Below are 266,214 nucleotides of genomic sequence, written 5' to 3'. Positions count from 1 at the left end.
TCAGCCACTGAAAGACGACAGATAGACAGACAAGAGATAAGTAAGGAGGAAGAAGGATATGAGGGCCACCCGGACTGTGAAGGAAGAACGAAGGTAAAACGATGGGCACGTTAAGGAAATAAGGAATGATTCATGCGGAAAGCCCTCAAGCCATCCCTCCCTCCCTCCCTCCTACCGCCACCATCCTCACTCCCCCCTCCCTCCATCCCTCCCTCCCCTTCCTTCCTCTTCCTTCCCTCCTCCTCCTCCTCCTCCCCCCTCCCTCCCCTCCTCCTCCCTCCTGGTAGGGAGGAAGGGGAGCCACTTTCTTTCCTCTCTCTCATTAAGTTTTGTCATGGATTAAAGATTTCATCTTTAGACTCCATTTCTATTCTGGTTCTCTTTCTTTTCTTTTCTTTTCTTTTTTTTTTTTTTTGTCTTTTTTGTCTATTTCTAGGCTCTCCCACGGCATATGGAGGTTCCCAGGCTAGGGGTCCAATCTGAGCTGTAGCCGCCGGCCTACATCAGAGCCACAGCAACGCGGGATCCGAGCCGCGTCTGCAACCTACACCATAGCTCACGGCAATGCCAGATCGTCAACCCACTGAGCGAGGGCAGGGACCGAACCCGCAACCTCATGGTTCCTAGTCGGATTTGTTAACCACTGCGCCAGGACGACGGAAATTCCAAGGTTCTCTTTCTATTTCTACCACAGCTGTAGTTCCTCCCTTCACTGAAACCTTGAATTCCTCCATTCATCCAGGAAGGTTGGAACCAACTTCATCCAAACTCCTGTTATTGTTGATATTTTGACCTCTTCCCATGAAGCATGCATGCTCTTCGTGGCGTCTAGAATGGTAAGTCCTTTCCAGACGGTTTTTTATATTAGCGTATGGTTGATTTACAATGTTGTGTTAATTTCAGATGTACAGCAAAGTGATTCAGTTATACATATACATGTATCCACTCTTTCTGAGATTCTTTTCCCATATAGGTTATTACAGAATATTGAGAAAAGTTCCCCGTGCTATATAGTAGGTCCTGGTTGATTAGCTATTTTATATATACTAGTGTGTATATGTTAATCCAAACTCCTAAGGGAAGATTTTTAATTGACTTTGCTCAGTCTACCAGAGGAATCACTATTTATAGTAGCTATAGCCTTATGAAATTTATTTCCTAAATAATATAACTTTAAAGTTGAAATTACTCCTTGATGCAAGGGCTGCAGAATGGATGTTATGTTAGTAGGCATGAAAATAACATTCATCTCATAGTATATCTCCATCAGAGCTCTTGGGTGACCAGATGCACAGACATTAGCAGTAATACTTTGGAAAGAATTTTTTTTTTTTTTTTTGAGCAGTGGTTCCAACAGTAAGCTTAAATACTCAGTAAATCATGTTGTAAACAGATGTGCTTTCATCCAGGCTTTGGTTTTTTTTGGTTGTTTTTGTTTTTGTTTTTTCTGCTGTACAGCCATGAGGACCAAGTTACACATACATGTATAATATTTTTCCCTCCATTGTTGTGTTATGATGTCGTATCTAGACATAGTTCTCAGTGCTACACAGCAGGATCTCATTGTATCATCCAGGCTTTGTTATTCCATTTACTGAGCAGAGACAGAGTAGATTTACCATAATTCTTAAGGGCTCTAGGATTTTTTTTTATTACCAATGCATTTTATTGCATTTATAGCTGTACAACGATCAGCAAACCAAATTATAGCATCTCAATCCCAAACCTCCAGTGCCCCTCCACCGCCCCAACCTGTCTCATTTGGAAACCATAAGTTTTTCAAAGTCTGTGAGTCTGTATCTGTTCTGAAAGAAGTCATTGTGTCCTTTTTTTAGATTCCACATGTACCTGTAGCATATGATGTTGGTGTTTTGCTGTCTGTCTGACTTCAATTAGCACTTAATTTCTAGTCCTATGTTGCTGCAAATACTGTTCTTTCCTTTTAATAGCGTAGTAATATTCCATTGTGTATATGTACCACATCTTCTTTACCTACTCCTCTGTCGATGAACATTTAGGTTGTTTCCATGTCGTGCTATTGTATATAGTGCTGCAAGGAACATTGGAGACGTGTGTCTTTTAAGTCATGGTTTTCTCTGAAGTCCTAGGATTTTTGAAATGGTAAGTGAGCATTGGCTTCAACTCAAGTCACCAGCTGTACAGTCTGCCTCTAACAAGAGTGTCACCCTATTCTTGGAAGCTTTGACTTTTTGACTTCTCTCTGGCTATGAAAGTCCAGATGACAGGCTTCTTTCAACATAAGGCTGTTTCATCTACACTGAATATCTGTGGTTTAGTGTAGTCACTTTCATTGATATCTTAGGTAGATCTTCTGGATAACTTGCTGCAATTTCTACACATGCACTTGCTGGGAGGGAGGAAGGGGAAGCCACTTTCTTTACTCTTCATCTATTAAAGTTTTGTCATGAGATTAAAGATTTCATCTTTAGACTCCATTTCTAATTCTGGTTCTCTTTCTTTTCTTTTCTTTCTTTTCCTTTGTTCTTTTTTTTTTTTTGTCTTTTTGCTATTTCTAGGGCTGCTCCCCACGGCATATGGAGGTTCCCAGGCTAGGGGTCGAATCAGAGCTGTAGCCGCCGGCCTACACCAGAGCCACAGAGCACACCACGCGGGATCCGAGCCGCGTCTGCAACCTACACCATAGCTCACGGCAATGCCAGATCGTCAACCCACTGAGCGAGGGCAGGGACCAAACCCGCAACCTCATGGTTCCTAGTCGGATTCGTTAACCACTGCGCCAGGACGACGGAAATTCCAAGGTTCTCTTTCTATTTCTACCACAGCTGTAGTTCCTCCCTTCACTGAAACCTTGAATTCCTCCAAGTCATCCAGGAAGGTTGGAACCAACTTCATCCAAACTCCTGTTATTGTTGATATTTTGACCTCTTCCCATGAAGCATGCATGCTCTTCATGGAGTCTAGAATGGTAAGTCCTTTCCAGACGGTTTTTTATATTAGCGTATGGTTGATTTACAATGTTGTGTTAACTTCAGATGTACAGCAAAGTGATTCAGTTATACATATACATGTATCCACTTTTTCTGAGATTCTTTTCCCATATAGGTTATTACAGAATATTGAGAAAAGTTCCCCGTGCTATATAGTAGGTCCTGGTTGATTAGCTATTTTATATATACTAGTGTGTATATGTTAATCCCAAACTCCTAAGGGAAGATTTTTAATTGACTTTGCTCAGGTCTACCAGAGGAATCACTATTTATAGTAGCTATAGCCTTATGAAATTTATTTCCTAAATAATATAACTTTAAAGTTGAAATTACTCCTTGATGCAAGGGCTGCAGAATGGATGTTATGTTAGTCAGGCATGAAAATAACATTCATCTCATAGTATATCTCCATCAGAGCTCTTGGGTGACCAGATGCACAGACAATTAGCAGTAATACTTTGGAAAGAATTTTTTTTTTTTTTTTTGAGCAGTGGTTCTCAACAGTAAGCTTAAAATACTCAGTAAATCATGTTGTAAACAGATGTGCTTTCATCCAGGCTTTGGTTTTTTTTGGTTTGTTTTTGTTTTTGTTTTCTGCTGTACAGCCATGAGGACCAAGTTACACATACATGTATATATATTTTTCCCTCTCATTGTTGTGTTATGATGTACGTATCTAGACATAGTTCTCAGTGCTACACAGCAGGATCTCATTGTATCATCCAGGCTTTGTTATTCCATTTACTGAGCAGAGACAGAGTAGATTTACCATAATTCTTAAGGGCTCTAGGATTTTTTTTTATTACTCAATGCATTTTATTGCATTTATAGCTGTACAACGATCAGCAAAACCAAATTATAGCATCTCAATCCCAAACCCCCAGTGCATCCCTCCACCGCCCCAACCTGTCTCATTTGGAAACCATAAGTTTTTCAAAGTCTGTGAGTCTGTATCTGTTCTGCAAAGAAGTTCATTGTGTCCTTTTTTTAGATTCCACATGTACCTGATAGCATATGATGTTGGTGTTTTGCTGTCTGTCTGACTTCAATTAGCACGGTAATTTCTAGGTCCATACATGTTGCTGCAAATACTGTTCTTTCCTTTTAATAGCTGAGTAATATTCCATTGTGTATATGTACCACATCTTCTTTACCTACTCCTCTGTCGATGAACATTTAGGTTGTTTCCATGTCTTGGCTATTGTATATAGTGCTGCAAGGAACATTGGAGTACGTGTGTCTTTTAAGTCATGGTTTTCTCTGAAGTCCTAGGATTTTTGAAATGGTAAGTGAGCATTGGCTTCAACTTCAAGTCACCAGCTGTACCAGTCTGCCTCTAACAAGAGTGTCACCCTATTCTTGGAAGCTTTGACTTTTTGACTTCTCTCTGGCTATGAAAGTCCCAGATGACAGCTTCTTTCAACATAAGGCTGTTTCATCTACACTGAATATCTGTGGTTTAGTGTAGTCACTTTCATTGATATCTTAGGTAGATCTTCTGGATAACTTGCTGCAATTTCTACATCAGCACTTGCTGCTTCACCTTGCACATTTTTTTTTTGGTCTTTTTAGGGCCACATCTGTGGCATATGGAGGTTCCCAGGCTAGGGGTCAAACCAGAGCTGTAGCCACTAGCCACAGCCACAGCCACAGCAAGTCGGGATCTGAGCCATGTCTGTGACCTACACCACAGCTCAAGGCAACGCTGGATCCTTAACCCACTGAGCAAGGCCAGGGATTGAACCTATGCCTCAGTGATACTAGTCAGATTCGTTTCCACTGAGCACGACGGGAACTTCCATCTTGTACTTTTATATTATGGAGATGTCTTATTTCCTTAAACCTCAAGAACAACCTCTGCTAGCTTCAGACTTTTCCTCTGTGGTCTCCTCATCTCTCTCCATCTTCACAGAATTGGAGACTTAGGGTCTTGCTCTGGTTTAGGCTTTGGATTAAGCAAATGTATTTTTTTTTGTCTTTTTGCATTTATTGGGCTGCTCCCACGGCATATGTAGGTTCCCAGGCCGGGGGTCCAATCGGAGCTGTAGCCGCTGACCTACACCACAGCTCACGGCAGCGCCGGATCCTTAACCCACTGAGAGAGAGCAGGGATCAAACCTGCAATCTCATGGTTCCAAGTCACATTCGTTAACCACTGCACCACAACAGGAATTCCCTTAAGCGAATGTAATTTTTAAGGGCCCTAGGATTTTTTTTTTATTACTCAATGAATTTTATTGCATTTATAGCTGTACAATGATCATCACAACCAAATCTTCTATCTGGACCACTCAAACTTTCTCCATATCAGCAATAAGGCTGTTTTGCTTTCTTCATTAGAGTGCTCCCTGGAGTAGCACTTTTAATGTCTTTCCAGTATTTTTCCTTTACATCCACAGCTTGGCTAACTAGAGCAAGGAGCCTAGCTTTCAGCCTATCTCAGCTTTTAACACGCCTTTCTCATTAAGCTTGATCATTTCTAGCTTTTGATTTAAAGTCAGATACGTATGACGCTTCCTTTCACTTGAACATATAGAGACCATCATAGAGTTAGTAACTCACCTAATCGCAATATCCTTGTGTCTCAGGGAATAAAGAGGCTTGAGGAGGGGAAGAGAGATGGGGAAGAACCTGTCGGTGGAGCAGTCAGAACACACACAACATTTATGGATTAAGTTCTCCGTCTTATATGGGTGCCGTTTATGGTGCCCTAATTGTAAGAGTAACATCAAAGATCACTGCTCATGGATCACAACCACCACCACAACAGCAACAACAATAATAATGAGTTTAAAACATTGTGAGAATTACCAAAATGTGACACAGAGATTTAAAATGAGTGCACGTGCTGTTAGAAAAATGGCACAGATAGACTTGCACAAAACAACCTTCAATTTGTAAAAAAAAAAAAAAAAAACCCGCAATATCTAAAAACACTTAACAAAGCAAAGCAAAATAAAAGGAGGTATACCTATAAGTGAAACAACCTCCTTTAAGATGATGATGAGGAGTTCCCTGGTGGCTCAGTGGGTTAAGGATCTGGCAGTTCCACTACGGTGGCTATGGTTCAATCCATGGCCTGGGAATTTCTGCATGCTGTGGGCATAGTCAGAAGAAAAAAAAGATGACAAGGAGTGATGTATAGTATGGTGAACTGTGGAAAGAACAAACCAACATAAAGCATTACCAAAAACATCTGAACACTGTATGCCAAACAAAACACATCTCCAAGTCCGCAGCCTTCAACACTGCCAGTTCTTACTTCCAAGCTGATGTGAAAGCTGGGGAGAAGCACCAACTATGGACATCACAGTAGTTCCCAATGAATCCTCCCCCACCATGAAATGCCTCGGTTCCACGTAAGCCCAAACATAGAGCCTGGGAAATGAAGAGAGGAAATCCCACCAAGAACGAAAGTTAAACTTTCTCTCCATCCCAGTGGAATGAGACTTAGATTCATACAATATTTTGAGTTATGAAAAATTAGGGAAGTGGTATTTCCTAAATGCTTCATTTCACAGACTGCCATTCACACTAGCCACACAAATCATGAACCCTGCAGGCGGCAAAATCCTCATCTGAACAGCTCACTTGTTCCTTCACTTTTGTTTGAGACAACATGAATATTTATGGAGTGCAAAGGGTTACATCCTGGCCAGGACCTCAGGATAACAAGCTGCTCCTTCTCTCTTGTCTTCCTGCCACAGATGGTCTCCATCAGTCAGTCCAGACAATGGGTGTGGAGCTCTCCTTCTGTGCTGCAGGTGCAAGGAGTCTGAGGTCAAGACAACCTATGTTCTTAGCACACTGAGAGCACTCTGGGTCTTAGGTCTTATACACATTTGTGCTCCCAGGATTTTCTGTAGAGCACTGAAATTAAGCCACATTGCAGCCGAAGCCATTCACATTTCAGTTCTGTGAGACGTGTAGGGGGCTTTCCCTGTTTCTTCTCCCAGGTTGAAATAAAGCCTTCGCTCTCCCCAGTTATTGAAAATACCAAGCCCAAAGTTCCCTTGTTTTGGTCCTCCAGATGTATCCTAAATTTCAGTCTTAACTGCACATCAGCTGAGGCGATGGTTCCCACGGACATCCCCATCATGCTCTTCTAGATGCTCTCTGAGACTCTGCATTCTGGCTCATTCTCAAATGTTACTGTTTTCATCTATCAACCCCTCCCCCACAGAAACAACTCTGAACCAAATGACTTTTTTTTTTTTTTTAATTTTCCCACTGTACAGCAAGGGGGTCAGGTTATCCTTACATGTATACATTACAATTACATTTTTCCCCCAGCCTTTCTTCTGTTGCAACATGAGTATCTAGACAAAGTTCTCAATGCTATTCAGCAGGATCTCCTTGTAAATCTATTCTAAGTTGTGTCTGATAAGCCCAAGCTCCCAATCCCTCCCACTCCCTCCCCCTCCCATCAGGCAGCCACAAGTCTCTTTTCCAAGTCCATGATTTTCTTTTCTAAGGAGATGTTCATTTGTGCTGGATATTAGATTCCAGTTATAAGTGATATCATATGGTATTTGTCTTTGTCTTTCTGGCTCATTTCACTCAGATTCTCTAGCTCCATCCATGTTGCTGCAAATGGCATGATGTCATTCTTTTTATGGCTGAGTAGTATTCCATCGTGTATATATACCACATCTTCCGAATCCAATCATCTGTCGATGGACATTTGGGTTGTTTCCATGTCCTGGCTATTGTGAATAGTGCTGCAATGAACATGCGGGTGCACGTGTCTCTTTTAAGTCGAGTTTTGTCCGGATAGATGCCCAAGAGTGGGATTGCGGGGTCATATGGAAGTTCTATGTATAGATTTCTAAGGTATCTCCAAACTGTTCTCCATAGTGGCTGTACCAGTTTCCATTCCCACCAACAGTGCAGGAGGGTTCCCTTTTCTCCACACCCCCGTCCAGCACTTGTTATTTGTGGATTTATTAATGATGGCCATTCTGACTGGTGTGAGGTGATATCTCATGGTAGTTTTGATTTGCATTTCTCTTATAATCAGTGATGTTGAGCATTTTTTCATGTGTTTGTTGGCCATCTGTATATCTTCTTTGGAGAAATGTCTATTCAGGTCTTTTGCCCATTTTTCCATTGGTTGATTGGTTTTTTTGCTGTTGGGTTGTATAAGTTGTTTATATATTCTAGAGATTAAGCCCTTGTCGGTTGCATCATTTGAAAGTATTTTCTCCCATTCTGAAAGTTGTCTTTTTGTTTTCTTTTTGGTTTCCTTTGCTGTGCAAAAGCTTTTCAGTTTGATGAGGTCCCATGGGTTTATTTTTGCTCTAATTTCTATTGCTTTGGGAGACTGACCTGAGAAAATATTCATGCTGTTGATGTCAGAGAGTGTTTTGCCTATGTTTTCCTCTAGGAGTTTGATGGTGTCCTGTCGTCTATTTAAGTCTTTCAGCCATTTTGAGTGTATGTTTGTGCATGGTGTGAGGGTGTGTTCTAGTTTCATTGCTTTGCATGCAGCTGCAAATGACCATTTTTAAAGTTTATTATTTTTCTTTCTTTCTTTCTTTCTTTTTTTTTTTTTTTGCTTTTTAGGGGTGTATCCACAGCATATGGAGGTTCCCAGGCTAGGGGTCAACTCGGGATCCGAGCCTCATCTGCGACCTACACCACAGCTCATGGCAATGTTGGATTCCCAACCCACTGAGCGAGGCCAGGGATCAAACCCACATCCTCAGGGATACTAGCTGGATTCATTTCCTCTACACCACAATGGGAACCCCTTCATTCTAACTTTGTAAATATTTAATTAAAATGATAACACTCTTTAGATTCTCGCCACTGATATTCCACTAGGCTAACCTAAGTAACTTTGCAAATGTGTACCTTTACATTATGGATGACAAGAACTGAAATCATCCTATTGTACATGTTTGTGTCTAATTCATAAATATTGACTTACAAAGATTTATGGCCCAAAGTAAAGACAAAGTATTTCTCTGCATCAACACAGGACGATGACTAATTCTTTGAACATGAAAGAAGCTAATGGCATAGGTCATCTTTCATTCCAGTGCTCCTTCCAGCTCATCAAACTATCCTCTTCCAGGCCAATAAGTACTTTCTAAAAACTCCTAGAGTCCCAGATTCTAGATATTTATTCTTCTCTCTCCTACACATTCCAGCTACAGCTCTTCTGGGCCCATGCAATTACTTTTCTCTAAGTCAAAATCTTTCTGTACTCTTGTTCCCCATAGGACAAAGGTGCATCTAGATTCCACCGGAAATGGGTTTCTTAGGAATTGGGTTTTATTTTATAATAACCTAAGAGGTAATCTGGCTTTGTGTTTTAAATGTATTACTTTATCTTAATTCCATAAGTTTTTAGGAATTTCCCTCCCAGTTCTTCTTTCTGCAATTAAGCATCTGGAAACTATTCTTGCTTTCGAATTACAAGTAGCCAAAATAAGACATCCAATCTTCAGCTACTTCCATGCATGACTGCAACAAAATTAGACCAAATACTAAAGATCTGTGTTTGCCATGTTTTTGTTTTCTTTTTACGGCCACACCCATAGAATATGGAAGTTCCCCGGCCAGGGGTCCAATCAGAGCCACAGCCTGTGACAACGGAGGATTCTTAACCCACTGAGCAAAGTCGAGGACAGAAGCCACATCCTCACAGACACTATGTTGTGTTCTTAACCCACTGAGCCACAGCAGGAACTCCCTGAGTTTGCTATATTTTGTTTTTATGTTTACCATACTGAAAGTTTGAAATGTTGTGAACGCTTGCTTCGGTGGAACATTCTAATTTCTTACATCCTTGAATGAGAAAGCTCTCTTAAAGGACTAATTTGAAATGTTCAGCATTCTGTAAAGGTCATGTCCTTGTCATTAGCAATTCGTATTTGATACTGCAGCACATGGTTCTTACAGATTAATTGATACCTGCCTTATTAGGAGTCCTTGCCTTTTTGGCTCGCCCACTTACACTTTTTTGCTTTTCCCCAACACATACTAATAAAAGTGTAGATGATATATGAAATGGCTAAAATTGTACTTCTAATTTTAAATAGACAATGTCCCAAATTACATTTTTTTTTTCAGTCTTGATAGCATCAGCTATTGATAGAAACTCCAGAGAGAATGGGACCAGACCCACAATGAGCCTCATGGTCTCTGACAGCAAAGAGAAAAAAGAGAACAAGCATATCCCCTCCTCACCCAGGGGCCCCTTTTGTGTTGTTCTTGCCTACGCAGCAGCCGGCCTGCTATATAGACGCGCTTGCCGGCCCCACCGCAATGAGCTCGCATCACATCCACCAGCCATGGGGAAGGTGAGTCCAGCACTGGGCCGAGGGGCACCCTGGGCAGCCGGGGCTGGAGGCCAGGCCTCTGAGCCCTCCTTTCCTTTCCTCGCAGATCACCTTCTACGAGGACCGGGGCTTCCAGGGCCGCCACTACGAGTGCAGCAGCGACCACCCCAACCTGCAGCCCTACTTCAGCCGCTGCAACTCCATCCGCGTGGACAGCGGCTGCTGGATGCTCTACGAGCAGCCCAACTTCTCCGGCTGCCAGTACTTCCTGCGGCGCGGCGACTACCCCGACTACCAGCAGTGGATGGGCCTCAGCGACTCGATCCGCTCCTGCCGCCTCATCCCCCACGTGAGTCCAGGTCCCTATCAGGACAGGGCTTTGGACCCAAAAGGGATCGTTTCAACGGTTAAATACATGGAGGAGTGATCATTCATAATACTTGAGAGTTTGGGGAAAGGTAAAGCTATGGTAGATTAGCAACATAGTTTGCTGTGAACAAAAGTGTTGTCCAGGCACCAATTCATCAGCAAGTAGTTATTGAACACAAATGTGTTGGTTGCCCTGGACGTGAATAAGAGGGAGGTCCTGTCGTGAAATCACTTACAATGGAGTTGTAGAAAGTCCACTAATATCTAACAGAAAAATAATTAGGTACTAGACTATATGGTAGTTACTGAGCAGACAGGAATTGAAAAGGAAACTTTTTACAAGGGTTAATTTTTAGAAGACTCTCTCCCCTTTTGCCTTCCCACTTGCATATTTTGGTTTTCCCTACTTGTACAAATCAAAGAATTTTTTCTTTATGGAGAGCAACACAGAGATTTTACACACGGGCTATGTGCAGTTCATAAATGCTTTTTTAAACACCAAGTTTTTTGAAAAATTAGCCCTTGGGCTTCCTGATTTTTCTTTCCCATTTTCCTCATTCTACTCATAAAGTATTAAATTAAAATCAAATATTTAACTGAAAGACTTAAAATGTTGAACTTTACTTTCCCCAGAAACAGAAGCATTTATGTCCTTTTTCCAAGATTTCTTTTAAACTCAATGTAGGGTCATTCATTTCATAAACTGACTTTACTGTTCAAACACATAGGCTTGAAAAATTAAAATATTTCTTGGAAAGGGCAAACATAGTAATAAGCTGTTGAAGGCTTGGGTTTCTCTCTGGCGCCGTGTCTGAGCAGGATTAACAGTTCGTCCTGTGAAATATTTGAATATATTAAAGAGTGAGATTTCCTGAATTTTTAGTCATGCTTTATGATCTTGAAAAGGTACTGAATCTCCACCTTTGAAAATGAGGCATATCAAATATTCAGAAATGGAGTTCCCGTCATGGCTCAGTGGTCACAAACCCGACTAGGATCCATGAGGATGCGGATTTGATCCCTGGCCTCGCTCAATGGGTTAAGGATCTGGCAAAGCCATGAGCTGTGGTGTAGGCTGAAGACACAGCTTGGATCTCACGTTGCTGTAGCTGTGGTGTAGGCCGGCAGCTGTAGCTCTGATTCAACCCCTAGCCTGGGAACTTCCATATGCCATGGGTGCAGCCCTAAAAGGCAAAAAAAAAAAAAAAAATCAGAAATAATTCATTTTTACTACATGCTCGAAAATGGCTTGAGCTGGTCCTCGCAGAACTGAATAGAATGAATGTGTTAGAATCATTTCATGGTTTGTCTTTCTCCTCTTTCTACCTCTGGATGGGCCAGGCTGGCTCTCACAGGATCAGACTTTATGAGAGGGAAGATTACAGAGGCCAGGTGATAGAGATCACAGAGGACTGCTCCTCGCTCCACGACCGCTTCCACCTCAATGAGATTTACTCTCTCAATGTGCTGGAGGGCTCCTGGGTCCTCTATGAGTTGCCCAACTACCGGGGGCGGCAGTACCTGCTGAGGCCAGGGGACTACAGGCGCCACCATGACTGGGGGGCCATGAACGCTAAAGTGGGCTCCTTGAGGAGAGTCATAGATTTCTATTGAAATCAGTTCATCATTTCTCAATCTGGAAACGAATAAACTATTTTCTGTTTTCCTGGCACTGATGTGCTTGTGTTTTTCCTTTCATCCTATATCTATTTTATTGTTATATTTACACACTCCTATGAACACACACAAAGATGCAAGGTATATGACCTATGGGTAACAGAGAAAATTCTCACGATAGAACTCTGCCTTCGTATGAAGGAGAACTTTACAGTTTGCAAACCAGTTTCATAATACATGGTTTTATTTGATCTTCTGGCCTTTAAAGACCTTTCTGCTTCAAATCAGATTGCTGGAAATCTCTTCAGTTTTTCTTTGAGGAGTAAAGATCTGAAAGCTGAGGTTCAGAGGATGTGACCTACTTTTTAAATCAGGGATTCTGAAGTTGGGTCCAACAATGGGCTTCAGAAGATTTTTGAATTCCCTGAATTGTATCCAAAAGTTGAGTTTACCAATCTCTGGCCAAATCTCTTGATGTTGAGGTGGTCGCATGACCTTCTCCTGACATTGAAACATAAGTAGAGGAATGCGATGGGGAGGGAGGGAAGATGGTTCTGGAAAATGTTTTATCTTCCTGATGAAAAGGAGTCACTGCCACTGGTGCTACAATTCCCTCTTATTTCAGACATTTCCTCTCAAGAGGTGACAAGTATGAGGGAAATGACGTAGTTTCAGAAATGCTGGCCTTGATGTCGTCAAGCCTCTGAACCAATGTCCATTGGTCAGTGCTCTCCAGAGAAACAGAACCTACAGGATAAATATATTATGAAGAAACTTTTCATAGAAATAGGCTCATGTGATTATGGAAGCTTAGAAGTCCCATGATCTGCAAGCTGGAAAAATAGGAAAGCAGGTAGAATAATTCAGTCTGGGTCCAAGGCTTGGGAACCAGATGTGCTGATGTCTGAGGGCAGAAGAAGACAATGTTTCAGCTCCAGCAGGAAGAGGAAGTTCCTCCTCCATCCACCTTTTTGTTCTATTCAGGCCCTTAATAGATTGAAGGAGGCATCTGTAAGGGTGATCTTCTCTACTTAGTCTTGTGATTCACATCCTAATGTCTCCTAGAAATATCCTCATAAACACACCCAAAATAATGTTTTACTAGCTATTTGGATGTCACCGAACTGGTCAAGTTGACGTTAAATTAACCATCACACAAAGCCTGCAACCCTTTACCTTGAGGCTTCTTGTAATGGGACTAAAATAAACTCACATTTGTTTATGCCACCATCATTGGGTGTTCTGTTATTTCTACTTCAACACGCATTTCTAGCTAATACAGAGTATATGTGACTCTTTTTGAGGTGATTGTTTAGAACTTTATTCAGAATCTCAAAGGAATTCCTAATGGAGAATCCACCCCCTTGATGATGAAGAAGATAAAGGAGAAGGAAGAGTTCCTGTTGTGGCTCAGTGGGTTAAGAATCCAGCTAGTATCCACGACAATGCAGGTTCGATCCCTGGCCTTGCTCAGTGGGCTAATGGACCCAGCATTGCAGCAAGCTGCTGTGTAGGTTACAGATATGGCTCAGATCCCTCATTGCCATGGCTGTTGCGGAGGCCAGCAGCCGCAGCTCCAATTCAACCTCTAGCCTGAAAACTTCCATATGCTGCAGGTACAACTCTAAAAAAAAGAAAAACAAAAACAAAAAACAAGAAGGAGGAGGAGGAGAAAAAGAAGGAGGTGGGGGAGGAGAAGAAGGAGGAGAGAGGAAGGGAGAGGAGGAAAGAGGGAGGAAAGCAGGCCATTATAGAACAACGAAGTCGTATGATATTTAATATATTTTAACCTGGAGATCACCTAACCTAGATCACTCATTGTAATTCCTTTTTTTTTCTTTTTTTTTTGAACAAGACCATGGTATGCAGAATTTCCCAGGCCAGGGATAAAACTCTCGCCACAGCAGTGACCTGAGCCACTACAAGTGACAATGACACCAGGGAACTCTTTAATTCTAATGTTGAACAGCTAATAATAGAAGTGGCATTAGAATTCAGAACTCATAGCTCAGAAAACCAGTGATTTTCCATTGTGGAATTAGGAAGATTCTCATCAAAATAATGACAGCACCAGCTTACAGATTCTTATCATGAGGTCATTGCAAACAACCAATAGGAATTGAATTAAATGCATAGGACAATCCAAAGCTACATTCTCTGTCTATATATATGCACACATCATATACACACGTGGTTGTATATATTTATATAACCATATACATACTCTCCATGCGTGTAGATGTATGTGTGTGTTAGTATATCGTCTATATAAGGTTATAGGTGAGTATAACCCTGCATTCACTTACCTTGGTTCTTCTCCTGCTGCTCATTGTATTACTCGCACTCTCATTGCTAGAATCTTTGAAAGGAGGAGTGGTGACTATGTCTGCGCTCAAAGACTGACCTGACCAAGTCATCTCCCTGATTAAAAACATTTGAGGAGTTCCAGTCGTGGCGCAGTGGTTAACGAATCCGACTAGGAACCTTGAGGTTGCAGGTTCGGTCCCTGCCCTTGCTCAGTGGGTTAACGATCCGGCGTTGCAGTGAGCTGTGGTGTAGGTTGCAGACGTGGCTCGGATCCCGCGTTGCTGTGGCTCTGGCGTAGGCCGGCGGCTACAGCTCCGATTCAACCCCTAGCCTGGGAACCTCCATATGCCGTGGAAGCGGTCCAAGAAATAGCAAAAAACAAAAACAAAAACAAAAACATTTGATGTTGCTCCACTGCACACAGGGAAAAATTCGACCTTTTTCAAGAATCTGGCCCCAGACTACCCACTTCCTCTCCTTTCTGACCCCAGTGGTCCATTACACCATCTAATCCAAGTCCTTAAAATGCACTAAGGATTTTCACATCTTTTTTAGTTTGCTCACATCTTTTCCTCACCTGGATTACTCTTTAAAAAAAAATATTATAGTTGATTTACAATGTTCTGTCAGTTTCTGATGCACAGCAAAGTAACCCAGCCATAGATAGATAGATAATCAAGTATAAATATATAAATATGTATATATACTTTTTCTCACATTATCCTCCATCACGTCCCATCACAAATGACTAGATATAGTTCCCTGTGCTACACAGCAGGATTTCATTGCTTATCCACTCTAAAGGCAATAGTTTGAATCTACTAACACCAAACTCACCTGGATTACTCTTCCTCACCTTTTCTCACTCATCCTTTGAAATTTCATCAGAATTCACCCTAATCTCTTGGCCAAAAATGAATCTGAGTCAGTTAGGATATATTAGACTGAAAGTAGCAGAAACCCCTTATCAAATGGATGAGCATTATGGCAATCTATTGGCTCACATGATAGGAAGTCCTAGGGTAGCACAGAATTTGGAGATGGTGCATTCAGCAGCTCAACAATATCAAGGCCCGAGATTTTGTTCATCTTCCACCTTATATAGCATCTTCATCATCTTGAAAGTGGGTCCTTGGTAACCATAGCTGCAAGCTGCAAGTGGGGCAGTAAGCAGGGAAGGTTGGGTGAAGGAAAACATGCAACAAGCTTTGCCTACGGTACAAGTGTGCCTAGAGCACCAATTCTTAGGATTGAAGAGGGACCTGAAATAGTATCAGGTTCTTGAATGTAAGTTTTGGTGATGTAAGATAGAATGGAATGAATCAAGGGAGAAGGAAGGAGAAAGCCCAAGGAGGGAAATGTACTAATAAAAAAAATTTTAAGACATTAATTATATCAATTATTCCCTTCTTATTATAGAGAGGACTATAAATAAGTTAAAACAAACTCTCTTTAAATGCATTAATTCACTTTCATTTTTTCATTTTTTAGTTTTATTAAAATGTAGTTGATTTACAATGTTGTGATAATTTCTGCTGTACAACCAAGTGATTTAGTTACACATATACACCATTCATTCTTTGTCAGATTCTTTTCCCATATAGATCATCACAGAATATTGAGTAGAGTTCCCTGTGCTGTACAACAGGGCCCTGTTGGCCAATCATTCTATATAATTTTAATCACTAGGATTTATCCCATTTTAGTGTTTTCTTACAACAGCAGTAGAATTATTGAACTCAATATATTAATATTGAAAAAATTAATATTGATGATTTTTTCTTCTTGCTCGTGGAGGAGGTTTTAAATTGTAATAAAATATACGTAACAAAATTTACCATTATAACCATTTTAAGTGTGTAATTCAGTGTCATAAAGCACATTCACATCATCATGCAACCATCAGCACCAAAGTCTCCAGGACTTTTTGATCATCCCAAATTGAAACTCTATACTCATTAAACAATAACTCCCCGGAGTTCCGGTCGTGGCACAGTGGTTAACGAATCCGAATAGGAACCATGAGGTTGCGGGTTCGGTCCCTGCCCTTGCTCAGTGGGTTAAGGATCCGGCGTTGCCATGAGCTGTGGTGTAGGTTGCAGACTCAGCTTGGATCCTGCGTTGCTGTGGCTGTGGCATAGGCCAGCGGCTACAGCTTCGATTCTACCCCTAGCCTGGGAACCTCTATATGCCGCGGGATCAGCCCAAGAAATGGCAAAAAGACCAAAAAAAAAAAAAAAAACCTCCCCATTCCCACTTCCCCCAGCCCCTGGGAATCATCATCCTACTTTCTTCCTTTTTACTTTTCTTTTTTCTTTTCTTTCTTTCTTTCTTTCTTTCTTTCTTTTTTTTTTTCTCTTTTAAGGGCTGCACCTACAGCATATGGAAGTTCCCAGCCTAGGGTTCAAATCAGAACTGTATCTGCCAGCCTGGACCACAGCCACAGCAACACCAGATCCAAGCCGTGTCTTGGATCTACACCACAGCTCAAGGCAATGCCATATCCTTAAGCCACCGAGAGAACCCTCGTGCTCATGGATACTAGTCGGGTTCATTACCACCGAGCCAAAAGTAGAACTCCTCTACTTTCTTTCTTTATATATCTGACTACTAAAGGTATCTCAAATGCATATAATATTTGTCCTGTGTCTGGCTCATTTCATTTAGCATAATGTTTTCAAGGATTGTCCACCTCGTGGCATTTGTCAAACTTTCATTCCTTTCTAAGTCTGAATAATATTCCATTCTATGCCTAGTCCACATTTTGTTTATCCATCCATCCATCCCTAGATGGGCATTTGAGTTGTTTCTTCCTTTCGGCTATTATAAATAATGCCACTATGATCACTGGGGGACAAATATATGTTCAAGTCTCTGGTTGCAATTCTTTTGGGTATTTGACTAAAAGCAGAATTGTTGGATCGTATGGTAATGAGATGTTTAATTTTTGAGGACCTACCACGCAATCTTCCACAGTTTTCCAGCTGGCATCCTTTTATAGCTCCACCAGCAATGCACAAGTTTTCCAGTTTCTCCACATCCTTACTAACACTCATGAGTTGTTTTCTGTTTTGTTTTTGTTTTTTATAATAGCCATCCTAATGGATGTGAAATAGTTTCTCATTGTAGTTTTGATTGCATATCCCTAATGATTAGCAATGTGGAGCATCCTTCTCTGTGCTTATTGGTCATTTGTGTATCTTTGAAGAAGCGTCGATTCAAGCTTCTTCTTTTAGTTGGGTTTATTTGGGGACTTCGTTTTTGTTGCTGCTGAGTTGTAGGAGCTCTTTATACATTTTGAATATCAATCCTTTATTACATATATGATTTTCAAATACTTTTTCACATTCCATTGGTGGCCTCTTCATTCTGTTGATAGTCTCCTTTGATGCACGAAAGCTTTTATTCTGATGAACTCCATTTTATCTATTGCCTATGCTTTGGTGTTATAGCTAAGAAATCATTGCCAGCTCTAATCTCATGAAGATTTTCTATGTTTTCTTCTAAGAGTTTTATAGTTTTAGTTCTTACATTTAGGTCTTTAATCCTTTTTGAGTTCGTTTTGTATACAGTGTAAGGTAAGGGTCCAAATTCTTCATTTTTTTGCATGTGGGTATCCGCTTTTCCCAGTGTCAGTGTTCAAAAGACTCTCTTTTCTCCATTGAATTGTCTTGGCATCTTTGTCAAAAATTATTTGACCATATATGAAAGGATTTATTTCTGTGTTCTCTACTTATCTTCCATTGGTTCATGTGTCTGTCTTTACACCAGTACCACACTGTTTTGATTATTGTAACTTTGTGGTAAGTTTTGAGATCAGGAAGCATGGGTTTTCAAGGTTTGTTCTTCTTTTTTGAGATTGTTTTGTGTATTTTGGATCCCTTGAGAGTCTGTATAAGTTTTAGGATGGGTTTTTCTACTGCTGCAGAAAAAAATCATTACAATTTTGTAGGGATTGTATTTTATCTGTAAATCACTTTAGGAAGTATTCATATCTGCACAATATTAAATCCTCCAATCCATGAACATAAGATGTTTTTCCATTTATATATATCTTTCCTTCAGCAATGTTTTGTAGCTTTCAGTGGCTAATATACTTACTTTAAAATTTTTCCATTTATGCATTTTCCATATCCTTAAGTAAATTCTTTGCTAACATAATTTTTGGTAGTTGCATAGCACCTCATCAAACAGATGTTCTATAATTTACCTAATTAATGCCCTGTTTGGGGCATTTCATTTGTATCTAATTTTTGTATTATAAACAGTGGTTTCATAAAATGCCACTGTATATAATGTTTGCATGTACCTTTAGATATTTCCTTGGACAAATTCTTAGAGATTGAAGTATTAGTTAAAAAAGTGAAAATTAAGAGGGTTTTTTTTTTGGGGGGGGAGGATGAGGTGTCTTTTTATAGCGGTAAAAAATATATAACATGAAATTTGTCTTCTTAACCATTTTTAACCACATAGTATAGTAGAGTTAACCCTATGAATGTTATTGTGCAATAGATCTCTAGGTCTTTTTCACCTTTCAGAACTGAAAGGAAGTTTTTAAATATTCACCAATACTGGCTTTTAAAAGACAGTACAATGGTTTTAATTTTTCCTTTCTACTTCTTTGTAGTTTCCACATTTTCTATAGAGCTAAAATTTGTATTATTTATTTATTTTTTTAATCTTTTTAGGGCCTCATTTGCAGCATATGGAAGTTTGCAGGCTAAGGGCCAAATCAGGTCTGCAGCTTCCAGCCTATGCCACAGCCACAGCAACACCAGATCCAAGCTGCATCTGTGACCTGCACCACAGCTTGTGCTAATGCCAAGTCCTTAACCCACTGAGCAAGGGAACCCACATCCTCGTGGATACCAGTCAGGTTCTTAACCCACTGAGCCACAAAGGGAACTCCTAGAGCTAGAATTTTTAAAAGAAAGAATGTGAATAGGGCTTGTTAAACTTATGTGTGTCAAAATTATCCAGGGCAAACAATTTTTCAGTATTCAACTTAAGTAGCAAAAATCCAAACTAAGTGCAACAAGGTGTATCAAGCTGAGGACGAGCTCCCTCTAAAGCAGTGGTTTGCAATCAGGATTGATTTGGCTCTCCCAGGGGCCATTTAGCAATGTCTGGAAACATGTTTGGTTGTTACAACCCTGAGTGTAATGCTCATAGGACCTAGAGGGTTGAGACCAGGGATGCTGCCCAATATCCTCAAATACACAGGACAGAGCCCCACAAATGAGAATTTTTTGACCCCAAATGTCAAAATAGTGTGAGGCTGAGAAAGACTGTTCTAAAGAGTAGAGCACCCCAAGCTGCTGGCGGAGGCAGGTGGGGGCAAGGGGTGGGTAGAAGGCGGTTGGAAGGAGGAAAGAAGACCTCAGCCTGGGGAACCAGAGCATTAACTAGAGAGCAACTGGGCTGGCCTGGGGGCTGGAGGAAGAAGAGAAGGCAGAATCCTTGCAAGATGGTGGATTTTAAATGTTATATTTGTATGTTAACTTGAATTTATCGCAGCTAGAATTAAGCTTAGCACACAGTTTCGAAATAATTGGTTAAATTAAAAGTTATGGTGTGAGAGTTCCCATCGGGGTGAAGAGGAAACAAATCCGACTAGGAACCATGAGGTTGAGGGTTTGATCCCCGGCCTTGGTCAGTGGGTTAAGGATCCAGTGTTGCCATGAGCTGCGGTGTAGGTTGCAGATGCAGCTTAGATCCCGTGTTGCCGTGGTTGTGATGTAGGCCGGCAGCTACAGCTCAGATTAGACCCCTAGCCTGGGAACCTTCATGTGCCTCGCGTGAGGCCCTAAAAAGACAAAAGACAAAACAAAAAAAAAGTTACAGGTGTGAGTTATAATAACCACCAGTCACCTTGGGAACTCCACAGCTGAGAATGTGCTGGGCTGTGGGGTGGGAGGCAGTGGCTGAGTCTGGAGGTGTCCCTGGTCCGCCCGGTCCCCAGGGAGCAGAGCGGAGCCAGGTGCCTACACGGGGCTTCCTCGGGGTCCAGCCCCCTTCACGTTTCCTCAGGTGGCGTATCTGCTGCACCCCCTCATCTGCGGAGAGGGTGGGTTCTTTCGGGAAAATTCCATCCTCCACGCCTGTGGAGAAGGCAGAGGATCCCGCGTCCCACCTTCTCACACGGAGGAAATAAACGTTCCCTCCTCTATACGCCTCCTGCCCGCAGCCCGTCCTGACCTCAGACTTGGTCACTACCCCGCCTTGTTCTTCCAAAAGGTCATTTTGAAATTGGGACGGGTTTAAAAATATTGAATTACAATTATTAGCTCGCTTAAGCGCTTTTGCTCGCTTCCAGTCTCCTGAATAGGCTTCATTTAAAGGCCCCAGAGGCACCAAGGGACAGTTTTACGCGGGTCATCAGTTCGAAAGCTCTGGAGAGTCTAAGAGCAAACATACAATATGTCCCCCCACCCCCACCCCCGCCGTCATTATATAGAAAAGAGGGAGAGAGGAAATCCTCCGCCCCCGGGGGCCCCTTTTGTGTTGTTCTTGCCTACGCAGCAGCCGGCCTGCTATATAGACCGCGCCGGCCCCACCGCCTGGAGCTCCATCACCGGGTCGAGCAGCCATGGGGAAGGTGAGCCCGGCGGCGGGGGGGGGGGGGCCCGCAGCCGGGGCTGGAGGCCAGGCCTCTGAGCCCTCCTTTCCCTTCCTCGCAGATCACCTTCTACGAGGACCGGGGCTTCCAGGGCCGCCACTACGAGTGCAGCAGCGACCACCCCAACCTGCAGCCCTACTTCAGCCGCTGCAACTCCATCCGCGTGGACAGCGGCTGCTGGATGCTCTACGAGCAGCCCAACTTCTCTGGCTGCCAGTACTTCCTGCGGCGCGGCGACTACCCCGACTACCAGCAGTGGATGGGCCTCAGCGACTCGATCCGCTCCTGCCGCCTCATCCCCCACGTGAGTCCAGTCCCCTGGGCCCGCTGTGCCCTCGGGTCACTCGGGTGCTGCGGACACAGTGGTCAGATCGGAGGGCTGTGGTCTTTTTTGGCGGCTCTTACCGGTTCTCTTTCCCTTAATGGACACCGCTGAGGTTTCCTTCCACTGAAAAATCCTGTGATGATGTGCTCTTAATTCAAATTTTATCCCTTTGCTAAAATTAAATTCTTCCACTGGAAAAAGTGCTGCACAGTATTGGAGCCTATGCCACAGGTGATGAATAAGCCACAGCTTAGCTCCTCACACTCAGGTGGCCTTGGGCTAGTTACCAGGGTGATTTCTTCTTTCCTTCCTCATCTGTGAAATGGAGCTAATAAGGGAAGCTAACTGGTAGGGATCACCTGGCACATGGCAAGCCTGCAGCCCCCCTCCTTCAAATAGTAACGATTATGAACATCAAGGCCTAATGTTTCGTTGCCCCCCCACCCCTGCTTTTTTAGGGTCACATCTTCTGCATAGGGAGGTTCCCAGACTAGGGGTCCAGTTGGAGGTACTGCCGCTGGCCTAGGCCACAGCAAGTTCAGATCCAAGTCCAGTCTGTGACCTACACCACAGCTCAAGGCAATACTGGATCCCCAACCTGCTGAGCGAGGCCAGGGATTGAACCCACCTCCTCATGGATACCAGTTGGATTTGTTTCTGCTGCGCCAGAGCAGGAACTCCAAGGTCTGCGTTTTGATTAGGCAAAACAAATAACCAACAATATGATTCCAGTAGCTCCTACAAAGCCTGCTGCTACCCAAACAAAACTTGGGTGGCAGGTCCACAGAGTCCTGTGGAAAATGTACCACTTTGGGGAAGTTTGGAACCTCCTCAGAGGGTTTAATGCCTTGATAGACCCAAACTGGTTTTAGGAGCCTGGAGATCTGGGCTCACACTTTCCAGCCGTGACTCTTCTAATTATAGACCAAACGCTCTAGTCATTAGTGTCTAATAAACAAGAAAAGACTTAGAGTGGTCGCTCCAGATGTGTCAGGCTGTTATGAAGATCAAATGAGATAACACATGTAACTCCTTTGTAAACCATGGAAGATACCTTATTAGCACTTTTTTAAACCTCAGAATGGATTGCCTATGAGAACCTTTCCCCGTGCGGATTTAATGGTGGAAAAAAGAAGACACTGAGACAGTGGGTACCTGCTGGGAAGGAACAAGCAGATAAAACAAGTGCTCAAGAAGAGACAGACAGGATTTGCTTAGGACAAAGATTTTATATCCCCTTGATTCTGTACAGGCTTCCTTCATGATCTTGAATTTCCATTTTTGTGTACTACCTAAATCGAATTCTCAGGAGCATATATTCAAGCTGAAGACTGAACCTAACTCCTTTATTTACACTCTTGCTTTTTAGGATTTTAGAGCAGCAGGGCTGAAAGCAGAGAGAAAGGGATTAGGGATCACCTGGGCTGGACTCTTCCTGACTTGCCACCAATCTATGACCTCTTGTGAGGGAAAAGCAATTTGACTTCTTTTCCCCCAGCTTTTTCTAATGCTATTATGATTATATATCTATATGATTCATATAGATATATATTAATGTTACTCAAGTGTGGTACTAAGTAGGTACTAAATAAGGTGCATGTGGGTTGTGGCCCTAAAGATTCAATGGAGCACCCTACATATCTTGATGTCCGTGAATGACACCCTCTTCAGTTTTGCAGTGTACAAACTACTCAACTGTACACCAACTGTACCCAACTGTTGCCTTGATGTTGGCTGTCTTTTTAATTTGTCAGCTTTGATATAGAAAAGAGAAAGAAATGCCCATTCCCCATGGGTGTGCATGACTGGCTGCTAAGGCCTAGGTTTTCTGACTTTTCCCCTTCGGCTGATGGCTGAACCCACAGACCAGCACCCACCGGCTGAGGGTCTACGAGCGAGAGGACTACAGAGGCCAGATGGTGGAGATCTCGGAGGACTGCTCCTCGCTCCATGACCGCTTCCACTTCAGTGAGATCCACTCTTTCCATGTCCTGGAGGGCTGGTGGGTCCTCTATGAGATGCCCAACTACCGGGGGCGGCAGTACCTGCTGCGGCCGGGGGACTACAGGCGCTACCACGACTGGGGGGCTCTGGATGCCCGAGTGGGCTCCTTAAGGAGGGCCGTGGATTTCTATTGAAATGTTTTTACTCTACCCTTTTCTCCATCTGGAAGCTAATAAAATATTTCCTGTGTGTTTCATGCAGCCATGTAGCCCTCTTTTCCTTTCAGACTCCTCAAAAGGGCTCAGCAAAAATAACGCTGGGAATAATGTGGACTTTCTTACACACATCACTGGAAAGGGTGGTGTGCAGTAGCAGGTAAGAGGACAGGCTCTGGAGCCAGAGTGCCTGGGTGCAAACAGGAGCTGTAAGCAATGGGGCAAGTTAGCACTCTTAGCATTTTTGGGTCTCAGTTTTCTAATAATATGAAGGTGGGGGTAATAATACTTTTCACGTCACAGGAATTCGATATAGATTAATTGAGTTAATAGTCATAATTCTCTTAGGCATGAAGTATCTGCTATATGATAAATAAGTACTTATAAGAGTTTCTTAGTTATTACTGAGTGTTCGGACCTTGTACAATAGTGTTCAAAGTATCAACAATGGATTAAGGATCAGCTGCGTCGGAATCATCCGAGACACTAAAGGTAGAGTCCTAGACCCCGCCCCACAGGTGATTCTTATGCAAATGAAATTTAAGAACCTCAGTTCTAAATCTAGTTTATTGTACTGCAGAATTACATCCAGAAAGATTGAACCCACCTCCCTTTTTGACACTGGGCTCTGTACTAGGAAACAATAATGACTAGGAACTGGGTCCTTGTCCCCAAGAGCTCTGAGTCTAGTGGGAGAGCAGAACATCCAAAAGCATTTTTGAAATAATTGTCCCAGAGGCCTGGTGGATACATGTATGTCTACAAGGCTGTGGGGTATTGAGGAAGAAGCCCAAGACACTTGTCAGAGTACTTGAGAAGCTCCTACTGCAGCTTCATCCATCACTAGCAAAGACGTTGAATTGCCACCACTTTGATGCCAAGTATCAAAGATTCTGCTTTGAAATTCTTCCGGTAGAATTTCTAACAGAATGCTAGGGAAAAGAAGTTGAAACAGAATCGTCATACCAACATGACCGATATAGCAGAAGGGTTCGAACTCTGAAATGTGACGGCAGTTAGACTGCCTGAGTTTGAATCTCAAGTGTATCTTGTGCGATCAAGAGTCTCAGGTCAGGGTCCTCCAGACCAAGGATTCAGGAAAAGGTGATTTATGGGGAAATAGCCCCAGGAGGAAAAGTGAGGGAGTTAGGAAAGCAAGAGAGGGAAGAAAAAGCCAACTCAGCGGGATCCCTTGGAGAGCCCTGGAGCATGGAGCCTCCCTCCAAGTTTCTCCAGCCTGGAGGCTGAGGATCTGGAGGACCCATCTGTGCCATTGGTCGTGGGGGAAGGGAGACCCAAAACTCCCAGAGCCTTTGGACTCTCCTTACGTGTGAGTGAGGGGCAGCCTTTGGAGGGTTCCAGGGCGAGCATTAGCAGCGAAGCCTGCAGAAGCTGGGAGTGAGCACGTTGATCTGTCTTCACCAGAACCGCTCTGGCCCTTCTGAGCGCTGAACCCAGCATTTGCACTGTGCCTTGGCCCAGAGCTATGTCTTCTTCCTTCATCTCTGAGCCTCCGACAGATCCATTTTTAACTGAGGAAACTTTGAATTCATGACTGAGATTGATTCCACATCCTTGTTCAAATATTTCCCTTGCTTCACCTTCAAGCTCACCACCAATTTGCTTAGGATTTCTCAACCAACTCTTTTTTTATCTCCTTCACATTTTTTCTTACCATTGTATATACATGGTTTTTTAATTTTTTTAATTTATTTTTTATTTATTATTGTTATTTTTGTTGTTGTTGTTGTTATTGCTATTTCTTGGGCCACTCCCGCTGCATATGGAGGTTCCCCAGGCTAGGGGTTGAATCAGAGCTGTAGCCACCGGCCTACGCCAGAGCCACAGCAACGCGGGATCCAAGCCGCGTCTGCAACCTACACCACAGCTCACGGCAACGCCGGATCGTTAACCCACTGAGCAAGGGCAGGGACCGAACCCGCAACCTCATGGTTCCTAGTCGGATTCGTTAACCACTGCGCCACAACGGGAACTCCACATGGTTTTTTAAATTGATGACTTTCTCTTAGAAGAAAGGGACGGCTATGCCACACCTTGTTGGCTGCCTTCCGCTATTCCTCTATTCCTCTCTCGGTGTCTATAGACACATACAGTTATCCTCAGCCCACTGGTCTTAAAATGTCTCAGATCAATCTAGCTGTGTTTAGAGATTATGAAAATAAAGTCTGGAACATCTCATGGTACCAGGAAATAAGAAAATACTAAAAAAAAAAAATTTAAAAAGAGAGACTCAGGGACCAATCCTCGTGTAACAAAAGCTGGAACTGTTGCAACAGCTCCAGCCCAGCTTGTCCTGGGCTAGCGAGGTTTCATTGTTAACTGCTACCTCCCAGGAAGCTTTTTAATACTGTGACATGGTGACTAGCCACTTCCTCATTGCAGCTATCAGTTTTAATATCCGTTGGCTCGGAAGCAAACCCCCAAATTCCCTAAGAGGTATAATATACATTATAATTTTAGAGATAAGACCTAATTGGCACTGTTCAGACGATTCTCTGCTGAGGCCTTCTGATAGGAAAATACTGAAATTCTTTGCACATCTGGAATACAGATCCAGACACGGAAAGCGGACTTCTTGGCACCATGTAATATAACTCACACTTCAGTGAACAGCGATCAAGCAGCTGCTGAAAGGACAACAGGGTTGGAAGCCTGTCCTGCTGCTTTGAGATGTTTCTTTCTGCCTCGAGGCCAATAACTGACAACATTTATAGTGTTTCCAGTGTGGCAGGCACAGTGCCAATCACGTCACATCCCTTTGCTTGTTCCAATCTTTTTACAACAACCCTGTGAGTTAGGTCCTGGCCGTATCTGCATTTAACAAGGATACAAGTTCAGAACAGTTAAATGATAAATCCAGTACCACATACAGATAGAAAGAGCAGAGCCCAGATTTAAAACCAGGTTTCTCTGACTCTGGAATGCTGGCATTTCGCCACTAGGTTATACAGCCTCCCTGAGGACATACTTTGAAAAATGAAGATTGGAGAGTACCCGTTGTGGCTCAGCGGGTTAAGAACCTGTTATAGTGTCCTTGAGGATGTGGGGTTTGACCCCCGTCCTGACTCAGTGGGTTAACGATCTAGCATTGCTGCAAGCTGCATTGTAGGTCACAGAAGGCTCGGAACTGGTGTTGCGGTGGCTGTGGCATAGGCTGGCAGCTGTAGCTCCGAATCGACCCCTAGCCTTGGAAACTCCATATACTGTGGGTGTGACCCTAAAAAGAAAAAAAGCAAAAGAAAAAGGAAGCTTGGGGGGTGGGAGGTCAGAAACATTACAGTGCAATGGACCCTCAGCATCTGAAGGGGATGGGTTATGGGAGCCCCCAGGGGACCAAAATGTCCAGATGCTCAGATCCCGCCTATAAAATGGCTAGTACAGTTGGCCATTTGCATTGGTGGGTTTGGCATCTGCAGATTCAATCAGCTGCAGGTTGAAACTGGATGCCCCAATGGTGCAAAACCCACCAATGCAGATGGCCAACTGTTTATTGAAAAAAATCAAGGTCGTAGTGGACTTGAACACTTCATGTCTGTGTTGGTCAAGGGTCAACAGTATACTAGTTTTCGGACATGCCATTTCTAGCAATAATTTACCTGAAGGTCAAAATCTCATCCCAAATGAGAACTTAAGAGGCGGGTGGGGAGGCAGGAAAAGCACCCCACCTAGAGGATTGGAAATAGGGGAAAGAAGGATCTTTGAAATTCAAAAGCAAGAGATGTGTGGGAGTATTTCAGGCCTGTAACACTCATGAAACGAGATTGGATGTTGTCATTTTATTTATTTTTTTGGCTGTGCCTGTGGCATGTAGAAGTTCCTGGGCTAGGGATCAAACCTGTGCCACAGCAGCAACCCAAGCCACAGCAGTAACGACACCAGATCCTTGGCCTGAGTCGCCAGCGAGCTCCAGGATGTTGTCATTTTAGAAAAGGTCCATCATTTTAGACAGGGTCACCAGCAAGACCATAAAGGACAGTGTGACTGTGGGGTCCCTGCTTCCAAGGGACACTCTTGCAACGCATTTGTAGACCTCAACCTATAGTGGTGTGCCCTCTGTGACAAGCCTATCTTCATCTGGGGAGACATGGGTTTGATAAACCACCACGGATCTAGGGCAGGATATCATAACTCACTGTCAGGCTCCTCTCAAAAGATGGCTTGGGAGTTCCTGTGGTGGCAGAGCGGTAGCCATGAGAATGTGGGTTCAATGCCCAGCCCTACCCAGTGGGTTAAGGATCCAGTGTTGCCATGAGCTGTGGTGTAGTTCACAGATGCCGCACGGATCTCGCATTGCTGTGGCTGTGGTGTAGGCTGGCAGCTTGTAGCTCCAATTCAGTTCCTAGCCTGGGAACTCCCATGTGCCTTGGGTGCAGCCCTAAAAAGACAAAAAATTAAAAAATTAAGAAGATGCTTTGTACAAGTTAAACAAGGGAAGAGAATGAAAGCATGGAAAGTGCAGCAATATCCCGGGACGTTGATTTCTCTGTCAGGAAACATTAACTCTGCTTTGCAGGAGGGAGGTCACGATGGCAGACTGGAAGGACATGGAGCTCATCTCCTCCCATAAACACACCAAAAAACATCTATCGGTGGAACCATCCCCCCGAACGCCTAAGGATGCTTTCCAGCGTTCCTGTGGGGGAGCAGAGGAAACCTGTCCCTCTGGGCTTCTGATCAGAAATGAAAAGTTAGTGCAGATCAAGCATCCTATTAGTAAAGAGGGCTTTGGGGACACTTTACTGCTTTAGAAGGGACGGGACTGGCTCATGTCTGGGAGGGTGGCCACAGACCCCTCTGTAATATGGAGACAGAGAGATGAGGGTGGTCTCCCTGATGAAATTTTTTAAAAAAGAAAAGAAATTTCATCAGTCCAGAACTGAAAACCCATACGGGTAGAATGTGATTATTATTCACTCTCTTAAGTTGGAAACAAGAGGGATTTTTTTGGTTTCATTTTTTTTTTTTTTAAATAGATGGGCAGGTTTAACAAGATAGTTACATGAAGGACTAGGTACCCAAAAGCTACCTTTAGAAGACAGAAAATAGAGTTCCTGTTGTGGCTCAGTGGTAATGAACCTGACTAGTATCCATGGGGACGCAGGTTTGATCCCTGGCCTCGCTCAGTGGGTTAAGCATCAGGCATTGCTGTGAGCTATGGTGTAAGCCAGAAGCTGCAGCTCTGATTCAATGTCTAGCCTGGGAACCTCCATATGCCACAGGTGCAATCATAAAAAGACAACAACAAAAAAGAAAATGAAATTGAAAATATCAACTTGGAAGTGGAGGCTCAGAAGACACAGGGAGAGAGCTGAGACTCTGGAAGGCAGCCTGAGAGCTCTGGCTGGAGGTGGCACATCACTAGAACAGGAGCAGAGAAGTGCTCCCCACTCCAAGAGAGGCTTTATTGCCTTCACCCCAAGTTCCAGAGAGAAGCACAGGTCCTCACTGGTGCTCAAGGAGACCAGACAAGTGATGGAGGCAGACCTTTCCTAGCAGTGCCTGATGCTACATCAATAAAAGGGATGATGGGGAATTCCTTCTGTAGCACAATAGGATCCTCAGGGTCTCTGCAGCATCCAGGCACAGGTTCGATCCCCGGCCAGCACAGTGGGCGCAGTGGGTTAAAGGATCTGGCATTGCTGCAGCTATAGTGTAGGTAGCAACTGCAGCTCAGATCTGATCCCTGAAACTCTACATACTGTGGGGTGGCAAGAAAGAAAGAGACAGAGAGAGAGAGGAAGAAAGAAAGAAAGAAAGAGAAAGAAAGAAAGAAAGAAAGAAAGAGAAAGAAAGAAAGAAAGAAAGAAAGAAAGAAAGAGAAAGAAAGAAAGAAAGAAAGAAAGAAAGAAAGAAAGAAAGGAAAGGAAGGAAGGAAGGAAGGAAGGAAGGAAGGAAGGAAGAAGGAAGGAAAGAAAGAAAGGATGGATGATGGGAGCCTTGAAGATGGACACTGAGAACTCAGCCAGGTGCCAGGAACCCACACCCTCAAGTCTGCTGCTCCAATCTGGGCTTCTGTCCCAATGGGCAACTCAGATAAGAAGTGAGGGCAGCTAAGCAAAATGTAACTCTCATTACAGGGATGGGCAGCTTGTGAGCAGAGGTAGCCTGAGGTCCGTTGGAAATCTGGGGTTTAGTTCATGGCTATTGCTCCTGAGAACACTGGCTGGAACACACATTGGCTCCTGAGTAATCAAGCTTCCTAACTTCTCAGTTTGCCAGCTTCCTTGTTGGCTTAACGATTAGAAGGGCAGTGCCTGCAGGTGAGAGGTATTGCTGACACCTGTTTTGGGAAAATTGACTGGGAAGGATACTGAGAAGGCTTAAGTTGATGTGGGGTTGGACACAGGTTGAGACCTGCTATGCTGGCCTCACAGTCATTCAATCGATAGTTCAACATAGGTTCATTGGGGAGTTCCCATTGTGACGCAGCGGAAACGAACCCCACTGGGATCCATGAGGATGCCGGTTCAATCCCTGGCCTAGCTCAGTGGGTCAGGGATCCAGCATTGTCCTGAGCTGTAGTGTAGGTCACAGATGTGGCTCAGATCCCCTGCTGCTGTGACTGTGGTGTAGGCTGTCAGCTGCAGCTCCAATTCCACCCCCAGCCTGGGAACTTCCATATGCCACAGGAGTGGCCCTTAAAAGCAAAACAAAAAAAACAAAACAACAAAAAAAGTTAATTAAAAAAACACAGGTCATTGAGCCCTGTTATGTCCTGGGTACCACTGCTGCTGAGTTAAGCAGAGGAATTTCAGAGATGGCAAGACAGTCACTGCATCGAGGAGATGGGGGAGGTACTACATCGATGAGTCCCCGCTCTGTGCCAATCACTGCTTCAGGTTCTGGGGAAGCGGAGGAGGGAGGGCAGGGCTTTTCCCCTTGAGGAGCTCAGAGTCTAGCAGGTGAGCCAGACCCACAGTTAATTCTACGACGTAAAATGTAGTTAACTGGGTAGGAGCTAAAGAACTGTGAGGGCTTCAGAGGCGCAGAGCAAGGATGTGCATTCTTCCTGGGTAAGTAAGGAGAATTCTGGCAGAGGATCCTCTGTTCCCAAGGAGACGACATTGAAGATGGATTTTAAATGAGTAAGAATTTACCCAATGGGAAAGAGCAGCCGGACATGGATCACGTGAGACCAGCCTGTGAAAGGCGTGAACACATGAGGAGCATGGTACGTCCAGCAGAGAGGGAGGAGCCCAGCCCGGCTGGAGCTCAGAATTTAAGTTGTGGGTGGAGACAAAGGCCAGAGAAGAGCCTAGAAGCGGGGTGTGGAGCAGGGTGCAACGGAGGGCTTTCGGGTAACTGGAGAACCTGGAAGGCATTCAGCCGACTTAATGCAGTTGGACCTGTGTTTCCTTAAAGACAAAGGACAGGCAATTGGGAGGAGGGGGTGGAAGCTGTGAAAGGCTGGGAGCCCCAAGCATTTATGGAGAACTGGCCCTGCCCCAGCAAAAGGGCAGCCGGACATCACCTCGCCTCCCCCCTGGGAAAGGAGGGGTCGGGGTCGGGGCAGATGGTCCAGCTTTTCATGAAATTCTAGAACTGTGCTTTCCAGTGTTAACTATCCACTTACCACCCTGATTTGTAATACTGGCTTAAACTCTTCAAAAATCATCAGTAGGGCAAGCAAAACACCCTCAGTTAAATTTCTGCACATAAAAACAAAACAGAGATTGGCAATCCAGACAGGAGAGTTTGGTATGAAACCCTGGAGTCAGACAGCCCCGAGTTTGAATTCGGATTTTCTCACTAAGCAACCAGCAGGCCAGGGGTAAGTTATTTAGCCTCTCTGAGCCTCATCACACAAGTTGGTTGGTGGGGTTGTTGTGAGGGATAAATTAAGCAATGCATGTTAAGGAGTTCCCTCAAGGCTCAGAGGATTAAGAACCCAGTGTTGTCAGTGCTATAACTCTGGTTACAGCTGTGGTGCAGGTTCCATCCCTGGCCTGGATACTTCCTCTTGAGGCCGTTTCAGCTAATAATAATAATGATGATAGGAGTTCCTGTCATGGCGCAGTGGTTAACGAATCTGATTAGGAACCATGAGGTTGTGGGTTCGATCCCTGGCCTTGCTCAGCGGGTTAGGGATTCGGCGTTTCCATGAGCTGTGGTGTGGGTCGCAGATGCGGCTCGGATCCCACGTTGCTGTGGCTCTGGCGTAGGCCGGTGGCTACAGCTCTGATTGGACCCCTAGCCTGGGAACCTCCATATGCTGCGGGAGCGGCCCTAGAAAAGGCAAAAAAACAAATAATAATAATGAAAGTAGTAATGTGTGTTAAGCATTTAGCACAGGACTGGGTGTATAATAAGTGCTCAATACAAGTAAGCTTCTATTGGTGAATTATTCTATTATCATTATTGTGTATTTTATTATTGTGTCGTCATTGCAATAGTCACATTTTCATAAGTTGAGTTTCTTTAAAATTCAGAGCATCACAAATAACCACTACTACAATCTTAACAAAAATTAACTCGTATCTTCCTAGTTTTGATTCCCAGAGTAGTAAGTAAGAAAAAAAATTAACCAGTATTATTTATCCTCCCTTTGGAAAACAAACCAGAAAATATGGACCTGAAATTCATCAAGTTTTGTAGACATTTAAAAAACCTAAACTTAGGGAGTTCCTGTTGTGGCACAGCAGAAATGAATCCAACTAGGAACCATGAGGTTGTGGGTTTGATCCCTTGCCTCACTCAGTGGGTCAAGGATCCTGCTTTGCCTGGAGCTGTGGTGTAGGTTGCAGATGAGGCTTGGATCTGGCCTTGCTGTGGCTGTGGCGTAGGCCGGCAGCTGTAGCTCTGATTTGACCCCTAGCCTAGGAACCTCCATATGCCATGGGTACTTCCCTCAAAAGAAAAAAAAAAAATTTTTAATTAAAATAAATAATAAAAATTAAATTAAAAATTAAATAAAAATAAAAACTAAACTTAAAATGAGAGAAGGTGACTGTTTAAAGAAGCCTGTATGAACAAATATATCACTTGCTAAAGATGTGTTCAGTGATTTACACTTAATCCCCCAAGTGTTCTGGATTCAATTTGGCTCAGAGAGAGTTCAGTAGAAGATTAGCAGCAGCTGTTATGTCTGACCAATACTTAGGTTTTATTTCTGTCTTCTAGCAAAACAGGAAAAGAAAGATCAGTCTACAGGAGATCAGAATGCAGATAACTTTGAACTGAGGTCACTTATATTGCATTGGGCAGGACTTTTCCAGTTGCAAGTGACTACAAACTAACTTGCAGAGGCTTAAAAAAAAAAAGAAGGTGTGTGTGCACAAGATCTACAAGCCTCAGGCATGGCTGGATCCAGGGGTTCAAATTAGATCACATGAGTGATTCTTTTTTTTTTTTTTTTTTTTGCTATTTCTTTTGGGCCACTCCCTCGGCATATGGAGGTTCCCAGGCTAGGGGTCCAATCGGAGCCATAGCCACCAGCCTACACCAGAGCCACAGCAACTCGGGATCAGAGCCGCGTCTGCAACCTACACCACAGCTCACGGCAATGCCGGATCGTTAACCCCACTGGGCAAGGGCAGGGACTGAACCCGAAACCTCATGGTTCCTAGTCGGATTCGTTAACCACTGTGCCACAACGGGAACTCCACACGAGTGATTCTTTGTAGCCTTCTCTCTTTCTCAGCTCTGTTTTCCTCTGTATTGGCTTTGCTCTCAACGAGCTCTTTTTTTTTAAAAAATTAATTTATTTTTTTAATTGAAGTATGGTTGATTTACTATAATTTGTTAGATGTACAGCGAAGTGATTCAGTTATATATATATATAATTTTTCAGATTCTTTTCCTATATAGGTTATTACAAAATAGAGTATAGTTCCCTATGCTATATAGTAAGTATTTTTATATATAGAAGTATGTATATGTTACTCCCAAATTCCTAATCTATCCCTCCCCCCCACCTTTCCCCTTTGATAACCACAAGTTTTGTTTTCTATGTCTGTGGTTCTATTTTATTTTGTAAATAATTTCATTTCTATCATTTTTTAGATTCCCCATGTAAGTGATCTCATATGATATTTGTCTTTGACTTACTTCACTTAATATAATGGTCTTTAGGTCCATCCATGTTGTTGCAAATGGCATTATTTCATTTTTACGATTGAGTAACATTCCACTGTGCGCGCGCATGCGCGTGCGCGCACACAAACACACACACATACCCCATATCTTTTTGTTGTTGTTGTTGTTATTGTTGTTGTTGTTGTTGTTGTTGTTGTTGCTATTTCTTGATCCACTCCCGAGGCATATGGAGGTTCCCAGGCTAGGGGTTGAATCGGAGCTGTAGCCACCGGCCTATGCCAGAGCCACAGCAACGCGGGATCCGAGCTGCGTCTGCAACCTACACCACAGCTCACGGCAACGCCGGATCCTTAACCCACTGAGCAAGGGCAGGGACCGAACCCGCAACCTCATGGTTCCTAGTCGGATTCGTTAACCACTGCGCCACGACGGGAACTCCCCATATCTTTTTTTAGACATTCATCTGTTGGTGGACATTTAGGTTGCTTCCAAGTCTTGGCTGCTATAAATAGTGCTGCTGTGAACATTGCGGCACATGAATCTTTCCAAAGTATGGTTTTTTCAGGATGTATGCCTGAGAGTGAGATTGCTGGATCATATGGTAGTTCCATATTTACTTTTTAAAGAACCCCCATACTGTTCTCTATAGTGGCCGTACCAATTTACATTCCCACCAACAGTTTAGGAGGGTTCTCTTTTCACTACACCCTCTCCAACTGTTATTGTTTGTAGACTTTTTAATGATAGTTTTCTGACTGGTGTGAGGTGATACCTCATTTTGGTCTTGATTTGCATTTCTCTAATAATTAGTGATGTTGAGCATCTTTTCATATACTTTTTGGCTGCCTGTCTTCTTTGGAGAAATGTCTGCTTAGATCTGACTATTTTTTAATTGGGTTGTTTGTTTTTTGGATGTTGACCTGCATAAGTTGTTGGTGTATTTTGGAGATTAAGCCCTTGTTGGTCACATCAGTTGCAAAGATTTTCTCCCATTCTGTAGGTTGTCTTTTTGTTTTGTTTATGGTTTCCTTTGCTGTGCTACCTCATTTTGAAAACCAGATTTAGAACTCCTATAAATTTCTCTCTTTTTTTCTTTTAGGGCTGCACCTGTGGCATATGGGGGTTCCTAGGCTAGGGGTCTAATTGGAGCTATAGCTGCCAGCCTATGCCAGAGCCACAGCAACACCAGATCCGAGCCACATCTGTGACCTACACCACAGCTCCCAGCAAAGCAGGATCCTTAATCCACTGAGTGAGGCCAGAGATCGAACCCACAACCTCATGGCTCCTAGTTGGATTTGTTTCCACTGCATCATGATGGGAACTCCAGAACTTCTCCAAATTTCTTAAACCAAGACTTTGTAAAGCTCTCACTTATAGCTAAGAGTAGGATGTGCAGTAAGAAAAGGTTTGCATTTGAGGTCAAAAACTTTGAATTCAAGTTTCCAGTGGGCTTCTTTTTTGGTCTCATATATGCTTTATTTTCATTTTTATTGAGATATAATTGACATAGAATATTATGTTAGTTTCAAGTGCACAACATAATGATTTGATATTTGTCTATTTTGTGACATGATCACCACAACAAACCTAGATAACATCCATCACCACAGAGAGTTACAGTTTTTTTTATTGTCAGGAAAACTTCTTAGGTCTACTCTCTTAACTTTCAAATACACAATAGGTGTCATTAACTATTCAGTGTCCTTCATATTCCCATCCAGTGTGCCTTTTGTTAGTTACATGGCTTTCTGTTTCCTTTTCTCTCAAATACCTTTAAGAATTCCTGCCCTATCTACCTCCCTAGATTTTTGTGAGAAGCAAATATGATAATGTTCAGGAAGCCAATATTTAAACTATCAAGTGTTCTACTTTATTGTAAGACAGACACATGAAGTTATTCGATAATGAAACTGCCGCCTGCAGAGCCATTCAACTTCAAACACATTCCTGGCCTCTCCCCCACCTGGGCAGCTATTCATATTTGAATATTTTAATAAACGTGGATAGAAGTTCATAGAAAGCTTCGACTGCCTTCCTTAGAGAGAAACAAAGTCTTATTTTCTCTTTTATGATCAGTTATGAATTATTTAGTAGATTTTTATTCTTTCTTTGTGATTAATCTATTTTACCTTCAGATTATGAAAGTGTTTCTCGAGACAGTACTTGCTGCATTTGTATGTCAATTCTGCCTGCCATTTACTCCATCTTGGATCCTTTTTCACTTCCTGCCCTTATGGCCAACACTCAGCTTCCCAGGACCCATCTCACCCTCCATCCACCCTCAAGGAGGTGGGACACACACGCACTCACATGGCAGCACACAGATCAAAAAACAGGAAGAAATTTAGAAAAAGATAAAATTCAAGGGACTCAGAGAAAGGTGTGGATATCCCAAGGATTTGGACTTGGACAGAAATTGCCACAAAGGTTGGAATAAAATGAACTGAGAGGAGAAGGAGAGGGTTCTGAGTCATTGCTTAAAATGTCTGGATTTCATTTTTACAGGTTGTTTCTTTCGCTGCCCAAGTGTTTAGAGGACTGTGCTTAAGAGACATTTCTGGATCACTTAGGGTAATTTAAGCAGTCTTTGGAATTTTTCTGTGTCACTTTTGACCTCTGGAATCAGTTTTTTTGTTTTGTTTTTGTTTTTTTAGGGCCCCACCCATGGCATGTGGAGGTTCCCAGGCTAGGGATCAAATCAGAGGTGTAGCCGCCAGCCTATGCCACAACCACAGCAATGCCAGATCTGAGCCCTGTCTGCAACCTACACCACAGCTCAGGGCAATGCCAGATCCTTAACCCACTGAGACCAGGGATCGAACCTACATCCTCATGGATACTAGTGAGATTCGTTTCTGCTGAGCCACGACTGGAACTCCCTGGAATCAATTTTTACAAAGTAACATACACAACAACATGGGCCAAACTCACAAATGTAATATGGTGTAAAAAAGCCAAACACAAAAGATACATACTGTAGAATTCCTTTTTATTTATTTATTTGTTTATTTATTTATTTAGGTTGTGCCCATGGCATGTGGAAGTTCTTGGGCTAGGAATCAAACCCACACCACAGCAGCAAACTGAGCTGCTGCAGTAACAATGCCAGATCCTTAATCTGCTGAGCCACAAGAGAACCCCATGACTCCATTTTTTTTTTTTTATAAAACTAGAAAAACAGGCAAAATGATTCTATAATGTTAAAAGTTGGGGTTGGGTAGTGAAGGGAAGGGACATGGGTGGGTCACTGGGTTTCTGATAATGTTCTGTCTCTTGGTCTGGGTACTGGCTACATCAGTTTGTGAAAAGCCATTCAGCTGTATATATACAATTTGTGCACTTTGGGTATATATGTTATACTTTAATTAAAAAAAATTTAAATAGTATCAGTTGCTTTAAGAAAATGACAAGCACAGATGTCTTGAATTTATACTTTCTCCGAATTTCTGCAGTCTGCTGGAGTGAAGAAGGAAAGGCTCTTGACATTCAAGCCCTTTGCAAAGGCTCAGTTACTTACTCATTTAATACTTGTTTATTGAAGAATGGGGTCACGCACTAAAGGTTAAGAGGTCCCTGCCCTCTACCCTCACACAAGGGACAGTCTAGTTAGAGGGGGAGGAGACGGATATTAATCAAATAATCACACAAATCAAATTATTAGAGATGGTGAGGAGGGAGGGGGAACCCTGGGAAAGGCCTCTCTGATACCAGAAGGTTGAGTAGCTGTTTGTAGGTGAGGCTCTTAGAAAAGAATGATCATCAGGCGGCGTTTAAGTGCTATGCTTAACTCTGCCACAAGAGGGCGACCACAGACAGGCATTTGCTGCGATTCCGGCACAGGTCCAGAAAGGAGGCTACAAGTTCTAAATTCTCGCAGCGTTTGCTCAACTTTAACTCTCAGGGTGGCAGTGTTAGAGAAGCACAAAATATCTAACAGAAACTAAAGATCAAGTGTCAGTGAATATGTAAATGTTACAAGTATGTATGTAAATGTTGCGGTGTAGTCTTGCCCACCAATATAATGCAGATTCCTACCAAATGCCTAACCACGTTAGAAAAAAGATAAAATGTTGAAAAGGAAGGTTTAAAAGAATCTTTCTTGAGAAAGACAAATACCATATGATATCACATATCTAGAATCTAATATAAGGCACAAATGAACCTTTGCACAGAAAAGAAACTCATGGACGTAAAGAATAGACTTGTGGTTGCCAAGGGGGAAGGGGAGGGAGTGGGGTGAACTGGGAATTTGGGGTTAATAGATGCAAACTATTGCCTTTGGAAGGGATAAGCAAGGAGATCCTGCTGTATAGCTCTGGGAACTATATCTACTCACTTACGATGGAGCATGATGATGGGAAAAAAAGAATGTATATATGTATGCGTAACTGGGTCACTTTGCCATACAGTAGAAAATTGACAGAACACTGTGAACCAGCTATGGTGGAAAAAATAAAAATCATTAAAATTAAAAAAAGAATTGTTCTTGGCTTATACACATTCTGAAAGAGCTGCCCACTGCACAGATAAGCTATTATTAGTCCTTATTAGTCAGCACCCCTCACAGCCAAGTCCCTCACATCTGCTGCACCCTAGACCCCCATACAAAGTAAATGCTATATAAAATTGCTAATTAAAACACTGAGGATCTGCTATATAAAACTGCCATTTCTCACTGAGGCAGCTACTGAGCAAACAGAATTTTACCTATTGCCTACCAATAAAGGCAGAATAATCAATAACTTGTCACATCCTATTAAATGATCAAGGATGAAGTCAGGATTAAAACCAAGACATTACTAATGTATTAATGAGTAGATTTCTTTAGCACTCAAGTACTCTATTAAGCATGTAAGGCATGGCGCTCCTTTCCCTTAATACTAATTTCCAAAGCAATTAAGATTTTTTATTTTAATTTTTTACAAAAATGCAAGCAAATCTCTCCTAGTGACAGGTAAAGGCCATCGCTCTTCTCTAGGATTCTTCCCCTCTCCTCGCCTCCTTTCCTTACTATTTTCCAGTCTCATTCTATTTGTTTCCATGAAGTCACCAAACATTTTGCACTTCACTTTTGCATTTGGTGTTTCCCTTGCTTGAGATGTTCTGCTTCTGCCACCTAACAAGTGGCTTCCTGTCCTTCAAGTTCCAGATGAAGTGTCACTTGTTAGGAAAAGACTTCCTAAACCACGTGCTCCTGTCTGTCCTTCCCAATAGAACCCCAGTTCTGAGCTGGGCATTTTGATGCCCAGTGTGCTGGTCGGTATTTCTCAGCCGCACTAGCAGCTGGATGTGGCCATGTGTCTGGTTAATGGGATGTAAGAGGAAAAGATGAGTGAGACTTCCCAGGAGCCTCCTCAAGGGAAAACAGAGAAGTCCTTCTTATTTTGTTCTCGCCTACAGTCTGGAATGCAGATGTAATAACTGAAGCTTTTAGAAGCATCTTGGCCCTAAGATGGCAGTGAGGGTGGGAAGAAGGGCAGTTAGGAGCCTGGAAAGTTAATGACGCTGTAGGATAGAGGCAGGGTATGCAGTACCAGCCTCTAAGTATCTTTCATATGAGACAGAAATAAACGTGTAATTTACCCTACTCTTCCTTGTAGGTTTCCTACTAGGTGGAACCACACCTCACTCCCAACTACCATACCACACCCATCCCCAGACACATCCCACTGTTTTCTTCAGAGTCCTTTTACTAACTGAAATAGCTCATTCATTTGTGTTTATGGGAGAGTAGGGATCTGGTCTGTCTTGTTCACAGCAGGAACCCTTGCACCTGCTGCAGTGGAGTGCTTCCATTCCTTTCCAGAATTTCTTGGCACGTTAATATTGTTCTGAGTTTTGAGAACTAGTTGAGAAGCCAGGGGGAAATATAATTCTTCTTACAAGAAATAAAGTTTAACCGTCTGCAGCGAGATGTTACTGATTCGAAGGAATCCACCAGCATCAGCAACTGATGATGGCATGGCAGTAATGGAAAAATTTGGAATGTTTTCAGCAGTTACACTACTTCGTTTTGCTGCAAAAAAAAGTGTTTTACTCAAAGCCTTGAAATGTGAAAGCAAAAACAACTAGCAGAAGAAGCATACACTGTGCAGGTTCTGAACAGGAGAAAAATAAAAGCAATTAGTTCAGATCCAGATGATGTAGCTGGAGCTCATCAGTATGATCTGTGAGATGATGTCCCTCTGACAGTTTTTATTTTATTTTATTTATTTGCTTTTTAAGGCCGCACCCATGGCACATGGAGGTTTCCAGACTAGGAGTCAAATCAGAGCTGTAGCTGCTGGCCTACGCCACAACCACAACAACTCAGGCTCCAAGCCATGTCTGTGACCTACACCACAGCTCATGGCAATGTCAGATCCTTAACCCACTGAGCAAGACCAGGGATCGAATCTGCATTCTCATGGATGCTAGTCAGATTCATTAACTGCCGAGCCACGAGCGGAACTCCTTCTGACAGTTTTTAGAATAAGAAAAATTGTCATATTGTTTAAACTTTCTCTGGTGAGAAATTCTCTTTTGCTATTAAAAGAACAGGAAAAAAATTACAATTCATTTTGGACTGCAAAACAGTCTGGAACACACCAAAAAAATATAATTGAAAGATTTTTAAAGACTCTAAACCTAAGAAAAATAACTCTATGCCCACTGAAGTTAGGACACCTATTTGAAAAAAAGAATATTATGAAATTGTGAGGGGGATATTAAGTTGCTTAAAACTGGCTTGATTAGCAGTTGAAGCATTAAGTAACCATGATGCGACTCTTCTAAGCAAAAACAGAATTCTGCTTTGAGCAGAATGCTTAAAAAAAAAAAAAGGAATTGAATTGCTTAATGCAGAAAAAAGATCTAATGTCTCTCATTAAACACATACCCAATGTTAGTAGTTTCTATGAGTGGACAGCCTTTTTGCTTTGCCAAACAAGAACAAAATCATTCAGTTAGCAAAATCATTATTGGAAACACTTTTGTGAAGCAAAATATGCTTTATCAGAAGAAAGGCAAAGAAGAGTAAATACTCTTGTGAACTATCCATCATGAAGTCTGAAACTGATCTAAAATCTGAATTGGCAAAATAATATGAACTTTAAGGGCAAAATCAAAATCAGAGAAAGGAGACCATATTTCAATCAGTTTTTAAAAAGAATGACTTTATAATAAACAACAAGTACCTTAATGACCAACTTGAAGACACTTCTAGACACACTCTCAGCAATTCAACTATCAACACAAAATGAAAGAACATTTAATATCTGGAATATTTGTCATAAAACAACAGTCAAGACAGTCAGCTAGGGCAATTCATGCCTTATCTGTTTTTGAAATTTTTATGTTAAGAATGATAATTTTTTAACAGAAACAGACTCACAGACATAGAAAACAAACTTAAGGTTACCAAAGAGGAAAGGGGAGGAGAGGGATAAACCAGGAGTATGAGATTAGCAGATACAAACTACCATATATAAAAGCAAATAAACAACAAGGTCTCACTGTATAGTACAGGAAACTATATTCATTCAATACCCTATAATAACTCATAGTGGAAAAAAATGAAAAACAAGATAATATACATGTGTAACGGAGTCACTTTGCTGTACAGCAGAAGCTGACAACATTGTAAATCAACTATACATCAGTTTTTAAAAAAGAATGATCATTTTTAGCGTTGAAATGTTTGTGGTATTATTATTATTCAATTCCTAAAATCACTTTTTTTGGCTTTTGGCTTTTTTGGTTGTTTTTTTAGGGTCACACCACACCAGAGGCATGTGGAGTTCCCGGGCCAGGTATTGAACCCTAGCTGCAGCTGTGACCGGAGCTGCAGCAGCAGCACTGGCTCTTTTAACCCATTGCACCAGATAGGAATCAAGCCTGTGCCTCTTCAGGGACCCAAGCCGCTGTGGCTGGATTCTCAATCCACTACACCACAGCAGGAACTCCAGCATGTGGTTTATGGCAATATTCCCTTATATCAAGTGGAGACCTTTTTTTTCTGTTCTTTTCTTTTTTAAGATTGTTTTTGTGTATCACAGAAATAATCACAGGAATTATTGACCTGAAGCAAATAGACTACTAGTTGTTTCCCCAGCAAAAACGGGTTTATTTGAAATCAGCAAAGAATTGCGATTTGAGATCTCCAAGCACAGTGCACATACCCATCCAAGGAGAACTGTTCTAGAGGAAAAAGGAAAGGAAGCTGGGAGGGTGGTAGTAAACCAAGAGTCCTTTGAAGGAACTGAAAGTTCGAAGTCTAGTGTCTTTTCCTTGCCTGACATGTGATTCTCTTTCGTTGGCTGAGCTCTTGCCAGGCAAGAAAAGGAAGTCTTTCTTCCTCTTGTCGGGCTCAGCTGTCACCTATGTCATGACAGTTCACCCTTCTGGTCTCCTGATTCTATTATAATTGAGGTTTCTGTTTATTAAGTTTTAACAAAATGTAGTATAATCTTGTGTGGGTAAATATGTTTATCATAATAAGCCATGCATTTATTATTACCTTTTTCTACTTTGTGGGAAATCTCAGAAACTTTTTGTATGATCCTATCAGAGAAAAATGGTTCACCAGGTACTATTATGGTCCGTCCTTATTTAAAAACATATTTTGAAAGTATTATGGGAAAATATAGAATAATTTATGATTTGGAGAATTCCCCAGAATTCCAATCTCATGTTGAAGAAGCCTGAAGATTCAAATCTATCAGGAATTCGCAAACCCTTGTACAGTACCTGGCACAGAGCAGACACTCAGCATATCTTTCAAATGAATGAATGTTATTTTGTTTAACAGTCCCAGCAGCCCTGGGAGGTAGAATGTATCCACTTAAACACATTAGAAATGCTTTGAGGGCCTCCTTTGAGGCTGGTGTGGACAACGCCCCTAAGATTCTTGAAAGTTCCATGGTTTATTGAGATGGCCTATGAGACACGCTCTTAAGATTCTTAGAGCTACTACCAGACCTGACCTCAGTTTCTCTGACAAAGCATCCTAGAGCCACACTCTGGCTCTGATCTTGGGCCTGAAGCCCTTTCTTGTTTGAGAACCTTTTAATGGGAGTGACTGGGAATGAGCAACAATTTTATTTTAGAACCCAGTGAATCTAAGATTCTTTGTGTTTCTTTCTAATTCTGCCCCCCAAATAAATGATTTCTTCATTAGATCATCTCTTCAGCCTCATATTTTATCATAGGCCACTAGGAAAAGCCAACTGGCACTTTTCCACATTCTGCTTGGACAGCTCCCCAGCTGACCCCATTCGTTAATTAAGCAGCCTTTCTATTTTTCACTTTCCTGCAGGTGACAGTGTTGCCACACTTTCTGTCACTACATAAAAGGGTCCTCTCTTTTCCAGCGTCTGGTAACCTTTTCCTCACAATCCCTCACCTGATCACCAACCGTCTCCTCCTGGCCTTTTTCTGTTTCTTCCTGACACCCCGTCCCAAAGCCACTATCTTATGGCTTAGGTATTTGCCAGGGCAGCACCCCACTTCCAAGTATCAGATTCAAGTTATCTAATGCTGCACAACAAACTTGGTGGCTTGAAACAACAACTTATTATGACTCTATTTGGACAGGGCGGCAGAGGACAGCCCGTTTCTGCTCCAGAATGCCCGGGGCCTCACCTGCAACGGTGAATATCTGGGCGGCTAGGGCAACTAGGGGCTGGCTGGGGATCTCTTTTTCTCTCTTGGTCCCTCTCTCCCTCTCCAGGGAGTTTCTTCATGTGATTAGCTTAGGCTTCCTTATTTGATGGCAGCTTCTGGATAGTTGGCCTTCTTCCTTGGCAGCTCAGGGTTCCAGTCAATGTCCAAAGAGGCAAGAATGGAAGCTGCCAGTCTCCAAGGGGGCAAACCTGGAAACTGCCATTTCCACAATATTCTACTGATCAAAGCAGACAGAACCCGCCCAAAATCAAGGGGAAGAGACAGAAGTTCCATTTCTCAACGAGAGTAGTGTCAACAATCTCTAGGTATCTTCCATCTACCCACTATTACAAGGATTATGGTAATATAGTAAGAACTTCATGATAACAGAAATTCAGGTATAAGAGTTCCCATTGTAGCTCAGCGGTAATGAACCCAACTAGTATTCATGAGGACGTGGGCTCAATCCCTGGCCTGGCTCAGTGGGTTAAGGATCCAGCATTGCCATGAGCTATGGTATAGGTCGAAGACATGTCTTGGATCTGGCCTTGCTGTGGCTGTGGTGTAGGCTGGCAGCTGCAGCTCTGATTTGACCCCTAGCCTGAGAACTTCCATATGCTGCAGGTATGCCCCCCAAAAAAAGACAAAAAGAAATTTAGGTATAGCTTTAAGAACAGTCCATGTTCTTAAACAGGAGTAGCCTCAGGTTATTATATTCCACAAAGATTTGTCCTGTGATCATCAGAGACTCTTAGTTCTGTAAGTGGTATGTATACATTGTGCTCGAAATAAGCAGTGCTCTGAACATTCCCCCTTCATCTCTCCAGATAATATCTTTACCTTTCTTCACCTGCTCTGTTAAGGCATCTGGTTAAGTTCAGCCACTAGGTGATACCAGTAAGAGGTCGATGCCTGGGGTGGGGGTGGTAAATGAAGTCACAGTATTTTTTCCTCCAGCTCTTTCCCAGGAGAGTCTTTGCAGTTTGGGTCTGTGGTTCCATAAGCAGCTTCTCCACTCAGCCGACCTAGTAGGGCAGCAACAGCTTCCTGGCTCTTGCTAGCTCCAGGGTACTGCACCATTCCATCTTAGCTTTCCTGTATTAAACTCTTCTCACTTATTCCATTTGGGTCTTGTGTTTGCTGATGGAGACAGATACAGATGGTCTTTTTCTCATAAAACTAATAAATTAACCCCCTCCCTTTTCTTACCAGAATTGTCTATCAATATATTTTTCCCATTTTCCTATTGGGCTTTTGGTCCTTTTTCCCTCCATTTTTTAGAGTTCTTTTCATATTAAGAATATTAGCCTAGGCGTTCCCACTGTGATGGATCTGCTACACCTGTGATGTAGTTTGCACCTTTGGCTTGGATTCTATTCCTGGACCAGGAACTTCCATAAGCTGAAAGTGTGGCCAAAAAAAGAGGAAAAAGAAGAAGAATATAGCCCATTATCTGTAACACATCTTACAAATGTTTTCTCCCAATTTGTCCGTTGTTTAAGTGGGGGTCTTAGCCATGCAAATTTTTTTAATATTTTATATAGTCAAAAATATTTTATATAGTCAAATAAATTTAAGTAATTCTTTCATTACCTTTATATTTTGAGTCTTTCCTCAGACCAAGTTTAAAGAATTCACTCCTAGTCTTCTAGGACTTGTATGACTTAGTATTTTCATTTAGATACCTGACCATTTTGAATTGATTCTTGACTATGGTTTGAGGTAGGGGTTTAATTTTATCTTTTTCCAAATGTACCATTTGTCCCAGCATCATTTATTAAAAAGTCCACTTTTTTTGAGTTCCCATTGTGGCTCAGTGGTAAGGAACCCAACTTGTATCCATGAAGACAGTTCTATCCCAGGTCTTGCTCAGTGGGTTAAGGATCTGGCATTGCCATGAGCTGTGGTGCAGGTCACAGATGCATTTTGGATCCTAGGTTGCTGTGGCTGTGGCTGTGGTGTAGGCCAACAGCTGCAGCTCCAATTTGACACCTAGCTTGGGAACTTCCATGTGCCCTGGGTGCAGCCCTAAACAAAACAAACAAGCAAACAAAAAGACTATTTTTTTTTCCTCCAGTGATTTGAGATGCATCTTTGTCATATACTAAATTTCCATATGGATTTGGCTGAAGTTATTATTTTCTTAGTTTATTACATTTATTTATTTGTTTAGGTGTGGACCAATACCACACAGTTTTAGCTATAACAGTTTTATAGTATGTTTTAATATCTGATGGGGCTAAAACCCTCTCAATTTTTAAGTTGTTTTCCTGACTACTTTTACACATCTTTCCCATATAAATGTTAGTATTGAGTTGCTTGGCTCCATAAAAAAGCTTATTGCTCTTTTACTGTGGTTGTGATAATTAATAAATTAACCTAGGGGCAACTGACATCTCTGTGATGTTCAATCTTCTTATCCAAAAATAGGAGATATTTTGATTACAAGGACTTTACAGAATATTTTAATATCCAGTAGGGCTTAGTCCCCAATCAAAGTGTTTTCTTTTTTTTCCCTGACGATTCTTGCCTATTTTTTTTCATATAAGCTTTAGTATCAACTTGTTTGGCTTCATAAAAATGATGTTTTTATTGGGATTGTGATAATTAATAAATTGAATTAAATTGCATAGAACTGCCATGTCTCCTAGGTCTGATCACTTCAAAATAGAGGGTTGTTTTTTTTTTTTTTCAAATGTGTACACACACACACACACACACACACACACACACACACAAGCATGCACACACCAAAATCTAAACATTTATGCCAGATGTGGAAAGGATTATTTTCATTCAGTTCAGCAAGCATTTACACATTACCTACTATTTGCAAATTGCTGTCATAAAATATAGGCAGATGAGCAAGCCATGGTCTCTGCTCTCAAGAGCATAACCACCTGAAGGGGGCGATAAACACTTACATAAAATGCTGTAGGGATCCTGACATAGTATTTAATGCAGTATATCTGTTAGTATGTCTCTGAGCCACAGAAAATCTACAGCCCAAATTCCATGTGAAGTGCTTACATGTATCTACGATGATCCCTAGTAAAAATGCAGTTTGTTTGCTATTGCATACTTGGCACGCAGATTTCATATTCTTCAGGTGTCCTGATCACCTCTAGCATTGGTCCTCATTCCCATAATGGTCTCTTTCATACGAGAAGGATTAAGATGAGACCATTCATTCATTCCACAGATACTTACTGAGCGCCTTCTATATGGGAGAACTGCTCTTGGATCTGAAATCAGTAGAGAATAAGAAAAGACCACATCTCTCTGATGATTGCATCCTAGAGGCAGAGGCAGAAAACAAACATTTTAGGTAGTTAACATCAAGTAGGGATGGGAACTATGGGGAAGAGTAAGGCAGGTCAAGGAGAAGAAAAGTAAGTAAGGTACAGTCTTAGACAGGATGGTGAGGGAAAGCCCTGCTTGCAAGAAGGCATTTGGGGCAGAGACTTGAATGCTATGGATGGGAAAGTCCTATGCAGTTCCCTGGAGATGAGCCTTCCATGCACATGGGAGCAATTGCAGAGCTAGAGATGGCTCGGAGGCCAGCACAGCCAGGAGGGAAGGCAAGGAGGAGACTGGGAGAAGAGGCTAGAGGTAGGCAGTGCTTAGATCACGTAGGAGCTCTAGGCAAAAAGGAGTTTGGGTTTTGTTCTGTGAGAAGGAATGCTTTTGGCAGAGACACGACATGACATGCATGATCTGACTTATGTGCTGAATCTGGCTGCCATGAGGGTCAAAACGGGGGCGCTGTTTAGCAGTCATCCTGTGGTTCTTGTGAGAGATGACAGGAGCTTGGACCAAGGGACAGCTGTGGAAAGGGAAAGAATGAAGAAGCAGAGGCATGTGGGAATTTTTGGAAGTCAAGCTAATAGGATTTGCTGATGGACTGAATTTGGGGTGAAGGAAAGACAGGAGCCAAGGAGGGCTCTGGGATTTTTGGACTTGAGCAGCTGGATGACTACCAGTACTATATATGGAAAAGGGCAAATGTCTAGAGCTCTATATTGGACACATTGTTTCAAGATACTTGGTTAATGGAGTTCTGGTAGTGGCACAGTGGTCAACGAATCCGACTAGGAACCATGAGGTTGCAGGTTTGATCCCTGGCCTTGCTCAGTGGGTGGAATATCTGACGTTGCCATGAGCTGTGGTGTAGGTTGCAGACGTGGCTCGGATCTGGTGTTGCTGTGGCTGTGGTGTAGGCTGGCAGCTCCAGCTCCGATAGACCCCTAGCCTGGGAACCTCCATGTGCCATAGGTATGGCCTTAAAAAGGCAAAAAAAAAAAAAAGATACTTGGTTATTTCCCATTCACTTTTAACATCCCAGCATAAGTTACATATTCCTTTTCTATACTTCTGTAGTCTTCAATTAGAGTTGTTCCCAGAAAGATGTTTAAACCAGGTATAAAAGAAAATAGGGTAGGAGTTCGTGTAGTGGCTCATTGGATTAAGAACCTGACATGATGTCTGTGAGGAGATGGGATCAACCCCTGGCCTTTCAGTGGGTTAAGGATCTGGCCTTGCCACAAGTGGCAGTGTAGATCACAGATACAGCTCAGATCTGGCGTGGCTGTGGCATAGGCCAGCAGTTGCACCTGGAATTCAGCCCTAGCCTGGGAATTTCCACATGCCACAAATGTAGCCCTAAAAAAAAAAGGAAAAAAAAAAGAGAATAAAGTAAATTTGACCATTTGATCATTTCTCAAGGTCTTTCTATAAAAAGGACTAAATCAATATGATTGTTGATAATACAAGCCATGTAGATCTAGTTGATTTCTATTGTAATCAAGCTGGAAAACATTAGTGGAAGTTAAACTCAGGTGTTTGCATTGTTTTACAGGCCAAGAGCAGAGATGAACTTAGAGCCTGCAACTGGCTCAGGCCAATGGGGTGATGGTTTAACAGGGGGGCAGATGCTTTAAAGGGTAACCAAGCCCCAAGGTGATCTCTGAATTGGAGTCGCTTAGTCCGGGAATATTTTCTCAGCATCTGCTCTATGTAGGGTGCTGTGCCAGAGACGGACACCATGCTGGATGCCGTGGCCCATTTATTCTTATCAGCTCTTTGTTCCCAGAGAGTTCCCCGTGATTTCCAAGATACAGTTGATCATTGCATTCTGTTTGTGGAAACATGGTGAGTCTCCAAAACCAAACATATACTTTAATGAGACCATAAATGGGTTAAGGTATGTGAAATACTTTGAGGTGTTTGGGCGAAAACTCAGAAGTAACATTTAATACCATATTTACCCTAAAAGTAGCTCTTCAACATAACAATAGCAAAACGTGGGTCCAAAAAAAGCTGTGAAGGGGACCTTCTTTGTAAAGGTCTCGGGTTTGCAGTCAATTCTTTCCTGGAGAAGTGAGAGCCCCTGATATTCTGTGAATGCTGAAGAAGTACAGCTATCTCTAGTCTCAACATTAAGTCTTAGTAGATAAAGCAGAGCCAAAAGTCTGTAGCTGTTGTAAACCATAAATTTTTTTTTGTATGTGTGGGAAAAGAATAGTGGCATGGAGCAAATACAAATGATTTACATCTTAAGCAACAAATATACAAATTTTTTTCTAAAATTAGAAAGCCTTTTTTCTTTTTTTTTTTTTTAATGGCAACACCCGTGGCATATGGAAGTTCATGGGCCAGGGATTTAATCTGAGCTGCAGCTGCAGCTGCGACCTGTGCCTCAGCTGCATCAATGCTAGATCCTTTAACCCATTGCACTGGGCCAGGGATCAAACCTGCACATCCAAAGCAACCTTAAACCACTGCGCCATAGCGGGAACTCCTAGAAACCCTTTTTTAATAAGAAAAGAAATAAATAATTTTATTGAAGTATAATTTATTTACCATGTTTGTCAATTGCTGCTATACCGCAAAGTGATTTAGCTATACATATGTATTTTTTATATTTTTCCATTATGATTTACCTCAGGATACTAAATATTTATTTCCCTGTGCTAAACAGTAGGATCTTGGTGTTTTTTTTTTTTTTTTGTCTTTTGTTGTTGTTGTTGCTATTTCTTGGGCCGCTCCCGCGGCATATGGAGGTTCCCAGGCTAGGGGTCGAATCGGAGCTGTAGCCACCGGCCTACGCCAGAGCCACAGCAACTCAGGATCCGAGCCGCGTCTGCAACCTACACCACAGCTCACGGCAACGCCGGATCATTAACCCACTGAGTAAGGGCAGGGATCGAACCTGCAACCTCATGGTTCCTAGTCGGATTCGTTAACCACCGCGCCACGACGGGAACTCCTGGTTTTTTATTCTTTTTGTATGTAATAGTCTGCATCTACTAATCCCAAACTCCCAGTCCATCCTTCAACTATACCCCCAACCCCTTAACAACTAAAATCTGTTCTTTATGTCTGTGAGTCTGCTTCTGTTTCATAGATAGGTTCATTTGTATCATATTTTAGATTTCACATAGGTGATATCATACCATATTTGTCTTTATCTGACTTACTTCACCAGTATGAGAATATCTAGTTGCATCTATATTGCTACAAATGGCATTATTTCATTCTTTTTAAGGCTGAGTAATATTCCATTGTATATATGTACCACATCTTTATCCATTCATCTGTTGGTAGACATTTAGGTTGTTTTCATGTTGAAAAGTAATATTTTGTTTTTGTTTTTTGTTTTGTTTGACTGCTCCCACAGCATGTGGAAGTTTCTGGGCCAGGGATTGAACCCATGCCATAGCAGTAACCTGAGCCATAGCAGAGACATGCTGGACGCTTAAGAGCTAGGCCACAAGAGAACCCCAAAAAGTAATATATTTTAATACATAAAATTAAAAATATGGAAAACTATAAAAAAGGAAACTGTAACTACTCCTCAGGGATAACCACTGTTAATAGTTTATTTATATACTACAAATACATGTATGTGTGTATGGGTGTGTGTGTTCATACATATGTAATCTTTTAGGAGTATTGCCTTCTATTAGTATATTTTTTAAGAACATGATTTAAAAGCTGAAAAATCAACTTTTATAGAACTTCATTATAATGAAAAGTTGCCTTGCATAGACATAATAATAGTTATTTGAATTTTATAGCACATATTCTGTGCATTATCTCTTTTCTTAGTAATAATAGCTATTGCTATTAATATCATTCATAATAATGTTAATAATTACTATTCTTGAAATATTGGTAACAGAGAAATTATGATTAGAAAAAGACACCATTTCCTGAATGTAGTAAAAATCTTGGACTAGATGATGTCTGAAGCCTCTTCTAATTGTGAAATCCTGTCTAAGTCTTGTTTTGGAATATAAGCACTTACTGAGATGCATTTTCTAAGACGCCAAATTTTACTTTCAAATATTTTATCTAAAATACACCCGTTTTCAAGCAAAGAAAAATGGATCACATTTTGAAGAATATCCAAATGCTTTGAAGATGATGCCTATTTACTGAGACCAATTTGTTTCTGTGCATTATTTTAGCATGCAACTCTACTCCAGGCCTGAAGCTTCCTAAGTATCTGAGGCTTCGGAAAGGGGGGGTGGAGGAAGCCTATTACCATGGAGATGGATGGGAGCAAATGGTCGCATCATCAAAAGCAAACTAGAAATATACAAAGCTTTTGTGATGCTGATCCTTTTTCTTTTTTTTTTTTAAGTAAGAAGAAGGAAAAAAGGCACAAATAAAAGGACAGATCTCTCTCATTAAATCCAACACTAATTTAGTAATCAGTGAAATAAAGGTACCCTTGAAAGCCTGCTGCCAGAAAATACAGTACAACAAAGAAGCACAAAAGGTTGCTGGCTGCCAGGTGTAATTTCCAGGTACTCCAAGTGCATTTGGACTCCCTGTTCTCTTAGCCTTTCTTTACAGATTGGCTGTCTTCATGGTAGATGTGAACTATCCATTTAGTCACCCCAGTATGTTATCCAAATATTTAGGAGGAGAAAAATTGCAGGAAAATAACCTTTAACTTTATGATCCTCCAAAAGAAACTGTTCGAAATTAAGAGATATGAGAAGCTAAGAATGAAAGCTAATTTATTTTTCTGTTTATTACCTATCACTTTGGATAACCTGGAAATAATTTGGCAGTGGGATAAGAATCAAAGGTGGGACAAGAGTCAAATTTACATAAAGTGGCTTGTATCAGAATATAATTACTTTCAACTCTAGCTCCATCTCCTTTTATTTCTATAGGTAGAGAGATAGACAGACAGACAGACACAGTTAGACAGCTTTTCTCTTAACACCATCTATTATTTCATTTTATAATGGCAGAAGCTGCCAAAAGCCTAAAGGCAGGAAAGATTTATACTCAATTCTTCAGATATACTCCAAAGAAAGGAAATCATTTAAGGATAAATATATACAAGTTAAAGAACTTGGCCAAGATTCTGTCTTGTACTTCCAGTCTACAAATTAGAAAGAGTAATTGCACAATGTTGTGATGTTTTAGAGGCTGAGGTAATATTTTTAAACTGTTTTGTGCTATTCAGAGGGGATGTGCAGAGTTCCGGTTGTGGCTTAGTGGGTTACAAAACTGACTAGTATCCATGAGGATGTGGGTTCAATCCCTGGCCTTGCTCTGTGGGTTAAGGATCCAGTGTTGCTGTGGCTGAGGTGTAGGCCAGCGGCTATCACTCTGATTTGACCCTTAGCCTAGGAACTTTCTTATGCAGCAGGTGTGGCCTAAAAAGCAAAAAAAAAAAAAAAAAAAAGCAGAGGGAAAATGCACTTTACATTATATTTTAAGGTGTGATTTATGGGAAAAATTGTCCCATCTTCCTCTTCTTCCTCATTCTTTTCCACTTCAGATTTTCCTTCTTTGTTTACAGCATGGGAAAGACTATTTGCAATTCTAAAGCATTACTTTCTTTAATTGATCTATAAATTCAATGCAAATTTAAATAAAACATTGAGGGCTTTTTGTGGGTTTTTTGTCTTTTTAGGGCTGCATCCACAGCATATGGAAGTTCCCAGGCTAGGGGCCCAGTCGGAGCTGTAGCTGCTGGCCTACACCACAGCCACAGCAATGCTGGATTCTTAACCTACTGAGCAAGGCCAGGGATCAAACACACATCCTCATGGATACTAGTCGGGTTTGTTACCACTGAGCCATGACAGGAACTCCCCAAGGTGATTTTTTTTTTAAACTTGACTAATAACTAAAGTTCATCAGGAATGTAAATGGAGAATTAGAAAACTTTCAAAAAATAAGAATAGTGGGGAAGTAATTAATACAACCATGTATTAAGATACGTTGTAACGCTGTAATTAAAATATTCTACAGAAGAAATAGATAGCTGAATAGAATTGGATAGATGATCATAAACAACCCAAATACATATGTGAATTTAATGTATGAAAAGATAGATGGGTCAAATTTTAGGGTGGTGGGGAGAAGGGAAGATGCATTAATTAATAAATAGTGAAACAAAATAGGGATTTTATCATACTCTTCATATCTCAAAAATTTCCAGAAGATTTGAAGATTTTCTTTCTTTCTTTCTTCTTCTTCTTCTTCTACTTTTTTTTTTTTTTTTTTTTTTTGCTATTTTAGGGCCACCTGTGCAGCATATGGAAGTTCCCAGGCTAGGGGCTGAATCAGAGCCGTAGCCACCAGCTTAAGCCACAGCCGCGCCAGGTCCGAGCTGTATCTGCAACCTACACCACAGCTTATGGCAACACTGGATCCTTAACCCACTGAACGAGTCCAGGGATCAAACCCACATCCTCATGGCTACTAGTTGGGTTAATTACCACTAAGCCACAATGAGAAATCCTGAAGATTCTAAATGTAAAAAAAAAAAAAAAAAAAATGCTGGAGTTCCCATAGTGGCTCAGTGGTAATGAACCCGACTAGTATGCATGATGATATCGGTTCGATCCCTGGCCTTGCTCAGTAGGTTAAGGATCCAGCATTGTGGTGAGCTGTGGTGTAGGCCTCAGATGCAGCTCAGATCTGGCGGGCTATGGCTGTGGTGGAGGCTGGCAGCCACAGCTTCCATTCAACCCTAGCCTGAGACCTACCATATGCCTTGGGTGCAGCCCTAAAAAAAGACCAAAAAAAAAATTGTAATACTAATAGTTCAAAAGTTTGATGAATTTCTTTGCTTAATAATCTTGGCATATAAAAAGAATTTCTAAGTAAGACACACAATCCTAAAGTCTTACAGAAGGGAAAAATAAAATTGAACATAAACAAACTGGAAAAAAACTATTGTAAAGTGTTATAGTCATTAATATATAATATTTTCTACAACTCAAGTAAAAACAAAAAAGGAAAATGGGCAAATATGTTAAAATCTTCATCTTTCATAATTAAAACATTACATATCAAATCAATGAGTATATCCATATAATGAAATATTTAGCAATAAAAATAGCATAATTTATGAGTCAAAAAGAGTAAACAACCCAAGTGATCATTAACAAATGAGTGGTTAAAAAAAATGTTGTATATCCATACAACAGAATATTATTTAGCCGTAAATAGTGAAGTACTAAGAAATGCTCAACGTGAGGAATTCCCATCATGGCTCAGTGGTTAATGAACCAGACTAGCATCCATGATAACACGGGTTAGATCCCCGGCCTGCTCAGTGGGTTAAGGATCCGAGTTGCCATGAGCTGTGGTGTAGGTCACAGACACAACTTGGATGTGGCATTGCTGTGACTGTGGTGTAGGCCAGTGGCTACAGCTCCAATTCGACCCCTAGCCTGGGAACCTCCCATGTGCCGTGGGTTCGGACTTAAAAAGCAAAAAAAAAAAAAAAAAAAGGAAAAAACTGTATAGACATATTGGTTGATCACAATAATAAGTAATAACATTACAATTTAAAAATAACTGCGAGAATAAATTAAAAAGAAAGCTCTGTTTTATTTTATTTTTTATTCATTTATTTTTTCACATTTTGTGTCATTTTTTTTGTTAATTTTTTGTGGGTTGATTTAAGATTTTTTTATTATAGTTGATTTAAAGAAAGCTCTATTTTAAAGATAATATTAGAATTCAGGAAAATATTTCATGTGTAGATAAACTAAATTTTGCACTTGCCAATCAAAAATATTCACTTTGCAGTTTGCACTCTTTCACTCTTTTCTATCTTAAATACCCAAAGTCCAGATAGTCACAAAGAATGACAGAAGTCAACCCATGTTCTGATTCTTTGTCTTTGCAATCACCATGTTATTTATTTCAAGTCTACAGCTTAAACACAAGCATTTGTGTCTCACAGGGGTTGGAAACACAGACTGGGTCCCTAAAATGAACTGGAAACCTCCTGAACCATGACACCTTTACCTGTGAAATGAGCCTGTGTGTACTCGCAGGTTGGAAGCCCAGCCTCTAACCTGGAATTCTAGTAATCAGCGTCCATGTAGAATATCACGTTTACTAAAGGACAAATAAGAAAATGTGCTAAGTGGAAGTTTACATGAGTCATATTAAAATTCAGTAACCTCAGCTGCTGTTTAAGATTTAAGCCAAAGATTCTTTTTTTCGGGGAGGCGTATTTTGTCACTGGCTGTTGACATTTGCTGGCATGTGGGGATAATAAAGAGCAGACGTTCAGTTGGTTTCATTATGCTGCCACTGCCCTGCCCTTGGTCAACCACTGGTTTTAATAATTCTGGTAAATCTGGGGGGAAAACTGAATGCCAGACCCTAGGTCTCTCTCTTTTTTTCTTTTCTTTTTTCTTTTCTTTTCTGTTCTTTTCTTTTCTCTTCTTTCTTTCCTTTCCTTTCCTTCCTTCCTTCCTTCCTTCCTTTCTGTTCCTCTCGCTCTCTCTCTCCCTCCCTCCTCCCTCCCTCTCTCTCTCTTTCTTTTTCTTCTCAGGGTGCTGACATTCCATTCAAGATGTAGCAGGAAAAGCAAAGGCAAAGTGCTCACAACAAGCCAAATCTATCCTTTTTAAAATTCTTATGTACTTCTTTTGGCCACAGCATGTAGCGGCTTGACGTGGAATCCCAGTTCCCAGACCAGGGATGGACCCCGGGCCCCAGTGGTAAAAGCACGAACTCCAACCACTAGACCACCAGGAGAATGCTCTACTCTATCCTTTCTTTTTCCTTTCTTTCTTTCTTTCTTTCTTTTTTTTTTTTTTTAAGAGAAGCAGTAACTTTCCTTGAAGCCTCATCCACCAGGTTTCTGCTTACATCTCACTGGCCAGCACTCTCATTCATAACTGCAAGAAAGAGTGAGACATAAAGTTTGGGGTTTGGCTTTTGTTTTTAGCTGGGCTCATTGTCATTCCAAATAAAACTATGATTCTTTTTTTTTTTTTTAATTTGGCTTTTGTCATTTTTTCAGGGCCGCACCCATGGCACATGGAGGTTCCCAGGCTAGGGGTCGAATTGGAGCTGTAGCCACTGGCCTACGCCAGAGCCACAGCAACACAGGATCCGAGCTGCGTCTGTGACCTACACCACAGCTCACAGCAACGCCTGATCCTTAACCAACTAAGAGAGGCCAGGGATCGAACCCTGGCGTCCTCATGGATATTAGTTGGGTTCGTTAACCTCTGAGCCACGACAGGAACTCCAAAATTGTGGTTCTTTTGAGAGAAAAGAATGCATAAGGTTTCAGTAAAGTGTCTGGAGATTAAGTGCTAGCTACTCATTTGTTGCTGAAAAAAAATTACTGGAATGAATAAACTTGGGGAACTTGAATTTCCCATATGGAGAAACTCGTGGTTAAGAATCACTGTAACTTTAATATGCAGTTCTGGTGCTATAGCATGACCAAGATCCATGCTATATTCCTCTTCTTTTTTTTTTTTTAAACTTTTTTAGGGCCGCATCTGCGGCATATGCATGTTCCCAGGCTGGGGGTTGAATTGGAGCTGCAGCTGCTGGTTTATACTACAACCACAGCAACTTGGGATCTAAGCCATGTCTGCAACCTACACCACAGCTCACAGCAATGCTGGATCCTTAACCCACTGAGCGAGGCCAGGGATCAAAGCTGTATCCTCATGAATACTAGTCAGGTTCCTTACCACTGGGCCACAATGGGAACTCCCAATCCATGCCATATTCTGAATGTATGTGCCCCTCAGATTTGTTGAGAAGTTCCCTGGTGGCCTAGCAGGTTAAGGAGCTAGCATAGTCACTGCCGTGGCTCAGGTTTGATCCCTGGCCCAGGAACTTCTGCAGGCCTTGGGTGTGGCCCTCCTGCCCCCACCTCCCTATCCCCACTCCCACCCTGACCCCACCCCACCCCCACCCCCTAATTCATATGTTGAAATCCTAACTTCAAAGATGCCAGCATCAGGAGTTCTGTTGTGGTGCAGGGGAAACAAATCCACCTAGGAACTGTGAGGTTGCCAGTTCGATCCCTGGCCTCGATCGGTGGGTCAAGGATCCAGTGTTGCCGTGAGCTGTGGTGTAGGTTGCAGATGCAACTCAGATTCTGCGTTACTGTGGCTGTGGTGTAGGCTGGCAGCTGTAGCTCCGATTGGACCCTAGCCCGGGAACCTCCACATGCCTCGGGTGTGGCTCTAAAAAGCAAAAAAAAAAAAAAAAAAAAAAAAAAAGATGCCAGTATCAGAGTTCCTGTTGCAGGTCAGCAGTTGCAAACCTGACTAGTAACTGTGATTCAAGCCCTGGGCTCTTGTAGTGGATTAAGGATCCAGCATTGCCATGAGCTGAGGTATAGGTTGCAGACGTGGCTCAGATCCAGCACTGCTGTGGCTGTGGCATAGGCAGGCAGCTCCAATTCGACCCCTAGCCTGGGAACCTCCATATGCCTCAGGTGGGGTCCTTAAAAAAAGATGCTGCTATCAGGAGGTGGGGCCTTTGGGAGGTAATTAGGTCCTGAGGGTGGAGCCTCTGTAAGTGAAGGGATTAGTGCCTTTATAAATGAGACACTGGAGGGTCCCTCCCTTGCCCCTTCCACCATGTGAGGACTCAGGAAGAAGGTGTTTTTTATGAGGTCCTAACCAGACTCCAAATCTTTGGGTGCCATGATCTCGGACTTAGCAGCCTTGAGAATGGTAAGAAACAAGTTTCTGCTGTTCGTAAGTTATTCAGTCTATGGTATTTTGTTACACTACTCTGAATGGACAATCCATTAAATCAAAACATTTTTCAAAGCTTCCTTTACTCTGTTGTAGTAGAGGCTGTAATTGTCCTGGATCACATTATTGCATGTTTTCTACTTAAAAAATATTTTAATATACTTTGCATTTGTATTATTTTTCCACCTGTGTGACTTCCCTTTTGTATGACCAAGAAACAATAAAATAGTATATCATCATATTCAATCACCAAGAGTCTAAGTTCTAGAGGCTATTAGAACCAGAAACAGGCTACCGCAAACATGAGTATGAACACTTCTTTTTCTCTCCAATCATCTCTCAAGTTCATGAATTTGCCTGGAGTTAAAAGCAGCTGTGGCCCTGGTAGCACCATTAACTACTTGCCACTCACTCCGGAGTCATGGGTCCCACCTGCAAAGCAGCGCCTGGAGGAAGCTCTCTAAGGAGAGAGGAATGGCATTCTTTTCTTTCTTTCTTTCTTTGGCTGTGGCCACAGCATGTGGAAGTTCCCGTGCCAGGCATCGAACCTGCCCACAGCAGGAACCTGAACTGCTGCCGTGACATCACTAAGAGAACACCACGCCTTTCGGCTTGCTCTTCCTTCGGCTTGAATGCCCTCCCCCAAGCCCTTCATTATTCCAAATTCTACCTGCCTGATCTTCAAGGATGGCCCAAATTAAATTCGAAGATTTCCTTGAAACTCTTCCCCCCAGTTCTCTGTCCATTCAGACTTCTTTCCTCAACTTCCAGAATGCCTTTCCAACTTCAGTGTGTAGGAGTCCCCTGGAGAGATTGTCAGCCTCTTGTCCCCACCCCTGAGACTCCAAATCAGTGGGACCACGGTAGGGCCCCAAATCTGCCGTTCTAAGGATACTCTCAAGTGATGGTGACGTTAACAGGTGTGGAGCACATGTGTAGAGGCACCAGACTCAACCTAGTGATTAGGACTCATTATATCTGTTGCCCCATTTATTTTCTAAAACACGTATCTTTCTCTTTAGATAGCGGGGTCCCTATGGGTAGGCACCCTTGTTTTACTCTTTTCTGGGTCCTCTGCATTTCAAACACCAGAGGATGTTAGTGTGGATACATACGAATGGAGGCTTGGAGGTTTGGAGGGTTTCTAAACTGGAATTTATACAGCGGTAGAGATGAGGTAACAGTTTGCAGCTGTCTCTTTCACTATGACTAGCTCCAGAAAATCTTCTGGTCCTGGTTCTGTATTGAATGCATTTGGAATCCATGCATGTGACCATGTGACTTCACACAGGTTAAGGGACAACAGACACACCAGCCTCGGAAGGAGGACAGTTTCTTTATGGAACCTCAGATCCTCTCTATAAATACAACTTTATAATAAGACTTTCTTTAGCTTCCAAACTGTTCCTACATTAGTCGGAATCCTGAGGCTGGCTGATGCAACTTGATTATAATAGAGCAGCCTGAATCAAGGCGGCCACAACTAAGTGTGAGATCCAAGTGTGTAATTGACGTCCAGCCTTCTTTTTTAAAAGAGGCGATGAGTTCTCATTGTGGCTCAGAACCCGACATAGTATCTGTGAGGATGCAGGTTCAATCCCTGGCTTTCTTCACTGGGTTAAGGATCTGGTGTTGCTACAAGCTGTAGAGTGGGTTGCAGATGTGGCTCTGATCTGGCCTTGTGGTTGTGGTGTAGGCCAGCAGCTATAGTTCTGATTCGACTCCTAGCCCAGGAACTTCCATATGCCACATCTGTGGCCATTAAAAATAAATAAATAAATAAAAGGAGTGATGGAATATGTGGGCTCAGTCAGCCCATTGATCCCATTCAATGCAAGTCAGGGGACATTCAGCTGGCCCCATAGAGGCCAGCCTTGGTGGCCACCTCCCTAGAACAGCCCAAGCGATAGAGCCCATACGGCATCTGTGCTGTTACTCTATATCTGCCAAGGTCCATCTTTTTTTTCCCCCAACCAATAAAGTCCCCAGTTTTCATGGAGACCATAGGCAACTGAAATAATCCCACCCAACCATCTCTGTGCCAGCGTGTCTGGAAGTGCTGAGAATCTCTAACCCTTGACTTTCCCCTTTGGGTATACAACCCATTCTATCCCACTGGATCGTGACAACAGGAGGCATCATTAAATGTTGGGTGTGTTTATTTGTGCCCGTGAATCCATGTTACTGCAGAAAGGTCCGCTCATTAGGGGAATAAGAATGTACTTTTTGTTCTACCCTTGGAACTAGAAAATTTGTTTTTAACCATATAGGAAAAGACTGGCTTCTCTATTGATATGGGAAAATATGGGATATAGGTAATTCCCAAATACAGTAGTCATGGGAACATCTCAGGGAACAACCTTTGGTTGAAAAATTGAAAATGGGTAGGCACAGATTTTTTTCCCCCTTTTATTTTTAGGGCCACACCTGCAGCATATTCCCAGGCTAGGGGGTCCAATCAGAGCTGCGGCTGCTGGCCACAGCCACACTGGTCCTTAAGCCACTGACCAGGGCCAGGGATCGAACGTGCATCCTCATGGATACTAGGTGGATTCTTAACCCGCTGAACCATGACGGAAACTCTAAGCACATATATTATTCAGAGCACTGAGACTATAATGATATACAAAACCAGGCATAGTTATTGCTTATAGAGTTTCTGATGATTCTCATGACATTTATAGTCTCTTGAGGAGGTAATTATAAATACATAAAACCATTTTAGTAGGGAGTTCCTTCGTGGTGCAGTGGTTGCCACTGCCCTGGCTCAGGTGGCTGCTGTGGCATGGATTTGATCCCTGGCCTGGAAACGTCTGCATGCCATGGACACTGCAGCTAGAACGAAAAAAGACAATACAAATAAATGTGAAAGTTTAATTACAGTAGGGGCTCTGACGGAGTATATGGAGTAATAAAGGCATGAAATAGAAACTGTCGGGAGTTCCCGTTGTGGCTCAGTGGTCAACAAATCCGACTAGGAACCATGAGATTGTGGGTTCAATCCCTGGCCTCTCAGTGGGTTAAGGATCCGGCGTTGCCGTGAGCTGTCGTGTGGGTCACAGACTTGGCTCAGATCCTGAGTTGCTGTGGCTGTGGCATAGGCCAGTGGCTATAGCTCCGATTAGACCCCTAGTCTGGGAACCTCCATATGCCTCGGGGAGTGGCCCAAGAAATGCAAAAAGAAAAAAAAAAAAAGAAAAAGAAACTGTCGACCTAGAAATGGGAGGAAGGGAAAACCTTCTGGAAGGTCTGACGGCTGAGAGCTGAAGGAGGAGTGGAGGGTACCAGGCAAAAAGTGTACCAGGCAAAAAGTGTACCAGACAGAAAGATGTGGAAAGGCCCTGTGGCAGGAATGAGCAGGACATGATCAGTCACTGAAAAAGGCCCCCGTGTCTGGAGCATTAGCTGGAAGAAGCATGATGCAAGAGGTTGCTAGAGAGGAAGAAAGGGCCAGACTATGGTGGATCTTCTGGATAGCATCAAGAAATCTTTGGGGTAATAGGAAAACACTGAGATGTTTAATTAGAATTCTCTTTTGAAAGAGCTGCTTGGGCTGTTGTAGGGAGAATGGATTGAGAGGGCTACCAATGCTGTGGAAGACCAGCTAGGGGAGTATTGCAGTCCCCCAGAGCAGAGAAGGTGAAAGACTGATCTGGGCTTGGAGCAGGGGAAATGAGAAATGGACAGCTCAGGCCACATCCCAGCTAAACCATAAATAATGCACAAGAGTCCACCTGGGAGATGCAAGCCTCCTGGAAAGCTAAGTGTTTGAGGCCTTCATCGTAAAGGTGGCTGCTTATAACACAGCAGTGTGAATTCACGTAGTCAGCCTCAGTCTGAAAAGGAAGTGCGTGGCAGACTTACAAGGAAAAATGGGGCAGGCGATGGCTTTGGAGAAGTGCAGCCCTGGCAAATGAGCAGAAGCAGCAAGTGAAAGGAGAAACTGCTCAAGAGGGTCATTCTGCTTTATTTCCACGGAATGCTGCTGTTTCCAGTGGCAAGTTCCCCCAAACCCAAAGGGCCAAGGAGCAGTAAGAGGAAGTGGGGGAAACCACCTTGGAATAAAAGAGAAGACGACAAAGATGTTTCCTCATTTTGAAAACCTGACGTCCTGAGCAGTAGGGGTCTACACCCAGTTTTCGCGAAGGTCATTTTGCAGTAAGGCAACTTCTGGCTTTACTGTCAGCATCTCTAAAGGCGGTCCCCAGAAATAAAGGGGCCACGAAGGGGCTTTTTTGGGAACCATTCACATGCCCCCTCCCCCACAGCCCCATTAGTGGGCCTTATTAAACCAACTCAGACAAAGAGCCAAGATGCCCTAGTTAGTGGAGAGTCTCCAATAATTACTCTGCTCAGCCGCTTCTTTTAGGGTCTGAATGGCCTTTAAATAATGTTTCTCTTGCTGTGGTCACAGACAATGACCTAGCAATCTGCTTTAAGCAGTGCCAATCCCATTAGCTGAAGAATAGCAAACTCTGTGTGGGTCTGCGTGCCCATGAGTGAGACAGCAAGTGTGTGTGTGTGTGTGTGTGTGTGTGTGTAGGAGCTCAGCTTATGATAGAGATCCGATTTATTTTATTTATTTATTTTGGACTTTTTGTCTTTTTAGGGCCACACCTGCTGCATATGGAGGTTCCCAGGCTAGGGGTCCAATCCGAGCTGTAGCCACTGGCTTACACCACAGCATCACAGAATCTGAGCCGCATCTATGACCTACACCACAGCTTGCAGCAATGCTGGATCTTTAACCCACTGAGTGAGGCCAGGGATCAAACCCGAGTCCTCATGGATGCTAGTCATGTTTACTAACCTCTGAGCCACGATGGGAACTCCACAAGATTGGATTTAAATGTTGCTTTCTTACTCTTTTCTTCCCTTCCTTTATAAACCCATCCCTCCCAAGAATCAAAGGCCTCACTGCGTCTACGGGGTTATCTGCTGTGTGAAAATCATCCCCTAAAATGGCAAGGGACCCCCTCAAATGCTTGCAAAGCTGTTTTTCATTCCTATTACTAGCATTTCTCTGTAGCATGTGATTTTAAGCCTCTTTCCTCTAAAAAGTCAAGTCCCGAACCATAACAATGCAAAGAATATGGTCACCCTATTACATAATGGCTACTCAAAGCTGAAACGCTTTATAACTGTGGAAGGAAAAGAGTAAGAGACAAAAGTAATAGGGAATATTGAGATCCTTGGAATATTTTCCTCTGTGGCTCTTTCTACTGATGTTCGCGCCTCTTTTTTTCCCTAACAATTTAGTCATATTTAAAAATAAATTATATCCTGGACAGAGAATGTGGGGAAGGGTCAGGGAAAGTGGGGATCAGTTCAATCATGAGCAACTTTGTAATAAAAACGTATAAAACGACACTCAGAAACATGGGAGTCAAATCTGGCTGGAACCTGCTCTTGCTGCCTTTGTCTGGAGGGACTTTCTTGGGGGTTCCAGAGTGGGCTAATCCAACAGTTTTTGAACAAACTGAACGTGAAAACAGGCCAGCGTAACAAAGTGGGATGACTCAGTTACACAAATACACGGGCGTGAGTTATGTGCAGCTTAGCGAGTTTTACAAAGCATCCCCACCACACACCCCGTCTGACAACTTCTGGGAAGAACAACTTCACTGCAGCCAACAGGATAACAGCTAGAAAGGCACCAAAGATCAGAAAGTTTTCTACTTGGGAAAACTAAGAGGATGATCTAGTTCATTTCCATTCCTTTAACCTTGACCTACTTTTCATTTTAGTGACTGTGAACAACTTATGTACCGTAGAGGCTTCCTCCCGTATAATTTAAATTTCTGACGTTACTTATTTTCAAAAGAACGAACTTACAAACAGATGTCTGAGAGATGTTGGTTCCTTGTACCTGCACCATTAATGTTGCTACCTAGCTGTTACCTAGCTAGTGGATAACAACTTTCATTTACATAAAAATGAAATGTGTGAATTATAAGGATTCATCCTGCCGGAATCGAAGAAAGTGTTTTAAGCATTGGGCTCTTTTATATCAGTGAATCCCTTCTGGGGAACAAGACTGAATGGTGTGAAATTTCATTTGGGGTGTGGGGAAGGAAGGTGAACTTTCAGAACATATGAGGAAGGAGACGGGATGGGGGCATGGGGGGTGGTCCAGCTCTTAGGGATAGGCTGGGACCTTGGGTTAGATACTTCTTTTGTTTTGTTTTTTTTTTGTCTTTTTGCCTTTTCTAGGGCCACTCCCGTGGCATGTGGAGGTTCCCAGGCTAGGGGTCACACTGGAGCTGCAGCCACCGGCCTACGCCAGAGCCACGGCAACTCGGGATCCCAGCCGCGTCTGTGACCTACACCATAGCTCACAGCACCACCGGATCCTTAACCCACTGAGTAAGGGCAGGGACCGAACCCGCAACCTCATGGTTCCTAGTCGGATTCGTTAACCACTGATCTATGACAGGAACTCTGGTTAGATGCTTCTTAATTAATAGAACACTGTAAATCAACTACACTTGAATAAAACAAAACAAAAACAACCTTCTTAAAATTACTGTTAAAACCAAATGGAATTCTGGAACTCCACAGTCTTCAACATGACAAATACAAATTTTTCATTAGATCTTACTACGGACCATCATGGTATTTTGTGCTGTGAGTAATAATAAGTATAATAAATGCAATTTATGATCCTAGATTTTGTGAGGAGCATCACCATTCAGAGGTCCTGATCCCCAATCCAGTGCTTTTCTAGTATAGCAAAGTCTCTCTTCTGCCACAGGTACTTTATCATAATCCTATAAGTACTAAAGATGGATATTGCATTAGCAGGGTTGATTCCCAGTGGAGCTATGAGGTGCTGCCCTTAGATCGGGCTGCTGCCCTGGCTCTGTGCTTTAGGTTCTCCTCTGGCTGCCTCTCTCTCTGGCTAAGAAGGTGACTACTGGAGCCGCCTCCTGCTAGACCATGTTCCTGGGGCCTCAGTATTCCCTGCACCAAAGCCGTAAGTCTGTCCCCAAAACTGCATGGATTTTTTTTCTGCAGGGCTTGCCTTTCTGAGGGCTGATCCAGCTGCCAGTGTGTCCTCAAAGGTCTGAGGGGTGACTATGGCTGAGGAAGCAGTAAATGAAATTAGGCATGCGCACAGGTGGGGCTCTGTGGTGCGGGAAGGTGTCTGGGCTGGGAAGCGGAGTGGGGCATTCATTTGTTTTCTGTCCCTAGTCTTGTAAATATCAGGATATATCTGCTCAGCTCCCCAGTTGCTGGGAGTGAACTTTGTGTGTGTGTGTTGTGTGCGTGTAATTTTTTAAAATAATACTCTGCAATGTAAATCTTCGCATTTAGCTCCAATCAATAACAGCTCACTTATTGGAGGTCTAATATTACCAAATTTATTTATTTATTTTTGCTATTTAGGGCTGCACCCATGGCACATGGAGGTTCCCAGGCTAGGGGTCCAATTGGAGCTATAGCTGCCGGCCTACAGCACGGCCACAACGCTGTGGGATCTGAGCTGCATCTGCAACCTACACCACAGCTCACGGCAATGCAGGATCCAAGCTGCATCTGTGACCTACACCATAGCTCACAGCAATGCCAGATCCTTAACCCACTGAGCAAGGCCAGGGATCGAACCCACAACCTCATGGTTCCTAGTTGGATTCGTTTCCACTGTGCCACAATGGGAACTCCTAATATTACCTAATATTGATCCAAACTCTTAATGTAAATTAACTTTTTCCAACAACACTTTGAGACAGATAATATTATTACGATTATGACATCATTATCAGCACCATCCCCGTTTTACCCATGGGGAAGTGAGGCACAGAGAAGTCCATGAAGTTGCACAGAGCCAGGATTCTGATTACAAGGCAATGCAGCTCCTCTTCAGTCTCCTCTGCTTTTTTGCCACAATTCTACCTACCCTTCCAGGTAGGCTCGTGCCTCTGCATTTTTTTTTTTTTTTAAACAGCGGACTGTCTCAGCAGCTTCACCTTCCCTGTAATTTAATGAACTTCTGGAGTTTCTTTTGCCTTTATCATTCTCTGGATATTTACTGCTTGGAACGGCTGGACATCGTTCTGTATGTTTATATATTAGCTCTACCATTCAGAGGTGAAAGATGACTAGACTCTTGACGGACATTTAGTTGAGGAGGCAGATGACTTGTTTCCCAGAACAAGTATGGAGGACTCTGTAATGGGCTGAACAGACCTCTCCCCACCCCAGCAAAAAAAAAAAAGGACTTGTTGCTCCAGCTGCTGGGTGTGGTATCAGTAGATTGTCTTCAGTGGTCAGACCCTTCAGGGACTGTATCACCCAGAGTCCGCCTTGTCCCAGGCCATGCTCCCTTCCGGAGTAGCCCATGTCCACTGACTGATGGATGTGGACATGGAAAGACCAGGCCATTTGATTCAGTAGTGTGCTGGAGCCGGCTTCTGTTGGCTCTTAAGGCCTGACTGTGTCCATCTCCAATTCCACGTTCAGTGACATGACATCTAGAAGTTGAAATTAGGCATGGGGTGGTGTTTACACCATGGAAATGGGCAAACATCAACAAATCAGGGCTTATGCTTTTTTCAGAATCAATTTGCGAGCATACCATTGGTTCTTGACCCAATTCAGGACTATTCTGGTGCCTCTGACAGGCCACTCTGTCTCAGAGATCTTCATGCGGGTTGGCAAGGCTGTCCATGGCCCTCACAACTATACCTCTCCCTCATCCCCATTTGACCCTCATCCCCTCCCATACCCAGGTGCTGATCCTACGGGCACTCCCTGCATGCCCAACTCTTTCTGGGTTTGATTGCTGGAAACTCAGCCTGCAACTCTTCTTGGTGTTAAAGTTTACCCAACTGTGTGGATTGCTTAGGCATTTTATCAGGAATGCTGGGTTTTCCCAGGAGGAAGTTGAGAGTATATCATACCAAAAGTTTCTGTCCCACATCAAGATTGAGAAAATTTTCCGTTTACAAGATTTTGACTTTCTGGACCATTCTCTCAGTAGGTAAGCTCTTGGTGGCGGCCTCTGGTTAGTAGGAAACATCATACAAGCCACCATGAGCCCATGAACCCCCTACCCAGAGGACAAAGAATTCCTGTAGTACACTAAAACGAACCACATTCAAATTGCCCAATGAAAGAAGTTTTTCCATAAGATTCTATCACTTATTCTTGATCTTTCTGGTTAAAAAAGACATGGTATGTGATAACAGGGGGTGGGGAATCATTGAATATTTTGCTTTGCTAAAGGTTTTTCACTTTTTTTTCCCCTGTTTACCTATTTGTAAAAGTGATAGCAAAAGATTCGAACACATAGCAAAACACATATGGCCTGGCCATCAGCTAATCAGTAGGAATCCTGGCTCTAATCTAAGAGCGGGGTCAGGTATTAATCCTTTTGGGTGTTGGAACTTAGGAGGGAATTAATTCCTTGGAAAGAGACTTAGGACACTTAGGAAGCTTAGGGACAGAAGCTGGTACGGAAAATGGGATTGCCTTGTGGGTGCTTCTTGGATAAAGAGCAAACACATTTGTACTTTCAAGTGGCTCCATTTCTGACTTTGGTATTCTGCATCTGAAATGCTTTTAATTTACATAAGGAGACAAATTATACTGTATTGCCCTCAATGAATATCCTAATCATCTTTACTTGGGCATATTTGTGGACACATGGTAAGGTATCTTGTCTTGCCAACTCTCGGCTATAAACAGCACCACCGTTTCTGATTTAAGTTTTAACATTTTTTTTGATGGGGCTTTTGTTTGATTTCTTGGGAGACAGCATGGCTTTATTGAATCCTGGCTTGACTATTACTTTATTAAGGAAAGCTAAGAGAAAAAAAGTTTAATGAAGGGATACAACAATAAAATCTCCTTACCTTTCATTTGGTATTTCATTTTGTTTTAATGCATATTAATAAGATCATATACCAGGTACCATAAGGGTTGTGGAAAATGCATAACTGGCTAGGGCAAGCTCCCTCCCCTTCTGGGGATGCAGAGGGGTTACAATGAGGGAGCATAAAACAGGATAACGGGAATGAATGGAAGAGTATCCAAGAGTGGTAAAAACGTGAGTCTTGGAGTTCTCCTGTGGCTCAGTAGGAGGAAAAGAAGGGTTCTGGAGATAAGTCTGGAAACATAGAGTGTTAGGATGCTAACAGAGACCAATCAAACTCCCTTGAGTAGAGGAATTTAATTGTAGTCTAATTGTGAGATCTAGGAGTTCCCCTCATGGCTCAGTGGTTAACGAATCTGACTAGGAACCACAAGGTTGTAGGTTCGATCCCTGGCCTTGCTCAGTGGGTTAAGGATATGGCGTTGCCATGAACTGTGGTGTAGGTCACAGACGGCTTGGATCCCGAGTTGCTGTGGCTCTGGTTTAGGCTGGCAGCAACAGCTCCAATTAGACCCCTAGCCTGGGAATCTCCATATGCAGCGGGAGCGGCCCTAAAGAGAGACAAAAAAAAAAAAAAAGAATAATTGTGAGGTCTAAAATGTATAAATAAGTAGCCCTATAGGTTTGGGGTAATCATGCGTTCATCAATAAATACAAATGTATCTCTTATGGTGTAGGATGTTGATATTGGAGGAGGTTGCACCTGTCAGTGACAGCCAGTTTCTGGGAAACTGTACTTCCTGCTTAGTTTTGCTGTGAACCCCAAACCACTCTATAAAATAAAGTATTTTTTTTTAAAAAAAAGCGTAGTTCCCTCTGCGGTACAGTGGGTTAAGGATCTGGTGTTGCCACAGCTGTGGCGTAAGTCACAGCTGTGGCTCAGATTCAGTTCCTGGCCTGGGAACTTCCATATGCTGAGGGTGGGGCTGAAAAAGACAAAAAAAAAAAAAAAAGATGGTGGGGCTTTTAGCAGACAGCCTTCTGAATAAAGACATGAACTTAAATATTTAAATTTAGAGGAGCAAAATTCTCCCTGCTGATCAAATGGAGGCTTGAGAGCCAACAACTGCCCTGCTGAGGTTGTTCTCTGCCTTTGACTTTTGATCCCTTTTCTGAGACTATCCCTTGTTTTGGTGCTAAGGATGTGTATAACTGATAATCAGTAAATCTAGTCATTCTGCAAAAGTGGCTTTTTAAATGCATTTTATGTGCCAGACCATGTGCTTAATGCATGACAAAGCATTGGTTGTGCCCTCCAACTTTATAGATTGGTTTAATTTTTTTCAAAGGGTGATCCAATGATCACCTACACTGGATGCACTTTGAGGCACCTGTTAAAAATCACAGACTTCAGAACTTTTATCCTGGACCTTCAGAATAAAAATCTATGGGTGCATGGTCAGGCCACTCAAGATGGCTGCTCTTTTGCTCTCTGTACATTCTTCTCTCCCTTCCACCTCCACCAGCTGCCTCCTTGGCCTACACCTACTCACAGGACTGACCTTCCTGCATACTTGCCCCAGGCCCCAACTGATGACTGTTTCTATCAAAGGGGTGGTGAGGGGCGTGCCCCTCTGTTGGTTTCCCTGGTAATTCATGAGCCAACCTGACATCAGTTCCTCCATAATTGACAACTTCCCTGTCTCCCAGCAAACACAGCCCCCATATCCTGTTTGCCGTTTCTTGCACATGATATGGTGTCACTCCAGGACCTTGCTTCAGACATGTAAGATCCCCCATCCATTAAACCAGTGATGTCTCTGTTGCTGACTCTGGGCTCTTTCTTCAGTCTCTCTCTCTTTTTTTTTTTTTTTTTTTTTTTTTCTATTTCTTGGGCCGCTCCGCAGCATATGGAGGGTCCCAGGCTAGGGGTCCAATCAGAGCCACAGCAACGCGGGATCCAAGCCACATCTGCAACCTACACCACAGCTCATGGCAATGCCAGATCCTTAACCCACTGAGCAAGGGCAGGGACCGAACCCGCAACCTCATGGTTCCTAGTTGGATTCGTTAACCACTGCGCCACGATGGGAACTCCATCTTTCTTCAGTCTTAAAACTGGGCAAGTGCAAAACTTATAGGCTTGCGGGGTGCAGCCCAACAATGGGTATGTGATCCAGGAATCTGCATTTTTAACAAGCACCTGAGAGTCTTGACGGTCAAAATGTGGCATCACCTGGGAGTCCACTAAAGCTTCAAAGGCCCCCACTACAGACCTCTTGAATCATGACCTGCATTTTAACAGGATTCCCGAACATTAAGGTTTGAAAAGCACTGTTCTAGAAGATTCCGTTACATACTGAGCTTTGACAGTCAATGGTCTGGGAAGACTAATGAGTGAACAGATGAATTCCGCAAAACACGATGAGTGCATTGATAGAGGCACACGTGAGTTCCTCCTCCCATGCTTAAAAGGAGCAGGTTCCTCTCGGGGAGACAGGTGATGACACTTGCTTCTTAAAGGGCAAGAAGTTGGCCCAGCTAAAGGGATGAGGTAGGGGTGAAAGCTCTCATCAGGGGAAACCTCTTGTCAAAAGTCCTGAAGCAAAGAGAACACTGAAGCAAAGAGGAAGAAATGTATCTCAAATTGCAGTGTAAGCTTTGAAACAAACTTAAACATCAGCCAAAAGAGATGTTTTTAAAAATTCCGTGATTAAAGATTTTCTTACGAATCTTTAAAGGAGATTTTTTTTTTTTTTTTTTGCATTCAGTTCTTCATTCATTCATTCATTGAAACATATATAGCTTGCACGGAGCTTTGGGCCTATCATGTGGTCGGGAGTGAAACCAAAATTGTTCCTGCCCTCAGTTTATAGGTGAGGCTGGGGTCGGGGTGGAGAAGCCAGTAAAACAGGTAAGTAAAAACATGTGTGATTATAAATTGATCTACGTGTGTTACAAGAGAGAATAAAGTGGGGAACTTCAAGGAAGGTCTTCCAGCCTGACTGCCATATCCTGTTGCAATGCCTGTAAAAGTCACTGTGGGGTGAGTTGGGGTGTCTCATTAAGGACCACTCAGATCATACACACTCTTTGTTTTTCTGGGAATCTGAATGAGGGTTGAAGACCTGCACTCAAAACACTCTGCTTGCAATCTGCTGGCTACACCATGAAAGGGGAGTGAAAATTGACTTTTATCACAGCTCCAAACCTGAAATGTGAAGCAATCTCTAGGTCCTAAAAGTCCTATTTTCAGAAAGAACTTATCTGAGTAATTCTCTCAGACAAGGGAGATGCTGAAAACAAGACTGATCTCCAGTCTGTTCCAAATGAAATTTTGCAGTTGCAAACATCTATTTGGGCACTGGGAGGAGCAGAGAGGTGACTCTGGGGCACTAGCCATTGTTTTCAAAAATTGTGTGATGAAAACTGTGTGTAGGAAGACAAAGAGATAAGGAGCCCAGGAGGGTGCGGTCAGGCCCTTGCGGGTGCTAGGTCCCTGGGCAGGAAAATCTAGTCCTCGCCGACTGGAACCTTGTGTGTCCGGATCTCGCTTCCCGGGCTGCAGGAAGGAAGCATTTAAATGTGGGACCGCCAGAAGCGCTTGTAAACAGAGAGCCGGGCCGGGATGGTCGGTGGCCAAGCCGGCTTGTCACCGTGAGGAAGGCGGGCGGGCTGCCGAAGCCAAGCCCCAGCCAGGAGTAGGCTGCGGGCCACGCAGGTGAAGAGAGAGAAGCGGCCGGCGGCTGGGTGAGCATCTGCCTGCTTCTGTGCCGTCTGGCTGGCCATTGGGGGAAGGGTGTGGGGATGACAGCATTGTAAATATCCGAGACGCTCCCCGGGGTAGCGGTGATTTTGCTGTTTCTTCCATGCTTTGGTTTTTATTTCATCCTGGAAACTGCTGGAAACTGCACAACAGTGCAATGCATATCAGGTAAGGGGAGATGGTATGAGGCGTTGTCTGGTTTTTGTTTTTTAAATGAAACAGGTTTATAAGTAGAAATCAGTTGAAATAGATGATCCTGTTCTGTGCGTTTTTAGTGCTCTCCCCGCCCCCCCGGCGCTCCTGGGTCCTAGAAACCAAGCCTAAGCAGAGCTTTTACATTAAGCTGGCACTCCCAGGAATGATTTTTTCCTTCTGTTGACCTCGTTCATTTTTAGTATACAGTAAATGACTTTGTGGCTGATGACGAGCATGATTTGGCCTTCTATGAAAGGATTACTAAGCTTAAAGATAAGGAAATTTCAGACCTGCTTCTCAAAGTTATTAATGAGATATATAAATGAATGACAAATTGAGACTGGCCTAGATGCATAGCTTGAAAGCAGGACAGATTTGAATTTACTAGGTTAAACTGAGACTGAGCTATACTGTTGTAAACTTATTTGGAAGTTTTTATCCTCCTTGGAAAGGAGACATGTCTGGGGTTTTTTTTCTTTAATATTTTAAGTTTAATAGTCATAGTGAATTGCAATTTGCATTCATTCATATGATACTTCATTATAAAATACTATATATAAATTATAATCGGCACACCTTAAGATAAAGGCAATTTTTGTTTCATTAACTTCAGAAACATGCCTTAACCACAACTGGGTTAAAAGGTCAGTAGACATATCACCTTGGTAACATAAAGTTTTAGTTAGTAGAATATTAAGTTATTATTAGTTTTGCTTTTTAGGGCCACACCTGTGGCAGTAGAATATTAAGTTAAATTGCACATAGAGAAGTGTTTTATAATCATGCACATGAAGGAAATCATATTAATGCCTGATGAGTTTGTCTTTACAGTGATTATTTTCATAGTGTAATGGTTCATAGCAAGAACCATAAAGCCATTCTGAGTTTGAATTCCTGCTTGGCTACTTCTTATTATGTAATCCTGGGCAGTTTATATGCTGTGTTTCTTAATCTGTAGAATGGGAATAGTATTATTGGTCTCATGGAGTTGTTATGAGGATTGAATGAGTTAATGGGTTTAAAGTTCTTAGGATAACATATGTAATGTCATGTTATACGTGTTTGTTAATAAATACATAAAATAAAAATATACCTGTGTTGAAAGTAAAGTGGTGTTTGCCTGAAGTTGGAGGAGGGGAGAAATGGAGAGTTGTTAAATAGATATAGAGTTTCATTTTTGCAAGATGAAGAGTTCTAGAGATTCGTTGCATGACAATGTAAATGTGCTTAACAGTACTGAACAGTACACTTGGAAATGGTTAAGAGGAGTTCCTGTTGTGGCTCGGCGGGTTAAGTACCATCTATCCCTGGCCTCGCTCAGTGGGTTAAGCATCCAGTGTTGTTACAAGCTGTGGCGTAGGTTTTAGACATGACTCAAATCTGGTGTGGCTGTGGTGCAGGCCGGCAGCTGCAGCTCTGATTTAACCCCTGGCCTGGGAACTTCCATATGGAACAGGTGCGGCTAGAAAAAACAAAACAAAACAAAACAAAAACACCGAAAAAGATTGATAGTACATTTGACATAATGTGTATTTTCCCACAACTAAAAAAAAAAATACCAGTGTTAACAAAGTTATATACAGTCATCCCTCATTATACAAGGGGGATTGGGTCCAAGATCCTTTCGGATACTGAAATGCAGGACTGCTCAAGTCCCTAATATAGTGCTTGCAGATAAACTATGCACATTCTCTGGCATAATTTAAATACTCTCTAGATTACTTTTAATACCTAATACAGTGTAAATTCTATGTAAATAGTTGTAAATTTAGTGTAAATGATATGTTAATAGTTGCCTGGTACCCAGCAAATTCAGATTTTGCTTGTAGCAGCTTTCTGGAATTTTTTTCTCCAAATATTTTCAATCAGAGTTTGGTTGAGTTTGTGGTTGTGGAATCCAAGGGTACAGAGGGCAGACTGTATTCAGAATCTTTTTTTTTTTTTTTTTTTTTGCTTTTGTCTTTTTTAGGGCCAAACCCATGGCAGATGGAGGTTCCCAGGCTTGGGGTCTAATGGGAGCTGTAGCTGCTGGCCTACGTCACAGCCAGAGCAACGCCTGATCCGAGCCATGTCTGAGACCTACACCACAGCTCACAGCGATGCTGGATCTTTAATCCACTGAGTGAGGCCAGGGATCGAACCCGCAACCTCATGGTTCCTATCAGATTCGTTTCTACTGCACCATGACGGGAACTCCTGTATTCAGAATCTGTATTAAATACAGCAGCCCCTTTATATTTGCCTTTACGGTTGTGAAAAATGCAACTTCTGGCAGTCATCAAGAAGATTCACTTATTTGATCATACAATTAAATGTCATAAAGAGCACAAACAAATAAGAAATAACACCTAAGACCCTATAACAGGCACAGCTCACAGTTCTGAAAATGCCACTCCACCAAGATTGCATGCCCCAATCCCTGGAACCTGTAAATATGATGAAATATCACTCCCTTGATCATGTTATGTTATGTGGCACAGTTGGATTTGAAATGGAGGAATTAGCTGGTGGGCCAGATCTAATCAAAGGTGCCCATAAAAGTGGAAAGTGGAGTTCTCGTCATGGTGCGTTGGAAACGAATCCAACTAGGATCCATGAGGTTGCGGGTTTGATCCCTGGCCTCCCTCAGTGGGTTAAGGATCCAGCATTGCCGTGAACTTTGGTATAGGTTGCAGATTAGGCTTGGATCCAGAGTTGCCGTGGCTATGGCCTAGGCTGGCAGCTGTAGCTCCTATTGGACCCCCTACCCTGGGAACCTCCATATGTCGGGGGTGCGACCCTAAAAAACCAAAAAAAAAAAGTGGAGAGTTTTCTCTGGCTGGGGAGAATCAGAGACATCCAAAGTCTGAGAAGAACTGAACATGCCCTTGCTGTTTTGAAGTTGGAGTGGACAACTGAGAGAGAGTGGGTGCAGCCTGGAGAAGTGCCAGAGGCTTAGAATTGCTGAGGGAGACCCAGCATGGAAAATGGAGTCTCAGACCTCAGGCCAACAAACTGAATGAGCTCAGAACTGGATTTCTTACCAGAGACTTTAGTTAAGACCCTAGTCTGGCCAGTGCCTGATTTCAGCCTTGTGAAAGAGAGCCTGAGCAGAGAACCCAGCCAACCCCACCCAGACTCCAACCTTCAGAATTGTGAAATAAGAATAGGTGTTGTTTTGGAGTTCCCTGGTGGCCTTGTGATTAAGGATTTGGCATTGTCACTGTTGTAGCTCAGATTCGATCTCAGGCCCAGAAACTTCTACATGCCATGAGCAGGACCAAAAAAAAGGTTGTTGTTTTAAGCTACTAAGTTTGTGGAAATTTGTTATACAGCAATAGAAAACTAGCAAGACAGGAATAGACTATCCATAGAAGAGAAAACTTAATAGCTAATAGACTGAAAATGTATTCTCTTTCCATTAATCAAAGAAGTGAAAATTGAAACAACATTAAGGGACCATTTTTCTAGCTCTAAAATTTTACATAGGTTTTTTTGTTTGTTTTTGCCTCCGTGGCATATGGAGGGTCCCACACTAGGGGTCGAATTGGAGCTACAGCAGCCAGTTTACACCACAGCCTCAGCAACCAGATCTGAGCCCCGACAGTAACCTACACTACAGCTCACGGCAATGCTGGACTCTTAAACCTACTGAGCAAGGCCAGGGATTGAACCTGCATCCTCATAGATACTAATCAGGTTCATAACCTGCTGAGCCACAATGGGAACTCCCTACATAGGTTTTTTAAAGATTCTGATTCTCCATATCTGCTAGTGTGCCATGGAGCAGACAGTCTCAGACACTGTGAGAGATGTGCAGATGTTATAACCTTTCTGAGAAGCTTGTTGGCTGAATGTATGAAAAGCCTCACTAATGTGTCCTCCCTTCAAGCAGTAGTTCCACTTCTAGCAATCTGTCCAAAGGAACTTAGGAGAAATATTTTAAAAGTTAATGTTCATAAGTGCTTCATATGGGTCTGGTTAAAAGTCAGATATTGGCAGTAGTCTAACTGCCCAATGAGAGGGGAACAGTTTAAATAAATTATGATGTTATCAAAAGATACGATGTTATACAGACTTAGAAGGATATTTATGAAGAATTTTAACAGTGGGGAAAGGTATTTATCAAGTTTTGCTAGGTGGGGGGAAAATAGGATGGAACATTATTTACAGTAAATTCAACTATGTTTACAAAAACAGATCTACCTGCATAAGGAAAGGGGCTGAAAGGGCCAAAATGGGGCAGTGCTTTTTTCCCTTTCGAGGATGAATAGGCATTATTTTCCCTTTTATACTTTTATGTATTTTTGAAATGTTGAACAATGAATATATAGTAGTTGTTTATAACCATAATAATCAATACATATTATTTTAAAAGCTGTTAAGACTCTGCACTGTGGGGAAGACAATGAATTTAAGACATTGTTCAGTTGAATAATGGAGAAAATTAAAATCCATAAAATAAACATGTGGCAGAAAAATGATTTTGTAAAGGAAGATTGTGAGATAGGAAATGTTAACTATGATTGGAAAGATTGAAAATAAAGTTGGATAACTTATTTCTCAATAAGGATAATCCTTCCTGGTGGAAGGATTGCTGAATATCACACTGAAATGAGAGGAAAAGGGGTCTCATGCTTGTGTTTTCATTAGAAATCTTTGTTTTCTCATGGATTGATGGGTTTTAGGCTGTGGGCTATAGACTAAATTTAATTACACAAAGTGGAAAACAACTATGATGAATATATAACCATTAGCAAAAAAAAAAAAAAAAAAGGGAAAAGTCACCTGGATGTTTTGACTAGGAAAACCAAACTGGATGTAGGCTGGTAACATCTGCATTAAAAAAAAAAACATCTAAAACTAATCTTTATTGAAAATTTATCGATTATTTATCAGATACTTGGTGTACTTTATTCTAGTTTAACCATATGTACAGCCTTCCCACAATACTTGAAGTCAAGTCATACATTTACATGTTTAAGAAGCAGGTATGGAGATGGATACTACTTTAGTTACGGGTTTCAGGAGACCTGATTTAATAGAAACCAGAAAAGGTTAGACCATTTGGGCGATTTTCCTTTTTTTTTCTTTCTTTCTCTTTTTTTTTTTTTTTTAGGGCAGCACCTTTGGCGTATGGAGGTTCCCAGGCTGTGTGTCAAATTGGAGCCACAGCTGCTGGCCTACACCACAGCCACAGCAATGCAGGATCCCAGCTGCATCTGCGACCTACACCATAGCTCATGGCAACACCAGATCCTTAACCCACTGCGATGCCAGAGATTGAACCCATATCCTCATGGATACTAGTTGGGTTTGTCACTGCTGAGCCATAACAGGAACTCCAGGGGCAGAATTTTTAGGATTCTCCATCTCTAGACAGTTTGCAGGAGCCCCAGACCACTGCTACTCCTTTTTTTCCCACCAGCTCCTTTTTCTACTTTCACTTTACTCTCTTTTCTCACACCTATAGCAAGGTAAGGAAAGTGTCTGTTGCCCCACTGGCTGCTTGCAAAATGCTCATTTTCTTCTTGGGAAATGTTAACTCTTTCAAAAAAAAAAAAAAAACCTTGTGGAGGGATATATAGCAAAGAATTGCTTTTTTTCTTTTTCCTTTTTCTTTTAGAGTGGATTTTGTATTTGGTTCATAAGTAGCTGAGCTGTAATCTAGCTTGGAGTTTCTGGTGTAAGCTAAGCTACATAACTCAGAGAACAGAGTACTGAGTGAGACCATGATAAAAAAGACTACCAGCCATAAACTCTGTGTTTGCTCTATTTCATTGGCTACTGTAGGTAATACCAGACAGACAATAAAAAGCACACATAATTCACCTTCATACTGACAACAAGGTAAGAAGTTTATTTGGCCCATGAATGTAATTACTGGTAATGGCAACGTGAGTTATTAGCAAAAACCAAAGTCAAAACATAGAGGCCATTGCATCGAGATGTCAGGCATGCTATTTTCATTAACATTTTGTTTGTTTTTCATACACTCATTAACTGTCAATTTGAGTTATATGTTTTAAATTGGATCCCCTGATTATATGCCACCTTTATGAATATGTTAGAGATTTATTTGTCAGTTATTGTCATTAGTGTAACCACTTTATAGTTCAGTACAAAGTAAAGCTGCCCTGTTCTGCATTATCCAGTCTATTTGTGGACATTCATCTTACTGGGAAATTGGTAAATATCAAATTCACCTTGTGGTCTATAGATGTGTAGTTATAAACATAGATTTTTCACAGAACAAGGAACGTATAAGTTAGAAAACACCAGAAATATAGCCAGCAGTTCTTATGCTCCAGGAAATTAGCTAAATGATCTCCCATGAACTTCCTAGAACAACTTTTCTTCTACCATCAGAGAATCATTGGTTTGTTGATTAAGCAAGTAGAAATTGAGCACCTGTTTTGTGCTGTGGCACATCTCTCTCTTGGAATACAGTCTTGAAGAAAACGGGCACAATCCTTGCCTTCATGAAGGGTACAGTCTAGTGGGGGAGACAGACAAGAAAATGGGCTATTTTTTACAGAGTGAAAGGCATTATAATTGAGGAAGTCAGTGTGCCGTGGAAACACATAAGGATGTCCAAAATGGACGTGGGTGGCCAGGGAAGATGTGAAACCTCAGCCAACACCTGAAGGCTGAATTAGAATTAGCCAAGTGGTGAGCCTGTGTGTTGGGGAGTAGGGTGTGGAGGTGATGGATATTTAAGAGCTCAGCCTGGGAGAGGAAGTGGACCTAAGCTCTTATAAGCCATGTTAAGGAGTGTGGGGTTTATTCAGACCATAAGAGGGTTTTAATTTTAGAAAGCCCTCTCTCGCCTCAGTGATTAGTGGAGGGAAAGACTGAAGAGGGGGCACTGGATGGTGGTGTCTGAACGAAGGCCATAAAGAAGAGAGGTGCATACATTTGGCATGCACATGACTTGCTGATTTGGAGTGACTTGTCGGGGAAGGAGCCAGCAGGGTCAAGGTTGACGATATCCTTCACGATATGGAGACTGCCAGGAGGAGGAGCAGGTTGAGGGGTCAGATAAGGAGTTTGGTTCTGAACACGGAGGAGCTAGAGGACATTGGAAAGGCAGTTGCACGCGTGGGTCTAGAGCTCAGGAGAATGGCCTGTTTCTCATCTGCCTCGTGGACTGCTGCTGAAGCCACAGTCACAAGAAGATTACCCAGGCAGAGGAGGAACTAAATACAAGGGTTGTGGGAAAAACAGAAGACTACCCACATTTATGATGTAGGCATGGGAAGGGGAGCTCGGAGAAGGGGCTGAAAGGAGCATCCAAAGATAAAGGAGAAATACTGGGAGATACTGCGTCATTGCGTTCATGAGAACAACGCAAAGGGTGGGTGCTCAGCGGGTCACATGCTGCTGCGAGGTCAGTCGGATGTGGAGTGAAAAGTCTCCTGGGTTTAATGACAGGGGAAATTGTTGGTGACCTCTGCCTGTGCAGGTTCACCTGGGGCAGAATCCCAGTGCTTCTGGGGGAAGAATGAATGTGTGGTGAGAAGCAAGAGTTAGAAAGTAAAAAAACCAAAAAACAAAAAACCCAAAGAACAAATTTCTTTAAGAAACTTGGAAGAGGATGGGAAGAGTGTCTGTAGAGGAGCTTGGGGGACAAGGGAGGGTGTTACTTATTTTTTCTTCTTTGAGAAGAGATACTCCTTTTGAATCCCCTTGCGTCTTTGCTCTGCAGAATCCCTCCACTCCCAAGACCCAGGAAACCTGATTCACAGCAGCTCATGCTGATTTGAGCAGTGTAGGAAGAACCCCGGAGTAAATTAAAACCTTATCTCAGAGCTTCCTAAACTCATTGCTGTCACCGCTTTCTCCGCTGGTTTGTTGGTTTGTAGTGGGAGAAGATCAGACAGAATGTGGTACCCTTTCCCTGGTAGCATACAGACAACCCCTGCCAGCATCCTGTGCCCTGCCTTTGCGTTCACAAAGCACCACCTTATGTCATTTGATTTACAGCCTTTAGAGAAAGTAGGGTGGGGAATCCTTATTTGACCTACATTGAAATACCTAAAATTCAGGTTCAAATGACTTGCCCAGAATCCCACATCTGGTAGGGATGCTTGAATGATTCAAACTCAGGTCTTTTGATTCCAGATCTTGTGGTCCAACAGTAATTGCCCTTCACTGAAAGGTAGGATATGCTGTGTCTGTTCTCACTGTGGTGTGGTCATATGAAACCTGGACATAACATCTTTTAGTACATTTAAGAAACAAGAATGCAGGTGGTGGGTCAGCCTTGTTATTTTGTTTGAATCCTATATACACTGATATTTGTCCCCCTATCCCACCCCACCAAAAAAAAAGTGAAGTTGGTTTTGGTAGGAGGCAGTTTATTTGGACATGCCTTAATAGTTAGAGCATGTTTGAATTATCTACAGTCAAATCTAATTTAAAAACATTTCTATTAATTCTTTTGACAGAAACACTTATTTGCAGTTTTTTTTTTTTTTAAAAGCAAACATTTTTACAACTGTTTCTATTTATTGGCTAAATGAAAAACGATGTCTTTGGAAACATTGGTAAAAGGTTTGGGCAATTAGGACTATATAAATATTTGCAAAAGCACTTGTTTGGCCTAAATGGAGTCACAGTTATTATACCTTTGCTGACATTCCAAGCAGTATGTCCAAGGTCACTGAGAGAATTGAGGTTAGCTATTTAGAGAACAGCCTTTTATTTTGTTTGTTCAGGCACCTCTCATCCACCATTCCCTTAGAGAATTTACAGTGACACAAATATTACAGAGGTGATTTTTTTTTTTGTAAACTAAGTCTAAACTATTTTCCTGAGTATAAAGAAGATATTTAACAATTAACTTTGAGTTGTAGGATTAACAAAGTTTTAAAAATAAATGTTGAAGTTGCTGATATTGGACATTAAAATTAAAAGCACCATGTGTGTAAAAATTCTAGCTATGTTATCTCAGGGTAATTAGTTTGCTATTAATTATCATACAGGAGGAAAGTACATTTTAGAGTCTTGATTTTACTGCCTTACTAGCCATATTACCTTGGACAAAGTAGTACATTTCTTTAAATCTCAATTTCCTTATCTGCAAAGTGGCAGCAGCAGCTTTCCAATAGGGTTGTGAGGATTTAACAGCATAATGAAGACAAAGGCCTTTACATAACGACTTCTTTAAGTACTCAACAAATCTTGGGGATGACTGTTAAATCTTGGTCTTGGCATAGGAATTGTAAGAATCTATTTTGTTTTTAAATGTTTCATTAAATACATTATTGCATATTTAACATATGTCCACCCACACTGAGGAGGCCTCTTTGGGGCATTTTTGAAGAGTTTAGTTTTGATGCAGGGCAACTATTTGAGTCCCAACTACTGTATGTCTATCATCCTAATATCAGATCAAAACAGCCAAAGAAATAGGGACCAATCAGAACTTCAGAATTCACCTTCAGGAGTTCCCATCGTGGTGCAGCAGAAAAGAATCCGACCAGGAACCATGAGGTTGTGGGTTGGATCCCTGGCCTCGCTCAGTGGGTTAAGGATCTGGCGTTTCCATGGCTGTGTCATAGGCCGGCGGCTGTAGCTCTGATTAGACCCCTAACCTGGAAACCTCCATATGGCTTGGGTGTGGCCCTAAAAAGACAAAAAAAAAAACCCAAAAAACAGAATTCACCTTCAGAATGTTTACATATTGCAGACTTGTTTTGTAAAAATCCGTTTTGTACTACTAATAGTAGTCCATAATAAAAGGAATTTAAACCCAGATTTGGGGATGAAAATCTAGTTCTTACTGTTCTTCCTCTTCATACTTTGTAAACTTTTCCTTGTCCCGCATGGTGGGCAGAGGGTTTTCTGGCCTTCGTATTGTGCAAAGTAAAACCACAAAGACTCGTCCTGTTATTTTGCCTTGCCTTGTCCTATCTTTGAGGGTCAAAGACAATGTTTTGTCTGCTTTTGGCAGCCTTGCTTATTTCCTGACAGAATTGGTAAGAGGCTGCTTGGTAGCCAACTGCGGTCAAGGTTGTCGTTGCAGATTATGTCCAAGAGGGAGGGAGCCATCATGGATGCAGCCCATCACCACTGGGTATGTTTGTCCATTCAAAAAAGAAGTGAGTCACCTTCTGCTTAAACCTTATCATGGGTCTAGTATTCTCTGGGTGCCTTTTAACAAAGACCACTGCTCACTTTTCAGCAGGTTCAAGTTTAGCCGGGAAAGAAAAAGATCAGTTAATTCTCATGTACATTCACTCTAACTGCCCAGAGGAACCAGTTTTGTGACTATGTTCTAACCCATAAGCTGGTGGTTGTTTTGAGGGTTAAAGTGGTGTTCTCCTTTCTGGTAATCGGCTGCCGTGACCTACGGAATTAAAGTCAACAGGAAGTGTGGCAAGGATTCATTTCTCATGACATCTCAGCCACTCAGCAAAGGCCTTCTTTTGGCATGAGATGATTCTAAGGGTGGAATAGACTTGGGCAGCTCACGAAGAAGCCCTCTGCACTTGTGCCTCCCATGTGTTATTTCACTTTGAGCTCTCTCCTTAAAGATGTTCCTGTAAGCTTCCAGCTTCATGCCAGAAGCAGCATCATTTCTAGAGTTACGATACATTTGTTTGTATATTTGTTTTCTTTGTCTTTGGTTTCTTTCAGCCGAAGTCATCTTTGTATACATGTTATTATGCCATTTATTTATGTTCTGTCATTTAAGGCTTTTTATTGTCCCTTGGTTAATAATGATTCTTTATGTTCCAGATATATAACACCTGTTATACACTGCTGTTAAGACACTTTTTTTTTTTTCTCTTTTTAGGGCTGCACCTGTGGCATATGGAAATTCCTGGGCTGGGGTAGAATCAGAGCTGCAGCTGCTGGCCTCCACCACAGCCATAGCAATGCCAGATCTGAGCCACGTCTGCGACCTACACCAAAGCTCACAGCACACTGGATCCCTAACCCACTGAGCAAGGCCATGGAATGAACCTGCATCCTCATGGGTACTAGTTGGGTTCTTAACCTGCTGAGCCACAGCAAGAACTCCCAAAGCACGTTTTATACTTGGTTTTACGTTGTTTCCCCACTAGCTATTAAGTTCCTTGAGGGCAGAAGCTGTGTTTTGTGTCCATAATATCATCTAATGTGGTGTTTGGGTCCCTCCTCTGTAAATACTTGCTGAGTATAAATGGTTGTGTGGTTAGGAATCAGCTAGCTTCTGATACGGATAGTAATGGTTTAGATTTTACAAAAATGAAAAATATTATCTTCATTTGTGCATTACTATTCCCTAATGGAGAGAGCATTGATGGAGACAAGCATTGGCAGGATTTCCATTTTGCAGATAAAAGGGGCAAGAAGTCCTGAGTCAGCCTGACTTGCTGGAGGTCATTCAGCTTAGAAGGCAGTGCTGGGACAGGAACACTTTCCTCGTGTCCAAAGTGTGTTCTTCCCATCGCGTCACCTCTGTCCCACCAAACTTAAAACTAGGTGGCTCATGGATTGAATTCAGCGTACTCACTCCTTATTTATGGTCCTTTTAGCATCAAGGCCCTGAGTGATGTAAGGTGATTTAAAGGGTAATTGAACTTGGACTCAATCATTAGGGATTCCAGGAACTTTTTCTTCTCCAGGGGCCTTCAGCTGACAAGAGATGAGTCATCCTGGTCTTTTCATTATCTTTAAAATAATCTTGCTACGTTACTATACCTCTGTCGTTGAAATTACTACACTTTTTTTTTTTAATCAAGAAGCTTATCAAGCGTTTTATGAACATATACCCTAAACCATCCTTTGAAGTTGATTATTTCAGTAGAGTCCAGTGGTTATATGAGCTGCTAACATCTTTAAATCTCAGGTTACTTCCCTAGCTTATGTGGGTGTCTTGCCTGTCTGGGTCTCAGGGTTCCTCCTTGAGGGTAGTAGCCACTACCTTCATTGTTGAGGTCTGTCACATATTCAGCCTAGGCCAGCTGGGTTAGCTTGGATGGCATCTCCATGTACTAGTCAGTTATTCCCTGTTGCAATTGGAGGCTGACTATGGCACACACAGTTTTTTTATGATGGAACTTTTCATCTTCTTTACATCAGTCTGGAATGAAGATAACTTGAGTTGTTCTTTTGTTTGTTTTTTTTAATCACTATTTTGTGCCATGGAGGTAAGGGGAAATGGAAAACATTGAGTCTGCATTGTTGACACCTAAGTAACTGAAGTTTATGTCTGTCTGCTTTGTTTCTAAAAGCAGGACGTTTTGGAACTTGGATGGTTTTAAGAAAATGGGCTTCCCAATTAGAAGCCTTGGCTTTCCAATCTAGTGGTTGACATGGGAGCATAGTAACATTATTGTTTTCAGGAGCACAGCAGTCAGAGATTTAAAGTGCATACTTATGTTTAGTTTGGTTTCTGGGAAAACATCTTGGGGCATCAAATGCCTCAGCGATTTTTGCAAGCAGCAAACAATAAGTGGAGAGTCATGCATTGAAAAATGCTTTAAGATGATTACCTGGGAGTATTTCAAAGGGAATGTGTCCTTTCTGGTATTAGAAAGAACTTGAGCTCTAAGTCATTGGAAAATTAGAGTATCCAAGCTACAGATTCAGAGTGGTTTGCAAAATAATTCCCAAATAGGTGCATTTGTTTCTATAAACGGTCTGACTGAGGTATTTGCTACCTGACCTTTGCCATTTTTTTTTTTTTTAATGGCCACACCCACGGCCTATGGAGGTTCCTCAGGCCGGGATCGAATCCAAGCTGCAGCTGCTATCTAGGCCACTACGCCACAGCTGTGGCAATACCATATCCTTAACCTACTGCACAGGGCCAGGGATTGAACTGAGCTGCCACAAAGATAATGCCAGATCCTTAACCTGCTGCACCACAGCAGGAACTCCTGCCATGTTATTTTTAAGTCTGGTTTCAGTAACTTGGAAGCTTTTTTCTAACCATGAAAAAAATTTAAAAGCTAAAGTCAACATAACATTTCGGAAAGTATGTCAGATTTTACCTAAATGAACTTATAGTGAATTCACATATACTTTTGTCCGAAAACCAGAATGATGTTTATATGCACAGACATAAATACTTTGAAAACAATGTACTCTTTTTGCAGTTGTTCATTCAGCCTGTATTTGCTGAGCACCATTGGCACTAGCCATAGTTTAAGCCCAGGAGGGTTGTAAAAATGAAATAAGGTAGAATCCCTGTTCTCAAATTGCTGGAAGTCCAGTAGGGTAGGTGTGTGACCTCAGGAAAGTTACTCATTATCTTTGCACTTTAGTTTCCTCATCTGTGAAAATGAGAATCACGGTACCACTTCACAGTTGAGGCTTGGAGAGATAAAGTACCAAGCAATGTACTGGGCACAAAATAGGCTTGTGATAGATTGTAATTATCATCATCATCCTCACTTCAGAAAGGACAGACAGCACGCAGTATCCGTTGTGGGGGTGGGACCGAAGGCATTCTGTGGACGTTTAAAGAAAGAGCAGATTGTTTAAGGATCAGGAATCAAAGAAAGCTTGTGGAAGAGGTGGCAGTTGAGCCTGAAGAATGGGTAGAATTTCAGTAGGTAGAGATGAGGAGACGGTAGCTTAGAGATAACTGTAAGCAAAGTTTTGGCATCAAGCCAGCCTAAAATCTGAGCAGCAGCATTCCAGTTTGGAGGGAAAGAATGTATTATGGAAAGGAAGGGGGGAGTTGGACAGGTAAGCTAGTCTAAGACTGTGAAAGGCCTGGAGTGGCAGGTGAGAGTTGGACCTCGTCATCAATGGGAGCTTCATTGAAGGACTTTATTTGCTCCTCCCTCCCCAGTACCTCAGCTAGCAGCCAACCCATAGTCAGCACTCTGCAAATAATTTTATTTGTTGATTTTTAGGGCCAAAGGTGTGGCATATGGAAGTTCCCAGGCTAGGGGTCGAATCGGAGCTACAGCTGCCGGCCTACACCAGATCTGAGCCGCATCTTGTGACCTACTCCAAAGCTCGAGGCAATGCCAGATCGTTAACCCACTGAGCGAGGCCAGGGATCTGACCTGTGTCCTCATGGATACTAATTGGGTTTGTTTCCGCTGAGCCACAATGGGAACGCCTCATCCAATAATTATTGAACGAATAAGTGATTTGTGTGACTTTAAACAAGCTAAGCTTCGTTTCTCCATAAGATAGGCCAGATAGAAATGTTCTACAAATAGCTGGGAGCACAGGACCAGAGTCAGGCCTGAGATTGGGGCTGAAGGTGGGAATTTGGGAGGTTTGAACTTGGAGGTAATTGTTGAGGCCACAGTGTGGCTAAATTGACCTGAGGAGGACACGCGGCTGTAGTCAGAGAAGAGAGTTGAAGCGATGCTCCTGTTTGATGAGGAGACCAGTGAGGAAAGGCGGAAGATGCAACTGAGAGGGAGAGGGTAGAAGTGAGAGGAAAACAGAAAGCGCGCAGCCTGTGAAACCGGGAGGGAAGGTTTGAGGAGGGGCTGCGGGACAGCCTCACAGACGGCAGTGCCTTGAAGGGCGTCAGTGGCTCTTGAGGAGGTCCCTGAACCTGGGGAAAGAGAGGTTCATTCAAGTGGGCTTTGTGCCAGGCTGTAAGGTAGCAGGGGCACAGCAGACTCTGGGACATTTCTTTTTCCTTCTCAGGGTTAGTATTTACTGCTGGTTGCTTCTTGAGCATATATTTGAACAGACAGTATGCTCAAACTGTATGTGTAATCTGATTCCAATTAAATATCAGATAAAACACACCAATGTATTTCTTTTCTGAGTCCTGAGATCATGACTGACGTGTATTTTCTTTTCCATGTCTGTCAGTATTTTCCAGAGTGTCTTTGAGTATTTATTACTTTTAGAACTGAGAAAAACACTATAACTTTTTTTTTGTCTCTTTACGGCCGCTCCTGTGGTATATGGAAGTTCCCAGGCTGGGGTTGAATCAGAGCTATAGCTGCTGGCCTACACCACTGCCAGATCTTTAACCCACTGAATGAGGCCGGGGATCAAACCCGCGCCCTCATGGATACTAGTCGGGTTCATTAACCACTGAGCCATAATGTGGACTCCCTAAAATTTTATTTATAAATGATATGTTCCAGAGTTCTCTTGTCATGCAGCAGGTTAAGGATCTGGCGTTGCAACAGCTCGAATTGTTGCTGTGGCGTGGGCTTAATACCTGGCCTACAAACTTCCGCATGCCACGGGCATGGCCAAATAAGCAAAAACCAACCAAACAAAAACCAGTAAATGGTATATTCCTTATGTGTTCCTTGGCAAAGCACTTCTCACTTATTGAACCTTAGAGGTAGCCATTTAGTGTTCCCTCCAGGCCTGTGAAGATGGGATTCCATCTGTGTTTGTAGCTGCCTTTCTCCTCTGAAAGGCCCCTGAACTCTCCATTTCCTCATCTGCTGTTTGTGGCTTGCCGGTGCTCCACAGCATGCTTACGCTGTCTCTATGACAAAGCACAGTGACAGAGCATAACCTCTCATAGCCTGATAGTCCAGAATCATCCTCTGACGAGGGTCAGACCCTCTTGTGGTGAAGCCTTTACATTAGGTAACTCTCAGAAAATTTCCAGTCAGCTATGACCTTAACCAAGGTGAAGAACATCTGAGAGCCACATGTACTGCCCCTTCTTCGAACTCCCCTTGGTTCTTGTGTTTGAAAATGGATTGGTGGGAACCCTTTATCCTAGGTGTCTTTAGCATTGCATTTTTAGCCATAGTCCAGCTGCTTCTAAAACTACACTGCCCCAGACACCCTCTCATCACTCATTACATTTTGAATACAAGCCATCTAGCCAAGTGGGAGGGAGTCAGCGCTTTTACCATCCAGCTTAGGGGAACATGGTATCTCTGTGTGGGCCAGGCTGGTATTATTACTCATATCTGCTTCTGCCTCTGTGTGGGAGGACTGCTGTATTCATCCTGCCTAATGAGCATATAAACAGCAGATTTCCTGGTTAGGAAATAGCAATGCACTGATTCTCCATCCTGTTACATTTCGATGCTTGCATGAAATTCTTTGGGTTGAGCTCTTACGACCACAGTGACAAATGGGCCTTAATTTCTCAATCTGTTACACAGGGGAAACAACTCTTTTTACAGAAAGGATAGTCTCTAAAAATAAGATAACATTTCTATACATCATTGACTTTGGCTGAAACGTAGGGTATTATAAATAGTTGGTTGCTGACTTTGCTGTTGTTGGGCTGACGTATCTTTCCAGGGAGGGACCAGGAGCTCTGGTCTCTGGTTGTTGGATGGGTGAGGTCCAGTGGAGGCCTCCATAATTATACAGAAGTTTACATTTTTTAAAGGCATCTTGGAACAGCTACTTAGTGAATGATCCACATGTGAAGCAGTTTGGTATTAGCAATGTTGTTGGATACAGGTAGCTGAGTAAGGCGCCCAGAGTTAAACGGTTTGCCAGAGGCCACCCAGTACGTGTGTGTGGTGGAGCCAGATTTAGAACACAGTTCTCATTAGCTCCTGATTTCCAGCTTTGTGTGGAGGCAACCACAGAGCAATTTCACTCAGTTCACTTTCATATTTTGGCCTATCTGCCTATATCGTTATTATTTTTCAAATTATTTAAGTTCAAAACCAAATGAGGAAAGCTAGTAAGAAGTGTTCATTTGAAGTTCCCTGGTGGCCTAGCGGGTTAAGGATCTGGCGTTGTCACTGCTTCGGTGTGAGTTTGATCCCTGGCCCGGCAATTTTTGTGTGCTGTAGACGCGGCTGACACAAAGTGTTCATTTACCGAAACTAAACGTGGCATTAGAGTCTTGTCACGAATTTGAAGGCTATACATCCCTAGGGAAAAGATAAATTCCAAAAGGAGAAAGGTTGGAAAATGGAGCCCCAGAGGATGAAGACGTAGAGATTACCTGGGAGGGACAGCAAGGCATCGGGCCGCTGTTCAAGCTCAGTGTGCAGAGTGAGGTCGAGGGACTGGATCGTTTCAGTACGAGGTGGCAAACCCGGGGTGCTGAGCACCTGAGCAGTTCAGGAGGCTTCTCAGCTTGGGCCAAACCACGGAGGAGTAAGACAGCAAGGTGAGTGTTGGTCAGCAATGACAAACCTGAGCGGTGCCTAGGTCCTGAAGGGTGACAAATGTCACGCAAAAGGGCTTCATTCAGTGCATATCTCTCTAGTGCCCTCTGTGTGTGTGCCAGCTATTCTAAGCACTTGGGATACAGTCATGAACAAAATGAGCATCAGTTCCTCCCCTCGAGGAGCTTACATTGTAGTGGGGAGAGCAGAACACTAAACATTGAAGCTTAACCTGAGCACGAGCCCGTCATGCTGACAGTATCTCCTCTTGTTACGACATGATGAGAATGGCACTTGACCTCTGTAGTTTTTCTCCCCAAAACATATAACCCTAGTCTCCTCATGAGAAGACATCAGGCAACTCCCTCAACCAATGAGGGACAGCCTGTAAAACGCTCAGCAGACTCTGCAACACTGTCAAAGGCATCGAGTAAGTAAAGTCTGAGAAACTGTCATAGCCAAGAGGAGCCTAAAAAGACCTGACCGTTAAATGTCATGCGGTGTCCTGGAACAGGAGAAGGATATGAAGGGAAAATCCGCGAAATCCAAACTAAGTGTGAACAAAGTATGAATTTTAACAAAAATGTATCGATATTGGTTCTTCATCTGTGACAAATGTATCACATTAATGCAAGATGTTTTATGGAGGAAACTGGGTGTGGGGTGTATGGAAACTCATTGCACTATCTTTGTAATAATTCTGCAAATCTCAAACTGTTCGAAAGTTAGAAGCTTATTTTTAAAAAATTATTTTAATAGAAAAGAAGAAAGGGGTTCAGAAGTCCAGGGCCGGATAGGCCTCATTGAGAAGGTGCCATGAAAGGTCACATAAAGTCGACTGAGTTGGTATCAGCCAACCACTGGGGGAACAGCCAGTGCACAGACCCTGAGGCGAGCACAGGTCTGCAAGGTGGAGAACCAGCAGGGAGAGTAGGAGGGCATAGAGGAAGTGTGATGGAGCCATCAGATGTGGGCTTTTAAGCCGTTGTTATTCAGGTACTATGTGCTGGGAACCCTGTCATGCATTCTTATTTAATTCTCTAAACTGTTTTAGAAGGAAAGAATGAACTTGATTGTGCAGATGAGAAAACTGAGATTAGAAGGTGAAGTAACTTCCTGAAGTCCTGTTGCTGGTAACTGGTGAAGCTGCTGTTCCTTTCTTCCTCCAAGGCCTAAACTTGTCACTCCTGACCTCTGCCTCCTCTCCTCAGGAGGCTGGACTAGGTTTTCTAGGCCAAGAATTGGGGAACTGCAGCCCACTGGAAAATTAGGCCCTCTGCTTGCTTTTTGTTTGTTTGTTTACAAATTTTTTTTTTTTCTTTTTAGGGCCACACTTGTGGCATATGGAAGTTCCCAGGCTAGGGGTTGAATCGGGGCTGCAGCTGTGGGCTGACACCACAGCCACCGCAACGCCAGATCTGAGCCATGCCTGTGACCTACATCACAGCTCATGGCAACGCCGGATCCTTAACCCACTGAGCGAGGCCAGGGATCAAACCTGTGTCCTCATGGATACTAGTCGAGTTCATAACCCACTTGGCCACAATGAGAACTCCTGTTTATTTGTTTTAAATTGTGGTGAAAAACACATATAAAATTTACCATCTTATTCATTTCAAGGTTAGCAGTGTTTATATTCATGTTGCTGTGAAACAGATCTCCAGAACTTTTCATCTTACAAATCTAAAACTTGTACCCATTAAATCATACCTCCCTTCCCGCAGCCCCTGGTTACCCCCATTCTGTGTTTTGTTTCCATGAATAGGATTACGTAATATACATTGACTCACACAGTATTTGTCTTTTTTTTTGGCTGTCCCCACGGCATGCAGAAGTTCCCAGGCCAGGGATTGAACCCACGCCACAGCAGTGACGATGCTGGATACTTAACCCACTGAGCCACCAAGCAACTCATGTCTTTTTCTAACTGGCTTATTAGTATGATGTCCTTGAGGTTGATCCATGTTGTAGCACGTGACAGAATTTCCTCCCTCAGGCTGAATAATATTCCATTGTATGGGAGTTCCCAGTGTGGCTCAGCAGGTTAAGGACCTGATGTTGTCTCTGTGAGGATGTGGGTTTGATCCCTGGCCGTGCTTAGTGGGTTAAGGATCCAGTGACGTTGCTGCAAGCTGTGGTATAAGTTGCAGATGCAGCTCTGATCTGGTGTTGCTGTGGCTTTGGTGTAGGCCTCAATTGCAGCTCCAATTTGACCCCTGACCTGGGAACTTCCATATGCTGCAAGTGTGGCTATTTAAAAAAAAAAAAAAAAAAGTATGGATATACTACATTTTGGTTATCTGCCTGATTTGTAAATAAAGTTTTATCAGAACAGACAAGTCCATTCATTTCCATACTGTCAGTGGCTGCTTTCTCCCTACAGTCATAGAATTAAGTAGTTGCAAAAGTGACTGTATGGCCCACGAAACCTACACCATTTATCTCTGGCTCTTTATAGAAAATGTTTGCCAAACCCTGTTCTACTGGGGCGACTCTGAAGGGTTAAGAGAGGTGATGAGGAGGCTGCATTAGGAAGAAGACAAGAGGCAGGAGGACCTGCTGACTTTGTTGGGGACTTGGGACATGGGACTTGCCCTCAAGAAGGAGAAAGGACATTTTACAAAGTGATGTTTTAGCTATTCAGGGAAGGGGGGAGGTGCAAAAGGACTGAGTCCTCAGGAAAGACTTGCTAGGAGGTTGGGATTTGGGATGGGATGGATGGGATCCAGCAGGACGTGGAGGAGCACATCAGCCTTCTCACCACACCTTAATAGGTAAGACACTGAGGCATTTAGAGCTGTATCTAAATAGTAAGTGTTCCACTAGAATATAAGGTCCACAGGGCAGGATTTAAGTCTGTCTTGTTCACTGTCACATCACCAGTGCCTAGAACAAAGTAGCTGCTTCAGTAAATATTTATGGAATGCATAAATCACTGCAACTCCCACATTCTTTTTAGCTATCTCTGCTGTGCAAATACGGGCAAAGGCCTGGATCTCTCACATTGATCTATTAGTTCATTTATTACACTAAAGAGTAAAAAAAAATTTTTTTTGCAGTCGGTAAAGCAGCAGCTCTCTTGTTTATTGATAGACATAATCATAACGTGGTGAAAGGGCTGTAAGTCACAAGTACTGACAACAAAGGGAAAAGGGGAAAAATGTATGATTCTAAAGATAGCCATTCAAAAATGATTCAGTCATTTATTGGAGTTCCCTGGTAGTGCGGTGTGTTAAGGATCTGGCGTTGTCACTGCTATGGCTTGAGTCACTGCCAGGGCACAGGTTCAATTCCTGGCCCTGGAACTTTTGCATGCCATGGGTGCAGCCCCCAGAAGTGATTCATTCACTTATTCAACAAACATTTATTGAACTGCAGCTGTGTTTGGTGGTACAAACACAGGTGAGCAAAATTGAGAGTTCCTGAGGGGATATGGACATCGAAACTGTAATTACAAATGTGATATGTGCAGCTTTGAGAAATGCCAGTGCCCTTCTGAACCAAGGCCCTCCCGTCCTTTAAGGCTTTAACCTAGTCTGAGACAGCAGAGAATTCTTCCCTGTGGAAATGATGAGTCCTGATTTTTGTTTGCTGTGTGAAACTACTCCCAGGATTAGTGTCTTAAAATAGTGTGTTATCTCCAGTGGTTCTGGGCTAATTGGACTCATTGGAAAATTCTCCCTTGTGATCACTTATGATACTTACTGGGGCTGGAATCATCGGAAAGCTCAACTGGGCTGTCCTTCAAGATGGCGTCTTCCCTACTCCTGTCTCATACTCGCTGTGTAACTGGGGTAAGATTCCCTGACCCAGCCCCACTCCACCCCAAGTCTTCTGGGGACTTCTATTCTAGGAATTTCACTATTGGTGTCTGGTGCCTCCATGCTCTAATGTGTGGCCTCTTCCTCCAGTGGAGTAGCCTGGACTTTCGATGTAATCGGCCTAAAGCTCCAAGAGATAGGAAGCAGAAGCTGCCAGGCCAGTTAAGGGCTGTGCCTCCAATGGGCATAGCCTCATTTCTGCCACACTCGAGATCAAAACCTCACAAGCCTTACTCAGATTCGAGGAAGTGGAAAAATAAACTCCCTTCTTGATGAGGGAGTAGCAAGTTCTCACTGCAGACAGGCATGTGGGACAGAAGATACTGTTGTGGCCATCTCTAGAGAGTACAGGTGTGTCCCAGGATGTTCGGTTGGACCCTAAAGGACAATAAGACATTGGATGGGCAGAGGCGTCCAAGAGCCAGTGACCCCTCCAGCACTGGGAACAGCATGTGGGCAGGCCTGCAGAGCCAAAAGGAGGATCTGAAAGGCCTGTGGGACTGAGTGGGGGATGAAGAGAGGAAGAAATGCTGGGGCGCACAGTGAAGAGTAGACCCTTTTAGAATATGGTTTTGATGGGAAAATGTGTATTTATATCAGAAAGCAAAGAGAAGAGCTGCGTAAGTTCCAGATAGAAGCAATGGAAAGCACTAATGGTGAAATTCCTAGAATGGGAAGTGCAGAGTAGCCCAGAGGACTTGGGGTGGAGTGGGGGTGGTGGGTCAGAGAACAGTCACCCCAATTACATAGCTAAGATGAGACAGGGTTAGGATTTGAACCTAGATCTCACTCTAAATCCACCAAATTGCTTGCTGTCACTCCACTAGATAGCTTGCCACATTGCCTGTGGAAAGTCATTTTATGTAATAATTTGAAAATCCCTTGTTCACCAAAAAGTGATTTACTCTTCCTAATTTATTCTGAGCCCTCCAGGCAAACATCTTCTAAATTTTCACCTTTCTTTCTTTCCTTCCTTCCTTCCTTCTACCCGCCTGCCCACCATAGGGTCTTGATGTAACATCTCAGTTCACAGACCAGGGAATGAACCCAAGCTGCAGCAGTGAAAGCACCGAGTCCTAACCATGAGGCCACCAGGGAACTCCCATCTAAGTTTTCTAGGCTCAACTCAAAGGGCACTTCTTTTTGAAGACTTTCTTAATCTCTCTCTCATCTTTGCTGACAAGTGACCACACTCCCTCCTTCCCCCATCAAATCTACTTTCATCCTCTCTCAAGGCAGTTTTTTGAACTTATTTTCTTAGGCTCAGCATGATAGACTGTGAGCCTCTTTAGGGCAAAAGCTGAATCTTATTCACCCTTTCATCTTCAGTGTCTTGTATCTGTTGTGACCTTCATGAGTGATGAGTGGATAGATAGAAGAGTGGTTTCCAGAATCCCTTGTTAAATAGCATTGAAATGCTTCTAAAGTTGAATTGTTACTGCTCTTAATGAGATTTAAGTGAGTCAATGCATACAGAAGTGTCCATGGGACCTCTTACTCTCTCTGGGCTCAATGTCCCCTTCTGTGAAAGGTTGAACCCTGACTATCTCAGGTCCCTTCCTTGTCTCATAGTCTATGATTTTAGAATGAGTTGGGATGGAGAATTCCAGAAGCCAGCAGTACTGGCCATCCCTGGTTGTATGTTTCTAACCAGCTTGTGAATGTATGTGTTCCTAAACATTTTGATCTTAAAAGAAAAAAAGAAAGAATCACTTTGAAGGTGTTTACTCTCTATAGTGTGATTACAGACTGAATTTTAAGCACTGGATAAGGAAAGAAATACTCAAAGTCCTAGATGAATAGCTTAGTGCTCGGCACCTTGGTGCCTCTTCCATAAGTGGGAAATGTAACCTTTGTTTATTATGTTCGTTTGAAATTTGAGTAAAGAACTAAAAGTTTTAAGGTACATTATGCATTACTTTTTCTTAGCTTCTGGTGTACAAGATAAAACTGAAAAATCTCAAATTTCAAAATGACAGGGGTAGTGAAATTCTGCTATGAGATTCAGAAGACCCCAGGCTTAGCTGTAGCCTATTTGCAGCTAGAAAAATACAACTGATTTTATCTCTAAAAATCTTTGCCTTGCTTCATGAATGCTAACATAATAAATGTCAAAATATAACAAGTAGACAAATTCACAGTCATTCTCACTTTGTAAGAGGTAAGCCATGGAGCTCCTGTGAACAGCAAACCTTCTAGATACATTTAAAATAACGGGCTGTGGAGTTCCCGTCATGGCGCAGTGGTTAATGAATCCGACTAGGAACCGTGAGGTTGCGGGTTTGGTCCCTGCCCTTGCTCAGTGGGTTAAGGATCCGGCGTTGCCGTGAGCTGTGGTGTAGGTTGCAGACTCGGCTCAGATCCCACGTTGTTGTGGCTGTGGTGTAGGCCGGCAGCTACAGCTCTGATTAGACCCCTAGCCTGGGAACCTCCGTATGCCACGGGAGTGGCCCAAGAAATAGCAAAAAAGACAAAAATAAAATAAAATAAAATAAAATAAAATAAAATAACGGGCTGTATATACTAGTTTTACTTATACATATTAATTAACGGAGATTGGTGCTATTGCTTTAAATGTAATGATTTACTGGCCTAAGTACTAAAAATGATTTTAGTGAACCATAGAAACTATGCAGTTTTAAAAAAGAAAGCACATTTATGTACCTTTGCAGCAACTTGCAAAAGTGTTGCAAATTGTCTAGTTTTACCTACTTGTAAGTAATTGAGAAAAAAAAGCCCTTACCTAGCTGTTTTGTTTGTTCATTTTTTGGTAAAAATACAAAGGTGTATGTCGAAAACATGAAATGTGGCCAGTGTGACTGAGGAACTTTATTTGATTTTTAATAAATTTAAATTTAAGTGGCTGTATATGACTAGTGTCTACTATATTGGACAGCATCATTGTCAAGGTCTGCTCTTGTTTGGCCTGGCTTTGGAGATCTAGCATTTCCCAGAGGGTGTGGCTAGTGTTAGGATTCTCTCTGCCCAGCCTCAAGGCCGGACCTATTCCTAGGCCAATCCTCAAAGCCTCAGGGAGCCTGAAGCCTTTTTGCAAGGTGACTGGAGGAATGGTGAAGTTTGGAGACATCATTAGGCATTATTGAACCTGGGAAGCACAGCACAGTAACATTCAGGTCAATAAAAAGGCTGCTGCTCAGAGTTCCCTGATGGCTCAGTGGCTTAAGGATCTAGCGTTGTCACTACTTTGGCTCAGGTTGCTGCCGTGGCATGGGTTTGATCTCGGGCTCGGGATCATCTGTATGTCGCAGGCACAGCTAAACAAATGAAGGGGAGGCTGAGAAGTTCTCCCTCACTACTTACCCCTGTTGCCTTTGAGCCCAACAAACCATCAGTACTTTCAAGGTTTATGAAAGAACTCAGGCATTTCTGCCTTTCAGACGGATTATGACATAGGCCCAGTCACAGAATTCCCAGTCTCTTTTGCCTACTATTTTTATTTTAGGTCAGTGTATCACAGAGATTTGCCAGGCCAGTCTTTTCACAGATGCTCTCAAAGGCGTCTCTGTGTGAGTAAAAGCTTTTGACCTTAATTCCCCTTATCAAGATTCCCCCATTGCTCTGTGAAAGCGCTAATACAAAGTAGTGACGTGTGCTCCTGACAATGGCACTTCCCTGTAAGATGTTGTCCACTTTTGGGCATGACTGCCATGGAAGAGATGTAAAGATGAGGATGTATTTGGGCAGATTCCTGTATATACAATACAGTGAACCATGGGCCAACGTTGTCCTGTCTATTTTCTTTCAGAAAATCGAAGATGGCCGTGGCATTGCTTTGACAAGCACTTCCTGTTGTCTTTACAGAGGACTCACTGAAGAATAATCTCAAAGGAATGTCTGTGTCCCAGTACCTTTGCCGATGACTGTTACCATCTAGCAAATGCTTTTAATGTCCCAGAAAACATCAGCCACCCTAGTGCTTGGCCTGCTCTGAGCAGCCGAATGAAAGTTCCTTCCAGTTATTTCCAGAACTCTGTTGCCCAAAGCACTTTTCTTCCTTGGGTGAATGTTCATCAAGCCCTTTCCTGAACCAGCGTAGGAGGCTTAGGCCTCTTGGAGCCCATGACATGGAAGCTTTGGAAGTGGATGATATCAGCCCAGCCTTGGAAGTTACTGAGGAATTCTTTAGCACTTTCGACAGTAAGCTAGAAAAGGCTGTGCAGCACGCGGAGGTTTATGGGATTCAGGAGGTCCCGGAACTGGTGGGGCATGAGGTACTCGGTAACATAGACAATGGTGCTATCAGAAATGTCTCCTCCCTAGGAAGGGGGGCTGTGATTTGGGACCACTGCAAGAGCAGGCTCTTAGAAACCAAAGCTCAAAATGTCTTCCCTGCCAAAGAACAGTTTACGGTCCAGAAAGGGACAACCCCAGATAATCTGTCCTGGATGGAACAAAAGGAAGCTTCAACCTTTAATTTCTTCAACATCTGTCAGCGTCGAAAGGACAGGCCTCGTTCTGTGAATGACTTGTTGGATGAGACCTCAACCTTTAAGCCCGGGCATGCTCGATCAAGGTCAGATATTACCCAGGTGGACTGGAGGGTGGGCCTCAAAACCACACCTCTGCAGCAGCAGCAGCAGCAGCAGCAGCAGCAGCAACAACCATCCCTTCTGGGTTCTCACTTCACGAGGCCATCTTTTCTGTTGCCCTCATCAAACAAGGTAGAAGATGCTCAAGGAAACACAGGTATGTTTCTACAGCTGACTGCCAGTGAATTGTAGTTGTTTTCCTTTGTCTCTTGCATTTAACTCTTGGGAGTCTTACTCTCCACTCTCCGAGTCTGGCTTTGCCTACTTGAGCCCGCTCTCCCGTTTACTTTCACACTTCACTCACCTCAGGTCCACGGTCCTGTGATGGTCCTGGTGGGTATTGAGTGAAAAGATGACCATGGTTAATTCTCCCTTCCTAGTCTTATGTATTAGATCCCTCTCATAATTAATGTACTTTCCTTTGAACATCGTGTGATACCGCTTATTCACATCAGTAGGTGTTTATCAGATCATACATTGGGCGTAGCCCTGTACTGTGAAGACACAGTCCCTGCCCCAAAGCACTTCTCACTTAGCTGAGAGGACCAGACACCTTCAAAGACTCAGGAAGGCACCTGGTCTTGAGAGACAGGAGATGCTCAACTGAAATGTCTGGAAAGGAACTTTTGTTTTACTCGATATCGTTGGGATATCTTTTTTGGGGGGTGGGGGCGCATACCTGTGGCACATGGAGGTTTCCAGGCTAGGGGTCCATTCTGAGCTATAGCCACTGGCCTACACCACAGCCACAGCACCTCGGGATTTGGTTGAGTCTGCAACCTACACCACAGCTTACAACAATGCCAGATCCTTAACCCACTGAGCGAGGCCAGAGATTGAACCTGCATCCTCATGGGTGCTAGTTGAGCTCACTAACTGCTGAGCCACAAGGGGAACTTCCATGGGATATATATATATTTTTTATGAGTGAGTGACAGTGATTGTAAGAGGATAGAGGAAGCAGAAGACACTCTGGGCTGGGCTTGCTAGGAGGGGCTTGTGAGGCATCATGGAACTTGAGTTGGACCTTGAAGGACACAAAGTTACAGAAAGAGAGTCACAGAGGACACGTGGTCAGGATTATGGTGTGGACTCAGGTAGGGAGAACCGAGAGAGAGGAGAGTGGGCTGACCCTTGACCAAAGGGTCCCGTGGCAGTAGTGGGAGGAAAAATTTGGAGAGGTTGGGGAACCTCATGGTGAAGGGCCCTAGACTTCTCTTTTCCTCGTACTTTACACGCACACATGTGCATAAATAAGTACTCGTGTACTTACCGTGAACTTCCTCCTCTGTGAGACACGACAAACAATTTCTCCAGTTCCTCCAATGTTTTCCTTCTCAATAACCTCATGTATGCATGCTCTCCGCTTTTATTACTGACAATTCTTCCATCACCCTGCTTACCTCTTCATTTAGAGGGCTTCTGCTCAGTTAACTGGGGAGACTGTTTTGTGTACGTGGGTGCTATTTTAGTGTTCATTCAGTCTCTGTCATTGCTTGCTATTCCATTGATTCATTTTAATTATATTTTACTTACCTATTTTATATTACATTTTAATAAACTTTCATTTGTAAATGTTAACTTAAGGCAAGGGTATCGTTTTGTACGTCCATGAAGGAAATGCAATGTTCTTGTCTATGAGGTGCAGCATTATTTTCCCATCCAGTTCAGATCTATCCTTTTAAAATATCTTTTTTTCCCCACTCAGATGTATGACTTGTGATTCCTTATCTTTTCTCCAAGACTTTCACTAATCCTCTGTGACATCTAGCCAAGGGAGTGAACATTATATATAAAGCACAGGGCTTGGTAACTGATTAGATATTAGGAGATAAACAGGTTGCTGTGTCCCCGTTACCTAGCAGGAGAACTTTGCCTTGGGCTCATGTACAAACAGTTGTCCTCATTGATTAGCAAACAACCTCAATCCTTTTTTGATTTCTTGGCATTCACAAGAAAGATTTTTTTTTACATCACTAAATCAAAAAAAAAGGGGGGGGATTTCCCTGGTGGCTCAGTGAGTTAAGGATCTGGCATTGTCACTGTTGTGGCCCAGGTTTGAACCCTGGCCCTGGGTCTTCCTCATGCCACGGGTGCAGCCAAGAAAAAAGAATCACAGAACTACTGTAACCATTCTAAATCTCTGGCATAACCTAAGTTAAGAGAATGTTGTAGGAATTCCCACTGTAGCACAGCGGGTTAAGGGTCTGGCGTTGTCTCTGCAGTGGCTCAGGTCACTGCTGAAGTATGAGTGCCCAGCCCTGCACAGTGGGTTAAGGATTCAGAGTTGCCGCAGCTGTGGTGTAGGTTGCAGCTGCAGCTTGGATTTCATCCTTGGCCAAGTAACTTCCATATGCTTCAGGTGCAGCCAAAAAAACCCCCCAAAACAAAAAAGGATATTGTAATTCCAATTTTATTTTTCCTATCCTGTTTGTATTGTAAATGTAAGAACTGGCCTTCCTCAGGTTCTCTAAAGGAAACTGAAGAGAACCAACCTTCCTTCAGTTCTCTTTTGAGGATGTGGCAGTTCATGATTGTTACTTTTTAATTCTCAATTAAAAAAAAAAAACTGGGGGCTGTGCCCACAGCATGCAGAAATTCCCAGGCCAGGGATCAAACCTGTGCTACAGCAACAACCGCAGCCACAGCTGTGACAATGCTGGTTCCCTTTACCAGGGAACTCCTTAAAAATCTTAATTTTAAAAAAGTTAAATATTATGTTGAAATATAAGTACTGAATGGTGTATTGAAAAATCAACTGTAACAGATGGTCTTGGCAGGTATTGCTATAGTAACTACCTGGGCGCCTGTGGGTCATCCATGGGATATACATCCTCTCAGGAATTAATAAAGTTGGGCAAATGGTCTGCCAGGTTTCTGACACCTTTTCTGTGTGACATACTCTGGAGAGCAGGAGAGCAGTGTTCTCTCTTATGCTCACTAGGTGAGGGGCACGGGTAAGCAGGGCCCCCTAGCCCCTCATTCTTGGACTAGGGGCGGAGAGGAGTTCTAGATCCTTACCCACCCCACCAGCTGTAATTCTCACAGCATTTGGGTGGGGCGTGTGCCAACACCCAGGTGCATACGGGTCAAAATCAGCCAAGATCTTTAGTGATGTTTACTTTAAAATCTTGGGAAGCAGCCATCCAAACTGAAGAAGGGCTTGTTGCTTCTCCTGAAGGAATAGGCCAAAAGCAGAGGGAGGCAGTGTAGTATCTAGGTCAGAGCTGGAGCTGAGGACCCAGGAGATGTGGGGTGAGGCCAGACCTCTTCCTTGAGCTTCAGGCTCATGTATCTGACCGCCTGGTGAACGCCTCTGCTGGAATGGCCCACGGTAACTTCGTATTTAGGTCCAAAAGGGGCCTGTTACCCTCTCATCCTCAATGCCAGCTATCCTGACTTTTTTTTTTTGGGGGGGGTCTTTTTGCCTTTTCTAGGGCCGCTCCCGCGGCATATGGAGGTTCCCAGGCTAGGGGTCTAACTGGAGCTGTAGCCACCAGCCTATGCCAGAGCCACAGCAATGCGGGATCCGAGCCACGTCTGCAACCTATACCACAGCTCACGGCAACGCCAGGGATCAAACCTGCAACCCCATGGTTCCCAGTGAGATTCGTTAACCACTGCGCCACAGTGGGAACTCCTGTCCTGAAAATTAACGAGGGTCACTGAGAGGCTGAGGACTCCTCAGAAGAAAATAAAATTTAGTCACATGGGTCTTCCTTTAAGGAGGCAACTTGGTTGTGTGTCTAGCCCCGTCACTCTCTTACTTATGGCTTTATTACTGCACTGCAGTCTTATGTTTTCTCCAGTTGATGTTTATTTTTCTCTAGATCCTTTTCTGAGCTCACCCGAGTAGCTTGAAGACTTACCAGGAGTGTTTCTTCTCCTCCTCAACCACCCCTCCTCTTCTCTGCCCCTCTCATTGCCTCTCTTTCCTTCCTTGACATCAAGCCCAAGGCTCTTCTGCATTAGGTGGGGCCTCTGTGGCTTCTGCCTCGTTTGGCGATGATTAACTGAGCTTTTGAGCCTTGCTGAGGATAAAGGCGGCTTTGGATATAAAGCAAATGAGATTTTGGCATATTGAGGGCAGTGGGTAGCTGGGGTATAGTAAGAGCTATTTGGCTGATGGCTGAAGAGGGCCTTCTAGTCATACAAGGTATTGATTAAAAAATGACTCTAGGGTGTTCCCATCGTGGCTCATTGGTGATGAACCCGTCTAGAATCCACGAGGACGTGAGTTTGATACCTGGCCTCACTCAGTGGGTTAAGGAACTGGGATTGCTGTGATATAGGTTGCAGATGCAGCTCAGATCCAGCGTTGCAATAGCTGTGGTGTAGGTCAGTAGCTATAGCTCTGATTCGACCCCTAGCCTGGGAACCTCTGTATGCCAGGGGGTAGGGCACTAAAAAGTGAAAAAAAAAAAAAAGACTCTAAAACTAGACTGCTAGAGTTTCAATCTTTGTCTCGGTACTTACTAGCTGTGTAACGTAGGGCAATTTTCCTAATCTCTCTGAGCCTTAATTTTTTTTTGGGGGGGAAGTATAGGATAAGAGTAGTACTTACCTTAGTATCTTGTGAGCATTAAATGTGTTAAAAGATCTAAAGTGCTTCCTAGAACCATGTTTGGCCCATAGTAAATACTTAATGAATGTTTTAAACATTTAATAATATTATTATTACTATTATTAATTGAATTGGAAACTCCTCAGTAAGAATCACCGTGATGCTACCAATCCCTCGAGTTTTCCCTGGCACAGTTTCATAAAATGGCCTCACAATAAGTATTTCTCGACTGAGCCTTCCCATGTCGTATTTTCGCCTAGCTATTAACGGATTTGTTAATGAGAAATATATCATCCATTCCCTCTCTCATGCTGATTTGTCACCAACTGTTCACTGTCTTCCACACCAGAGTCTATGGTCACCGAGGAAGGGCTTGTTTCTTATGCATTGCTTTATCCTCAGTACTTAATATAGTGTTCTGAATATAATATGTGGTCAAAACACTTTTTTTTTTTACATGTGAGATGAATGTAACTGATAAAAATCAAGCCGATAAAGTAAAAACATTAACTTCTTTAGCTGGTGTATGTCTTTCTAGAAAAAGAACAACGCCACCCTCTTTGCTGAAGGCCTTGACTCATCTAGCATCTCTTACCTTGCACCTCTTCTCTGAAGTTCTTTAGCAGCAGTGAAAAATGAAGGTTTGCTTTTATCTCCAAGGTTGCTGTGCACTATCCTTGTGATAAGAGAGAGTCAAACAGATATGGCTTATAAAGAAGCCCCTAGTGTTGGAAGAAGGGTGCCCTGGCCTTGGAGGAGTCTCCAGATCCCATCTCAGACTCAGGGTCCCAGAGGCACAGTCATGACGACCCTTTGTAGAGGAATCTGAGTGGTGTTTGGTGAGCACAGAGCCAGAAGATAATGTGGTTTGTCTTTAGTCTTTCTGAAGTTGGCGGTCATTTGAGGTTAATTGTGCATCACTCCTCAACTTTTCCCCATTCCCTCATACTGCTTTTTATAAAGACTCTTCCTTTGGATTTGACGATCACATCTTTCCTAGGGTCTTGGTGTCTGAGAACAGAATATATCAAACAAATTGACAGCCTACTTGTTACTGTCAAAGCCAACATTCGAGCCCCTGGTGTGTTCATCCTTAGGGTAAACGAGAGAGCCCAAATGGAAAGTGAAGGAAAAAACAATAAAAGCAGCAAACACGGACTTTGTTCACTGTGACTGTTTTCAGTGCTATGCAGGTGGTAGCTTCTTTAAATCATGTAACACTCCTGTGATATAGGCATTCTTATTGGCCCCATTTTAAGGATGATGAAACTGAGGAACAGAGAGCTTAAGTCATGTGCTTAAAGTTCCCCAGCTAGTAATGACTGGATCCTCAACTTGTACCCAGGCACTCTTCCTTCAGAGCCCATGCTCTTAACCACTAAGCTGGAGCTGGACCCCGGCTCTGGAAGCCAGTAGTTCTCAGTCTCCAGAAGCCTTCACTTTGAAAGCCTTGCTGGCAGTCAGTCCCTGTGGGGGTAAAAGATGGGAAGTGATGTGGAAGAAACAGACCTGGATAATGTTCTTCAAGTAAAACTGACCCCTTAGGGGATCACTGGTTGGGAAAGACTGAGACATACCAAAGCAGTCCAGCTAAGCAAGGATTGTTTCCTGAATTTAACATATTTACTGTGTGAACAGTGCAGAGCTAGTCACCGTCCTTTAGGGGACCCAGGCGTCTGCAAAACAAGGACTGTGACTTTGCCTTTCAAACTCTTAAACGTTAGCTATACAGAAAAGCTTAAGTGGACTGACCCCCTGGGTTTCTAACCCTGGAAAGAGGGCTTTGGAGTTTTGCCCCATCTTTGGCTGCCTTTTTCGGTCTTGCTCAGAAGCCTGTGAATGCATTCGAGAGATTTTACTGCCTTGGGCAGAGGCTGACCTAGGACAGGCTGTGCTAAGTGAATAAACCGCCAGTGGGTCCTACTAGGTGGATGGAGTGTGGCTTGACTCCAACCTGGTTAAGACTACCTGCATTGGAGTTCCCGTCGTGGCACAGTGGTTAACGAATCCGACTAGGAACCATGAGATTGGGGGTCCGGTCCCTGCCCTTGCTCAGTGGGTTAACGATCCGGCGTTGCCGTGAGCTGTGGTGTAGGTTGCAGACATGGCTCGGATCCCGAGTTGCTGTGGTTCTGGCGTAGGCCAGTGGCTACAGCTCTGATTCGACCCCTAGTCTGGGAACCTCCATATGCCGAGGGAGTGGCCGTAGAAAAGGCAAAAAGACAAAAAAAAAAAAAGACTACCTGCATTACCTGAGGATGGGATAGTGATGTCAGAAGGGCTAAGTCATAAACCGATGGGAAGGAGTAGATCTAAGAACAGAAGCGGTTTTTTTTTCAGTTTTGATGAAATTTTGTTTTTTGTTTTTGTCTTTTTGAGGGCTGCACCTGTGGCATGTGGAGGTTTCCAGGCTAGGGGTCCAATTGGAGCTGTAGCCTCCGGCCCACATCATAGCTACAACGTCCGTGACCTACATCACAGCTCACGGCAACACCGGATCTCTAACCCACTGAGTGAGGCCAGGGATCGACCCTGCAACCTCATGGTTCCTTATCAGATTCCTTTCTGCTGCACCAGGAAGGGAACTCTGGTTTTGATGAAGTTTAATTGACAAAATTGTAAATTTTAGGTGTATACCATGATGATTTGATATACATACACATTATGAATGAATGTATCCGTTAATTAACACATCCGTCACCTGACATCACAAGCAATTATTTCTAAAGAACCTCAGGGTAGGTGGTAGAGACCAAAGCTTCCTCGGGGTCAGCTCCTTTCTAACCGCCATCCCAGTGTCTGCCAGGCCCTGGGCAGCAATAGCAAGATGTGACTGGGCACTTGCCCTGAGGGAAGGCCCTGACCCCCACCCAGGCTGGCCCATTTTTAGTCCTACCGCTGATCTTAGTTGTATACAGACATGCTCCTGACTAGTATGTTTTAACCCTTTACCCCTTTGGCCCCAGTGTCATCCTGTTCACTGAGGAATGATACAGCCATTGGCACCAGGGAATTTCCTGTGGGGTAAAGATAGGGTCCTGACACCATGAAATTACAATCCAAATTTAAACATGCCAAGGTAAGGACATAAAAAGTCATATAACCTGTGGACACTAGATATGTTATTGATATGAAAAACAGGTGTATACATACAAACTAACATACTCTTACCCTCTAAGTGTATACATATAGTACAGGAAGGTGAGGATGTATGGAAAGAACACTCAGGAGTTCCCGTCGTGGCTCAGCGGAAATGAATCTGACCAGCATCCATGAGGACACAGGTTCGATCCCTGGCCTCACTCGGTACGTTGAGGATCCTGCATTGCTGTGGCGGTGGTGTGGGCTGGCAGGTACAGCTCTGATTTGACCCCTAGCCTGGGAACCTCCATATACTTTGGGTGCCACCCTAAAAAAGAAAAAAAAAAAACCCAAAACTAAAAAAACACTCAACTAGGACTTGAAAGTGTTTTATCCCCGCTCTATGCCCACCTTGTAGGTTTATAAAAATCACTTGTATTTTGCCTTTGAAGCAGATTAAATTATCTCTTTTTTAATCTTTCCCAATTCTAGAATGGTGTTATTCCAGGATGTATTTGAACTGACCTTGGTCATGTGGGAGCTAATTACTGTAGTCAGGTTGGTAGTGGAAGGTCGTGATTGAAATATAGGTGTGGTTGAAATTATTTAACACAGAAGGATTTCTGTGTGCCTTGTTACTCCTGATGAACTGCTGTTGCAATTTTTTAAATGAAAAAAAATTTGAAAGAAAACCTTGGCATTAGCTGTGGAGCTCTGACACTCAACAGATTGGCCAAATCTGACTGACTTTGCCCTCCCTGTGTTCACGTTTTCATCTGCTTGGCAGTGGTCAGCTGGGCATTTGTTTTAGTCAGTTTCACCCTCTGGTGACCTTGTACCCTCCATTCCCTTGCCTGTATTATCTTACACTAAGTACTTTAGGAGGTCTCAAGCAGAAATTTTTTTTTCGGGCTAGAAAAAACATAGCAATATGGTTTATTTCTCCTTTTTTTTTTTTTTTTTTTTGGCTGTGTCCATGCCATGTGGAAGTTCCCAGGCCGGGGAGCAAACCCAAGCTGCTGCAGTGACAACACTAGATCCTTAACCTGCTGTGCCACAGGAGAACTCCTTTTTATCCTGAGTTTTATGTTATTCTGTTTCAATTTTCTTTTCCCCCATTTTTTCACTTGTTTAAAAAAAAAAAAAAAGCCGAATTTGGGACTTACACGAAAATGACTGCTTTTTCAATTATGATGTTTCTCAAAAGACTTGGAGCCAGGAGAGGTAGGAATATTCCTGCAGGCTTAGAAAGAGTGAGGTCATCAGGACATGGTCTCTTACTGAATTTATGATTCACCCTTCAGCAAGATTAGTCAGTACAAAGAAGTTGCTAAAATAGGTCACAGAAAGTTGATTTTATATGGTTGTATGGTTTCCATTGGTTGCATTTTTCGGAAACCCAACATGCCTCATCGCCAGCCCGCATCCTGATTCCTAACACATCTATATGGGAACTCTGAAAATGAAGTGTCTAACATTTTTGGTGGTTGTTCTGCTCGTGAATTTTGTCTTTCTTGGACAAGGAGAACTATAGTCACTAATTTCATAAACTGCCTGAGTTACCTTCTTAAAATACAAATCTTTTCATGCTCCTCTGTTCTCAAAAATGAATCATGGCTCCCCATTCTTTACAAAAATCAAGTGTAAATTCTCTAAAGCATCCAGATATATTTCCAGGCTTATCACCTGCACCTTTCCTCACCCCAAATGTGGGCTGGTTTTGAATGTACCATGTGTGTTCCAACTTCTGGGCCTTTATTCACGATGTCGCTTCAACCAGAATACTTCCCTGCCTTCTTCATTTTTCACAATCTTTCCATTATCTTTCAGGGACCAATTCAAATGCCATATCATCCCTGAGATCCTTCCCTATTTTTCTATTATTTTAAAATTAAAGTATAGGTGACATTAATTTCTGTATACAACATAGTGATTTGCTATTCTTATAGATTATATTCCATATACAGTTTTAATAAAATAATAAAATATTGCACTCTATTCCCCGTGTTGTGCATCACATCCTTGTAACTTATTTATTTTATACCTGGTATTTTGTACCTCCTAATCCCTTTCACCTATCTTGCACCTCCCTCGACCACTCTCCCCTCCATTAACCACTAGTTTGTTCTCTGTGGTTTTAAATTTTTTTTATTAAAGCATAGTTGATTTACAGTGTTGTGCCAATTTCTGCCATACAGAAAAGTGACCCAGTCATACATATATATACATTCACTTTCTTATTTTTTTAACTTTTATTTTATGTTTCCACAGCATATTTTATTCTGCCGTGCATTATAGGTAATTGCTTGTACATTCATCTCCCACAGTAGGTTGGCAGTTCTTTGATGAAATGCACTGTACTGTAGAAAACTCTTTCAAATCAGGTATGGGCATGTGTGAGGTGTTTGGTTGAATTCTATGTATTGATGCTTGGAAAATCAGGACAGTACAGTTTTTTTTGTTTGTTTCCAAAATGGGAATGGCTTCTCTCTTGTTTTTCTGTACCTAAAGCTTGAGTCAAGATAATGAAGTTTATTATTATTAATACTCTCAATAGAACTGTCATTTAATGAGAGTTAAATTTATGCCCAGGTCTGTGTTAAGAAATATTCATCCATTATCTTGTTTAATATTCACAGTAGTTTAATATGATGCATAATATTGTCCTGATTATACAAAGGAGGAAGCTGAGCCCTAGAGAAGTTGACCTGACTCAAGGCCACCTGGCTAGTGTATGGTGGGGCTGGGATCCCAAGCCAGGCTCCACTCTGGGTCCCACACGTAACCACTCTGTAATACTGCCTCTCACGTCTGAGGAAGCTTAAGACTCATTCCCTCCACCACAAATAAAACACAGTGGGATCGAGACTAAAAGTCTAGAGGTTGGAGTTCCACTCTCAACTTGCACACTTTGTGGTATAACCTTGGCCAAGTCATTTTGTTTCCTGGAACCTCTTTCCAAATCTGTTAAATCAGTTAGAATGCTTTTAGAAGCAAGTAATAGAATATTCAGCTGAAAGTGGCATGAACAGTAAGGCCATTTATCATTTTATTTTTGTATCTATTTAACAGACAGCTATTGAACACTTAGTGAATAGCAAACACTGTACTCAAAAAACACTTAAGGACACCTACTCCAGGATGGCCTCAGGATCATCAAGGATCCAGACACTTTCCATCTTTTTTGCACTGCTCTCCTCAGTATGCTGGTGTTGTCTCTTCTCCCCATTGATGCAAGATGGCTGCAGCAGCCCCAAGGATATATATCCCCAGCCAAAGTCAGGAAGGAAAAGCAGGGCAGCTTCTCTGGGTCTCTTCCTAGAGGGCCCCACTAGCACCCCCACCCCCGGTAGTCAGAACTGCTTTGCATACCTACCCCTAAAACAACCTTTGGTAGAAGAAAATGGGGTTGCTGTTTGGATTAAATAAATCCTGGTTCTTACTGTGGGGCAGGCATCTCCTCTGAACATATATACCACACCTGAGCAAAATAAGGGTTCTGTTGGTAAAGAAGGAGAGACATCTAACAGGATCAGTGGGCACCTGACAGTTTCGATATCAGATAGGGCTGGACTGAAGAGATTTCTAGTCCCTTCAGGCTCTAAGTTTTATGATTCTGTGTTACCCAAAGATATAGCAATAGAATGTCACCTATGTTAAAATCCGGTGGCCCAGTATGGGAGATTCTTTTATACTTATTTTCTATAGATTAACAAAACAGAATGAAAACCTTACTATGGCAGAGAATGAGCATTGCTTCAAAGTTGAGGTTTGGAAATGTTTTCTGAGTCAAAAAGTTCTGTCAACACCAGAGAGGACCCTTGTCACAGACGGTAGGAAACCTCTGAATTTAAGAGGTTGGATCTCTGATCTCCTGGTCAAGTTCACACTTGAGAAGTGAAATTGACCAGGTCTGTATTGACTTAAGTGCTATCACTGTTGCTCATGGTGCAAAGAACTTATAAGGAAAGGATCCCCAGTTGGTGTGTCTAGCTAATAGCTAGATAGGGTTACGGGTCTGTTTCTTCTAAAACCTCCACAGAGTATATGTCTTTTCCCCTAGGTTTACGAAGGAAAAAGAAATGAGATGTTCTCTTTTACCCATAAAGATCTCCAGAATAGTTCACAGAAGAGATATGACTTGAGCCTAGTTAATTTCTACTAGAACAAGTTTAATAGGCATCTGTGAGCACTACAGTGGCCAGTGCTGTGTGAGGGCCTGTATACCTATGTATTTATTTATTTATTTTTCTTTTCTTTTTATTGAAGTATAGTTGATTTACAATGTGTTAGTTTCAAGTGTACAGCAGAGTGATTCAATTATACATATATGCATCTATTCTTTTTCAAATTCTTTTCCCTCATAGGTTATTACAAAATGTTGAGTCTAGTTCCCTGTGCTATGCAGTAGGTCCTTGTTATCTATTTTATATGTAGAAGTGTATCTCTGTTAATCCTAAACTTCTAATTTATCCCTCCCTCCCCCTTTCCTCTTTGGTAACCATACATTTGTTTTCTGTGTCTGTGGTTATATTTCTGTTTTGTAAATAAGTTCATTTGTATCTTTTTTTTTCTTTTAGATTCCTCATGTAGGTGATATCATATGATATTTGTCTTTCTCTGTCTGGCTTACTTTACTTAGTATGATAATCTCTATGTTCATCCATGATGCTGCAAATGGCATTATTTTATTCTTTTTTATGGCTGAGTAATATTCCATTGTGTATACGTACTATATCTTTAAAAATAAACTTTATTGGAGTATAGTTGTGTTAGTTTTGGGTGTACAGCAAAGTAAATCAGTTACACATATATCTGTTCTTTTTCAGATTCTTTTCCCATATACGTTATTACATAGTATTGAGTACATTGCCATGTGCTATACAATAGATACTCATTACCTCTCTATTTTACATATAGTAGTGTGAACCACATCTTTTTTTATACATTCATCTGTTGGTGGACATTCAAGTTGTTTCCATGTCTTGGCTGTTGTAAATAGTGCTGCTATGAATATTGGGGTGCATGTATCTTTTTTTTTTTGTCTTTTTGTCCTTCTAGGGCCGCACCCTCGGCATATGGAGGTTCCCGGGCTAGGGGTCCAATCAGAGCTACAGCTGTCGGCCTACGCCACAGCCACAGCAACATCAGATCCGAGCTGTATCTGTGAGCTACACCACAGCTCATGGCAACGCCGGATCCTTAACCCGCTGAGTGAGGCCAGGGATCGACCTTGCAACCTCATGATTCCTAGTCAGATTCATTTCTGCTGTGCCACAATGGGAATTCCTATTTGTAGACTTTTTGATGATGGCCATTCTGACTGGTGTGGGGTGATACCTCATAGTAGTTTTTGATTTGCATTTCTTTGATGATTAATGATGTTGCACATCTTTTCATGTGCCTTTTGGCACCATATTTAAAACGTACAAGACATAGCTGCTCTTTGGTTCCTGTGGCGTCATTCCCTTCATGTTCTTTGCTATGAACATTTGTGTCATAGCATTTGTGATGACTGATGTGCATCCTGTTAATTTCACTTCTCCCTTGTGCCTCTTATGAGAACAAAGACCTAAAAGTAGTCAGTTTCCCCCACCTCGTCTCTGGCTTAAACATGGTTGAATACTGTAACATGAAACAAATACATTTGGAAAATTGTGTCTTGTTAACTGGGAATGTAAAGAAAAGAGACTTGATTGTGATCTAGAACATCAGAGAGGTCTTCACTGAGGAAAGGACGTTCTAGCTGAGCACTGAGGGTTGAGCAGAAAGCCGAGGTGGGGATGAATACAGCCTGTGTGTGGGTTGACCAGACGCTAAGCCGGAACACAATTGCATCTTGGAGAGGGGTGGGCTGAGAGTATGGACTTTTTTAAATGGATTTTCCAAAGCTAGAAAGATCAAATTAACATGATATATTTGGCAAGAAGCACTTGAAAATGTCTTAAAATCAAAATTGAGAGGATATTTTTTTTGGCCATGCCCACAGCATGTGGAAGGCCCTGGGCCAGGCCCTGTACTTGCACCACTGCTGTGACCTGGGCCGCTGCAGTGACACTGCTGGATCCTTAACCCTCTGCACCACAAGAGAACTCCTGAAAGGATAGTCTAGAAGTTGGCAGGGGTGAAGCGTAGTGGGGGGCAGGTAGCAGGGGGCCTCCTTTCCTATAGCTTTTGTGTCCATGTAAAGGGGTATCAGTTAGAACAACACTCAGCCTCCCTCCCTTTGCACACTCCACTCCTGGGGAGAAGTAACTTACAGGCAGCTTTGAGAGAGGAACCAGCCATGTGTAACTCAGCCTCTCACAGGAAGTGCTAATTCTGGTCTGCTCCTCTAGACCTGCTCCACCACCCATCAGCCTATCATAGGTGACTTATAGGTGAGCCGGTGCTGCTGGTAACTCATAGGTAAGTCTTTGTATCTCTAGGGTTCAGTTTATTGCTGTACATCTAAGCCGTGTCCTCCAGCTGGCTTGTGTTCTGATCTCTATGTGTACTACCCTTATCAATCACAGTTGGTTTAAAACTTGGGTGAAGAAAAGGGATGCTGTTTATTGGGTTCCTTCTGGCCCTAACAGTACGTGGAGGGGATTGGTGGATGGAAACTAGAGGGCTCTGCCGGGTGTCATGATGCGAGGTGATGAGGGCTCAAATTAGGATGACTGTGGCAAAAGAGAAAGTGGGACTTGTGAAAAGAGAAGGAAGGGCTCTGATGGGCTATAAACTGTTGACAGGATCTGATTCATTTGGTGTTTCCACAGATTCTAGCGTAGTCCTTTATGCCCACATTCAACAAATACTCATGGAGCCAGCCACTGGGAATATGGGGGTGAGAGGAGTGGGAGTTCTTTGAAAGAAAGCAAGGTGGTAAATAGAGGTGGCATGAGAGGGAGCCCTTTAACCGAGGTGCTGAGGGATGGCCTCACTGGGATGACATCTTTGAGGTGAAACACTGAAGGAGACAGATAAGTTAGTGGAGCTGCGAGATGTGCCAAACAGAGGATACAGCAACTTCAGCGTCCTTGAGGCTAGAAAGTGCTTGGCTTGTTCAAAAAACATATGAGAAGCTTTTGGCTGGAATGAGGGAAGAAATGTGAGATGGTATGAGATGAGGTCAGAGCAATAATCCCAGGTTGTATGGGACAGGAAATAGAGGCACTGGAGGAATTCAGAATCTGAAGGAAGGAGACACACTGAGCCATAGGAGACTTAGGTTCAAGGGAATAAGTTTGAATAGACACAACAAACCTTAGGATATTAGAAGACACGAGGAAAAGAGATCAACAGAGGGATAATAATTTTACAACGTTACAGAGGTAGAGATTCTGAAGAAGTGGGAGGGAATTAGGTATGGAGTGGAGGTGGAAGGGTTAGCTTTAACAAGGAGGCAAGAAGTTCCTTCTTTTTGAGACCAGAAGGCTAAACTAGGAAACATCTGTTGAGTACTTGAGATGTGTCAGGCATCGTTCTGAGAGTTACTCATCTCCTCCTCGTAATATACAATGAGGAAGATGCTATCAGAGCCCCGTTTTAGAGTTGACAAAAGTGAGCCTTGGGCCAAGTAATTTGTCCATGGTCATACTGCCAGTAAGGACAGAATTATGATTTATTATTTTTTTAATGACTACACCCGCGCCATATGGAAGTTCCCGGACCAGGGATTGAATGCAAGCCAGGGCTGCGACTTCTGCCATGAACAGTGCCAGAAGGGGTTTTTGCTCTAGGCCAAGTGGGTGGAGCTGAGTGCAGGTCAAGTCCTTGATCTCAAGTTGGAGGAGTAGACCGAGACCTGAAGCCGAGAGGTTATAACTAACCCCAGAGAAGCATGCGGTCCTGGACGAGGAAGTGGGGCTGGCCACGGATGGATGATTCTCAGGGAGTCTGAATCTGAGGAAGTCTAAACAAATTCCGTGCTCTAGGCTCTCAGTGTAGTGCTGGCAGCACCTGGGTCAGAGCTGTGAGGTGAGGTAGCAGCAAGTGACACTGCAGTCTGGGAGGCTGAGGATGAGATCTGGAAGTCAAGAGACAGTAACAGTTGAGAACAAGTAATTGGCATTGGTCACTCATGAAGAAGAGCCAAGTTGTGGAAGCATCTGTTCTGAAGTGATGTTATGGTTTCTCTTTTATCTTTGATCTGGAAGCCTCCTATTCGAGTCATTTACCAAAACGAAACTATAAGCATCTTGAGGACGTCTGTCATCTTAGCAGCCTCAATTGCACAGACTTGGTACTCAGTAAACGTGTTCAAATTGCTTTGCTCTCTTTGTTTTGAGCCTGTGTAATAGTTGTAAATCCTGTTTTGTGGGCTCTCAGGATAGATAGATAGACAAACAGACTTCCAGATTTTAAAGTCATCTATCCTTATAGTGAACTATAGCCTGAATAACCTGTAGAGAAACTGAAAAGAAAGATGATGAAGAGCAAAGGAAATATGTCCGTGGAATTTTGAGGTGCAGTCCTTTCGGGCTTGTCTAAGACAGAGTGTGATTCTGGAGCAATGTGAGTACTCTGTGCACCCTCTGCTTTGGCTTCTTTTCACATTTATTAATCTTGTTATAAGAACTTAGGAGTTCCGGAGTTCCCGTTGTGGCGCAGTGGTTAAGGAATCCGACTAGGAACCATGAGGTTGCGGGTTCGGTCCCTGGCCTTGCTCAGTGGGTTAAAGATCCGGCGTTGCCGTGAGCTGCAGTGTAGGTCTCAGACGCGGCTCAGATCCTGCGTTGCTGTGGCTCTGTCGTAGGCTGGTGGCTACAGCTCCAATGTGACCCCTAGCCTGGGAACCTCCATATGCCATGGGAACACCCCAAGAAATGGCAAAAAGACAAAAAACTTTCACTTCTCTAAAAGTTTCCTTGGGACAATAAAGGAGTTACACTTAAAAAAAAAGAACATAGGAGTTCCCACTGTGGATCAGTGGTAATGAACCTGACTAGCGTCCTTGAGGATATTGTTCCCATCCCTGGCTCGCTCAGTGAGTTAAGGATCCGGCATGGCCGTGAGCTGTGGTGTAGGTCACAGATGTGGCTCAAATCCCACATTGCTGTGACCGTGGCATGGGCCAGCAGCTGTAGTTCCAACTGGACCACTAGTCTGGGAGCCTCCATATGCCACCAGTGCGGCCCTAAAAAGCAAAAAACAAAAAATTTAAATAGTTCCTTTAAATTTGCCTAGATAATTTTGATTTGGAGTAGTGACCTCATTCACCCCACATGGGCTCCTGAGTTCTTTAAAAATATTAAATTGTTGCTCTTTGTCTCTCATTCTAACTATTGCCTGATCTTTGGAATCCTATTCTTATGTCCTCATTCATGGTGCTGACTCAGGAAGTTGAGACTTTCTTGGTAAACTAAATGTTTACCTAAATGTTTCATTCATTGCATTTATTGTGATCTGAAACTTAGTGGTTTTTTTTAAAAATGAAATTGCATAAAGTCACCAAAACGAAAGCCTGTTTTGTTTAATTACATGTGCTAATATGTGTGAACATGCCTAGTTATTATTTATATTATTATTACATACATATCATGTCTAAAGGGTTCGTATCAAACACTATACAGTCTGGGCAGAAGGATTGTGGGTGCTGGGAGGTAGAGGCAGAAATTTTTTTTTTTTACTTTTTACATTTCTTACTGATTTTCTTGGAATAATTTTATTATATAATTTGATACATATTTGATGCTGTGAAATAGTATCTAAAACAGTCATGGGGGTTCAGAGGAGGGCAGTTGAATTCAGCTAGAGGGGATGAAGAAAGGCTTCAGGAAGAGGTGAGATTTTATACTATCTCTCAGGTATGAGGAAGACGTGGGCAAGCAGAGATGCAGGGAAATCTAGGTGGGGGAACAGTGAGAGGATACGCTTGAAGGTTGGGAGGGGCCAGTCACAGAAGCCATAGCAAGTCTCTTGGCTGGAGTGCAGGGAGTGGAGAAGAGTGGCCGCCTTGTGTGAAAGTCCCTGGGAGGGGTCGGGCTAACATCCTCTGTACCTTAATCAAGCTTCACACCCCTACAAGTAAGACAAACACCTGTAACATTTAAAAAAAAAAAATCTTAACTGGACCTCAAGATCTAAATAGCAGTTGACAAAAAATCTGCAATACGGGAACATTTGAATAATACCGTGAGGATACACTCGGCCACATGCAGAAAATTCTATGGGACAGATGGACTAATTTCTTCAATCAATACATGGCATGGAAAAAAACCTAGAAAGAGGGAATTGTTATAGATTTAAAGATGCTTAAAATATCAACCAAATCAATGTGTGACTCTAAATCGAACATATACAGAAATTTTTTGAGATAATCTAGGAAAATTAGATACAGACTAGGTATTGGATAAGGAATTATTTATGTTTTGGGTGTGAAAAATGGTATCATGTATATACTATAAAATTCTTATCTGTTAGATTAGAGATATATTTTATAGTAGAAATGGTTAAATGTCTGCAGTTTGCTTTCAAATATTCCAAAAACAAATGCAAACAAAAAACAGTAAAAAAAAAAAAAAAACTGTAGAGTTTTAGAGGAATGGGAGAGAGGAAACCAGTATAGCAGAAACTTGATGATCTTTGAAGCTGAGGGATGCGTCCACGGCTGTCCTTTTACTTGTCTCCGTGCCTTTGGCTATTTGAAAGTTTGCATAAGAAAATGTGTTAAGGCCCCTCTTAGGAGTTTAGACTTGATTGTGCAGCCCCAGCAAACCTGTGCAGGGTTTTGGCCTGGTGAGGGGGGCACGAGAAAGGTAATGAGTGACCCAGAAAAGTTTTCCATCAGTGTGTGACATGGGTGGGGTTTAGGAGAGGACTTGACGTGGGAGCCCATTTAAGACCTTGATCAGGATGGTGGCCATGAGAATGGAAACTTTTGAGAACAGGGAGAGGAAACAGGGCAAAAAAGGAACCCTCTGGTGGCTGGGCAGAACAGAGATGAATCAGGTGCATGAGGGCAAAATCCCCTCTTCCCCCATCAGTAGCAATGTGTGTCCTTAAGCCATTGCACTTGGGACTTCGGGCCGAGGAGGAGAGGGAAAGTGATCTTAATTGAGGAGAAACTGCCCAGGACTTCATGACTAGCCCCAGGGGAAAGCAGTGGGGAAACAAAGGGTTCATGGGTTCTTTATGATGCGGTTTCTGTTTTGGTTCCTTGCTCTTTTTCATGAGGAAGTTACTCTCTTGTGGTTTTCGTGTGAAATTTATGGGTACAGTGATTCATTTTGATCACCTTTCTCTCTTTTCATTAGGGAGAGAGTGGCCATAATCTGTGTCAGTGGTTCTACCCGAATCATTTATGATACTAGTCGAGACAGAGATAATATCATTCATTTTTAAGATAAAACACTTTTTTTGTTGTTGTTTGTCGGTATTTTTAGGGCCATACCCACGACATGGAAGTTCCCAGGCCACAGCGATGTGGGACCTACACCACAGCTCACAGCAACGCTGGATCCTTAACCCACCGAGCAAGGCCAGGGATCAGACACACATCCTCATGGATACTAGTCGGGTTCGTTACCTCTGAGCCACAACAGGAATTCCCCCACTTTTGTTTGTTTTAAAATAATTTTTAAAAATTAAAAGTTTTTTTTTTTTTTTTAATATTATAGCTATACCTGCAACATATGGATGTTCCCAGGCTAGGGACTGAATCTGAGCCACAGCTGTGACCTATGCTGCAGCTGTCGCAATGCTGGATCCTTTAACCCACTGTGCCAGTCCAGGGATTGAACCCATGTCTCTGTAGGAACCCCAGCTGCTACAGTCGGATTTTTTTTTACCCCCTTCCCCACAGTGACATATGGAGTTCCTGGCCCTAAGGTCAGATCTGAGCCACAGTTGTGACCTAAACTGCAGTTGAGGCAATGCCAGATCCTTAACCCATTGTGCCGGGCCAGGGACTTAACCTGTGGCCGGTTGCTCCCAAGATGTTGCCAATCCCGTTGAGCCACAGCAGGAGCTCCTGCAGTTGGATTCTTAACCCACTGTACCATGGCAGGAACTCCAGAAATTTTTTTCCCCTACTTTTAAATATTTTATTTTATTTTTGAATCTTAAAATTTTATTGAAGTATAGTTGATTTACAATGTTGTGTTAATGTCTTCTGTACAACAAAGTAGAATAATTTTTTATTGCCTAGGATTATTTTTCATGTGTCTTGTTTTTTTTTATTTTTGTTTTTAAGAGGAAACTTTTTTCTTTTTTTTTTTTCTTGGCCACTTCTGCAGCATGTGGAAGTTCCTGGGCCAGGGATGGAACTTGCGCCACAGCTGCAACCTGGGCTGCTGCAGTGATGACACTGAATCTTTAACCCACTGCCCCACAAAGGAACTCCTGTTTTCTTTTTTCATAACTATAAATTCAAGCTTATAGAAGCTTGCCTTTGTCTTGAGAAATAACAAAACAACAAAGCATTTATATCATTTGTTCATCTGAGAGATGAGAGTTCTCTGGCAAGAGTAAAATTTATACCATGAATGATGCAGGTTTAAGTCTGGTGGTGCTAAAAGGAGACAGCGGCACTGTTGACAAAATTATAATCTGCTGGTGGCATTTTCAGAAAAGAAGCCCTTGCAAATTTCTAAATAACAGTAAATTCTCTTAGGACATTCTGAAGTATTTCATGGGCCAAAAAGAGAATGAGGTTATTAGTAAAATGCCTCAACAGAGTTTGAAGAAAATAGTGGATTCGAGAGTTACTGAAACTTGGATATGTAAAAATAGGGCCGTAATTTGGGTCATACTTAGAATGGTCTCAAGTTCAAATGAACTACTGTGATAAGACACCAGTTCACAAGTCATAAGCTTTCCCAAGGGCTCTTTTTTCCCTCAGTAGGTGCTGGCAGAGGGCATGCTGTCATTTTCCAATGTAGATGCCTGGCCCCAAAGCCCACACTGAGAAAGGCAGAGAGATAGAATGAACACTGCAAGAACTCCCCCTTCTCTTCATGGTTCCACCTTTGCTCATGCTTAAAGAAACAACGTTTAGGGTGCCCGAAGTGGAGCTCCTGAGGTGGAATGTTTCAGGTGTGCTAGGCCAGGCGGACACCCAGTCTACACTTTTCTTCAAAGCATCCTCTTCTTTCCCTCCTCCTACAAGCTCTTCTCTGACTGAGAGCTATGGTCCCTGCTGGTGTGCATTTTCCGCATCAAACATGATCCACCCATCTTCTTGTGGGAAATCGCCATCACAGTAGAAGCTGCCTCTTGAACTTCTCCGTCCAGATTCATGTTGTACATCCAGAAGAATCTTCTCTGTGTCTCCACCGCGGGTAGAGGATGAGGACGGTGCACGTCCTAGCCCCATCTTCCCCATTGCCCTGGCTGCTCTGCATGGGGCGCTCCACCAGGAACGCTGAGGTTGGCTGGTGGGGGCAGAGGCTGCCTGCCTTCCTCACCGTGGTGGTTGTTGGGCAGAGGTGGCAGCTGCTCTAATGAGTGAGAAGACATTGCTGGGCGGCTGGAAGGACTGCGGCCACAGCAGGCCCATCTCTGGTTCTCTGACATGGAGCACTTTTAAAGAATGTGTGTGATGTTCATTCAATGAGTTGAAATGATGCAGTCTGGGGAAGTAAAAGTTGAACTGTAGTAAACTAATGAAAGCTTAGATTTAAGTATATAACATCTGACTTGTCAATGGCAAACATATTAAACTGCAGATTCAGTAGAAAGTAGCAGTCAGAGATTAAAGAGAAATGGTAGCTCTCCAGCCCCCTGCAATCAAAGGTAATTAATACTTCACATATGAAATATTAATAGGTTTGATAGAATCAGGCCCTCAACAAAGGAGGACACACTGAATAGTTTCTTAATCAGTTGAAGTTACACTACAAACCGTAGCCTGTAAGGATGGGCCACTTCTACGATCTACACCTCTCTTTTCTGTCTCAGTGTAACATACCTGTTTAGGGAGGGCTGAAGTGGGGAGAAAATACCAAAGCACAGTGCATTCTTTACCTTATTGTGCAGTGGGAAGGCAGGGGAACTTTGGAGACTCCCTAGCTAGGCTTCCACGCATCCACCCAAACTGGCACCTGCCACCCTAGCCTTACAGTTAGAAAGGAGTGAGGTTTCAGCCAGGTTTGCTGCTGGTTTGGGTCCAGTTAAAGGTAGAGTTTCTAATTCGTGGTTGCTGCGGTAGAAAGCTCTCCAGGAAGAAAAGAAAAGGAGAGGAAATTTCCTAGCTAAAAGCAAGAGAAGTGGTTTTCATTTTACTTGGGGATGCATAGCTGAGCTGTTGGGTCACACGAGGGGGATGGAGGGACGCGTGGTTGGTTATGGGTCTTATTATGGAAAGGGTTGAACTGTCATCAGTGCCTGATGGAAGTGAGAGCGGGAGGCGGCAGCAGCGTCTCTAACAGCACTGCCTCTCCTACTGCATTATCAGAAAAGAAAGATAACATGAGAACAGGCACCCATTATCTCTCTACAAAGGGATTAGTGTGAGTTGCAAGAAATTAGTGGCTTTTGAGTTAGCACAGAAATACTAATGAATATCAGGACCAGAGATGTAAAGCAGGTAAAATGGGCTTTTTTCTGCTGCGTTTCTCTCCTTTTCTCTTTTTTGGTTTACTATTTTAAGATCTAGGGCTGTATTAGTCTTTTTTTTTTTTTTTTTTTGTTCTTCAGCCAAGATCAGAAATCATACCCTTTGGGAATGTGATTTGTCTCCTTTAGGGAATGACTCAATTTGTTTATGACTGTCTCTGATGTGTGTCAGCAAAGAGATTGAGAAACATCTTAGAAATGAAAAGCTCTGGGTGAGAGGAGAGCTCCCTCCTTTTCAGGCCTGATAAAAGCATCAGGACGTCTCCCAAGTGACAATCTCTCCCCCCCCCCCCCGCCTTTTTTTGCTTTTTAGGGCCACACCCGTAGCATATGGAAGTTCCCAGGCCAAGGGTTGAATTGGAGCTGCAGGTGCTGGCCTACACCACAGCCACAGCAACGAGGGATCCAAGCCTTATCTATGACCTACACCACAGCTCACGGCAACACCAGATCCCTGACCCACTGAGCGAGGCCAGAGATCGAACCCACATCCTTATGGATACTAGTCAGATTTGTTTCCACTGCCATGACAGGAACTCCCCCAAGTGATCATCCTCTTTTATTAAAGGATGAAATTTGTGCATAAATGTAGCTAATCATTAAAAATGGCATTACCAGGCAAACTTGTGAAACCAAAGGGGAGGGAAGGGACTCCCACTACCATATGCTGGGCATTGTGCTGGGAGCTTTATTTCTGTTCTAATTCAGCAGGTACTTAGTACCTAGTGTGTACCAGGCATTGCCCTACGTGCTGTGGCCTCAACCCTGTCCTCAGAGGAGCTTACAGTCCAGTAGGGAGGACATACTCTTTAAAAAACTTCAAAATTATTCATTCAGATATTTAAGTAAATTATTCAGTGTAGCCTTATAAGTGCTCATTAGAGAGGAATAACATAGTAAGAATCCCTGGTACAGACCCGGGGAGGGGGGGTAGGAGTGGGGGAGTCAGGATGAACCCCTTTCTGGAGGAGAGGATGGCTGAGAGGAGGGGGCAGTGTGTGATGGGAACAGCATAAAGAGGCTCAGAGGGGAGAGAGAACTGCTGTCCAAGCGGAGACCTAGGAAGTGAACCAGTCGGGTCCTGTCTGAACATTATACCGGTTATAAGACAGAAGGCTCATGGCTTGGCCTTGAAGGCTGGTGGGGTGTCTTGAGAAACCAGAGTTTGTGAGCTGCGTACTGCACACTCCCTCCTTTCCACTGACCCCTCCTGGCTTTACCACCCTGAAGAAAGAGGAGTGTTAGCAGGGACTTAGGTCGGGGGGCCGGAGGAACGTTCTCTCGCGCGTACTTGGTGCTCTGTAGAACATTACCTAGAAAGCGGGAGATCCTGGCAAAGCGCAGTTGTTTTGTGGGGCCACAGGGCATAGTCATTCCAGGGTTTCTTTCTGAACAGGCTTCTGCATGTCAAATTGACAGTGAACCCCTCACCCCAGTACTTAATCTTGCACTCAGAATTCCACCCTAGTTAAGTTTTTCAGACGTGAGATTTTTTTCCCCCCAGTTCCATCCTGCGAATTAGATACTCTTAGAATGTTACTACTTCTGCTATGTTTAATTTGAGCCAGAAGGACGTTGACCCCTGATCTATTGGGTTGCGTATACCTGCCTTTTTGTCTCATTCAGTTCATTCATGTTCATGAATTAATGTGTCGCTGCTGCTTCTTTTTTTTTCTCTTTCTAGAACACAAGCAGGCATTCCCAAACATTCTGAAGAAGGGGTACCTGGAGATTCGGAAAAACCATGACAGTTACTGGCAAAGCTGTTACGCAGAACTCTCGCCCTACAACCTGTACTTCTACAGCCTCGACAGCAGTGGGAATCAGAACCTCTATGCCACGTACCAGCTGTCACACTTCCAGAGCATATCTGTTCTGGGCAACCTTGAGGCCAGGCTGGTGGATACCGTTCTGTATGACAACACTCAGCTGCAGCTAAAGGCCGAGTCGCCGTGGGAGGCGCTGGACTGGGGGCAGAAGCTTTGGGAGGGTGTGCACGCCGCCGTGCCTGCTTACCTAGTGCGGCCGGACGAGCTGGCCAACTCCCCGGGGCTCGGGCATCATGTCGACTGCGCACAGAATCACTGTTTACAGAAGAAGTCCAGCCAGCTGCTCATGCCATCCCCTGTCCTGGATGGCCCCAAACAGTACCAAAACATCCTCAAATCAGGGACGCTCTACAGGTTGACTGTCCAGAACAACTGGAAGGCATTTACGTTCGTTCTGAGCAGGTCCTACCTGATGGCCTTTCAGCCGGGCAAGCTGGATGAGGATCCCCTGCTGAGCTACAACGTGGACGTGTGTCTGGCTGTCCAGTTGGACAACCTGGACGACTGTGACTCTTGTTTTCAGGTCATTTTCCCCCAAGATGTCCTCCGTCTCCGTGCCGAGACCCGGCAGAGGGCTCAGGAGTGGATGGAGGCCCTGAAGACAGCTGCCAATGCGGCAAGGAGTTCGGAACAGAACCCGCAAGTCACGCTGAGGAGCAAACCCAAGGATCAGATGGGGGGGCATGAACTCAGGAAGAACAAACGCCAGTCTGTGACCACCAGCTTCCTCAGCATCCTGACGACTTTGTCTTTGGAACGAGGACTCACTGCTCAGAGCTTCAAATGTGCAGGTATGAAGCAAATTTTCAGCCTAAAGCTCATTAAAGAACAATCCTGGGAGTTGCCATCGTGGTGCAGCAGTTAATGAACCCAACGAAGGTATAGTGTCCATAAGTGTGCAGGTTCGATCCCTGGCCTCACTCAGTGGGTTAAGGATCTGGTGTTGGCATGAGCTGTGGTGTAGGTCTCAGACATGGCTTGGACCCTGCATTGCTGTGGCTGTGGCACAGGCTGGCAGCTATAGCTCCGATTCAACCCCTAGCCTGGGAACCTCCATACGCCACAAGTACGGCCCTAAAAAGACCCCTCCCCCCAAAAAAAGAACAATCCTGAATTCCACACTTGGAATTCACTCTAAAAACCCCCTTAAAAGGCCAATCCCAGGTACCTCTTGTTTTCAAAGCATCTCTCCTTCAAGGAGTTTGTTATATTAAAACACCTGTCCACCTTCATGCCTGGTGAAGTAGGTAGACGCTGCTCTGATCTGCCCCATTGCAGCCAAGTGCCTCACTGGAGCATAACCAGGCTAGAATTTCGGCTTCCTGAGTCTGCTGTGATTCTTTTTCCTCTGCCTTCTTCAGTAAAGGTCACGGGGAATGTGGATGTCACAGATGGTCTCCTAAGAGACATTCAAGCCTAGAGCTAAGAACACTCTTCAGGCAAGTAAAGTGTCCATAGCCAGTAACTCATTGATCATGACCTTGTCAAATCTTGTTAAGGTGGAATCCAGAAAGTCAGCCTCGACAGAAAGTCTGGAGGTGGCTAAGAGCAGGGTGAGGATGATTCCACAGATGACCTCTGAGTCACGATCGGCCTGTGCCTCATCCTGGGGAAGCCAGGGGCTGCTGGACCTGCTGGGAGGCTGAGACACAAAGTGAAGTCCAAGGCCAGTCATCTGTTAGTTCTTAAAAGCCGAGTACTGCATGTCTCCTCCATTCACCATTCCTCCCCCTTCCTCCCAACAGAAAACTGGGGAGAAAACAGCCCTCACTAAATCAAGTCTATGAATCTACTGTAAACGAAATCAAATTATTTCCCTTTCACTAAACTCCATAAAGTTGTCACGAGAAATTTCCCTCGAAGTTAGCTTGAATTAGAAGCCTGATTTGGGAAATTTCAATTCAAGTGTATCTGATTTAAGTATGTTGTTTAAAAGTGAAGAAGAAGGGGTTTCTGTCTTGGCTCAGGGGAGAGGAATCCCTGTCCTCGCTCAGTGGGTTAAGGATCTGGTGTTGCCCTGAGCTGTGGTGTAGGTCGCCGACGTGGATCGGACTTGGTGTTGCTATGGCTGTGGTGTGTAGGCCGGTGGCTACAATCTGTATTTGACCCCTAGCCTGAGAACCTCCATATGCTGTGGGTGTGGCCCTAAAACGACCAAAAAAAAAGCGAACAGGGGCTCACCACCAGTCAAGACTGAAATTTCAATTTTGTGCTTGTTCCTGTATCAAAAGACAAATAGTGGTGGCACGGTGAAACTTTGAACTTAGGTTAGTTATGATGATGGTCTTTTCTATTGAAAAATAACTTACCTAAAGGAGGGATTCAGGGACTCATGTCTGCTTTGTCCAGAGGGCCTTACTAACTGCGGAGCCGACACTTGCAGGGTTGGGTGGAAGAGACCAGAAACCCCAAGACGGTAAAGAAGCTGCACTGGGTGACATGCACATGTCCGCAGGCATGAGTGACCTTGTGTTACGTCAGCCAGCTCCTTCTGGAAAGTGCTTTCAAAATAAGGAGACGCTGGTTTTAGTGCAGTTTTTGGAAATTATGGACATATCAGTGTCTTATTGTACTACTGCATATATTATGTTTCAGAACTCAGCCATTCAACAGTAATTTTTAAGTGCTTACTCTGGACATCCTGGAATTATGGTACACTTCTGTGGCTTTAGAGTGCTGAGAGGGACCACAAATCTGCTGTGTTACTGCAATCGGGGAGAAGAGCTCAGCTTCATTTTCAAGGTAGAGACCGGAGTGTGAGCTGGGGGAACTTTCTGATGATGGAGAGGGAAGAAAAGCATCAGGCGTTACACAAGGATGGTCCCCCTGCGGCCTCCTAATTCACCTTCCTCTCCGAAGTCCACTTCTTGATGGAGGGTGCCCTGCCCACATTCTGAACTGCCTGGGTAGCATTTTTAGCACCCGGAGGAAGGAGAGCTGTAGGTAGAGGGTACCATTCCACAGATCCACCACATCTAGCGGTTGGTGACCTGATAACAGAAAAAAGACTTAGAAGAGTGAATTGAAGAGACCAGGAGAAGGAAGCTGAGAGTAGGAAAAGGATCATGTACTGGGCTGAGATAGAACCTTGGGGCAGCTGCTTTTGGGTCCGTGTTTTGGGATGCTTCCCTTTGCTGTCTGAATCCGGGCTCACTGAATGGCTGGAGAATAAGTTGGGGGTGGGTGGTAACAGGGAACTCAGGAGGCAGGCGTAGATGTGGTCTGAAACTCATTTCCTTGGCTCCGCTCTTACCTTCATGCTTTGGTTTGGAGTTCTAATGGGGGCACGGGTAGGTTTCTTGTTTGGCGTGGGGAGAAGTCAATCCTAATTTGTACAGTGTGGCTGATTCTCAAGTAGAAATTTTTAGTTTCACTTCATTGTCCCCTCTTCCATCTGAAACTGCTACGCTCAGTTGCTTTGTGGTACCCTGGTTTATGGGTGGCTTTCCGTTTTCCTTAATGAACCATACCTGGAGTACTGGTTGCCTACCTCAGGTAGGAAGACGTCATCTCCTGTAGGGGGCAGAGTCTCAAAAGAAAAAGGCCAGAACTTGTTGAGCAAAACCTCTGAATGTTTTTGCAATTTCTTGGGAGGCTGTTCATTTTATCAAAGATTATTATAGCAGATGGAACTTAAAATTGATCTATGTTTCTCACAAACACAGTTGATCTAAACCAGCTGTTTATTCATTTAGTAACTTGGGTCCCCAAACTTTTCAACCTCATAAAAACACACGTTCAGTAAAAAAGCTGGTTGCATAGCATGTTTACCTTCCAAACGGTCAAAAAGTCCAGCAGATTGTTTTCAGTTGAACCTTGGCTTTATCGGGCGTTTGTGGGAAAGCTAATTCGCAATATTTCACCATTTAAGTGCGCCTCTTTAGAGTACGAGTGTTTATGTCCACTTAGTGTCCCCCCACCCCCGCCTTTAAATATTTGTGATGCATAAACTTTAAAAGTGGGAGACTGTACCGAGCCGCTCTTTATCATGATGTCATTCAGCTGCTATTCAGGGGAGCCACAAATGTTGGCTATTAAATCTACAAAATAGTGCAGTTGGCCTCATTTCACTAAATTCTATCTGTAGGTGAAGAATTTTCTGTATCCTTTTTTAAAACTTAAAGAGCCCCTGCAGAGAAAATGGACCCCGACCATCCCCAAATGCCTGAGGTTATGGTTTGGAAAATACATGCTTGTGCGTAAGTGTGTATTTCTTAACATGTGCTTGGACTTTTTATAGTTGTATTTGATTATGTGTGGTTTGCTGCATGGCTTTGTCTCTAGCTCCATGGCCGTCCCGTGCTAGGAAACCCAGCTACAGTGGTTGTCTTGCTGTTCTGGTCTGTTCCTCCCTTGGTCATTCATGGCTCCAGGCCCTTTCTCTTCGCCATTCCTTCTTCCTGAGACCATGCCTTTGAAAGTTAAGTTCTTCCATTCATTTACTGTAGGAGCCCAAAAGTCAAGTGCACCTGGACAAGTCAGTGCTTGGAGAAAGCCAACATGGTCCCTGCCCTCATGGCACTTGCAGTCCCCCAGAGAAGACGTCAATGGAATCATCACCCTCACTGATGCCAAATGGCAGCTGTGAGCCGAGCTGTGGAAGTGAGGTCCTCATGTCAGATTAGAGAGCTGCCAGGGGTGGTGCAAAGTGGAACTCTATGAAATTGCAGGCATTCGGTCATTTTTGACCTACGCAAAAGCGCTGTTTGATAAGGCTGAACTACATGTTCGACCCTGAATTACAGAAGGTTCTTGGGCAGAGAAGCACGTGAGGAAAGTGGTATTTAAGGACAATTAATTTACTGGTGCTTTAGTCAGCCTTGCAGAAACCACCTCTGTAGGCAGAAAATGAGGAATGCTTCTTTAATGAAGTCATTGGTTGGGATTCAAAATTATGTTTGGCAGTGGGGCATCTGTGGTGTTAAAATATTAATGCTAAAACAAATGACTATGCAGCTTATTAAAATATTTATGGAGTATGTACCTGTAAGTGGTTCTAAAGGAGGTCGTTTACAAAATGCAGTATAAATTGAATTATAAGGCAGGAGCCTGGTTTTCTTCAGGAATTAGACATGTATACATATCTATTTCCTCTCAATTGATACATGGTTTTCTTGGCCCTGGTACATAGGGATATTTTTTTCCTGTAATTTCCCAGCAATCAAGAAACCTAGCAATTGAGTATTATGATAAAAGGGCCCCGGGCCTTGTTTATAGATGCTACTAGAGATGCAAAGCTCACATGTTACTGCTTTGTAATCTGGAAGTGAAATCAGACAGCCCACTGTGGGTCACTGTTCCTGACTCTGAACTGAAATTGAAAATGTTAGCAGAAGAGACAGCAAGAAAAACAGCCAGCTGAGGGGATCCCCTCCACCATTTCACACTGTCAGTTTTTATGGTTGTTTTACTGCTTTGGCTGCTGTTTAACCTCTTGGAACTGCTGTTGGTAATTACGTCTCTCTGGCATTAAGAGCTTTTTGCTTCCCCCCCCCCCACCCCACCCCGAGGCTTTGGGAGGGGTAAACCCAAGGGGTTTGGGTGTGTGGGGAGGGGGGGAGTTTTGCTGTGAATTCTTCAGCCATTTAGTGCAAATTCCTGTAATTACCGGCATTGTGTCCTCTCTGAATGGCACATAATACAGCAGAAGCCATTCCTAATTGAGACCTTACAGGAGGTACAAATCCTCTCTTTGTTCAGCCTGACAAATTAGTGCCAGAAAGTGGCAGGGTCCGAGTGGGAATCAAAGGCAAGAAACACAAAGATGGAACTTAAGGCTACAGTAATAACCCTCTCTTGTCCCGAAGGGAAAAAAGGAATGACCAATGAAAAATGAAGTTTTTTTTTTTTTGTTATAAATTCCCTTGACATGACAGCACCTCGGGGCTGCTTTATTTATTTAGCAAAAGTGATTAAATAGTAATACAACAGGGCTGCCCATTGTTTCCCTGGGTGCCCCCACCTCACAGACCCCTGCTGCCTCGGCTAATTGATTGACAATGAACCTCTGATAAAGAAGTATGTGGTTAGGACCTGAGGTGGGAGGGGGAGCCTTTTCCCCCTTCTCTTTGTCTGAGTGTGTGTGTGTGTGTGTGTGAGATTTCATTTTTGTTTGAATTGCACTCTAGTTTTTCTTTGCCCCACCCCTCCTTTTCCCTTCTCTCCCCTTGCTTTTTTTTTTTTTTTCTTTTTTTTCCCTCCCAGAGCTTTTCAGCAGTGGCTCCCGGCTGACATTCACAAACAGGTAGTGAGGAATTTGGGTTGTGTAGTAGGCTTTTGACAAGTTTATCTTTGGAGCGAACTTCCTTCTCTCCCCCTGCTCCATTTAAGGCAGAACAGCGGTTGTGAGAAGACAGAAAGGGAGAAGCAGACAGATTATTGGTGCTCAGAAAAGTGGGTTTTTTTTGCTTTTTTTTTTTTAAGTTTCTCATTTGTGGTAACAGGTGTCTAAAAGTAGTCTTTCAACTGAGATTCTTCTCTTCAGTTCCTTACAGATTTTTAAAAAAAATCTGTGCATTTAATAACATTTACATGTGGGTGGGTGGAGTTGTGGAATAAGACATAAAAAATTGAATTATTTAATCTTCCTCGGTTCCTGAGAAGCCAGGATTGATTATTTTAGGATAGAATCTGGCTGCTTATGGTGCAACTCAGCACCCCAAGATGCTGTACATTGTGGGAAGATGACCAAAGGCCTCTAGGCAGATAATTAATAGCCCCTGGTTATATATGCTCAACCAGCTAAGCTGAAGCTAAATCCCTAATTTAACTCTGTTACAGCTGCAAAAACAAATCATTTCAAGCCCCTATGAAAGCAAAATATATTAAACAAACAGTATCGACCTTGTTAAAACCACATGGCATTTCGTGTGATAAATGAGGGCGTCTTTCTGGCAAAGGCCTATTTTATGACATCATTTAGACCTAAAGGATACCTTCACCCTGGTAATACAAGCATTCCCGATAGAAAGTATGGAGTGGTTAATTATTCATTAAATAGCTGCGAGTCTGGAAGTAAGCAATATTTCTGCGTTGGGCATAGTTACTTATTGGCTTCCCAGCAAATCATGCAGAATGCCAATTCTGAAGAAAAAAGAGAAATTGAATTTGGGAGCTGATTATGCACGTGCATATAGGTAAAGACAGAGCTGTAGGTTTTTAAGTGCCAAGGAAGAAAGTTATATACCTTATAACATATGCTCTTGAAAAAGCAGATTCTAGAGTAGTCAAAATCTGTTTTGAGTCCCACATGAAAAATTAGGGGTTCCTCCAGTAGCCAAAGTGCCAGCTCTGCTAAGGAAATGAGAGACAGAAATAAAATGAAATTGACTTTCTTTGATATTTCCACTTCCAATCTTTACTATTATTTTCAAATTTGTCTCATACTTATTAGGAATGGTAATACAGTGAGATTTATTTGACTTAAGGTAGCCAATTAGAGGAGAAAAAACAATTAAGGAAGACTCAGCTATGCCCCTCAAAACATAGAGTTTGGATAAATGAGAATTATTTAGTCCTTTGTTGCCTTCTCATTTCATATTGTCTGTTTTGGTTTCGAGTGTATTTTATTACCTCTCAGAGAAGAAGGGGGTTTTTTGGGTGTGTGCTGAAGGGCTAGGCTTTATTTCCTCAGTCTCGAATGTGACCATGGAGAGGTTGCTGATGGTAAAATCCTTAAGTGGAGTTTTAGTGGTTTATTTCATGAGGGTTTTATTAAACCCCTCATGTACACCACACACATGCTCCACCAGGCACCTCGGGATATGCAAGTAGAAGTGAGGTGCAGGCTGTGCTCCTCTCAGATGTATAAAACACCTACCCCCCAAAGTATGTGGGGGGCTGGATGGGACTGGGAGACAAAGGGGTCAAGCAGTCATGGCCACTGGATTGAATACCCATCCGTCCATGTCTGTGGTCCTGTCAGAGGATCCCTGTTATAGAGAACTTGAAAGCTAAAGTGCTAAAGCGGTGTCTGTCCTCACTCCCCCATTTTAAACTTTGTCCTCATATTTTCTACAGATTTAAACTCCAGAAAAATCTTCGTAGCTTTTACCACTATCTATCAAAGATGAAACTTGAATTTCTGTCGTGTGCTCCTTATACAGTAGGTGTGATAGGAGATACAAAAGAAGCATAGACGTGGCCTGGTTGAGAATATGCACAAGAGAAAATGAGGGATGAATGGACAGTTCAGTCAGATGCACACTATGTAGCACTTAATGTTCAGAAAAGCATTTGGCAGAACCTTTAAGATGGAGATACTTGGGTTTTATAGTTGCATTGTTTTGTGAGTGGTGAATGATTGGCAGCTTTACCCAAGGATTGCTGACTAGAACGTTGTCAATGAAAGTACATGATAATAGTGAGCAGCGGCATGCTCAAATAATTAAGAGCGAGGACTCTGGAATCAGACTAGCTGAATTTCTATATCTGCTATTCACGTGACTGAGTAAATTACTTAACCTCTCTCCACCTCCATTTAAAATCTCAGATGTGAGAATAACATCTACCTCTTCAGTTTATAGTAAAAAATAAGTTAAAAGGGCTGGGAACAGTGCCTGGCACATAGTAAGTGCTGTATAAGGATTAGCTCTTTTTTATTATTTGCCCACATAGGTCAGTAATAACCTGGATAAGAGTTCCTGTCATGGCAAAGTAGGAATGAATCTGACCAGGAACCATGAGGTTGCAGGTTCGATCCCTGGCCTCGCTCAATGGGTTAAGGATCCAGTGTTGCCATGAGCTGTGGCGTAGGTCGCAGACTCGGCTCGGATCCTTCGTTGCTGTGGCTGTGGGGTAGGCCGGCAGCTGTAGTTCCAGTTAGACCCCTACCTAGCCTGGGAAACTCCATATGCCATGAATACGATACTAAAAAAAGCAAAAAAAAAAAAAATTACCTGGATAAAGGTATCCATAAGCATACTTATCAAATTTGCAGCTATCTCAAAACTAGTTTGAACAAATAATATGTTGACTGATAGAATTGAAATTTTGAAACCCGCTGGAAGAGTAGACCAAACAAGGTGAGATTTAGTAGGGATTCATAGATAGTCCTATACTTACATTCAGAAAATTAACTGCAAAGACTTGATCTAACAGGACATGTGGGCATACAAATGAGGCCATGGGAAAGCCTGCATTTGTACTGCTGTGGCTACATCAAAAGCATTCACAAAACAGGTCCAGAAGGAAGAGATCACATCCTCACTGGGGCCAGACCACATCTGAAAATTTCAGTTATGGATGCTGCTCTGGAAGAACAAACACCACATCTCTTGACCCTTGACAGGAGGGTGAAGGACGGAGAACCATGCCATGCAAATGTTACCTAGACTGGGGAGGACGAGAGTCTCGTCTCCACATTATTGGAAGGCTGCCACTTAGAAAATAGACTTCCTCTGTGTAATTCCATTGGAGCAAAGTAACAGAAATGCCCAGAGTATGATGAATTTCCCTTACTTAAAAAGATCTGATGGCCATGGGTGAAAATGAGTGGTGAGAGCCCTGGCCAGGGAGGCTGGAAGAACTGGAATTTTGACCTCAAGACCAGTCACTTGTCGGAGCTATGTTTTTCTCCTCTGCAGGATGAAGGGATTTAATAATTCAGCCCTTCTGCAAATATTTATTGAAGTCCTACTATGTTCTAAGCACAGTGCTTGATGTGTAGTGAAAAGATAATCCCATTATGTGTCCTCAACAAACCTTGAAAGTTGGAAGCCAATTAAATAAGTAATTATTGCACATAGTTGAACTCAAGGACTTTGAGTTCCCTTCTAACACTTCCATCTGTCTGGGATATTTTAGAGGGGACAGCTTTGTTCTGTATGGCCCCTTTTATGTCTCATTCTCTGGTCCTTTGAATGTCTATAGAAGATTAGAGAAAATTAGATTAATGTGGTCCTGCATTTAAACCTCATTTAATAAGTAATACCTTTTTCCTTTGGGCAAGAGAATTTAAACCAGTAGAAATATCGCTTGACTGAGAAGACAGGAGATGGGATTTTTTTTTTTTTTTTTTACTGGCTCTGATGTCTATCATTGGATAAATTACTTTGCTTTTTACCCTTTTTTGCAGTCTCAGTTTCTAGGTCTAGGAAGTCATTTTAAATAAAATTAAATGTGTATTAGGAATATGAATATACACTGAAATAGTAATTTGACTCTGGAGGAAGAAGAATGTTATATAATTTGGGTTTTGAACTATTTCACATCCTAAAATTCAGAGAGAGATCTGATCACTTATATAAGTAGGCCGTTTGATTTTATAGGATATAAATTTGCTTTTTTGATTTATTCCTGGTATTCTCATCATAGAAGTCACATGTTGGTCTTTGATATGTTTCAGAAGAATAAAATCATTTTGAATTTCAGAAGATAGGGATCTTTTGATAGACCTTCCTGAACTTCATAGGCCATAGCTGTGCTATCCTTTTTTTTTTAAAGCTGTTCATTTCTCCCAGTCTTTGTTGCTATACTTTGGTCTGGAAAGTTCTTGTCCCTCTTTGTAGCTTCCTTTATGGTTAACATTGTTCTCATCATGTGTTCATTTCCGGCTAAACTTCTAAAGTAAGTGTTAATGTACTATTTGACTCTATGTTGAGTTAAAAGTTTCTATTTACTGACCTTTCATTAGGAGGGAAATTGGTCTAGGTGTGGTTTTAGGACAGCCTGGGGTAGGTTCTCTTAATTTCTAGCTATGTTCCTTGAAAAATTAAGCTTTTCATGGAGTCCAATGAGCAAGAGGTACTGGAGAGGCTTTCTGAAATTCATTAAGCAGGAACGTACTTAAGTGAAAAACTTGCCATCTTTAAAAACATCTCTAGTAAGGAAAACTGGTAATATATTAACGCCAGCTTCGTTTCTTGCATTAATGTTTTCATCCATCCATTCATTCAATAGACATGAGCCACATACAGTTCCAGAAATTGAGGTATGGAGGTAAACCAAAAGTTCATTTTAGCAGTTAGAAAATATGACTTTAGGCAGGTCTTTAGTCCTTGAAATGTGCTAATATTAAAAATGTTTTAATTTGGTTACATTGAAAAAAATAACATAAAACTCCTTCACGTATTTCATATAAAAAAATGGAGCAGGGCTGCAAAGTAGTGTGCCCGGAGATCAGGGGTGACAGCCGGTGTTCTGAGTACAGTTTTGTGTTGTGCTTTATTAAAGACTTCTGGGTATGAAAATTCCTTTATACCTTTAAAGACTTATGTGACTTATTTCCAAGCCTTCCTTGATCACTGTCCCCAAACCCCACTCTTAATTCCTCAGGTAAAATTGAGCATTCCTCCTGCTTGACTCCACCCATCCTAGGGCTCCTGTCTATGACTAGTACCACTTTTTTGAGGGCAGGACCCCCACACTTCTCAGAATGTGGTTGGAGCACCGTTTGCATCAGAATCATGAGAGTGACGTGGGGAGTGTTGGCTGGACTCTTCCCTAGACCTGTGGAAGTCAGGATCTCTAGGATCAGACCTAGTGATTGAACCCAGGTCACAGTGGATTTGCACACATACAAAGTTTGAGAAACCACCAGCCTAGCCCATGCAATGGTTCTTACTGAAGGCATCAAGCCATATTTCAGTTTTCTCTAGGCTATATAAATGCATTTCTTTTAACTGTTTCTCCCACTTATGTCCAACATTTTAGCCATTGAGGTATCAGTCTGCTGATAACCTCTAGGTTTCCATATCTTTATTACATTTGGAAACTGCAGTGATGATCCGTTAAAGTTCTATTCAGTAGCGAGTACAAATGAAGAGATTTGCTTGAGTCCTTGACACACAGTCTGGCTTCTTTTTCTTCTTTTTTTTAATACATCCTAATGTTATGCCTAGTTTTAATTTTATACTTAATAAGCATATTTCCTATTTGAATTTTGAGAATAACCTTCACCTCCCTCATCTTCTTTGTTCCCAGCCTGGTCATCTTTCACCTCGATGACTACAGTGGCTTCCTAGACAGGCTTCCTGCTTCCATTCTAACCTTGTCCAAATCTTGTCTTAATTGCAGTGCGTATGAATAATCTTATTAAAATTCAGACTGACCCTGGTAGACTTTTCTTCCTGTTTTTCAGTGGCTTCCCACATCTTTTGGCACAAAGACCAGCATCCTTCCAATGACCCCCCATGATTTGGCCTCTGGCCACCTCCTAACTTTCAACTCCCGCCCTCTTATCATTCTCTCCCACACTTGAGTTCCAGCCACATGGACTTCGCTCTGTTCCTCTAATGTGCCATTTCCTTCCCTCTTGCCTCAAATCCTTCACGTTTGCAATTGTATCTCCCTGGAATATTGCCATCCTCACCACTACCCCCAACTCATTCTTCAGGTCACTACTTAAATTTTCCATTCTCAAGAACACTTTCTCCCACCAACCCCTTAGGACCTTTTTAGTTCCCTCCTCTGCTACTACCTCTTACTTTAGTACTTGTCATAATCAGGATTATATGGTCATTTGTGTGCTTGTTTAATATTTGTCTGCTCCACTTAACTGCAGATGCCAAAATGGCAAAGGCTGATTGTCTTGTTCATGGTTGTCTTCTCAGCACTGCATCTGGCACACAGTAGGTACACTAAATATTTCTGGTCATCCTCTGTTTTAAACTCTCCCCCATATTCCCATCATTGGATTTCCTGCTTTCATCATCTTTTCTATGAATCCTAGGCCGAGTCATCTGCATGTATAATTAACATGTTCTCTACTGAATCATCTAAGTTGTTTAAAAATATTGATAGGTGATGGACCCCAAACTTATCCTGTTTGCAAACCAGTTAGGATCTTGAAGGTTTTCAGGGACTTTAAAAAATTTTTTTTAACTGTGGAACTTTTTAAAGCCTTTGTTATACTAGTGTGAGAGGTAAGTATGAAGATTTCCAAACTTACTTGACCCTCTCTTGGCAGGACTAATATTCCTCAGACACCAGTGCAAACCCCTGCCCTGAGCACTGTATCACCAGTTTCTTTTATTTGTGCATATTCTGTTTCAACTCCATCTGGGGTACAGCAATTCAGTTCTGGCACCAACCACCCAAAGTGAGTATAGACCCTGTGAATTAGGTGCTGGATCCTCTGCAAGACTGTCCCCCTATCATTTTACAATGTATATATATCAAACTATTATGCTCTGCACCTTAAACTTATACAGAGATATATATCAGTTATATCTCAATAAAACTGGGGAGAGAAAACCTGCCCCTACTGCAGATGCCAGCCACATGTTCAGGGGGTCCTCGCTCTGAATGACTGTCTACAAATTTGGGGGTTTCCACAACCCCCTAAGGTTTGATAATTTGCTGTAACGACCCATAGCTCAGCAAAGTATGGCACAGTCGGGCCTCCGTATCTATGGATTACCCATCTACAGATTCAACCAACCATAGATGGAAAGTACTTGGAAAAAAATTCCAGAAAGTTCCAGAAAGGAAAACTTGAATTGGCTGGGTATCAGCAACTACTTCCTAGCCTTCAAATGGTATTAGGGATTGTACGTAACCTAGAGATGATTTAAAGTATAGGGGAGGCTGTGTGTAGGTTATATGCAAATACTATACCATTTTATATAAGGGACTTGAGCATCTGTGGATTTTGGTATCCACAGGGGGATCCCAGAACCAATCCCCCATGGATACTAAGGGGTGACGTACTTATGATTATAGTTGTATTAGAAAGGGTACACATCAGAAATAGCCAAATGAAGAGACTCAGAGGGCAAGGTCTGGGAGGACTCCAAACACAGAGCTTCCATGCCCTCTCCCCATGGAATCAGGGCACGTCACTCTCTCAGCACCAGTGTGTTGGTCAGTCAGGATGTTGCACAGAGCTTCAGCATCCAGAGTTTTCACTGGAGTCTCACTGTAAAGGCTCGCTTGATTGAATCATTGATTTTGCGATCGAACGCACTCTCTCGTTCCCATTGCTTCCCTCAGAGGTCAGTCTGGCTCATAGTCCCAAATCTCTAAACCTGCAGTTGATCCTTCTGGTGACCACCCCCACCCCCCAACCTGAAGCTATTTAGTGTCCCACCAGGACGCACCTCATTAGGGGCTCATGAATAATAAAGATACTTGTGTCACGCAGGAAATTCCAAGGGTTTTAGAAGCTCCCTGCCATGGATCAGGGAGAAAGTCCAGAAAATTCTTTATTTATTTTTTATTTTTATTTTTTGTCTTTTCTAGGCCTGCGCCTGCGGCGTATGGAGGTTCCCGGGCTAGGGGTCTAATTGGAGCTGTAGCCACCAGCCTACTCCAGAACCACAGCAATGCAGGATCCAAGCCGCGTCTGCGACCTACACCACAGCTCACGGCAACACAGGATCCTTAACCCACTGAGCGAGGCTAGGGATCCAACCTCATGGTTCTTGGTCAGATTCATTAACCACTGAGCCACGACGGGAACTCCCAGAAAATTTTTTATTATACAACAGCTGAGGATATTGAGTGGGTCATTTCCACAGCAAAAATGGAACCTGAATGAAAGGAGGGTGAGCAGTGTATGTGGTTGCCCCTCAGAGTGAGAAAGGTAGGAGTTCCTGTCGTGGCGCAGTGGTTAACGAATCCGACGAGGAACCATGAGGTTGCGGGTTCCGTCCCTGCCCTTGCTCAGTGGGTTAAGGATCCGGCGTTGCCGTGAGCTGTGGTGTAGGTTGCAGACGCGGCTCGGATCCCGCGTTGGCTCTGGCGTAGGCTAGTGGCTACAGCTCCGATTAGACCCCTAGCCTGGGAACCTCCATATGCCGTGGGAGCAGCCCTAGAAAAGACAAAAAAAAAAAAAAAAAGACAGAAAGGTGAAGCCTACTCACCCTGCTCCCTCATTTCTGATGAGCTGATGGTGTGTGCCTATGCTTTCCAGAACTGACTACATCTGCCTGGGGAGGGGGGATTTCTGGTCAGATCTTGCTGGGTCTCTCTGGGACCAAGCAACTTGAGAAGCAGATAAGAAACTCACCTCTCCCAGGGGGCCCCCCACCCCACCAGGGTAATAGAATGATGGACACATCCAGTGACTTTGTGATCCCAACTCTCTCACCCAGATACCACTCTCAAATCTTGGTTTAAAAGAGGCTGTTTCAGGAGTTCTCGTCGTGGCGCAGTGGTTAACGAGTCCGACTAGGAACCGTGAGGTTGCGGGTTCGGTCCCTGCCCTTGCTCAGTGGGTTAAAGGATCTGGTGTTGCCGTGGGCTGTGGTGTAGTTTGCAGACACAGCTTGGATCCCGCGTTGCTGTGGCTCTGGTGTAGGCTGGCGGCTACAGCTCCGATTCGACCCCTAGCCTGGGAACCACCATATGCCGCGGGAGCGGCCCAAGAAATAGCAACAACAACAACAAAAAAGACAAAAGACAAAAAAAAAAAAATAAAATAGGCTGTTTCCTTTTAAAATGGCTATTTTAAAGATGATAAACAAAAATAATTTTATGTATAGTAACTTTAACTGAACATAATTTAGTATATGCTGTACACCACTTTTAGGTGGGAGCTAGGATTCTAAAACCAACGACATGTGAGCTTGTGTCAGGTTCTAAAAGGGTGACAATCACATTCTTTTTTTATGTCCAGCTTTTTTTTTTTTTTTTGTCTTTTTGCCATTTCTTGGGCCGCTCCTTCGGCATATGGAGGTTCCCGGGCTAGGGGTCGAATCGGAGCTGTAGCCACCAGCCTACGCCAGAGCCACAGCAACGCGGGATCCGAGCCGCGTCTGCAACCTACACCACAGCTCACGGCAATGCTGGAACCTTGACCCACTGAGCAAGGGCAGGGATCGAACCCGTAACCTCATGGTTCCTAGTCGGATTCGTTAACCACTGCGCCACAACGGGAACTCCCTATGTCCAGCTTTTTTGAGACTTAATTCACAAGTAACATTGTATAAGTTTAAGAGGTACAGTGTGATGATTTGATATGCATATATATCATGAAATGATTCCCCAGTAAGGTTAGTTAACACATCCATCAGCTGACAGAGTGCCGAGAACACTTAGGTCCACTCTTTTAGCAGCTGTCAGGTAATACAATACAGTATTGTTAACTTTAGTCATCATGCTGTCAGTAGAGCCCCAGAACTTTTTCATCGTTTTTTTCCCAGCTTAATTGAGATACGTTAGACATAGAACATTGTATAAGGTTAAGCTGTATGACGTGATGATTTGATATGTGTGCGTATTTTGTTTTTTGTGTTTTTTTTGTCTTTTTTTTTTTTTTTGCTATTTCTTGGGCCGCTCCCGCAGCATATGGAGGTTCCCAGGCTAGGGGTCGAATCGGAGCTGTAGCCGCCAGCCTACACCAGAGCCACAGCAACGCAGGATCCGAGCCGCATCTGCAACCTACACCACAGCTCACGGCAATGCCGGATCGTTAACCCACTGAGCAAGGGCAGGGACCGAACCCGCAACCTCATGGTTCCTAGTCAGATTCGTTAACCACTGCGCCGTGATGGGAACTCCCTGTGTGTGTATTTTGATATGATTGCCTCAGCAAGGCTGGTTAACATCATATCCATCACTCACATAGTTACTTCTGCGTGTGTGTGTGTGTGTGTGTGTGTGTGTGTGTGTGGTGAAAATTCTTAACATCTACTCTCTCAGCAACTTTCAAATTATACAACACAGTATCGTTCACTGTAGTCCTCATTCTAACCAGGTATGTCCCGGTGTCCCAAGGTTGGGTCTTGTCCCTATTTTTCCAGTAAGGCAGGTAAATCATACGAGGCTGGACCTAAAGCTTTGCTAAAAATCACCTCCCCTTCAGATAACTAGGCCTGGACCTCTGACACAGAGGATAGACTTAGTTGGAAAGTCTTGGTCTCGTTCTCTTTCTTTACCAATAAAGATGTTCTTCTCAACCCCTGGGCTTTTAGAGACCAGACAAAATAATAGACGCACATGATGTGATGGCTGGGAAGCATCCAGACTCAGTAGGAGAAGTAATAAATTAGCACAAGAGCTCTCTTTCTGTTTATAGCCCTTCCACTGATTTATTACAAGCCTCAAGCTGGCCTTTTCACAGGCTTGCAGGTCAGCATCGTCGCCGCTGTAACTCCAGGGACGATTAAGCTGTCTTGACTATGTACAATTCAAATGTTACAAAATGTCAGTTGAACCCAAAGTGCCAAATGTTATATATATCACTGCCTTTTTTTTCCCCTCAGAAAATATGGAGGGGGAGGTTCCCCAAGTGATCTCTTGGATGAAGAAAGGGCTTGTTGTGCTCTAAAAATGGATGGGAAACCATTAGGAAAATGATGTTTCTCAAGCATTGCTAGGCTGAAGAACTTGAACCGTGCAAAGGTACCTGATAATGTGGAGGGTTTCCCGGCTGCCCCTGTCCTGTGTGATCCGCCTCTCACTGATCTTCGCCCACCAACAGGCATGTTCTGCTTTCCTGATTACTTCCCTCCTTCCCTCCCACTCCCATCACTGGATGCCATTGGTCTGATCCATCGTCCATATAGAGGCTTGACAGGGTTCGTAAATCACACCTCCTCATTCTGCTTCAAGGGGTTGGGACGATGGAGATGAAAATATCGCATGCGTTCTCATAGATCGCATGTAGTATCATATAACGGACCCTTAAATCAGACAGACTTACGTGGTCATAACTGGAGTCCCTAAGGCCATGCCACAGCAGACAGAAAAACTGCACCCTGCAGGCCAGGCTAAGCATGCCAGGGTCCTTCTTCTGACTCACCAGTCAGAAGCTTCATTTCTTTTTTCTGTGAGGAAGACTGGACAAGCAATGGGGAGTGAAGCTGGGAATCTTACCCTGGGCAGTTCCTTTTAAATGGCAACATGAGGACCAGGGCGTTTCCTACTTGTGGTTTGTTTTTGTTTTTGCTTTTTCCAGTGTCCATAAATAAAAGTTTTACTGGCACACAGCCATGTTCATTCATTTATGTGCTGTGTGTGGTGGCTTCTGAGTGGTAGGTATTTTGCGTGTGTGTGTTTTGCCTCCTAGCTCTAAATACCCTGATACAAGCAACCTGTCTTCAAATACTGAACATATAGTTAAAAGACTAGCCTTGGCAGTGGTTGCAAACCTCTGTTTTTAGAGAGACAGAAAAGCTTGGAAAGAAGGCATACGGGAAAAGAATAAAGGAAGAAAGTAGACCAAGGCAGTTCCTAAATCTTCTCCAACATAATCTGGTTTGGGGTAAAGATGAAGGAATTCCAGTGTGGACTTAAAGAAAGCTGATGAAAGTGATCTTTTTCACTTTGAGGCTGTTCCTAGTACTACTTGGATCCACTCTCGTGACTTTAATTTTATCAAATTTGTTGTTATTACTAAAATAGCTCAAGTAGAAATTACTCTAAGAGATGCTGTCTAGGGTCTTTTTGGAGGTTTTAGTGAAGAAGAGGAAAGGTGTTTTAAAGATACTGTAAAGTTCAAAGAGTTGAGACTCTCACAAAATAAGGAAAAGAGAAACAGGCATTAAGAATGGAGAGTGAGGGAGTTCCCATTGTGGCTCAGCGGGTTGTGAACCTGGTGAGTATCCACACGAGGATGCAGGCTTGATCCTTGGCCTCACTCAGTGGGTTAAGGATCCAGCATTGCCATGAGCTGTGGTGTATAGGTGGCAGATATGGCTCGGATCCTGACTTGCTATGCCTGTGGTATAGACCAGCAGCTGCAGCTCCACTTCGACTCCTAGCTTGGGACCTTCCATATGCCATGAGTGTGGCCCTTAAAAAAAAAAAAAAAAGACACAAAAAAAGAAGGGAGAGTGACATGGAGGAGAATTCAGAGGGGACCCTAGTGGGACAGTGTGGGTGACAGAAGCTTCCGACTGGGTGAGGCTGATACATGTGGTGCCTTCTGTATATAAGCTGGAAGGACACATAAATTCCAGAGGGAGTTAAGGAAAGATAGGGTGCTTTTCAAGTAAATCAAAAAGATAATCTGAACTTCTAAGCCAATGAGAGGTTATTGACCTTTCAAAGCAATCATAATAGGGACGTAACTGGGGACTCACGTAAAGAGTTGGTGGTGGTTTAATGTTAAATACCACGAGAAGTCGCTGCAGGAAGAACCCGATCGGGCGCACGGTGGCTTCTCTTTGAGGAAAAAGGGTTCAGAGCAGGGCTGCGACTAGGGTGAGGGGAGTGAAGTGCTCGTTTGGGGCCCTGAATTCATCTAAGGGAATGTCCAAAAAAACCCTCAGTAACCATATCAATACTGTTTTAATATAATATCATGTAATATTCTTTAGGCATCAAAATTAATGCCAAAAAATCCATGCTGAACAAAATTTTAAAATTTTAATAGCAGTAGGATCAGCGTGACTAATTTTTCCTTTTGCCTCAGGCTGTAATCTGGTTCAGAGGAACATTCCACTAAGACAGTTTACTGAAGAAGACATCTTCCCCCAAAGCTGTCAGTGTGTAAGTTCCAAGTAGCTCAGCCCAGCATTTGCCACACGAGGATGTGTGGTTGACCTCCCTTCAGGGTCCAGGGTTGCAGGGGTACCGTAGGGGGACTCCTGAAACATCTGTGTTGAAGATGGAACTGATGGGGAGAGGGGACTGTGACAAAGGAGCAATATCCCACCAGCAGCAGCTTTCACGTCTAAAATAAACAGCTTAGTTTGGCCCCTTCTCTTTCTGCAGTTTTTTTTTTTTTTTTTATTACTCAATGAATTTATTACATTTGTAGTTGTGCCATTGCTTTTTAAGTAAGAGTTATTAGTAGCAAGTGTTTCACCAGAAGGATTAATTGATGAAGAGCCCCAGACTTGGAGCAGAAGTTACTAGCAGGTAGTCTAATAGATGGTGCAGCGTGGGCAAGGCCTCTCTCTCTCTGTTTTTTGGGGATGCGGGGGTATGCCTGCAGCACGTGGAAGTTCTTGGGCCAGAGATCGAACCCAAGCCACTTCAGTGACAACACTGGATCCTTAAACTGCTGTGCCACCGGAGAACTCCCGCAAGGCCTCTCTTTGAATGCTCCTCTAACATCTAAATGAACCTAGCAGCGTGAATCACTTTCTTTAGGTAAGAAAGTAGATCTGGATCTTCCTCCTCCCCATGGCAGATGGCATACCCAGCACTTGCAGGGGACAGTGACTAAGTAGAGTCAGTACACAGATCTCTTATTTTGCCCTCTGTCTTTGTGCTGCCACAGGGTTTCTTAGCACTGGTGCTATTGACATTTGAGGCCAGATAATTTTTTATTGTGAAAGGCCACCCCGTGCGTTGAGGGATGTTTAGCAACATCCCTGCCCTCTGTCCATTAGATACCAGTAGCTACCCCGACTCATTCTTTTGTGACAACCAAAAATGTCTCTCAATATTGCAGATGTCCCAAAAATGTCCCTCAATATTGCACATGTCCCCCAAAATGTGTCAATATTGATAGTGTCCCCTGTTGGGACAAATATCTCCCCTGGTTGAGAACCACTGTGCTTTGAAGCAATCAAGAAACAAACACATCTCCTCTTCCTCGTGGAGAGCTTCTTCCTCACGTTAAAAAAAAAAAAAAAAACTTTCTGAAAATTTTATTGCCGTTAAAAACACTTAACATGAGACATACCTCTTAACATATTTTTATTTTTTACATTTTATTGACATATAGTTGATGTATAATTGTGTTCATTTCTACTGTACAGCAAAGTGATTGTTTTATACACACATCCATTCCCATATAGGTGATCACAGAATATTGCGTAGAGTTTCCTGGGCTATAAGTACCTTCTACTGAAACCTGTTGGTTTCTAATGAGATCTCATCATATTAATGGGTAGATTTAAGTAAAAGTAGTAGGTTATGGAAATAGAACCCTCACCAACCATCATTCATTAGAAATGTGTCAGATGCTTTCAGTCACAAGTAACAGAAGATTGAATTCAAATTGATTTGTATAGCTGAGTTTTAGGCATCAATTGATCTGCTAGTTAAAATTTTTCAATTCAGTTTTTTTTTAATTTAATGCTTCAAACAAACAGCATTGTCTCGTCTAAACCACCCGCTCCTTCTGACTGATAGATTCTCATATAATGGTCACAGGCTCAAAATGTCATGGGCATCTTTGACCATCCCTTTGCCATGCTCTCACCAATCGTCAGCTACCAAATCGTTTGCCTTTATCTCTGTAGTATTGCTGTCTTTATCCCCTTTCTGCTCCCAAGCCCACAGACTACCCAAGCTCAGGCTTGGGTAACTTATCAACAGGTTCTCTCCCCTACCATTGTTTTCTCACCAATTAATCTTTCCAAAGTTCAGATAGTTGTTCTGCTTCTAACAACTCCTTTTTTTTTTTCCCCCAATTTATTTTAGGTTTTTCACACTTTTTATTTATTTATTTTGTCTTTTTGCCATTGCTAGGGCCGCTCCCGCAGCATATGGAGGTTCCCAGGCTAGGGGTCTAATCGGAGCTGTGGCTGCCAGCCTACGCCAGAGCCACAGCAACGCGGGATCTGAGCCGCGTCTGCAACCTACACCACAGCTCACGGCAACGCCGGATCGTTAACCCACTGAGCAAGGGCAGGGACCGAACCCGCAACCTCATGGTTCCTAGTCGGATTCGTTAACCACTGCGCCACGACGGGAACTCCTGCTTCTAACAACTCTTAACTGTTCCTGTATCTTACGAACACTCATGCTGTATTGATTAGTAAAGACTTCTCTCCCTGAGCCTTTAGGAATCTTATGTTCTAGCTTCAGATTATCTGTGCTCTTTCCCCAACACCCCTCTGGTTACAGTGAGCTTCAGACAGTGTTCTCCAAACAAGCTTCCATTTTTCTGATTTGAGCCTTCTTTTTTCAAAATCTTTTTTTTTTTTTTTTTTTGGTCAAGGCCCAGCTTAGTGTCCTTATGTCTACATAGCCTGCCTTGAGCTCCACAATTAGAGTGATTGCTTCCTCCTTTCTCCTCTCTTACTGTCTTCTGCTTGCCACCTTCCAGATTTGTATTCTTGCCCCCCTTCACCCCTCTATGCAGAGGAGATGCTGATGCTTATAAGGTCCAAAGCTGAAAGCACTGATGAACTAAATTATGTTCATTTGTATTATTATTATTATTTTGGCTGTTCCCATGGGGTATGGAAGTTCCTGGACCAGGGATTGAACCTGCGCTATAGCAGCCACCCAATCCGGATCCTTAACCCACTGAGCCACAAGGGAACTCCAGTTATTTTATATAATTGATTCCTATTTTCTGTGCTTGTCATATTGTCATCCATAAGTAGACAATTTTTGTGATATCTTCCGCATGGGAATAGGTATGTGGAAATTCACTTATATAATGAGATCTCAGCATCTTAGTGGGTAGATTTAAGTAAAAATAGTAGGTGATGGTTAGAACCCATTGGTGCCATTTCAGGCACTTCCTTTAGGTCTTGCCCTTTTGCTAGATGTATAACCATGGACAGAATTACTGTATCACCCTCTGTCTCCGTTTCTTAATCTGTAAAATGCGATAATAACTACCTCATAGAATGATAAGAGAATTAAATGAATGTGTGTATGTGTGTGTAAAGTGCTTATAACAGAACCTGGAATATAGTCAGCAGTTATTTATAGTAAATAGATAAGTATTTGTCTATTTGCGTATTTATTTATTATTTCTATTTTAAATTTCTTACCCTACCACTCCTTTGAAAGTCTTTAGGAAAAAAGCAGACAGGCATAGACATTAATGAGAAACTCTAATACTAAATTTAGACTGATTTAAATATACTAGATGCAGAATTGATAACATTTCATTATTAAACTTTTCGCATCTTACACTACTATAAATATTGGTATTAAAGCATCTTATAAGGAAAGTTAAAAGTAGCCTAGAAACTAGAATTCCCATTGTAGCTCAGCAGAAATGAATCTGACTGGTATCCATGAGGACACAGGCTTGATCCCTGGCCTCATTCAGTGGGTTAAGGATCCGGTGTTGCTGTGGCTGTGGCGTAGGCCAGCAGCAATAGCTCCGATTCATCCTCTAGCCTGGAAACCTCCATATGCCATGGATGCGGCCCTAAAAAGACAGGAAAAAAAAAAGTAACCCAGAAACTCAAAACATTTCTTTGGAAATGAAAATCTATGTCACAGATCATTATAACTCAATGTAGCTGTTTAGTAGATAGAAAAGCAGTCAGAATATCTCCAGCAGTGCACATATTTACTTACTTGCTTTAGCAAAAATCAAGATTTATTGCCTTTCAAGATAAATTTTGACTAAATATTGACTCTAGGTTCTCAATCATTGTTTACCTGAAAGACCAATAAATCTTGACACTTCTCAACATGAGTTGGAGTCTACTTGGTATTTATTAATTTATTTCCTATGATTTATATTCTTAATAACAACATTCCATGAGATTAAACAAATAAACATTGTACAGTTTAGCAAGAGTAGAAAGTCTTTAATTTCTGTTTTGTTTTGTTTTGTTTTTTCTGCAGAAGCCTTATTGTTTCCATTTGGTTCACAGGTCAGGAAAGGGCTCCAGGGTGGTTAAAAAACTGCTGAGGTCTACAGGGGGGACAGAAGCCCTGACCCCAGGGCCATGCACAGGGGTCCCTTGGAGTCCACTGGGCTCTGGAGGTTTCTAGCCCTGCTTGGAGGGTGGGTCTTTTACAAGATGCTCACCCAGCCTCACCTGGAGAGTTAGTCACCTGCAACATATCTCTTTGATGAGTTTCACCTCCTTATCTAGGAAGTGGCTCTCCATGATGTCACATGGATGGGGGCTATGTGGGCAAAGCCAGGAAAGCCAGGGCCCACAGATCCCACAGGGCCCAGTGCAGGGTCTTCTCCAGGGTTCTTCCACTTCAGTCATCTTGGGTGGGCTTCTGCATGTACTGGAAGAGGGTGCAGCTGCCATGCTAATTTTGTATCTATAAGAGATGCTCAGCACCCTCATGCTTCTCCTGATCCAGCTCACAGGAGTGGCTCACACCCACAAGAGCCACAGCGTTGCTAGAACTAGAAGCCCAGAAAGAGGTGGTTGACCAGGCAGTGACCTCGCTGGAACAATTCTGGCAAATTTGGTCAGCAGTAAGGAACTAACCACAGAAAATGGTGTTGGCTGGTCTTGGAGGCAGAAGATGGCACGAAGATGGTCCCAGAGGTCTCGACTAGAAAAGAGGTTGGCGGGTGCTCAGAGGAAGGAAGAAGGGGTGCTCGGGTCTGTTCCATCCAAACACTGTCGAAACAAGAGACAGATCCATGAGACCACCAGGTGTGCCGCCTATATTTTCAATCCGTAGTAATTACCTGATGTGATTTTTTGTTTCATTGCTTACTTATAGTACCTCTAGCACTGTTAAGACAACATGCAAATTGAAACGGATTTACCAATTTAATATTCATTGCAGAAAAACCCCAAAACCTCACGTAGAAGCTTGTAGAATGCTTTAAAATTTTAAACCGGTTAGTATTCAGATTAGGCTTTGAAAAGATCTTTCTTTGGTTGCCTCAGTCCTGCAGGGATAGTCAAGTAATACGTGGTTATACTTGCAGGTGATCTCTGTCTTGAACAGCTGCTGTCTGCTGGTCTCAGTCGCCTCTGCTCTGTGTCCAGGCACAGTGCTCAGACTTTACAGGCATAGCATTTGCCATATTGCTGTGTCAAAAGGAAAACTCTTTAGCTAGGTACATCCATTTTACATGGAAGGAGTTATTTACTTCTGTTATGTTCTTAAGGACATAGCTGTCCTAGCAACAGCTCCAGTCCTTTCTACACGTGCCAACTTAAATTATCCAAAATGTGTGTCAGCCACAATAAGAACCATTTCCTTCCCAGCGTTGCTTATACTTTTTAACGTATATCAGCCCTCTGACTGGGTAGCCTAACTTTTTGAGTCAAAGTTTTGGCCAAGGATGAGTGACACTTTCTCTTTACAGTCTCTCACAGCCTTGAAAGTCATTTATAGACAAACATAAAATGAAGCCCACCAGAAAATTCTTTTCTGATGAACAGAAATGAATTTCAATATAGTTTGGAAACAGCAAATTTAAGGATTGTATTTGAGTATGTGTAGTCCTTCCTAACCGTGAAGTTTTCCTCCTCTGGGAAGAAAATACACTGCCAGAAGACTTAAAACCTTACAGAAAAAAATAATTTTGAAGTATTGCCATTCAAAGTGAGCCTGTACACCAAACAAAGGACTCCTGGCAGTGTGCCATACTATTCACATTAGTAGAGGTGGGACACATTTTTTTCTTGATTTCCTCTTTTGTCCCTTTAGTTTCATTTGAGATGCTTGTGGATACTATTTTTCTTATACCAGACAAAATACATATTCAGAGGCATTTGTTTTCTTGTGCCCGATTCTCCAGTGCAAATATTTCATGTCTTAATTGATTTCATGACAAAGTAAATGTCTTCTGCTTCATGGGTCACCACCTGGTCCCAAAGATTCAGAGTAACTTGGATGCTTGAGATAGGAAACGTTTTAAAATCACTTATATCTAAGTAGGTGTTTCTCAGTGTCCCTCATCCTTGCCCTCTTCCCGTTACAATTACGTAGAGTTCTGTAGCCTCAGTTCCACCTATATTAACTTGTGAACACCTGTGAGATCAGTCTCACTTGCCAGCTCCATCCCCTTTTACAGTGGTGGGTGCAAATCTGGGGCCCAGGTTTGCTTTGCTCCGGCTTGCCTTAGTGGACACCAAAGCTACATTGCAAAAATTGCTTCTGCCCTGTGTCCAACAATCCTTTGTTTAAACAAGCGTTGTGCCTAGCTTTGTCCTAATCCTAGGCTCATTAAAGAGAATTTTCTGCTCTATACTCATTGTGACACCTTATTTTAAAAAGTACATATTCAACATTTAATGAGCCAGTGGTTATAGACTGTAGGCTCAGAAAGCTAAGTTCTTTCTGGCTTTCTCCCCCTCCCTAATTCTTGTAAAAGAACAAGTCATTGAGCCATCATTTCTGTTTTCCTTCATTTTGCAAAGTCTTATCCCTAGAGCATATGATCAGGCTCCAGGGCTTCAGTCAGCATTTACCCAGCACTTCCCACAGCTGACTGTCTCACTGGAACACTGGGTGGGAGGGAGGAGGCAGGGGCAGGGCCGTCCCCTTCCACTCCTGTGGCCATCGCTCCTTACCCTGGTGTGCATACAGTGAAAGAGGGTATGAAACTTGCCAGCTTTTTCTATTTTAATGGAGCAAATGAAAATATGTCCTCTCTCTTTATCTCCTTCTCTCTCTTTTATAAAAGCACCTTCTCTTCTGTTTGCCCTGTTCTTTTCTTAGAGCATTTCTACCTTCCAAATACAAAATCCTGGATTTACCTTACCAAATGAGGTGTAGAGGGTGGAAAGCACTGGGTGAATTCTTTCCCTAGAGAGAGAGAGAATCACCTGGATCCAGCCACAGCTCTTGTTGCTTTTCTCTTGTGCCCATGAACTTTCCACCTGCTGCCCAAGGGGAAGGAGGGCTGCAGTTGGTAGCCAGGAAGTAGAAAGAGGTGGTTGGCTTCCTCTCAAGATCTCGGCTTCAATAATGCCTCATTGCAGCCAATTGAGCTAACTAGGTACACTTATTAGAAGAAAGACTGTGCCTTTGTGGAGAATTATGCCAACATTTCTGCTGCGGTCCCCAGCAACAGATTCTTTGGGGTGTCTTTAGAGAAAGGCACTTGGGAAATGGACTGTACATGCAGCAAATAGGATTGCGGTTAAATGGTGACATTTGTTTCCAAAGTGTATCGGAGGGAAAGCTAAGTTCTTCAGAGCATGTGTTCATTAAAGATTTGAAGTGGGGTGGGAAGCAATAAGAAAAAAAAAAGGCCAGTGGGTTCTCTTGTGAGATAGTTTTTTTGTTCCTGTGAATTGAATACACTCTCTGAAAAGTTTCAAAAAGAGACCAGGAAGAATGTATTTGCTTTGATCCTACGTGGAGTGTTCCCTACTACAAATGCCTTTTAATTTAAAAACATTGTTGAAAAGTCTGTTTTGAAAGTACATGAAAATATAATATGTAAATAAGTTCTAATTAGTTATTTCAATTAATTATTTTTTGTCTCTGCTTTGCAGCTCTATTTTTATCCTCATAATGTCGCTTGTCAGAGTCCAGCTTTGACATCCTCCAAAAAATGTGTTTTTTCTAACAATCAGAATTAAGAAAAGACATTTTCCCCCCTGCCTGTTGAAAATCTCACAATGATAAAGTACAATCCCAGATTGTGTATCTTTATGGAGATTGTTTCAGAAATTTTTTTGTCCATGATTTGCTACAAGGATATTAAAGAAGGGAATCTTGCAGTTAATCCAAAGAACGGGTGTTTTCTGCATCAAATAAATGATATGTGTTGTTTTTTTTAGAAAATGAATCTACGTCAGGCCACTAACCTGCCTCTAATCTCTTCTTTCTTAACCATCCTATGTTCTTTCAATGACAAATACACTGGATTTGGAGATTAAAAGTTTGAATTCTTTCTAATCAAATAAGATGCTTCTCAGTGGGGGCTGTGAATGCTCCAGAAAGACACTGGTAAAGTGAACTGAGGTTGTGCCTATGTAATAAATTTTTAAAAAGTGACTAAGAACCTGAAATGTTGATTTTGGAAGCCTAGAAATTATGTGATAGATTATGAACTATCACATAATTCACTGAGCAGTCTGCCCACCCTCTGTACTTCACTTGAATAGAATCAGAATTCGAGAGCTTGGAGGGACCTTTGCAGTCACCTAGAACTCAGAGAGCAATTCTCAGCTTTTACCCACCATATCCCTGGTAGTGGTTGGGTGGGTGATTAGGTAGAAATGCATGTTCCTGGGCCCTACCCCAGATTTACAGAATCAAAATCTCTGGGGCTGGGTGAGGGATGATGAGGGAACTGCAATTTTCAGGAACATCTTCCGAAAATTCTGATACTTGCTGAATTTGGCAAACCACTGGTTGAGGCCAACTCCTTTATTTTGCGAAGAGCACTTCCTGACTCGGTTTGTGCTTGTCTATATGGCAGGTATTCAAAACACTCCTAAGCATGCCGATAGGTTGAAATCTTCTTCTGGGTCATTAGGGGTTGTCAGCCTTTAAAACAACAACAAAAAAAAGGTGAACGGTTTAGTGAGCAAAATTGAGTTTATCTGTGGATAGCAGAATTTTAATTTGGGACACACAAACTACAGTGAACCCAAAGGCAAGTCTGGAGAACAAGGGAGAGGAGCAGTTCTGTAAGAGAGGAAAGGGGGAAGTTGGGAGGGGCTGTTTTGAAGGAAAGTTCTTTGGAGGAGAGTGCGTGTTTGGGGTTGTGGCAGCTTCTCATTGACTGGGTTGTTGCTTGGCAGGGAGGAAATCTTTCTTTTTCCTGCTAGGTTGTGTAAAGTCAGTGGCCACAAGCAGAATGTGCCTGAGACTTCTGCTTTCAGGGCTTCCTACCTCCGTTTTGAAGTTTTCCTTAAGTCACTTTCATAGGGTGATTTCAGCATCAAGCGTAGGAGAGCACAGGTGTGAGTATCGATGCCATTTAATTTGCGATAAAAATGAATGCTTTATGAATTTTATGATACTTTTATTTATGAAGTACACATGAATAAGTTCCTTCTTAGATTGGCAGGCAATTTTTTTTTTTTTTTTGGTCTTTTTAGGGTTGCACCCTAGGCATATGGAAGTTCCCAGGCTAGGGGTCAAATCAGAGCTGTAGTTGCCAGCCTGCACCACAGCCACAGCCACACCTGATCCAAGCCATGTTTGTGACCTACACCACAGCTCACCACGAGGCCAGATCCTTAACCCACTGAGTGAGGCCAGAGATCGGATCTGTGTCCTCATGGATACTAGTCAGGTTCATTTCTACCAAGCCATGATGGGAACTCCACTTTGTTCAATAAATACGTTTGAGCTCCTTCTAATGGAAATGGGGTGCAGCCTGATCATTATTATTACTGTTATTAAGGGTAATCTGTTTTGTACCCATATCATAAAATAGGCTTCATGTGAGATTTCTTTGATCACTATAGTTCTTGTCACCCAACCATGAAATGGGCCACAAGGAACGATTTCTAAAATGAAAGCTGTAGATGAGGAAAGTCAGAAAAATGATGCTCTTTGTATAATCATGATTACCTATGCTGGATGTTGTCCTCTGGGTTGATTGTAAGAGAATTTCTCTTTAAAAAAAAAGAGAGAATTTCTCTCATCTTCAGTGGAAGGTGGTTCCTCCTAGCTAAGGGAAAACAATGGCTTTTTTACAGGGCAGGGCCACGATTTATTACCAAGTCCCGCCAGCAGAACTAGGACAGTACTCACAGAATTCCTGGGCTTCTTTGGCCAGGAGAAGTGCCTTAGCAATCACTTGCAGGCACCCAGTGGTCTTCAGAAATGGTCAGGATTTGGCAAAGTAGAGATCAGAGAAGAGGGCATGGTGTGAGGAGAAATAATCCATGCCAAGAGGTGGAGGTGGCGTGAGCAGGCCGTGTTTATTTGGGACGCAGTGAGGAGAGTTCTTTGACTAGAACAAAGGGTTATATTCCCACTGGAGAGTAGGAGCAGGTAATTGGAAAGGAAAGATGGGGGCCAGTCAAAGCACTCATTCCTTTCATTGATTTCGTAAGCAAGGGAAGGCTACACATCAGGTTTTAGGATCCTTTTAGAGTCAGACAGGCTTAGAGCCAAACCCAAACTTCATCTCTTACTGGCAAGGTGACCTCAAGATAGAAATACCTCACCTGGCTGAAACCTTAGTTTATTCATCTGTAAAAGAGAGCTAATGCCGTTTTCCTCATGGAGCTGTGGTGCTTGTTAAATAAGATTCTGTATGAGGAGCCCCCAGCCATGTTCCTGATGGAAGCGAAGTTTCTGAGGAGGAAAGTGAGGAGGTAAACGGAGGTTGGTCCTAGGAGACTGGTCTTTGGCAGCTATATGCCGAAGAGATGGAATCAAAAGAGGCCAGAAACAGGGTATCAGTTTCATCAGCCCCTCACCCCCACCCCCAGGAAGAGAAAGGGTGGAAGCTGCCAGGCTAGGGAGAAGGGAGCGTGCCTGTACACACATGCCCCGCTGTTTCTTTCCTGTTGTAGACTTTTGTTTCATTGGAGGATTGTGTGACTTTGTTCTGTAGTGTGAGAAATACAACAATCAGAGACTTTTTCTTTTGCCTTGAACAGGATGCCAGCGATCCATAGGTCTTTCCTACGGGAAGGCCAAGGTGTGCAATTACAGCGGCTGGTATTACTGCAGCAGCTGCCACGTGGACGACAGTTTTCTCATCCCGGCACGCATAGTCCACAACTGGGATACTTCAAAGTATAAGGTAGGCATCCACGCTACACTGGGTTCGCTTCATAATAGCATGTTGGGTGTCTCCGTGTTGTCCGTGGATCCTAAAGATAATGATATGGGAACCTGAGGCTGACTTGAGTAAGTAGTCTCGCAAAAGCAACCACTTTCTGCTCTTTCCCCGACTTTAAACTCTTTCTATTGCATTATTTCCCTCCTTTCTGTGGTTTTAGCTACCAGAGTACCTGTACTCATACGCTGATGACTCCTGCTTTTATCTCCAGCTCCAGTTTTGTTAATGAAAGTGAGATCTGTGGATTTCATTGCCTAATGACATTTATCTCAACTTTAGTTTTCAACCTAATAGTCTTCAGGATATTTGAACTGGTTAGCTCCATTGCACCCTCTTCCCACCCTTGTGCAAACCAGGTAATCGAATTTGGCCAGTTGAGAAATCTAACCCCCGGCAGGAGTGGTACTCTAGGCTTAGGATTTTTTTTTTTTTTTTTTTGTAGTCCTGGGTCCGGCCACACAATAGAGAATTCTGTTATCTGATCTGATTAGAAGCTTTCCTGACCCTTCTGCCAGAATGTAGTCACATCTGCTTTAAACGAACCCTCCCTCCGTGCAGAGTGCTACATACAAAGACAGGCCAAGGTTTTTATACTTCCTTGCTAATAGGTAGCTGAGACTTGCTTCCATTGTACCTGTATTGCCCGAGAGCAAAGTAGGCAGGAAAGTAACCTATAGCTGTCACCTACCTGTACTCTTTGAAGTTTAAAGTGAACATGACAGGCCTGAGGGGCCAGGTGGCTTGCATCCTTCTCTATGTCCCTGGGCGTCTCCTGTTCCATGCAGTAGCCACCCAGCTCTTCACCGACTTGCTTGCTACGTCAACGAGAGAACTGAAGCCATGAGATTTGAATACAAATATCTATCTGCATTAATGCAAATCTATCTGCATTTTTCTAATGAAAAACTTCAACATTTATTTTATTTTACGTTATTTTTATTGAAGTATGGTTGATTTACAATGTGTTAATTTCTGCCACACAGAAAAGTGATTCATTTATACATATTTATATATTCTTTTTTTTTAAATATTCTTTTCCATTATGGTGTATCACAGGATATTGACTATAGGTCCCTGTGCTGTACAGTAGGACTTGTTTTTTATCTACATAATAGCTTACATCTGCTAACCCCGGCCTCCCCTCTCCCCCTTGGCAAGCACAAGTCTATTCTCTCTGTCCGTGAGTGTTTCTGTTTCATAGATAAGTTCATTCGTGTCATATTTTGGATTCCACATGTAAGTGATATCATACGGCATTTGTCTTTCTCTGTCTGACTAACTTTGCTTCGTATGATAATCTCTGGGCCCATCCATGTTGCTGTAAATGGCGTTATTTTATTCTTTTATGGCTGACTACTATTCCATTGTATATATGTATCTCATCTTCTTTATCCACTCCTTGGTCGATAGACATTTGGGTTGTTCCCATGTCTTGGCTCTTGTGTGTCTACATTTGTACCTGTCCTTACTGCTTCCCTCCTGTGTGGAGAGGAAGAAGAGCCTTTTCTCTCATTTCGAGATCATCCTTCCACGTGCGCCCCAGATATTTTTACCCATCTCGGGAATTCCTGCCCTTTGTTCCAGAGCTGATAAAGGCATGTCCTCCTTGGCCAAACCTCTGATGCTCCCTGCCTTCTCCGTTTGGGCTTGGCTGGCTCTCTCCACACCACCACCACAGCACATGTGGGTCTCTCGAATTACACTTATTTAGGGTTTAATAGCAGGAGCTTATTGTTCAACAGACATTTATCCAAATCCTCCATCCACCTCCAATTAGGTGCTTGATTTGTTGGGCCAAACTACTGGATCTTCCCTGTGCCTCCATTTCCTAACCTGTGCAGTGAACCCACACTACTTGTGTTCAAGTGTTAGCTTTGTCACTGATGAGCTGTCTAGCCTTGGCAAGTTATTCAGTCTCTCTGTGTTTCAGTTTCCTCATCTGGAAAAGGACAATAGTAACTCATAAGCTTACTCATGATTAAAATGGGTTCATGCATGGGAACAAAGGACCTTGCACATAGTGTGTACCGAAGAGTGAAGCCTGTCCTGTGGGTGCCTCAAACTCAGTACACTCCAAATTGGCGTCCTTACACCCTCACCAGACATCCCTTTGGGTATGCAAGGCTCCACCACTCCCACCACCGGGCCTGGGAGACTTCCTAGATGGACTCTTCCCTCTGGCACACCAGCCGGACCTGACTGGTTGGCAGAAATCCACGGCTGACCTTGAGCTCTGAGCTCACGCTCCCCACTGCAACATGCAGCCCCACCGCAGGACTCAAATCCTCAGCGTGACTCACGTGGAAGGATTCAGCGGCCTCCTGACTGTGTTTCCTGCCTTCAAGTCTTGCCCCAGCAGTATTTCAGAAAAGTCCTGCTTTGCCCTAACATTATTTCCAAAAAGTCCTATTCTCACCTTAGGTAAATTTTATACCCTCTCTTCATCCTAGTTTCCTCACATTTAGAATGGAGTTAGCAGTAGTTACAGGACCTACTTCATAAGGCTGCTGTTTGCTTAGATGAGTAATTCACAGAAAGCAGCAGTGCAATGTCTGGAATGTACTCAATTAATACTGTTTTTTACTATGATTGATATAAGATACATCCAAACCTCTTAGCCTGACACGAAGACCTTTTGTGACCTCCAGTCCCGGCCTTTCTAGCCTCTTCATCCACTCCGTCTGCCCCCACTGTTCCCTTCAGGATGATGACACTCCTTCCCGTCGCCCCGTCCTCCCAGGCTGCTTCACACCCCTTGGCTTCCTCTCGCCCTCGTTCAGACCCTAAACCCGGCCTCAACCTCATTTCCTCTCTTGATACTTTCCTTTCCCTCTGCCAGACAGTTTTCATTCTCTCCTCTGCATCTTGTACTTGACACTCTGAACGTAGGCTATAAATATATTTGCCAGGTGGGTGTGAGATAAAAACTTATTTAGAGGGAAAGAACATGGTTGAGTTGGGTTTAAATAGTTGAAATTAATCTACTTGGAGCAGGGCTTTGACAGCTGAGAGGTGTGGAGAGAGCAAGGGAGCAAGGCAGTGCCAGCCCCGTGATCACTGAGGGCTTAGGCTGATGGCACCTGCCCTCAGGCTACAACGTGCGCATCAGTGGAGCTAAAGCAGAAAAGGTGGCACTGAATGAGGAAAATGAAAATCCCAGGCATGGTTTATGAAGACATAAGACAGAGGAGATCCAGCTCTGTTTGCCATGATCCAGACCATCAATTCAGCGGTCACGAATGCAAGCAGTCTTTCTATAAAGCAGATATTTTATGGTGGTCATGCAGGTGACAAGGTTAGATTTTGAGATGATAGGTAAGTATTGAAGCTATCAGGTACCCTCACTTCATCCATGTCGCAAGTGAGGAAAATCTCCTTTCTCGGATCCTCCCTTCCTAGGACCTCGGACCAGGGAAGCTTTTAAAGAAAGAACAGAGCTGTTCAGTTTTATCTGGATCATCTCTCACTGGCCCTAAGTAACTATATTCCATTTAGTCCAGTGTCTGTGTCTTTGCTCAGATGCCAGGATTTAATTTAATGTTCCTAATTGGGAAGATCAATTCAGACCTATCAGTTTCCAAGACCAGACATCGTTTTGTGCAATCTGCCTGCTTCTCCTTAATTGCAAGTACGTGACTGGCTTGAATATCCATTTAAAAGAGTGAAAAATGGTTTTGCAGAGCAGAATGAAATCTGTCATCTTAAGCATTTGCTAGTGTGCCCTCCAGAGTAGTAATAATCCTAATTATTTTTAAAGCAGGATTTCATCTATTTTCCAGTATACATCCTGCAAATTGAGTTTGAGCTCCAGGATTACCTAGCAGCTAAACCCTGTCCTCAAATTCTATAGCCATTTTCTAATGAAATTCTCTCTGAGGATCACTTTCCCTCTATTCTCACCACCACTACCCCCAATTCAAAAATATCAGGCATGACAGAGGTAGTAAGGAACTCACACTTAGCCTCCACTTTTCCTAAACTGTACGCCTTCACTGTGCTTTTTAAAAACATTTTTGTATCTTAGCCTGAATATTCACATTCCATTTAGCCAGGGGTTTTCCATGTTGCATAAACCATTTCCTATCTCTTTATCTTGAGAGGCATTCAAGGCAAGCTCTACTGCCCTTGCGGAGCTGGAGAGTAGCTCGCTGATGGGAAAAACCACTTGTTCAGAGTCATTTGGAGATTCTGAGAACAAATTGTAATTAACCTTAAGATTCCTCCTCCATTAGCCCACAGTGGCTGTTTTAGTAGAACCAAGAAGTTTTCTGGTTGGGATTGATCTTAGTAAAATTTTTGCTGTGATTTCTCATAATAGAAATGGGAAAAATACTGGAAGGAAACATTGCACCAAAGCAGTAAGTGGTTATTTTGCTGTAGTAAGGTTGTGGGTGATTTTTTTCCCCTCCGAATATATATATATATATATATATATATATATATATATATATATATATATATTCTATTTAAGAAAATATTAGGGGAGTTCTCTAGTGGTGTGGTAGGTTAAGAATCTGGCATTGTCGCTGCTGTGGCATGGTTTGATCCTTGGCCCAGGAACTTCCACATGCAGCAAAAGAACTTACATTCAAAATGAAATTTAAAATTACTCACTGAATCACTGTCTATAACAGACAGATTGGAAAACAAAGTCCAGTCAAAAGGACAAGTTGCATAAATTGGGTGTGTGTGTGTTTTTAATTCACAGAAGAATATGGAATGATTGCCTAAAAAAAAAAAAAAAAGCCCAAGGAAGAGTTTTATGATCTAAATGGAATGTTTTCTAAGAGCAACATTTATGCTCTATTACCTGTTTCCATTTTTTGTGTAAAAACAAAACAAACAGAAAACACATATATGGCCAATAAATAAATAAAATCATCTCGTGATCAGGAAAAAAATTTTAAAAAGAGAAAATATTAGGGATTAACCTTTTTTAATGCCTCAGAATTAGAAATATGTTTGTTCTATCCTGTGATCAATAACTTCACCGTGGTGTAATGTGGTATGGGAGGCTATTTTTTTCTGTAAGGAAATTGCCTTGAACTGCTATACTTTTCTTCTTCTTTTTTACACATAATATACTTTCACACAAGTTGAGATTTAAAAGTACAAAGGGCATATACACATTGATCATCTCCCACATCCTGTTTTTCCCACAGGCAACCAGATGACTCCTTCCAGAGATTTTACATGCATATATATTTTTTTCTTTATTTTGTTTTTACACAAAAAATGGCAATAGGCAATACAACATATATGCTGCTCTTAGAAAACATTCTGTTTAGATCATAAAACTCTTCCTTGGGCTTTTTTTTTTTTCTTCATTTTTTTTATTACCCAAATGAATTTATCACATCTGTAGTTGTATAATGATCATAACAATCTAATTTCACAGGATTTCCATCCCAATCCTTGGGCTTTTTTAAACAGCTATTCTATATTCTGCCATGAATTTAACACACACACACACACACACACACACATGCATGCATGCAGCAGTGTATCCAACTTGTCCTTTTGACTGGACTTTGTTTTTCCAATCTTTCTGTTATAGACAATGATTCAGTGAGTAACTTTATATTTCATATATAAAGTTTTGAATGTATATGAGTGAGAATCCCATCCATGACTGAAACTACTTGTCGGTGACTTCCTACGCCTGTGTACACCTGTGAGCTGGACAGGTGTTGCCGAGCTTGTATGCTCTGCTTTACCCCTATCTTCTTGCACATGCCTTCCTTCCCTTTGCATCAGATGTCAGCTTTCACCTTCCTTGTCACTGTGCTGCCTCTAGCTGTGCTTCCCCTTTTCTACTTTATTAGCTCCAAATATGTCATGAATTTAGAAACAACCGAATTGTTAGAAGTGTGTGGTTCAGAGTCACAGCCAGAGCACTGTGAAGTTCTCATTCATCTGTTCAGCAGGTGTTTATTGAACACTTACTGTGTTCTAGGTGTTGGTGCATTGCCTCTGCCGAGTGAATTTCTCGTGAAAGAGAACGATAGAAAACACATTACAAATAAGGGACTTCTAGATAAATGAAGTATTACTGGACTTTAGTTTTTGTTTTAGAGTTGAAATCAAATGGGAACCCACACACCAGTGTACCGCCTCCTTAAGTTATGGGTTCGTCCCACTCGCTTTCTGTCTGACTGGGGAGGAGGAAAGGACAGAACAGGGATGGGGATCACCTCTTTTAAAGAGTGATGAACAGAGAGTTTACGGTGGAGTTATTAAAATACAAACTGTGAGTGTAAACTCTACTAAAAAGCACAGAGCAGCGTATCCCGACACCCAGGTTTGGGCTCGAGTTCTGCCACGAGATGACCACAGACAAGTCACTTGAGTTCTTTGTTCTCAGTTTTCTCTATTTATTACGTGGAGGTCATGATGGAGACAGATGCCCCTTCCTCTGGTTGGTGATTGGGACCTTGGCCGAATTTCTTCTCCCACCACCCCTTCCACACGGGCTGCCTGTCTGTAGCCAGATAGGCTGGAAGCGACTGGCTTAGGCAGGTTTTCTTTAGTGCTCCAGGCCCAGAGCTTATGCTAGTGTGCTGTACTTGGAACCACCGAGAGAAGAATGTGGCATGTGGCATATTTCTTGTCCGACCTCAGAGTATCTTTTCTGTGTGACTGGTATTCCTTGGAACACAGGTTGGGGAAAACTGAACCAGATTATCTGTACCAGTTCTTGTTATTCTAAGATTATGTTCTCCTCTGTGTTATTCTGATGCTTTTTCTTCCTTTACCAAAAACGAAAGTCCTCACGCCACATTCTCCTCCTTTCCAAATTGCTATCTATTGTCCCACATTCCCTTTGCCCCATTGTTTTATTACCCTGGGCTATTTTTGCGAGGGAACGTACCAGGACACTGTTCCAGAACCTCTTGGAATTACGCAAACCTCAACAACATTTGAGAATTTTGCTTTTAAGAGGTAGCTGTCACTAGCATGACAAAAGACATATTATGTTCAAATCTGTATTAGTGGTGCTTAATGTTCAAATCAAATGACAAATATATTTACAGATACATCTATGCATCTAGCAGACTGATCACTACTAGTTTGTAGATAATTACAACCTGAGTAGGCTCTTTTCTCCAACTCCTCCTGAGAGAGAGATGGGGTAGGGAAACCTGGTTCTTCCTGGACCACCTGCTTCTCAACGCTCATGAATCACGCACCAGAGCCACTTCGCAAACTGTGACAAAACCACAGTCACACACAGAATTGAGTTCTTATAGCTTACACCATTCTAAGTTAAAAGAGCTATGGAAAGAAACCGGTTTATGTTAATAATACTAATGTTATTAATAAATATTAAATATTATTCAGTACAATACTAACAGGCCAGTAGGTTTGAAAAATGAACTGTCAACCCTGTACAAATCGTGTCTAATGTGAATGGAGTGGGATCACGGAAAAGAATGCCAACCTAAACCATTCACTTTTTGAAAGGGAAGAATATTGGGCTTATCCATTGGCACCTATGAGCTGAGTTTTCATCTCAGAAACAGCACTGAGGCTTTGATGTTTTTCATACTTTGGTAGGCAAGAAATACGATGGTAGCTCTTAGCTCTTCGGTAGAAGGTATTTGGTATTCAAATATAACTCATAAAATATTTTGGTTAATAAGAAAATTTCTCTCACATCAACTTTATCATTTAAGAATATCGTTGGTTCCCTTCCCTGAGTAACTATATATTTTTTTAAAAAGCTTTTTTAATTACAGTTGAGTTTGAAAGTAGAATGCTCAGGCTAGTCTGGAGGGCCATTTCGAACTTATCCCTACTGATTGCCTATTTTGCAAAAATAGCCTTTAATATTTGCTGCACTTTGAGTTCTCTCAAAAATTCCCTCATCCATGTAGTGGATGGTTCTCAACCAGCGAGCATGTGCTCAGCCTCACTGCCCAAAATGGCTCAACAGGGCAGAGATTTATTTGTTCACATACTCAGGCAGCCGAGGTCACAATGGGCTGTGTATTCTTAACACTAGTTAATAACTTTGCCAAGCAGAGCCTTAGGCATTATTGAAACTAGCTGTTTTTGTTTTCAGTAATTTCAGCTTATGAATGCTGATGTGGGTAGCTGCCGGCCCATTTGCCTCGCTGCTTTTACCATCTCTGTAAAAGACTTTTTTTTTTTTTTTTTTTCCATTCGGGCTTAAGCACCACCTGAAGAGAGAAGCCTTTTAAGGCCTGGGAGACTGGCCAGTGCCCTTTGTCCTGTTCACCTACTAAAAGGTAGCATTGTTAACCTAATTCAGCCAGGCCCTGGCTCAGTATAAACACTCCTCAATAGAGGCAGAAAGACTAATTGAATTGTACAATACATCATTCTTCAGCAACGGTTTCAAGTGGATTGTACTTCATTTTCCAGAACACCGTCCATTTTTTCCTCATTTAAGATATTTAAACATAGCAAATATTTAACCATGATAAACAAGATGTTTGAACCCAATTCTGTATTTCCTGGCTGAAGTGTGAGCTACATGAGGACAGGGCCCTGCCTGTTGTGGTCTCCACTGAATGCCAGATGCCTGTTATAGTGTCTGCCGTGTATGCACCTGCATCTGTAGACCTCAAAATGAGACATTATTTAGCCCTGTCAGCTGTTATTTCATCTGGTTAAATAGTCGAAGGTTTTGGCTAATTCTCTGCGCCTCTTTGTGAGCTGGATTTGCAGACTGTAAACTTCATTAACTCCTAACTCTTTAACTCTGCAGGATCCCAGAGCATCACACAACAGAACAGGCACCTCAGAAAAACTGCTTATAAATATAAGGGGGAAAAGTGACAGTTTTTTGGGGGGGCGGGGGGTAGGGGGACACAGGCTACACCCACGGCATTCGGAAGTTCCCAGGCCAGGGATCAAACCCACACAGCCCAAAAATTCCCATTCTGGCTTAGCAGGTTAAGAACCCAACATAGTGTCTCCAAAGATGTGGGTTTGATCTCTGGCCTCCCTCAGTGGGTTAAAGATCTGGGATTGAAGCAAGCTGCAGCATAGGTCTCAGATACAACTTGGATCCAGCATTGCTGTGGCGTAGGCCTGCAGCTCCGATTCAACCCCTAGCCCAGATGCCACAGGTGTGTCCATAAAAAGAAAAGAGGAAAAGAAAAAAACAAAACAAAACGAAAAAAAGCCCCGCACAGCAGCAACCCTAGCCACAGCAGTGACAATGCCAGGTTCTTTGCCCACTGAGCCACGAGGGAACTCAAAAAAATGACTTTTATTAGAAGAAAACATTGATCCTTTTTTTTTTTGCATTTCTTTTGTAAGCACTTTATACATATGAAAATATTGAATTTCATAAATGTGTTTTTAATCAACATACAATAGCCATACATTTAGTTATCACATGTACATACCGATAGGTTTTTGTGGTTGTGTCTGCTTATTGTACTCTCTTCTGTCCTGTCCTTGTCCACCAAGTGAATTTCTGTTTATCTTTCTAGATCTTGAGCCAGTGCCACCTGCTTTCCCAGGCCTGCCCTGGCTCCTAGCTCCCTTTTCTCCCCATTATGGTCGATGACTTCTTCCTTTAAGCTACAAGTGGACCTAACCCATATTCCTTTTGTGGTAAATGACAGGCTATGTGCTACGTGTATTTTTAAAATTATTTGTCTATTATTCTCAAGTGAGTTCCATGAGGGTAGGGAGTGTGTACTATTTATCTTAATACTCTTCTCAGAGTATGGAACATTGGATTTTTGTTTTTTTGGTTTTTTTTTTTTTTAAATTTTTTTTATAAGCAAAGTTGTTTGTTTTTGTTTCTGTTGGATTCCAGTCTTAGTCCCAGTTCTGGAGAGGTTTTGGTGGAAACTTAGTGGAGAAGTTTTGCCTTTCATAAATAGAAACTGAGCCAACTCTGCATATCACTTAGCCAGTCTATGTCCTCGGTATTGGTGAATTGTTTTATAAAGATCCCCCAGATTATCTACAGATTGTGCATTATTTAAGCTGCATTGGGTTTCAACTATTTTTACTGATGACAATAACATTTTTAAATCAGCTTTCATATTCTTGACGTTTACTACCAGAAGGGGCTGTGAAGTTGGATGGATATATTGGCCAGAGTCGGCCCAAGCTCAGAGCTGTTCTAAAAGGAGCAACTCCTTTCTGTCCACTAAATTGTGTTTTAGCGTGTTTCTGTGCACATTGTTCTGCATATGATAGCCTTTTCTTTTGGGGGGGAGAATAGATCCTTTTTATTCTTTTTGAATTTTGTAATATGTGCATGGTTTATCTATTTTTTTAAAGTGGCTACTTTTAAAAAGTGTTATGGAGTATATATACATATATATGCAATATATATAGTTTTTTCAATCAGCATTGCTATTAAGAGTCTTAATGAATTCCTTTTGCCTTTTATTTTGAAATAATTATGGATTCATGGGAAGTTGCATAGATAATGTAATACAAACCAGAGAGGTCCTGTGCATTTCTCACCCACTTTCTCCACTGCTTATATCTTAAATAATTATAGTACAATACTTAAAAAACCCCACACAAGCAGGAAATTTATATTGGTATACTGGGCCCATGTAGTTCTGTGTCATTTTATCACAAGTGTAGATTTGTGTAATCACATAATCAACATACAGAATTAATAAATTCCTTTCAATGCCCAGGTTACTTTTACCAGTTGGGTTTCTGGAAGAGAGGAAGAAAAGGCACATTTTCTAATTTAGCTAAACTATGGGCTTTTTCATTGGGCTCTGTCCAGAACCTAGTATTACTCTGCTATTTAAGCTATGGTTTCTGGTTGGAGGAGGTGTAGAGAGTGGGTGACTGGCCGGCACTAACTGAGAAAGTTTCTTTTGTAGGTGTCTAAGCAGGCCAAAGAGTTTCTGGAATACGTGTTCGAGGAGCCCCTGATCGACATCCAGCAGGAGAACCCCATGCTGTATGGACATGCTGAGCCGCTGGCCACCGTGGTTCGGCTGCGGCAACGGCTGAAATCGCTGCGAGCCTATTTGTTCAGCTGCCGGGCGGCAGTGGCCGAGGATCTGCGCCGCAGGTAAGAGTCATAAATGTCAGCAGGCTCCAGTTTGTTTTTCTTTCCCGCCCCAGGCGGGTAGTTAGATGATCTCCAAGGGCCTCTACAGCGCCAAGCGTCTCGAATTCTGTGGCTCTCCCTCTGGGCTCATCTTTGACTTTTTCCTCCAAGGTCCTCTATCCAGCTGAGCCAAGCACAGTGAAAATAATATCTCAGCGTCACTGAAGGCTTTTAACTCATGGATCGAGACCCCATGGCAGTGAAGACTTCTCAATACCTATAGGTTAACTTGAGATAATAGTCATGGGAGTGTCTTCATCAGTCACTTATGTAGAGCTTTACATTTTCCTCGATTTCAGTTGCTGTTATCATCAGGAAAAAATGAACATGGTTGAGATTTTTTTTTAATTAAAAACTTTTTTTCCAATGGAAAATAAGTAGGTGGCCATTCAAATCTTGTTTTCCAGACAGAAAAAAAACTTGGAAAGTGATGCAGATGGTAGAACTGGGATTAAAATGCATTAAAAAAAAAAAATGAAAAGGGCCAGGATTCTGCCTTTTTATATTACCATTGGCACAGGCTGCTTTTCCATAGCTTGGTTATCTCAGAGTTTATGGAACACAGAAGTCCATACCAGGCTCAGATCCTCAACATAAAGCTGAAGTGAAAATGTGCCTGTTCTCATCAAATTCTTTCTTTTACAGTTAGCTTTTACTGGCATTTAAATCCTCACCCTCAGCATATATGAACTAGCTTATACTTGAAATAATTGTTGATGATGTTCGTAAGTTCCCAAACATACCTTTTAATTTTTTTTTTAATAGAAATTGAAAAGGATACGTTAGTCATAGTTTTTGGAGGCAAGCCTGTGTGAATAAGAACCTTGGAAAGTGATACTGTTTGCTATTTGAAATCCAATTAAGAGCCAAAGAAACTGACAAAACCCCAGGCATCTGAAGAAGACCATTTTAAAAAGAACTAAATGTAGATAGTGAAGGATACATAACATCTAGACAAGCTCTCATAAAATAATAATGAAAAGGCAGCTGCCATAAAGCAAAATATTTCTCAGTGGTAGTCATTGTATTACCTAGTTGTTTTGCAGAAAGCACTAGAAAGTGGTCAGGATTTATCCTCGTAAAGTCTAGGCAAGTCTTAATTTTAAAAAATCAGGGCAATAAAGAAAGGCAATAAAATTATATGTCTCAAACTAATACACCGACTAAACCAGAAACAAGATTGTTAACATTCAAGATATGTTTGTTCTATTACTTTCAGTACATTTTGGCTTTGCTCAGAGCTGGTTTTTCCTGTGCTTATATTTTTAAATAATATTAAAAACCTACACATGGGAATCATGTTAGGTACCTTTCTGATATAATGTTTTACTTTGATGAAATATGCCAAATCAGGACACCCATTTAGATATTAAATAGCGGATCTTCTCTTCATGTGGATGAGTCAGACAACCTATGCTGTTCTAGCGGTGGTGGTTTTCTTATGTCAGACCCCCAGGAGAGGAGTGAAGGTTCTAGAGAGAAGGCATTCCTAGAGCTGTGAGAATGAAAATGGTAGCCTTTTTTCCCTTTTCCTTCATTTTTCTTTCCTGGACTTTTTCACAACCATTATGTAGTGTAGTGGCTGGCACAAGGTGGGTGTTCAGTCAGTACTGAATTGGTAGTGGTTAGCAGGAGAGATGGGTGGTGGATGGATGTCTATTAGACTTAAAACATTTCAGACCACGAAACCATGGCTAGCAGCCCAGTTTTGAGGAAGAAGTCATCTTCAGATTCCTCTTTTTCTTACGTCGCTATGTCACTTGGCACAATGTTTGACTTGAAACATTTAGAAGTTGTTGAATGAATGAACAAATGAACTAAAGAACAATTCAATCAGTCAAAAAAAGATTTAGTTGGTTTTGTTTCTGGGATAAGTCTCAAATCTTTCCTTTTCTAGTGCACTGCCCTGGTTCAGTCTCAGGACGATTATAATATCCTTCTGACTAGTCTGTCTCACTTGGGTTTCTTTCCTCTTCAGTTGGACCTTAACATCAGACAAATTATTAAAGCACAAGTATGGATATAAATCCAGGAGTGGGTTTGCTGGGTCATATGGCAATTCTATTTTAAGGTTTTTGAGAAACTTCCATACTGTTTTCCGTAGTGACTGTACCAATTTACATTCCTGCCAACAGTATAGGAAATTTCCATTTTCTTCATACCCGCCCCAGCATTTATTTGTAAACCTTTTAATGATGGCCATTCTGACTGGTATGAGGTGGTACCTCATAGTAGTTTTAATTTGGATTTCTCTAATAATTAGGATGAGCATGTTTTCATGTGCCTATTGGCCATCTGAATACCTTCTTTGGAGAAATGTCTATTAAGATCTTCTGCCCATTTTTCAATTGGGTTGTTTGTTTTTTTGTTATTGAATTATATGAGCTGTTTGTATGTTTTGCAATTTAAGCCTTTGTTAGTAGCATCATCTGCAGATATTTTCTCCCAGTTCATAGGTTGTCTTCTTGTTTGCTTATGATTTCCTTGGCTGTGCAAAGTTTACAAGTTTGACCAGGTCCCATTTGTTCATTTTTGCTTTTATTTCTATTGCCTTGGGAGACTGACCTAATAAAACATTTGTATGATTTATGTCAGAGAATATTTTGCATATGTTGTCTCCTAGGAGTTTTATGGTGTCGTGTCTTATATTTAAGTCTTCAAGCCATTTTGAGTTTATTTTTGTACATGGCGTGAGGGTGTGTTTTAGTTTCATTGATTCACATGCAGCTGCCCAATATTCCCAACACCTCTTGCTGAGAGTCTGTCTTCTCATTTTATATTCTTGCCTCCTTTGTTGAAGATTAATTGACTGTAGGTGTGTGGATTTGTTTCTGAGCTCTATATTCTGTTCCATTTATCCATATATCTATTTCTATACCAATTCCACACTGTTTTGATTACTGTGACTTTATAGTATTGTCTGAAGTCTGGAAGAATTACGCCTCCTGCTTTGTTCTTTTTCCCCTGGATTGCTTTGGCAATTCTGGGTCTTTTATGGTTCTGTATAAATTTTACCCTTTTTTGGGGGGGGAGGTGTTGCACCCTCAGCATATGGTGGTTCCCAGGCTAGGGTCCAATCAAGGCCACAGCTGCCGGCCTACACCACAGCCACAGCAACGTCAGATCCTTAACCCTCTGAGTGAGGCCAGGGATCAAACCCACAACCTCAAGGTTCCTAGTCAGATTAGTTTCCACTGCGCCATGCTGGGAACTCCTGTATAAGTTTTTAGATTATTTGTTCTAGTTCTGTGAAAAATGTCATGGGTAATTTCCATGGGTAAAATGTCATGATAGGGATTGCATTAAATCCATAGATTGCTTTGGGTAGTATGATCATTTTAACAATATTCATTCTTCTAATCCAAGAGGTTATCTTTCCATTTCTTTGAGTCATTTTCAGTTCCCTTTATTAATATTTTGTAGTTCTCAGCATATAAGTCTTTCACCTCCTTGGTGAGGTTTATTACCAAGTAATTATTTTTTTATGTGATTTTGAAAGGGAATGTTTGTTTACATTTACTTTCTGATATTGGTTAGTGTAAAGAAGTGCAACTGATTTCTTTTTGCCATTTCTTGGGCCACTCCCGTGGCATATGGAGGTTCCCAGGCTAGGGGTTGAATTGGAGCTGCACCTGCCGGCCTACGCCAGAGCCACAGCAATGTGGGATCCGAGCCACGTCTGCAACCTACACCACAGCTCAGGGCAATGCCAGATCCTTAACCCACTGAGCAAGGGCAGGGATCGAACCCGCAACCTCATGGTTCCTAGTCAGATTCATTAACCACTGAGCCATGACGGGAACTCCATAACTGATTTCTATATGTTAATCTTGTATACTGCTACCTTGCTGAATTCATTTGTCAGTTTTAGTAGTTTTTGTGTGGAATCTTTAGGGTTTTATGTATGTAGTTATATACATATAATGACAATTTTATCTCTTCCCTACCAATTTGAATACATTTTATTTCTTTTTCTTGTCTGATTGCTGTGGCTAGAACATCCAATACTGTGTTAAATAGAAGTAGTGAGAGTGGACATCCTTGTCTTGTTCCAGATTTTAGTGAGAAGGCTTTCACCATTTCACTGTTCAGTATTATATTGGCTGTGGGTTTGTCATAAATAGCTTTTTATTATGTTATGTTCCTTCTATACCCACTTTCATAAGGGTTCTTATTGTAAATGGATGTTTAATTTTATCAAATGCTTTTTTTAAAGTCCCTGTCATGGCTCAGTGATGACAAACAGGACTAGTATCCATGAGGATGCAGATTTGATCCCTGGCCTCACTCAGTGGGTTAAGGATCTGGTATTGCTGTGAGCTGTGATGTAGGTAGCAGATGCAGCTTGGATCTGGCATTGCTGTGGCCGTGGCATAGGCCAGCAGCTATAGTTTCCATTCAACCCTAGCCTGAGAGTTTCCATATGCCATGGGTGCGGCCCTAAAAAGAAAAAAAAAAAAAGTTAAGAAATGCTTTTTCTGCATCTATTGAGATGTTCATGTGGTTTTTATCTTTTCTTTTGTTGTGGTATATCACATTGATTGATTTGTGTATATTGAATCATCCTTGGGATGAATCCAGCTTGGTTGTGGTGTAGGATTTTTTTTTAAGGTATTATTGGATTCAGTTTGCCAATATTTTGTTAAGAATTTTTGCATCTATATTCATCAAAGACATTGGCATATAATTTTCTTTTTTTGGTAGTGGCTTTGTCTGGTTTTGGTAGCAAGGTGATGGTAGCTGCATACAATTTCATTTGGGAATGTTCCTTCCTCTTCAATATTTTGGAATAGTTTGAGACGGATCAGAGTAAGTTTTTCTTTTCAGGTCTGGTAGAATTCACCTGTGAAGCCATCTGGTCCTGGACTTTTGTTTGTAGGGAGTTTTTTTTAATTACATCATTTATTTCACTTCTAGTGATTGGTCTGTTGAAGTTATATATTTCTTCTTGATTCAGTTTCTAGAGTCTGTATGTTTCTAGAAAATTGTCCATTTCCTCTAGGTTGTCAAATATGTTGGCATGCATCCCTATGTTCATAGCAGCACTATTTACAATACCCAAGGCATGGAAACAGACTAAATAGCCATTAACAGATGAATGAATAAAGATGTGGTGTACACACACACAGGAATATTACTCAGCCATAACAAAGAATGAAATAATGCCATTTGCAGCAACATGGATGGACCTAGATATTATCATACTAATCAAAGTCAGAAAAAGATAAATACCATAGATATCACTTTATGTAGATTTGTGTCTTTTTTAAGATTTGTATTTTTTCCCTTATAGTTGATTTACAATGTTCTGTCAATTTTTGCTGTATAGCAGTGACCCAGTCATACATACATATATATATTCTTTTTCTTACATTATCCTCCATCATGTTCCATCACAAGTGAATATAGTTCCCTCTGCTATACAGCAAGATCTCATTGTTTATCCACTCCAAATGCAATAGTTTGCATCTACTAACATCACTTATATGTAGAATCTAAAATGTGAGACAGGAGTTCCCATCGTGGCTCGGTGGTTAACGAATCCGACTAGGAACCATGAGGTTGCGGGTTTGGTCCCTGCCCTTGCTCAGTGGGTTAAGGATCTGGCATTGCCATGAGCTGTGGTGTAGGTTGCAGACGCGGCTCGGATCCCTCGTTGCTGTGGCTCTGGCGTAGGCCGGCGGCTACAGCTCCAATTGGACCCCTAGCCTGGGAACCTCCATATGCCGTGGGAGTGGCCCCAAAAATGGTAAAAAGACAAAAATAAATAAATAAATAAAATGTGAGACAAATGATCATATCTATAAGACAGAAATAGACTCACAGATATAGAGAACAGACTGTGGTTACCAAGGGCGGGAGGAGGGTGGGAGAGGGGAGGATTGGGAGTTTGGGATTCGCAGATACAAACTATTATATACAGGATGGGTAAACAACAAGGTCCTACTGTATAGCACAAGAAACTACATTAAATATCTGTGATATCCTGTGGTAAACCACAATGAAAAGAATATATATGTTTAACTGAATCATTTTGCTGTGCAGCCATTAACACAACATTGTAAATCAACTACAATAAAATTAAAAAAAATAATAAAGCACAAGTGCGGAATTAAAGATGTGCCCCCAGTCTAATCCCGTATTTTTCTACACTGTCAAATACGCATGCACTTCAAACAAATGATTATTTAACTCTTCCCTTAATGTATTCTATCGTGGGAATGAAATGGTTTTTACAGCTGAAGGACTCACAGTAGTGCTTATGCATCGTGCTTTTACACTCAGTACTATTACTAATACTGCTTTCTTATGCTTAACAGTTCTTGTCTCTAGCTTTAAAAAATCTTCGTTAAAAGGTTCCACTTAAAAGCCACCCCTGATGCTCTGTCTACTGGAGTCAGTCCCCTTCTCCTGCTACTTCCTGTGTTGGCAGAGGAGTGAGCAAGAGGAAGTGGGTTGGAGAGCTAACTGGGCACAGGGCCTGCGGTTCCTGGTATGCAGTGCATACTTATCTACACATTTGTTGCAAAAAATGGTTGGGGAGGGGGGAGAGGGGAGAGGGTGTTCCCTAAGTGCAAGGCTTAAGGCAATGATTCCTGCAGAGCCCTAGAGGAGGCACAGTGTGGGTTTTTTTTAAAACGTTATATTAATTTCTCCATATTTATATGCTGTTAAAATAATGTTTGGGGTTACTGTGCTTTCCAGCCTAGCTCAGAGAAAAGTATACCAGTAGCAGGCAGTACTCATATTTTTTGGTGGGGGGGAGGAGGGGTGATTAGGGGAGCCTAGAAATCTTTTTGATTCACTTTGAAATATGACTATTTAGTGAAATACATTGAAGAGATTTTCTCTGACGTCCATACTTCTTACAGCTAGGTCATACTTAATATTAATTCTGCCTTCTTCAGCATCTACAAAAATCACCATAGCCACAAAGGGGAACCACTGCCCGCCTCATATGCTAAAATTCCTGTCACCAGAAGCCACCTCTTACCTTTGGAATCTAACTTTTTAAAAACAAAATTAGCCACCAGTACCTTTAGCATTGATAGAACTTGTTCAAAAGCATGACTTGAGGTTCCCTTTGTTTCACCTGGGGGTTTAAACAGTGAGAAGAATCTGCTGGGCACAGTTCACCGTATGCAACCTTGAGAGAAGTTCCAAGAAGGAGGAGTTGATGGGCACTGGGGAACGAAAAAGAGCAAGAGAGTCTAGTTCTTATCTAGTCGTAAAAGGCTTTCTCTGCCTGCCTGGTTTTTACCTCCATATAAGAGTTGCCATTAATCTCCAGCAAGTAGGCCCAACATGCTGAAGACCTGTCAGCACCATATAAACAGAATAAAGCAAACTGTTAATATTGCTGTCGTGAGAAAACTGGAAACAGACTGATTAATCGTATTGGCGCTCGACCGCCAGGGAGCCAACTTGGGCGGACGCCTTATTAGGGAAGTCACAGTTGGCTTTTAGGCCTGTCATTATGATGACCGTGTGGTTTTTATCCTCACTGTTTTTGTTATTGTTGTTAAATGAACGCCTTGTTCTTGAACCCATACTGCAAACGTTGACTGGCAAGGGTGATTAGTTTAGAAAAAGTCAGCGTCTTCCATGAAGTCTAAAATGTTTATAGTGCTGACAGTTCACCGTTTCTGAGGACTCCCAGATGGTGACCCTGCTGGGCTGGTTCAAGGCCTAGTTAAGTTCGCATGGGAAGGATTATTTAGAGTGTCCACATGCGAAGGTGTGTGAAGTGCTCTGTGGACAATGTTCGCTCTGTCAGGACACATCCGGACCGGCGGCCAGAGGGAGGTCTTCAGGAGGCACCCTGACACCCAGCCCCCGAGTCCCCCAGGACACAGGAATAGGAGTCCACGGTGTGCGAATCAGAAGTCACAAACGGGCACCTCAGGCCAGGTTGGCCCTCAGGCGTGTTTTGTTTGGCCTTTCAGGAATGGCCCCTACCAGGTTTTAGAGTTGCGAAATCCTTGCTAACATTTAAATAATTAGGAGTTTTCATGCTCACACAAAATGAAACTCTGGTTTCTCTTAAGAAATCCAAAGCTCCGGTTACACAAGGCGTCCCTCATTCCTGGGTGCAGCAATCAGCCTTACATACTGGACTCTCCACTTTGCCATCGTCTCTACCCCTATTTTTTCCAAACATACTGGTGTTTGGTACATAATACAGTGCTGCCCTGCTTTTCTTATCCCCAGCCCATTTTATTTATGACGGGCCCATCGTAACTGTGCGATAGCTATGATTTTATCAATTACAGTGTACTTTCCCATAAATACGTTATTTGTTCTTTACAACAGCCCTTCTAATTGGGTAAGGCAGACGGAATTGAGAAAGAAGAGAAAGAACTATGACTCTGAGATGCTTCATGACTTGCCTGAGGGTGACAGAGCTGGTTAAGCAGCAGAGTCCACACTTGGAACCAGGTTTTCTGATGCTCAAATTGCTGCTGCTTTCTCTGGTGCATTTGCTGGTGGTGGTGCTGCTGTCCAGAGGTTTCTAGACTCGTAAGGGGAAGAAACCACTTTATTTCTCCTGAAACCTTGATTGAAGTCATCTAGGAGAGTGTGAAGGAAGGCAGAGAGGTGGCAGACAGTAATGTCCCTTGGGGGACAAGACATGACAATTGACTTAGTGGTAATGAGTGCCTTTTTCTCTAGGTCTGTATTTACCAGACCTTTCCATTTCCTATCTATAGAGTTGTCTTATCCATGTCTTTAGCTAAACAAACATTAGCACCTAGAACATGGTAACACACACACACACAAAAAAAGAAAGCAAACAGTAATCAAATATCTTTTTTAAGTCTACTGAGTTAAAATTCATCCTACTAGTCTTTTTTTTTTTTTTTCCTCATATTGCCCTGGATTGCTAAAAACATTGCCAGACCACCACCAGCTGTTTGGAGTAGCTTTTCAGAAATCCTGATTTTTTTTTTTTTTTTTCTTTTTAGGGACCCATCCAAGGCATATGGAGATTCCCAAGCTAGGAGTCTAATTGAGCTACAGCTGCCAGCCTACACCACAGCCACAGCAATGTAGGATTTGAGCCGCATCTGTGACCTACACCACAGCTCACAGCAACGCCGGATCCTTAACCCACTGAGCAAGGCCAGGGATCGAACCCACATCCTCATGGATTCTAATCGGATGGATTCATTTCCACTGCACCTTGAAGGAAACTCCCTAGAAAGCATGATTCAAATGGTGCAGTGGAAATGAATCCGACTAGTATTCATGGGGATGCGGGTTCGATCCCTGGCCTCGCTCAGTGGGTTAAGGATCCGGTGTTGCCTTGAGCTGTGGTGTAGGTCACAGACACAGCTTGGATTCAGCGTTGCTGTGGGGTAGGCTGGCAGCTATAGCTCGGATTAGACCCCTAGCCTGGGAACCTCCATATGCCGCAGGTGCAGCCCTAAAAACAACAAAAGACAATAATAATAACAATAATAAAATAAACTAATTAATTTTAAAAAATCATGCTTTCTCTTCTGAGTGCTAGAGTGAAATCATCCAGTCCAGAGAAAGACTTTATAGAAATTGATTAGCAGATGCCTGTTTCCCATTCTCTATAATTAAAATATACTTGGGGATTGGATGCTTGGTGAATCCAAAGTTCCTATTGTGATATATATTTAAAATAAGTTTCTCTATGACACTAGTTGAGGTCATGCCTATTCTCCCAGTTATTTAGAGCACAGTTGTGGTGGTTCTTGGGGAACAGGAGTCCTACTGGTTTGTTTAGTTCTTGGCTTAGACTATTCTGAACAGTTTAACAGCTTGACTTGGGAGGCTCTAGACAATACTAAGCATGATTCTTCTACCCTCTAAGTCATCTTTTCCTGTCTTTGGTCTCATATTTTATTCGAAATTATATTCAGAATTAGTTCCTGAATGGTGAGAAATTTCTGTCATAAAGATAACCATTTTTACTAATGTTATTTATCCTGGTGAGTATCAGGAAAAAAAAAAAATGAGTGTGTGTGTTTGAGTGTCCTGTCAGACTCTCATTGTTTCCTCTTCCTTCAAGAAAAATTTAGCAGCTTGCTCAGTTCTTAAAACAGTCCCCATAAATGCCACCTGATTCACCAGGATTCCCTTCCCACCCCTTTGCTTGTCACCCTCCAGGGAAAGCTGACTGTTGGACTTGTGAGTTCACTGCACAGGAAGCTACACCCAAAGGTTGAAATGTCCTTTGGATGTTCACCAGCATCTCAGTATGTCCAAAACTGAGCTAATATCCCCTCCCCCAGTCCTGTTGCAAACTGTTCCTGCTGCAGGCTCCCCTGTCTGCCTTAAGGGCACTCTGCCCGTCCAGTTGTTCAGGCCAAACACCTTTCTCTCACATTCCACATCCAACCTATCAGCAAATCCTATCAGCTTCACCTTCAAAATACATCCATTAAATCACCACTTAAAATCACTGCAAAATCACCACTTCCACTGCTACCACCTGAGGCCAAGCCACTGTCCTCATTCCTCTGGATTATTGCAGAAACTGATCTCCCCCTTCAGTCTATTCTCAAGACTACAGCTAGAGTTAATGTGTAGAATAGATGATGTCACTTCTGATTCAAACCATCTCATGGCTTCACCTTGCAATCCAAGTGAAAGTGGAGGACATACATGGCTGGTTCCCTGTTACCTCTCTGCCCTCATCTCCTAGTACTTGTCCCTCCTTTACTCTGTTTTAGTCATACCGGCTTTGTTTTGGTCCCTGAGCACACCAAGCAGACTCCCACCTGAGCTTCTGGGCTTGTTTTCCTTTTCCCCAGATAACTGCGTCCCTGGCTTCGGCACCTCCTTTAGATGTGTATGCTATTTTCACGTTAATGAAGCATCCTTGACCCCTTTAAAATTGCACCGTGTCCCCCTTCCCACTTCCTCTTTTCTTTCTCTGCGTATTACCATGTAACGTAGTGTTTTATTTTGTCTCAATCCCTTTCTGGTGCCATCATGTATAGCTATGGAGGTTATGTTTTGCTCAGCCTGGGCAGCCAGATGGAGAGGCCCTGCTCTCCCCAGTAGATGTAAGCTACAGAGGGTATGGCTTTTTATCTGTTTTGCTCACTGCTGTATCCCATATAGTAAGAGTGGATAAATATTTGCTGAACAAAGTAATTGAATAAAGTACTATTACCAACATCCCCCCACTTAATTTGCTCAAACAATTTTTTCATATTACACAAAATACTACTCCTGATAGCAAACATAAGAATGTCATCCATTATCTTCCCACTTTGGTGCATATCCTTCCAGACATTTTCCTCTGAGGATTATTTTTTTCCCCAAAAAAAGGTTTTATACTGTACATACTACTTTTAACCCAATCATTTCAGCTACTGTGTTGTGAACATCTTTTTATGCCGGTATATATTTGTCTAAAGCATGAATCACTGAGCAAAAATGGTGTTTTGATGCATGAGCATACTTATGTACCCTTGATCTTGGAAGAAGTAAATGAGGATATTATTCAGTGTACCCAACAAAAGATTGCATGAGCTAATAATAAATGAGCCGGGAGAGAGCATTTCAAAGCAATACCTCTTTTTCTCCCTCCCTCCCAATAAGTCAGACATTTTAGGTAGAGGGATTATCTGTTACACAGACAAAAGGTTGCATGCTGTTGTGACTCAAATACACATCATTTAGGAGGCTGGCTTATTGAGAGCATATCTCCTTGGGCAGCCAAGTTCTTAAAACATAATCTACACAGACTTGACTTGCCTATGACAAACCTCTTATAACCAAAATCTGAGATCTAAATGTGCCATTGATTATTAACTAAAGTCTGGTTAATACTGAATTTTAGAAGAAAAAGACCCTTTTAGCGATAGTGTTATCACTACATTAGTCTCATTGAAGACCAGTGATTATTAGCACTTCAGGTATGTGGATAACACATCTTTAAGCTCGGTCAGTGAACACAGCTCTTTATGTTTTCTGTAAGACATAATATTAGCCAGACTTGGTGGCTGGTTTTTCAAGTTAGCTCATTAAAAGTGTCATTAGGTGCATTTGGAGCTTTGCTCTCGACAGATCAGCTGCATGACTCTATCAGGACTCAGAAACTACTAAAATACAGGATGTTATTTTGATAGTTTTTGAAAGCAACCATTCTCAGTCTGCTTCAAGCATTCCTTTTCCCTTGGATGACTTCTAGAATTGCAGTGTTTAAGTCATCTAACCTCCTGATCTCCAGATAGACCCTCCCTTTTCCTTCATTTCTCCCAAGAGCTCATTCAGCAAATTCTATGTGTGCATGTGTGTGTGTGTGTGTGTGTGTATGTCTATGTATATGTGTGTTATATATACACAGACACACATAGAGATCAACATTCTAAAAAAAGCTACAGACTATTAAAGTGTCATTCAAAACTGAACTGATTAATAAACTTTGAAAAAGGAGCCCTGGAAAGTTATATGTTAATTTTACTATAATGTACATGTAGCCTTTTATTTATTGAGAAATTCTTCAAAAAGTTTAAAAGTGATTTTATCTTATTCTGAGATTAAATGAAATATACAAATTATCTAAAATCATTGTCTAAGAGACAACCAAAAAATAAGACTCATTGCAGGAAAAGTGTCAGATTCTTGGAACCGTTAAATGCCATGAGAACTTGAGCTAGGATCTGTAATGTGATATAATCTGTCATTTTTATAATCAGACCCCAGAATAATCACAACCCAAATTACTTCCCAAGTATTTCTACTCCAGGCTTTAGGTTGTTGCTAAGAAACTTAAACACAGTTTCTGAATGAGTGGGTAAAAGAGACCCTTATTTCCCATACCGACCTACCAAGATATAGTATCTGATGCAATCTTGCCACTTTTTCAGCCAATGAGATTAGCAAAATGAGGTATCTAGAGAAATGATTGAAGCTTGTTTCTTCTATGTGGGTTGCTATCGAAATACCTGCCTTTGATTTAAAATTGTTTTTCCATTAGCTGGGAGCGTGGCTGGACATATGAGTCCCCTCCACATCCAGTCTAATGTAACTATTTCAGGAAGAGTTTGCAGCTCATAGCAAGAACACCAAATTGCACCGCCCTAGGGATGCTTCAGAGGGCTTTTTGCTGATTTCTGTGTGGGCGCATGTGCTCTCCAAAGGAAAAACACTGCAGCCCTCTCAACCTGGTACAAATTACCTAACCTGGAGCACATATTCTTGGAAAATGCGGTAGTACTACATGAATAAATGGTTTTCCTTTCTAAATTATTCTTTATGCACTTCTGCCCATATTCTTCCTTTAGACTTATGATTAAGAATCAAAACTGGAAGATTTCCTTTGGTATTATCTTTTTTATTTTATGTGTATGTAGGGGTGCATGGGGATGAGAGAGACAGAGACAGAAACACGGGCATGGAGGGAGAGGTGTCTTTTCTTTAAAGCCCATCTATTACATGTGCTGAGATATTTTCATTACAAACTTTTTTCTTTTTAATTTTTTTTTTTTAGTGCCAGTTATGCAGTGCAAAGAACTGAGCTTCAGAGAAATGGCGACGTTATTAAATCTATCCAAATCCTGCAAAGGGTGTGCCTACTTCAGAGCCTTTTCCGCCATAAGCATCAGGGCTTGGTGGGAACTGAGTTGAAGTCCTCAGAAATTAGTCAGGTTAAATGAGTCTTGTATTTCACCGAGTGTCCTGGTACCAAATGGAAGAGGACCCCCTACCTGTTTTGTGTAGATTTCCGCCTTTGATTTCACAGGCCATTATTTCTGTATTTTTAACCCCAAGTACCAGCTGCATAGTATAAGGGAGCTGAATCATATATGATCTTTTTCCCTTTTAATTTTCATCTTTTCTCACCTTTCTTGTTGAAACAATCCATAAACGAAGTCTAAGTTACCTTCTCGGCATGTCAGGAAATTCTGAAGATGATAAAGCAGGAACTAGTGGCACTAGGAACAGTCATACTACTTGGTCCTCATGGTCCTTGAGCAGTTTCCTTCATCGTTCTTTGGTATCTGAGGACTTGACCGTGCTACCTGCCAGTGATGTGGTTGCCCTTGATGGCTGAGTGGTGTGTGGAGTTGACTGTCCTTATCACATTCATCCTCTGGCTCTGGTATCAGGCTGACCAGATGAAGTTGCACTGGCACGAGCAGAGCTGTCCTCGTGACCAGCCTGCTGGTGAAATGCAGTCAGACCTGATGATGAATAGGTCTGCAGTGCAGTGAGGTCACTTAAGGCACAGAAAACTCTAAACAGCAGCCTTGTCGGAAACAAAAGGCAGTGGCTTCCTGCAGCAAAGATGCCGGTTACCAAAGGATTGCTAAACCAAACTACTCTCTCTTAATTTGTTAGCTTTCCATCTCTAGTTGGTGAAGTTTGGAGGGAACATTGGAGAAATTAGTAATTACATTTTCCACAACATTTTAGTAGAAACTTCACTTAAAATACAAGGGGGTAGAGCTCCCATTGTGGCACAGCGGAAATGAATCCAACTAGGAACCATGAGATTGTGGGTTCGATCCCTGGCCTCTCTCAGTGGGTTAAGGATCTGGTGTTGCTGTGGCATAGGCCAGCAGCTGCAGCTCTGATTTGACCCCTGGCTTGGGAACCTCCATATGCTTTGGGTGCAGCCCTAAAAAGCAAACAACAACAACAAAAAACCATAGGGGGTGTAAGGTGTGTATACATGTACTTGGAAGGGCTCCTAGCAGGGCCACGTCTCATTTCTTCCAGGCCTTTCCAGGGCCAGCTCAGTCATTTTTCCTACTTTTGTATCTGCACTTTCTGCTTCTGTGCTGGCTTCTTCATTTTAGCATATAAATATGCCCAAGTGTCTCCCATCTTTAAGAAAAGAATCCTTTCTTAGTCCTGCATCCCTCTGTAGCTGTGGCCCAGTTTCTCTCCTTTAAAGGTAGCTCCTTAAAAGAGTAAGCCACGGTCCTTCACCCCTCTGCAGCCTGGCGTCCCGCTTCCTCCTAGAAACCATTCAGTCTGAGGTCACTAATGAATTCCCCTTTGCCAAATGCAGCAGGCACTTTCCAGGCCTCAGAGAGTCTTCCCGAATTCTTTGACCTCTCCTCTGCCTCTGATGCCTCTGACCCTCTTCGTCCTTCTCTGAAATTCTCCGCTTCCTGGATGCTGGCTTTTCTGCTTTTTCTCCTGTCAGACTGCTCCTTCCCAGGCTTCTTCCTGCAGCTGTTCCTTCACTAGGACGGTTTTGCTAGGTCCTGTCTTTTCTGTTGCTCTCATTTTCCTGACTCATTTTCCTGAGCTGGTCCTCATTTTCATGTCTTCAGGTGTAGGCACACAGCTCTCCTCTCTGGACTCTCGGATGCCTCGACTTGGACGTTCCACAGACCCTTCCAGTCCTTTCTGCCCAGAGGCGGCTCCTCTTCCTTACTCTCTGTGTCAATCAGTGCAACTGCCATTTACCTGCTGGCTCCAGCTGGAAAACTGAGCAAGACAGGCTCCTGCCAGCCTCCGTTTCCTGTTGTCTTCCTGACCTGTGGATGGTGCTGCAAAAATCTGTCCCTGGCGGCCCATCCTCTCCAACCCCAGGGCGGCCATTTAAATTCTGTTCAGACCCACATCATTTCTCACCTAGTTTACCTCCTGAATCATCCATCCTTTCTCCCTGCTCTCTCCTGCTGTTATGATCTTTTAAAGGCACAAGTCTAACACTGGCCTTCTCTTGCTCACAGCACTCCTGTGGCACCCCTATCTTTGTGTGGAGACTCTTATCAAGACTCTCATCAAGGCATCTCAAGACTCTCATGTCTGGCTACATTCTCCCTTTCTAAACTCACACCCAGCAGTTCCCCCTCCCACACACGGACACTTCCTGCCCCCATCCCCACCCCTGCTGCTCCCTCTACCTGGAATCCCCGTTCTCCCTCTCCTGAAGATGAAATCTGACCCACCACTTCCCTGAGGCCTTTCCTGAAAGTGTCCCGCAGGCTCCCCTCACACCCCCCCAACCCCAGCCCCTTCGATCTCAGCACTCCCCCTGGGAGCCGGAGCTGTTTGCTTGTCTAGCCCACTTGTCTGTAGGTTTAGGAAAATTTATGTCTCCTCCAAATTTCCTGTCACATAGGTACCCAGCATCTACTTATTGCAAAGAAAAGTGTGACAATTTTAGATTCTTTTTTTTTTTCTTTTTACTGCCGCACCCACGGCATATGGACGTTCCCAGGCCAGGGGGTCGTACACCATATCCACAGCAACACCAGATCCACGCTGCATCTGTGACCTACACCATAGCTTGTGGCAACACCAGATCCTTAACCCACTTGAGTGAGGCCAGGGATGGAACCCCTCATGACACTAGGTCGGGTTCTTAACCCACTAAACTACAACCCAAACTCCTGACTTTATGTTTTTAACCACAATGACAAGTCACAGAGGTCACAAGACTAGGCTTCATTTGCATTAGGTTCCTAGGAGATAGGGTGGTCACAACTTGAGTTTTCTGATCAAAAAATGTAGAGAATCACTCATTCTTTATTGAATACACTAATAGTAAAATTGTAAAATTAATGCTGCCATGACTCTCAAGGGGGTGCCTGAGACATGCGCGGCTCCCCTCGCAGGCCCTGAGGTGGCTACAGATTCACCTCAGCGTCCGTCCCCTGCAGAGCCATGTCCTCTGAGGCAGCTCAGTGCTCCCCAAGCACACCGCCGGGTTCTGCACAACCCCTGGGATTCTCTGCTTGTTCCATCCATCTCCTAAGGAGCTCCTGTCAGATGGGCCACTTTGTACTCCTGAGCCACAGTGGGGGTTGCCCTGGTGTCCCCCAGATGGGAAGTTGCCTGTGCTTTTCTGGGCTTGGCTCCTATATCATCATTTGCCCTGCACTTCTCCCATGGACGTCAATGGAAGAAGATATTCAGCCAAAGACAAATACTTTATGGTAATATCACTTACTATGTGGCATCTAAAAAACAGCAACTAGTGAGTATAACCAAAAAAAGAAGCAGACTCTCAGGTATAGAGAACAAACTAGTGGTTACCAGTGAGGAGAGGAGCAGTGGGGCTGGAGGGGCGTGGGGGAAGGTACAACCTATTGGGTGTTTAAGGCTACAGGAAGGTACTCTTGTACAACACGAGGAATACAGCCAGTGTTTCGTGATAACTGTCAATGGAGTGTAACCTTTACATACTGCATTAAAACTTTTAAAATAATTTTTAAAAATAAAATTTTAAAAAAAGAAGCTATTCAGAGACTCTCTTGCCAGTTGAGTCTGCCTTGAGGACGCAGGCAGGGAAAACAAACTTGACAGTTATCTGGCCCTGCCTTTGAAACCTTTCCCTCCCCTAACAGAAGAGCAAGTCTCTGCCTCTAAATAACTGCAACAAATCTTTTTCTTTTAATTACATTAAGAAGCACCACTCTAAGACACACATTTTAATGCCATTCAGTCTTCCTTCTCAGGAAATTTATTCTCATATTTTACTTCAATGCTTTTGTGATATAATTTCCATCCTCAGGGGAAAGCAAAGCTGATTGGCATTATCTGTCTTGAAAGTGCGTATTTTTTATGGCTACCACTAAATCTCCTGGACACAACATCTTCTCCAAACACAATAAGCTCAGTTCCTTTATCTTTTCTGCATATATTGTGCTTGCCAGTTTTTCGGTGTCCGTTATGACTGACCTCTTGTAAATTATAGTATCAGACACTGAAGCGTGCCAGAGAGGAGACAGCAGATAAGGTGCTTCTGGAAGACTTAGAATCTCTTCTAGGGGGAAGAGAAAATAAGTATGTCAAATATATTTGCGGGCAGAAACCCTAAAAACTTAGCTTACTCTAGCTGTAGTAGTCATGTTGAAAGCCTATTAGAGATGACTGTGCCCAAAGTTCATTAGTTATTGTGAGAAGAGTAATGAAGTGTCTAGAGGCAAAAAGGACCCAGTCTAGAAAGATGAAACTGGAAATTCTCTTTGTTCCTCATCAGCTGTGTTCACCGAATGCATCTGCCTCCAGCCTTTAGCATAACACCTGGCTTTTTTTAGGCCCTCAATGGTGTTTGTTGACCGGATAACTAACTGACTAGCTGTAGTACTCTAGTAAGGGTGTACCAGTGTGATTCCATTTGTAAATTTGTAATGAATTCTTATATTTTCTGTACTCTTAGTCATGGAAGTTTTAGGATTTTAGAGCAAAAAGAACCTTAAGTAGCAAGATATTAGTGATAGGCTACCTTGTATTTGTCCCTGCCAGAGTTCATTTCACCTTCCTTCTAACTCTTTCTCCAGCTGACCTACATGTATGTAAACCACCAGAAAAGGCAGGAGCTCCTCTTGAAATGACTTTTTTTTTTCCTCCAGCCCTCTTATTTGATTCACTCTATCTCTGCTTCTCAGCCCTGCTGCCACATTGCTTTCATTTTACTTTATTTAAGGGATTTCATTATGAAGCAGTTGCCTCTGGAAAAGATTATTCTTCCCATTCATCCACACTGGAACAGCGTCTGTCCTCATATTAGATTATCATATTTCGCTACTCTAGTGGCCTCAATGAAAGGCCCATCCTAGGTATCCTTTTCTGCACATATGTCTGGGTCTCATCTTGCAAATGCTTATATATATGTAAAAATCTACAAATGCAATGTGGGCTTCTGTATGGGATTCTTGAACAGAAAAGGGACATTAGTGAAACGGTTAGTGAAATATGAATAAAGTCTGACGTACATAGTAGTTCATTTCTTAGTTTTGACCAATACACCGTGGTTGTTTACGATGTGACTGTTTAGGAGAAGCTGGGTGAAGGGTCTAAAAGCACAAACCTTTCACAAAGAGAGGGATGTTGGGAATTCAAGTACATGTGACCATCCTGGTTATTTTCAAAACCATTTTTCGAGCATGAGAAAAATGGCAGACCACCAGAGTGTACTGCAGATAATTCTAGACTTTGTAAGGTAAACAAAGTAAAAACCACCCCTGTGCACCGTCAGCTCCCTCCTGCTCAGTTTCCTCCCAGGTCTCTTCCCACCGTGCCTACGGCTTCAGCTGTCCCCCTCAGTGTTGAGGTCAGACGTGCCCCTGGCTCTTCCACATCTCTCAGCCCACATCCACAAGGGCCACACTTGCTGTCCTCTGCACACGCACTGTATCTTCAGCACACACCAATCTCAATGCTTTATCCCCTCCCAGGCAGCCTGCTTGTGTTGGCCAGTGATACCACCATCCTGTCACCCAAGCTGGATACTTCAGAGCCACCTTCAATTCCTTTCGCCTCTTTCACCCATTCCAAATGTTGTCAATTCTTCCGAAAGATCTCCTGTCTCTCCCCTCCTCCCCATCACTTTCTCCCTGTGATTTTCCTAGAATAGACCCTCAGGTACAGGACTGTCCCTGCCTGCAGTCTCGCCACCCTTCCAGCTACCTTCAGTAGCGGGCATGACCAAGTGCATCCGTATCACTTTCCTTCTTTAAAAAAGCATCCCTGGTCCTATGTTGCTGCTGCCCTAAACCGTGATAAACATCTACCAGGGAGAGAGATGGATTACACAGCGACATTAGATGGTCAGCCCAAACCTACCTCCCTCCTTCCTCCACCCCCTCCTCCAGGAAAGTAGAAGCAGCACAGGCCTTTGGAGTCAAAGTCCTGGCTTTGAATCCCAGGTCTATGACCCTGAGCAAATTAGTCTTTGCCTCTGGGCCTCAGTTTCTTGTTATGTAGCACGGAGGTTGTGCTGACCATACGGGGCTGTTGTGAGAATCAAATGAAAGGATTTACATCGAAGGCCACACCCGAAGCAGGCTCCTCTCATTGTTAACACTGCGAGGCGCCATGAAGAATAGGTCTCTTAATCCTCTCAGTCACACATGTGTGTTATTGAAAATGGAAGTTGCATATGTTTCATGGTCCCTCGTGGGACCGTGGTCTACCTTCTACAACAGGGGGGCCTTTCTCTAGGGAAGCCTCTCCCCACATGATGGGATTGAGCACTTTCCCTAACCCTACCTGGCTGGGCTCGGGCTGGGCTCTTCCTTCTGCCACAGGACCATTAGAGTTGAAGGGAGCCCAGCCTCAGGAACTGACTTTGGTTTCCCGGAGTATAAGCCCTTTGTCACTCAGTCTGTTTTCACTCTTGTGGATGAAACAGGGCTTTTCAGCAGAATTCTTCAGAGCCTATCATACTTCCCAGGAGCACTCCAAACTAGAAGATGCCTGTCTCAGGCGTCCATGGGGGAAGGACCTTATCTGACTGGTTCAGTGCCCTTTCTTCAGTGGCCTAGTATAGTCACCGGCACACAGTTGTGCCTGATCAGAATTGGATGGATAGAAAGATGAATGGAAGGACGAAGGGTTTAATCTCCAGGATTTGTCCAGTAATGCATACTTAATTGAAAGACTGAATAATGAATTCCCCCATAAGCTAGGTATTAGGCCAGTGGTTCTAAACCTTGCCTGCCCTAATCACCAGGAGAGTTTTTATTTCATTTAACGTTGATTTCTGGGTTCTACCCTGCTTAAGCCCTGGTATTTTCTAAAAGTTTCCCAAATGATTCTAATAGACAGCCAAGGTTGGGCCCTCCCATGCTAGACCAGTCTAAAAATATGTACTCCATGCATAACTCTTTTATTTTCAGTTAGCACCTTGTGTTGTGAGTATAAGTTTACGTATCTTTCCCTCACTTGACCTTATGCTCCTGAACTCAGATACTGGGCTATCTCATTCACAATTATCTTCTTTTTTTTTTAAATTTTTTTTAATTTTTTGGTCTTTTTGCCATTTCTTGGGCCACTCCCTCGACATATGGAGGTTCCCACGCTAGGGGTTGAATTGGAGCTGTAGCCGCCGGCCTACACCAGAGCCACAGCAACGCAGGATCCAAGCCGCGTCTGCAACCTACACCACAGCTCCCTGCAACACTGGATCGTTAACCCACTGAGCAAGGGCAGGGATCGAACCTTCAACCTCATGGTTCCTAGTCGGATTCGTTAACCACTGCGCCACAACGGGAACTTCCTACAATTATCTTCTAATGCCTGGCACAGTGCTCGACATATAGTAGACAGTCTTAAATGTCAATTGAGTTGGTGGCTTCTTCCACTTAGGATACCAGAAAATTGTATAGTACCACCTAAGACAAAGACAGAAAATGAGTATTGTTTGAGGTGTGTGTGGTGTTTTCTCACCATCTATGCTTTGTTATCTGTTTGCTTGTCCCTAATTGATTTTTTTTCCCCTGTTCACTCAGTCATTTATCCAGAGGCTATGAACTGACAGCTCCCAATGATATTGGACTTTGTCAAGGCGTTTCAATTTGAAATATTTTGTCCCATTATTCCCATATACCTGGGTTCTAAAACTCATGACTATGAATATGAGAGGATAGTTCATTAATGTGATATTTGGCACCAGTGTCCCCATTAATGAAGCCCGAGGAGCCTCTTGGCAGGACACACAGTTTGCCAGTCCAATTGATTTTCTCAGCTCCAAAAGCTATTCATCTTGACGTAGGATAATAGAGGTGGAAAGACATTGAAGACACCGAGTTCAGTCACCTTCATTAAGCAAGGAAGAAGTTGAAGCTAGATGGTTTTAGGACTTGCCCAAGATGACACAGCTTGCTAGGGACAAGCTGGAATAAGAAACCTCACGCTCTGGCCCCCAGGCCTGGACCACTGCACCGTGTCCTAGCACTTGGACTACATTAGAAATCAAAGATCAAACTTTTACTCCCTTTTTAATATCTGTGTTTGAAAAGAAACATATCTGAAAAGAGATGTTAGTACAGGTTTCTCAGAGGATGTAGGGAAAGGGGAGAAGGCAGAGGAAAGGGATTCTTGAATGATACTTTGAAACTTCTCAGAAAAAAAATGTATTTTATGGCAGCACCGTAAGTTATTTGCATTTCTGTCTTTGTTTTCAGAATTTTTCCCAGAGAATACCTCCTTCAGCAGATCCACTTATATTCCCTTGCCGATCTACAGCAGGTAAGCACTTTAGGCCATTTCATTTCTGTTTTCTTCCTGGGGAAGTGTTTTGGTTGATTATGGTCTTGGCACTGAGTTCTGCCATCATTGGAGTAGTTTTCTTCACAAGCCCTGATAATCAATTATTTTCTATTCAGAATGAGAAGAGAAACCCTAATATAAAAAGCTATTATAGGATAATAAGACATCCTGGCAAGGATATAGAGAAACTGGAGCTCTCTCATACACTGCTGGTGGGAATGGAAAGTGGTACAGCCACTTAGGAAAATAGTTTGGCACTTCCTCAAAAAGTTAAACAGAGTTACTTTATGACCTAGCAGTTCTACTTCTAGGCATATTCTCTAGAGAATTTAAAGCATATGTCCACATAAAAACTTACACAAGAATGTTCAAAGCATCATTATTCATAACCGCTAAAAAGTAGCAACAACCCAGATGTTCATCAGCTAATGAATGGGTGAACAAAATCATGTATATCCGTGCAATGGAATAGTATTCAGTCATAAAAAGGAGTGAAGTACTGGCACATGCTACAACATGGATAAATCTTGAGAACATCATGCTGAAAGAAGCCAGACAGAAAATAATTCATATTTTATGATTCTGTTATTTTTACTTTTGTTAGAATGTCCAAAATAGGTCAATCCATAGAGACAAATTAGGTAAGTGGTTGCCAGGGCCTGGGGACAGTGGTGAGGAGGGGGTTTGCTGAGGAATGACTGCTGATGGTGTGGGATTTCCTTTGGGGCTGATGAAATTGTTCTGGAATTAGTGGTGGTGGTTGCACAACTTTGTAACTGTCTTAAAAGCCAGTGAATTGTGTACTTTAAAAGAGTGAATTTTATGGTGTGTGAATTATATCAATAAAAAAATTGTACAAGGAAAAAAAGACATAAAAGGCAGTGAATATACTAAACCCTTTGACTTATGCTCAAGCCAAACAGTTGGGTGATGTTAAATTTTAGTAAGACAAAACAGAGCATGTAAGAGTCAAAATCATCTTTTTATCCTTTTATTTGTGTACGTATGTCCTTTTAATGATTGACCAGGTGAGCAGCCAGGAAGAAAACCAACATTTCGTCTCTTCCACCATAAGTTCTGAATATGTTTAAGTTTTGGTTAATCATTTAAATCAACAGTTCACTCCCCAAGAAGCTTTTAGACACTACATGAAAGCACTGCTTTCCTTTCCACATACTAAGGATTCTTTCAAAAGTCAATTACAAAAGAAAAAATTATTGTGACAACTTTCAGAATATCTTTAAACTGCAGTGATTCGGTTCTTTTGTTTGTTGTTTTTCTTTCTGGTTGTTTTACTCAGAGGAAATGAGGCCACCTTAACCTGTGTCCATATCCTTCATTCATTTTTCAAGCCTTTCAAAAAAAAAAATCAATAAAACTGTGAAAAGTAATTTAAACTTAAGACTTTTGTGTTCTCTTTATCCCCCCAGAGGTAGGCAAGTTATTTTAAATGGTAGGAATATTTTTAGAGCATTTAGTTGGAGAAGGCTGAGAGAATACTAGGGTTTTAATTTCCACTTGTGCATCCAGTTTAAACCTATTTTCGCATATCAGCTCCCTCCATTCCTTCAGTCTTGCTGCAGAATCAAGCAACAGTGATGTGCTGGCTAGGGTGGAAAGAGATCGAGTTTTAATGATTTCCCAGTGGTGTTCAAGAGGAAGAATCAGTTATGACATCCAGGAGACATGTGTGCTTTTTCTAGGACTCTGCCTGAACTCAGTATCTGAGGACCCAGACTCTTAACACTGGAGAAGTATATTTGAAGGCACCGGTGGCGTATTCTTATAAAGGTGGTTTAAAATAGGATAGGTGGGCTCCAAAGTGAGTACTCTTTGAGGCAGCCTTTACAAAAATGAGTTCTGATACCAGATGAAGAGAAGCAATCAGTAATTCCATATTCATTTCAGGGGGTCAAAGTAGCCATTTGGCATCATATCCTTCTTTTTAAAACTTTCCTATACCCTGCTGTCGTTTTCCCCCTTGTAATAATCAGACTGTACATGCCAAGCAGCTTACTTAAATCAGTGGCAGCAGTATTCTTGGCCGGCCGACCATTAGCCTTGGAGCCCCATAAGCAGCTTAATCAGTGTTCAGCCTCAGTAGTAAGCGATAGAAGCAATCAACAGCTTATCAAACTCCCTGTGGGTGGGGGCGGCCAGAGCTCCATGCATGCATTTACGCCACAGTTCCCTCTAACCTGGTTCTTTGTGCCTGGCTTTAAGATCCCCAAACCTATCATATTTAGAGGACGTTTAATTCAATTACGTTTTCTGCCTGAGGTGGGTTAAATTGGATTTAGCTTTTGATCTGTCTACATCTAGGTTATCAGTACTGAAGGGCACCTCCGCTCCCATCTTCCCTTGGTTTCTGAGGAAATTGCAGGCATGTATTCTCAATCTGAACTGTTCTTGCAAATATGTAAGAGAAGGGAACACAAGAAGGGAGAAGAATACTGTTGCTTTGGGACAGAGCATGTCAAGGGTAGCAGGAAACCCAACCTAACCTGCTGAGCCACCAGCCCCAGGTTGTCCTGTACCAGTTCAGCCTCTGTCTGGGTGCTCCTTCACCTTGTTTCAGGTCAGCTTTAGGAGTTTTAAAGTAAGTTATTTCCCCCATTTGATTCTCATCCTCACTCCTAAAATAAAGGTCTCTTCTGTCATATAAAATAACTATAGAAAAATAGAATGTCAGTTTATAAATTTTTCAAGAGGAAAAAACTCAAGCAAGTAACTGAACAATTGTAGGTGTCAAATAATTATAATATAAACATCCTTCCAAAAGGCCTAGATTCCTTTCTGCAAATTTCTCGCAAATGAATTTGAGTTTTCCCATTAGCTTTCATTTAAAAAACAAAATGTAGATATCTTCCTCTCCAAAAAGAAGAAAATGAAATAAAAATATTACATGGTAAAGGGGGATTTATAATTTAAGTACAATTATAAATCTTTTTTTCTTTTCTTTTTTTGATTTTTAGGGCCGCACCCACGACATATGGAGGTTCCCAGACTAGGTAGGGGTCAAATCAGAGCTACAGCTGCTGACCTGCCCCACAGCCACAGCAACGCTGAATCCAAGCCATGTCTGCGACCTACACCACAGCTCACAGCAACACCAGATCCTTAACCCACTGAGCTGAGCAAGGCCAGGGATTGAATCCGAAACCTCATGGTTCCTAGTCGGATTCATTTCCGCTGCGCCACAGCAGGAACTCCCAAATCTTAATATAGTACCTAAAACACTAATATCACCCTAAATAAAGATGCTGAAAGAATTCTGGTACCCAGAAACTTTGCAACCTTCTCTCTCTCTCCATTTTCATTTTTATAAATAACAATCCCCAAATTTTAGACTCATTTCTGAAGATTTCAAACTACCTTAATGCCTCTGATATTACATTTAAGACAGTTTTTTCCCTTCTTAGTATTTGAACTCACCAGCCGCTTTGTATGCACTCTCTCTACTATTGTGCACTTGGACATAGGAAATAAATAGCAACGACTGACACTGCTTAGCAAAGGGAACTCCCTCTAGTTGTTCTGGGAGCTGTGGTCACCGGGCCACTGGGCTTTACTAGCACATGTCAAAGGTGGTCGTAGACCACCATATAGTCACTACCTGATCAGCTGGCATCATTGTAACATGAAGATAGAGCAAGTACTTCTGTCCCAGGAGCAGGACCAAGGAAGGGAGAAGATGGGGCCAGAGGCTCTCCAAACCCCAGGAGCCCCAGGGGCATACCAGCTTGAGCTATTCAGTGCTTAAGTTTGGAATTTCAGATGAATCTCTGTTCAGCCAACTAGATGTTATTAGAAAAACATTGTCTGTGCTCTCTGAATGTAAATCTGACAGAATATACTATGTTTTCAAAAATAAAATCTTATAAACAAACTTTGCAGGGGTTTGAATGCATGGCAATGTTTTGAAACAACGGCCAGTTCCTTATAAAGGATTTGGCAGGCAATGAGTAAGCATATGTGAATGAATGGACAAGTGTTGGTGCATGTTTTTAATGGGGAAATGAGGTCACTTTTTTAAGAGCCTTTTTCCGGGTTTGACACTTTGAGAAGGGAAAGTAGAGTAGAATTTATGTTTTTATTATTTTTTTATGTTTTTTTTTTATAATTTATGCTTTATTATTTTTAGAATTTATTTATTATTTTGGTCAGAAATTCAGGGGAAGTCTTTACAATAGGGATACAATAAAAAGTTATGCTCCAATGGGACAGTCCCACAACCCTTAATGCTTTGGCTTTTTGTCTTAGTTCTCCCCTTTCCCTGTTGAGTATGTGACAGACCACCTCCTTACTCAAATCCCTTTGGCCCATTCACACTGATTCAAGAAAGTTCCACATTTTATCAGTAGAATACATTAGTGTACTTAAGTTAGTGTTCACGAGAGCACAGTTGCTCTTAAGGAGCAAATCAGAAGTGAGGTTTACTATGTCATTCCTCAGACTGTGTAAGTGATAGGAGATTTCTTCTAAGATTCCTTCTACTTAATGAAAACAAAGGTCAGGCTTGACCTTTGCTCTTGCTTGGCTACCTTTGCTCTTGTGACAGAAACCTAAAATGTATATAAATGATCAGCTCTTCTGGGATTACTCACCTTTGGAACATATGAAAGTTAAGTACTGAATGATTCTATTTGTACATGATTCATGAGAAAGGATACTAGATGGTCCCAGGGGTGAGGCATTGGTTAGAGTAGCCCCTCCCCACCCACTGTTTCCACGCTCAGCACCTCGCCTGCCAGCACACACACCTCTTGTGGGGCAATCTGAGGAGCTGATTTCCCTACTCACCTTCCCTGACCCCTAACTTTCCAAACTAGACCCTACCTGCAGATTAAGGCAATTAGATTCTAGTTAATATGAAACATAGACATACCTCATTTTATTGCACTCTATTGCACCTTGCAGATATTGCTTCTTTTACCAGTTGAAGGTTCGTGGCAACCCTGCATTGTCAGATAATGTTCAGCATTTTTAGCAATAAAGTACTTTTTAATTTATGTACTTTTTTTTTTTTTTGACATAATGCTGTTACACTTAATAGACCCAATACAGTGTAAACAACTTTCATGTGCACTGGGAAACCAAAAAATTCCTGTGACTTGCTTTCTGGTGATATTCACCTCATGGCAGTCGTCTACAACTGAATCCACTTTATCTCTGAGGTGTGCCTGTATGTTACCTAAGAAGAGTAAATTATTGTTTCGGCACAAATTATTTTGTCTTATTAATAAGTTGGAAGCACCAGCTAATGTTTGAGGGGAGATAGATAAAGTTTTAATTATGAAAAAAAGATGGAAAAGTCTGAAATTTGGAGTACTTAACTAAAGAGATGCGAAGTGGGGAGGGTGCCAGAGGGGAGGACCTATCGCTCTCAGACAGCCATGAAAAAAGAGAGGAGTAAGTCGGATGCACACTGCCATTCCTAACAGTGCCTACGATTGTCTGAATTGTTTTATGCTAAAGCAGTGAGCATTTATACTAAGCAGCTGGGCATGTAAATGTTCAGTGAATCAGTGGATGAATAAATACACACACACATACATACACTATCCTGAACGCATTAACATTCTCTCCCACAAAGGAAAAACAAAATAATTAATTTAACATTAACCCCTAAACAATTTATACAAACACCTCATACAACTCAACAACAAAAAAAGACAAACAACCCAATTGAAAAATGGGCAGAAGGCATTTCTCCAAAGACAGACGGATGGCCAACAGGCACATGAAAAGATGCTCTTCATTGCTAGTTAGAAGAGAAATGCAAATCAAAACTGCAATGAGGTACCACCTCACACTGGTCAAAATGGCCATCATTAAAAAGTATACAAATAACAAATGCTGGGAGTTCCTGCTGTGGCGCAATGGGATCGGCAGTGTCTTTGCAGCACCAGGACACAGGTTCAATCCCTGGCCTGGCACAGTGGGTTAAAGGATCTGGTGTTGCCACAGCTGCAGCATAGATCACAACTGCAGCTCAGATCTGATCCCTGGCCTGGGAATTCCAAATGCCATGTGGAGGCCAAAAAAGAAAGAAAGACAATTTTAAAAATAACATGCTGGAGAGGGTGTAGAGAAAAGGAAACACTCCTACAGTGTTGATGGGAATGTAAGTTGGTGCAGCCACTGTAGAAAATAGCATGGAGGTTCCTCAAAAAACTAAAAATAGAGCTGCCATATGATCCAGCAGTCCCACTCCTGTGTGTATATCTGGACAAAACAGTAATTTAAAAAGATACACACCCAAGGAGGTGAAAGACTTATAATGAGAATTATGAAACATTAATAAAGGAAATAAAAGCAGATTCAAATAAGTGGAAAGATACACCATACTCCTAGATTGGAAGAATTAATATTGTTAAAATTGTCATATTACCTAAAGCAATCTACAGAATTAATGCAATTCCTATCAAATTACTCATGACATTTTTCACAGAACTAGAACAAATAATCCAAAAATTTATACAGAACCATAAAAGACCCAGAACTGCCACAACAACCGTGAGAGGGGGAAAAAGACCATAGGCATAATTCTCCCAGACTGCAGACAATACTATAAAGCTACAGTAATCAAAACAGTGTGGTATTGGTACAAAAACAGACATACAGATCAAAGACATGCAGAACAAAAGGGAGCCCAGAATTAAACCCACACACCTATGGTCAATTAATCTTCAACAAAGGAGGCAAGAATATAAAATGGGATAAAGTCTCTTCAGCAAGTGGTGTTAGAAATGTTGGACAACTACATGTAAATCAATGAAATTAGAACACACCCTCACACCATGCACAAAAATAAACTCAAAATGGCTCAAAGACTTAAACATAAGACCTGACATCTTAAAACTCCTAGAAGAGAACATAGGCAAAACATTCTCTGATATAAATCACACAAACGTTTTATTAGGTCAATCTCCTAAGGCAATATAAATAAAAATAAATCAAATCTACAGTGTTTTGCACAGCAAAGGAAACTATGAAAAAGCAACCTACGGAATGGGAGAAAATAGATGCAAATGATGCAGCCAACATGGGTTTAATCTCCAAAAATACAAACAACTCATTCAACTCAACAACAGAAAAACAAACAACCCAATTGAAAAATGGGCATAAGACCTAAATAGATATTTCTCCAAAGAAGATATACATATGGTCAATAGGCACATGAAAACATGCTCAATTATTAGAGAAATGCAAATCAAAACTACAGTGAGGTACCACCTCACACTGGTCAGAATGGCAATCATTTATAAGTCTACAAATAACAAATGCTGGAGAGGGTGCAGATAAAAAGGGAACCCTCCTACACTGTTGGTGGGAATGTAGATTGGTACAACCACTATGGAAAACCATAAGTATGGAGGTTTCTCAGAAAATTAAATATAGAACTACCATATGATAACAGCAGTCCCACTCCTGGGCATATACCCAGACAAAACTTTCATTGAAAAAGATACATGCACCCCTATGTTCACTGCAGCGCTATTCACAATCACCAAGACATGGAAACAACCTAAATGTCCAGATGTGTGGATTAAGACGACATGTACATATATGCAATGGAATACTACTCACCCATAAAAAAGAGTGAATTAATGCCATTTACAGCCACATGGATCCAACTAGTGAGTCTCATGCTAAGTGAAGTAAGTCAAAAAGAGAAAGACATACCATGTGATATCACTTATATGTGGAATCTAAAATATGGCACAAATGAACCTATCTACAAAACAAACAAACTCACAGCCACAGAGAACAGACTTGTGGTTGCCAAGGGGGAGTGGAGAGGGGATGGGATGGACTGGGAGTTTGGGGTTAGTAGATGCAAACGATTACATTTAGAATGGATAAGCAATGAGGTCCTACTGCATAGCACAGGAAACTATATCCAGTCTCTTGGGACAGACCATGATAGAAGATAATATAAGAAAAGGAATGTTTTATATGTAAGACTGGGTCACTTTTCTGTATAGCAGAAATTGGCACAACATTGTAAACCAACTAATTTTTTTAAAAACTAAAAAAAAAAAAAAAGAGAGAATACATTCTCCCCTATGTTCACAGTAGCACTGTTCACAGTAGACAAGACATGAAAACAACCTAAATGTCCATCGACAGATGCATGGATAAAGAAGATATGGTTCATATGTACAATGGCATACTACTCAGACATAAAAAGGAGTGAAATAATGCCATTTGCATCAGCATAGATGGACCTAGAGATTATCATACTAAGTGAAATTAGAGAGAGACAGAGAGATACAATATGGTATCACTTATATGTGAAATCTAAAATATGACACAAATGAACATGTCTATAAAAAGCAGACTCACAGGCATGGAAAACAGACTTGTGGTTGCTAAGGGGGTGAGGGGAGAGGGAGGAATGGATTGGGAGTTTGGGGTTAGCAGATGAAAACTATTACATATAGATTGGATAAACAACAAGGCCCTACCGTATAACATCCTGCGATAAACCATAATAGAAAAGAATATGAAAAAGAGTGTGTATTTATATAACTGAATCACTTTGCTGTATAGCAGAAATGAACACAACATAGTAAATCAAATATACTTTAATAAAAAAGAAATGCTGCTGTATAAAATAATGCACAGAGGCCTAAAACCAAATAAAATCTCTGCTTTTTACATATTGGAACAACAGCGAATTGTTCAATGTTGCAAACTCTCTGAACACGAAACCTTTCTGAACTTTTCAGTTGGCTTTTTCTCTAGTCCTCCGCACCCATAGAGCTCAGGAACTATCATCCTTATGACCTAAACATTTATCAGAATTGGCTCCTGAAGAAATAACACAAATGGCGGCCCTACCATGAAGACTTTCTAGTATGTTCTAGCTAGTGAACATGATCATCAAAAGGTGACGTTTAAGGCATCTCAAAGCCACTTCATAAAAACATACTTTGCCGAATTCTTTGAGGAAGTGATGTGAGTTATTCTGCATGGCTCTGCCCCACCAAGCAGACACAGAATCAGAGAATGCTATTCCCTGGGGGTGCTATTCAGACTCTGCAGACAAAGGCCAAGCCTAAGTGGGCACCCACCGTAGCTGCCCTTTCACCGAAGAAGTAACAGGTGATGACCTTTATTCACATGGGGGCTGAGGTCTTTGAATCCCCAGCCCACAGGAACATAGCGCCTCGGTGCCCACAACCAAGTCACCAGTCCCAAGCCTTAGGAGCCCGAGGGCCTTGTATTCATAGCCTCTCAGCACCCCTGATCCCCATGCCATTGTCCACCCAGGCCTTAGCAGGCAGGATAACTAATTAGGAGCACTTGGATTTAACAAGCAGAAAAACAAAGCGTGACAGCTCGCCTCTGTTGCTCCCTGGCCAGTGCCTGTGTCCGCTCCGGCCGGCACTGCCGTCAGAAACCCCTGAGCATAATCTGGGCCGGGACAGGAACGAGGCCTCCATAAAAGCATCACTAAGTTTTCCTCAGGGTAGTTCCAACCAGTTCATGAGTTAGAAAAGAGGACCATAAGTTATTTCTGGGACAAATCAAGCCTTTGAAATAAGGGGGTTTTTAAACAGTGAATGCAGGTATTTCAGGGTGAAGCAAAGAGACCACGTGTTGTTCTTTGAAGGATTGGCAGGTTGGCAGCAGAGCAAGTAGACAGTTGCCACTTTCCCAGGAGAGCAGGTGGGACCTGCCTCCTGTTCGCCACCCCACCTCGGGGTGTTTCAGATCCTGGGGGAGGGGAAGGGAGAAGGGACAGGTACCGCTGGCTTGTCAGAAAACTGGAGCCTGGGTCTTCTCACTCCTCCCTGGAGACCATCGTGAGTGTTGGAGGTTTGGTAACGGGGCCAGTTAGCCGAGTGGATTAATGCAGGTGATTAACAAGGTGGTTTCGCAGATTGTTCCGTATGCTGGTTAGTCTTTGTCCAGAGAACGCTCCACTTGTCTACTGACCCAGGCACCACCCCCAACTACAATCACACACACCTAAAGCCCACAGAGGCAGTGAAGGGTGGGGGAAGGCAGACAGGGCTGCAGCAGGACAAGTGGCTAGCCAACACCATAGCTACTGCTCTTTTTTTTTTTTTTTTTTTAATCTTTTCTAGGGCTGCTCCCGCAGCATATGGAGCTTCCCAGGCTAGAGGTCCAATCGGAGCTGTAGCCTCCGGCCTATGCCACAACCACAGCAACGTGGAATCCAAGCCGAGTCTGGGACCTATACCACAGCTCATGGCAATGCCAGATCCTTAACCCACTGAGCAAGGCCAGGGATCAAACCCGCAACCTCATGGTTCCTAGTCGAGTTCGTTAACCACTGCGCCAAGACAGGAACTCCTAGCTATTGCTCTTTTTGGGAAATCAGAGCCAAAGAATGACTTGTGTTGTGAGTGTCGCGTAGAGAGCCTTGTCAGGTGAGAAAGAGTCAAAAGTCAGGATTCCCGAAGCCAACTGTGAGCCCCTCGAGGTAAAGAACCTGCTAATAGGTAAGGATGCAGCCTCCCAAGCCAGTGGTGCCTGGTCACTGCTGAAATCACTTTCCTGGAGACCAGTTTCCTGGCCCCCATGTTGGCTTTGGCTTCCAACCCTCTAGGTTTTGTTGTTGTTGATTTGGGGTTTGTGGTGGTGGTGTTATTCCCCACTTATAAAAAGCAATTGTAATACTGGTTAGGCGAGGGCCTGTCTTTAAAGCCAATTAAGGATCTGGAGTAAGGTGAGCCTTGTTCTTACTAAGGTAGAATTGACTCTCCCCCTGCCTGAGCCCTCGTCTGCCACCTCACACATAAATATGTTTTTAATTTCTAGGAGTGGGCAAGAAAGGGTTTGGATCAAAACTAATTCATCGTGGGATCAGAGAAACAAATGCCTACCATACCTTTGGTTGGTTAGTGGGGCATAGTTCTGTATATTAGTTACCTAGTGCTGTATAACAAATTACCCCCAAGACTTAGTAACTTAAGACAAAAGTAAACCTTTGCCTCCCACGGTTTCTGTGGGTCAGGAATTCGGGAGCAGTTTAGTTGGGCAGCGTGGGTGCGGAATCTGTTAGGAGGCTGCGGTCCGGATGTTGGTCAGGACCATGGCATCTGAAGCAGCCTTGAGTGGGGCTGGAACATCTGCTTCCGAGCTGGGTTACTTCCCCAGCTAGCACATTGGGAAGCCTCTGCTCCCACCACGTGGGCCTTTCCACGAGCTGCCCGAGGTCCTCATGACGTGATGGCTGGCTTGTGAGCGACCTGGGAGAATGAAAACCAGGTGCCCTTGCCTCGGAAGTCAGCATCGCTTCTGCCACATTCTGTTCACTTGAAACAATCACTAAGTCGGGCCCACACTTACGGGGAGAGTTACACTCTACCTCCCAAAGGAGGCATGTCAGAAAATGTGTGAACATATTTTAAAACCACTCTAGTTTGTAATTGGATCTTGTTTTTATACATTGCATTACTACTTGTTTTATACCTGTTTTATAGGCAAGAAAACAGAGACTTAGACAAATTAGCTGGCATGTCAAAGCCACAGAGCTTCTACTAGAGACAGAACCAAGACTGAAGCCGAGGTTTTCTGATTCCCTCTTCAGTGTTCTTTTTGCTATACCTTAAGTGTGTGTGTGTGTGTGTGTGTGTGTGTGTGTGTTGTCAGCCTCTTGGGTAATCTCATACTTGCCATTTTTATGGCACAGAGATGTAAAGGGGAAATATTTTCAAAAAGCTCAAGAAGAGAAATACATGAAATTAATTCTAATTTTTGTAGTTATTCCCTATATACAGCCCGAGAGACTTACAGAAGCAAAAACTCCCTTGTCTTTCATGAAATACTCACAGCGAATAGACTTGGGCCCCGGAAAAATGTTTAGTTACTTTTCTCTCCCATTTCTTTTACCACCCTGGTCACATTTCCCCTATGCCACCAACAGCCAGTGTGAAAGGGGCCCCAAGAGTCCTTCTGGTTCTTCCCTTCTGTTTGGCTCAGTTCAACAAATATATGTTGAATGCCTTCTTTGTGCCTGATCCTGTGCTAGCGACATTGGAGGCAAGGGTAACTAAGCTACAGTCCCTTCCCTCACTGAGGTCACGGTCCAAGGAGAAAGGCAGGCAGGGGGTGTTGAGCTCATGTTACCTGGGAAACACATCTAACCCAGTGTGGAAGATTATTTTCCACAAAGATGGCCGCAGCAGGATCTCCCATCACGTATGCCCTTCTTACCCTGTGACTTTGACACCGGTATCTGTTTGTTTGGGGCTTTTTTCTTCATAATTTGGGTGGGCCTTTGACCATGGAGGTGATGCTATGGGACTTCCAAGGCTAGGTCGTAGAAAAGGGGATCCAGCTTCAACTCTTTGGGAACACTTCCTCTTGGAAGCCATCCACCATGACGTAAGCCGCCATACTAGCCCACGCACGCAGAGACCCCTTGTGGAGAGGCCAGGTGTGGTTATCCAGCTGTCATCATCAGCCACCAGACAAGTGAGTAAAGATACCTCCGGGTGACTCCCACCCCAAGCCTTCAAGTCTTTTCAGCAGAGGTGACAGTGAGACTGCAGGAAGTAGAGGCAAGCCATCTCCACTGTGTCCTACCTGAAATCCTGACCTACAGAATCTGGATGTAATAAAATGATTGTTTGGGGTTAATTTGTTTTACAGCAATAGGATCTGGAATACCCAGCAACTTGGCTGTCAGGAAAGGCTTCCTAGGGACCGTGATTCTAAATGAAGATGTGAGGTTCGACAGACCTGAGCCCGGTGGACGGGAATGAGAGGAGGACTTCCAGGCCTTGGTAGCCTCACACCCGTCAGTGACCTCACCCATGGTGTTCCTGGCACGGAGGCAAGCCAGAGAAAAATCTCATTACTGACCTCAACATTTCTGAAAAGTAATTTTCCTTACGGTCTGCATCCTTCAGGGTTTTGGTTAGTTGTCTCAAAACATTCATGGGAGAAGTATGAAGTATCATCACTTCATTTTTCTCAGAAATGAAGACATCTGGGATGTGCCCAAAGTGGTAAAGGGCAGAGAGCTTATAATCTTTCCTTCCCACCTGTGCACCTGAAACATGAGCCCAATACTCTGTGACCCTGGCTGGGGGTTCTGTTTATTCCTTCAGCAGGTATTTATTAAGCATGTACTATGTGTCCAAAGCCACACCTGCCCTGAAGTTGAGAGGGCACATTTTCTCAGAGAAGGATGGATGTTTCTTGATGGTTATGGTCAAACTCCTGTGTTCTGCCCGGGTGCCAAGAGTTAGCAGAGGCTACCTATAATTCTGCTTCAGCTAGTGACATCCAGTGGCCTTTTACCCCTTGATGCTCATGCCAACCATTCTGTCACATTTGTGCTTGGTCTTTAAGGGACCAGAGGGGATTACAGGAAGCCTCTGTCTAGGCAGGTGTTGAGGGCTGAGGAATTTTCTAGGACTTTCAGAGTTCATTCACTTGATGCTCTAGACATGGAGCCAGAAGTATGGCAGCCTCACAAGAGCACGTTAACACATGTGTCTTGCTGAAACTTGGCTGCCTGTGACAGTGGCCTGCAATTCCAGCTACATTTGGCACTTGCTACTTTTCAACAATATCATCCGCAACTTTCTGGGGAAAAATTAGAAGGCTGATAGGGGCAGCTCTTTGTATTCATTTTTTGTTTTTATTCTGCAGCATATGGAGCTCCCAGGCCAGGGATCAGATCCGACCCACAGTTGTGACATACACCTCAGCTGCAGCAAGGCCAGATCTTTAACCCCCTGTGCCGGGCCAGGGATCGAACCTGCATCCCAGCACTCCAGGGACACTGCCAATCCTGTTGTACCACAGTGGGAACTCCTCGTTCTTTGTTTTTTATTGTAATTTCTAGCTAAGTTCTAGTAAACCATCAACACACTTGCTCCTGGAGTTTTAAACGCGATTCAATATCATTTGTGACAGCAGAAAAGACCTTTATAGCACAGCCAATAAAGAAAAGATGTGGGGTGCAGCATGGGTCACTCAGAAAGCTATTGAAGCATTAAGAAGCCTGGACTTCTGTAGCTGGGAAGAGGTTTCTGGCACTCAGAAATTCACTCTCCTCCAGAGAGCCCGTCACTCATTTATTCATCCCTCAGAACAAAGTGATAAATGTCTGTTATGTACCAGACACTTACTGTGCCCAGTGCTGGGACAGGAGAGGAAAGGCACAGCACCTGCCCTCTGGGAGCACCAGCCCTCCCCGGTCTGTGCTGGTACACCAGCCTAACCAAGCCAGGCCTCCTTTTAGAGGAGGGAAATCAGCTTCAAAACAGGGTTCTGTTGACTCCAGTTCCTCCAGAGGCCAGGCAAGTGGCACCCATGCCCAAAGCAGGCCTAAGTGAGACTGCAGGTCATGATGAGAAGCCAGAGAGAGTGACCCCTCCCAAGGGGACAGCGGGTCCTCAGGAGCCCCAGCGTTGTCATCCCTTCCCAAGAGAAGCCGGAAGGCTGTATTTTTATGTGAAATTTCCCAATATTTAAACACTCTGAAGGCCAAACAAAACACAGCTACTGGTTTTGACCTCTGCTTTATAATAGAGAATGCCTGCTTTTGTTCCGTCAAACTAATGAATGCTCAATTACGGGAAGGAATTTGGAGGCTAGTGTTAGATTGTGCTCCTCAAAAGGCTGCAGACCCCATTCCAAACCCTTGAGATGCTAACTGACAGACTTGCACAGGCTGACAGCTGGGCTCTGAAAGTGGACACACACAAGGAAACAGGCAAGCTATTCCAGGTCACTTTGCAAGGTCAGGGCAGTAATGCAAACATTAGGAAGGCCGAAGACAAAGGTCAGGTGGCAGCAAGGAAGCTCCACATTTCCTCGAGCTGTTGGAATAATAAAAAATCAATTCCAAAGGTATCACCAGATTCTGCCTCCCTGGCACTGCTTTGTGAGGTGGAAAATTAAATAGAAATCAACACTAAGATGGCCGTCAGGAGCTTTTAGGAGACCAGCAGGCCTGTGTGCGGCCCACAGGGGCTGAAGTTTCTGCCTGGAGCAAGGGTCTCCAAAGGGCTGAAGATACCCAACCTTGGGCATTGCAGAGGGGCTGGACAGTGCAGTGGTGATTCCCAGGAGCCTTGGAGACCAGCTGCCCACATTCAGATGTTCACTTTAGGATCACTAGGTGACCTTGGGCAAGTCACTTCACTTAGCCTCACAAAGCACGTCATATCTGAAGTGAGGATAATAATAGTACCCGCCTCAAACAGTAGTTGTGAGGCTTGGAGTAATCAACATGTAAGACACTTAGAACTCTTCTTAACACGTAGGGCTTAGGAGATATGAGCGTTACCAGTGGTACAAAGTATAGAGTTGCTAGGAGACCTGGACCTTTATAAATGGTTCCATATAGCTTCTGCAGCAGTACCAAGACTCTGCATCTGTGGACACTAGACTGCAGTTGTCACCACAGAAGTAATTTTGGCCACACCCTAGTTCTGCCTCTCAGATTCTACAAGGGTGTCTAGACCGCAGGATCCTGCTGTAGCAGCAGCTGCACAATCCCCATACGGAGCATCACCTTGGTAGGGAAAGCTTCCTCCTACCTCCAGGGTGGTCCCAGACCAGACTTCCCCAGTGACCCCACAGGGGAATTATATTTGGAGTGCCTCCTGCACCCGCCCCCGCCCCCACCCCTGGCAATGAGATCTCTCTAGGGTTCTGCTAGAGCAAGTCAAGCATTGCCCTCCCAGCCTCCCCACCTTCATTAGTCTTGCCAAGAGGCCTTCAGAGCTTGAACCAAAAGGTGGGTTTTTGGAGTTCCCATTGTGGCTCCGGGGTAACTAACCTGACTAGTATCCATGAGGACTCAGATTCCATCCCTGGCCTCGCTCAGTGGGTTAAGGAGCCAGTGTTGCCATGAGCTGTGGTATAGGTCCCAGATATGGCTCAGATCTGGCATTGCTGTGGCTGTGGCATAGCCCAGCAGCTGCAGCTCCAATTAGACCCCTAGCCTGGGAATTTTCATATGCCGTGAATGCAGCCCCCCCCCCCAAAAAAAAAGGGAAGGTGGGTACTGGCTTCTAGAAAAAGGTGGGCACCTTTGGCACCTGTCTCTGAAGAGTGCATGCCCTTTGGGTGGGTTGTACACAGATATCATTTCAATTTTAACAAAAAGCATTCTGTAAGTTTTGTAGAACACATTTTGTACGTTTAAAAAAAATATATTGAGACCACACCATTTTTGCAGTTATAGAAGGAAGGAGCTTACCAGACTAAATGTTGGCAGAAACAAAGAGAAGTCATATTCCTTCCCACCTGCAATTAGAGTTTTACTAGCTTGTAAAGTGCACACAGATTTGCAGTACATTCTTCCCCTGCAGTAGGGGAGAGGCCCTGCTGGGAGTGTAATTGGCTTTCTAGCTTCCTTTCACGTTGAGGGAGAAGAGAGCTGGACTGAAGGGCCTTTACTCTTAGAATTAACTGATGTTAAATTGTGTTAAAAATCACATGCATCTCCCTGAATCCATGTGTTCCATTAAGTCTTAAGTCAGAAGTGGAAACCCAGCTTACCTCCGAAAATATCCTCATCCTTGTCATTTCTCATGGCTTATAAAAGCCAAGTTTCTTTTTTAAAAAAATGGATTTTTTTTTTTAGTTTAAAACTCATAGGGATTATTCTCAACCCTATTAACCCATGTGGTTAAAGCTGTATGGCATCTTTATTTTTTTATTTTTGTCTTTTTGCCTTTTCTAGGTCTGCTCCCTCGGCATATGGAGGGTCCCAGGCTAGGGGTCTAATCGGAGCTGTAGCCACCAGCCTTCGCCAGAGCCACAGCAACGCCAGATCCGAGCTGTATCTGAAACCTACACCACGGCTCACGGCAACGCCGGATCCTTAACCCACTGAGCAAGGGCAGGGACTGAACCCGAAACCTCATGGTTCCTAGTCGGATTCGTTGACCACTGAGCCATGACGGGAACTCCTGTATGGCATCTTTAAATGACGATCTCATAGAGTACATCCACCTTTGGACGACTTCTCTGGCTTTGGCTTTGCGCTATATCTGTTCCCAAGATGAGAATCAGAGGGATGTTTGGGTAGAAGCACTTCTCACTTCACTTCTTGGGTCCCGAGTCTCCTCATTTGGAAAGTGAAAAGATTGAATTAAGCACTTTTGTTTAATAGTCCCTGCCAGCTTCAGGACCCTGGTTCCATGATTTTAGTATCCTTAAGAAGTGATTAAGTTGTGGAAGTCACTCTACCTATATCTACTTCCTCGGGTTTCCCAGCCAGTTTGCATAAAACGACCAAGCTCTGAGCACAGCCAAGAACCTGGGAAGAAAGCCCAGTCTTAGCCCCTTCAGTTCTAAGTGACACATGGCAAGATTTCCATCTGCCAAAGGTCAACTGGTATTTCAACTTTTTGTCATTAAATAGAAGGTTAAGCATTTTTGCAAATACAGTCTGAAGGACAGCTTACAAAAACAAGTCAAATATACCGATTTTATGTATTCCTTAAAGAGAGATAAATTGTCTTCCTAAGACCTTACAATCCAGTGGCAGTTAGAATAATGCCCAGCACACCAAAAGTTGGCCAGTAAAAACGTGCAGAAGATAATTTGCCAGTTAGTGGGTTTGCTCCTAAGATGTGCAGCACGGCTTGGGTTATCTGTGCACCACAGGCTGGTATCTGTACCAGGCTAACCGCAGAGGGCTCGCTGCAGCTCAGGCAGTTGAGGATGGGACACCGTAAGGGAAGGGGTAGACCAGAGGCGAAAAGGAAACCGGGGGAAGGATATTGTGAATAGATCCTGGGCTGGAGCCGAGGTCAAGGGTGCAGAGAAAGTTTAGGCAATGGCGGGTAATAAAACTACTGATTGGAATGTCACCCTTTTCTCCTTTCTCGGCCTACTGTCTGCTGGGGGCAGGGACTCATCTTCTGCCGGGCAGGTGGAAGGAGCTCGAAAAGGCCAGGATTCTCAGCCTGTGGACTTCACCCCCAAGTGGCGAAGGCATCGTCTCAGTGAAGGCCAGGGGCCTGCTCTTCCCACTCTCATTTCACAGCCCTTAGCCAAGGAGAGAGAGGAACATTCAGGAAACCCACTACCCAAGGGAACGCCGACAGTCTACCCGTTACCAAGTCCCATCCTATCTCTGACACTTGAAATTTTTGTAAAATGAGAAGGCTGTACCAAATAATTAGATTAACGATAGCTACTTTTCATTATATGCTCAAGGAACCTTAGTTACTTTTATTATTGAGTGTTTACTTTAGGCCAGATCCTGTTCTAAATCTATATGGATTACCTTATTTAATCCTCACAACAGCCCTCTGAGATGGTACTGTTATCATCCACCTGTTGCCCATGAGATGAACCTGCCCCAAATCATCAAGCTAAAGTGGAGGAGCTGGGGTTCACACCCAGGCTGTTCCGCCTTAGCCCTTACTCTTTTGTTTTCTCAATCTCATGTGAAAATTTTCAGACTTATCAAAACCAAAATGGCAAATCCTACCAGCTGCCTGATTGGCACTGCAGCTGAGGCATTTCCTTCCCTGGTGGGCATGCTCCCTGAGCCACTACACGATTCTCATTCTCTGTTTCAAGAGGCAAAGTGGCAGCAAGATCTACCTGGCAGCAAGGCCAAGCCCCACCATTGCTCAAGCTCCACCAATTCTTTCCACTGGGTAGAGGGAGGGACTAATAGGGCAAGGAGGGCATGAGAACGAAGTATTTGCACCCATCACTAGCCAGAGGGCCAGCACCACGCATGGCAAGAATCCCAGTGCCCAGGACACTTGGAATAGCCATTACGTTCAGAGGGAACAGGCCCAGCCTCCTGCCCAGCTTCCCCCAAACAGGCCATGGCCTCTAAAATTTTTACAGCTTTTGACTACTGCCATGGTGGTCAAAACAGTTCCATTCTATCCAACTCATTGACCTTTAGTTGCCAAATACAGCAAGTTTCTAGGATGAAGAACTGGATAACCCAAAGAACATATTAACGTATAGTCCAAAAGGGAATGCAGGGTAAATACACATGGAATTTTTTTTTTTTTTTTTGGCCTTTTTAGGGCCACACCCACAGCATGTGGAGATTCCCAGGCTAGAGATCCAATCGGAGCTGTAGCCGCTGGCCTCTGCCACAGCCACAGCAAGGCGGGATATGAGACGCATCTGTGACCTACACCACAGCTCACGGCAACACCAGATCCTTAACCCACTGGGCAAGGCCAGGATCGAACCTGTGTCCTCATGGATTCTAGTCAGGTTCGTTAACCACTGAGCCACGACAGGAACTCCTGGATTTGTGATGCTATGAATTTGCTTTTTGCTTTTCAAAAGTTTGGAGTTAGCACATTCTGCTTTCATAGTCATGGGCTGACCTGTGTCAGTGTGTGCTTATGTATTTATAGCTGGTCTGATTCCAAAAAGGACTTCTGCAAAAAAAACTTCCCTCTCTCCTTTTTCGTGTGGTGTGTGAGTGTTCGTAACTGTGACTAATTTTAATTTCCATCCCTTTCCATTGGTTGGAATCATTGGCATACACACTTATCAAAGATGACTCCTTGCTGCCTGGGATCCTGTGTGCCTGGAGTTCTGCTAACATCCCTCCCACGGAATGTGGTCAGGAAACCCAACTCCTAGAATTGCCTTTAGCCTAAAGGTCCCCTCCAGCTACTGGAAAGATAGAGAGCAAAAATCTCTGATGCAGCTGACATTTTAGGTGTGTATATAATTTACCAAATTGTTGGTCACTCAGCTCTTAGTCAGTGGTCACAAAAGGAATTAGCAGCCCTCCCCTGCTACCCCAAAACCCGAAGAAGGAAGGGTGTTACTTGGCATTGGCACAGAGGCCTGTTGGCGTGGTGTCAGACAGCAGCACAATGGTACATTTTGGCTACAGAAGACTTTAGGGTGGCAGAGAGGGCCAAAATAGTTGTGGCATAAGTTGGCCAAGGTATTAAGCAGATCTGAGTTTCATTTAACATAGAGATAACAACTCTTTTTTGGTTTTCCAACTGGCTGCTGCTTTCTCCGTCTCCATGGGACCAAAGATTTCAGCCAGGAGTTGGTTCATAAGGGCATTAAAGTCCTTTCAAAGTGAGACGCGGAATGGTCTTTACACAGGCTTTCACATTTGGCCAGACACGATGGAGTAAGGATAAAAAGACACACGGGGATCTGGGGGAAGCTGAAAATGGATCTTGAGGCTTGAATTCCTTCTATGAGTTTGCTTAAGCCACACTGCCTGAGCTTAGAATAGAGAGGCAGGCAGTCTGTCTCCTTGGGATAAGGAAGGATTTGGAACTCAGCGACTGTGAGGTCTTGGCCCCTACTGTGTTTTCTGGTTTGTTTTGTTAGCAGGAGCAAGTTATTCTAGTTTCTTGCTTCTGGGGTTTTCTTCTGCACACTTAGAAGCCGAGTCTCCACCCCACCGATGGCAATGGGGTGGATGGAATGGGATAATGAAAGGGGTCGAGAGAGAAGTTGATTCAGCTGCTTAGGATGAGGGAGGCAAAGAACCTTCAGACCTCGGAGCTTCTGAAGCCACCGAGGGTGGGGAGGGAAGAGGCACCGCAAGGGCTGAAGTCATCCCAGGGTAGGAGAGAAGCTGGTCTTTGAGACCCAACTATGGCCAACCCTGCATTTAGGAAAACCAGCTTCCTGTCTGAATGGTGATTTCTGTTATCCCCGAAATGGTTAAACTGGAGTATTTATGATATTCAGAAAAGTAATCAATGAAGTATAACTAATCAAAAATGATGGAATTGACCTACCTAAAAATGGTTAGAATGGTAAATTTTATGTTATATATATTTATCACAAAAAAAAAAAAAAGATTATCCCCTTAAATGATCATGAGTACCTCAGGAAGGTACTGGGACTCCTTGATTTATGGCCTCTATTTTGCCACCTTTCCCGTATTTGTTAAGTGCTAAGTACTGTGATGCAGTGAACTAAAAATACGTGTGCGACAAGACATGTGTTCTATGTGAGCAGGGTGCCGACAGAGACCTCTGAGCTGAGAGGAGAGCTACGTTGAGGAGGAAAGTCCAGCCCCTCAAACCCAGGATCCAGAGGGGCTGGACCCAAGAGGTGGCCTCAGTTTCCAGGCTGGGGGCAGAAAGCGTGCCGTTTTATGACTCTCCCCCAAACTATTATTCATTCCCTCAAATAAAACATCGCTTGAGCTGCTTAGTTCTTAGGCCTGCCCACAGGAGCCTTTTAAAACCATCTGTAAGTGAGAGGGTCAAGCTTGAGTCTTTATCTCCTCCGTCCTGCTACTAAGAACAGTGCCTGAGCAGGAGGAAGTGCCCAGTAAACCTGTTTGCGTGAATGAATCAGTTACGGGGAGAGGAAGGCAAGGACAAGTACGGACTCAAAGGAGCTCTGCGTTCCTTCCTGCAAGGTCTGCGGTTGCACAGTGAGCATTTGCGACCTGAAGCCTGCACTATGATTTCGTCTTTGGTTTTTTTCTTTAGGACCACTTGGTCCCAAGTTCAAACACCTGATTTGCCAGTAAGCTTTTAAAAAACCATGGTCTGTGGCATGACTATAGCCTGTGCTCTGAAAGGCATGATACAGGGCAATGGTTGAGGGCATAGAGTCTAGAACCAGACAGCCTAGGTTTGCAGCGTAGCTACACCCCTTACCAGCTGTGTGACCTTGAGCAAGTCACCGGAACTGTTCTACCTCCGTTTGCTTATCTGTGAAAGGGGGGTGATTAAAGAACCCACCTCCCCAGATCGTGAGGGTAAGTGAGTGACAAACACATAAAGTGCTTGGAAGAATGCCTGGCATGTAGTGATGGCTGCTGTTGAAAGGCCCTCACTGTGGCATTAACAAGGGTCAGCTGTTCTACACTAACGAGGCTTTAATCTCAGCCTGTGACCACAGGTGCCTCTCGTCTCTGTTTTTCGTTCTGACTGGCCGTCGTAGCCATCCATGGACAGAAGAACACCTTAACTGATTTTAGAAACTCTGAAATGTTACAGAGGGCATTCCCTCCCTGGACCATTTGACATTTATATCACATCCTATTTCTCCCTCTCCTACAAATCTTTTGTAGTTTCGATGGCCTCAGTGTCTCCATCTCTGACATGGGTAATAATTTACCATACATGACTGATAAGGAAACACACATTGAAATTTTATTGAAGCACCTTAGCAAATTATTAAGTGTAAAAAAGATGTCTTCAATGACCCAGCATAGTCCTGGCATTTAAAAAAAACACATTGAGGAGTTCCCGTTGTGGCACAGTGGTTAACGAATCCGACTAGGAACCATGAGGTTGCGGGTTCGGTCCCTGGCCTTGCTCAGTGGGTTAACGATCCGGCGTTGCAGTGAGCTGTGGTATAGGTTGCAGACGCGGTTCGGATCCTGCGTTGCTGTGGCTCTGGTGTAGGCCGGTGGCTGCAGCTCCGATTAGACCCCTAGCCTGGGAACCTCCATATGCCGCGGGAGCGGCCCAAGAAATACCAACAAAACAACAACAACAACAACAAAAAAAACACATTGAAAATAGTAGTTGACTCATTACTAACTACACTCTTTCAAAGCAATGTTCGAAAGCTAAGTGAAGACACCCCAATAGAAGAAGCAAAAAAAGGCAATATGCAGCCATCCTGATATAGAGAGCAAATTCAAAATCAGAGTTTGGTAGTGTGCTATTGCTAGTAACATTGCATTTAACAATGGCCTTTGCGACTATCAGGTCTTATGGCATATTCTTCTGTCGTAAAGTACTTTCTATATATGTGGGCACAAATATATATGCAATGTATATTATACACAGTCATGTATTTAAGGAAATGGTCTCTCCTCCATAATTTGAAAATTCCTGGTAACTCCATTTGAATTTAACAACGTACATCCTCCCTTGATCTTAACTACTTGCTTCTTAGGATGCTCTATAATTTATACTGTTAACATTATCTCATGATAGGAATTACAGGCACTACAGCCAGTTGGGGATTCTTAAGGAATGAATGAAGAATAAAAAGAGAAGAAAACAATAACCCATGGAAAGGGAACGATTGGGAGGTGGCAGGAGGAAGGCAACTTGGCCCAGGGATGGCATTGGAAGTGGGAAAGGAGAGGGAGCTGCTGCCTCAGGACGTGTTATTTTTACTGTGGCTTCTTGCTCCTCTCCACCCCCACCTCTTCCAGTCTGAGCTTTGAGTATAGTTGAATTTTCACCGCAGAACTTGGCCGGGTCTCCTCAGGGACTTTCTCTTTCCCATCTTTCCATAAATTATAGGTTTGCGCATGAGAGCAGAACAGATGATTCCCATTATCTTTTGGGTTGGGTTAGGGATTTTTTTTTTTTTTTTTAAAAACCTCCTGCCCACTCCTAAATGTGTATCCTAGTTCAGGAAGGTGGAGCTTTGTTAATATTGGCCAACCCACCAATGAATTGATCCCCTCCTCCTTAATAGGGTGGTTTTTAACCTGGTTTCCTTGACCAGCGTGACCGGGACCGTTTTCTTTGGCCTTTAAATATTCTCAGAAAGTCATTGCTCCAGGAGAACTGGGCTTGTCGAAGTTGTTCACCCATATCCCCAGCGTCTGGAACAGTGCCAGCACGCTGCAGGCTCCCTAAGGATGTATACGCAGATTTTTGTTCTTTATTGTGGTGGTAAAGTGACATTTCTAGGACACTGGTATACTTTCATAAATGACCCATTCAGATCATTGTAAAGTAAGCAGAAAGATCCAAAAGACTTAGTTGACCCCAGAGCACAGAGGCCATTTATAAGTAGGGTGTAGGACTCACTAAAAGCTAGAGCCACTGCTAGTAGTTAAGCTTTCTTGAGCTCTAACCCTGGGTGTTTTTTAGGTTAGATGCCTAGACCAGATGCAGACTCAGTAAAGAAAGGGGAAGGGAGTTCACAGCATTACATCTGAGCTTATTCTGCTCTTTTCTGGTTTCTTTAAGTACTCAAGCTACACCTTCTAAAAGAAGGAGGGCCTAGAGAAAAGGTGCAAAGGAAAATTGAAAGATGTGACCTAATTCCACTTCCAGGATTTGGAACATTCTATTGCTTATAGACATAATAAGAGTAAAGTTGAAGAAATTAAAAAAAAAAAAATGTCCTTGACAGGGTGGGAGGAAGAAGAAAAGCAGGAAAGGACAGATAACCATTTTTAAGAAAGACTAGTTAGTGTTGGATGCCAAATTCACAATAGTTGGGAGACCTGTCTGAAAGAAGGAAGAAAATGAGGACAAGACCTTGGTCTCAGCAGAAGAGAAGCCCAGCAGTGGAGATGTCTGCTGAGAAAAGGGAGGCAAGTTACAAATGGGAATCACTACCACAAAAAAGGAAGAGCTGAAGTGTTCAACTTGAGACACTAGAGGAAGAAACGGCCCATGTTGAGTGGCGAGAGAGAGGAGAAAAAGATGTTACCAAGAAGCATGTGGTGGAGATGAAAGAAAAATGCCCTACAGTGAATGGACAGAGACTAGAGAAGACATATTTTTAAAGTCCATATCCTTCTGAATGAGGTCACCATCAAGCAGACCCAATAGGGGGTCTAGAGATTGCTATAAATTTCCAAGATGGCCTTATCTTGTAGTTTAATAAACCAAGTATGTACTTGTCCACGATCTCTTGCCCTAACCTTGACTAAGCTCTACTAAATTAATACCCTCTCTTTCTACTTGACTGCCCTGGCAGCACTCTTGTGCTCGCTGTACTAAATATAGTTCCAGGGACAAAAGGGATGAGACACATGAAAGGCAACAGCTTAGGATATGTTAATATATGTCTTTCTTGTTCAGGACCAACTAATCCATCTCAGGAGCCCCCTAGAACTACTGCTTTTTGATGTTAGCTTATTTACTTGATGATTTGGTGATGAGTAAGTTCTCCCACACCGTATTTCGTAATAGAACTTAAATCGTAACATGTGAGGGTTAAATCCCCCCACTCTGAGGGTTAAATCCTACGTAAATTCTCTTGTTTACTCTAAATAGAGGAGACATTTGTTTCATAATTTAAAGCCTAATATATTTGGATGGCCTTGTTTTCCGAAGCAGTGACTTGCACTTAAGATCCTGAGAGCCTTTCTCTACGGTGTAATCTTTTTATGTCAAAAGCATTGTGTTCTGTGCCTTAAAGACAAAAATATATCATTCAGACTTGGTCTTGACCTAGAAAATGGGCCTGGAAAGGCAACTTAAACCAAATGAACAATAAGTTGCCTTGGCCACATGTGTACTCCATTATTCATTATAATTCAAATTAGTAAGGGAATTGCCATTCTCTTGCTATATTTTCCCTACAGAAATATGTTACTGTATTACTAGATACCGATATAGTCTTTTTGGCCTTCCTCAAAGTGTGGGACAATAAGAATAACTACTAAATTTTTAAGCTCTTAATATCTGTCACTTACTGCTCTAAGAGCTTTACCTGTATCTACCACAGTTGTCCTAACAATGAAGTGGGAATTATTGTTATTCCCATTTCATAGATGAAAACCTTAAGCAGAAAAGGAAAATAAGATGCTTGAGGTCACCAGCTGGTGGAAAAGTCTCAGAATTTGAGCTGATGTAGCCAGTGCCTTTTTTTTTTTTTTTTTTTTTAACTGTACCTGCAGCACTTTCCCTGGCCAGGGACAGGGACAGTGCCAGATCCTTAGCCCCCTGAGCCACGAGGGAATTCCTAGCCAGTGCTCCTAATTACTACGAGAGGATACCTCTGATTCCATGGGATGTGTACCAAAGTGGTATTAGTTGGTACAGCAGAATGCATTTAGGCAGTACGTGGTCATGGCATTAAATGACATCAGATTACATTAAGAGAAAGTTATTCTTTTCGATTCTCTTTCTGCCCTTGAAGTTATATCACAAAAATTTCATTCTGGTACTGATGTGACTTGAACCCCTAACACCTGTGTTAATCTCCCTTTTCAACAGTGTTGGCTGCAGGCTCAGCACCTCCCAGCAGTTGTGTTATTTTAATTTCATGGCAAAGGATACTGACGTTCCATGTATGGTATTCATATAAGACTTTCATTTTTAAATAATCTTATTTAATGGAGTTCCCCCTGTGGTGAAGCAGAAACGAATCCAACTAGGAGCTGTGAGGTTGCGGGTTTGATCCCTGGCCTTGCTCAGTGGGTTAAGGAACCTGTGTTGCTGTAGCTGTGGTATAGGCCAGTAGATGTAGCTCCAATTTGACCCCAGCCTGGGAACCTCCATATGCTGCAGGTGCAGCCCTAAAAAGCAAAAATAATAACAATAATAATCTTACTTAAGGAAACAAATGACTCAATTGAAATTAATTAACACAAGTGGAATGCAGCTCTGAAAATGTTTGTGAAGGTGTTCTCACATGATTGACCTTTGGGAAACACTTTGCTGATTCTTCTGTTTTGAAATTCACTTGAAAAGTGATGGTTTCACCACACAGTAAGACCCTTGTTCCCTTATCACAGGAAATCCCAGCTTCTCTTTGTGGGTAGAGGACTCATCTGACATGGAATCTTCACCAGGTCGTGCAAAAGGGAAAAAAAATATGGTGGTGAATTCTTAATAATACCACATATATTTCAGCTTAAAGTATTTTTCTGAAATCATACTGTTTCTACTTTTTTTGGTGTTCAAATTCCCTTCCTCTCTTGTGAAATGATGGATAGTAGCTGCTGGTTTTGTTTTTTAATATCTTTACTAGGCAAAATTAAGAACTGGACACTTAAAATTGTATGTTTTTAATATCCTTATTAGGGAAAAATAAGAACTGGACACTCTTTTAAAATTGTACTAATGTAGAAAACATGAGATTTAGGTGCCATTTCTCAGTCACTTTCCGTAGTGTGATTCCTCTCAGTTGCCCAGCAGCCTTGAGAACTTCAGGAAGGGCGATATGGAATCACGCCAGTCTTTCTAAAGTGCATTCAAGCATTTTCTTCAGGGAAGTTATTAAAGAGCTCCTGTTTGTGTCTGTTTTCTAGATTTATAGTTTTCCTATCAGGGCCACAATGCTAATTATTAATGAAATAGTTTTCAAAAAGATGAGGTCTCTGAAATAACCATTGTGTGCAACCAATCCACTGGAATACGTGTACTTGCTAAAATATGTTTACTTCATCCTCACTTCCAAAATGGAAAGTTCAGAGCACACTTGAGAAATATTAGTAGTCATTGTTTCTGCTTTGTTTTGTTTTTCTTTAGTGTTGCTGCTGTTGTTTCTGGGACTCAAGAGAATATTCTTGAAAAGTCTCAGACAGATTTAAGATAATTTTAAAAGATTGTTATTTTTTTCTGTCTCTGTTTCTTCATTGTTTTGACCAAACATTAGTATTTTACATGTGATTTCAGAGTTAGTCTATAAGGAGGCCATTTGGAGATACAAAACGATTTGTGAAAGAGAAAGCAGGAGGCCCAAAATGCTCAAAATCAAGGAGATCAGAGTTGGAAGGATTAACCGCAGGGCCAAAGCACAAAAAAGAAGCCAAGTTCAAAGACTCCAGCAAGATGTAAGGTGGTTTGTCAGGATATGTCTGAATTAGCCAGGGAAGATATGGCAAGTTCATGACCAGCACTGGCCAGCAGACCCAAAGCCAACAAGATCACTGCCATTGTCCCTTCTCTAAGGAAGAGAGTATAAACCAGAGAGAGAGAGGGAGAGAGCACTCAGATCAAGATATTCCCCAGCACTCTGGGGTCACTCTGTAGACTCAGTGGATATTACTGGCTTCCATGGAGCTCTTATTTTACTAACTCTAAGATATCTGAGTAGGCTTATCCCTTACATGGCTTTCTCTTGGACCTTAAAGGATCTTTATAGGGAGACATGTAGGTTTTCATCCTCAGTCTACCCTATGGCCTCAGTTTCAGCAGAGATGGCAATGACTTATTTCCAGTCTGACTCCAAGCCCCAGGTCCATATGGAGTCTTTTCATAATCTAGGACAGGGGGAACTGGAACAGGCCTATCACACTAATGTCATCTTTGTTCTCTTTGGAGTAGCCATGACCCAGAGTACCTGTAGGAGACAGGGCCAGGCCGAAATATGTCCATATCTAGGCAGGCTAATACTTTGGCATCCTCCTCATTGATACTCTTTAAGCATATTTTCAGTATGTACTCAAATATATATTCGGTAGATGGAAAATCAGTTTCTCTTCCCCTTTTAACAAAATATGTATATACCTCTTTATGCTGAAAACGAGGAATTTATTACATGCTCTGACAGTAACATTACCTTTTTAGCTTATTTCGGATAGGATTTCTAATAAGTGTTTCCATAACTCTGAACTGGATGGTGTTAGTCACTCAGACTCCCTGAGAGTAAAAGCAGCCTACATGAATGTAGTTACAGAGTCTTATTCAAAAACATAAAACTTTTTTTTTCCAACAGTCATGTCAGCAAAATGTTTCCAGCTTTTCCATGTACCAGATCTTGTCACTTGAAACTTGAGATGGTGTTACTTCTTCCTTTCCAATCTGTAGTTTTTATTCTCTTTTTCTTGACTAATTGCCCTCACTAGAGCTTCCAGTACAACACTGAATAGATGTGGTGAGTCTGTTATCTTAGAAGGGAAACAGTTTTTCAACATTAAAGATGATCTTAACTGACTTTTTTATAAATAGGTGATTTCCTCAACCTGATGCAGGCTGCTTTTCCTAGTTTGTTGAGTGTTTTTATTGTGGAGAGGTGTTGGATTTTGTCAGATTCTTTTTCTGCATCTATTGAGATCATCGTGCAGTTTTTGTCCTTTATTCTATTAACATGGTAACTTAATGTGATCAAAATATTACATGTCTGATTTTCAGATGTTAAACCAACCTTGTATTCTGGGGATAAATCCCAATTGGTCATAGTGTATAATTCTTTTTTTATATGTAACTAGATTCAATTTACTAGTATTTTGTTGAGGATATTTGCATCTTTTCCCAACTTTTCTATAATTTGTATTTCCTCTAGGTTTTCTGGTTTGTAATTTTTACTGAATCAGTTGAGTTTAAGCTTTAGTTAATAAAATTAATTGCTTACACCCGTGTTAGTTGAGTGCTAATTCAGATGACTGTCAGCTGCTTCATTCCAGGACTACTTCCCTGGCTTATAGTTGCTCTGTACACCTTACACATGCTTACCACCAAAATGTTCAGCACTCTATAAAGAGAAGGTTTTTTGGTTTTTTGTTTCTATTTCTATCTTATCTTCAAGTGGGACTAGGTCACATTTTCCAACAATTTAAGGAGTGGCTGTGGAAACCCACCTTCACTGGCACCTTATTTCCAATTTATCTGGTGAGAATGTAGTAGAGTTTACCAGTTCATGCCCTAAGACTGGCTGGGCCTCACCTTAATCTGGCTCTGATGGTAGGGGCTCAGAGGAACCCCATCACTGAACTCTTGCATGAGGGTTCATAGTCCCTAATGGTCAGAATAGATCTAAGGATACAGAAGAGATGGGATATCTCTGGGATTTTTTCCATCTTGTAGTGGGCCAGCCATTGTTTTGGATGGCATAGTCACAAGACAATACATCTTATCTTCCCTTTTCAGTTATTTTCTTTGGGAGAAAGGAGACAGAACACCTAGCTGAACACATAGTACCAAAGCCTTGCCAACTGCTGATGGAGTCACATGTGTGGATCCTCCAGGTTTCGAGTGGAAGGTTCCATGTGACTGAGCTTGTGGAGCAGGTATAGCAGGTACTGAGACATAGGCTTAGCTCTGCCTTTTAACCTGAACTAACTATATCAGTGGAAAATGACTTTTGTTATTTGATTAGAGCTGTAGGATTAGCCAACACTCATTGTGATAACTCAGGCCTTTTATAACTGTTTTCAGGGAGAGAGAGAGAAAAGAAAACAACTCTCTGACTATGGTCTAAAGCCAGGCTTCTGTCACTAAGCAATAAGGAAAAAGCTCAAGTAGCCCTTGCATAAGTGGGAATTTGCGGTTTCTGAAGCTGCCCATTCCCCAAACGACTAAAATATGTTATTGGCATTTGGCACTGTTTCCTATGTTTTGCTCTCCTTAAATTTCTTTTTAAAAGGGTTTGAGTTTAAAGGCAGAACCACTGAGAAATGCAATTTAATCATAGAACTGTGAAAGGCCAGCCCAGAGTTAACCCCAGGATGCCCTGTTTTGTTTTGTTAAACCAGAACTTTGAACCAGGCTTATTCTCAGGGGGTGCCAGAAAGGCTAAGGATAGGCCTGAGGGAAGGAAAAGAGGGAGGCAGAGGAAAGAAAGTGAGTAGGCCAGACCAGCCCTGGGATGGGATGCATCAAGGACATCCCTCCCTCACCAGGCCAGGCGATTTGCACTGGAACCAGTAGGAGAAAGGGAAGAGAAACTGCAGGAGAACCCAGAGCGGGGGAGGTGGGGTGGGAGTGGAGGGAAAGGACTCAGGGCAGTCTCCAGTACCGTAGGCTGTCAGGGGACAGAACACAAAACTGCGAGGGGGCCTCTTGGTCCCAATACTTTTTTTTTTAAGTCGTGGTGGTTTGTTTTTTTGTTTTTTTTTTTGTTTTTTTTCCTTCAGATTATAAAAGTATACTCATTGCAGAGAATTTGAGATGTACAGCCAGTTATTGAAGAGAAAATAACCGTCCAGGCAGCATGGCAGAGAGGTTCAGATCCTAGCCCTTGAAGACTTGAGTTTGGGGCCCACTACCCAGTGTCCTCATCTATAAAAACAAAATAGGTAACAAGGATCTACTGTACAGCACAGGAAAATCTACTCAATACTGTGTAATAACCTCTGTGGGAAAAGACAGTACAAAGGAATGGATATATGTATCTGTGTAACTGATTTACTTTGCTGTACACCTGAAGCTAACACAACCTTGTAAGTCAACTATAGTCCAAGAACATATTAAAAAAACAAACAAACAAAAAAAAAAAAAACAAAAAAACAGGAGTTCCTGTCATGGTGCAGTGGTTAACGAATCCAACTAGGAACCATGAGGTTGCGGGTTCAATCCCTGGACTTGCTCAGTGGGTTAAGGATCTGGCTTTGCCGTGAGCTGTGGTGTAGGTTGCAGACGCGGCTCGGATCCCGAGTTGCTGTGGCTCTGATTCAGTTCCTAGCCTGGGAACTTCCACATGCTGTGGGTGTGGCCCTAAAAAAAAAAAAAATAGCGAGTGCTTCTGGAGTTTGTTTATTCCTATGTAAGATCCTACTGCTATATTTAAGCCTCTTTTTTATTAACATTTTGGGGTTTCTAATTTTGTATTATTCTAAATAATACTATGATGTATATCCTTGTGCAAAAGTGTTTAGTTTCTGACTGAGCTAAATTCAGATGAGGAACTACAAGAATAGAGAGTTTGAACTTTTTAAAAGCCTTAGATAAAATTTGCTGGATCCATACCCACCAGCAGTGTAAGCAAATTCTCCCTATATGTCACTGGAACGTTAACCACTGTCACTTAAAAACTGCAAATCTTTGGTAATACTAGAAGCAAAAAAGATTCTCATTGTTTGACTTCGCATGTCTACTTTTTAGTATTTGTGAGACAAAGCCATTTTTTTTTTTTTTTTTTGCTTTTTAGGGCTGTACCCGCAGCGTATGGAAGTTCCCAGGCTAGGGGTTGAATTGTCTACAACCACCAGCCTACACCACAGCAACAGCCACACAGGATCTGAGCCGCATCTGTGACCCACACCACAGCAAACGGCAACACCAGATCCTCAACCCACTGAGCAAGGCCAGGAATCGAACCCACAACCTCATGGTTACTAGTCAGATTCATTTCCACTGAGCCACAATGGGAACTCAGAAGCTAAACCTTTTTTTTTTACATGTTTATCACTATTTCTGTTTTCTTATTGAGTTGTTTGAGCACATCTTATGCCCATTTGGAGGCAGGCTATTTTTTCAGTTTTTATGAGTTCCTTATACACCAGGCTATCAATAATTTATGTGTGTTATTTTCCCTAGTTTGGTTGTTTGCCCTTGAATTTTATATATAATATTTTTTGATAAACAATTTTAACTCTTATGTGTTCAGATCTATTTTTTCCCCTTGTGTGATTTTTTTTTCCCCCCATGGCTTTGAAGCCTGCCCCCACACTCAGATCAGATAATAATCATTTGTATTTTCTTGTCTTTAAAATAATTTTATACATTTAATAACTGAATGTCTGGAATTTATTTCACTTGATGATATAAAAGAGGGTATATTATGATTTTTCCCCAAATGGTTAAGCAGTCATTTCAGCTCCTTTTTTTAATAATTCATCCTTCCTGTACTGACTTTTTATTCCATATTTATCATAATCTAATTACATGTGTGTTCGGGGGTCCGTTTCTGAGCAGTCACTTTTATTTCCTCAATAGCAATTCTGATGTCAACACTAATTATTTGACTTATATATTTTGATGTCTGGTAGCATAAATACAATCTCATACTCCTATTTTACAAAACCGACTTATTTATGCCTGCCCTTTTATTCTTCTGGATCAACTTTTGGAATCACCTTGTCTTTAAAATCACCAGTTTACTTTGTAAATTAGTTTAATGTGCCAATTCAGAGTTGGATTTCTGTACTTTTTTATTTCTTTTTACAGCCACACCTGTGGCATATGGAAATTCCTGGGCTAGGGGTCAAATCGGAGCTGCAGCTGCCACAGCCACAGCAATGCCAAATCCGAGCCGCATCTGCAATCCATGCCGAAGTTTGTGGCAACGCCAGATCCCTAACTCACTGAGCAAGGCCAGGGATCAAACCCACATCCTCATGGACGTTATGTCAGGTTCTTAACCTGCTGAGCCACAACAGAAACTCCTCTGTACTTTTTCTTAACAATGATAATTTTTAGCTTGGGGCCTGAAACATATATGTAGTTTAAACTTATGGAAGAATGAGCTGAAGGATCAAGTGACTTACTTTGTAATTTTAAATACAAGTATGATTGAATGATCACAACCCAGTGCTGCCCCAGTTTGTCAGGGGGCCACTGCAGAGCCAGCCACTTCCTGGCAAATTGTGAGGCTTTTACAGATTGCATGTTAATATTTGCCTTGGAGGTACAGAAGGAACTGAACATATACCAAATGTTCAAGGTGCTTTGCTGTTTTTCATTCTTCATAATCAACAAGAATGTTAACTATTCCAATGATAAAATATTTTTCAAGTTCGGTGCAAAAATTGCCCACTATGGCCTTTCTAGCTGCCCACAGAATTCATCCTTCTCTGTCTTCATTTTTGAGGAGCTGGCTCCTCATCTCTCGGGAGCCTATGAATCATGCAGTCCCTAGAGGTTCTGCTAAAGTACATGTGGTGTTTAACTGGCAACTTCTTCTTCCACCCTCTCTGTTGATGCCAATAGACCATAACCCCATCAGGACAAAGACTTGCCATTTTGTTTGGACAGAGTTGCCATTTAAATGTTTGGTTCCAGGAGTTCCCATCATGGCTCAGCAGTTGATGAACCCAACTAGTATCCATGAGGACATGGGTTCAATCCCAGACCTCGTTTGGTGGGTTAAGGATCCAGCTTTGCTGTGAGCTGTGGTGTAGGTCGAAGATTCGGCTCAGATCTGGTATTGCTGTGGCTGTGGTGTAGGCCGGCGGCTACAGCTCCGATTGGCTCCCTAGCCTGGGAACCTCCATATGCCTCGGGTGTGGCCCTAAAAAAAGAAAAGACAAAAAAATGTAAATGTTTGGTTCCAGGGCCTGCACAGAAACATTCAGCTTCAGCTTTTTTAATGCCGAAGTTGAATGCACCTGGAAAGGCCTAGAATAGAAACAGAACAAGAGCCGTTCTTCCTTGGCTAGTTATCTCTTTGTACCTGTGGAAAGCAGCAGAGTAAGAGGGGGCAAATTGGTGGCCAAAGTCAAAAATGTCTTAGAAACTAGGTGGCAACTGAGCCAGGGGTGAGAGCATGTGACTAGAGAGGAATTGCAGCAGAGCAGGAAGCATCAACACACTGAAATCAGGCGGCCCGAGTTCAGGCTCCAGCTTTGAAGCGCTCTCTGCCCATGAAAAGAGAGTCCTTCCTCTTCCAGTGTCTCGGTTCACTTACACGTAAAATAAATCTGATAATATTTTGGACAGTTGCAGTAAGAATTAGAAAGATACAGATGCATCCAGAACTCACATATGCTGATAGCAAAAAATGTAGTATTAAGATCAAGACTTTTTCAGGAAGTGATAGGTAAGCAGGCATCTGAGAGAGGAGATGGAAGTGTGGCAGATAAAAACTGGAAGCAAATGTGGAAAGATGGGCTGTACCTAGTTTGGTAGGAAGCCCTTGTAGGGCCTGCTAAGGAGCTGAGACCTCATCCTATACGGTCTGAAGAGGCTTTAGGGAGTTTTCATTAAAGAAATGCCAGGTCTAGGATGGCTCTGAAGCCTATGGTTAGCACCTGGGCCCGGGGGTCCAGCTCCCTACTCTACACATCCGAGCTGGGTGACCTTAGGCAAATGACTCAAGCCTTCCAAGCCTCAGTTTTATCACCTATAAGTTGGTAATGATGCAAATACTGACCCCTTAGGGCTCTTGTGAATAATAATAATGGTTATTTATTTAATGCTCATTGTATGCCTGCCAATGTTCTAAGTACTTAACTTGCCTTATCTTTTTTTTTTTTTTGTCTTTTTAGGGCCGTACCCACGGCATATCAAGGTTCCCAAGCTAGGGGCCCAATCAGAACTACAGCTGCTGGCCTACACCACAGCTATAGCAACGCAGGATCCAAGCCGCATCTGTGACCTGCACCACAGCTCACAGCAATGCCGGATCCTTAACCCACTGAGCAAGGCCAGGGATTGAACCCGCAACCTCATGGAGGTCAGTCAGATTCATTTCTGCTGAGCCACGATGGGAACTCCGTTGACTTGCCTTATCTTAAAGGAGATCATGAGTTGAAAAACTTAGGGCAGTGACTGGCACATATTAAACAGTTAATCACTGCTGTGGGGGTGGTACAACAGCTGATCTCATTATTTTTATTGTTTGGTCAAATCTGTATTTTAGGAAGATCCTTCTGGTGATGGAATAGAGAATGGGCTGGAGTGGTTGAGGATGGAGGCCAAGAGAGCAAGTGGTTTCACACACACCTTTAAAAGTTCATTGATAAAAGAAGAGAAAAATAAAAAATCAATAAAAGTCTGTTGAGCTGTATACTTCAGATCTGTGCACCTCACCTCTTGTATGTTATACCTCAGTGTAAAGAAACAATAAAAGAGATGATGAAACCTCTCCCAGGTTACATAGGCTATTCTACAGCTGCCTGGAGTTTCAATTAGCTGAACTCTCTTCACTTAAGGAAAGAGGGGAGGGTGATTGTGAAGGACTAAATAAAAGCCTTTTTTCAACGAACCGTGCTCTTGAAGGACAGGAAGCCCAAGGAAAACAAACCTCTACAACTCATGTGAAATTCTGACCGAGTGGATAGTTTCCCTTTGCTAGAGCCGCCTACCAGCAGTCACCAGTAATCTAGAGGAGCCTCTCTCTTCTTTCAGCCCAGTGGTACAGAGATGCTCGACTCAAGAAAGGCAGGCCATGGGAGTGGTGCGGAGAAGGGTGTTAGATGCTGGACCAGATCACACACGGTCTGCCCTCAGCTCTCTGTGAAGATGACTGCTGGGCTTCTACCGTAGCCCATTTAGATTTTCCTGAAGCTCTGAAGTGTCACAGATGGGCCTACTATTCAGAATGCTTTTCTCTTTGAACCTCATCTTATCTTTGCATGTTCTCCTGTTGTAAAACCACCATTTTCATTTCTTTCTTAAGGCCAAGCCCAAAGCAGGTCAGTCGGTACATCCACTCTTTCTTAGACTGACATCAAACTAAGCAGTAAAAGTGGCTCAGACTGGGCAGCAGACTTCCCCTGCATAATGCCCTGGCTAATGTGAAATTATTGTGACCTCTGAACAGATGGAGAATGGATTTTTTAAATCTGATACCAATTCTGTTTCTCCTGTTGATTACAATAACACAATCTAAAAACAGCTGGAATTTCGGGACCAACCAGGTGATCAAGATCAAATAATGTGCCTCCGGGGATGGAGCAGTGAAGGGAAGGTCATTTCTGATAGAGCAGGAAGAGACAAAGCCCTGACCCAGCAAAGGTGGAGAAGGGCATTTAAAACACTGAAGTGAGATTGGTAGAAAATGCAATATGCATCCTAACCAGTGGCTTACTTACTAACTCCCAGTTAAGTATTTAAGGAGATAAGATTAAATGTCTAGAATTCAGTGATAATTATGTAAACAAAAACCAACTTAAATTGCCTAGTATTAGATATGGCTATTGACACTCTGCCTATCTTATAAATCATTCTAATGAATGGGGCCGTGTTACCTTCCCAAACCTAAAAAACCCATAAGTCAGAGAACATTCTGATTAGGTGGACAGGTCTCCTTGGATACAAGCATTGAGTCTGATGTGGCCCTGACAAGCTCACTGATAGGCAATTTTCAAGAATTTTTGTGCAAATAAACATGTTATGTCGGTAAGAGAAAACACAGGTCATGTAAACCCCCCAAAAATAAACGTCTCTACATTTTTGACAATACATATGCACATGCCAATTACACATATATAGTTCTAAAGCCACGCTTTGTAGCACTGTCATTATTTTTCTTTGAACAATTTAAGCATTTCGTATTCACTTACACATTGAAAAGTATGGAATTATATACATATATATTTTTGAAGGTAAGGAAAGGTGTATGACTTACTAATTGAGGCCTCTGGGATGAGCCGAGCAGTCTCAAGCTGGTCCGAAATGGCTGGAGAGCAAGGAGAGCAGACTGGTGTGGGGCTTTTCTTGTGCTTAGGAGGTGGGCATGGCTAAGAATTGCCATAGAAAGGCCGGAGATTGGGTGGTTTGAATCTCCTGTGGGTGCTTGGGCTTCCTTATCAGCTTGCCCAGGTGTGGGGCATAAGAAGAGGCAGGTGTGAGGCTTAAAAGCTGTTTGCAGCCGAACATCAAAAGCCTTGAACTCTATTACAAGCATTATTCACACAGTCACCATCATGTTCTTCCTATGTTACCCCTCAACGTTCTCTGAAAATTGTCCTTCCCTCTCCACTTACTACTACTCCTTTCTTTAGTTTTTCATCTTTTGTCTGAATCTCTATGACAGATTTTTTTAAATTGAGATCTGACACATAGCATTAGTGTCAGGTGTGCAATGTAATAGTCACTATTTGTGTATATTGCAAAATCATCACAATAAGTCTAGTTAACATCCACCCCCACACATAGTTACAAAACTCTTTTCTTCCCAAGAACTTTTAAGATCTACTCTCTTAGCAATTTTCATATATGACACAGTGTCATTAACTATAGTCATGTTAATTACATCCACATGACCTCTTTTATAAACAGAAGTTTGTAGTTCCCTTCCCTTCTTCACTTACCTCCTCCACCCATGGCCTCCAGCAATCACCAATCTGTTCTGCGCATCTATAAGCTGTTTTGTTTCAGATTCCAGATATGAGTGATGTCATGGCATTTGCCTTTTGCTCTCCGACATTTCTCTTAGCATAATGCCCTCAAGTCCATCCTCATTGCCACAAATGGCAGGGTTTCATTCTTTTTTATGGCTGAAGAATATACCATTGTGAGTATATAGACATGTGTATACATATATGTACATACACACACTTCTCACATTTTATTTCCATTCATCTATCAATGGACATTTAGGTTGCTTCCATATCTTTTTGTAAGTAATGCTGTAATGAACATGGGGAGTGCATATTATCTTTTCAAGGGAGTATTTTTGTTTTCTTTAGATAAATAACCAGAAGTGGAACTGCTAAATCATATGGTAGTTCTATTTTTAATTTTTCTAGGATCCTCCATACCATTTTTTATAATGGCACCAATTTACATTCCTGCCAACAGTGCATAAAGTTTCCCTTTTCTCAACAGTCTCACGAACATTTGTTATTTCTTGTCTTTTTGATCATAGCCATTCTAACAGGTGAGAGGTAGTATCTCACCATGGTTGTGATTTGCATTTGCCTGATGACTAGGGATGTTGATAACCTTTTTATGTAACTGTTAGCCATCTATATGTCTTCTTTGGAAGAATGTCTATTCAGATCCTCTGCCCATTTTTAAATCAGATTGTATTTCTGCTATTGAATTATATGTGTTCTTTATGTACTTTGGATATTAACTCCTTATCAGGTATATAATTTGCAAATATTTTCTCCCATTCAGGGGTTGCCTTTTCATTTTGTGGATGGTTTTATTTACTGTACAATTTTTTGGTTGATATCGTCCCACTTGTTTCTTTTTGCTTTTGTTGTGTTTGGTTTTGATGTCAGATTAAAAAAAAAAAAAATCATCTCTAAAATCAGTATCAAGGAGTTCACTGCCTGTGTTTTCTTCTAGGATTTTTATGGTTTCAGGTCTTCCATTCAAGTCTTTAATACATTTTGAGTTAATTTTGTAAGTAGTATAACATATGGTTCAGTTTCATTCTTCTGCCTTGGCTGTCCAGCTTTCCTAGCACCACTTATTTCCCTTTCCCCATTGTATATTCCTAGCTTCGTTGTCATAAATTGACCTCATACGCATGGGTTTATTTCTGTTCCAATGATCTATGTGTCTATTTTTATGCCAATACCATACTGTTTTGATCACTATAGTTCTGTAATATAGTTTGAAATCAGGGAGTATGATGCCTCCAGCTTTCTCAAGATGGCTTTGGCTATTCAGAGTCATTCGTGGTTCCATACAAAAATTTGGAGTGTTTGTTCAGTTTCTGTGAAAGATAGCATTTGACTTTTGATGGAATTGCAGTGAATCTGTATATCACATGGGGGTGGTATGGACATTTTACCAATTTTGATTCTTCCAATCCATGAGCATGAAATAGCTGTCCATTTATTTGTATCTTCAATTTCTTTCAATATCATATAGTTTTCAGTGTACAGGTCTTTTACCTCCTTGGTTAAATTTATTCTAGGTATTTTATTCTTTTTGATGCAATTGAAATGGGATTATTATCTTAGTTTCTCTGATAGTTATGGAATTCTGTTTTAATTTTTTTATTTTTTACTTTTTTAGAATTCTGTTTTTGAAATCTGCCCTTCTGTCCTTCACATCTCACTCTGCAGAGTAGCTTTTGTTAACTATAGCCAATCTGTCTTCTTCTAGACAGTCCTACACAAATGGGAAATTTTTATTTTTTCGCAAATGGGATCAAACTATACTACCTTTCTGTATCTTGCCTTTTCCACTTAACAGTATACTGTGAACATCCAGGCACATGTGCACATTCAGTATATGTAAAGGTTTACTTAATTCTCTTATCAGCTGGATATTATACAGTTACCTTGATTTTTAACCTGTGCGATTTCCTCTGTTAGAACCAATACTGCTGTGAACAGCCTTATACGTTTTCCTATGCACTTGTGTGAATGGGTCTGTAGGGTAAGTTCATTAACATGAGACGACCAGGTCAAAGGGAGTGCATGCTTTAAAGTTTGATATATATTTCCACTTGCCTTCTGAAAAGATGGAACCAATTTTTACTTCCATTCAGTGCTTTGAGAATGGCTTCTTTCCTATACCTACATTAACTTTCTGTGTTAACAATATTTTAAATCCAGCCAATCTTGATAAATAAAAAAAACTTCACACTTTGAATTTTTTCATTGTAAGTAAGGTTGAGTATCTTTTTTATATTATATTGGCCATATGTAGTATTTGTGAGTTGCCTTTTTATTTCATTAACCTGTACTTAAATTATATTAAGGGAATTGGCATTCATTTTCTAGAAATAGGAAATATTTTCCCCAGTTTTTTGTATGTTATCTGACTTTCTAAATGATATTTTGTATTGTACTGATTTTTAATTGTGTACATTCAGATTTATCACTTTTTTATGTTTTCTAAGATTATCCCACATAAATGTTTTTTCTAACACTTTTCCCAAGTATTTTTATATTTTTAACATACTTTTATGATTTACTTTTTATATTTAAATCTTCCATTTACCTGGAATTACATTTTTTATGACATGAGTTAGAGATTCAGCTTTATTTTTCCCCCAATGGCTAACCAGTTGCCCCAGCATTATTTACTAAAATATTTATCTTTCTTCACTTTTATTGTATACTAAATTCCCATATGTATTTGAATCCGTGTCCTGGGTATACAGATATCCAGCATAAACACCACAAACCTAACAGTGAATATTCTTAAAATAACAGGATGCGTAAAGTCACACTCAGTACTGACCCGTGGTTTGCTACTTATTGACACCTTGAGGCAAAGAATAAAAACTACCAACAGTCTTAAGACCACAGCATGCAAGCTAATAAAGAGCACCTTTTTCAGTTTATATGCAGGGTTTGTTTTTCCTCACATCAGTGACCCAGCAATTTATTAGATCACAACCTTCTGGCCAGGAACTCATTTTAATTTCTCATTTAATCTTAGGCGTTGCCAGTCTCATAAAAGCTGTTAAGTAATAATAATGTTGAGCACTTACATTGTACTTTTCATCCCTAAGTGCTATCTAAACGTTAACTAATTAAATGCATTGATGAAAGGAAGGGATTTGCAGACTTCTTCAGGAAAACTGATAGCTGGTCGTACACCTGGGAGGGGATGATTCCTAAAAAGCATTAACTCCCCTTTGAATGGCACTCAGCAAGCAGAGGAATAAAAAGCTGGTGACATTATTTCACTTCTTTTGAAAATATCCTTGGGTATCTTCTAATTAGTCTGGTTAAACTCACCTTTTATCTATCTCCCCAGATATTTCCTTTCTACATTCCTGGGGGTGTTCGACAAGCTTCTTTTGATGTTTTCCCCGTCTGTTAATCACAAAATCATAGAATCGTCAAGCTGAGAGAAATCCTTCTTGATCATCTAGTTTTGAATGACTTAGTACAATCACTTTATTTTGTGGATGAGGAAACTGAGGCATGGAGAAGTTAAGTGACTTATAAAAAAAGGTCAGACAGCTTACTGGGGACATAACTGGGAATAGAAACCAAGATATCTAGTTCCCATTTCAGATCTCAATCAGCTTCGATCCTTTTTTTTCTTTTTTTTCCCCTCTGAGAACATCTGAATTGCCTTTCCCTATTTCACTTTTTTTTTCCCTCCGTCTTTTCCCTACTTCTCCTCTTCTTTCTTTTCGCCTTTGATGTCTCTCCTACCTCTTAATGGGCCATTCCCTTCCATGATCAGGTAATGTTGCTTTTATTTCTCCTCTGTTTCTCTTATCCCTTTAAACATGGGGTCTTTTATCATTTTTCTTGTAAGATGTCTTACATTGGTCTCTACTCAGGTCCTCTCTGAAGTCTTCAGTTTCTCCCACATACGTGTGTTCAGGAAGTTGCTTAGTTCTGCTCTGGGTTTTCCAGCCCGTAGTTGCTTCTTCCCTTATAAAGTTATTTCTCTAGTTTTGATAAACAGCCTAGGGTTTAAGTTGTTGAGTCCATTTTTGTCACAGAAGTTTGTTACTTTACTTGATGAATTTCTCATTCAATCAATAATAATACACTAATCAGGAATTCCTGTCACGACTCGGTGGAAACAAAACTGACTAGCATCCATGAGGACGCAGGTTCGGGCCCTGGCCTCATTCAGTGGGTTAAGGATCCGGCGTTGCCGTGAGCTGTGGTGTAGGTCACAGACGAGGATCAGATCGGATGTTGCTGTGGCCGTGGTGTAGGCCAGCTCCAATTCGACCCCTAGCCTGGAACCTCCATTTGCCTCGGGTGAGGCCATTAAAAATAGTAATAGTAATAATAATAATAATACACTATTCAAAAATCATACTCCACATTCAGAACTCATACAAGATGTGACCATTTGAGAGAATTCTCATTCAAGGAGTAAATATGTTGCACAATAAATATTTATAGAAGCCAAAGACAGATCCAATTCAGGTCAAAACTGTAGGAATAAACCTGGGCCCATCTAGACTGTTCATCTTGTTTCTATGCTGCGACTCTGTCCGTTAGAAATCCTCATTTCTATGGTGGCTCAGTGGGCATCCAGTGACCTCAGGACTCTCAGGCTGAACCAAACCCTGAGGCTGCACTCTGACCCTAGATACCCACAGAAAGGCCCCTTCCAAGAGTAGAGAAGGGTGCTTAAGCGAGGTGGGAGGGTGGCTGACACGACCCAGCTGCGTGAGTTTAGCTCACATCACAAACTCTCTGGGCCTTAGTTTTCTCATATATTAAGGAAGGAAGCTGAGTTAAAGAAACCACTTAAGGCCTTTCTTTTTTTTACTATTCAGTGAGTAATAATGACATAACCAGGGCCAAAAGGAATAGTAGAGAACTAAATCAGATTTATTTTAGACATTTAGCTAACTAACTCAATAGAGAAGTAAGATTCTGCTGACCATACCAGGAAAATTTTCTGAAACTCTCTCAATTTAAAATATTTCCATCTATTTTCCCCATAAATAATGTATATGTACTTAGATGAGACCATGTGGCCTGCTTCGAGGCTCAGAATATGGGGACCACATACTTCTTCTTAGTCTTTGCAAATGATTCTACTAAAGTTCTCAGGGGTTGTGGCTTCACAAGGCCACACCCTTTGAGGTACTTTTCTTAGAGTAGGCTTTATCCCATATATTTTGATGAGTAAGAAATTAGTTTCCAGCAGGAAGCAAAATATAATTTGATAGGAATGGTGATGACCACTCACAAATCTACTTCAACCCAGATTAAATTATCACATAGTTTCCAAAATCTAAGTAGAAATTGTCACCTTTGGAGCAGATCAGATAGGAACTAATTGGTGGCATCATAACCCACCCTCAGTGAAGTATTTGATTGGCCAAAATCTTAGTCTGTGTCAGAACAGTCCCATAATGGATAAAGAAGGGGTGGAGCAGCTAATGAAAGAAGACACAGTTTTCTGTTTATATACAAACATCTCAGCACTGAGCCATGATAAGGAGCTCAAAGGTTAATTGTGGGAACATGGGGTTTTAATAAACTTTTTGAAATAGGAAAATCCCCTATGCTTGTTTTATTAATCCCTCTGCTTTTTATTTTCCTTTTTAAGAAAAAATAATACAGTAGTGTGCTTTTTATTTTCTATTTTGAAGGATTTTTATAAAAGGAGTAAAATTTAGTTAACTTGACTTGCCGTGGTGATCATTTTGCACAATACATACAAATATCGAAGCATTACATTGTTTACCTGAAATTAGCATAATGTTATATGTCATCCAAAAAAAAAAGAAAAAGAAATAACATTTTAGAATTGAATGAGAATTCAGAATATTCTCACTGTGTGTTAGGCTTTCAAACTTGAGCAGACTCCTCCGCAGGCTGGTTTTCCTACCTCTCCAGGAGCTCACCTGACCCACACGTCACTGTCCCGTTTGCTAACGCTGAGAAATGGCACTCAGAGAAAAAAGGGCGAGGGCAGCCTTTCACAGTCTCTAGCCACGCCAATGCAAACTAAATTATATTTGAAATCATTTTACAATGCGTGACGATTTTGATTCTTCCATTTCAGCGAGCTAGCTTGTTACTAGTGAGTGGCAGGTGGCTTTGTTTAGCATGAATGGGGTCTTTTGGTTAGACGTTCAGAGGAGGGGCCATTTGTCAAGTGCAGCAGCCCTCTTCATCAAAGTATTCCCAACAGTTGTCCAGAATCTGGATGTTACACAATGGCAGAGGAATGCCTGTATTGAAATGGAAGGTAACTTGACAAATCAGGGGGAAGGAATTAGTCGATGCATAAATTCAGTGAGAAAGAGTGCTTTCTTTCTTGTTCCATTTCCAAGTCACCAGCACTCAGTCTCTCTCCCCTTGTAGATTTTGAATTTTGTGGCGATTCCGAGGGAGTGAAGGTAACAGACATAAAAGAATCATTTGTGCCCTTTTCCCAATCCCACAGATCTCCATTGGCTGCAGACCTTGAACATGACACTGCAATTTCCTGGTGCCACACATGAGTAATAAGCAGCTGTTTCTGAAACTGTGGTTTGGAGAAGGCAGCACTAGGTTATTTTTTAACTTAATTGTAATTTTTGATTGGTCTGCAAGAAAGTAAATCAAATAAAGTCTGTTGTCTTAGTCTGCAAGAAAGCCATAGGCCTCAAATTCCGATGCTGACCAACTTGACCAGAATAGAAGAAGGGGGAAAATGTGTGTATCCCCGAGCTGGAAGTTCGACCAGGCTGCTGTCACACAAGGAGGGCAAGCATATTTGGTATATTTGTCCGTTAGCTAGATCGTGGAAAGTGGTATTTGACGATTCCTTGAGTTTCAGAAGTGCCTGAAATGATAGAGTGAAAAGAATTTGTAGAGTGACTGCAAAAGTAAAAGCAGAGAAATCCTGAAGAAGATAGCAGCTTGATACTGCATTTTTCTTTATTTTGTCTTTATCCTAAGTGCAATAAAAGAACACAGGGTTTTAAGTTACAGATGGAAATGTGTGGTCTTTGACTCCCCGGCCAATGTGATACCTCTGAAATAGTCGTATATGCAGCACTCCCAAATGAAATGAATCAGACAAGGACCTTCCTTGGTACAAGAAATTAAGTCTAATGGAAAACAGAAACAAACTGTCTCACCCTGTTTTGGACATCTGCCTTTTCTCAAGGAGATAGGGCAATGTGGTATATGGAGAAGACGTGGAGGGTTGAGGAGACAGATAAAGACCTACATGTGTTTTCTGCTAATTACTTTGTTATGATTTTGTTCACGTAGGCAGGCACTTTGGGAAAAATAACTAAACCTGGGGATAAGTAAACCTCATCTTAGAGGTCTGTTTCACCATCACGTATGCCATCTCCAAAGGACCACCTCGTTAATTGAAACCACCCGCCTTCGAATGCTAAAGATGATGACCGGCCTTGTGACTTGAGATGGGCTATTAGAAAGTTATATTAACCTGTGACCAAGAAAAGAGTGGACAGGAAAGGCTCCTCGGGCTTTGGGCTTTGGAGCTGCCATCTTCCTGCTGCTTGTGGAATATGGTCCTAACCTAAAGCCCCCACCAAGACGGCTAAGAAGTAGGAGGGAAAATCACAGGACTCTTGAGGACAGGCGGAGATGATGGGAGGCAGGACACCAGATTTCTTTTAAAGCAATCATCCCAAGTAAAGATATATCTGATTGGAGTTCCCGTCGTGGCTCAGTGGTTAACAAATCCAACTAAGGACCATGAGGTTGCGGGTTCGATCCCTGGCCTTGCTCAGTGGGTTGAGGATCCCGTGTTGCTGTGAGCTGTGGTGTAGGCTGCAGACGCAGCTGGGATCCCGTGTTGCTGTGGCTGTGGCGTAGGCCAGCAGCTGTAGCTCCGATTCGACCCCTAGCCTGGGAACCTCCATATGCCGCGGGAGTGGCCCTATAAAAGGCAAAAAGACAAAAAAAAAAAAGATAGATCTGATTTTTTAAAAAGAATCCTAGGAGATGTCACACCTGAAGCCTGCTTCTCTTAGTGATGAAACCTCTGGACCAGAAGGCAGAATAGATTCCCAGATAGTAGTTATATTCAAAGATAAGATTTAAACCTCCTAGATATACCTTTACCCCCAGAAATGCATAAGTACAAAGTTTTTCTTTCTATAATATTAAAGAACTTTTTGTAAATTCTCAAATAAACTTGTAAAATATTGCCTCACTTTCCTGGAGAAAAACTCACAGCAGCTTCAGCCCTTTGGAACATGACCATGAACCTCAACTGACAAATAGGAAGAAGAGTTACTCAACTGTAAAGAAGCCAAAACAATCTGAATAGCCAAGCTATTGCCACCAAGTCCATGTATTCCACATGCTCCTCCCTAAATCACACAGCAGAATGATTGAAAATGTTGTGACACAAAGGTAGCACTAAGATAGGACTACTTCAGCCAAGAAAAAGGACTGGAAATCATCCCCAGTCAGTCAGCAACAGCTTGGGTGCCTGGCAGAAGTAGAATATATTTAAGACTGGTGTGAGACTCAGTCCTGGTCTTTAAGCAGTTTACCTTCTCTTAGGTTGCTTCATATAAAATTAACATTTTTATGGGTAAAATCACCATTCTAATTTTATAGTTAAAAATCACCATTTTATAGGTAGTAACTATTTGTATATGTTCAAGCTACAGTTGGGGAAGCAAAACAATCATGTGTTAAGCAACAGCAAAGAAAATACAAAACAACATCAATTTCTATATGATGTGATGTGAAAATAAATTACGTGAAGCACAAGAGATCCGTGACAGGTGAAGTAACCAAAGATGGTTCTCCAGAGCAAGCCAGAATAGATTTGAGCCACGAAGCCTGGGTGAAATTTAAATAATTTTAATAATATTTAACTAAGTATTAAGAAAGGAAGTGAAACACCAGATAGAGGAAATAACATAGGTGAAGGCATAGGAGAAAGATAAGCATGTTCTACAAAGGGAAAAGCTTTCTCACAGTAAAATATACATATTAAGAAATGGAAAGTGAATTTGGATAGATAGCTTATGGGACAACTTGTACACCAGGCAGAATGTAAGCTCCAGTTTTGTCTAGTTCATGCTTGTATAACTGAGAAGAGTGACTCAATGCAATTTTCTGAAGTGAACAAATGAAGAGGTTTTATTAATGATAAAATAAGAATTCAACGGAAGGTTTGAGGGAAGAGATGACACACGATGAAGGTCATGTCTAAACCTGACTAGTATATATGCTGGACGGATCAAAGGAAAAAGACTATCATCCAGAAATAAAACCAGAAGATTATTTAATTAATCTAGAGAGGGGCGATAAAAACCAGGAGTAGGATGGCAAAAAGACTTACACTACATTAGAGACATTTAAAAGAGAATCAACATGAACCTTGAAACATTAAGTGAAAAAAGCCAGTCATAAAGAACCACAAATTATATGGTTCCATTTACATAAAATATCCAGAAGAGGTAAATCTATAAAGACAGGTGGTAGATTATTGGTTTTCTAGGGCTTGGGGGATGGGTTAGGGAGAAAAAAGACGAGTGATGGCTAATGTATGGGAATTTGGGGGAGAGTTGAGGAAATGTTCTGAAATTGATTGTGATAATGGTCCACAACTCTTTGAAGGAACTAAAACCTATTCGAGTATAGGCTTTAAATAGGTTAATTGCATGGTACGTGGATTATATCTCAATAAAGCTGTTACTTAAAAAGAGAAAGGGAATCAGTAAAATGTGGTACATAACAAGATAAGAGTGTTTGATGGAAAAAAAAATGAGCCACTCACTGTAGACTCTGTATAGTTTGAGTCTCATTAAAATAACAAGACCATAATTATTTATTATTGTTTTAAGAGTACTGCATGATGCAATAAGACATGACCCATGAACAAGAGGCAGAATATTAAAAAGGAAGGGATCAGGTTATTATTTTCAGGAAACCCAAAAGAATCACCTAAAAATGGTAGGTACTTATGAAAATTCAGTAATATTGTTATATAAAGATGTACACAATTGTCAGTATATTCTGATACACCACCAGTAGCTAATAATAAAAAAATACTTATTTTTTAAATAAATACTTATTTAAATATAAATTGCTGGCAGTGTAAATTTGGAGAAATATTTCAGAAGCCTTCACAATTTCCACATCCTTAACCCCTCATCCCAAGAAAATCTTCTAGATTAAGAAAAAGCTTTTCCAACATTAAAAAGTCCACAAATACCAAATGCTGGAGAGGGTGTGGAGAAGAGGGAACCCTCCTACACTGTTGGTGGGAATGTGAATTGGTACAACCACTATGAAAAACAGTATGGAAGTACCTCAAAAAACCATATGACCCAGCAGTCCTACTCCTAGACATATATATGGACAAAACTTTCATGGAAAAAGATGCATGCACCCCTGTTCATTGAAGCACTATTTACAATAGCCAAGACATGGAAACAACCTAAATGTCCATCAACAGATGAATGAATTAAGAAGATGTGGTACATATACACAATGGAATACTACTCAGCCATAAAGAAGAACAAAATAATGCCATTTGCAGCACCATGGATGAAACTAGAGACTCTCATACTAAGTGATGTAAGTCAGAAAGAGAAAGACAAATACCACATGATACCACCTATCTAGAATCTATTATATGGCACAAGTAAACCTATCTCCAGAAAAGAAACAAACTCATGGACATGAAGAACAGATTTGTGGTTGCCAAGGGGGAGGGGGAGGGACTGGGATGGACTGGGAGTTTGGGGTTAGTTTGGGATGCAAACTATTGCCTTTGGAGTGGATAAACAATGATATCCTGCTATATAGTACAAGAACTGTATCTAGTCACTTGTGATGGAACATGATGGAGAGTAATGTGAGAAAAAGAATATATATATATATACACACACACATATATATATATATATGACTGGGTCACTTTGCTGTACAGCAGCAATTGACAGCACATTGTAAATCAACTATAATAAAAAAATTAAAATCTTTGAAAAAAGAAAAAGCTTTATGTACGAGATGCCCCAGTCTTCTCTTTTAGATCCCAGATGATAACTCTCATGTCTTCCTTAAGGTGTTCTTCAAACAACCTGTATTCACTTGGTTTCCAGACTGTTTTATATCCTGATGTTTTCCCCTAAATGGACTATCATTTGTTAATGCGTCTCTATAAATGTCATTAACTTTGGTGGTTTAGAAAAGAGTTAAATAAGTAAAATCAAACTCAGCTGAAGTATTACCATGATTTATAAATAACCCCGAGACACACTGTAAAGTGTTTACTGATAGTTGGGTATTTGGTTGTTTCTTAGATAGTATGGACCATGTTTTGGTATCAGGGGTACAGTTTACTGGGGTTTACAGAAGTTAATGGTCCTTGAGAGAACATAAATAAACAAAGTCTTATCTGTGGCTTCCTAAGGGTAATGGGGAGGAGAGTAAATTTTAAAATGGTGGAAAATGTACTTACTTGAATCAGAAACCAGCCATCCTAATTTCTACTCCCTTTATTAAGGAGAAAAAAAACACCACTCATAAAGCAGTAAACCTGATTTTTCTGTTCAATTTCTGCATCAATGCAAAAATAACATACACTAAATAATTTATTTGTTTGTTGTTTTTTTATGATTTTTTGGCCCTGCCCACCGCAGGTAGAAGTTGCCAGGCCGGGGATCGAACCTGCACCATAGCAGCGACCCAAGTCACTGCAGTGGCAACACCAGATCCTTAACCTACTGTGCCACAAGGGAACTCCTACACATTATTTTTATTTTTTTTTTATGGTCATACCTGTGGCATATGGAAGTTCCCAGGCCAGGGCTCAAATCCGAGCCATAGCTGTGACCTGTGTCACACTGTGGCAATGGCGGATCCTTTAACCCAGAGCACCGGGCTGGGGATCAGACCTGTGTCTCTACAGCAACCTGAGCCACTGGAGTTGGATTCTTAACCCACTGTGCCACAGCAGGAATTCCATACATTATTTTTTTAAATGCCAACAGCAACCATAAACAAAGTGAAAGACTTGCTTTTCCAACTTGTTCCCTTCCCTAGAGTTAATCAGGGAATTCATTTTTAAAACATCATGAGATTATTCTGTAATGTTCAGAAACCGCTTTAGTTTTTATCTCCAGTATTATGTATGCCTTCACTTCTTGCAAAACACTTCATTATATTACTCGTAGGCTTTTTATTTTATTAGTTACTACTCTGGGCCTTGTAGTTTCTCTTTAAGTATAATTTACTGCCTCCGGTGTGATCTTCCTGTAAAATTATCCTTTTAACTATGATTTGCTTGAAAGTGTCCATTTATTTCCAGCTATCTCCGAATTAAACCTAATCTTTATTTTTTATATCCAAATTAGCATGTACATGTGCATGTGCCTCAATGAGAGGGAAACGAAGGCAGAGTTCATCTCGTTAGTATAGGAACTGCTGAAGTCTTTGAAGCCTGTGCACCATTAGTTGAGTGAGGAGGGGGAGGAAGGACCATTGGCTCCAAACTTGTGGATGTTTACAGGCCAGCAGGTGAGGGGACTGTGGAAGGCTGGCCGATGCAAGACACAGGGGCCGATGGGGACAAGTGTCCATTGAAGAGCGTGTGCCTCAGCTGGAGCAAGCAGCCTCTGCTCACAGCCAGGATCATCATCCCACTGGAATTCAGGCCTAGTTTTGCCAGATGTAATGATTTTCAAAAGAAGCCAGAACTCTGGATTTTTGTGTGAAACCCCCAATTATTAAATTGGCTCATTTTTTTTAAACACCGAGAAATTTCTAAAAAAAAATTTAGGCTAAATAGGGCCCTCAGACTGCCATCAGTGGCAAAGAAACCTATTTTTCCACATTTGTTACATGTTCTCGGGGAGATGGTCAAAAACTATTCTGTGAACTCATCAGAAAACAGATATTACTGAATGTACAACATGAAATTCTACGTTAGTATTTACCCTGTGTGTTTTCACTCCATTTGGGGAATCCACCACACACCTCTTAGACCACACCATAACTGTCAAGTTGGTCTGTGAAAGATGGGTCCCCATTTGTTGGTCCTCAGTCCTGTACAGCACACTACCAAAAAAAAAAAGGAGGAATACAAAAGTTTCACCATCTTTCTTTTCCATCCTGCAGTGGTTTAAATCAGAGTTCTTTTGGAGCAAAAATACTGTCTTTTCTTTCTCAGAGTGCTGAGAAATTATAATTAGAGGTTTTCCTCTAGTGTAAAGAAAAGGAATTCCAGTCCTCCTGCATCTGCAAGACTTCTCAATAAATTTGCTTCTTCCCTGTTCCATTTCTCTTTCTGCAGGTGATAGAGGGAAAGCTGGCTCCATTCTTGGGCAAGATCATTAAATTTGCCACCTCACACGTGTACAGCTGCAGTCTTTGTAGCCAGAAGGGGTTCATCTGTGAAATCTGTAACAATGGAGAGATCCTCTACCCTTTTGAGGATATTTCAACAAGCAGGTACCGAATCCCTTGTTACATAAAGGTATACCTGAGTATGTCACATGCAGTGTTTGGGGGCCAGATCAGGCCAACTTTTTGTCAAGTCCTATATCTCTGTCTCTTCATGTATGTCAGATTTCTCTTATTCCTGAAGAACATTTTTCACCCTTTGGTTTCCTATATTTATTTCCAACTTGCCTCGCTACCTTTATTCAGAACGAGATAACAAAGTTGCAAAGAAACATAGCCTAGCTCTGCCTTATTAAGTAACAAAGAATGTTTCAGGTTCATTTCTAGAATGAAGATGGGGAAAGAAGAACCCTCACCAACCATTCCAGGGCCAAGTGATAGGCAGTGGGAAATCACAGTCTCAGAGGAAGGCCAGCACTGGATTGATCACCAGGAAGATGACTAGAGGACACTGGTGAACAGCTGTCTAGCTCACCACATGCTTTTCTCTGTGGATGCACTACAGTGTAGTGATGAAAGTGTTAGGATCCAAAGGAGAGAAAAGTGGGAGTTCATGTGGGGTTATTTTTCTAACCAAAGTAATATTTGGGTTTCATCACCTCCATTGATTGATGGATGATTTTTCTTCCCCCAATTTGAGAGCAGAGTTTTTACTGTTGGTTTTCTTGAGTCACAAAATGATACATATCACTTTTCCTTTCATCCCCAAAGCTAATAGAAATATATATTGTTTGTGTGTATGTACTTCTTTGGGCATGAATGTCATGGCTCATTTCCCACCCTGCAGGGCTCACTTACTCTGTGGTTCAGAATAGAAGGTAAGGCATGTAGCCAGGAAGGGTTGAAGCATGCATGGCAGAGCTAAGATATTAAGAGTTGACTCAGCCCTTCTGGCCTCTTCTTAAACCCAAAGACTGTTTGTAAACACCCAGGAACCTGAGCTGGCCACAAACACAGGGCAGGCACATAAACACAAGAGACACCCACTACCACCACATCCACACACTCCAGCCTCTAGTTTCCTGAGTACAGATATTCAGTTTATAGCCTAAAGATTATATACTTCTTAAAAATATACACCACATGAAAACTTGTATACAAATGTTCATAGCAGCAGTATTTATAATAGCCAAAAAGTGGAAACAATATAAATGCCTGTCAGCTGATGACTGAATAAACAAAATGGGATATATCCACATAGTGGAATATTATTCAGCCTAAAAAGAGTGAAGCATATGCTACAAGGTGAGTAAGCCTTGAAAACATTATGCTGAGAGAAAGAATTCAGACACAAAAGGCCACATGTGTTCTCTTTACATGAAATGTTCCGAAAAAGGCAAATTCATAGAGACAGAAAGTAAATGACTGGTTGCCTAGAGCTTGGAGGAAGGAGAAAAAGGAGTAACTATTAATGGGGATGGGTTTCTTTCAAGAGTGATGAAAATATTCTAGAATTAGATAGTGGTATTGGTTACAGTCTTGCGAATACATTAAAAAGCAGTGAATTTTATTCTGTAGTAGGAGAAAATATCTTGGAAATTTCAAAATATTTGGAAATTAAACAATATGTCCAAAAACTCATGGGTCCAAGAAGAAATCCATCACAAGAGAAACTTTAAAATATTTTTAAATGAATAAAAGTGAAATGCAAAATATCGAAATGTGTGAAATGCAGCTAAAGTAGTACTTTGATGAAATGTATAGCTATAAACACCTATATTAGAAAAAAGAAAGGTCTGAAATTAATAACTTAAAATTCCACCTTAAGAAACGAAATAGTGAAGAGTGAAATAAATTCAAAGCAAGCAAGAGGAAGGAAAGACTAAATATTAAAGCAGATAGCCATAAAATAAAAATCAGAAAAACAATATATCAGGGAAAACACAAACTGGTTTTTTGAAAAAATCAACAAACTCAATAACCCTTTAGGTAGGCTGACCAAGATTAAGAGAGAGGACACAGATTGCCAAAATTAGAAATGAAAACAGGTACAGCAGTTAAAAGAATTTTAAAGAGGTAGTATACACAACTTCAGGCCAACAAGTTAGACAACTTAGATAAAATGGATAAATTTCTAGAAAGATGAATTACCAAAGCTGACTCAAGAAGAAATAGAAATATGAATAAACCTACATCGAGAAATTGAAATAGTAATTTTTAAATCTTCCCGTAAAGGAGTCAGATGGCTTCACTGATACATTTTGTTGAATATTTAAAGAAATAGCACCAACCCTTGACACAGTGATAAAGAGGAGCATTACGTAATGATAATGGGTTCAGTTCCCCTTTATCATGTGTGAATGTGTATGAACAGGGATTCAAAATACATGAGGCAAAAACCGATAAAACGGCATGGAGAAAAAGATAAATTCACTATTATTTCTAGATATATCCACTATTGTAGTTAGAGACTTCAACATCCCACTGTCAGTAACTGATAGATCCAGTAGGTGGAAAATCAGTGAGCATATAGTTAAACTGGAAAGCGCTATTAACCAACTGAATCTAATTGACATCCGTGTCATGTCTTGTGTTCATCCAAGCGCACCTGGAATATTTACTGAGAGAGACCACGTTCTGGGCCATAAAACACATCTGGACAAATTTTAAAGAATACAAATTATGCAATGTATGTTCTCAGACCACAACGAAATTAAGCTAGTAATCAGTAATGGAAAGATACCTGGAAAATCCCCAAATATCTGAAGATTAACAATATACTTCTAAATAACAGATGAGTTTGTAACTTAGGTTCACACCAAAAAACCTGCACATGGGGATTTAGAACAGCTTTATTCCTAATGGCTCAAACCTGGAAGCAACTAGGTTGTCTTTTAATAGGTAGATGGATAAATAAACTGTGGTATATCCTTACAGTGCAGCATTTTTCAGGAATAAAAGAAATGAGCTGTTATGCCAGAAAAGGACGTGGCTGAAACCTAAATGCATATAATTGAGTGAAAGAAACCTATCTGAAAAGGCTACTCACTATGATTCCAACTGTATGACATTCTGAAAAAGGCCAAACAGTACAGACAGTAAGAAAATCAGTGATTACCTGGGACTTGAGAGGGGGTGGGGAGGGATGAATAGGTGAAGCACAGGAGGTTTTTAGGGCAGTGAGATGATTCTGTATGATCCTCTAATGGTGCATACAGGACGTTATACATTTGTCAGAACTCAAAGAACTGTACCACACAGAATGCACCTTTATTTAAACTGCAGACTTTTGTAAATAACATATCAGTATTGGTTCATTAATTATAACAAAGGTACTCTACTAATGCAAGCAAGATGTTGCTAATAGGGAAAACGGGGGGAGAGGGAGTAATAATGTGGGAACTCCGTACTATCTCAATTTTTCTGTAAGCCTGAAACTGTCCTGAACAATTCAAAATCTGTTGAAATAAAACAGTTCATTCAACTGAACATTTGACTCAAAAATCTAAGCTGAAAAGTTTTAATAAACCTTGTCAGAACAATTTTAGGTTTATAGAAAAATCACAATTTTAGGTTTATAGAAAAATCTGATAGTACAGAAAGTTTCTTTCTATCCCACACCCAGCGTATCCTATTAACATCTTACATCAGTATGGTACATTTATTACAATTCATGAGCCAATATAACACACAGAGGTAGTGTCATTTTCATCATATCATGTCGTGGGTACATACTATATAAACCTGACTTCTGTCTTGTTTGCATAAGAGATTTGTCTCTTCTTCCCCATTTATTTTTTTAATTATTTATTCATATATATATGAACTCATGCATATTTATTTTATACTTTCGGGTATAATCCAATACTACTTTATTGTGTTACTCAAACCCTTCCAGTTTTGGTCATTTAACTCAGTTGGCTCCTGTGTCTCTTTGACATATCCCAATGATTATGAGGTTTTTAGCTTTGAGCATTTCCTTACTTTTTGGCACTGCCAGATGCTCAGGCTTTTCTTATGTATTTCCTGCCCTAATCCTAGAAGCAGCCATTTCTCTAAGGAGCCTTGGTTCCTTGGTTTTATGTTAGAAACCAAGATCAGGGCGTTTGATTGCACACACATTTTTAAAGCCCTCAGTCCCAGGACTTGTCCCTTGCAGGGGCAGAGCTGCTCCCCTCTGACTGCACATCAGCAGCTCCTCTGAGATGTGGTTTCTTTTAACCCTCCAGAATCCGCATCTTGATTCTAAGTCACAGCCAGAAGAAAGAATACCTCCTCTAAGATAGCTGTGGTCATAGTCAGAGGTGTGGAATTCTCACAACCGCAAGGACCACACGAGTGCACCTGTGGGTTCATGGGACCTTTACCCAGGACGAGGGAGTACACAGCTAGTTAGAATCCTCTGTTTCTCGCTGGGTCAGACAGAATCTCCAAGCTTGCACTGATGTCTGAGCCCGAAGGAGCCCTGACCTGCCTTCCTAGAATTCCAAGTGGATAATACTTTTCAGGAATCCGCTGATCTTTCTCTTGGTGTTCCGGTTTCCAGTTAAACACTGGGAGTGGCTTATGCACATCAATAGAAAAGGACAAAAGGGAACACTAATAAAAGATTTACTGAAGAAGAATTTTAAATCAGAAATAGAGGGACAGATTTGAAGCCTGTCTATAAAGATGTGCCAAATAAATAAATGTGGTAAATAAAAGTAAATTTGAATAGTGGGATAAATTTTCAAATCTATGTATAACTGAAATTTTTATGGATGAAGTGGTATTACCTGGGATTTGCTTCAAAATAATCTGATGCTGAGAAAGAGGGGATAAATATTGATGAACAGGATAGATAATTCCTGAAGCTAGGTGATAGGTACACAGGGGTTTATTTTACTGTCCTCTCTACTTTTGAATATGTTTGAAAATTTCCATAATAAAACATGTTTTTAAAATCTTAGAGTTCCTATTGTAGCTCAGTGGTCTAAGAACCCCGGCAGTATCCATGAGGACGCGGGTTTGATCCCTGGCCTCCCTTGGTGGGTTAAGGATCTGGTGTTGCTGTGAGCTGTGGTGTAGGTCATAGATGTGTGGCTCTGACCCCCCATTGCTGTGGCTGTGGTGTAGGCCGGCAGCCGTAGCTCCAATTCGCCCCCTGCCCTGGGAACTTCCTTATGACTCAGGTGCAGCCCTCAAGGACAAATAAAATTATAAAAACAAAATAAAAATCTATGTGCAGGAGTTCCGTTGTAGCACAGCAGGTTAAGGATCCAGTATTGTCAGTGCGAGGGCTTGGGTTGCTGCTGTGGCTTGGGTTCAGTCCTTGGCCCAGGAACTTCTACATGCCATGGGCTTGGCGCCCCCCCCCCAAAAAAAGTGTAAAAATGCTTGAAATGAAGTATTTAATAGCAAATTCAGTAACACATACATACATATCCTTGACCATCTTGCTAAATTCATCACCTGTGTCCTAAGAACAATATTTTAATATCCTTTCAGTTCCAAGTATTATGTGAATAGCATAATTACAATTCCATAAAGAACATTCCACAAGCATTAGAACTTTTCATTCTTTCAATAAATGATTCACTGAATGTATTATGTTTGTGCAGTGGGCGAGGTTCTAGAGACACACCGTGAACCCAGCAGGCTCCTTGCTCTCGAATAGTTGACAATCTTTAGTAAGAGACAGACAAGCCATTAGGCAGTTGTGTTAATGTGTGGGAGGAGTCATGGCAAAGGAGATGGACCTGGGGCTCCAGGAAGTGGTGTGGTGCCTGTCGTAGCTGGAAAGTCGGTCCACGCTTTCTAGGCATATGCGAGATCTCTGTGTTGAGCTTAAAGCACTGATTTAGGCTCTTCAGTATTAGCATCTACTTGGTTTTAACATGCGCATTTGATTATGACCATATAATTAACATTGGTTAACTCTTCTTTTCCATATTAAATGAATTGCTATGCAGGAGGAAACCTCACAGGTGCGTAGTCCTAGTGCAGTTTTTAGAACACCGTTTCCGGCGGAGGCAGAAAATGTTCTGGGATTGTGGGGAGACAGCACTGATATTTACTAGTACTATAGCCAATGATTTACCTATCGCATCATTTAATTCTTAAGCCAGTCCTCTGAAGGGGTATTGTTTCCTCCATTTTAATAATGAGGAAACCTAGGTTCAGAGGAAGCGATTAACTGGGCCCAAGAGATAAAGTCAAAACTTGAACCCAGAGATATCTGACTCTAAAATCCAAGCTTTTTTCATTATACGGCACTGTTTTTTGTTTGTTTGTTTTTCCTGTACCTATAGTCTTCAAACTTTTTGTAGCACACCCTCTAAAAGAAATTTGACAATTTTATGTACTTCTGTTATTAGAGAAGCAGCTCCCTCCATCCCCCCTCAACGGTTGTTTTGAATTTTCCCTTCTTTGCCAGCCTGGACGTTTCTATTCTTGAAGCAGAGCCAGAGTTAGATTGGGGTGGGGGAAAGCCCTGCCTTTCTTTCATGGAGTGGCTGAAGGGCTGTTGTGAGGGGGAAGCAGAAGGACAGCACGCAGGGCTCCCATCTCTGTGCAGCTCCAGCTGGTGAGGGGTACCTGTGGAGCTGAGAATCCACCTTCATCAGGCTTAGGAAGGAAAACCCCAGGTTAAATACACACCTCTTTCCTTTAAATAGGAAAACACGGAAATCCAAATTGCAAGATTTTAAATACAATAGAAAGATCCAGAATCACAAAACTGCTCTACTGCTTGGCCTAATCCAGCATCCCAGCGCCCCTGCAGAGAACGAAAGAGAAAGCACAGCTCTAGGAGAGAGGAACCTTCTGTTAAAACAATGGTCCAGTTCCACATCCCAAGGAAATGGGAATGACAAAAGATACCCTCCTTGATTGACAAAAAAGAAATAAGGGCTCTAACCTTCCAGATCAGAAGATTAGACTGATACTGCCCTAAGACTTAAAGGAAAAGAGCATAAAAGCAAAAAAAAAAAAAAAAAAAAGAAAGTCACATAAATCCACAAAATGATCCAGGACTGGATTTTTTTTTTTTTTAATCCTAAAATTGCCTTCTATCCAACTTTCTTTCTGGCCTCTCTATGTAATCACTGATCTTTGTTATTAAGGACATACTGCTGCTAAGGAGACCATCCTGTTTCTTATATTTCTGTGAAGATTCCAGTTCTGAGTCTTGAAATGTTTCCAGATCACAAGTACATAAATACTTCATCTTAAAAATACTCAGCATGCATTTTAACATGGGACTTGCAAAACATACTAGCTGTCAGACGTCAGTTCCATCTTCCCTGTCTGATCCATTCAGCCTTGTTGATTTTTTCATGTCACATACAAACCACCCCCACAGGCGTTCTTCACTGCACTTGAAGATTTTATGTCTCTGCTCCCTTTGGGGGCTGTGTTGAGATGTGGGCGTACTATGAGAAGATTACACATTAACATGAAATTTGGTGTGTTTCAAACAGTAAGCATTCCATAACTATTTACTGTTTGGTTCAACTCTCCCAAGTATATATTATGTGCATTCGTTAAGGACACTGATAATGCTTTTTGAATGAACAGATTTGTTAAGAAAATTTTAAATGCACTAATTGAAATAAATCAGAGAAAGACATATTGTAGGATACCGCTTATATGTGGAATCTAATAAAAGCAAACTCATAGATACAGAGAACAGATTAGCAGTCACTGGAGGTGGGGGGGAAGGGGCAAAGTGGGTGAAAGGAATCCAAAGGTACAGACTTCCAGTTATGAGTAAATTCTGAGGATATAGTATACAGCATTTTTGACTAAAGATTACAATATGGTATCTCATATTTAAAAGTTGCTAAAAGAATATATCTTAAAAGTTCTCATCACAAAGAAAAAAAAACTTTTGTAACTATGTGAGCCGATGGATGATAACTCAACTTCTTGTGGTGATCATTTTGCAACATGTACATATATCAAATCATCCATCATGTTATACACCTGAGACTAATGCAGTGTTGTATGTTAATTATATCTCAATAAATCTGGGGGGGGAAATACTTGTGAAGTTAGAGGAGCATAGTAAAAGTCCGAAGAAACACCACAGCTTTATATGTAAAGTTGGAACAAATGACCTACCATTTCAAGTGTTTCTCTGGTGTGAGCATTGCCCTACAGACGCCAACAAGGTGCACTTGCCCTACACAGGGCATCTGAGCACGTGTTCATCCTGTGTGAGGGCAGCTGCAGCTCAGTGGTCACGCTTCTAAAAGGGCTACATGTTTTTTTCAAGTGTTGGCGTTTGGAGAAGTGGATTGAGCACTGCTTGGTAGTTTTCCTTTGTAGGCAGTAGTCGACCCCTCCCTTCGCTCCTCTAAGAAATCATGTTTGCATTCAGGACCTTGAATGTATCAACACCAAGCTCTTACCAGTTGAACTGACATACTCTGACACCACGTCCAATCTGCTCATGTTCACAGAACCTTTCCTACATCTGTCTATCGAGAATGAACACTAGCCTCTTGGAAAAGTCCATGGCAAGTGAGTTTCAAACGGGGTTTACCCTCTTTCACTTTTGTCAGGTTAGCTTACAGAGTAAGAAGACCTCCCAAAGAACTCAGTCCATGCTTTGTTGCTTTCATTCATCTTGGTCAAATTCCAGAAATGTCTAACTTGTACTAAAGAGCATGGAGACTCCTCCCAGCACCTTGACCTCTGGAACTGGTCTTTGTCATTTTGCATCTCGTTGCAGTTCACACCACCCTACCCCTAAAGACTTGAACTTGTTGGGGCATGGACTTTGTTCTTTGTCTTGGCACCTTCTTGCCCTTCTTTAAGCTTCGTGTACACATGAAGCTTCAAAGAGCTAAGTGTAGGAGTTCCCATCGTGGCTCAGCAGAAACAAATCTGACTAGCATCCATGAGGACGCAGGTTTGATCCCTGGCCTCACTCAGTGGTTAAGGATCCGGCATTGCATGAGCTGTGGTGTAGGTGGCAGATGCGGCTCTGATCCGGTGTGGCTGTGGCTGTAGCATAGGCCAGAAGCTATGGCTCCGAACCCTAGCCTGGGAATGTCCATATGCCATGGGTGCAACCCTAAAAAAAAAAGACCAAACCAAACAAAACCAAACAAATAGCTAAGTGTAGTCCAACCTAAAAAAGGTTTGTTTAAAACAAGAGAAACTGCTTTATGATGAAGTATAGAATTACTTCTTCCCATAGAAAATGCTGAGATGCACAATTCTTAGCACAACTTGAAGAGTCCATGAAGAGCTGCTTTCCATTGTCCTAGTTCCATCTGATTTGTCCATGGAAGGTAAATGCGGAGACAGCTTTGCCTAAAGTTGTCACTTAAGTGCCCAGAAAATCATCAAACCCCAGATTCGCCAGCAACCTTATAAAAAGTCTTCCATTTTTCTGGGCAGCCAATTATAGTTCGTCATTTTTCGAAAGAGAGTTTCATGTTTAGGCAGGAATTTTCTGGTAGGAGTTGGGGGAACAGAGCAAAACTCCAGAGGAGGAGGAAAGCGAAGCGCTGCCCAGAAGCTTGTCTTGCCTTGTGGCTTCCTATTTGCTCAGCCTTCATTTTTTTGTGAGTCCTTACACAAACAGACTGAATACCTGGATCATGCCCTCATCTGGACTCAAATACACATACATTACATACCCTCTTTTCACTAATCAGCCTGACACATTCCTCTGTTGGGAAATGGTTCCAAAACAAACACTGTCGGTGCACCTAATTAGCAGGTTTGTGGGCTGTGCTTGGCAATCCAGTTACATCCTGTTCAACAATAGAGAACAACAGCCTTGGCTGGGTCAGACTTTAAGGAGGGAACAGCATCCCCCACCCCCACCCCCACCCCCACCCCCACCCCTGAGCATATACGCCTTTTTAATATTTCCTTTCTGTGGCTTTTCTTGGGAAGCAGCCACTCAGCAAGTATTGTAATGAGGTGTGGGATCCTCCCAGCAGCTAGAGGGAATTTGCGCTCCTCTTCACAGGTGCCTTTGCTGAGGAACCAATGGCTTCCATCTGCTTATTGTTCTTCTGTCTCTGGCATTGAAGAGGAGCATACTAAGGAACTTTCGCCATGGTTCTCTAGCACTGAGAGTGGAGGACAAGACTTCTGCCTGTGTTCTAGAATCAAAGCCACCAATGATGGAAGGGACTGCAGAGACCATTTGGACAGATCTAGGGTGGAAAAACTGAAGCCCAGAGAGTGCACAGATTTTGCCAGCGGCAGAAGCTGGGTGGTGACTTAGCAAGAAGGAAGCTTGATCTCCTTAGGCTACATGACTGCCTGCTCTTACATGTTTTGTTTAGTTTTTTGGTTTAGTTTTGTTTGCTTTTTAGGTCCGCACCTGTGGCATATGGAGGTTCCCAGGCTAGGGGTCGAATTGGAGCTGCTGGCCTACGCCAGAGCCACAGCAACGCCAGATCCAGGCCACGTCTGTGACCTACACCACAGCTCACGGCAATGCCGACTCCTTAACCCACTGAGTGAGGCCAGGGATCAAACCCGCAACCTCATGGTTCCTAGTCGGATTTGCTTCTGCTGCGCCACGACGAGAACTCCTTAAATGTATCTGCCAGCAGAGGTTCTCCTTGATAAAAACAGGAACACAATGCTAGTTTTTTTGGCTTTTAAACTTTGGTCAAAGAGCAGCTTGGTAAATAACTTTTCTCCTTGGCCTAGTGGCTCCTATATTCACACATCAAAATGTTTCAGAATGTCTGTGAACACAGACAAGACTTTTGTGAAATCCTCAGTGCTGACCTGACCCTTTATGTCCTTAAGCTGCTTTAATCAATGCGGTGCATTTCTAAACACAGTCCCTTCTAACTATAAAATTAATTTTTAAAAAATAGTAAAATAAAATTAATTGATGTTCATTACAGAAGAATTTTAAAATACATGAAAGTATAAAGAAAAAAGTTCTTGGGAGTTCCCGTTGTGGCTCAATAGTAACAAACCCAGAGTATCCATGAGGGTTCAGATTCAATCCCTGTCTTCACACAGTGTGTTAGGGATCTGGAGTTGCCATGAGCTGTGGTGTAGATCACAGACACAGCCTGGATCCCGCCTTGCTGTGACTGTGGTGTAGGCTGGCAACTACAGCTCCAATTCAACCCCTAGCCTGGGAACCTCCGTATGTCTCAGGTGTGGCGGAGGGAGGGAGGAAGGAAGGTAGGTTGGTTAGAAAAAACTCTCTCTCTCTCTCTCAATATATATATATATATATATATATATATATATACACACACACACATATATGTTTTGGGGGGTTTTCTTTTTTGTTTGTTTTTTGCTTTTTAGGGCCACACCTGCAGCATATGCAGCTCTGATTAGACCCCTAGCCTGGAAACCTCCATATGCCATGGGAAGCAGCCTTAGAAAAGACAAAATGACCAAAAAAAAAAAAAAATCTATACACTTGTACTAATGGGTGCTTTTACAGGAAAAAATTGTAATTGGCTCTAAAATTATTAAGATCCATTTAATAAATAGAGGCAGGCTAGTCCACAGACAGATCATTGGACTAGGAATACAGAAGTCTAGGTGTCATTCTTAACTCTGCCACTAAACTGCTCTGCGACCTCTAACGAGCCATCACCCCTCCTCCCCTGCCATTTTCATATCAACCCTATGACACTGTTTTAAGCTCTTATTGTTCAAATAAGTAAGAGCTTATAAGAGCTTTACTTCAGCTCCTTTGCTTAGCATTTCGTATTCGTCTATTTGATAATTTGTCATGATGCTTTCACCATGAATTTGACTGATTTTTGGTACAATTTACCCAAAGAGATTAAGGTACAAATTCAAATTGTGACTCAGTCCACCATTTTGAAATAATATAAGATCCATAAGGAAATGGCCTTTTTCTATTTTGCCCACTGTTCCATCCTCTACATCTAGAATAGCACATAATAAATGCTCAATAAATAATTCATAAATGAATGGTTTATTTTAGTTTTTAAAATCTCTGCTTCTCAACATATTTCTTTTATTTTAAATAGCTTTTAAAATAGTTTCAGGGAAATTGTCTGCTTCAATGTAGACATTACCAAGATACCTGATTTTATCAAGTTATACCTAAGATTCTATTACACATTAGGGACAGATGTGGGTTTTTTGGCCCAATGGAGACTTTACCGTGAAAAATTTGAGTTTTGCATTTGGGCATATGAGGTAATTCAAATAAAAGTAGAACTATTTCATGTAATTTCATTCTATTAAACATTTTAAATGGAGTAAAGCAGTAAAAAAAAAAAATTGAGTTTTGCTAGGCTACCCAGATAACTTAATTTTCAAAACATCTTTTAGGTCATTGTTGAGTGTGCATGTTTTTCCCTCCCTGTGGGACTGTAAATAAGTAACCTGAATACACAATAGGGAGGAGAAGGCGTATTTACCTTTCCATAAAAAAAGTGTTGACTCTTCAGACTGAGCAATACATTCTGAAATGAACTATTTTATGCTTTAGAATTCCAAGAAGTATAATAGTATCTTGGCGTTGTCAGTATATATTTATGATACTTTGAGACTTTTTAAATCCGATCAATTATAGTACAGACAACTCGTTAAAGTTGCCTTTTGGTTTTTATTTAAGCTGTCATGCACTGTTATGTCTTTATTAAACCCCTTCAGTTTTCTGAATATTAAACCACTCAGTACCACATCAGGATATATCTGCATATGCCATCTATAATTTACCATTAATAACCTTCTGTTTGGTTCCTGATTCTTCTGAAGTACTTCAAATAGAAATAAAGGCATGGTTCATAGATGTTTACGCTCTATACAAAAGCGCTAATTGGACTGAATTATATCAGCATAAAATTTGGAGAGCTTAGCAATCATTTACCCACCACCCCCATACCTTGCAATACACACCCCTTTCCCACCCCACCCCACCCCCGATGGAAGCCAACATCCTCATCTAACACCACACCTATAGCTAGTGGGAGATTCCAGCTATGGAACCTCGGTACAGTACCCTCTCTGCCTCACCCTGTTATCAGAGCACTAGCCTAAAATTTGAGGGACCCATGACGCATCCTAGGAGGGTAAAAGATTACTACATACCCTTAACTATTTTCACTTACTGCTGGTGATGGTTGGGTGGGGGTGAATGTTCTCACCAAAATTAATGGGAAGAATTTTGTAACCTTTCGAGGAGAAAACAGGGAAAGATAACATTCTAAAAAGTAATTCATCAGGAGTTCCTGTCACCGAGCAGTGGTTAACGAATCCAACTAGGAACCATGAGGTTGCAGGTTCGATCCCTGCCCTTGCTCAGTGGGTTAAGGATCCGGCATTGCCGTGAGCTGTGGTGTAGGTTGCAGACGCGGCTCGGATCCAGCATTGCTGTGGCTCTGGCGTAGGCTGGTGGCTACAGCTCCAATTCAACCCCTAGCCTGGGAACCTCCATATGCCGAGAGAGCGGCCCAAGAAATGGCAAAAAGACAAAAAAAAATAAAAAAATAAAAAAAAATAAAAAGTAATTCATCAGAACTCAATCCAAAAATGGGCGGAAGATCGAAAGACATTTTTTCCAAAGACATATAGATAGCCAAAAGGCACATGAAAAGATGCCCAACACTGATAATTATTAGAGAAATGCACATCAAAACTAAAATGAGGAGTTCCCGTTGTGGTGCAGTGGTTAGCGAATTCGACTAGGAACCATGAGGTTGTGGGTTCGGTCCCTGGCCTTGCTCAGTGGGTTAAGGACCCGGCGTTGCCGTGAGCTGTGGTGTAGGTTGCAGACTCGGCTCGGATCCTGCGTTGCTGTGGCTCTGGTGTAGGCTGGTGGCTACAGCTCCTATTCAACCCCTAGCCTGGGAACCTCCATATGCCTCGGAAGCGGCCCTAGAAAAGGCGAAAAGACAAAAAAAAAAAAACTAAAATGAGGTATGACCTCACACCAGTCAGAATGGTCACCACCAGAAAGTCTACAAACAATAATTGTTGGAGGGGGTGTGGAGAAAAAGGAATCTCCCTACACTGCTGGTGAGAATGTGAATTGGTATAGCCACTGTGGAAAACGGTAATGGAGGTTCCTCAGAAAACTAAGAATAGAGCTACCCCATTATCCTGCAATCCCATTCCTGGGCATATGTCCAGAGAAAAACGTAATTTGAAAAGATGTATGTACCCCAGTGTTCGTAGCAGCACTCTTTACAATAGCCAAGACTTGGAAGCAACCTAAATGTCCCTCAACAGATGAATGGATAATGAAGATGTGGGAGATATATATATATCAGTTACAAAAAAGAATGAAATAATGCCATTTGCAGCAACATGGCTGGACCTAGAGATTAACATACTAAGTGAAGTAAGCCAAAGACAAGTATCATGATATCACTTATATGAGGAATCTAAATAAATAGCTAAAATAAAATAAAAACATAATTCATATGAAAAACAGAAGTGAGAGAATTACCTTTTATAAAACCAATAACATAATAGACTGACTTGCATTATGAATCAGTGGCTGGTTTAACGACCGCATCGGAGACAGAAGCCACTAACTTGAACTGATATAATTTAAACCAAAATATCTACTTCGGCCTTAACAGTGGGGAGGTTGAAGTATATTAAAGCTGTTCTTCAAGAAGGGAGTTAACACTTCTTTTTCCTAGAAAGAGAAAAATTCTCTTTTGATGGTGGAGAGAAGGGAAATTTAAAGTCTTAGGAAAGCAGCTTACATGAGTGATTGGAAGTAAAAATTTCAAAATTGAGAATGCAGAAACAAGTAAATTGTCCTCAGCAATAAGAAAGACTTTGGGGGGCAGGATGGAATTAGGGTGGAAGAGTGAGGCCTCAGGAACCTGAGCGGGGAGCATAGTTTTCAGACAGTGCCAGAAAGAGACACCAGCCCGGGGATTTAGGGACAGAAGTGACGTGCATGTCAAAGCATCAAGTAATGAAAGGTGATTTTTCCCTTCCTCTGCTTTCCTGAGAGGTATTTGTAAGGTCCACTGTTTCAAAAAAGAGAGACCGAAAGTTCCCGTGGTGGCTCAGCAGTAAGGAGCCCAACTAGCATCCATGAGGATGGGGGTCCGATCCCTGGCCTCGCTCGGTGGGTTTACGGATCTGGCATTGTCATAAGCTGAATCGGCTCAGATCCCACATTGCTGTGGCTGTGACGTAGGCCGGCAGCTATAGCTCTGATTCAGCCCCTAGCCTGGGAACCTCCATATGCCACAGGGGCAGCCCTAAAAAGCAGAAATAAGAATAATAATAATTTTTAAAAAGAGACCTACTCAGGGGAACCTTAATCCTCAGAAAGTACCTAGGAGGAGTACTTTACCCTTCTTCTCCCGGACTAACCCCACCTGAACGTTTCTTATCTCATTTTTTCTCACTTGAGCCTCTAGTGCTGGCTCAAGTGCTGGGGCAGCCAGTCTTCCTGTTCTGGGAGGAGAACCGAGATTTGTAAGTGTGACGTCTTCATTTCTCAATTTTAGGAGGTTTTTCTATAGCACTTGCCCAAGCCACTTCCCAAAGACAAGGAAAGAGAAAACCCTTAGTTATTAGTTAGCACATTGCTAACCAGGCCTCAGGGAAAGGCTCCCACTGGCTTCCCCCATGAGTGACCACATTGTTCCCTTTGAGAGTTTCCTGTGCTGATAGTACCATCTAGCAGTCTCCACCCTAGTCTGTCTTATGAATATACCCATTGTCAAAAGAAAGAAAATTTTAAGTGATTTCCAGGTGTCTTTTGTATCTGTTTATTGCTTGTGTACCTAGCATATCATTCGTAACTATTTTTATTACTCTGATTATCAGTGCCATCCAGCTTCTACATGTATGCACAGGAGAAGCAAGAGTTCCAAATAATGTGCTCACTGAATGCAAAAACATGCATTGTCATTCACACCTTTTTCCTTTATTCAATGTTACTATATACCAAGTTTTAAACATTTTTGCAGTATTTTTCCAAAATAGTAAATATAGGCTTGTTTTACACACAGTAGGAATAATTTTAATTACTAAAAGTTTATGCATTATTAAACAATTGAACTGTGTTTCCTAATTTTATAAGCATGTTAACAGTGTATTATTTAATTCACCAAAAGTTAATCACCACCTTTGTCACTATATGAATATGGAGAAAAACCTAAGATGTTCAGAAAGTCAGATGTGTAGAGTCAGGATTAGTCCTTGACCACCTGAGATGTTTATACAGCTGCATCTCTTTTTTTTTTTTTTGGCTTTTTTAGGGCCGCTCCCGTGGCGTATAGAGGTTCCCAGGCATGGGGTCGAATCGGAGCTGTAGCCACCAGTCTATACCAGAGCCACAGAAACACCAGATCTAAGCCGTGTCTGCAACCTACACTACAGCTCATGGCAACGATGGATCCTTAACCCACTGAGCAAGGCCAGGGATCGAACCCAAAACCTCATGGTTCCTAGTCAAATTCGTTAACCACTGAGCCACCACGGAAACTTCTGCCTCTCTTTTTAAATAAACCTAATAAATAAAACTCTTTATTTTATAAATAAATTATAATTGATTATATATATTTCAAAATTTTTTATTTAACGTAAAGACAGGCAGTGATAAACTTCACTAATATATTCAGTATAGAATGGTTTAACTTTATAGAGTTATAAACTCTAAAGTTGTCTACTTGAAGGGAGACTATAAAACAGTATATTGTTGGTACAGGAAGGTCGATGAAAGGAATAGGATTTCAGAAAGTATAGAAATAAACCTAAGTAATATGGGAATTTAGCACATGATAAATGTAGCACAGCAAATTAATCAAATAAAAATGGATCATTCCATAAAAGAAGCTAGGAACCAGATAGCCATTTGGAGAAAGAAAAGTAAGGCTGGATTTTACCATACCCCTTACGTCAAGATAAATTCCAAATACATCAAATATTTTAATGTAAAAAAGAAAAGCCCATAAAGTACTAGAAGAAAAGATGGGTGAATATTTTTATCATCTTGAAGTGGGGAAGGTCTCTCTAAGCTTGACATACACCCAGAAGCCGTGAAAGCAGATACTTTGAAATACATTTTTAAAATGTATTTGTCATAGATTGCCAGAGTTCCCGTTGTGGCTCAGTGGTTAACGAATCTGACTAGGAACCATGAGGTTGTGGGTTCGATCCCTGGCCTTGCTCAGTGGTTTAACCATCCGGCATTGCCGTGGCTCTGGCGTAGGCCGGTGGCTACAGCTCCAATTAGACCCCTAGCCTGGGAACCTACATATTGAGGTGGGTACGGCCCTAGAGAAGACAAAAATAAATAAATAAAATTTTTAAAAGAGGAAAGAAAGAAAGAAATGTTAAATGCCTGAAATTCTATAGATAAAGGCAAATGTAAACAGGAAACTTGGAGAGAGATTTTCCACACAAATGAGAAAGTATTAATTTCCTGAATATAAAAAAGTCTGTAAAAGTCATTAGAAAAGTGGCAAAGGACATGAACCAACGTACTGAAAAAAATATGCAAATGGCCAATAAATACAAGAACAACTCCATAGTGTAATAAAGGAAAGTAAAATAAAATGAGGTTCTTACATCTCAGCTATGAGAAAATGTTAATAGATATGAAATGTAAAGTCCTATGTTAAAACATTAAATAATTATCACTTCTATTTTCATTTTGCAAAGTCCACTTTTTTTGCTCTAAGTATTTGGAACAGCCCTATCTAATATACTGGATAGCCCTGCTGTCTTTGGAAATGATTGGCCCAGAGCAGTGGTTTTCAAACTTTTCTCTTCATCAGAATTCGCTGGAGGGCTTGTTAAAACATAGATTGATAAGTCCCACACTGTAGTTTATGATTCAGTACGTTGGGAGTAGAACCCAATAATTTGCATTTCTAACAAATTCTCTGGTGGTGCTGGTTTGGCTAGTCCAGGGACCGCACTTTGAGAACCATTGGCCTAGAACACACTGAGTATTGGAAAATTATATAATACTATCTGGTAGAGAACTGTATTAGTGAGAACAGACAAATAGGGGAACAGTCTACTTTAATGACAAAACCCTTTGGGTTTTTTATTTGAATGTTTTTCTCATTTAAATTTACATTGCTGACTTATTCCTAAGCAACTAATCATGCCCTTCATAAAATTAGATTTACCTTCTGAACTTTTTCTTTTCTTTTGCCTTTTTCTAACGTACCTATGCTTGACAGTTTGTGTTCCATTAAGTGTCTTATTACTTTGAGGAACTGAAATGTCATATGTTAAATACAAGTAAATCCCATTCAGAATTTTAGATACCATCCTTATAAATTGTTGTTTCTTTTAAACAGGCTTACTTGAAAAACTTGACAGTTAGATTTTTTAGTTTTACACTAAAAAGGTAGGCAGGTGAATTAACAAAAGTCCATATGTAAGCCAAGATTATTATTTTTAATCTCCATCAGCCTAGTAATATTCTTCTATTCACTGCCTTTGTCTTAGATGTAGCAAGGCATTTCTAAACATCTCTTAGACTCTTAGGTGTTTCAAACTACTTTAGAGATTTTTACAGAAAACCATTGCTCTATAGGTTCTTTAATGGCTACAATTATAATATATTCTCGCTTTTTCCAAAAATTGTAGAAAGCTTTTAAATCCTCCTTCAGTTCCTTTACTTGCTCTAATAAACTAGATTTTCCTAAAAGTAATCCCCAAAAGTGATGGACATTGGTCTGTTGAGAATGATATTAACTGCCAGGTGAACCATAAATTTAAAAAAAAACTTAGTACTTCAGAAATTCCAGTTTTTCCCTATCCCCCCAAAACTATTTCATTCAGGTCAAGTCTATTATGCTTTTACATACATACATACCTAGAGAACTAATGAGAAGTCCTGTCACTGTCAGCAAGTTAGCAAGGAGATCTTATTAAGCATTTGCACTAAAGCTAATGGTGAGTTACTGTCCCCAGTAGGGTAGCAAAATTAACAAATGAATTAATTAACCCTTGTTTACATTCTATTTCAAAGCCAAGATTTCAAGTAAAGCTCTTGTCAAAGGTATTAGCTGAGCTTGGTTTACAAACTAAAAGTGCAAGACCTGTGAAAGCCAAATGCTTTGTGGGCTGCAATCAGGGAAAAAACCCTCCTTAATTAACTCCAGGGATTAAAGAGTAAATAAAAAGATCATTGCAGAGCATACCAATTGTTCTTCCCAGATTTGAGAATTTAGCAGGTATTTGAGGACATGTTGAATAATTCCAAGGACTATGTGGCTAGGAACTGGGGAAAGAGGGCCAGATTTAAGTCAAAAGGCTGCAATCAGGTCCAAAGTTGAGGACTATTTATTAATTCTGGGACCAGATAAGCCACCGGTTATTTTATTATTTTATTTCATTTTTATCTGTTTACCAAAAGACTGACTTATTTAAAAAGGGAAAACAAATAGAAGAGCTATTATAAGGATAATTTATGTAAAAATAGGGGCAAAGGGCCATACAGATGCTGCCTAATTTAAATGTCTGATTTGATTTTACTGTATGTGCATTTTCCAATTCACAATTACTGGAATAGCTTCACACATTAGCACAGACATGCCTAAATCTGCCTGACATTTGACCAAAGGAGCTGGATCTTTTCCAGTCTCATATAGTTCCGATCAAACCATATGGATACCTTTTTAGACCTCCCACCTCTTGTACCCCTAGCCAAAGAAAAAGAAAAAGAAAAAGAAAATCACAGTGAACAACCCTACATGTAATAGTCCCAAATGCAAAACTAGCTCCTTGCAGAGCAAGTTTATCCCTCACTCTGCAAGGGGCCAGGATGGTTCTGTAAACCAGTGGTTCAGACCCTTTGCTCTCTTCCTCCCCTGCCCACCTGCACCTCTCAGGGCAGAGTAGAAGGGCATCAGGAGAATGTGGATTTCTGGTAATCCGTTTTACCTTGAATGTGTAATAACACGTTCTGTGTGTTCTAAACAGCATACATACACATACCTAAGTACATACATAGCACATACACACACACACACACACGGGCATTGCCATATGTGATATCAGCTGATTTCCTATTTAACCAAATTATAAACTGTTTGCTTCCATTCATTTACTGACTCAATAACAAAAGAAAACACCAACCCAAGACATTAAAATAACCAGGCCCCAATAACTCCCTCCCTTAGCTAGGAGATTTAAATAATCATGTGGGTTTCTTGGAAAAACCAATAATAGCTAGTGGCCCTATGGGGCGTCTTACATGGTAGCCGTACACCAAACCGCACTTGCCTGCCCCGTAACGTGCACTTATTTCTGCACCCCGCCCTCTTCATTGTGGGCTCTACAGAGTGGAAATCAGCCAGAGCTCTGCCCTGCTCTCCGGGTTCATCCTTTCGCTTGTCAGAGATCCAACCAAACACAAGCCAGAACTTCAATCCTGGTGAAATATCTGAGGTCGTTACCTGAGCCCCAAATAAAAATGCAGCAGGGGAAGAACCCAACATGAACAGAACAGAAGCATCTCGATGACCTCAACCGGGGGCAGAGGCCTTTAGCAACTTCCTGTGACCTCCCTGTATGCAGCTAGACTCTGGAAGGACACAGACAAAGCCGTCACCCAGCCTGTCTCTAATTGGTCTCACATCCTCAGCATTCCAGAACAGGAAACTGTCGGCAGCCAGGGATTCTTGCTTCTTTGCCATAGTATTTGAGAAGCAAACCTTTTGCCCTGCACATATTTAGTTCTGTTGGTTTGTCATGGGTTAGTTTTCTTTGGCTGGAGAGCTAGGATAAGAACATCCTGTCTGTCCAATCTCTTGACAATTGACTATTAGATTTCTAGGTTCTGGATCTCTCTTTCACTTGCCCTAGGTTTGCAAGCTAATTTGTAGGTCAAAGACTGTTTATAAAATGTATAGAGTTTCTTTCAATGATGTGTTTACAAAGACATCAAATGAGATCTGTGTTGCCCACAGATGCTGAGGATATTCCCCCAGGGAAGGGGACCATACACAGATCGTTAATGGCATTGCTCCCTGGAGCTTCCGCAGAAGCAGACTTGTCTTCTTTCTCCTCCCACATTGTCTGGTGTATCTGGTGCTGACGGGCGCCTGGGCCACTCCAGTGTGGCTGGCCCAATGTTTAAAACACAAAAATACCTTCACCTGAGTGGTAAATTATTGCCTCTAACCAATCCCCTCCACCCCCCCCCCAAATAAACCTCCCAATATTTAACAATTCTGGGGTTTTTTCTTGGGGAGAAGGAAGGCTGATGAAGGTAGGGAGAAGGCTTAAAAAAAGAATCCTTAATGTTCAGTTGAAATTTGGTTAGAAGGGGCAGAGTCAGCCCCTTTTGGCCAAATTCCTAATAATCAGAGCTCTGTGTACTTGCACATAGAAGCTATTTCATAGCTTGATTAATAATGATAACATTTAGAGTAATGCTCTTCACTTGAAGGCTCCTCTCATACAGTCGCAGCTGGTCAGTCTGAGACTCTGAGGAGGGGCCAGCAAGGCTACATCCCCACGCATTCATCTGCAGACCTTGCACAAGAAAGTTTGGCAAGAGGAGGATAAAATCCAGAATAGCCTTCTCCCTTCTGCACAAATCTGCAGGTTGGAAGTAACCTTAGCTACCATCCAGTCTAACTTCCTCTGACTCCTGTAGCGAGCGAGCGAGGTCCAGAGATGAAGTCATTTACCCAAGATGCCAGTGATGCCAGAGCCCCTGGGCCGAATACTGGGATTCCTCACTCTAGTCGAGCTCTCCCCTCTGCAGTATGGGGCCTCATGGATATTTCACCAGTCTCCTTTTCATTATAGAAGTTGCTGAAACCTAGCTGCTTCACAGTTATGTAAAAGCAATTTTTTTTTATGGAGAGAATACAGACGTTTTTGGTTCGGGTTCATTAGCTGGCCTAGATAGGGCCTGAAGAGACAAAGAACACCACAGAGAAACACCGCAGAAGTTCTTGGCCAAAGAGCAAACAAATGTCACGGAGGGCCAACCACCACGATGGCCTTTGAGGGAAAATGGAAAAGTCAGAGCGAGCTGAGGGAAAGTTGAGGGTTACAGTCAATTCACAGAATTTTGTTATGGGTACTGACTTCTGAAATGATGTTCTAAATTTTAGAAACCGTGAGATGGTGAATGCTAGTGAATTGCGGCTACGTTAATCAAATTCTGTATTAAAAATATGTATTTGTGAAAATGATATGAATAAATAAATTCACTATGGTAGACCTTACTGGCTGGTATAAGCATAAGCCAGCAGGGGACACTTGCAGATTCCACCTGGGGAGGGCGCTGTTTAAGTATTCCTTGCCCCCGCATGATGCCTCGTCCAGATAGATTAGGTCAATGGTTCTCAACTGGAAAGCTCTCCCTGCCTCCCCAGGGGACATTTGGCAGCCTCTGGAGGCTTTGCCAGGGGAGGAGCAGGAGGTTGCTACTGGCATCCGGTGGGTAGAGGCCAAGGATGCTACTGAACACCCCCAGAGCTGAGGACACCTCCCCCACAGCAAAGACCTGTCCATCCCAAACTGTCAGAGTGCCAAGGATGAGATCCCTGGATGCAGTGAAGCAATAAATGTTTTCAAGAAAAACATGGAAAAACCCATTGGGCAGCTTCCGTCCATAGTAAACACATGTCCCTGAAGTTGCATCCTCGTGACATGACACGGGCAAGGGAGGCCATGTGGTCTTCCTTCTCTGTGGGGCACAGCAACAACCGAAAAAACAGTGACACTGCTGATTGCTGGGACTGGGTGACTCAGAAAGGAAGGTGCTGGCTTTCATTTGATTCTCACTCAGGAACGCTGAAGCGACATTGCTCTTTTATTATCTGTGGCAATTTTCTGCACAGATGATTGCATTGCTAGATATGCCTTTATATAAAAAGCTGTGTTTGTTCAATCATATTTTAAATATAATCAGGAAATTTAGCAAACACTGAGAAGCCGGGGAAACTTTTTAAAGCAGAAGGTCCTTTTTAATAAAGTCCTATTCTGAAAGAGGAGCATACCTACATACTGCATTTTTAATGTAACTACTTTCTTTCTCCTGCACATGAAACATTTTTATTGCAGAGCTCTGTAACTCTTATATGGTTTCTCTTCCTCCTTCCCTTTCCTGCCCTTGTGCTTTTCCTTTAAAGAGAAAATCTTGAGGGATAATTAACAATGTAGTCTCTGAATTTGGGAACGTCATTGATCCATTATACAGATCAAAAGATGCCTGCTGGGTTACAGATTGTTAGAAAAAAATAGGACTTGGATCCATTTTGAAATCATTAATTTTTTATCTGGGACTTTTTTTTTCCCAGTTATTGACCTTTGGCTAGAAAGAGCAGGTGCGCTCCACTCCCCTATCACCCCATGGGTGTTTGTTGCACCAGAAATATCTGATAAGACTCAACCTCTTCACTCACGGTGGGTGGGAGGGGGGTATCAGCAGAGATAAGGGAGTGGTACCCAAGGAACCCAGCAGTTCTCTCCTTATCAATCACTGCCCTAGGGCAACATCCCTAGTGTATAAGTCACTGACTAACTCAGCAGGGCAAAGGGGCAGGAAGGAGGAAATTTAGTTGATAAAAAGTTACCGTTAGTGTCACTTCAGGACACTAGGAGGTTACAGAGGTGTGACCCCCTGGGGACAAAGCCACTGCCACTGGGGAGGAGCCAGCCAGACAAGGGAGGCATTAGGATACCTGGGTCTGACCTTCATTCTGGGGAAGCAGGGAGGGCAGAGGGCAGGGAGGCGCTCGAGATGACTCCACCGCACCTGCCCAGCTAGCACAGCTCTAATGTCAAGAAGGCAGGTACTAGAGTCACCATGAGAGGTGGTGTCACCCTCGCCTGCTCTCCAGGGCCCCTGCTGTTTGGACAGGCCTTCCACATACACCCACCCACTTTAGTCTCAGGTCCGCAGTGAGCAGGAAGGAGGTCATCGTGAGCAGCGTTTTTCCAAGAAGAAGCCGGAGCACCTCGAATATACATAAAGTGCCCAAGGTCCCTCAAGGAGGGTTTGAGATTGGAACACAACTCTTCTCATACTCTGACCTGAAAGCCTGCTTTTCCCTCTGGCACACACTGCTCTCAGATGACCAGGCCTCACTACGAGTCTTGGCTGGGCTGTCAAGAGTCCTGGGTTCCAGTCCCAACGCTGTCTTTAACTCACCGTGTCCTCATGAGACAAGCCCTAGCCCCCTTAGCATCTCAGTTTCTTTTCTCTGGGATGCGGGGTTGTTCAGGATGTCCTCATGTCACCATGGTGACATAGGTGAAATCAGGCTGCAGGGAAGACTCGCAGCTGCTTACCGTGGAAGGAGCTGTCTAAGCTGTGTTATTAAGCACTTACCACGTGCCAGAAACTGTGCTAAACGCTTTATCCATGATCTCACTGGAGCCTCGCGACACCAGATGAGGTACATGAAACTCGACTTAGCAGATAAGAAAGTTGAAGTTCAGGGAAGTGAAGTAACTCGCTCAAGGTCACCGTCTTAGTCAGCCCAGGCTGTCATACAGAAATACCAGGGACTGGGTGGCTCAAACAGCAGGTATTTATTTCTCATAGGCCTGGAGGCCGGAAGTCCCAGATCAAGGTCCAGCAGGGCTTGGTTTCTGGCGAGAGGTCTCTTCCTGGCTTGCAGACAGCCGCCCTCCTGCCTCCGTCCTTACACAGCCTTTCCTCAGCATACACGCAGGGGAAGAAAAAGAACACACTCTCTGTTGTCTCTTCTTAAAAGGACACCAGTCCTATCAGATCGGGGCTCATGCTTGAGCTTTCGTTTAACCTTAATGACTTCCTGAGGGAGTTCTCGTTGTGGCTCAGCAGAAACGAACCTGACTAGTATCCGTGAGGACGTGGGTTTGATCCCTTGCCTCACTTGATGGATTAAGGACCCGGTGATGCCGCTAGCTGTGGTGTAGATCACAGACACAGCTTGGATCTGGCGTCACTGTGGCTGTGCTGTAGGCCTGCGGCTGCAGCTCTGATTTGACCTCTAGCCTGGGAATTTCCATATGCCACAGTTGTGGTCTTAAAAGCAAAAAAAAAAAAAAAAAAATTTAAAATAACTTCCTGAGGAGCCCGTGTCCAGACACAGAGACATTGAAGATTGGGGCTAAACGGAGGAATTGGGGGTGGGGGGCACACAGTTCAGTCCACAGCAGTCACACAGGCAGAAAGTGACTTGAAGGTGGGAACTGGGATCTGAAGTCAGGCCGTCTCACTCTGCCTGCCGTCCCAGCCACCGTGCTGTATTTGGCCCAGAGAGCTGATCTAGGAGCACAGACTGCTGGGTGCAGTGACGCTTCTGTCTTTCGCTTTCTCAGCTGGTAGACACAGCCCTCCCCCAACACCAGTGTTTTTCCCTCTAAGTCACTACCTTCTCTCCTGGGTATGTGGATGGGGGGGAGACCGTCCCATGACCACACTTTCTGGATCCTGAATGATGCCAGTGGCACGTCAGTAACGGGCCAGGGAATGGTGCCCCCCAAACCATCTTAAACCCAGGACTGAACCTCAAGATACTCAAGAAAAGCAAAAGAGGAACAAGGCTGAGCCCGCAGGACTGGTCCCTGTCTAGTGATCTTTGAGCCTGGTCTAGTGCAGGACCTTCCATGGATGTTGCTGGTTGAACAGGATCATGTGGGCCAGATTCCCTGGGCTCCTGGGATGAGGTCACAGTCCGTTGTCACTCATGTGTGGAAGGATGAGTACTTCATCCACATTGGCAAGCCACCCACTGGAGCAGCTATGGTTGTGCTTGTCAGTTACTCATTATTAAAGACTACAGTTGCAACAAGCTGTTTAGACTCCTGTACAGGCTTCCGCCAAGCCAGACAACAAACTAGTCATCCACCTGGAATGTCTCCTCTCTATAAATTACAATATCTGTGTGTTGTTTTTTTTCTTTAAAAAAAAAAAAAAAAGTTCTCTTCCCCACGCTCTTGGCGGGGGCGGGGGGCGGTGTCCTCATTTTTAAAAAACCTCAGAGGAACAGTAGACCACAGGCTTCATTCAGAAAGTGAGTGTGTGTCCTTTTACTTTTCCAAATTGTGGAATAAAGGCAAGGAGTCATGGGCAACCTCTTGGCTCCTGTTAGCGGAAGTGGTGAGCCACCTTTTCGCAGCCATAACTCAGGGCTGTCGCTGGTGTGGGAAGTGTTCTCGCTTGGCAAGGCCCTTCACTCTTATTTTCTGTCTCTTCACCCACATCTCTTTCTCGGTGGAGAAAGGAAGCTTCTAGAGCTCTGTCCATTGTCACCATGTTCACAGAATGGCTGGTTGACCATTGACTCCCCTCCACCCAGAGGCCGTAAGCCTCTGCACAGCTAGTTCTAATCAGGAGAGGAAAAAAAAAAAAAAAAAGTTTTCAAGTGAAATTCAACCTTGAGCATTTTGGAAAAGGGAAGAGCCCACTTCTGTGAGTCATGTCTCTTCCCAGGGGCAGGGTGTCCGGAACAAAAGGTTGTGGCCTCAGCTGCACCGAGGCCACTGGACATCGGCATCCTGCCTCACTCACCATGGCTGTGGTTGCTTTTGCAGGTGTGAAAGCTGCGGGGCCGTTTTCCACTCTGAATGCAAAGAAAAGTCTGTCCCCTGCCCGAGGTGTGTCCGCCGAGAGCTGCAGAAGAAGCAGAAGTCTTTCTGGCGGAGGCTGAACATGGACGAGAGCCTGGAGGAGGCTTGCAACATGTTCGAGCTGTCCTACCAGAACACCTGACTCGGCTGGAGCCCGAGGCCCAGGATTGACCTCTCAGCCATCCATCAGCCCCAGTGGCTTCCTAACTAGCCAGTTAGATCCCTCCCGAGGACGAGTACGCCCCGTCTTCAGCTAGCTATACAAGTATATTTATATAAGTACACATACCTACACGTCCTGTATGTATGTCCTGTATTCATCATTGTCCAAAAGGTCCATGGAGCTTTGTGGCTCAAAAAATTAGTAATAGCTGAATTACATTTAGCCATGAATTTCAGCTGCTTGCTCCCGAGCAAAACGTGGTTTACACACGAGGCTTTAGAGTTTGTTTTGTTTTGCTTTGTTTTTTGGCTCTCAGGGGCCATTGATTACACAGGGCCCAGGAGAAAGCATTTCCTACAGAAAGCAGTGCTTTGTGTTATTTATTTTTAGCCTTTACAGAGGATGAGGAACTGAGGCGAGCACCCATCATCATTTGTCATAAGAAAATCTTCAAAACACAGCAATGACTCCTGGATGCGTCCAGGCCCCAGTGTCCCTGGCTCTCACGTGCTCCGTGTCTTTGCAGAGGCCAGGGTCACCTCATCAGGAGGGTGTGCTCCCTCTGACAGAATACATGTGTTCCTAATTTATTAGGGGAGCTAGTTCTGGCTTTAAAGGGGTTTTTCTTGAGAAGAGACCTCAGTGACCAATAACTGCATGTTGTCTGTCTGTCTGCTGGTACGAATCCCAACACCCACCCAGTGCTGTGACGCTCCCCCAGATTGGCCAGGTGGCAAAGAAACGCGGCTCTCTTAAGAGCCATCTTCCAGGAGTTTCGTGGGTGACAGTTACAGATTTTGTAACGGTGCTGGCCTGAGGAAATTGCCCAGGGTTGCTGGTAAATACATCAGCCTGTAGACCGGGGGTGGGGTGGGGGGGTGGGGGAGGTTCCCGAGTGTGTCCATTCCAAGAGACAGTCTGCAGTTTCTTTTCACGGCATCCTGTGTGGGCGATTCCCACCTATTCGTTATAAATGCTTTGTCATTGTTCTTCATTGCCCTTTCATCCTGACCTTTAATTTGTCAATGTAACCACGTCTGCCCTCATCTTTTTCATTGTTTTGGAAAATCAGAGGAACGCCAAACTTCAAAATAGCAACTTTAGACTCTTAAAATACCAAACTTACAAATGCAGTTGATAAATTAAATCTAATACTATTTAGATAAATATATGAACACATATGTAATGCCACCTTAAAGTGAAACAAAAAATGGTGAAGAAAAAAAAAAGAAAGAAAGAAATTTCGTGGGAATAAGAAATAGAATGAATTGCTTAGGCACTGGGCAGGGCAGTGCTTGCCCACGGCAGCACCCTTTTATGAGCCAGCATAACTGTCACTGTGCTCAAAGTGGCAGGTAGGCTGGCACTGGAGATTGTGGCTCCCATTCCTTCCACCTTAACTCTTTGAGAACAGAAAAATAAGCTTATATTGAAACAATTCTCCCTCGTCTGTATGAGAAGATTCTGTATGCTGCCGCTGAGCAGATGCCTTCAATGCCTCCGTGGTTTCACTGCTGCTAAGACCTGGAGACTCGCTGGCTCACAAAATCCATGGCACATTTAACCCCTTTGCCCCTTTCCTCCCGACACCTGGCTCCCTCCAGACCCCAACTTATGATGCTTCTGTCTGCTTAGAGACGGGACATCTCAGTCTCACTTCTGTGCAGACTGTGAGATGTAAGCGTTTCACCTCCCAGCCAGTGCCGGTTCCTCTGGCCCCAGACCACACAGTTCAGCTTAAGAGCGCAGCACCACGCACGCATGTGTTTTCCAATTGTACAGTAGCTGTCACCAGGACACAAAAACTTGTGAAAAGCCCGGGGCCCCCTTCATGAGGTGCCTTTTCCTCTTAGAAAAACAAGTTGACTTCTCCACCAACACATACACACACACACACACACGCACGCACGCACACTTACTTTATAGAGACGGCACACAAAAGAAAAAGGATGGAAGATCTCAAATGAGCATGTGGCAAACAGGCAAACACATTTGATCATCTCCCTTTCCTCCTCCGTCCTCCCCCCGTAAAATACAGTATTTATATTTTCCAGCCTCAGAGAAGATAGCAGAACATGATCTTTCATGAGAGAATTATAGACCTGCTTATTATAAACCAGATGTGCACCCATGGCAAAGTGCCTTTTCCCTCCGCCCCCAGCTCCCTGTCACAGTAGCTCACCCCTGCCTGCGCCAGCACCGATGCATCTGTGAGTCGGACCTCAGCGAGGCTGTCCCCAGAACACGGCACCCAGAGACCCAAAGCGCAGGGCCGCCGCCTCCCCTTCGAGCATGTTTGCCATATGGACAGAATTTCCTGTCCCATCTCACAGGCACCCAGGGTCAGACCTGCCGAGAATCTGGGTGACGTTCTGGGTCTGTTCTCAAGGACTTTGCTTTCACCAGGCCCGTTTAGAGGCCCCGCCGAATCCTGGCAGCCCCTGTGAACGCGTAAGAACTTTCCACCCACGTCATTTTCGGCTTATTTTCAAAAGGGGAAAAAAATAAGTGTGCTCTCACCATCAGCTCCCTAGAACTGGAACCATAGCCCGGCCGCTTCTGTTTTCTCCACCCTTTGTAAAACCCCGGCAGCCTGGTCGGTGCCAGCCACAGGCCTACCTGACATGGAGCCACGGCCACCAAAATCCAACAGGACAGAGCAGAGCCGGCTCAGGAGTTGGGTCTGCCGTGAAAATTCAAAATTGCTATTTTCAGCCCAGAATGCCTTAGCCCACATGAACGCCCTTACTGTTTTCAGCCCCAATGAATGACTTCGTGCACAGTAGGTAATTGTTCCACTGTTTAGAAACTGTCGAAACAACAGCAAAGCTGTAGATTCCCACCTCCTTAAGATCAAGCTAATACCTGCTTGCCTTCGTGGTCCGTTTTTCATCCCATGTTAAGTATCTTGCACATAAAGCACATAAGAAAATGGCCACATCATCTCCTAGAGCTGGCAGCCAACTCGGGAAACTCATTTCTCTTGAAAGGCCCATTCCTTGGTGTAGCACTTGAGGAAATCCCACCTCGCAGTGCCAGAAACTCATGTGTGAGACCGTCCAGCCCTGGTGAACTGTTGGCATCTCAGCCTGGAGGAAAGAAGCCAGTTCCTAAAATAGACCTCAGTGTGCACCACGGCGGGAAGGCCGCAAAGTACTTAAAAAGCAGGCCACTGGGATGGGAGTCGTGTTCTTTCCAGGGTGGCTCTTTCTCCAAGGTGAAATCTCTTTGTATGAAAAGCATGTAAACGCTCATCTTCCCCCTTTGCTCCACTGCCTTTGCCTTTTCAGGGGACTGTGTTATCGATGTCTTTATGTCTGGAGTGCTCAACTGTCGTCTTTGTAGGAACTTGAATATTTGGGGGTTTTGTTTGTTACTGTTTTTTTTAGGGCGGCACCTGCAGCATATGGAGGTTCTCCAGGCTGGGGTTCCAATCGGAGCTGTAGCTGCCAGCCTACACCATAGCCACAGCAACACGGGACCCGAACTGCATCTGAGACCTGCACCTCAGCTCCCTACAAGACCAGATCCTTAACCCACTGAGCAAGGCCAGGGATCGAACCTGCATCCTCATGGATACAAGCTGGGTTCATTACCACTGAGCCACAACTGGAACTCCTGGGAGCTTGAACATTTGATTAGCTGAGAAGGTCATCGCTTTTTGATTCTTCTAGACTAGACCCCCCACTGAAAAGGGGCTATGGCTGGGACTTGGGATTTGTGCTTTCCAGCCAACTTCCCCCAAGGGACTGTGCCGTGATTTCCTGCAGGCCACAGTGAGGGCTGAGCTCTTTCCATGGCTCTAGATGCTGTAGGCAGCCCTCTCTAAGCTGCGATGGAATCCCCCTGCAAGGGGTCTAGCCTGTTTTTGTCTCAGCATCTGTACACACTACACATTGACACTGAATCGTTTCTTCCCAGGCCTTCTCAGAAAGGCTTGGCTTCCAAACCTGTGGCTTTGTTCTCTACCCATTGGCCAGAAAAGGCCATACGTAAATTATTCTATCAGGGTAGGAATTGCGTGATGTTGCACTGGACACTTTCCAGAAAGAGATCTGATGAAGCCGAGATACACTCTGCTCCTGATTTAGGGTTAAGCCAATGCTGCTGTTCCTGTGTTTGGGCAGAATTCTTCACCTCCACTGATCGGCCGCACTTTATTAAAATAACTGCGTTGTGAAGTAAATCTTCACCTCCTGATTTAATACTGCTTGGAGTCAACACAAAGGTGATTTTATTTTTTTACTTCTCCCAGGAAAGAGAGCTGCATGCAGTTTCCCCCCTTCTTTCATTGTGTTTTGTTTTGTTTTGGCCCCTGGGCCAGGGATGGAACCTGAGCCACAGCAATAACCTGAGCCACAGCATCGACGACGCCAAGTCCTTAACCACTAGGCCACCAGGGAACTCCTCTTGAGTTTTCTGTCCCACTACTTTTTTTCCCTCCAAGATAATGAAAAAGAGAATTGGAGGCAAAACTGAAGGAAGTGAACACACTCTCCTTGGCATGAATTGAGTCATTGGAAGCGCCGTTTTCCTTTCCTTGGTCCTTGCTAAGAACCAGGCATTAACAGCACAGCTCCGGGTGTTGTGTACCCCGTACCGTCAGTCCAGTAGAACCAACTGCCCTACCTAAGTACCTGGACCCAATGATGGGTGAGCAAGCCCTGCTCGGTTTCTTTGAACAGACAAATATGATTTCTGTCATGTGGGACAGTGTTTTGACAGTGAAGTCCAGTACCTCGAGTCATTGTCACCGACTTTAGATAAAGTCCAAAAAAGTACGGAACACCCTCCTAGGCACACCCACGGTTGTCAGGGGTTTTATTTTAAACGGGTTCCAAGCGACCATGTGACAGGGCACTTGCCTCCTACAGAGGCCTCCAAAGTGATGGAAGGTGCCATTACCCTCAAGGGAAGACACAGTTGCTCTTTTGCTTTGTTTGGTTCCTCCCTGTGGAAAGAGAAGCCATCTTGCTAGAAAGATCTGGAGTCCGTTGTTACCCAGGTAGAAGACCTGGCTGCCTCAGCAGCTCTTAGCACAGGGAAGAGCCCCTCTTAGGCCCTAGAGCTGCAGACCAGCCTTTCTCCCCATCCCCGATTTTCCTTGCCCCAGGCCTGAGCCCTGGACC

At 42.4% G+C, this 266,214-nt stretch overlaps 3 protein-coding genes and 1 pseudogene across 4 annotated transcripts; 3 read left to right on the top strand and 1 right to left on the bottom strand.

Moving 5' to 3' along the window:
* The first annotated feature begins 10,264 nt into the window (after positions 1 to 10,264).
* Positions 10,265 to 12,299, top strand: LOC125122258 (gamma-crystallin D). Its single transcript, XM_047770473.1, has 3 exons — positions 10,265 to 10,279; positions 10,365 to 10,607; positions 11,969 to 12,299. Exons 1-3 carry the CDS (start codon positions 10,271 to 10,273, stop codon positions 12,239 to 12,241), a joined length of 525 nt encoding a protein of 174 aa, XP_047626429.1. The 5' UTR covers positions 10,265 to 10,270; the 3' UTR covers positions 12,242 to 12,299.
* Positions 12,300 to 21,049: 8,750 nt separating this feature from the next.
* Positions 21,050 to 23,699, top strand: LOC125122257 (gamma-crystallin F). Its single transcript, XM_047770472.1, has 3 exons — positions 21,050 to 21,149; positions 21,232 to 21,474; positions 23,361 to 23,699. The coding sequence occupies exons 1-3, from the start codon at positions 21,141 to 21,143 to the stop codon at positions 23,631 to 23,633; spliced, it is 525 nt and encodes a 174-aa protein (XP_047626428.1). The 5' UTR covers positions 21,050 to 21,140; the 3' UTR covers positions 23,634 to 23,699.
* A 46,933-nt stretch (positions 23,700 to 70,632) lies between these two features.
* On the top strand, positions 70,633 to 261,944 carry PLEKHM3 (pleckstrin homology domain containing M3). Of its 2 annotated transcripts, none has more exons than XM_047773365.1 (8): positions 70,633 to 70,934; positions 95,739 to 96,679; positions 120,393 to 121,328; positions 150,579 to 150,724; positions 161,602 to 161,795; positions 183,695 to 183,758; positions 234,389 to 234,546; positions 260,887 to 261,944. In XM_047773365.1, exons 2-8 carry the CDS (start codon positions 96,058 to 96,060, stop codon positions 261,062 to 261,064), a joined length of 2,298 nt encoding a protein of 765 aa, XP_047629321.1. In that variant the 5' UTR covers positions 70,633 to 70,934; positions 95,739 to 96,057; the 3' UTR covers positions 261,065 to 261,944. The 2 variants fall into 2 exon arrangements, with proteins under 2 accessions (XP_047629321.1, XP_047629322.1); XM_047773366.1 differs by having other exon boundaries at positions 70,633 to 71,118.
* LOC125123493 (BCL2/adenovirus E1B 19 kDa protein-interacting protein 3-like) lies at positions 116,990 to 117,610 on the bottom strand (annotated as a pseudogene).
* Positions 261,945 to 266,214: the final 4,270 nt, after the last annotated feature.

This window comes from Phacochoerus africanus, chromosome 3 (genome assembly GCF_016906955.1).
Source record: "Phacochoerus africanus isolate WHEZ1 chromosome 3, ROS_Pafr_v1, whole genome shotgun sequence".
In the NCBI taxonomy this organism is placed as follows: domain Eukaryota; kingdom Metazoa; phylum Chordata; class Mammalia; order Artiodactyla; family Suidae; genus Phacochoerus; species Phacochoerus africanus.
Note: the sequence above shows the minus strand (reverse complement) of the source record. Positions and strands in the feature narration are given on the sequence as shown.

Bases quoted from the DNA above. Each gene is read 5' to 3' on its own strand.
- LOC125122258 (XM_047770473.1), top strand. The intron at 10,608-11,968 runs GTGAGTCCAGGT...TGGATGGGCCAG, and splicing joins CCTGCCGCCTCATCCCCCAC to GCTGGCTCTCACAGGATCAG.
- LOC125122257 (XM_047770472.1), top strand. The intron at 21,475-23,360 runs GTGAGTCCAGTC...CTGAACCCACAG, and splicing joins CCTGCCGCCTCATCCCCCAC to ACCAGCACCCACCGGCTGAG.
- PLEKHM3 (XM_047773365.1), top strand. From the start codon at position 96,058: ATGGAAGCTTTGGAAGTGGATGATATCAGCCCAGCCTTGGAAGTTACT. The intron at 121,329-150,578 runs GTATGAAGCAAA...TGCCTTGAACAG, and splicing joins TCAGAGCTTCAAATGTGCAG to GATGCCAGCGATCCATAGGT. The intron at 161,796-183,694 runs GTAAGAGTCATA...CTTTGTTTTCAG, and splicing joins GCCGAGGATCTGCGCCGCAG to AATTTTTCCCAGAGAATACC.